Below are 246332 nucleotides of genomic sequence, written 5' to 3' on the forward strand. Positions count from 1 at the left end.
GATAACTACCTCTTCACTACCTAACTCTGGCCGTACATGATAAGATCTTTTACCAATATGTCCACCTTGAAGCAGGAAATATCAAACTGATCCGATCATTTAGCCTAATATACATTTGTCCCTTTTGTTATGCTTAAGGTAATAGACTCCCCTGCATTGTTCTTGCAACAATTTTTATAAAACTATAGGTATGGGACCTTTTATCCAGAATGCTTTGGACCTGGGTTCTTCCAGATAATGGATCTTTCCATAATTTAGATCTTCATACCTTAAGTCTACTAGAAAATCATGTAAACATAAAATATACCCAATAAACAGGTTTTGCTTCCAATAAGGATTAATTATATCTTCGTTTGGATCAAGTACGGGTAAGGTATGGCGAATCTAATTACAGAAAGATCCCTTTCAAAAATACAAAATATGGAATGATCCAGAAACACCAGGTCCCAGATATCTTAGATAATTGAGCCTATACCTGTACTTTATTTTTTAGGAAGGGATCTGGAAAAAGTCAACATCTTTAAAGGAAAATGTCAGCATTTCTAAGGTACAGATCCATTACGTTCCCTGACATGTCATGTCACCACTCTACTGTATTTCAGGCCCTACACTCACAAATACTATTTAGGAAGAATTTTTAAAAACTCATTGACCTTCGAAACTGTCCAAAACTTGGCCCAGCCTAATAGCGGTAACTTCATCTCTGCAAACTCACCTAACAACATACTGTATGTTCTGCTCTTGACCTACTGCTCTACATTTCTCTTGTTACCACTTCACATGCACAACATCAAGACTTCTCTAGCCTACACTCTTTTCAGGAATTCCTTTACACATTCAGGTTTTTACAGGTTTTTTTTCAATTTCTCAAAAATCAATATAACATCAGTAAATTAAAATGCATGAATCATATTTGTTAGCAATGCTCACTTAATCTTTCTTTTTACAGATTCAACCCATTTTAAGAAATTGTGATTAATAAAAAAAATCTTTAAAATTTTTAAGGCTATGGCACATAAGTAGTTTTAATGTGCTCTTGCAGAGAAGTCCTGTTGAATGCACCTAATTTCATGTAAATTCTCCCTGTAGCACTGGAAATGCTCTTTGCCTATGGCAGACACTTGTGGTGTCAGGATGGCATTTAAGACCCTCTATGCCATAGCCCTTGGGGCAAAGGTTGTCAAACTTTCAGTTCAAGCTCCACTTGATCAAACCTTAGATATCTGGATGGTTATCAATACCGGATGGTTATAAAATCCCACCCTAGGAGGTCCTTAGTCTGAGCTCCCCTTGCCACTGCTTGAAGCCCTCCTGGGGGGGGCAGTGCCACAGTTTGGGTACCACTACATTAAGTCATATCTAACATATGGATTACCCAAGGCTCTCAATATTATAATCTTGGTGGAGCTTTGCTTAGACCAGTGTGTAGTCCAAGCAGGGTGCCATCAGGAGGGCACAGAGGGTACTGCTGTACCGGGCCCAGGCCTAAAGGGGGACCTGGCTGTGCTGCACTTTTCTAAATAGCCGGGCCCCCTTGACAGCGACAAAACCATGCTGCAACTGCTGAAGTTCAGAACCTCCAAAGTTCCAAAGAGCAAAAGTCCCAAAGCCACAAACGACCTAAAGCAGTGAAAGTAGCCGAAGCTGAAGAACCGAATCCGCAAAAAGACCTGAAGCTACAAAAGGAGCCAAAGTTAAAGTCTTGAAGCTGTGAAAAGAGCTGAAGTTGAAGTCCTGAAGCCATGGGGAGCCCTGGCTAGGGTTGCCACCCGGCCAGTATATTTACTTTTATATTGTAGGGGGGCCCTGACCACCAATGTTTTTTTTAAAAAACTATTATGGGCCGCCCTGGTGCCACACGGGGGCCCTCACCATCAATGACTTTTAATAACTTGTGTGTGGGGGGGTTAACATCTTTTAGCACTGATGTATATGTGGTCTTTAAACTGTGGAGTGGGCGGGATCTGGGGTGGGGCTTGGGGGCTGGGGTGGGCAGGGCTCAGAAAATTTTGTTGTACGGGGCCCCGAGATTTCTAATGGCGGCCCTGAGTCCAGCCTTTGACATGTGGTGTCCAGTAATATAACGTACGACCGTATGTATGTGATTAAAAATGTGTCTCCTTGATCAGGACTCAAGTGTTACAACCTTGGCTTAGACAAAAATGTAAATATTATTGGGTGACAGGGCTAACAGCATTAGAAACCAGGACTTCTGCATAAAATAAAGAGTTTTGTAAAGTTTTTGTTTTTGTAAACCACTGGGATTTTGTTCATTTATTTATAATTTAAAATGTATTTTTTATAATTTTTTTATCTAAAGCTGTCTCTATGGAAAATAACCTGCAAGCACTAAGAGTGCCCAGTCAGCCTCCACCTCACAGTGATTTTGTTCCAATGAATATTTAACATGGAAATTTGGCAGCACCCCAGAAATCTAACCCTACTTCACTTTGTGCCTATTAATGTACCTGTGAATATACTGTAGGGCTGATCATCGTTACAACTGGAATTGATTAGTTGCTCTTCAAATTTACACATGTATGTGCATGCTTCTTTGCTTCTACACTAATTGTGTGAGGCTAAATGCACAGAAGAATATTTAGCATGTAGGAATTTTTGTACCTGGATGAGATAAGCAATTGCAACTTTATATAGTCACTAACATTCACTGTAGTGTCACTAAACCTACATTTTAGCATTTTGCCTTTGCAGGAATGCTGAATGTATAATTGTATTTCTTTTGCATTTCCCCTTTGCTTCTAGGAAGATATTACTGGCCCAGCTTGCAGTTTTGGTCTTGGAAAAGCTGCTATTGTCTCCCTGACCACTAGGGTTTTTTACCGGTAAAAATGATGGTTGATCTGAATGTTATTAATAGGGAAAAAAGATAAATATATAGGAAAGCCGATATTTTAAAAGGTGGCAACCCTACTGACCACATGCTTCCCAACCCTTAAGCCTCCTCTTCTTCATTGTGAGACTGGACCAGCATAACACCTGAAAAAAAAAACGGTTCTTGTGGGCCCTGTCCCGCTCCCTGCTCCTTGGATGCTCCACCCGACCCCCAGTCGTGGGCAAAAACTACCTCGGTTTTCTTATAGCCTTCAGAGAGAGAAGAACAATGATTTATTTCTCAGTACTATGTACAATGTAAGAGGTAAATGTGAGAGCATATTCTTGCTTAAGAATTGTAGGAAAACAATTTAATTCCTCAAGGCAGGCATCAGGGTATAGATGTACAGCTCTAGGGTCTAGGGTTTGGTAAGAGGGTTCCCCAAATCGTAAATGTTTACTGGTCCCCATAGGCAAGACTGGTATTCTGATTGTGGCTGGAATTCCTTTAGGGCAGAGACACACGGTCATATGGGGGAGGGGGAGATTAGCCGCCCAGCGACAAATAGCCTCTTCTTTGGGACGACTAATCCCCCCGAACTACCTCCCCTGCCTTCCCGATGGCTAGAATGTAAATTGCTGGCGGGATGGCACTTGGAGAGCTTTGTTTTCCGAAGTTGCCTCACAAGAAAACTTCGGGAGACTTTGACTTTGCGCTCCGAGTGCCGGGCGACTCATCTCCCTGAATCTGACCGTGTGTCTCTCCCCTTATTTGTATTGTTTTTACTCCATTGTCTTTTATATTTTCTATTTCGTGTTTCACACACAATGTCTTATGTAAAGTTGTTATTTTTGTTTGTGCCCATTAAATGAAAGATGCTTACATTGTTTTCTCTGTAGTATGTGTGGGTTTTATCAGATGTCTGACATATGAAACCTCTGTTGACACAGGCCTTTCTGAGCTCCTTTAATCCCTTATCATCCTTCCCATGTTGCTCTTACAATTAATCAATTAAGGTGACAAATCAGGATCTTGCTGGTGCCCATCACAGTGCAGAATAGATACATGTTTATATCAGGGCAACAGTGAAACAATACAGTCATATAAATTGTCTACTTTCCAAACTCCTCACTTTAATCTGAATCAGCCACAGCAGAGGAACTGAAGTACTACAGTATGTGTTTTGTTCTACATTACTTTGTCTACTGTGCCTTCTTCACATGAAGGAGTAATGGATGTGCATCCCCGTTGTACTTCTCTGCTTGAAGAAGTGGTACCAGTAAATCTGAAAATGCAAACCTGACCTCAGTCGTCAGTTGTTTTGAAAAAGTATCAGAAATAAAGACTTTTCTGGGTTTTTTTTTTTTTCCACCTTCTCATGTTTGTCTGGAGAAGGGGGGGATGTCACTAACTCTGTAAATTGTTCTAATTTGATAAAATGCACAGCTGAAAAACCAGAGAGAGTAAAATTTATGTTTAAATTACAATACAATAATGTTTAAACTACAAAAAAAGTTCAAAACTAAAGAACAGAAAGTAAACAAAAAGGTCTTATTGTCTGGTGTAACAGAACCTGGCACATGCTTTGCCGTGATTGTAAAGTGGTTGTGAATCGGTGTTTTGGCTGTAGCAACCGCAGTTTGAATCTTGGTCACGGCAATTACCTTTTCAACTCCTGATTTCATCAAGGGCCCGGGTTTTGCCTCTTTTCAGCTTTGCTGATGTTCCTGACGGAATCACAAAACTGCCGTGGAGGAAATCCTGCCATATTGAATGACCCCTTGAGCTTCTATGGACTATTTCATCCAGAGAAAAGCAAGTGCCCTTTCAGCCATTGAATGGAAACTTTGCCCTCAGCATCTGTGTTTTTTCTCTTGTCCCTTTATTTAAGTGTAAAACGCAGTGGCTGAAATCAGGATGAAACATTGTAATGTTATCCCTAAAATGGCAAGAAAGTCAAACCTGAAATCTTCTGATCTGTAGTCAGAATGTCATCCATTGCACCACTGGCACAACAGGGTTTGCCATGGGCTTTCTGTCCGCTTACAAACAATCGCCTGCCATGTTGAGGCCATTCGATCACAAGGGGTTTGTATTTTAAGACAATGGTTGCAAGGCCGGGACGGGAAAGATAATACTATATCAAGCATCAACCCTGTTCCATGAGATTCTACGTCTGATATACCAGCCAGTGCTAGTGAGGATACGCTCCTATTGGAATGAAAGGAACCATAGAGCCAAATTCCAGTGGCTCTTCTATAAGATATTTCAACTCAGACAGATGTGCCTTCTGTTCTGTAGGTCTGTTCTGTCTTCTGCCCTGTTGAGCAGAATCCCTGAGTTCCATTAAAGGCAGCTGTTACAGTTGATAAAATAGTTGCTAATATTCCACATATGCTGCCGCGAAATGTATCAACTCATGTAGCAAATTGTAACAGTTCAGGGTCTGCCCTTGGATTACTGAGCTGCCAGTCTGAAACAGCAGAGACAGGAATATCAACTTCATTATTAGAAAAACTGTCAAAAATAAAAAATAGAGAGCAAGTAAAAAAAAAGTGTTTATTTCTGGTGAATTATCTGTAAACAACTGGTCTGGGGAAAAAGGAAGATAAACAACCCCTTTAATCAAGTATTGATTCTGTGGCCCCTTTCTAGTTGAGAACCACAGGACTATGTAGGTATGTCTCCTTAGGGTAGGGGCATACTAAGTGATACGGGGAGATTTAGTCTCGACTTATCGCCTCGTCTTTGCGGCGACCAATCAGTTTCAGACTTTGGTTATACTGGACCATGTTGCTAGAGTGGACTAGAAAACAGGATATTACATCCACATTGAGTTTGAGGAGTGCAACTGATATGTAGAAGGAAGATACAAGTATTGTAATCCATCAGGCAATCTATTGGTTGTGCAACCTTCTAGTAACAATCGTCTAATTTGAGTATTTGCTTTTTCAGACATGTCCTCTTAAGAAGTAAAGTGCCTTTTGGGTTTAATTGCCCTTTATACAACGAAGAATAGGATGCAGCACGCGACGAATGGTCGAAGTGGAAGTCAGTACATTATAAATTTCGGTATTCTAATTTTTTCAATTTTTTTTCAAATTCGGATCGAATTTGGACTATTCCCTAGTCAAAGTACACAAAAAATAGCTCGAAATTCGTATTTTTTCATTCGAAAATTTACCCTCGACCTTTGATAAATCTGCCCCCTAAGTGTTGGTTGACATTTTCATCAAAGCTTATATTTTATAAATATGTTTCTGCAGACCGAGCCTCCAAAACTGAACACAGTATTCAAAATGAGGTCTAACTAGTGTCCTATAAAGTGGAGAGGATTCAGACATGTCAAAGGCACCATCGCTGGTGCTGGTTGAATGATCTTCAACGACTTGACATAGCAGCAAGTTTAATAAATGTGTCAATTCATTCATAAATGGGAAAACTGCTGAGATTCATTCATTATCCCCCTGTTTAAAAAATGCGACCCTTCGTTTAATATCTCCCAATTAATAATATACTGCTCTGGAGCAATGCCAAGAGGTAATGGCACCCAAGGCAAGGAACAACACCCGCAAGGTGTTTATTTTAAAACATGAGATTAGTGGCTGAAAAAACGTTTAAATTCTACTGACATGATCCTGTAAAAATCTGAAATGTGCCAGTATTACATAAATCGTGTAAAAAGAAAGATTCATGATCTGTTTGTTTTTATCTCATGCGATAGTCTCTCGCCTATCTAAACGTTACTTTAATCTGTAGGGTCAGGTGCATATAGGCAATACAATTCCCTTCCTTACATCTGTGTCACTTAAATAATAAATGAACAAAAGGCTTTCAGCAAACAGAAGGAACATGTAATAGCACCTTTGTTGGAAAGTTATAGTGTAAATCACCTTATGGGGCTGCCAGTCCAGGAGCTTGGCTCAAAATAATCAAAGATCTCCAGTTTCACATGAATGTGGCATATCCCAGAACCCTTTGTTATTTCAACACAAGAGCTTGCTTTACCGATCATGAGCTCTTTTATTTACTGTCATCCAAGTCAGATTTAATTAGCTCTTAAAAGTTTTACACTTCAGTAAACAGTGCAGATTATAGGGCTTATTATAACAATATTCACATCTATTACATGCAGTATTAACTAATGTCATTGAGATTGTGTGTCTAAGTTATAATCATTTACACTGGCTGAAGATATTCAAGGGAAATTTCAACTTGCTCCTTGTGTAGCTCTTCCCAGATTTGGGCGTTGTGGGCCTTTTTGATCATAAAAGGGATTCTGTCATGGGAAAATGTTTTTTTCAACATGCATCAGCAGCATTCTGCATTGAAATCTGTTTTTAAACCAGAAATTTTGAAATTTAAATTTTGAAATCTGACATGGGGCTAGACATGTTGTTAGTTTCCCAGGTTCCCTCAGTCGTGTGACTTGTGCTCTGAGAAACTTCAGTCACTCTTTACTGCTACACTGCAAGTTGGAGTTACAGAATATCATCCCTCTTCCCTTCAGCAGCAAATCAGCAGAACAATGGCAAAGAAAGAACCAGTAACAGTGAACAGTAACATCAAACAATCAAGATGTTTTAAAAAAATTACAATATAATGTTGAGATGCACTGGTAAAACTGGTGTGTTTGCATCAGAAACATAACTATAATTTATATAAAAAAAGCATCTGTGTAACCATGGGGGCAGCCATTCAAGCACATAACACACAGTAGTTAACAGATACATGCTAAAGAATCCCATTGTATAATACAGAGCTTATCTGATATCTGCTGTGTATCCTGTGCCTTTGAATGGCTGCCTCCATGGCTACTCAGCAGCTTGTTTATATAAACTATTGAAGAGTTTCTGAAGTAAATACACCAGTTTTACTACTGCAGTGCAACAATATTTGATATTGTCATTCCCCTAAACACTTTTTTGGTGTTACTGTTTCGTTAACAGTAAGAATTCAAGTGCCACTGTGACTCTTCCAGTCAGCTAGCAGTTGGGCAGGCTAAAATAGTTGAAGGACTGAACTTGATGGACGTGTGTCTTTTTTCAACCTAACTTACGACGTTACTATGTTACATTGAGCAGGAGAAACAATAACTTATCTAAAATTAGTTCCATTGTGAAGTTCTGGCTCTTTCTGAAAGCATAGGATCAAGCTCAATTTGTAAGGTGGGTGAAAATGGTGTTATACTAAAATGTAGTGAATGGGGATGGAAATGTCAGAAAATGATTGTTATGTGTAATTTTGGTGTTGAAAAGTTGAATTGTTAAAAGGTGTATTTACAGGGTTTGTCCACTAGATGGCAGTGGGTTCTCATTAGTTATATAAGGGTTATATAATAATGTTATGTAAAATGCAGTTCCTGCCCCGGCCACTAGAGGGAAGTAGTGAGACAGGGTAGAAAATGTATAAAAGGGATGGTTCCACCCAGGGTGTGGTTAGTCGGATCGGAAGGTTGAGAAAGATAGAACTTTAATGGGGCAATAGGTGCTATAGCCAGTGAGGGCAAAGTTAGAAAGGGTAGTTGGCACCCCACCAAGGAGTAAGAGGCTTAGTAGCCGTGGCTCTGCCACAGATAGGGAAAAGAGAGATAGACAGGGCAGTGTGGGCAACCCAGGCCTGTGGTGAAAAATCCTATCCGGAAAGGTTAGGGGGCGCTGCTGTGGTGGCCCGCTAGCTGAAGGAGGGAAGGTGGCACAATGGTAAATTCCTACCGGGGCGAGGTGGAGGGCTTGTAGGACGTACAGCGGACTGCATGACTGGTAGGTGGTGCAAGAAAGGCAAAGAGGCTGGGTTTGCAAGTCCAATGTCTGTGGGGAATCAGAAAACACCTGTAAGACTGTAAAGGAATATCTTATATGCTGGTTGGTAAGAGTTTTTGGCATTTCTTCAAATAAAACTATTTTCAAGTTTTTTTTAAAGAAATTGGTGTAGTGTGCCTTTAATGACTGGAGGGGCCCCCTACAAATTACTTGAGATTTCTGTCTACTAGGGTTGCCACTTTTTAACTGGAATAAAACTGGCCTTTGGGTCAGGAGTGAGCGGTGACATCATTTGGGACAGGGCAATTACATCACTGGGTGAGGAACTGGGCAAAGTGGGTGGGGAAAAATCTAACATATCAAATAATATATAGCTGATAAACCGCATTTGAAGGGCTATTAAATGGGTAAGAGGCAACTCCCCCTAAAAGAGTCAACATTTCAATTTAATTTAACAAATTCTGTGACTATGAAATTGGTCTTTATTTTTAATTTATTGGGTTTTTAAATGATTTACCTCATTTTAAATTAAATGAGATAGCCATCTGATTGGTAGGAGATAGAGGAGAAAAACAAGATAAAGGACATCATCTGTTGGCTTTTTACCACTTCGCTCTTTGTCCAAGCAACTCAATAGAAATTAAAACGCCGGGTGGAAAAGGCAGAGCACAAGGGTAAATAATTCAGAAACCACTACAATAATAAAGACAAAGGTTTAAACATATTAACATGTGTTGCCAAATGAACATGAACAACTGTTCAAAAAACAAACTTTTCCATAAAGACATTTTGAATTACCTCTAAATTCACTTGCATGTTATTACCTTATGTCTGTAAAAATGCACATGAAAAAGGATTGTTGATCACTGAGGAGAATCATGTGCAGAAAGGTTAGTGCTGCTGGTGCTGTCCATAGTTACACGGAAATCAATATTCTTCATTAAACCATTAATCATTAAGGAAAGCTGCAGTGTCTGTTACTGTTTATTGTCTGTACTGTTAAAGAAAAATTTAAATACGGTGTGGGTGCGCATTGGGTATACACAGCTTCAGTGTAAATAATACACTTGGTGATAGAGTACTCAAAACTCAATCTGTATTCTTTGCAGTGGCTGCCAGGGGTAGAGAGCTTGGACTTAATGGGTCTAAATATATAGTAAATGTAGGGTTTATGTAATATTGTCAGTTTAATTGCTTTAAACATGAGCGGCCTGTGGGGTAAGTTGATAAGATATAACTTTTAAGGAATGTTTCAGTGTCATTTAATCTATGTGCCACCTGCATAGTCCGTTGACTCTACCGTCGCTGTTTCTATGAAAAAAAAAGAAGTGAAATATCTCAGTAACCAATAAAAATTGAACATTAGGGTTATTTGCAAAAGGGTTTGATGCCCTTTAAAAGGAGAATGAATACCATTTTACAATTGGGGTTCCAAAAATTATCAGCAGAAAACCGCAGCGGCCTGGGGTTCTTCTAGCAAGCACCACGGAGCATTCCTCTTCCTGCTTCTTTGGTTTTCAAATTTCCCGGGGCAGACGCATGCACATTAGAGCAAATTAGTCAACTTCTTCGTTAAAGAAGAAGCAGGAAGAGGATCTCTCTGTGGTGCTCGCTAGAAGAACTCCTATCTGCTGATAGGAGCACCGTCCCAGGGTGTCAGGTAAGTAAAAGAATCACTTGGGGGTGCCTAACTGGAACATAGTATTTGTACCTGGATAGAGAACTGGCTAAAAGATACAAAGAGTGGTGGTAAATGGAACATTTTCTAATTGGACCAGTGTTGTTAGTGGAGTACCGCAGGGCTCTGTACTAGGTCCCTTGCTTTTCAACTTGTTTATTAATGACCTGGAGGTGGGCATTGAAAGAACTGTTTCTATTTTTACAGATGATACTAAATTGTGCAGAACTATAGGTTCCATGCAGGATGCTGCCACTTTGCAGAGTGATTTGTCTAAACTGGAAAACTGGGCAGCAAACTGGAAAATGAGGTTCAATGTTGATAAATGCAGGTTATACACTAAATGGCAGTGTGTTGGGAGTTTCCTTAAATTAGAAGGATCTAGGGGTTTTTGTAGATAACACGTTGTCTAATTCTGGGCAGTGTCATTCTGTGGCTACTAAAGCAAATAAAGTTCTGTCTTGCATAAAAAGGGCATTAACTCAAGGGATGAAAACATAATTATGCCTCTTTATAGGTCCCTGGTGAGGCCTCATCAGGAGTATGCAGTGCAGTTTTGGACTCCAGTCCTTAAGAGGGATATAAATGAGCTGGAGAGAGTGCAGAGACTAAGTGCAACTAAACTGGTTAGAGGGATGGAAGAGTTAAATTACGAAGGTAGACTGTCAAGGTTGGGGTTGTTTTCTCTGGAAAAAAGGCGCTTGCGAGGGGACATGGTTCTTTACAGTGAGGTTGTGGAATGCACTGCCGGCTGATGTTGTGATGGCAGATTCTATTAATGCCTTTAAGAATGGCTTGGAGGATTTCTTGGACAGACATAATATCAATGGCTATTGGCTATTGTGATACTAAACTCTATAGTTAGTATAGATATGGGTATATAGAATTTATGTGAAAGTAGGGAGGGTGTGTGTTATGGATGCTGGGTTTTTATTTGGAGGGTTGAACTTGATGGACTCTTTTTTCAACCCGATTTAACTATGTAACTATGTAACTGTTGGCACCCCCAAGGGTAAAATGTTATTCCTTCTCCTTTAATGTAAAATTAGAACTGTCCAGATAATTAAGGCGCATACAGGGGTACCCCGGCCATGAGGCAAGGTGAGGTAAAGGTAGGAGAATTTTCAAGTATAGAGTATAGAGAAATACTCATTTAAACTAGTGTATGAAGTGTTTTTAGATAGCATAGATAGCTATAAAATATAAATAAAATGTAAGAATTCTAAAAACAAAAAGCAACACTCTGCCAGTACATAGTTCCAAAAATTGCTTTGTAGTCTTCTTTAGCACCTTAATTGGGTTAGGTGTTTATCGCTGAGCCTGCTAATGACATAAGTCCTGCTCTTGATTAGTTCAAAGTAGCTTTTTACAGAAATCAATTATCCAGAAAATACAGCAATGCTCATTTAGAAAAACTATTTCTTATTTTTGTTTGCTTTGCTTATTTCTGTTTCTGTAATAACAAGAAATGAACTGCACCTGATAATAACTAAGCCACGTCAAGGTGAGTATCTTTGTATTTAATTGGTTTTCATATATTGGCCAGATTATTGTTCGGGTTTCACAAGGCTGAAAACCGAACAGAAACTTGAGACCCAAACAGGTCTTAGAAAAACCAAACTGTTCAGGTTAAAACCGAACTGGTGGCAACCCTATATGCATTTGTCATTAGAAAGGTGATGTAAAAGGGAGAGGTACCAAGCACTGCAGGTTTCAGAAGTGACACACTGTAGGTGTTTGTAAGGTGAACTAGGAACTGAGAGTTCAATCAGATTCGGTCTCCAAACACTGCCTAAAATTGTAGACACATCTGGATAATTATTTCAAGGTCAGAAGTAATCTAAACTTTGTTATGATTGGCCCTAACATACACTTGGACACCTGTCTGTCTAAAATCTGATTATGAAACCAAGGGGATTTATTTGAATTTGTTTCTCGCTTTGCTACTATAAAATCCATTAGGCTGGTGGCATGGTAAAATTCGGGGGAGATTAGTCACCCATCGACAAATCTCCTCTTCTTCAGGTGACTAATCTCCCCGATATGCCAAGAACGTGAATTGCCGGCAGGATGGCATACGTAGTGCTTCGGTTTTTCAAAGTCGCCAGAAGTTTCCTCGTGAGGCGACTTCGGAAAACAAAGCAATACATATGCCATCCCAACAGCGATTTGAATTCTTTGGGGAGATTAGTCGCCCGTAAGGAAAAGGGGATTTGATGCTGGGCGACTAATTTTACCGGCAGCCTTACTGTTCTGGGAAATCTTTCCACTAGATGCTGATAAGATTTGCTTACATATATCCTCTAGAGTCTAGAGCAGGGGTCCCCAACCTTTTTCACCTGTAAGCCACATTCATGCATGAATAAAGTCCCCGGGATGCCAGATAATTGCTGTAATTGGCTATTCGGTATCCCCATGTGAATTGTCTACAGGAGGCTCTGTTTGGCAGTATACCTGTTTTTTATGCAACCAAAAGTTGCAAGGGACTGATGAGTAATATATTGCTCACGACCTACTTGTAGGAGATAACTGCTCTAGAGCATTAGTAATACAGGGCACTAATGTTCGGCAATCAGTGCCAGTTCTCCCAGTCAGCATTTTAAGTTTGCCACTTTAAGTGTTCACTTGGGCTGTTGTCAGATCTCCTATCATTTTACAACCCAGACTCATTCATGAGACCTCCAGATAAAGCTTAATTTATCACTGCAGAGAAAGCATTTAAACTAATGACCTATACACCACTCCAGGTGATGGTTGCCATAGCAGATGGTGATGTTAAGCGTTTGTGCAGCTGATTGCACATAAAAAACAAAAAATAAAATAAAAAATCATTGTGCTAAGGTTGCTTTCTGATTGCAGTTGGAACTGGCAGTGAGTTTTTTTAAGAAATGTCTGTATAATTTTGGCCAAATAGCACATATAAGATGTAATGAAGCTGCATGACAATGCCCCCTTGTGGCAATTACATGCAATTATATTGTATTTAGACTGTAAGTATATTGCACATATACTGTATACATATGTAAATCTGCATTTCTCCAGAATACACTTTACATTAATCAGGGTTTATTGGAGGCATAAATCGGAAGTATTTATAGGTCACTGGTCTATCATGAAGAAGTATGGGATTATTTATCTCACATGCACAGCAAGTATATTTTATCCACGATGTGATCTATATCCGGTGTGATCTTTTAATTATCTTACCTCCAGTCTTTGCTCCAAATAATCCGATATGTGCCTTATAAGCACCACAATGTAAGGACACGCTCTGCAGCCTACAGGGACAGAAAGTATTTGATTAGCCAAAGTTATTATGCAGCAAGTATAAACACACTGACTGGTATTATAATGGAAATATAATCATACGTACAAGCAGGGCAGCCATCAGAGGGGCACACGGGGTACTGCTGTACTGGCCCAGGCCTAAAGGGGGGCCCGGCTGTGCTGCACTTTTCAAAATAGGTGGGCCCCCTTGACAGCGCCGAAACCATACCGCACCTGCTGATGTCCCACCTGTCCGAAGTCCCAAAGCCGTGAAAAGCCCTGAAGTCATGAAAGGAGCCAAAGTTGAAGTCCTCCTGAAGCCGCGAAAAGAACCAAAGCCATGGAAGGAGCTGAAGTTGAAGTCCTGAAGCCGCAAAAGGAGCTGAAGTTGAAGTCCTGAAGCCACGAGTTCAGTTCTACTGAAGTCCTGAAGCCACAAAAGGAGCCGAAGTTGAAGTCCTCCTGAAGCTGCAAAAGAACCAAAGCCAGGTAAGGAGCCGAAGTTGAAGTCCTGAAGCCGCGAAAAGACCCAAAACTACGAAAAGAGCCGAAGTTGAAGTCCTGAAGCCGCAAAAGGAGCTGAAGTTGAAGTCCTGAAGCCACGAGTTCAGTTCTACTGAACACCAATGTGTTTTTTTATTTTATTAAACCCCTGGCCACCAATGTATTATTTGAATACTCTATAGGCCCATGCCACCAATGTTTTTTTTTACATATTCTCTGGGGCCCCAATGTTTCTTTTTAACTTGTTTTTACATGTCAGTATATTCCCCTTGTAAGCAAGAAACGTTGTTGCAGAACAAAACCATTGTGGTTCAATAGATGTATTGGTGTTGAGGTGGGTAAGAAAATATGTGCTTTTAAGGCTTTCAATTTAGATGGGACAGCTGAAACATTTATCAGGTACAAGGAGGCCAATAAATCATGCAAAAAATCAGACAAGCTAAAATAGATATGGAAAAGGGTATTTCATCAAGCAGTAAAAAATCCAAAACTATTTTTTAATATGTAAATAGTAAAAAGAATTAAGCAGCTAGGGGTGGGATACTTAATATCAGAGGGGGGGGGGTCAGCTGGTTGATGAGAACAGAAAAAAAGCAGAGATTCTGAAATCTTATTTTCCATCTACCATCATCCACACAAATGAGGAACCAGTTAATGAAGGTTTCCTTCTTAATAGTCCCAATCCTAGTAATACAACTAATGTTGCATGGTTCATGAGGAAATTCAATAGAGACTAGAACATGTTAAGATAAACAAAGGTCCGGGACTGGATGGTATTCATCCCAGGGTACTTAGAGAGTTTAGCTCTGTGATTGCCAAACCTCTTTACTTAATTTAACAGGATTCATTGAGGTCTGACATTGTGCAGAGAGACTGACTTATTGCTAATGTAATGCAGCTATTCAAAAAGGCATCCCGTTCTCAACCTCAAAACTATAGGGCGATTAGTCTGACATCAGTGGTAGGAAAGATTTTTGAAGGGGTATTAAGGGATAAGATACTGAACATCATTGCAAATCATAATACTAATAATAATATTTGTGCCACCGTGGTTTTATGCATAATAGATCTTGTCAGACTAACTTAATTTCTTTTTATGAGAAGGTAAAGCATTTGATACAGTGCCAAACAGAAGGTTACTGGTTAAATTAAGGAATGTTGGCCTGGAACATAGTATTTGTACCTGGATAGAGAACTGGCTAAAAGATAGACTACAAAGAGTGGTGGTAAATGGAACATTTTCTAATTGGACCAGTGTTGTTGTGTGTAGTGGAGTACCGATGGGCTCTGTACTTGGTCCTTTGCTTTTCAACTTGTTTGTCAAAGTTGGATAAATTTCTTACGTTTTTAGAGTTTTTTTGGGGTTTTTTCCTATTGTTCAGCGCATATTTTTTATTTGCGCTTTTTAAATTCGGATTTTTTTTTTATAAATTCCATGGTACAAGACTGTTGATAAATAGACCTCCATGATATCTGGAAAAAAAATCGGATCAGTAGCTTTTGCCCCCAAACTTGGAGACCTCACCAAATGATCTATGGCCATCTTTAGTGCAATGATAAGCAGAGGCATTTTAAACATTTTGCCCCTGTAGTGATCAGTTGCTTTGTGGGAGGGAGACAAAATATTTCATCCTACCCTCATTCACAATTGTTACAAAAACTAGACAATCAGTGACAGTTACCTGACAAGAAGGTGCACCCATGCCAATGCATTTCAGGGAGAACAGTCTACTATTTAGTGAAGAGATTTACTGAGCAATATGTGGAGTCAGTACACACCATTATAACCTGCTTCATTTGTGGAATTCAAAAATGCTGATACTGGAGCAGGGAGCTATTAGGCTTTTGACACATCTGCATTTTTTATTTCTGCCTCGTTTGATTCATATTCATTTCGATAGGGAATGCAATGCCAATGGAGATGGAAAATGCTGTTAATTTTGCTGCTAAATACATTCCAGAGATATGCAGCAAAAATCTGAACCCTCACTGTGGGAAAATGATATGAAACATTTTTATATTTTTTCTACATTTCAAGTGAATCAGACAAGATCGTTTAAAATTGTATCTCAGCCTGAATAGTTCTCTTTTTCAGTCCTCACAGGAGTCCTGAGGGTCCCAAAACCAGAAAAGAATGAATATCTGTGAGATGCTAGCAGACAAGCATGACAGGTGAGGCTCTGAGTGTTTCTGCGCAGCACATGAGCGTGACGTTAGGGATTAGCCACTAAGACAAATACTCATTGTTTCATCTGTTTCTTCCCATCTTTATCTAAAGGAAGCTACAATGATGTCAGCTTCCTATTTTAGAAATGTACAATGGCATACCCAATCACACAAAAAAAGAAAAGAAAGAAAGAGTCCATTGCCTTGATTCATTGGATAGTAACAATATTCAAAGTGCAGACAGTTGTGCAGAAAAGTACCTCTTGTGACAAGCTGGAAACTTGAACACGTAACTTTTAAGGGAATTAGTCAATGGTGAGCAGGCAGCATAGGAAAAAGGAGCATAAAGACAGGGACACACAGCTTCTTCAAGGAAAACACAGGTTTATTTTCCCACTTTCCAACAAACACTGTCAATAATGCACTGACACAGGGGTGACCATTGTATCATACAAACAAAACATAAAATAAAAACCTAGCCCACTGGGCACTACCTTCAAACTTTGAAGCAGTCCCTGACTAGACTGGGCCCCTTGAGGACAACCAGCACAACAAATAGTTTGGCTCAGCCCTGTACTCACAGGACTTTCTCCCAGGTAATATTCAGCCTCCTGGCTTCCTCACTCTCTTCACAATAATCTCTGTGAGAGTCACAGGCTCCCTCTGCTTCTTGCAGTAACAGGCAGCACTCCCAGCTCCTCTGGGAGTTCCTCACACAGCCAGGTCTCCTACCTGCTGTGCCCTGTTGAGAGACACACTCTCCCATTCCAATTAACTTTAAATAGTCTTTCCACAGGACAGCTTTCCTGTGGAAGGTGAACTCGAATCTCTGGACTGGCTCTATGGAATGGAGTCCCTGGCTACTAAAATCTTTAAACAGAGCACTGATTCTCTGTTTAATAACTCCCTTCCTGGAGCCTATCTCAGTACCTGGGGCGAAATTAAAGGCTAGAGTGACCTTTTTCCACCTTTTCCTAGTCACTCTACCACACTCTTTTGGTAACAATAACATCATAACATATCAAACTCCTATGCTATGCTTGTTCTGCTTTTAAATGCATTTTTTTCTGTCCAGAATTCTGTCCTTATAATAAAATAGATAAAATAAATGCAATAAATAGATTGTGTAAGAAATGGAGGCGAGCAGCACACTTACCCCAGTATCTGGTTAAAAATATTGTCCAGGAACAGAGATGGAAGGCTGAAGCAGAAGCACATAGTCACACACAAGTGATGGTTATCAGCCTGAAGGTGTGAAATAAAGTCAGTTGGGGGCAGTGTGTTAAATAAAGACAGACTTTCAAGAGGGCAGACAGAAATGTGCAAATTAGTTATAATATTAGAGGTAGGCCCTGAATTTCTATGTTATCTTGACTAGATTGCTTGTGTGACCAGTTTATAAGTGAGGCAGATGCTGAAAAAGTAGAATTGGAAGTTGGTTCTGCATTTAGAAAGATATTATCAACCCTGTTATTGGGCTAATTCTTTAACTGTTGGAATGAGCTTAGGGTGACCTATAGAAAAGAATCTGAAATATGTGTCTGTTATGTGTTTACCCTAGGGCTGAAAGCAAGACCAATAATAAACCAAATGCCCTTTTTCTCTCCAAGCTGCATTCCTGTGCATACACCATACAGACTAATGCAAAGGACGTTTTTAATCATCAGCTCTGCTCACATTGCGACATAAACCTTCAGGGGTTATACAGTAATAGAGTGCTGGTCTATCACCCTTCCCACTGCATCGTTTATATAACAAACACAAGAGGGTGGAAGATCCTTCTTACTCTCTACTTTCTCTTTCTGTCCTATTGATCTGTATGTCTGTATCTAACAATACAGACTGGACTGCAACAAATTGCAATCGTTGGGGGGTTTCAGCATGAAATGTAAAATGTCACGTTTCGGAGCCGAGATCTGCCATGTCTGCCTACACCCTGAGAAGTGGGGGAGGGAATCCGCAATCATCTGGCCCTAGCCATATGTGATGTAACCAAGTTTGTTCGAGAGACAAAGTGTGTTTGGCATTAGGCCACAGAACTCTTCATGGATCAAAACAATTGAAGCACCTAAGCCTATTCATGAATGAATGAGACAGATTTTGTTGTTTGTCCCTACAGGTTTAGGCTACTATAAAACATGGTGGCCAAACTACCCTATGTGCCCTTTCCCTAAATCCAAATCTTTTGTTATCTAACAGTGAGTCTTTCATTGTTTCAGGATCATACAAAAGTCCAACTGAATCCGGATCCTGAATTATCCTCAGTTGGTTGCCCAGTCTGAGATCTGCTTTCTAGTTGCTATGGCTTAATTACTTTAGAGACCAGGCAGCAGTTTGGAAATATGTAAGATGAATAGATAAAAGCCTTAAAAGGAAGAAAAATATTTTTTTTTTGATAAATAAATGTTAACTAACACTTTCAGTTGCAGGGTGATAAAAAAGCAAAATACAAACATTAGTTAACAGGAAACCATACAGAATAAATAATGAAGTAATGTTTCTTAGATTAGCTCCATCTATATACCATACTAATAGTTCATTTAAATGTAAACTTCCCCTTTAATTACACTGCCAGAACACATTCCATTTCTCAGCTATTCATTATAAACCATAACAAATTCATAACCCAACGGAATGAATGAGCATTTGTATCGTATACTAAACATATGTTTAAACTCCAACCTTTCTCTTGGAAACGTTAGTTTGTTTCTCAGCAATAAATCTTTAGATTCTCATCCTAGCAAAACTCGACTTAGCTGCAAACCAGCATTTCATTTCCTATATCTGATGGAAATCTAGATATGAGGCTACAGAGACAATGAGAGAAAATAAGCAGCGAGTCACAGTATAACCAGGGTTACAATGACCATACGATATTTTTCAAATACGACTGCCACTTGGAAAGCTAGAATCAATCCTGATTTTGTTTTTTAATCCTTTTTATTTTAATCCCTTTTAATAAATGAGATAATAGGTCTATGCCTCCCAGCATGCAGCATGGTGGAGATGCAAGGGGTGGGTGCACTAACCCTCCTATGTAAAATAGCCTCTCTGGCTTACGGAGTACATGCACGGGTACATTATTTAAGGAATTTTTGTAGCCAGGCACATCTGGTACTTCCTAATTTGGTATTGGCCTCAATTACAATTTAAAACTAGAATATCACTTAAACCTGGCTGCTGAGCTATGACTAGGCGTTACTAGATTTAACCATTTTACTTTCAAATACAGCTATAAAATTATTTTAAGAGGGCGCCCACAGAATTTAATCTGTTTTGCAAACATATACAGGTATGGGACCTGTAATCCAGAATGCACAGGACCTGGGGTTTCCTGATAATAGATCTTTCGGTAATTTGGCTCTTTATACCTTAATTCTACTAGAAAATCATATAAACATTAAATAAACCCAATATGGTCTTGCATCCAATAAGGATTAATTATATAGTTTGGATCAAGTACAAGGTATTGTTTTATTATTACAGAGAAAAAGGAAATACATTTAAAAAAAAAATTGTATTTTTTGGATAAAATGGAGTCTATGGAAGATGGCCTTTCTGTAGTTCGGAACTTTCTGGATAACAGGTTTCTGTATAATGTATCCCATACCTGTACTGAAAATATGAATCAGTCAGGACTTCCCTACCTGGAAAACTATATTCCTGGGCCCATCAGCAGTCATTGCATATACTTTATTATCATTACTTAAAGTTTAGGGTTAGTATATGAATACATTTAAACTAGATATTAGGGTCTCTCCACTGCTGCAGTATATGAATCATAAGGAAAGTACATTCAGATACCGTGGAAGGGGCTAACCCTCTGCTTAGTCATTGAGGGATTTTTACTTGTTAAACACACAACGTGGGATACTTGCATGTATCTAAATGTTGAATGTGATACTACCCCTCAAATAAAAAATGAGGATACAACATTTACAACTTCATTTATTGAAAATGGGTATTCATAGCACAATAGAATTCTGCTAATCATGCCCAGCAGACATGGAAATGCAGTAAGGGGAATTCACCTTTAGATTCGCTGTTAGTATGATGTAGACAGTGATATTCTGAGATAATTTGCAATTGATCTTCATTTTTTAATCCGTTTTCATTATTTAGCTTTTTGTTCAGCATCTCTCTTGTTTGGTATTTGAGCAGCTATCTGGTTGCTAGGGTCGGACTTTTTCCTGGCAACTAGGCAGAGGCTTCAGTGAGAGACTGAAATATGTATAGGAGGTGCCTTGAATAAGAACATAAGTAATAAATGTAACAATAACATTGTTTTGCATGCATGATGTAAAATCAAGGGACAAATTCAAGAACACTGCATCATTTTTGACATCATAGGTTTGCATGTGTAAGTCAGAGACGCAAAGATTCGGGGGTATTTAGTTGCCCGGTGAAAAATCGCCTCTTCTTCCGGTGACTCCCAGAACTGCCTTCCCGCAGGCTAGAAACTAAATCACCAGCGGGATGGCACTCAGAGTGCTTTGTTTTCTCGCCCGAAGTTGCCTCACAAGGAAATTTCAGGTGACTTAGGAAAATACAGCGCTCCGAGTGCCCGCCCGCCAGAAATTTAGATTATAGCTGGTGGGAAGGCTTTTCGGAATCTTCGCGTGTGTCTCTGCCTTTAAAATGTCACATGTACCATTCGTTTTGCAGGTCCTTTCTGACTGTCATCCTGATTATGTATTCATATGAAATTGGATAGACTCTGATCTGATAGCAAACATACTGCAATACAAAACAGGACTTCTGCTTCAACAGGAAGTTATGTTGCATTTACATGGGGAGAGATAACCAGTCCCATGGTCATTAGCACCACAGGTCAATCTCCTCTGATTCCCCAAGTGCTGTCTGACAACCCCTGACAGTACACTGTGACATGCAGGAATACCAGTCATTTTATTACACCTAGCAATTTGTAAAATTGCCAGCTGTCAAGAGACTACTGCTGGGTTATTACCAGTTACCAGGTTTTTTTTTATTACTGACCCACTTCTATTTGCCCATTACTGAGCAGTGATTTTCAGTGCCTGATGTTTACCTTACCCTTTAAACAACAATGTATTGAAAATGTAACTTTGATAAGGTAGGACTGGTGATGGATGAACAATTGCAAAACAACGGATACAGAGGGGGCTAGTTTTTGTTAAATTACACCAGTGCAGTTGCCAATATTTTACTTTCTCGGTGGTAGTAGATTGACCGAAATGAATTGCTGAGCGATTGGTATATGAAATGGCATTTGAAAGAGCCACACAGATTGCATTGATTTGGTCTTCCCCAGTGGTCAACATTCGGATCATACAACGGGCCAAACAAGACCATTCAGATATGAATTTTTAAACCTGTTTGGAGGGCAGATATTGATTGGACAGGGCCCTATACATGGGCCACTGAGCTGCAAACTTGGTGTGGAAGGGCCAAGTGGGCATCTTTTATCAGTCTGTGTATTACCAGCTTTAGTTCCTGTAGAGCAAGTGTGGTGTTTATACAAATGGCCTGTAGATGTCACTGTACCCAGACTTATACTGTGCATACTTCCTGACAGCTTAAAAGTGAAAGTTACTGTTGTGTAATGGCTGCATGAGCCTGCTAATAATGCACTGTTATACTCTACTCATCCTCGGCTACCCAACACATAACAGCAAGACTATAATCTAAAGAACTATGGGAATGGGATACCCAATGGCAGTCATAACAAAGAACATTTACTTTAAAATTCACACTTCAACCCTTGGTATATAGATAGATCTCTTTTAAGAAATGTTTTAGTTGGTCTTCATTTTTTATGCTCTGAGGTATTTGAATTATTCTGCCTTCTTCATGTTGACTGAAAATGCTCCTTGGTAGCACTGACGGCAAACAAAGGCACAGATCCACCCCAGTGCTATAGTGTTATACAGTTCTTCTTCATTACTTATATTGTGAGAAACTTGCCTCCGAATCCACTATTTTGGATTCAGCCGAATTCACGAAAGATTTGGCTGAATACCGAACCGAGTCCTAATTTGCATATGCAAATTAGGGGTGGGAAGGGGAAAACATTTTTTACTTCCTTGTTTTGTGACAAATAGACACACAATTTCCCTCCCCAACCCTTATTTGCATATGCAAATTAGGATTTAGATTTTGTCTGGCTAGGCAGAAGGATTCGGCCGAATCCTGCTGAAAAAGGCCGAATCCTGGCCGAATCCCGAATTCGGTGCATCCCTAATTTTTATATTCAGCATCTCCAGGGCATAACTTGCACAGACTGCTGTCTTGAGGTAGAATCCTGCACAGATCCATTCGGGCGACCCTGACCTGGCCGCACTAACTACCAACCTGATCCACCGCCGAATATGTTCCCCTAACTAGATCTGCAATCTGATCCTCAAATACGCAATTTGCCTTCTGACCAGGGGTCAACAAAATCAGAAGTGGCGTCACTGAGATTTCATCAGATAAGGGGAAAAATTATGCGATAACCTCAGGGAAGGGTAGGACCAATTCCGCACCTCAGGCGTGTTACCCATGGACTACCCCCACAATAAGGTAATTTGAACTTTCTGCCCAAAACTAAGACACTTTGCAGGTGTTCCATGGGTACCCGACCTGTAGGGTTGCCACCTGGCCAGTATTTTACCGGCCTGAATAAAAATGATACTTGGTAAAAATGATTCTTGACCCCAATGTTATTAATAGGGAAAAACTCTAAATATATAGGAAGGCCAGTATTTTTTTCCAAAAAAGGTGGCAAACCTACCGACCCAATACAAGACTCTACCTTCAGGCGGCCCAGCCAATTGCACCACCATTTTTCTTACTATAACAAACAAGGGAAAGTTGTGCTCACCACTATTTTTCAAAACCATTAGGCGGGGGTGCAATGAGGGTGTGACCACAAAATACATATAGTCAACTACAAGAGTCCTCTGCACTCAACCCATTATCAATATATTTAAGACAGAGACATTTTGTGCATACTGCTACTAAAAAATGCCTTACCCTTTAAACAACACAGGGATTGTTTGTCCATATATTGCAATATATTTAAGCTGGCCAACTACGTCAAAGTCATTCCATATCTGGCCAGTCCTACGCTTAATTTTCATCTGATTCATTAAGAATTCAATTGCTTCATTATACATTTTACAAAGGGACTAAGTTTTACCTGCAACTTACTTGCTGCTTTCAAAGTAAACCTCCCAAACTTGCTGCCCTTTTATTAGACACCAGTGGGATCACCTGACTATAGCTGGGAAGGGTGGGAGCTACAACATGGAGCTGGTCACTGCTCCTGTATAACTATAACAAACAAGGGAAAGTTTTGCTCACCATTATTTTTCAAAACCATTAGGCGGTGGTGCAATTTTTCTTACGTCAAGGTGGGTCAAGAAGGGGAAGCTCATCACTAATCACAAGAGTAGAAATTCTGATTTAACAATAAGAATTTCAGCTGTAAAAGTTAAAAGGAGCGGCTTTTTCCCAATCCTGGTAAATTGCGGGCTGCTGCTGTCTGAGGTGAGTTTATTAACTTGCTTCATGGTGGCAGTGCCCCTCAGGACCATCCTGACTTTTGAAATGGTCACCTGGTTGCTAGGGTAACAATTTTGCTTCAATCTAGCACTTTGCACTTGTGTTTGTAAGTGAGCCTAAGTGAGTGGGCACTGTGGCTTGTGTCACACTAATGTGATGATAATGTGACAGCTCTGAGTCTGGGATAAGCGGATAACAAGAGATCATGTGATACACACATTTATATGGTGCACATTTGGTCATTTACACAAAGGGATAAACACATTTCCAGGGAAAAACACAAAAGTTTGACTTTCCCTGGAAATGAGAGGCTTTTGGCAACAACGGCGACACACAGACAGTGATATGGGAACTGAAATCCTATTGATACGGTGAAAATCTTTGGCCACAATTCCACCTTTCTATAACTCAAATGCAGCTCCACGGGGATTCCTAATGTAGGGCTCCTGAGGGGCCTGTTGTGTCCAGTCGGTGCACTTGTTGTGGTGCTGAGGGGAATATGTGGGGCGGAAGAAGGCTGCATTGAGGTCTGACAGAGGAAAAGTTTGCTCTCCCCTCCCTCCCTGTCACTCCCCCTCCCTCCCTCCTCCTTCCCCATAGTCTCTCCAGAAACTTTTCAAGCAGTTGAGTGAGTGAGCGAGGCAGCCTGTCACTGTCCGAAGCCCCTGCTGCAGCCATGGCAGAGACAGAGCTGGCCCAGAAGCTGCAGCGCCGACTGGTTCTGGAAGATAACGAGCCCCCCACGGACGCAGTCGAGGAGCAGTCGCTGGAGCAGCAGCACCAGAATGGAGAGGAGAAGGTGCTCACTTCCAATGCTGACTCCGAACTGAGTGCCAAACTGAACAGGAGGCAGGACATCAACACTGGCAATGTGGTGCCAGCCAACCGGGCCAACATCTTCAACCCTTACACCGAGTTCAAGGAGTTCTCCCGAAAGCAGATCAAGGACATGGAGGAAATGTTCAAAAAGTGAGTGTGGCATATGCGCAGCCTGGTAGCCCCTCAGCCTGGTAGCCACTCACTATGACCACTTACACTCGAGGGGCAACCAATGCCCTCAGCTTACATCTCCCCTTTTATCAGTCAGTACAGACCCAATCTTATACTACTGCCACCCTGCCCATAGAATCCATATGAGAGGCAGATGGGCATGGGTACACTATTCTGCTGCCACTGTCCATTCACAACCCTAGCCAAACACAACCCTAGCTAATCACAACCCTAGTCAATCACAACCCTAGCCTGTAACATGGAGCCTGGCCGGGCACACTGATGCTTTATCTATCTATCTATCTATCTATCTATATATAAATATATATATATATATATATATATATATATATATATATATATATATATATATAAAGTTCCTGTGGGGCCGCACTCCGCTAAACTGTTTCAAAGTCGGGTGCAAGGTAAAAAAGATTACATACTGTAGAAAAGACCAGCAGCACCGATATATTTTGTGCAAAAATTCAAGTGTATTGAAAATGCATGTACAGCCAATGTGACGTTTCGGTTTCGGTCCTCTCAGGGACCTTTCTCAAGGCAAGGTCCCTGAGAGGACCGAAACGTCACATTGGCTGTACATGCATTTTCAATACACTTGAATTTTTGCACAAAATATATCGGTGCTGCTGGTCTTTTCTACAGTATATATATATATATATATATAGATATATAGATATATATATATATATTTATCCTGATCCTATTTTTTACTCTGTAACCGTTGTTTGTTAAATTAATGTACAACCGCTGTTTGTTGAATGTAAACACCAGATAAAATGCATAGCTATTAAAGACCATACTGTATGTAATACCTGATCCTATTTTTGTACTCTGTAACCCTTGTTTGTTAAATTAATGTACAACCGCTGTTTGTTGAATATAAAGCACAGCGTTATTTGCTGGTGCTATATAATCAGTGATGATGTGGGTTGGTGGGAACTGAAGTTCAGCAACAGCAATTTAGCAAGTTGTGCTCAGTTTTAATATTTGACCGCAACCTTGCTGCTCATTTCATATAATGAAGTATTTTTCAGAGAGATGGAAGTTCCGTAGAGAGTATTTTGGTCAGACAGCAGTTACACCCCGGCTGAACAGGCAGCAAAGAAAATCATGCTGTCTGGCGACTTTCACTTTGGGGTATATGGATCATTCAGCCAATCCGGAAATAGATGAGGCTGCATTTCCAATGAATGATTCAGACTGTCAACCAGTGGGCCAATCCGTGTCATATCCGTGAGGTTGGTCAGTGTCTTTATACGCCCTGAACCTATTCCTTTCCCAGTAGTGTTTGGGGAGATCCCCCAATTGCATTTACTAATTGTAAATAACAGTGGGCACCAAACTTTCATTTTGTTTGGCACCTACATGCTAGTCAGATCTAATATATTTGTATAAAGATCCTTCTAAAGTTGCAGATTGTGATTTTTAAACTCAAGGGCTGGTCCTGCGCAATACGTTTTAATAAAAATGTGTCTCTGTCATTCCAGCATGAAAAAGGGGTTAATAGTTGCCCTCAGGGCCAAATGACATGAAGTCAGGTTGGATCATTAGCAGCACCTGACGGACTGAAATCTCCCTAATTCCACCCCGTGCAGCCAGTATCTCCTGTGTCTGTGAATAAGCAACATAACTTCTATCCCTTCCTTATTCTGGGTGAGCCTCTGACTGATTCATTCTACTTCCCCCCTACCACCCCCAGCCTCATAACTTCTCCATTTGTAAGAACAGATAGACACGTGGGTGGGGACAGGATATTAACATTACTTTTTGGCCCTGCACCCCGTAAGTGTGTAGAACTATAGAGGATGGATATGAGGCTGGCAGTGCCAGGGACACAATAGTTTATCTGTTACCTTGACAAATGCTGCTGTACACTTAGGGTCCTGCCACTTGCCTGGTATCCATTTCCCCCCTTGGTGAACCTGTGCCAGACTTTCTTTGCTGGGGGAATGCTTGGCAATTCTAGTGCAACAGCTAGTGGGGTCACAGGTTAAGGGCTCTTACACACGGCCGTTCCGACCTGCGCTCCCCTGCGTTCCGTTTTTTGGCGTTCAGCCGCAGGGGAGCGCAGGAATAGACGCAAGTCATGATTTGAAATGGGGCTGTACTCACGAAGGCGCGTGTAGGCGCCGAACGCAGGAAAAATGCAGCATGTTGCGTCTGAACCTGCGTTCGGCGCCTACACGCGCCTTCGTGAGTACAGGCCCATTTCAAATAATGACTTGCGTCTATTCCTGCGCTCCCCTGCGGCTGAACGCCAAAAAACGGAACGCAGGGGAGCGCAGGTCGGAACGGCCATGTGTAAGAGCCCTAAATGCGCGTGAATCAGCATAGCACACACACCCCATTTACCTAAATCAATAATGCTATTAACTAGTGTAGTAACTACCGGGGGAGCAGGGGGTGCGATTGGACCAGGACCCGCACCCCCTCAGGGCCCCCCGGCAGCTTGCGCCATGAATTCTGGGGGATTCCCTGCTGATTCCGGACGGTTCTGGGTGTAACCATTAGTTACGTTACTGCTATTAACTTTTCCTGTAGACAAGACCAACATGGGGATGAGCATTAGAACACTCAAGCAGTCAGTTGAGGGGGAGGGGCAGAGTAAAAGGCACTTTGTTGCCATGAAGATCCGAATCACAGTTTCGATGCATTTTGTGTCCGTTTAATTATGGCAAAGGAGTGTGTGAATCGAAGACATTAATCTCTTAAAGGAACAGTAACACCAAAAACTGAAAGTGTTTTAAAGAAATGGCAGTATAATTTAGTGTTGCCCTTAACTGGTAAAACTGACGTGTTTGCTTTAGAAACACAACTATAGTCTATATAAATAAGCTGCTTTGTAGCCATGGGGGCAGCCATTCAAGCACAGGATATTATCTGCTGTGTATCCTGTGCCTTTTCTCCTTTTTCAGCTTTGAATGGCTGCCGCCATGGATACACAGCAGCTTGTTTGTTGCGTTTCTGAAGCAAAGACACCAGTTTTACCAGTTTAGGGCAACAGTACATTACATTTTCATTAGTTTAAGGCATTTTAATTTTTTGGTTTTACTCTTCCTTTAAGTGCCCCAACACTGACAACATGCCCCGAGTGCCACCTCACTCTGCTGCGTGGTGATTGACTAACACTATATATATAAAAGAGGATTGTAAGTACATTGCTGAAGTAAACAGTGTATAGATAGCAATAGGAGCAGTGTGTGTGCACAGGAGGGATACTGTGGCTACCTGTTCTCCTCCTTGCTTTGGTTAGGCTGTGCTTGCTCTGCTGAGTCCTGCACTGTTGGTTGGTTCCCCCCGGGGCATGCACACAAGGGGGCAAATTCACTAAGCGCCGAAGCGCCGAACGCTAGCGTTAATTCGTTCTCGTTACTGTGCAAATTCGCTAACGAACGCTGGCGTAGTTCGCTAGTGTTACTTCGCACCCTTACACCTTGCGCAGTGTACTGAATGCTACCTTTTACGCTAGACTTCCTTCGCCAAGTCAGACCTGGCGAAGCGCAATAGAGTAGATAGGGATTGTTTCAAAAAAAGTAAAAAATTTTTCTAAGTCCCAAAAAACGCTGGCGTGTTTTCTACATTATGGGTGATAGGCTGAAAAAGATCGAAAAAAATTTTGGGGCCCCCCTCCTTCCCCCCTACATTTCCTGACTCATGGCAACTTACCTAGACAGTGGGCACATGTGTAGGGCAAAATAAAATTTTTATTTGATGATTTGAAGGTTTTCTAGGCATTTGTAGTGCTGATACGTATTCCTCCATTGAAATTTGAATTTGGCGCCGTATGCAAATTAGCCTAGCGTAACTTCGCTTTACATAGCGAATCAACGCTAGCGCAACTTTGCAACCTTACGCTACCCCTGAGCGCAACTTCGGATTTTAGTGAATTTGCGGAGCGCTGGCGAAACTACGCCTGGTGAAGTGCGGCGAATTTGCGCCTGGCGCAACTTCGCATCTTAGTGAATTTGCCCCAAGGTCTCTCAGGTCAGTGTGTGAGTTTGAGCCTTACTCCATCTGATTGCACTAATGAGGATGGTGCAGGGTGTGTGTGGCTGAACGTGGAAACACTTGTCGTGCAGCTCTGTGAATGTCACTGACAATCTCAGCTTTGTGATCCTGCAGCACTGTCACTGGGGCCCGTGGAACAGCTGCTTCATACTATTGATGTTGCTGGCTGTCTTGTCATGAGTGTAGCTATGCTACTAACCCTTCCCATTCCGTAATTCTGGATAATGGATCCCATACCTCTATTACATGTTGGACCAACTGACTTGGCTGATCTACACTGCAGTCTTCCTTTGCTACAGTTCCACTCCCAAGTCTTGCTATAGTGTTAATTGGATGTGTGAGTTCAGACCAAGCCCAGTCCATGGCACAATCGAAAGGGCCGCATATCAAAATCTGTTTGGACACAGCTAAGGCTAAATTTATGCCCCTATGGGAGTGCCAGTTTGGTCCATTTGTGCTGCTCTACTAAATCTCATTTGGATGTTCTCGCCAAAGTTGCAGTTGGTCTGAATGGCTGTTCTCTCTTGAAGTTTTTCTGACTTCAGCAGAAGTGAGTTCCAATACACTGATCCCACGTCTCAGATCTAATAGACTTTAAATGGATACTGTCATGGGAAAATTTTTTTTTTTTTTAAATGAATCAGTTAATAGTGCTGCTCCAGCAGAATTCTGCACTGAAATCCATTTCTCAAAAGAGCAAACTGATTTTTTTATATTCAATTTTGAAATCTGACATGGGCTAGACATATTGTCAATTTCCCAGCTGCCCCAAGTCATGTGACTTGTGCTCTGATAAACTTCAATCACCCTTTACTGCTGTACTGCAAGTTGGAGTGATATCACCCCCTCCCTTTCCCCCCTAGCAGCCAAACAAAAGAACAATGGGAAGGTAACCAGATAGCTCCCTAACACAAGATAAAAGCTGCCTGGTAGAGCTAAGAACAACACTCAATAGTAAAAACCCATGTCCCACTGAGACTCCTTCAGTTACATTGAGAAGGAAAAACAGCAGCCTGCCAGAAAGCATTTCTCTCTTAAAGTGCAGGCACAAGTCACATGACCAGGGGCAGCTGGGAAGCTAACAAAATGTCTAGCCCCATGTCAGATTTCACAATTGAATATAAAAAAATCAGTTTGCTCTTTTGAGTGCAGAATTCTGCTGGAGTAGCACTATTAACTGATGCGTTTTGAAAAAAACATGTTTTCCGATGACAGGATCCCTTTAAAGAAAGTCTACAAGACCCGAAGTTTTCCTTCAGGGGAAATCTGAACTCTGAAATAGCTGTTGGTTGTTTTAAGCTGTTTAAGCCATAGACGCAAAGATCCGGTCGCACGAATCGAGGATTCGTACGATTTTCGGACCGTGTGTGGAGAGTCCCGAAATTTTTCGTCCGGCAGAGATCAGTCATTTGGTCGAACGGACAGGTTTCTGTCGGCTGCCTATAATTTCTCTGCATGTATTGCCGATCGTAAGATTTTCAGTGGGAGACTGTCACTAGCTTTGGTCGGACATAACTTTCGAATGATTGCTGTCAGGGGCAGAACATCGGCTGATATGTTCTTTTCTACTTTACTTGATCTGAATGGTTAGTGGCAGGTCGGGAGATGGGGACGTCCAATCATTCCAGGATTCGAACTACCGGATCTTTGCATCTATGGCCAGCTTTAGCCTCTATATGCACAGGTGTAGGACCTGTTATCCAGAATGCTCCGGACCTGGGGTTTTCCGGATAATGGATCTTTCCGTAATTTGGATCTTCATACTTCAATTCTACTAAAAAATCATTTAAACATTAAATAAACCCAATAGACTGGTTTTGCTTCCAATAAGGATTAATTATATCTTAGTTTGAATCAATTACAAGTTACTGTTTTATTATTACAGCGAAAAATGAAATCATTTGGATTTTATCCATATTTGGATAAAATGGATTCTTTGGGAGATGGTCATTCCGTAATTCTGAGCTTTCTGGATAACGAGTTTCCAGATAACGGATCCTGTACGGCAATTCCATGGCAGAGAGCAGACTGCAGTCTGCAAACATTTGTCTGTATTTGCCTGACATTCCATGTAGGGAATTTTCCCATCTTTATCTATGGAGAAATTTCTTGACAAGTTTCAACAGTCGCAACATTCCAGAGAGTGCCTTGTTGTGCCAGAAAATGCATGCCTGTGACAGATTTCTCTTATCATCCTTCACTTTGCACGTGGGCTCTTAGTGGGCTTTCCAAAAAATATATAAATCTTATCACTATTTGGGAGATTTCAGAAACAGGTCATTTTCGAGACTGCAAGACTTGGCATTTCTGTTATAAGACTATCCATTCACAAAGTAACGTGTGCCTTGCTCCTTCTCACAGACACTGCATTACTCAATCTAGGAAGTAGTCTGACCTCTTTGTGATGAGTTTGTTGGCATTATTTTCTATTAACAGCAAATATAACCTTATTGGAGATGTGGTGCTTGAAGACATGATAGTTTCCCTTTAAAACTAGGCAATCTTTGTAAAGTCAGACATTAAAGGATACATTTTGTGTAAAAAATAAGAATGTACCAGTGTGTTATACTCATACAGGCTGATTTATTGAATATTTCTGCAAAAATCCTAATAATCCCTTTCACTTCCTTCTCTTCCACTTCCTGCTTCCTGAATTCCCTGGGTGTGAAGGGGAGCTTGCGGGACTCAGCACATTGCACTGTAGGACAGGAACCAATGAGCAGCTAGCAGGACCTGATGGGGAACTGAAGCATGTCTTTGCTTGTGTGACTGCAGGGATGTGATTGGCTGTCCCCCTCCTACTGTGCTTCTGGCAGGGACTGTTAGGACCCGCCCACCCCTCATTTAAAACAGGGACCAGTGAACATCTATAGGGAGCTCAGATAAAGGGGCTATTTTTAAAGATAATACTAATTTTTAGCACCATGTAAAAGCAACATGATATACAGTATTACTTATAATTGCCTACACAATTAGGGTTTATTCATTTATCATATATGTCTCCTTTAAACTTTGCTTTTTCCATATTGCTTAGATTTTAGGAAGAATTAACAGGGAAATATTGTATTTCATTGTCAAGAAAAAATAGACCAATACAGATTTTTGTACAATATAGATAGATGAAAGCCATGGGGCTGGTATCTAAAGATTACTGGTCCCAACAGCAAAATCATTTTAGAGCCCCTCTAAGCATCAGGCATTTTCAGCAAGTATCAGTCATAGGGTCAACTTAGCCTTTAGCTTGTCCTGTCCCCCCACTGGCATCCAGTATGGCTTTATCTCACTGCACTGAATGCCTTGGTCCTCTTGCAAAGTAGTATCTTAAGCAGAGCTGAGATTGGATTTTGCCCCCACCCAAGCCTGATATCAATGCTACAGTGACAGTACTGCTAGATGAGCATTGTTTGTAATGTGCACTGAGTGCTGGGAAGAATTTTATAATAGGGATGCACTGAATTCATTTGGCCGAATACTTCACGAACGATTGAGCCGAGTCCTGAACCAAATCGGCATATGCAGATTAGTATACAAAAGGAGAAAAAGATAAATAAAAAGTTAAAAAATGTGTAACTTCATTGTTTCACACGATTTTTAAAAAAGGCTGAATACTAGCCGAATCCTGAACTGAATCCTGCATTTGGTGCATCACTATTTTATAGTCATAATGACATATTCTTGTTAAATTGTCTTTAAAGGAGAAGTAAAACATAAAACACTTGTGGGGTGCCAGTATGTTCACCCCCTTAGTGAGTCAAAATGCTAACACTACTGCCCAGACCAATCGGGTGCTTTAAATTAGCCTGTGGTAGGTGCATGTGGCATATAGTACTTTGCCTGCTGTTTTAACCTTTACTTCTCCTTTAATTATCTTTCAGGCAACAAGGTGACTGAAGTTAGTGATTACAAATATCTGAGCTGCCCTGTGTGCTGCGATATTTCATATTTTGGCCCGTGGGACCTTGGCGACGCAGAGCCTGGGTGCTGTAAAATGTGTGTAATGATTAATCTGGCAGAATAAAGCAGCCCTTTATCTGCAGATCGTTTGGCTGCACCATGTATTAAACAAACATACAGAATAGATCCAGTACACCATTATACCTTGTTCTTGAGAGTAAGCGAACGCAGATTGGCGTGATTAGAGGGCATTTCCATACTGACGTTTGAATTCTGTTGCTGGGTTAATCCTAACTAAAGCTGCTGTTTTATTCATTCCATTTCCTATATATATATATATATATATATATATATATATATATATATATATATATATATATATATATATATATATATATATATATATATATATATATATATATATATATATATATATATATATATATATATATACATACAGTATATATATATAGTTTTGTGGTGGAAAATCATGCAGTAAAAGCTGTTGCTGTGATTTTTTTTCTATACAACAAATCTATACGGGATAGGGCCTTTTTTTTTTTTTTTTTTTTTTTAAATACTGTGGCGTAACCTTAAACCTGCAAATGTACTACATTGACAGTATGACACTTCTCCAACTTCACTGTAGGCAGGAAGGGGGTTAAAAAAATATAAATAAATATATCGTAATCGTAAATTTAGATCGATCTTCTGAACACTTTTGCATTTTCTATTAAATTTCTGTTTAGTGGTTTCAGCTCTCCCTGACCATTGGCCCAGAGCCATATTGTTGGGTTAGGCTGATTTAGCCTAGCATGTGAGTGGCAACAATCTGACCTTGGCATGTATTCTTGGCTCTACTTTTGGGCAGCCCAGTGTAATTTTCTCACCATGTAATGTCACATACATCCTGGAAACACACACACGTGCCTGTGGCAGTACAGGTGCCCATGTTAGGAAGCATGCCTACAAGTAGTACCCTAATGTAAGCTGGTCAGGATATCATACAAACCTTAAAGGAGAAGGAAAGGCAGTATTTAGTTTGGCAAAAGTTAAGCACCCACAAGTGATTCTATACACGCACCTGACACCCCAGGCAAGCAGAAAACTGCACCAGCCCGGGGCTCTTTCAGCGACCACCTGCTTCTTCTTTAAAAGCCGAACTTTAACTAAGTCGGCTATTTCGTCACACTGGGATGAACAAAGAAGAAGAAAGAAGCCGATCACTCCGTGGTGCTCGCTGGAATAACCCCAGGCCGGTGCAGTTTTCTGCTGATAGGAGCACCAACCCGGGGTATGTAAGTATACCAAGTACTCACTTGGGTTGCCTAACTTTTGGCACCCCCAAATAAATAGGCCTTTCCTTCTCCTTTAATGTGTAATGTGTTGCCACCTTGTTTGACGACTCTTTTGAAATGGTAAAGTTCTCTCAATTGTTGTAGGTATGATTCCGGAAAAGATGGCTTTATTGATATGATGGAGCTGAAGTTTTTGATGGAGAAGCTGGGTGCCCCACAGACTCATCTTGGACTTAAGAACATGATAAAGGAAGTGGATGAGGATTTTGACAACAAGCTGAATTTCCGAGAGGTAAGCTCGTCTGCATGCACAAAAAATTATTTTTTAAATGTTTCATGTCCCCAATCAATGGACTTACTACTCGCTGTCATTGCTACCTGCACATCAATTGAGATTTCTTGCACAGGGTGATTCCCTGTGTGCAATGCGACCTGGGCAATAAAGTATATTGCATAGGGCTTGTATACACGTTACAGCAGTGAACCCCAACCTGTGGCTCGTGAGCAACATGTTGCTCACCAACTTCTTGAATGTTGCTCCCAGTGGAGCTTATTTTTGAATTCCTGGTTTGGAGGCATGTTTTGGTTGCATAATAACCAGGTGTACTGCCAAACTGCCTGTGGGCTGCCAGTGCACATAGCGCAACCAATTGGCCAATCACAGCACTTGTGATGCACCATCCAGGAACATTTTTCATGCTTGTGTTGCTCTCCAACTCTTTTTACATCTGAATGTTGCTCATGGGTAAAAAAGCATTGGGGTTAGATCATTCACAGCATCTCCAAGTCACAGGCGGCAGTTAGTGACGTTGCTTTACTTGGGGAGTTTTGACAGATTTTGTGTAGGTTTTTCTTTGATGCTTTCTATCTAACCTATGTTTTAAAGTCATCTCTGGAGCTCTTTCTAATGCTTTTTTGTCTCATGTGTAAACGGACCAGTATGTTAATGTGACATATTGGAATTGCAATGCTTGATATGCTAATAGTTTGAAGCAGTGGCCAGTTGTCTGGGAAAGCTGCCATGCGCCCTTATCTTAAGTTTGAATTCAGCTCCCGACCTCCAGGAATCGGAGAACATGTCCTGAATCTCAGTGTTTGCTAAAAACTAGTAACATTTGTTGCTTTATGAATGGGGCCTCTATGAAATCAATGCTAAACAAGATGTGTACAGAGAAAGCTATTGTTCCACAAAACAGAGTGATCAGATCCGGTATGAGCAGTTAAACTAGATTTGTGTGCTAAGCAGCTTCTAATTATTACACGTCAAACAATCATCACACATAAAGAATGTGAAAGTGTGGGCATTCCCTTGTGTGTTATTGGTAATTATCAGTACTATGAATTGAATTGCCTTTGAGTTACTCAAAAAATAATATATAGTATGTAGTAGGTTTTTACTCTACAATAACCCTTTTTGTGCAGTATTGTTCATCAAGGGAAGTGCTCTTTTCCTTCACCTACAGGATTGATTTACCCTTTAGCCAGTGACACCTTCAGGGGTTTGAGATACTTAAAAATCTGTAAGCCTTTATATATTTCTGCTTCTGTATCTAAATGTTTTGCCCAGAGGCCAATGATCAGGACCTAATATGGGCCTATTCAGATCCATTGGGAGACGACTACATCAATGCTTTATACATTATATGATGTACTCGTTCGGCAATGGAAACAAGCAGATTGTTTACCGATATGCAAGTATTGAGGTGAGAAATATTGAATCTTAATTGCTGCAATTCCAGGCTTCCGATCGAGGACCACATCAACACACAGATGCTTAAATGAGAAGGAAAGGTTAAAACTAAGTAAGCTTTATCAGAAAGGTCCATATAAATACACCAGTAAACCCTCAAAGTAATGCTGCTCTGAGTCCTCTGTCAAAAGAAACACAGCATTTCTTTCCTTCTATTGAGTATACACGGGCTTCCTGTTTCAGGCAGGAAGTGATGTCACAGCAAGCTTATATGGCAGCTTCTATCCTAAACAAACAGAGACAGTGTCTACAGTTGTTTACTCAGGTATGTTAAAGTATTCTGCAGAATAAATATAGCGTTCTAGCTTGCACTATTGTGGCTAATCTGTTGGCAATAAACTGTCTTGGAGCTTTCCTTCTCCTTTAAGCCTTAGTCTTAGCTTTCAACACCTCCTTATGAGCTGATAAAAGGAATTCATAATTCCTTGCCTGCTCTTTTCAGTGGCAAATTTTGCACTGATACTGGGTGAATAATTTTGTGCTATAATTTTGTTTTTTTTTCTGTAAAACTCACAAATTAAGAAGATGGGCCTAATTTAAGCAGTGTTTCAGTTGGCCTTCATCGTTTATTTTGTATTTATTTTTTTTAATTAGAAGCCTTTGTACGTTGGCTCCCAGGGTCCGTTAGGGTCACTGACCCTGGGAACCAAACACAGACTGACTGCGAGTCTTCATTTTGTTTGATTTTTTTTTTTTCTAGTTTATCCATTTGAAAGCTATTAGCCATGATCTTGTTAGAGATCAAAATGTAAGAATAAGAAATCATGTTATGACTGTCGGCATTCGTGCTCTGAGGCCTGACTTCTATCTATTTCCTTTTCAGGTGACTGAAATACAAACAGCTCTTGAGTTGTGTCAGTGTTTCATTGTTACTTCATAAGAGCACTTCAGTTTAAACATAAACACTGTAACATCAGTAATTCAGTTACTTTACATCTTAGAAGAATTTATTTATTTTCTTGTTTATTGGGTTGCTTATCAGGGAGGGGTTGCTGCCTTGTTCGTAATCAATCTTTCACTGTCACTCAAATTCTGCTGTAGTATTTGAATGCTGATATTAAGACATTATTGGCCAAGAGCCAGTACCCCCAAATATATACTGTATCTAACTGGGGATTCTCTTATCAGATCCACTGACTGAATGCATTGGAACTATACTTTGTTTATAATAGCTTGGGAATAGGGTTAGGCCCATTTCTTTGCAAGTGTGATATTGTTAACAGGGAGATGTAAGAATGAAAAAGCAATCAATTTTGGAAAGAGCTTTCCCATAAGCCAGACCTTGCAAATAAATAAATAAATAAATAAATAAAAAAAAAAGCTAAAAGAGGGAGGTTTTGTTGGTATGTGCATGAAGCTCGGCTCAGTTAGTGGGAGGCCTTGGGTGGTTCCTGTTCTCTCTCTTTTTTCCTCTAGTGCTTCTCCCCTGCTGGCTCTGATCCAGTTCTGCCAATTTATAGTAGGGGCTGAACTGCTTGCTTAATCTGCTGCACAACAGCCCTCGCCCACCCAGTCACACCCATACTGTTCTGATGCTTCTCATGCCCACCGGCTTCATATAACATGGAGGGGATACAGAAAGAAAAGCATGGGGTAGTTGCCTAGGTGCAACGACTTACTAAGAGGACTTAGACAAAGTGTTAGCTCCATGTTCAGTAGTAAAACACAACCTGAGCCCACAATTAGCCCTGAAATTTCCCACCACTTGCCTTTTATATCCTGTGAAGCCAATCACATACAGCCAATGAGGAGAAACTAGGAGTAATTTACCACACACAGAGTAGGGTGCAAAGTGCAAACCACCATATTTTTTTGCAGGCATAGGTCTCTGCACTGTGCACCTCCTTCATGAATACAGTGTTGCTAGGCTTCAGCAGTGCTGTACTCACGAGGAGCAGGCGCTTAGGTGTCCAGCGTCCCACCACCTAACTATATTCATACGTTCAGCTTCCAGTTAACTATGGTAAAAAGTGATCCCTTAGTTGCCAATAAATTCATGTAGGTTCCCCAAGGCTGAAAAGTGATTTACCAGAATTCATGTGTTTAGTCCAGCCTTGCTTCTGATATTTGCCTTTTCACTCATTTAATGTTTTTGTAAATAAGTGTTTTTGTGTTTTAAAGGCTCAGGGGTGGGGTGTTTGTACAGTGGTTTAAGTGTTTTTAGGCTGATTTGCTTACAAGTCCTTCAGGTCAGCTTTTTTCCTCTCCTCCCTTGTGGTTTGTATAGCGGTGTCAGGCTTTAAACCTTTAAGTGTCCTTTAAGCACAAAGAGGTGTTACAAATAATGGTAGAATGGAGGACATTATAAGGGTGAAGTCCATAGACTTGTGTATGGCACTTTTTTAATGCAAGATTATGACATACAGAATGTAAGGTACAGTATATACTTTAATAAATGGCATAAGCTTTTGTGGTTCTAAAGTTCCTTCTTTATTTATTGTTGTGCCAATAAGATCAATTTCCCCCCACCTATCTGTAGGCTTCCTTTTCACTAATTGTTAAGATTCATCAACCCATCTTTGCAGTATCACTTTTTTCAAGTACCTTTTCTCAAACCTTTGCTTATTTATCTTCTATTTTTTCATCCCATAAATATGATGAAACTCTGTCACTGCCTCTCCTTTACCCCTCTGGGTGGATTTAGGAACTGAGGGATGGTTGTACAACAGCATAAGGCTCATGTTTGGATACTTCTAGAGCAGTAATAGTAGTAGGAATGTTATTGAAAGAGACAGATACATCACAGCATTGGCAGTGGTATCAGATCGGTTTGGTTGTTGTGTACAAAATGCAATAAATTTAAAGAAAAAAGTCCCAGTGTAAAGCCAATAAGTTTATAGTCTCACCAGTAGTACGTGGGGTCTGGGTGCTCATGCCCCAGACAGCTAGAGGTGGAGGTATCCTACCAAAAGAGAAAATGTCAGGCACTCACAGATCCCACAAACAGACTTGTAAAAAACTGAAAATTTTATTTTAGACCACAAAAAAGTTAATACATAGCTTTACGCGTTTCATGCCTCTAGGCACTTAATTATAGGCTAAACAAGAAGCATACAGGTATACCAGATACAGGTATATACCCCAAACCCATCAATCACCAGAATACCTTAAAGGGGACCTGTCACCCAAAAAAAAGTCCAAGTCCTATTTTATAATGTTAATCAAGCAAAATTAACTTTATTTACACTGTATGAATCTCGTTTACATCTAGTAAATTCATAATTATAGCAAGCAGGCAGCAGCCATTTTATGGACACTGTTATTAAGGCAAGCCTTCTATCATCTCAGAATCTCAGGGAAAATGCTGAATGGAAAGGGAAAGTAATTTCTTACCCCACCTCTATGCCTAAGGCATAGAGGAGGGGTAGACAATATTTGATTGACAGCTGAGATTTTTAAACGAGTTTACAACAGCTATGAATGCTTTAATAAAAAAAGAATTTGGATTTCATGTTTAATTTGAAAATAACTTTTATTATACAGCTTTTTATGTCTGGGTGACAGGTCCACTTTAATTAACCAATAGAAAAGAAGTGGGGAGGGGCATTAAAAGCAATATGTAAACAAGAAGATCCAAGGGCATATACCCATAGTAAATCATTTCTGATTAACAAATATCAACAAAAATATAGTGGTAAAATGTTCGAGAATATATATATTGAAACAGTATTATAAAACGTTCCTAACAAATCATCATTTATAGGTCATTCATAATGACAGAAAGTATTGCAAAACCCTGTGTATGGTTTGGTTTGCCTAATTCATATTATCATTGTCGATTACTAAGTGACAATATTCCAAAAAAAATATGAGCAAACCAACCCTAAAGATTGAATTAGAAGTGTATGTCCCTTTTGGTAATCCCCTGCTATTGCTTTAAAATTTTTTATTATTATTAACACTTATTATTATTATTATTATTAACAATTATTGTTAAGTATAGCGTGTCAACATATTCCACACTGCTGTACTCTAAGGGGCTGATTTATCAAGGGTCAAATTTCGAGGGTTAATAAACCCTCGAATTCGACACTCAAAGTAAAATCCTTTGAATTAGAATATCGAATTCAGTATTTAGCGCAAATACTTCGATTGAACAATTGAATAAAAATCATTCGATCAACGTTAAAATTGTAATTGATCGATCAAAGGATTTTTATTCGATCATAAAAACCTTAGAAAAGTGCTTGGGAAGGTCCCCATAGGCTAACATTGAACCTCGGTAGGTTTAAACTGCCGAAGTATGTAGTCTAAGTATTTTTTAAAGAGACAGTACTTCGATGGTCGAAGTACCCAAAAAAATACTTTGGAAATCGAAGTGCCGCAAGTGCATTGGCGCAGGCGTTTTTTCATTGAAGGCGGCAGAAGACACGGGGAAGCAGTTTGGGGAGATTAGTCGCCCCAAAGAAGAAGGCGATTAGTCGCCAGACGACTAAATCTCCCCGAATCTGCCATGTGCCCCTGCCCTAAATGGCCTCTTTCCTAGACTTTGAAAACATTCAAAGAAATATATGAGTTTTGTGTTGTTGCTGTATCTGCTTCTTAGATTAATAATGATTCTGGCTCTGTTTTTTTTCTTTCTAAAAAGGGAAAAGAGATCACATGTGAAGCCATGTATTTTGCTGAATCATGGTGTCGGTGTGTGGGTGTGGGGGGTAAATATGATTCTGTTGGTGAAATTAGTAAGAGCAAGAGCCCAGGAAACAGTGGAACAATGGGCAATGAATAAGTATGGGCGGGGGAGCATTTGGCAGCATACCAGGATTGGAGCCTATTGGACAAGTGGTGGGGGGGGCTAAAGGGTTTGCTGACAAAAACATTAGCAAGTAGATACAAGCAACTGACCAGTAAGAAATATATATATGTATGGGACATGCTATCCAGAATGCTCAGGACCTGGGGTTTCCCGGATAACAGATCTTTCCGTAATTTGGATCTTCATACCTTAAGTCTACTAGAAAATCTTGTAAACATTAAATAAACCCAGTAGGCTGGTTTTGCTTCCTATAAGGATTAATTATATATTAGCTCAACTACAAGGTACTATTTTATTATTACAGAGAAATTATTTCTGTGGATTATTTGGATAAAATGGAGTCTATGGGAGACGGCTTTTCCATAATTTCGGAGCTTTCGGTATAATGGGTTTCTGGATAACAGATCCCATACCTGTATATGTGTGTCCATTTAATCTGAAGATATTTTCAAGTGTTCACCAGATGTCTGTATCGACAGATTGCTGTGAAACCTGGTGTTCTAATTTCTGTAGACAACCCCGAGACTGAGTGAAAGGCAAGACTTTTTGGTGAATCTTCTTTGCATTGTTTTTCCAGTTTCTACTGATCTTTCACAAAGCAGCAGCCGGGGAGCTGGAGGAGGACAGTGGCTTGCTGGCGCTGGCTAAACTTTCCGAGATTGATGTGGACGTTGAGGGAGTGAAAGGTGCCAAGAACTTCTTTGAGGCCAAGGTGAGCTGAGCAGAGTTGATGCCAATCTGGTGCCCAGCAGAACAGGGGAGTTTTAAGCTGATTCCACCAATTGGTAATAGAAATGCCCAGTGTTGACTGGGACACCAGGGGCCCACCCAAAAACCTTAGACCAGGGGCCCACCAAAGAACCATAGACCAGGGGCCCACTCTCTGTAATATTATTCTTCTTCTCCTCACTCAACCTCTATTCTCCTAGTCTCTATTCTTTACATACTGTAATCTATTATTCCATCTATTTAGCATCTTTGATCTCAAAGAAATAGGGAATGACCATGAAATAGGCCAAATGTTTAGCAGCACAAGGGCCCACAGACACCTGGGCCCACCGGGAGTTTTCCTGGTAGCCCGGTGGGCCAGTCCGACACAGGAAATGCCATGCAGGTAGGGACTAGGGACACTAGGCGGTTATGCATTATTACATTTTCAGTTAAAAAAATTGCCAATCAGCAATTCGCTTTTATATTTCTTTTGCAGTTGTAATACTGAAATCTAACTGGTTGCCACTGGTCACTCCATATATGCAGTTTATCCCATTTACTACATAACCCTAGTAATTCCCGTTCTTAACCGACAAACAAAAAAACAGCGATACACCACAATACATTTCAGATGCTAGTATAAAAACTATCCTATTGTGTATATTTTGTGGAGTTGTTGTTTAATGTGTTTGATAGTACCCTTTTATACTTACATGATAGTTTAAGATACGGTAGCTTTGCACAGTTTTGGTATGGTGTATGGAAAAAACTTGCTTTATTCCTTTACAGCATTTGCCATTATCCCAGATATAAAAAATCTACACAACCTTTAGTTTGCCTAATGTGCCCTATTTCTTCTGGCTAAAGATCAGTACTGAGTCACGTACATTGTTTTGCAGTCTCAACTAGCCAGCTGGAGGCCCCCAGGCAGTATGTGGCCCTCAGTGAGGCTTTTTTTAGGGGCCCAAGTCTACTCTAGAGCTCCACTGACCTCTTTGTATATATTATATTTCACTAAACATATATTTTTAAAGGGTTGTTCACTTTCCAAAATCCTTTTTATCCCTTTTAGTTGTTTTCTGATTTTCACTAGAAAGAAAGACTCGGCCGATTTCCATTGTTTTTTACAGTTTTTCAAGAATTCAACATTAAAGGGGAACTCCAGCTTCCAAACCAAAATTTAATAAAGAGGACCACATTACAAAGAAACCTCTAATATACCCATCACACTTCACTATTAGAAAAACGGTCACAAACAGAACATACAAAGTAAATGGAAAAAAAAGTCTTTATTTCTGGTGAACTATCTGAAGATAACTGAACTGAAAAAGACTGTTGAAAGGTGAACAACCCCTTTAAGTAGGCCTCATATTATAAAGCTCATAAAACTACACTGTCATATACTATGGAAAAGTGGGACCTGACATATCCTCAGAATGTTTGCTGATGGATTAAAATTGTCAAGGAGACTTTCCATTTTTTGTATTTCTATATAGATTAGAAGGATAAAGGGAAGTGGTGAACCCTTGCCTTGAGCACTGGGACAGGATCATGTGGAATGAGTGTGTCTTTTTTTTAATTAAGGACAGAGAAGGCCATCACTGTTATCACTACTTGCTCATAAAAGCAGGGGTGTGGAGTCAGTACATAGATACTTAGACAACTTTTCAGTATAAATTACCTCCCACTCTGATTCTGACTCTTGTTTTTAATATACTAATGTATTTTCCATGTTGATTGGAAGAATTGGAAGAACACAACATACAAGGCATCACTGCCTAAGTTTAGCAATTTTAAAGTTATATGAAGATGTCTACTTTTGGCAACAAACTAAAGAAATACTGGCTTGGAAGCTGATCTACTACCCTACTGGCCTGCACCTTTCAGCATTGGCGTAACTAGAGTGCGCCAAGCTCCCCTGCAAACAAATCTTCAGAGGGGCCCGGCCCACTCCTATCCCCATACTCCTGCCCACTTCCGTCCTGCCTCCGCCCTGCCCATATCCCACCCACTCCCTTCCCAGACCACGTTCATGCCTGCCCTACTTTTGGGCTGGAGAGATTTTTTATTAGCTATAGTGGAAGCACCCCTGTTCCCTGCCCCCCTGTGACTGTGGTGTCTGCTTCCTCTATAGTTACCCCACTGACTGAGAATACTAAAATCTATAATTCAGCCTATGTCTCTGTGGCTTTTTATTTTATTTATTAAAGAAACTACAAACATTGCCTAAACCTAAAGTTTAAACAAAATATGAAAACAATAAAGTTCAAATGGCTCAGCTGGACTTCATACTAATAAAACAACTACTCACTGGGCTTTATTCTTACAGCAGAGAAGTACTTTATTACGACTTTTATCCGTAAATTAGGACACTGCAAGATATTGTATTTTTTCATTACAACTTAAATCTATTCGGTGTTGGCACTTTTTCTCCCAGGAACCCAAAATTGCTTCAAACGCCGACACTGACTTATGAATAAAAGTAATACTACATGGTGTAACTAGGGTTGCCAACTTTTCTGGAAAAAAATACCGGCCTTCCTATATACAGTATTTATCTTTTTACCCTATTAATAATATTGGGATCAACCATAATTTTTACCGGCTACGCCGGTAAAATACCGGCCAGGTGGCAACCCTAGGTGTAACCTTACTCACATGAAATTAAGATCATGGATCTTGTTTTTTACTTGTATTGGTGTTTAGAGATAGACTGGTTAGCATAAATTTGCCCAGCCTAGCATGCCTGATCATTCTGTATATTCCATTTCCTCTTTTCTGACCCCCTCTTCTTTCTCTCTTATGTGGTGGCCACAGGTCCAGGCTCTTTCCTCATCCAGTAAGTTTGAAGCAGAGATCCGTGCAGAGCAGGAAGAGAGGAAACGGCAGGAAGAAGAGAAGAAAAACCGCAGAGCTGCCTTTAAAGAACTGAAGTCTGCGTTTAATCAGTAACTAACCATTAGTAGACAATGCACATAAGCTTCTCCCAGCTCTGCACTTCTCAACCATAATTCAGCGTGAGAGGCTCTTAAGCCTTATAAGGGCGGATAACTTTGCAACTAATCCTTTTAAAAGCAGAGAACGTTGTTCCATCTAATCTTTTATACAAGGGACCTACATTTGGCCTAACCACATTTTTTATGCGGGTATATTGCAATTCTGTATACCACATCACCATCTGTTATGCTTCTTTTCTCTTGAGTAAGTTCTTGTTCTGCTGCACCACAAGAGATAATGATTTTATTTGTACTAAACCCTTAACAGATAAGATTTCAGTGTAAAATTGTTCCTATAGCTACTACAGCTGCAAGAATCATAGGCAATCATTTTCCTTCCGTTCTTAACTGCAGCCCTGTTCTAAGGTTGCTAAAAAAAAGCAGTTGCCTAATAATTAATAGTATGGGATGTATTATACAGAAACCTGTTATCTATAAAGTACAGAAATACTGCTGTGGTCTATTAAGGAACAAATCTTAAATTTTTCACTGATTTGATTTTTCTCTTAAACATTCACTGCATATATAACTACATTCCAGCTAATCAGGGACTGAGAGTAATATTTTAAAGCATACAGACTGAAAACTATTCTGTAACCTATTCCATAAATTACAGTTCCATTGATAGCAGTTGCCTTATCACTTGCCCTATAAGAGATAGGGGCGCCCTGTTTTTTTTTTCTTAAAGACAAGGTTTCCCATTCATTATGCCTTAAATATCAATAGCAGTGCTTCTTGTTCATCTGTGCGTGGCATGCTGGGAAACTGAATAAATAAAGGGACAGTATCTATGCTAAAATTCTTTTAGGCAAACATTTGAGAACACCATGCAGGGCTTATGGTTAGCAAGCAGGCTTTCGAAAATGACCTTCTTTGGAGCCGAAAGTACTACTGGCATCACTTGGATTGGCACGAGCTGTAAACTAGAATTTACCATTAGGAACAGTCCGATGTCGACTACATGCTTGAACTATTCGTTTTTAAAAACTGCTGATAATATTGTCAGATTGTATTAGCTGTACAAAACCTGAAAGAAAGTATATTTAAAAGAGGGGCATATATATTCTTTGCTTAGGGGGCAGAGGAATCTATTTCAGAAAGAAACAAGCATATATAAAGATTCAATCCTTTCTATAATATTTGTTAGGTAAAGATTTCAAGATAAATCCTAAAAGAAGTGTTCCGTCCATTAGGTATAACGACCACAAGCTCTAATAACACTGCTCAAAGCCAGAAATATGTTTTTTGGTTCTTATTCAGGATCAGCTTCACAGCTGTGGTAACTGATATTCTAAATGGCCTGTCCAAAGAATAAGGCAGCTGGAATTCATGAAAAGAGATGCAGCAGCGGGTCCTTCCCTTCCCAATGTGTTTCGGTGTGTTAGTAAAAATCACTGTGCAAATACCCCCAATCCAAGGTGACACAGAGAGCCTACTGCACCTTTCTCTCTGCCAGGTTGCCCATTGCCCATTTAGAATATATCCAACATCTGTAAAGTTGCTACTGGATAACAAACCATTAAAAAGAGCTTTATCAACTATTGGCTGAGGGAAGAAACCAAATGAATATGAATTGTTGCTTTAGCCTCTGCTTTGAGAGAAGAACCTGCTCCGGGAATTAATTGATCCTGGTACTTAAGATGTTAATAATTGTTTTATGAATTCTATTTCCTTGTGTGACGGAGGAGGACGACCGGCACAATAACAGGATTCCAGTGCTCTGAGATTTCCAGAGTTGTGCTGAATACCTGCTGTTCTCCCTACCTTTTATATTAATATTGAAAAATAAACATTTTAATAATAAAATAATGTTGTGTTTTTTTTACCCTGTTTATTATGCAAGTCAGAGAGTGGCATGCTGCAGTAGGTTTAGTGGGAAAACATTTCTAGTGGTCTACCAGTTGGGCACTGTTAATGAAAAGGATATGTCAGAACTGTCCAGCTAAAGCCCCAATGTAGCCCTCAATAGGCTGGCTCCCAGCATGTCCCCATATCTGTAAAGACCTTTTGTTATCATTAGTATAATACTTAACCCTATACATGTGAAATAACAAATAATTTGCCTACAGCATGGTAAATGTTGGGCACAAAGTGATATATTTAAGCTAGTTAAAAGGTCTGCCATTTCTGGGGATACATCATTCAGTAGTAAAATCTGTAAGGAGGCAGGCAGCTGTTTCCAAATATATTCTACATAAAGGGACAACAGTAATTGAAGGAGAGGTGAGGATTGAAAGCACACAGCAAACAAGTGTAAAGCCAACAGGGCTGGATTTGCTGGAAACCTTCCTTCCTAGTCCCTTTCCTTACACATTCCCCTCTTGGGGAACCTGTATCCCTGCCACTTAAATCATTAAATACTCCATTCTGCCCTCCCCACCCGCAATCTTACTCTGCCTAGACTTTATTTTAAGGGTCCCCAAACGTTTTTTTTGTTTTACCCGTGAGCTAAATCCTTCTCAGATATCGTAATTTTTAATGTTTCACCCCAATCTTATATTAAGAATGAGAGAGATTGCTATGAGAAGAATGGACCTTCTGTGGCTTTTTTTCCCAATACTCTTGTTGCAGAACTTTAAATCATTTTTGTCTCTTCCTGACAGAGCAGGGAAGTCAAATGTGTGCCCCTTCATCTTCTGGTCACTACCACTCCAACTTGAAATGCCTTCTTAAGCTTCTTATCTCAAATCCAGTGCTATAGCAGTTGCAGAAGGTAAGGTAAGCTACACATTGTGGCACAAAAACTGTGAGCTGCAAAAGTAGCTTTAATAGTTTCCACTACTTTATAACACAATTATTATTCAAAAGAATTGTATTAAATTGCAAATAGTTTCATAAACATTAAAGGGACACCAACTATTAAAGTTTTCTATATGGTATTTATTGACATTTAAAATTTGTAACTGTATACGGTTATATTTTTATATATTGTTTCTGTGTACTGTTACTACTACTAATGTCTTGTGAATTTGTACAGTAATGAGTATATAAGTAGCGGACTATGTAAAGAAGTTCAGTCATTTCTGTAATATTCTGTAAACAGTAGTAAAACATGCACTAGTCGTTACTCTCTAGACCAGTGGTCCCCAAACATTAGCTTGTGAGCAACACGTTGCTCTCCAACCCCTTGGATGTTGCTCCAAGTGGCCTCATAGCAGGTGCTTATTTTTGAATTCCAGGCTTGGAGGCAAGTTTTGGTTTTATAAAAACCAAGTGCACTGCCAAACAGAGCCTCAATGTAGGTTGACAAGCCACATAGGGGCTACTAAATGGCCAATAACAGCACTTATTTGGCACCCTAAGAACATTTTTCATGCTAGTGTTGCTCCCCAACTCCTTTTACTTCTGAATGTTGCTCACGGGTTCAAAAGGTTGGGGATCCCTGCCCTAGACGGCACTCTGGGAGCACCAGGAGGGTTCTGGTAGCACTGGAAAGGTTCACTGGAGTTATGTGACATCAAAACATTGTAAATAATGTTTAATAAATCACTTGGCCTGGGAATTCTTTCCCTGAGCAGTATTTTTTTGTGGATTGTGTGCTGGGAAATTTTTAGGATTCATTGTATGCTGATCAGTACTCTCGTTTTGATTCAGTTGGGCTTATGTAAAAATAAAAAAAAGGTGTATAAGCACCATCTGAAGTGCCAAAAATCAGCCCAAATGTATTTTTTACACAGACATACCTGATTCCACAGATTGAAGGAAATTGTACTTGTAAGCACCATTTGTTGATGCCCCTTAGGCTCAAAGTGTAATTCATTCGCTCCATCGGCTTGTTCCATTGTAAAGTGATTGATTCTGGAACTCCCTCTGCTTTAAATAAAGGAGGAATGGTGGTGCACAGATTCTCTGGAAACAGAGGGACTTCAATTCCACGAATCCATCACTTTCCAATGAAACAAGGCAAGGGAGGGCTTGAATGACTTTGTGAGCCTAAGGGAGGGGAAATGGTCCTTTATGACAAGCGTTGTGGTTTCCTTTTAATCTGTGTAAGTTCAGATAATGTTTATGCACATTTTTTACATAAGTCAAACTTAATAACTGAATGAGCTCATGTAAAAGGGGGTGAAGTGGTATTTTTCCTTTAAGTACCCAAACAACCAACAATCAAGACTTGTGAGAGTGGTTGCTCCAGTAAAAATATCAGATAGCTCACAAAATGTTGTATTCACACAGCATTCTCTTTTTTTTTTCTTTTATATGTGAATATCATCATTATTATTTTAAATATTTCACATTATCTCTTTAATACCAACATATCAGTAAGGAAAGCGATAATCACTTACCTTATATGGGCAAAGTCAGGGACAACATTCCCAATTTGCCTCTGCGGTAATGATCAAAGCAAGCCTTTGTTTGGTTAAAAACATATTTTTTTTCTCTCCAACGCAGCAGGAGGAAGGAATGTAGTCAAGTTATTAGTGCATTCATCGAATCACTGATAAACCCTGGTTCAAAGTCTGCATTTTTCCCTACATAACTGAAGTTTCTCTTTTAAATATGTCGTTTGGAAAATACACCATAGGAGGAACTTTAGCTTCACTATATTCTCCTGTATGAGTACTTAGTAACACAAATATTTTAAGTATCAAAGCTCAGTCTATACAGTACAGGTATGGGATCTGTTATCCAGAATGCCAGAATGGCCTTCCTATAATTTGGAACTTTCCTGATAACGGATCCTACATCTGTTTATCTTGCTGAGAAATACATATATAGCATGGTGGTGTTATATCGGCCATGAAATGTGTGACAATTGACATTCAATATGTTTTGGAACGATGGTACATACAGTACGTGAGAATAGTGGAGGACCAGAAGTTTGAGGTAGCTGGAGTGATGCCTATGCTACACACACAGTGGTATTCCACTCAACCGGTGCTGTGCTCAGAGGTGCTGCTGCCATGAGGCAAGTTGATAAACTCTGACTTTTATTGCAGATTGCTATTGTGCTTTCTGCACTAGTGATGTGGCCCTCTTGACCTGCTCTGGCACATATAACTAATTGTGGATGGACGAGGGCATGTGGTGTCCAATAGGCCGCCTCAGGGCAGCACCTACCTCAGAAATGCCCCTGATGTGCAATGTGGCTAGTGTGCCCATTAGGTACATTGGCCATTGGTGTGGCAGCAGAGGGTGTGGATACTCAGCACTGGAGTACATGTGATGGCATAACACTAAAAGTTTGTTATAGATAAAAAGATCACCAGCTTACAAAGATTTAAACCATAAGGGCAGTGGCAAGTGGGAAGATTTGTCGGCTACGATTTTTTAGAAGCGGCTGCGGGCGACAAACCTCCTGAAAATGCCTCTCCATTGCCGGTAATTGAAATCGCTGGTGGTATGCCCAACTGATCGCTAAATCACCCAAAGATGCCTCCAGAGGAAACTTTGGGCAATTTAGTGATCAGTTAGCCACATCGCAAGAGATTCATAGTATCGGCAATGGAGAGGCATTTTTGGGAGATTTGTCACGTCAAAAAAATCGCGGGCGAGAAATTTTGCCGTATGCCACCATCCTTATTCCAAAACATAGAAAATTGATTTCCCACTCCAAGGGGTATCTGCTCTTCAACCTTGCACTGAGCAGAGAACAAAATTGGCCCCAGGAGGCACACTACCTTTATTCCAGGAACTTACTAGAAAACATTGTTTATCAAACTCACATCACTTCTAAAAACCTGCAACTTGGACGCTACATAGCATCTATTCCGACATCAATTGACCCTCCAGCAGACACCCTACTGGAAACTTGGCGTTCCACACCAATTTCTAGGAAACACTTCATCTTGCTTCTCAATCAAGAATTATCCTATAGTAATACACCATTCAGGTACAGATACATGGATGCCAGGGTCCCTTTTTTCACATTCACAAAACATTCTGGATCATGACTTCTTACACAAGAGTCCAAAATCCTGCCAGGGCGCTCCTGAGTAGTGAGCAGACAGTTACAAAGGGCAGCAAAAAAACTTAAGAGCCGAATTTTTGGGTTTTAATGATAGCTCAGAGAGCTCTATTACACTCATTGCACTAGCAACAGGAACCCCCCTTTGACCTGATCTAACGCGGAGTGGGAGAGGGGGGCAGCTTCGGGGCTGGTGCCTCAAACACAACAGGATATGATTTGAAAAGTGAGCTGGGTTAGAATAATGGAAAACATTAATTCCCAAACAAAACCCAACAAACATGTTCACAGACTCAGTGTACGGTTCAATCCTAGAGGCACCCTCACAACTTTATGCCTTGCTTTCCTAACTTTCCTGGTACCAAAATATGGAATTTGCAATGATGTTTTATTGATAGATTCGTATCCTACTGTTTATGTACTACTTTAAAAATGAGAAAATTTTGGATAATTCAAATTGCATGAAAAGAAAGAAAAAGAATACCTTGTGTTCCCCAATAAATTCAGCAATATTGACTCAATCACTTCAATCAATGAATTAACCTCAAATCCCATAATTCATCATTACCCCAATTAATTAATTAATTAAAACCATTCAAATAAATTATGTAATTGTATCAAATCCTGTGATTGTTTTCCTTCAATTAATTAAAATGAATTGTGAATTCTTAATAAACTTAAACTATATTGACTAAATGTGCATTATGAATTCATTATTGAGATAAATTACTTAAATAAATTAAACAATTGATGAGTGTCTAGTTTTAGAAAATGTGCTTAGTGCTTTTCTCAAAAATATTCGATTAAGGATATTCTCCCCACAATAAAGTGCCTAGATCACAAAATAGACTTAATAAAAAGAGAATTTATCCAAATAATACTCTTGGATCTTCTAATTAAACTATAAATTACAAATTAATATATAAAAAGTAGTGTGCTCTTTTGGTTCATCGTTAAGTTACCTTTTAGTAAGTTATAGAATGGCTACTTTTAAGCAACTTTTCAATTGCCTCCATTATTTATTTTTTATAGTTTTTGAATTATTTCCTTTCTTCTTTTGACTTTTTCCAGCTATCAAATGGGGGTCACTAACCCCATCTTAAAAACAAATGCACTGTAAAACTACACATGTATTGTTATCGCTACTTTTTATTACTCCTCTCTATTCAGGCCTCTCCTATTCATATTCCAGTCTCTTATTCAAATGAAATTGCAAACTGGAGAGCTGCTGAATAAAATATAAAATAACTCAAAAACCCCAAATAATAAAAAAATAAAATCAATTTCAAATGGTCTCAGAATCTGACTGTCTACGTTATACTAAACGTAATGTAAAGGTGATCTTTAAGCTAATAGATATGCAGTCAGTTACAGTATTTCAGCAGCAAAGGGATAAATCCATTTCAAGCAGTGACATTATGTGACCTTCCAGCTGCAAAGAGGTTGGACCTGGTACTGTCGTAGGTTCTGGGAAAGGATACCCTTGGATCAGGCACAGATATCACAGCATGCATCATACACAGCTGCAAAAAAAATGGGGTTTTATATTTTACTTTTAATTATTTGCGCAAGGAAACTAATTGGAAAGAAGTGAAAGAAATCCTGCCAGATTAAGAATTCAGCAGGGGACAGTACATAAAGGAAAATATGAGCACATTTTGCAGAGAAAACAAGGAGGGTCAGATTGGCAACAGTATATCTGGAACCGAACAATATCAATCTCAAGAGGAGGAAACAATGACTGCATGATTGTTATGGAATGGTATGAATATATACAGGGTGGGACTCACAAAACAATTTTTTTTGTAAATGACAACATGAAATTATTATTATTTTGGGGGGAATTGTACATATTCACATGGTTTACTATGGACAATGACTACACCGCTGGCCAGCTTCCTCTTATAGCATTAATTAAATAGTATATAGAATCTCCACAGTATGATGCCTTTGCTCTGTTATTATAATAAGGTGTAAGCTTATAGGCCCCTGTGCCCACAATGTATTTGTTCTGTTATTACAAAGTTAATTGTAGGCGTTTAAGCTGCTCTGCCCTTATTATAAGACAAAGTAAAGGATATATAGACCCATATATTTTTCCCATGGTTCTGTGTCTTTACAGCCCTTCCCTTTGGGCTAACAAATCATTCTCAGACCTAATGATAGAACAGCGGCACCAGGATCATCAGCACTATGGTTTTGGTTTTGATCCTGGCCAGGGCTAAGTCTGCCTGGAGGTAATCCAAGTGTTTGCTTGATTGCCCTCCCACAGTCCAAAAGCTATGATTAAATCACTTTAGAAAAACAAACTGACCCTAGTGTGTGTGTTTGACGGAGAAATGATAGTGTATGCTCCACTGGACATTGCTGAAGCATGGTGGAAGTTTGTCAGCCTATCATAAAGCATAATAACACAATATTAATTTTATTAGCAGACCATATCAGGTCATGTCCGAAATACTAAACTAAATCATAAAATGGGAGACAAGAATTCTGGATCAGAGGATCAAATTCTGTGAAAAAAGTTTAGGCTTCATTCAGAATGTGTTTCTTTTTCCCAAAGGTAAATTCGGAATTTCAGTTCTTTAACCGCATGTTTTGATGATATGTTAGTTTCTAATTTTGATAATCATGGGGATCATTTATGAACACTGGGCAAATCTGCTCATGGGCAGTAAACCATAGCAGCCAGCTACATTTAGAACAATAAAAGCAAGCATTTTACTAGTTGCCATATGTTACTACACAGGTGTGTTACAATTTCTCAGTGTTTATAAACAAGCCCCAAGAATGCAATTGGTCTCTAAAGGTGGCCATACACGGAGAGATCCGCTTGTTTGGCGATGTCGCAAAATGAGCGGATCTCTCCACGATATGCCAACCTTGAGATGGGCAATATCGGGCTGATCCGATCGTGGGCCCTAGGGCCCAACGATCGGATCCTAACGAATGGGAACGGGTGGTCGGATCGCAGGACCGCATCAACGAACAGATGTGGCCACGATCCGACGGGATTTTTAGTCCCATCCGATCGAGATCTGCCCGACTTTCAGCCAGATCTCGATCGGGGAAGCCCGCTGGGGGGCCCCATACACGGGCCAATAAGCTGCCGACTCGGTCTGTCTGCAGCTTTTATCGGCCCATGTATGGCCACCTTTAGGCACAGCGGCACACAACATTTCAGCAAGCGGGGTTACAGTCTCTTCCATTGTGTTTTTGAGCTGTTAGCATGGATAATCTGGTATTTCCATTCGATTTGGTTTATTCCATTGGGAACAGTGAATTGCTTGAAAATTGTTATCTTCGCCTTCAGGGAGGTAATTAAGGTACTAGCCAAAAGATGTAGCATTGTGATTCAATGGTCACATTGCGGGCAGGGATTGGGTTGATCTCAAGTTGAATCCCCAAGCCAGTGGAATAGGGCGAAATAAAAATTTGTAAGGTGCTGCCACCTGAGACAAAGTTCTTACCTTGCCTCACGACAGGAATGCCCCTGGATGATGCATGTTTTTAGTCTTGGATACTCTAAAAACTACAGCGGTGTGGTTATGTTTTACATGTATTTATAACTTTATAATATAGGACAGGATCCGTTTTATGGAATGCATGGGACTTGGGGTTTTTGCATAAGAGATCGTTGCCTAATTTTGATCTCCATGCTAACTATTATTTAAATATAAATAAGGCTACGTTTTATTACTTTGTTACTCCTGTTTTCTGTGATAATATTATTGCCCAACAGGTGCCCTTTAAGGGGGAATGTAATTAAAAATCATAAGCGATGTTTAAAAAAGGTGTTTTTGCAAATGTTTAGCAACTTTTCAATTGGCCTTTATTTTTGATTTTTTTTTTTTATAGTTTTTGAATTATTGACATTCCTCTTCTGACTCATCTTTCTATTCAGACCCTCTTCGTATCATATTGCAGTCTCTTATTGAAATCAATACATTATTGCTAGGGCAATTTGGACCCTAGCAACCAGATTGCTGAAATTGCAAACTGGAGAGCTACTGAATAAAAAGCTAAATAACTGAAAAACTACAAATTAAGGAGATCCCTTATCTGGAAACCACCAGCATAACTGATCCCATCAGTAATACTAGTCATAATAGAGAACAATGCTCTGAATATTTCTTACAGTGGTATGAGGGGACATCAGGTGGCAGTTTGGAAAAATATCCCCAGTATGGTTGTGGTTATTGACAACAGTGATCTCAATAGGACCCTGTGTGCCAAAAGCTGCCCTGGTTCTGTATGTTTATGGCTTGCCTATGTATGCAGTGGAAATGATCATGCTACCAGCATTTGTTCCCCAAGATGAGGAGCAGCTAAAGATAAATCTTGGTCTCCTCTGACATTGCGTCTTGCTTTCCTACAGGAAATTGAAATATTTTCTCAAGCATAAACATGAAGAGGCTAAATATGTGACAGAGATGAGATCTTTTTATAGAAATCTAAAATCAGCTGCGTGTGTGTTTCTATCTTTATATACTTTCCACTGACTCCTTAATAAAAAACACAAACAAAAGGGGTACACAAAAGGGATTCATTTGATTTCAGACATAACGTAAATAGATTTGGGAAGTCACAATAAAGTCAATCGCTGTTATGTTGTTTTCTCTCTCTCTGTGCTTTTAAAAAACTGAGAATGCAGAGAAGATGGCGGGTCAGAATAAGTGCCCAAAGATGTGTTTTTCACAAAAAAAAAAAAAAAATCTTTGTTGTGTGAACTGGTTTGGTCCAGTGGTATTTTAAAGAGTCCTGGCCACCTTATAACCATTGCTCAATTTAGTAACAGAGTTTTCAAAGCAGAGTATTTCTTGATGATAATCATTTCCCCCGACATGCCTGTGAAATGAGTCTATTTGCTTTAACCATTTGTGCACATAGGAAGTAACTCACTGTTCAATAAACGGTTTCATGGTTAAGACCAGCTGGTGACTTTCATATGTATTATTTAACTACATACCTACACAATCCTTCCTCCAAACAGCTGTAAGAGAGGGTCACAGTATAACAATGATCTACAGGCCAGCGTTGCAACTGAGGTGCAGGAGGGAGTTTATTTGACCCTCCTTTCTACCCATTACTTTGGTGGAAAGATATAATTGGTAGTTACTGTTAGCTGAGCTGCAATAAATTACCCAGGGGCAATTTGCTGATTTGACATTTTATTTCATATGGCTTATATACAATTTCTTATATTCAAAAGTCCTATACGATCAAAATTATTGGGCCCCAATGCAGTGCTCAGATTGTGTTCTCTTTAGGGCACCCAGAGTCCAGTATCAGCCATTGCCGCACTCTGCCAGAATTGCAAGCACACAGGGTAACAGAATGTGATGTCCTCCACCATTCAAGGGCCACCTGAGCATACGATGCGTTGATGTACAGAGGGGGTCAGAAAGCACAGAGATCTGTGTTCCTAGATCCCAGTGTTTTGCATGCAGGTGGGTGGCATACCAAATAGGTTTGTTTAGTCAGCACTCACCCACTTGTTAGCCTCTTTATGATTCTGGCGGTGCACGTGTCCAGTGGCCCACTGTCCAACTGACTTCACCAAGTATTCCAATATATGACACAGCTCCAATCAGGATAATAATCTAAAAAGCCTTTATTTACACATGGCTTAAAGATCTACAACATGATGTTTCGGGCTTGAAAAAGGGCTACAGGTGAGCCCGAAACGTCATGTTGTTGTAGATCTTTAAGCCATGTGTAAATAAAGGCTTTTTAGATTATTATCCTGATTGGAGCTGTGTCATATATTGGAATACTTGGTGGGTGGCATACCGTCACTCTTTTTGAGACACCCTAGGCCCGGGCCTTTGTGGCCTTGCCACAAATGAGGGCCTGTCTAAGCATAGTTGCAAATGCTGCCCCACCCTAGCCTTTTCTATGGACATGCTTTTACCCAAAAAAGGACAAAATGACTTTCTCTTTTTCTTTCATTTTGTGTACTTTTTTCCTATTGTTTCTTTTCCTTCCCCTAATCTATTTCGTTACAACTAAAATTAACTTTCTATCTACCTTTCTCTTCTAACCTTCTTTCTACATTTACCATCTTCCTATTCTTCCATATTTTCTCTGTCTCCCCAGTCCCCACCACCCTCTACCTTTCCCCAATCCCTCTATTTTTCCATGAGCCATTCTCCTTTTACCCCTATGTGCCATTCACTCCTGATTTCCTCTGCCTCTCTGCTTTTCTCTACATACTTACATAGTAACAGGTTAGGTTGAAAAAAGACACGTCCGTTAAGTTCAACCTTTTATAACCTGCTTAACTGCTAGTCGATCCAGAGGAAAGCAAAAAAACTCCCATCTGAAGCTTCTCCAATTTGCTTCAGGGGGAAAAATTCCTTCCTGACTCAAAAATGGCAATCGGACTAGTCCCTGGATCAACTTGTACTATGAGCTATCTTCCATAACCCTGTATTCCCTCACTTGCTAAAAAGCCATCCAACATCTAATATATCAGCCTGTACAACTGATTCAGGGAGAGAATTCCACTTCTTCACAGCTCTCACTTCAAACTCATTCCCCACAACAAGAGGTAATTAACCCTCAATAAAGCGGTTGTTCCCCTTTTAGTTAACTTTTGGTATGCTATAGAGCAGGGGTCCCTAACCTTTTTTTACCCGTGAGCCACATTCAAATGTAGAAATAAGTTGGAGTTGCAACAGAAACATGCAAATAGTTCCTGAGAATGCCAAATATGGGCTATGATTGGCTATTGAGGACTTGCAACCTACAGGAGGCTCTGTTTGGCAGTACACTTTTTATGCAACTAAAGCTTGCCCCCAAACCAGGAATTCAAAAAATAAACCCCTGCTTTGAGGCCACTGGGAGCAACATCCAAGGGGTCGAAGAGAGACATGTTGCTCACAAGCCACTGGTTGGTTATCACTGCTGTAGAGAGTGATATTCAGAGACACTTTGCATTTAGTTTTCATGTTTTATTATTTGTGGTTTTTGAGTTATTTAGTTTTTTTATTTAGCAGCTCTCCAGTTTTCTATTTCAACAATCTAGTTGCTAGGGTCCAAATTAGCCTAGCAATCATGCAATGATTTGAATAAGAGACTGGAATATGAATAGGAGAGGCCTGCAAACTGGTGCCATGCAAAGGGCTTTCCCAGGGGCATTTTATCCAACTCCAACGCTGTTCAGTCACAGAGCAGGAGTGCTTTGCTGTCATACTGCCTGAAACATGTGTTGGGGTGGGAGCAAATAAAGGAGCAGGCTTAGCATCAATAGTGCACTGGTTTTCACAATACAAATGTGAGATTAGGTGAAAATTAGGGATGCAAAAAGAGCCACTAACTATCGCTAACATTTTGCTCTGCATAATGGGACAAGAGCAAAATGGCAACTCTCCTATACTTCCTGCTGCTCTGATCATTCAAGCTCTCTACCTGGATCATTTGAACATGTTGTTTGCGTATGCCCCATCGTACAATAACTGTCCATTCACCCTGCAGGCCAATCAGTCTGATACCTGTGTACCTATAGTGTATAAGCAACTGTGTGGTGCCAGAATATTTCCAATACCATTCAACGGTCCCCTGCAAAACTCTTCTTATTTAGCAATAATTAAGCAGCCTTAAAATCACCAAATCCAAACAGAATTATCATCACTGACTGTCTCCTTGGTTGGAGCCTGACAGATTCTTGTCTATACAGTATTCTAAGGAGTGTGGCATGTATCAAACCAATGGGAGGACAGAAAGGAAATGTGTGACTTGTAGTGAATAGGGTCATTCTTATGAATATGCTTTAATTTGTTAAACCTAATGTATTCCCTAATTAACTGAAGGGAATAGTTTTTTCTCTGGCCTTGCTATTATGGGAATTATCCGCTAGATGGCAGCCACAATCTACTCACTACAAACTGCAATGTAACCTCAAAAGTAATCTATGTTGGGAGTGACTTTGGGGCTAAAGGTGGCCATAGACGCACAGATATCGTACAAAACGAATATTCACACGATATTCGGTGCGTGTATGGTGGGAGAAGAGCCGACCGATATCGGCAGAAGACTTAGATATCAGTCAGCTCCTGGATCGGCCCAGGTGGAAAATTTTGATTGGGCGCCTTTCAAAGCACCTGAACATTGCCAAAAAAGAGAGAAAAATAGTTGACTTCCTGCTGAATTAGAATAGAATTCAGTGAGGAGCTGTGTGTGTATTGATTATACAGTGTCCAAAAGAGATCTGGCTCTCGCACACCCTTGTAAGAGATAATTACAATGCTGTCTGGTGCACAATGGTAGAGGTCTGGCAACCCCAAATCCAGTCTAGAAGTCAAAGAATCCAGAAGCACACAGAACTGATGCAAGCAAGGAACACCTTGCACGTTTATTGCGGAATAGCAGTGAAACGTTTCGGGGTCAGCCCCTTTATCAGGCCAACGAACTCTAAGCATCACCCAAATGCACTGCACTTTATAGTGTGTTCCCATAAGTTTTTATTCAGCCTTTAAGTTCTCAAAGAATGACAATTTGTCCTTTTCCGTGTGATGTTCTAGTTTATTGATTCATTTGGCCTGCCACATTTACAGATTTATGTCCCAAATGTGTCCCTCCTGTATCAGCAAAGGTCACACAGAGGAAGGAGTCAAATGGTTTTGTTTCCATGGCCCTTTCCATACTTTTGGTGTACCCTTCATCAGCTGCAACGGGAATGTAATTTTTGATGCATGGAATGGCTTCCATGGACACCCCCCCACTACCACCATTTTTGATATCTCTATTGAGGAGCACTTTTGGGTGGTAGCGTTTTTCATGTATATTTAACATATATTTATAATATATTTAACATCCAAAACTATTGCATTCTAAAACCATAAAACACAACAGGCAGATAATGCCAATATTGCTTGGCTGACACTCCAGCTGCCATAGTCGGCCTCACCCTGGTCTCCCAGAGGAACTTAGACCTGCACCCCATGAGCTAATGTTCCCTAGACAGATATCCACCCTGACTACTCCTAGTTCTGGCCCTGCCATTCAGGGTGATAGTAAGAGTGTGCGACTGGAAGGGGAGACTAACATCACTAATGGAGAACAGGGACAGTTCATTCATAACCAAGTATAGTCAAGTAATATTTATTTGTTATTGGATTGTGAACTCTTTTATTAATTTTGGCCAACATATGAATTGTTGACTGCCATACATTGTCACATTCTCATTCTTTTTCTGTTGTGTCTGTTGCTGGGAGTTCTGTGAAGCTATAATGATGTGATTTTGGGTAGGCTAGTCTATTAAAGGATATGTGATGGACAGGGCTAGTTACAGTATATATGATATATATATATATATATATACACACACACACACGACATTGAGACATTTTGTGCATACAGCAACTAAAAAATGCCTTACTCTTTAAACAAAACAGGGATTTTTTGTCCATATATTGAAATATATTTAAGCTGGCCAACTACGTCAAAGGTCTAGCCAGTCCTACACTCAACTTGCATCTCATTCAATAAGAATTCTATTGCTTCATTATACATTTTACAAAGGGACTAAATTTTACCTTCAACTCACTAGCTGCTTTCAAAGTAAAACTCCCAAACTTGGTTGCCCATTTATTAGACACCAGTAGGATCAACTACAGCTGGGAAGGGTGGGAGCTACAACATGGAGCTGGTCACTGCTCCTGTATAACTATAACAAACAAGGGAAAGTTGTGTCTCACCTTTAATTTTTAAAACCATTAGGCGGGGGTGCAATGAGGCTGTGACCAGAAAATACATAGACAAATATGGCCAACTACGTCAAGTTTGGAAGTTTTACTTTAAAAGCAGCAAGAAAGTTGCAGGTAAAACTTAGTCCCTGTGTAAAATGTATAATGAAGCAATAGAATTCTTAACGAATCAGATGCAATTTGAGTGTAGGACTGGCCAGATATGGGATGACTGTGTTGTAGTTGGCCAGCTTATATATATTGCAATATATGGACAAACAATCCCTGTTTTGTTTAAAGGGTAAGGCATTTTTCAGTAGCAGTATGCACAAAATGTCTCTGTCTTAATTATATTGATAATGGGTTGAGTGCAGAGGACTCTTGTATTTGTCTATATGTATTTTGTGGTCACAGCCTCCCTCTTAAAAGCCATCTACAGTAGACAAATTTTATCCAAATTATTAGAAATTGTTGTAATGTCCCATAGACCATCAGTATTTAGTGGTCTGGTGGAGGACTATTTGGGCCTCTATGTAATTGGAATGCCAGGGCCTAGTTTGACTCCCAATCCAGACCTGCTAGTACCCAAAAATCCCAGGGTTATAAGGTCCAGCAGGTGAGTGTCAGCTGAGACCCGAGACTGATGGCCCAACTGGGGAATCCACGTGGCTCTGAGAAATGATGCCTTGATGTCAATGATAAAACACCGGCATATATTGTTGAGGCAGCCGCAGACAAAAGCTACAGTCTGAAGCCATCTCCAGTCCCTTAAAACAACCAGGCATGCAGGAGCGCGTGTTCGCCTAATGTCCTAAAATGCTTTCCGTACTGGCAGCATATGAAAAACCTCGCCACTCAGCCTTTCATGGAATAACTTGTCACCACGCGGCAGTACCCATTTAGCTCTGTGATAACTTGCCTCCACCCAGGACGAACAGCCAAATCCCGCCTATCCCTGAAATAACACCAATAAAGGAAATGTTTAGGCATCCGCCCATCTCAAACTTTCTCGTCCTAGTCATCATATGGACTAGATGGGACTTTGCCCACACATACTATGGCGCCTGGGAGTCACGTGACCAATATTCCAGGCAGCGAGATCGGCGCCATTGGATGACTACCCCTCACGCTCTGTTTTGGCAGCTGAACGTGACTGAGCACGCCGTTCTGTCAACTGGTGACGTAAAGCGTTTTGGTCGTCAGGTGACGGTGCGTGGCGTCTGCCATCTTGTGTTATTGGGCTTGTGGATTCGCTTCGGGTGTGAAGCAGAGAGAGAGGTACGGAGTGGTTCGGTAGTGCCCTCGCTTGCTTTTCGTGGCGGGATATTGAGCGGGATAGTGTGACAGGGCAAGTGAGCTTACGTATGTGCTCGAGAGGAGTCCCTCCTAGTGATATATCCCTCCGCATGAGACAGGAAGCTAACAGCCTACACATGTGCATGAGTTTCACTATTGGACGCTGTGCTGGCGCACTGCGTGGAATCTGGCGCTGGCTTCTTCAGGCAAGGCTTGCTCAGGATGCTGGGAGTCGTCGTAAAGCAGTTGTTAGTGACTGCAGATTGATTGTCCCTGACGTACGACCTATAAACAACCCGGAATGTAAACAAGTAGCTGTATGCCTGATTTATCCGGAAAGTCCACTGTCGCCTTGATTTCTTTTATGTCATGTTTGAATTAGTTCAAATGAGGCTGTTGCTATGGAGACTGCACAGTCTGGGGAGATAAGTGTAAAAAAAGTATATTAAAACCCTTTAGTGTGGTTCTTGTTAATAGGTCAGATGTAATGCAGCACCACATGCTCAGCTCACACCATCTCCCACTGACGGGTGCCCTTTCTATAGACTTACTGATCCCTTCATACCTCTTGCCCTGACATTGGGCCTCACACACTTACTGTCTTCATTGAAACATTAAAGGGGAACTATCACGATCATGAAAATTTAATATAAGCTTCAGCATACTGAAATAAGAAACTTTCTAAATACAATCAATAAATAATTCTATACTGTATGAAATAATCGAGTTTATCTTCACTATTCCTCTCCCAGCATCTGTTTCTCCTCATCCTCCATGCAGCAGTTGGGTGTCAGAGGAATGATCCAATATATCTTATAGGGGAGTTTCCTTTGCTAGCAGGGGTCTTAGAGCGCACAAAATAACTGATTCCAGTACAAATCTAACACAATAACTGCCTTTTGCGCAAATTCTGCATGTAGAGAGACATGATGTCTGGGGATTTTAATAGAGTGAGCTCTAATACATCTTCTAGGCAAAAGGAGCCTCCCCTATAAGATATATTGGATCATTCACCTGACACCCAATTCCTGACTTAAAGGGGTGGTTCACCTTTCAGATAACTTTTAGTATGATGTAGAGAGTGATATTCTGAGATAATTTGCAATTGGTTTTCGTTTTTTATTAGTTAATTTTTTTGTTATTTGGTTATCTGGTAGCTAGGGTCCCAATTACCCTAGCAACCATGCACCAATTTGAATAAGAGACTAGAATATGAATAGGAGAGGCCTGAATAGAAAGATGAGTAATAAAAAGTAGCAATAAAAATACATTTGTAGTCTTACAGAGCATTTGCTTTGTAGATGCGGTCAGCGACACTCATTTGAAAGCTAAGAGTCAGAAGAAATAGAATTGCCCATTCTATAACATACAAAAAGTTACTTTAAAGGTGAACCACCCCTTTAAGTTACTTTTCCCCTTTAAGAAAACTTTTCAATTGGTTTTCATTATTTATTTTTTATAGTTATTTGCCTTTTTCTTCTGACTCTTTGCAGCTTTCAAATGGGCATCGCTGACTCCCTTCTAAAAAAAACCAAACGCTCTGTAAGGCTACAAATGTATTGTTGTTACTTTTTATTACTGATCCTTCTATTTAGGCCTCTCCTATTCATATTCCAGTCTCTTATACAAATCAGTGCATGGTTGCTAAGGTAATTTGGACCCTAGTAACCAGATTGGTTAATATGCAAATTGAAGAGCTGTTGGATACTCAAAAACTTTCAATAATAAAAGATTAAAACAAATTACAAATTGTCTCAGAATATTGCTCTCTACATCATACTAAAAGTTATCTCAAAGGTGAACAACCCCTTTAAGACAGAATGAGGAGAAACATGCTGAGAGAGGAATACTGAAGATAAACTTGATCATTTCAGAAACGGTACAGAATTTTTAATTTAATTTAGAAAGTTTCTTCTTACAGTATGCTGAAGCTAATATAAAATTTAAATTTTTGCGATAGTTCCCCTTTGGTATAAAACATTTAGCCCCCCCCCCAGTCAGCATTTTGATCCTCACTTGAGATCTTTATAGGACAAAAGCTTCATACGTTTTGAAATGTTTCTGTAGGATGTTGGCTGACTGGCTGATCCCTAACTGGCACATGTGGGAATGGTGGTGATGGACACTTTTCATTAGCCCTGCTCATCAGCCCCTGTACAACAAGTGGATTCACATGACTAGTGTAGAATGGGAGGCAGCTCCACTGGCTAAGATGCTGGCAGTGAAAAATCACATGTGCATTTCGTCTAGCGGGAGTGGGTGTTTCTAGCTGCCACACATTGGCGTAAAGAGATATTACTGGACCTCACAGCAAATTATTTTTCAGGACCCTAAAATGTCTAGAGGTTGACATGTTTTACTAATATAGAAACGGTATATGGGGCCCCTATTCCTTCTTGGCCCCTGCAGCCGCAGGGTCTGCTTCCTCTTTAGTTACACCCCTGCTGTCACACGTAGGAACAGTGGTGTTGGCACTTCTCTTAAAGGAGAACCAAACCCTTGCTACTAAAATCCCCTACCCTCATAGAACCCCCCTCCCTGCTCCCCCCCCATCCTAGACGGTACCTTTGCTAAATGCCCTTAACTCTTTACTTACCCCTCGGGGCAGATTCAGGGCATCGGAGTTCACGGCAGCCATCTTGTAATCGTCGGAAATAGAGCGGCATATTTTGGCGCATGTGCAGTTGAAGCTATTTTCTGTTTCATGACAACTGCACATGCGACGGTGTGCCGACCCCCCCCCCCCCCGGGTCTTTGCAAAAAAATTGGCTCTTTGGTCCGCGGGCCAAAAAAGGTTGGGGACCCCTGACCTAAAACACCTGCAGAGAAAATGACACAGTGGGTGTTTTGTGCTGGGCTGTTGTCTCGCGTCATGAGTGGAGGAAAAAAAAACATTAGAAATGGAATTGTATCACTAAATAGAGTGAGAAGATGCAAGAAAAACTGAATGGTAGAAGTTGGTTGTTATCCAAGACTGAAGGCACATGTTGCATTTTCTCTGCTGTGACGTTTGGGCAGTGTAGCTGCCTCCTGTTGGCTGGGTTATACTCCATTCATGCACTTGCTGTGTAGGGGTCTGATCAGTAGGGCTATGGCACGTTCATAGTAGGCATAGTAGTGTAGTAGTGCATAGTAGGGCTATGGCATGTTCCTCTTCATACAAGATGCATGAGAACTTTTCTGCCTGCCATAGTCTGGCATAGTGCAACAGTCCCAGTGCTAATCAATTATACCTTTCTCCGCTGCTGTAGACGAGCAACAATCAATATACAATCAATCTTTGACTTAAACCCCTACTTGTAATAATGGTTTTAACCTATTTTTCTTCTTTTTAGTCCCGATTCATGGCTTTGTATTTACTTATCTGACTCTTCTGTTCTATAGTGCATCTTTTTGGGCTCCCTTGGGAAGCTGCCCCCTATGGTGCATTTTTTTTAAGAATATGATTACCTTCATCTGGAGTGCAGGCTGCACACCTCCTGGTTGGGGAAATAGTTTTTAGGTGATGGGTATCTCTTAACTTAAAGGAGTTGTTCACCTTTAAAATCACTTTTGGTATGGTGTAGAGCAGTGGTCCCCAACCAGTAGCTTGTGAGCAACATGTTGCTCACAAACTCCTATTGACATCAAAGCAGATGCTTAATTTTCAATCTCTGGAGGCAAGTTTATACTGCTAAACTGAGCCTCCCGTAGGCTGTCAGTTCACATAGGGGCTACTAACTGGCCAATCACAGAACTTATTTTGCACCACAGTAACTTTTTTCATGCTTGCATTGCTCCCAAACTCTCTTTATATCTGAATGTTGCTCACGGATAAAAAAAAAAAAAAAAGGTTGGGGATACCTGGTGTAAAGAGTGAGTGAGTATTTTAGTTATTTATCTTTTTATTCAGCAGCTCTCCAGTTCCAGTGTCCAAATTACCCTAGCAACCATGCATTAATTTGAATAGAAGACTGTAATGTGAATAGGAGAGGCCTGACTAGAAAGATGAGCAATAAAATGTAGCAATAGCAAATGTGTAGCTGTACAGAGCATTTGTTTTCAGATGGGGTCGGTGATCCCCATTTTAAAGTTGGAAAGAGTCAGAAAAAACAATTGAAAAGTTAGTTATAGTGTTTTTCCTCTCTGTATAACAGTATAAGGTGCTTGCTGTCCGATAACTATCTGTGTCTCATGATAACTGCAGGAGTTGTATGGTGCTCTACTCTTAGAGGCACATTTATCAAGAGTTGAATTTCGAATTCATGTAAGTTTTTTTTTTTTTTTAAATTCCCATGAACTCGAAATTCGACCAATCTAAATTTATTTAAAAAAAACAACAAAATACAACGAATTTTTAAAACTCGGGTGAATAGAACGGACCAGAAAACTCGAATCAAATTTGATTTGAATTTAAAAAACTTTAGTTTTAACGGAATTCAGATTTTTGTCTGTTTACTACTTTTTTTTTACTAATTGCCATTGTTTTATGTGTCAAATTCTCGGGACTGTAAGGTTTAGGAACACTCAGGCCTTGGGTAGTAGGACCTGTATGCTGGCAGCTGTTTTTGTTTTGAATGGCAACCACAGCTTGGGAGTGCCTAATCATTGCTTTGGGCAGGAGATGCAAGGTGGCATTTGTAATTTGTTTATACTTGTAATGATATGTAAGCTGGGAATATATATTTTTGGACACCCAAAACACATTTTGAATTATTTGAAGTGATTTTTTTTAGAGGGGGTAAATGCGTACAATAAAACGGCAGGTTACATTTTTGTGGCTAGTGGATTTGCACAGTCTGCACATTTCGGGACTGTCAGGAAAAGATCAGGTTGTCTCTCATTGCCACATACAGCCTTTGCACACTGGCTCTAGGTTATTTCTGGAATACTCGGAGTGTTTACATTTTGCAACCATTAAAACATAATTAGTTGGATATGTAGCCAACTGTGTTCATGCAGAACAAAGCAGAGAAACTGACCTGGTTAGGGTGAGACCTGATAAAAGGAGCTAAAAAGCTAGTCACTATGCAAGCGAATAGCATAAGAAGGTATTAACATGCCTCATGCCCCACACATAGCACTGACTTTATACCAAAAACGAGATTTTAACTTTCACATATGGGCTGAGAGTTAAATATATATTTTCCAACAAGGGGTACTTTATTTATTATAATACAGAAGATTTATTGAATCATGTGACAAAAATGACATCACTACTCACTGTTTGTAACTGATGACATCACTAGTCACCGTGCTTTCCTTTGTAACTCCATGCTTAGCGTTTCTGCGCCGATATGCACCGTGCTTGCCATTGGCCCTAAAGGACGAATCGCATTGCAGCAGATCCATGTTCCTCTGCCTGCATCAACAACGTTGGAGGAAAATGGCTCCATTGTGTGTGCCCTTGCCTTCAAAGTATATACTCACTTAACCAATTTATAGTTCTTTATTTTGAATCCTTTAGCCTTTTTCTTTTGCCTCTCTAATGTGGAATCTTAATTGTCTGGTTGCATGGGTCAAGAACCTTCAGCACCAAAAAGCAAATAGATTAATGTTTAAAAGTACAATATTATTGCTTGTCTTTTCATTCAGGCCACTTCTATTCACCTTACCATAATATCTGTGAAATATTAGCAACTATTGTATTCATTGTAACAACTGCTTTTAAAGGAGAATTCAACCCGTAATTTAAAAAAAAACCCCTCCCTCCTCCTCCCCAGCCTACCTGCCCCCCGCCGGGCAGATGCCCCTAATTTTTTACTTACCCCTCCATGCAGATTCTTGCTACGTGAGTTCACGGGCGCCATCTTCTTTCTTTCTTTTTTGGAAGTTTCGGCGCAGTTGGAGTAAATTTCCAGTCCCAAGCCACTGCGCGTGCTCTGAAAATCTTTGTGACTTTCGGCGCATGCGCAGTTGTTCGAGACCGGAAATTTATTGCAACTGCACATGCACCGAAAATGCCGCCAATACACGAAGATTACCAGAGAAGAAGATGGCTGCCGTGAACTCCTAGGCCAGAATCGACACGGAGGGGTGAGTATAAAAATTAGGGGCATTTGCTTGGCTGGGGGGGAGGAGGGAGGGGGTTCTACCCAGGGTAGGGGGGAGGGTTTTTTTAAACTACGGGTTGAATTCTCCTTTAATGAAACTCAGTGACTGCTCAGCAGGAACAAAGATAACAAGTGTATGAACTAAATGTATCAATTTAGAACAGTCCGCAACCCCCCCCCCCCTTCCAGAGCAGCTTTAGGTGAAAAATGAAACTTTAAACTTCAATACAAGAAAAATGATCACAAATAGAAAATTAAAAGTACCGGTAATTGGAAAAATACTTTATTTCTGGTGAACAATCTGAAACCAACTGAACTGAAAAAAGTGTTGAAAGGTGAACAATGCCTTTAAATAATAAAAAAGCAACCATGCGACCGATTATAGGCACCAGCGAATGCAACTTTAAATTCTGTGTTGACTTTTGGTTGAGGGCCACAAATGTCAAGAATGTTTTTTTTGGTCTTTTTTTCTTGGGTGCAGCCATAAATTAAGTGGTGTCTATTCCTATCTTTATGAAATACAATTCTTTGTACTGAAAATGGCTGATTGATACTACATTTTTAGTCCTTTGCTAGTTTGGCACCTAATAAAAGGAGGCCTTTGTTCGGATCTCTCTGGATTAAGCAGTAACAGAGTAAGCATTCTGTACATATCCTTAGCCATATGGATAGAAAGCTTTTTACCTTTGACCCTGGGAATTAATGAAATGCACGGGAGGCTTTTTTTCTTGTACAGACACTGGCTTTCTACCATGCTTTACTGAGCCTATAGTATTCTATGGCAACTACTAATACAGAGTAATGAACATTCATTAATGACGAACATTGGATTTTGTCGCTTTTAAAAGGCAGTCTGTGTGTGTACTGTATCTAAAATGACTTGTGGAAAATATGCTTTTAACTCAGAAATCTTTATTAATGTAATTGTAATTTACCAAATACAAAAGCAGGGGGCAGAAAAACAATTCTTCATATTCTCTTTATAAAGGGTACAGGGCAATTTTTTCCCTTTTCTTTTGCAAAGCATTGTTTTACAGTGCGGGATGAAAATTCATATCTTTAAAATACCTTTAGAATATTGTTTTTCAACTTAATTACCCTGTTTCTGGAGCGCCTCGGCTGACCAATTTAAATGTTCAACATCCATAGTTGTGTTGTTTATTTATTGCAGTTACACAAGGTCCTAAAGCTAATGCGCATGGGGCACAGTCTCGGCTTCATTTATATGCAGGCCAAGAATTACCTGATTGCTGATATTTGCTTTCTCCTGTGTCTGTGCCCAGAGTTTCTACATTGGCCTGGGTGTAAAGCTGAAGCCATTGTGTATGCATCTTCATGCCAATATTCGCTCCATGTATCTGCACTCAAGCTGACGCAATGATTGGTGCAGACACGGTGACGCAGTCACAATCTGAGAGGATGTTTCTTTGCCTGCACAAATATGCAGGCTGAGAAACTGCCCCGTGTGAAATCATTGCCTAGTTGCTATTGTAAATTGGCCCTAGCTGCTGTATAAAAATATAAATTCAAAACACCACAAAAAAAAATGTAAGACCTTTTCAGATTCTCAGACATCACTGTCTGCATCATGGCAAAAATTTATTTAAAGGGATGTCATGATTTTTATGATGTCGTTTTTATTTCTAAATTGCACTGTTTACACTGCAAATAATTCACTCTACCATATAAAATACACCAGCAAGTGTATTTTTTTAATTGTAATATTGGTGTGTAGGCAGCCATCTCAGGTCATTTTGCCTGGTCATGTGCTTTCAGAAAGAGCCAGCACTTTAGGATGGAACTGCTTTCTGACAGACTGTTGTTTCTTCTACTCAATGTAACGGAATGTATTGCAATGGGACCTGGATTTTACTATTGAGTGCTGTTCTTGGATTTACCAGGGAGTTGTTATCTTGTGTTAAGCTGGCCATAGATGTAAAGATTTTTAAAAGATCTTTTTTCGTTATCGTAACACCACGATTATCTTGAAACGATCGTTTAAATGTACGATTTGACCATCAACTAAAAACACCATTTCAAGCAATATTGCCAGAAAAACTGATGGTAGCTGCCTGCTTGGCCCTGCAAACATAGATAGATTGCACCGGGACCTTTTTTTTAACCTGGCCGATCAATTTTCTGACAGATGTCGGACGAAAAATCTTAAGATGCACGATCGTTCGATTCCCACTATAACTTCACGATAATTTGACGGATTGGTCGGATTTCACTAAAATCGATCGTTCACCAACGAAAGATCTTTGTGTCTATGGGGACCTTAAAGGGATACTGTCATGGGAAAAAAATTTTTTCCAAAATAAATCAGTTAATAGTGCTAATCCATCAGAATTCTGCACTGAAATCCATTTCTCAAAAGAGCAAACAGATTTTTTATATTCAATTTTGAAATCTGACATGGGGCTAGACATATTGTCAATTTCCCAGCTGCCTCAAGTCATGTGACTTGTGCTCTGATAAGCTTCAATCACTCTTAACTGCTGTACTGCAAGTTGGAGTGATATCACCCCACTCACTTTTCCCCCCAGCAGCCAAACAAAAGAACAATGGGAAGGTAACCAGATAACAGCTCCCTAACACAAGATAACATCCGGCTGTCAGATCTAATGGTCCCCATAGACGCGACAATTCTTCTTGCCGAACGACCGATTTTAGGCAAGCCCGACCAATCCTTCGAAATTATCGTGCGGTTAGTGGTATTCGAACGATTGTACATCTTACGATTTTTCGGCCGACATCTGTCGGGAAATTGATCGGCCAGGTCAAAAAATCTTTGTCGGTCCCAGTGCAATCTATCTATGTTTGCAGGGCCAAGCAGGCAGCTCCCCTTTGTTTTCCTGGTAAATTGGTCTTTTTAGTTGATGGTAGATTCGTACGATCGTACGATCGTTCTGAGAAGATCGTGGTCTCACGATCAGGATCTGATCTTTGAAAAATCTCAACATCTATGGCCAGCTTAAGAACAACACTCAATAGTAAAAACCCATGTCCCACTGAGACTCCTTCAGTTACATTGAGAAGGAAAAACAGCAGCCTGCCAGAAAGCATTTCTTTCCTAAGGTGCAGGCACAAGTCATGACCAGGGGCAGCTGGGAAATTGACAAAATGTCTAGCCCCATGTCAGATGTCAAAAAATCTGTTTGCTCTTTTGAGAAATAGATTTCAGTGCAGAAGTCTGCTGGAGTAGCACTATTGACTGGTGCGTTTTGAAAAAAACATGTTTTCCGATGACAGGATCCCTTTAAGAAAGCTGCTATCTTGTTACCATCCCATTGTTCTGTTGTTAAGCTGCTGGGGGGAGAAGGGAGGTGGGTGATATCACTCCAACTTGCAGTGCAGCAGTAAAGAGTGACTGAACTTGAAGTTTATCAGAACACAAATCACATGACTGGGGGCACCTGGGAAACTCACAATATGTCCAGCCCCATGTCAGATTTCAAAATTATATATAAAAAAATCTGTTTGCTCTTTTGAGCAATGGATTTCAGTGCAGAATTCTGCTGGAGCAGCACTATTAACTGATGTGTTTTGAAAAAAACATTTTTCCCATGACAGTATCCCTTTAAAGGTGAGCTACCATTTAAGTGCCTGCCAGTTGTTTCAGTAGTTTTGATCACCCTTGTAAGGCATGGACTTTGTCATATTTGAAGATTTTCTCACTCAAAGTTGTATTTAGATCTGAGCTTTGTCTGTTTCTCTCTCTCTCTCCCAGAATTTAGTTGTTTAGAAGAACCTAAAGAAAAAAAAGGCATTATGACAGCTGAGACTCAGACCCTGAACTTCGGCCCTGAGTGGTGAGTTGCTCATTTCTGAATCACTGAAAACAGTCAAGTAAAGTAGGTATAAAACAGAAAGCAAAGCTTTTCATATCTTGCTAGCAGTGTGCTTGCCAACAACCCTTTAGGACCTTCTGACAGCTGTTTTCAGTGCCCACAATCACTGGGGAAGTGGGTTATGTATGTCCCTCTAGCTTGCTTTCTGTGAATGCTGGATCCTTTTTAGAACTGCTCTATACCTGGTGACACTCTGTCCAGCTCCATCCTAGGGAGTATAGGCACATTTTACACAATGGAACTTATATCCAGTCCTATGAGGCTCTGTTCATATTTCAGGCCTGTAGGTAGCACTATTAAGCACACTTCTTGTTATCTTTGATAAAAGTTTTTTATGCTGTATTTTACCTTTCTATACATACATAGTAAGTAAGTAAGGTTGAAAAAAGACAAAAGTCCATCAAGTTCAACCTTTTAGGTTTTTTTTTTAATCTGCCTGCTAGTTGATCCAGAGGAAGGCAAAAAAAACCCATCTGAAGCCTCACCAATTTGCCTCAGAGGGGGAAAAATTCCTTCCTGACTCCAAAATGGCAATCGGACTAGTCCCTGGATCAACTTGTACTATGAGCTATCTTCCATAACCCTGTATTCCCTCACTTGCTAAAAAGCCATCCAACCCCCTTCTTAAAGCTACAGTATCTAATGTATCAGCCAGTGCGACTGATTCAGGAATTCCACATCTTCACAACTCTCACTGTAAAAAACCCCTTCCGAATATTTAGGCGGAACTTCTTTTCTTCTAATTGGAATGGGTGACCTCATGTCAGCTGGAAAATCCTACTGGTAAATAAAGCATTAGAGTGATTATTATACGATCCCCCTTAAGCGCCTTTTCTCAAGCGTGAACATCCCCAATTTGGCCAGTCTTTCCTCATAGCTAAGATTTTCCATACCTTTTAGCAGCTTAGTTGCCCTTCTCTGTACCCTCTCTAATACAATAATGTCCTGTTTGAGTGATGGAGACCAAAACTGTACGGCATATTCTAGATGGGGCCTTACAAGTGCTCTATACAGTGGAAGAATGACCCCTTCCTCCCGTGACTCTGCCCCTTTTAATAAAGCTCAAGACCTTATTTGCCCTTGATGCTGCTGACTGGCATTACTTGCTACAGCCAAGTTTATCATCTACAAGGACTCCAAGGTCCTTTTCCATAATGGATTTGCCTAGTGCAGTCCCATTAAGGGTATAAGTGGCTTGGATATTCTTACCTCCCAGGTGCATGACTTTACATTTATCAACATTTAATTTAATTTGCCACTTAGCTGCCCAGATTGCCAGTTTGTCAAGATCGTGTTGCAAGGATGCCACATCCTGGATGGAATTACTTGGGCTGGATAGTTTTGTGACATCTGCAAACACTGATACATTACTTACAATACCCTACCCTAAGTCATTAATGAACAAGTTAAATAAAAGTGGACCCAATACCGAACCCTGAGGGACCCCACTAAGAACCTTACTCCAAGTGGAGAATGTACCATTAACAACCACCCTCTGTACCCGATCCTGTAGCCAGTTTCCTATCAATGTGCAAATGACTTCATTAAGCCCAACAGACCTTAGTTTAGAAAGCAGTCGTTTGTGGGGCACAGTATCAAACGCTTTGGCAAAATCCAAATAGATCACATTTACTGCCCCCCCCCCACTGTCCAGCATCTTACTTACCTTATCATAAAAAGCAATCATATTTGTCTGACATGACCTATCCTTCATAAAGCCATGCTGATTGCTGCTCATAATGCCATTCACTAGCACAAAATTTTGAATGTGATCCCTTAACAAGCCTTCAAATAATTTGCCCACCACAGATGTCAAATTTACTGGCCTATAATTGCCAGGCTGAGATCGTAATCCCTTTTTAAATATTGGAATAACATCAGCTTTTCTCCAATCCATAGGCACCATACCAGATGAAAGTGAATCTGAGAAAATCAGAAATAGGGGCTGGTTTAAAACTGTACTAAGCTCTCTTAAAAACCGGGTTTCAGCCACTGACTAGATTGAGCTGAGCCATTAGTGCAGCTATAAAGTGAGCCAGGGAACTCAGACTCCTCTATTGTATACACTGAAGAAAAGAACTGATTTAGCACATTTGCATTTTCTGTATCTGTTACAACCATTCTGGTACCATTATTTAATGGAGCAACACTCTCAATCTTTTTACTATTAATATATTTAAAAAACTTTTTAGGGTTAGTTTTCACCTCCACCGCAATTAACTCTTCATTTCCTTTCTTTGCCTTCCGGATTGCCGATTTACAACATTTATTACAGTCTTTATATTAAATAAATGCAGCTTCTTTCCCAACAGATTTGTAGTTTTTAAATGCCTTTCTCTTCTTTCCTATTAACTTCTTCTCTTCTGTATTAAGCCACATAGGATGATTCTTAGAGCTTCTACATTTACTCCTTAATTCCTCCCATTAGCTGTGGATGCTGTGCTCTAGACTGGTCTGATTTAAATTTATGGTATAATTGACTATTTACACTGGTTTTGTGAGTGGGAAATCAAACCATAGGTTTTTTTCCCCTTAGTTTTTATATGCCAGAACTTTCAGCAATTGGCCGAAGCCTTTTGCTGAAAGTTTGATGGGAATCCAGTTAAATGGTGGTATGTCCATATTGTTTGGACATGCCCATAAAATCCATTTTTTTGGTTTTGAAAGGTGTTCTTAATTAACCATTAACCTAAAGCATTAAAGTATTTATCGAGTTATACCTTACGTAGCACTCTCTTCTCTGTTGCAGGCTTAGGGCATTGTCTAGTGGAGGTTCTGTCATTTCTCCACCCCTCTCCCCGGCGTTGCCAAAGTACAAACTTGCAGATTTTCGGTACGGGCGGGAAGAGATGTTAGCACTTTATGTAAAGGACAACAAGGTAAGAAAATAGAGCATTAGGGTGGCCATAGACGTAGAGATCTCCCCGATATGCCCAAATTGAAGATATCGGGCTGATCTGATCGCTGATCTGATCGCTAATCCTAATCGCTAAGATCCCAAATGTATCGGATATGGGCGGTCGGATCGCGGGACCGCATAGACGCACAGATGTGGCCGTGGTCCGACGGGATTTTTTAACCTGCACAATTGAGATCTGGCCGATATCGGTCGGGGAACCCCCTCCGATGGCCCCACACACTGGCCAATAAGCTGCAAACTCGGTCTGTCTGCAGCTTTTATTGGCTCGTTTACAGGGGCCTTTAGGGTGAGCACACAGAGCTACTAGTAGCAGCTACTTGTCATGGCTACAAAATAGAAAATAGTGATCATTGGCTTTGCTAAAACACTGCAGAGGTTATGTAATAAAATGCACTGTTTGTCCAGGTGCAGTAACCCATAGAAACCAATTGGGAAAAAAATTACTGGTCACCTGTTTAAAAGCAATCATTGTTTTGATTGCTAATGGTTATGCTACTGGGACAAATTCAGTGCCTTTTATTACATATGGGGGTACTTGTGTTTTAGCAGAGGTAATTGTGTTTTCACCCTTTTACATCCATTCATACATAATTGTTCTGTATCAGTCAACTAACACTGACATAGGGAAATAAATAATGTCAGTGTTAGGGACAGTCACTAGACTGAGACTAGACAGGCAACATTTTATGTGTGTAACCATGGGTTTATGCAACAATGAATCAAGGCTATTTGTTTATTTAGAAATCCACCATGTTGTTCTGTAGGTTCCATCAGACCTTCTGGACAAAGAGTTCCTTCCTATTCTGAATGATGAGCCCCTACTACCACTGGCACTTGTTTCATTCACTGAAGAAGAACAGGTTAGTTAAGACTATATTGTCACTTAATTTGACATAAGCATATGTGTAGGTTTGGTATTATGTGTTCCCCCCTCTGAGACCATAGTTTTTTTTATGTTTAAGCACCTTTTATTGGATCTAGGATTTGTCTTAAAATTAGTGTGTTTGCAGTACATGCTCATCCCTTTTTAAGCAAGAAAACTGCTGGAGCTTCAACTTTAAATAATAAATAGTGGATAACAGATAACACCATTATGTTTTACAGAGCTTATCTGCTATTTGCTGTGTAACTTGAGCCTTTTCTCATTTGAATGGCTGCCCCCATTGCTACACAGCAGCTTATTTATATAGACAATAGTAGTGTTCTGAAGAAAATACACCAGTTTTACCAGTGCAGAGCAACACTGCATTATATTTTTATTACTTTAAAGGGGTGTTTCACCTTTAAATTAACTTATAGTATGTTATAGAATGGCCAATTCTTAGCAACATTTGAATTGGTTTTCATTATTCATTTTTTTATAGTTTTATAATTATTTGCCTTTTTCTTCTGACTCCTTCCAGCTTTCAAATGGGCGTCGCTGACCCCCATTTAAAAAGCAAATGCTCTGTAAGGCTACACATGTATTGTTATTGCTACTTTTTATTTCTCATCTTTCTAGTAAGGTCCTCTCCTATTCATATTCCAGTCTCTTATTCAAATCAATGCATAGTTGCTAGGGTAATTTGGACCTTAGCACCCAGACTGCTGAAATTGCAAACTGGAGAGCTGCTGAATAAAAATCTATATAACTCAAAAACCTTAAATAATTAAAAATAAAAAACAGTTGCAAATTATCTCTCTACATCATATTAAAAGTTAACTCAAAGGTGAACCACCCCTTTAAGGGTCAGGGCACACAGGCAGATTCGGGGAGATTAGTCGCCCGGCGACAAATCTCTTCTTCGGGGCAAATAATCTCCCCAAACTGCCTCCCTTGCCTTTCCACCGGCTAAAATGTAAATGGCCGGGGGGATGGCACCTGGAGCGATTTGTTTTCTGAAGTTGCCCGCTTCGGGCTACTTCGGAAAACTAATCGATCCGAGTGCCACCCCGCCGGTGATTTACATTTTAGCAGGCGGGAAGGCAGGGGAGGCTAATCCCAGAATCTGATGCTACAGAGAGCTAATCACAGAATCTAATGCTACAGTGCTGTTAGTTCTGATGGTTCTGTACTGCCATGTAGTGTGTAACTTAATTACTTATTGGCCTTGTGGATTTGGTGGCATTGGGCTGGCATAGAGGCATTTCAAGCCCTTTATTTCTCCTTTAAAATCAGTTACTCTGCAAAGGCTCAGCAAAATGTCCACCACATGTCTGACCTTTTCTTGACTGTGTCTTTGAGGTACTTTTATAGAAGGCCCCTTGTATTATTACATCATGCCTGGTACAAAAATAACTACAACTGCAAGAGAAGGAACTTGTGTTTTTACCAAAAGTTATGTAGATGTATACTATCTTAGATGATATCCTTGTTTTTTCTTGTCTCTTAACAGAGAAACTTCTCAATGTCTGTGAACAGTGCAGCCGTTTTACGTCTTACTAACCGAGGCAGTAGCGGTGGTGGAGGAACTGTAGTAGGGGTTCCACGAGGTCGGAGTTCCTCCAGGGGTCGAGGTAGGTTTAAAGACTAAATGTGGCTTGCTTTCAGCAAATGATGAAGATTTGCTCATTTTTGGTTGATCAGCACTCGTTAGTATGAATGATTAAAATCTGATGAGCTTGCAATACTTGGCCAGCTAGGAAAAAGAAAGCCCATTTACTCAAGCTAGCCAAAGGTATTTTTATAATTACCTAATGCAGGGTTTCCTTTTTTCCATAATCCATCTTTTATCCTACTGTAATGTAATAACTATAAATTAAATTTCATGAGGTTATGGTGTAACTGTCATAATTGTAATGTTTGGAGATTTCATGTTATTCCCCTTTGCAGCTGTCAAACTTGGCCTTTCAACAATTGACGGTTGCAAATCCCAGGAATCCACAGTAGCTAAAAGCTGTTGTCATTGCTTGCGGATTTGGCAAATCTGACACTCCAAATTTAAAGCGATACTGACCTGTTCCTATAAAAATCATAGGAACGTGTTAGTATCAAGTAGTTGCTGCACCCGCAATAGTTCCTCTGAAAGCCTCCCCTTAAAGCCGTCCCGTGAACCTTTGCACAGCTGACCCGCTGACACAGCTAATTGATCTTCTGTCTTCCGTGACGCTGGGCTGGGGGCAGAGCGATCCTTCCATAGGCTGAAGTACTGTTTTTTCATTCATAATTAGCTTATGGAAGGATAGCCCTGCCCCAGCCCAGTGTCATTGAAACTGCACAGAAGATCTTTTAGCAGTGTCGGAGGGTTGGGTCAATGGAGGTTCGCAGGGCTGGGCGGTGGGCTTTCAGGGGAACTATTGTGGGTGCAGCAACTACTTGATACTGACACGTTCCTATGATTTTTATAGCAACGTGTCCGTATCGCTTTAATACACAATTGCATACTTGTTGCCGTGGCCTAGGTAAATTAAGGTAAAATGATAAACTGATCCCAGCAGTAAATTGTAGAATGCCTTTTTTCTAAATAAGAGGCCAGACAGATTAACAAGGAATGTTATTTTATTCAAAGTACTGATTACTGGGTGGAGATTTTGGCAGCCACCTATGGAAAAAGAATTAAGACCAACTAAAGCATTGACTTTTTTATTTATTTATTTTTGTAGTGTTCGTAAATTGTCTAAACTAGAGTCCAGTGTGGGTCTATTTTTTAAAACCCATACCCGCAACTCAAAGTTTGACCCACATGTTCCTGCTACCCGACCCGCAATAGGTCAACTAACTTTACGATCCGGGTAAGTGACGTCACATTTGCCCAGATGTGATGTCTCTCCGGTGCCGAATCTTCCCAAAAAAAAAATAAAAAACTGGAAGAAACCCATGGGTGGGATGGATCAAGCCCACACCTTTGTTGAGTACCCAGCCAGGTTACCTGCGGACTGCCCACACAGCCAAGGAACCCCGACCACTTTGCTGGTATTCCTCTGGTACCTGACCCGATGCAGGGCTCTAGTCTAAACCTTTATAATTACAGATTACCAAGTGCGTGTGTTCTTGAAACTCACCTACCATCTGCCACCTAGTGGCTGCCATTTTGTTTATTCAGAATTTCAGTCAAGCACTCTGTGGTTTGGTTTCCCTTTCATAATGTGCATTTATTTGGGAGAAACTGCTTAGCTTATACTTCCCAGCTCTGTTGTACACATTTTCTGCAAACAACCAGCTGGTTGGGGTTTTACTTTTAGTGCACTTGGTCATGTATTTGCAATAATTGTATTTGTATCAAAAACAGATATCCTTTAAATATGCTAAAGATTTTGCATAGTAGGTAATTCCTTGTTACTCTGAAGTAGCCCCCCCCCAAATGTTACTGGCACTTTAAGTGAATTGTGATTACGGCCAAATCCGAGGTTGGCTCATTGAAACCTGCTTAAGGAACCTTGTGATTTTCAGCTCTAATAAACTAAACTGAGCATGCTCTTTGCACGATTTAACACGACTCAGAGGTTGAGAGATGGATTATATGCTTCAGGAACAGTACAACATGGACTTTTGATACATTTACATTGTCTACGTCCGGCACTATCCTTTGGTATGGTATAGAGTAGAGGATTCATTATTGGAATATTTTCAAATATACTTATAAAGTGACTTTTAATGTTGAGACTCCTGCTCCATATCTGGGGGTAATGATACAGTCTGCACTGGTACATACTTGGTAATGCAGAATAGATTATGATGCAGGCTTAAACGGCTGCTATGTAGTTTAGGTTGGTTCAGTAAGATGCTTCAACAAAAATATTTAAAGGGGAACTCTGGCTTCCAAACCAAAATTTGATGAGGTCCACATAACACAGAAAACCCTGATATACACATCACAGTTATTGGTTTCTTCAAAAAGTATGAATAAATGCCATTTTCTATTCTGAAATTCAGCTGTTTAACAGTTCTTTTCTATCTGCATCATTTGAAATCCTGGCAGGGAAGGAGGGACTAAAACACTGATGTCACAAATTGTACCAACTTCTTCACAGCTTACAGACAGCATGCACTACATAACCCACAATGCATTGCACTGTGATGTTCCTTTCCTTATTGAAATCACGTGTGCAGGGAATTGTGGGGTTTGGAGGATGCAGGATTAGGACAGGTGGCTGCTGATTTTAAGTGAAAAAGGGCCTTGGTGCACGAAACATGTCGTGTGGATGCACAATAAATATTATATGCAGTTATTCTACTTTGATATAATAGTGATTACTAAGAGGAGGCCAGGGACGGAGCTTCCAGGGAAACACAACGTCTGGCTATATCTAAAGTACGGCTAATGAGTGTAAATCTATTGTTGGGACTATATCTGTAATTGCACATTTATTCACTTTGCTTAGTGCCTTCCTTTATGGGTACACTTTAGGTTCGGTCCAAAGGAATTCATATAATCTTGAGCTATCTCAGATATTATGCATATCTAGAAAATGTTATTAAAGGGGATGTAAAGGCAAAAAAATAAAATCCCATTTTTACTTTCTTTAATGAAAAAAAAACCCCATGTCCCGAGCATTTTGGATAACATGTCCCATACCTTTACACATTTGTTTGTATTCATTTTCCTGTAAGCATTGAATGTGAAAGTCAGTTTTGTGCGTCTCTTAAAATCCTCTTAGCATTGCTGCTGCTTGTTCATTTTATCCAACATAAATGTCACCCTGGACAGTTCTCCACATTCTCAGATGTCTTTTCCAGGCAAGATTTAAAGTAAAGTGACACAGATACTAACCATGCGTTGCTTGCATTCTTACAGGAAGAGGCAGAGGAGAAAGTGGTTTTTACCAAAGAAGTTTTGACGAGGTTGAGAGTGGGTTTGGTCGAGGAGCTCGCGAGATGCACAGGTCACAGAGTTGGGAAGAAAGGTGAGTGGGTATGCAAACTGCTAGTGTAATGCTCTGCTTATGATAAGATAATGGGCATGAGGATATACACTTTTTACTGCTAAGACAAAGTTTGTGTGCTCTATTAAACTGATGCATGCCTCTTGTTTTCAGAGGGTTGGACTTTTATATGAAACTGTAGAGATGGGTGTGTTCAATTTTGAGGCAGAACTGGCCCACGGCAACCACAGCCTTTTAGCAGTAAAGATCTGTGATCTCCATAGATGCCCCAGTAGCTCCTCATCTTCTTTTCTGCTGATTCACTGCACATGCTCTGTGCTGCTGTCACTTACTGAGCTTAGGGACTTACAATATACAGTACACATAGGATATAGATGCCACAATTTAAGGCTGATTAATAATTACTACATGGCAGTACGGAAACCAGTGCAATTAGCATCAGAATTTAATAATCAGCCTGGTAGCACCAGCTTATATTACAGGCCAACCTTATTTTCTCTGTCGTCTTAGGTGGACACAGGGAACCCTGGGTTAAGCTCTATCCTCCAGGAGGAAGGACACTTGAAAAATAATTAAGGGGCGTGCCTGTCAGGCTTTACCCCATACACTGTACATTCCTATTCAGTTTTTTAAGTGTCCTGCTCCCTGGAGGTTGGACCATCGCATGGCTCTTTGTTCACCCTTTGGCTGATACCAAAGGCCTGAAAGACAGGGTTACCTGTGCAACACACCGGGGTCCGTCACTAGCATTAGCTACTAGACCACTTAGACGTTGCCTGCACTGTCTGACTCAGGGCAGAAAGTCTGGCCTCCGACCGCACCAGTCTGCTCTTTTCTGGTCTGCCTGCTATCTGTGCATGCTATCTGTAGTGTATGTTATAGGGTCTGCTCCTACCTGCTTCCCAGCCCTTGTTTTCTGAAGGAGTGCTCAATCATGCGCATTTGGCATCTGGCTTCTGGAGGGTGAGGTTGGGGAGGTGTGGTTGCGCTGCTGGCAGTTTCTCAGAAGTGCGCATGGACTGGAATGCATTGCGTTCCATCTCCGGTCTTCCCGGCGGCCATTTTTGATTTGGCGCGAAATTGAGCACATTTGCGCGCACCTTTTGGAATGCAACGTGCGTTCCAGCGGCCATTTTGGACACTGAGAATTGCCGCAGCAGAGGCAGATAGTATGCAGGCAGACTGTGGGGCACAATAAAGGCATTCAGAGGTAGCTTTATCAAGCAGTACCCTATACACCCTACCTCCTCTCTTGGTATATGGCAGAAGGTAGGTCAGTGGGACTGTTCACAGGGCATGATGGAAGGGTCACTCAACAGCACAGGTGAGATACCTTGCTTGTTCCAAAAATTTCCAGGGGACAGGGTGAGCCGCAGTGCAGCTCCTGCAACATGGAGCAGGGTGAAACCACTCCTTCGGGGGGGCTGTCAGCTGCCTCAACTGTGGCAACACCTCAACATATGTCTCAGGGAGACTCTGGAGCAGCCCCTTTATGGGCATGCAACTGTCTCAATACTTGGCATCACTACAAGGGTTACCTGCCATTGCAGAGAACCTGGGAAAAGCACTAGTGAGACTAAACCACAGGGCTGGGGGCAATGCAGACGGGTGGAAGAAGTGAGGGGGACCCTAAAACCCTAATGTGTCTGACGAATCTTCGCCCGAGCTACACTCATCTCATTCAGAGGGGGAAATTGCGTCTTCTGGTTCTGCATCTGCAGATGAGGAAGAAATTCAAGATGATGGAAAAGAAAGTGACCGTCTACACCATGTAGACGCTATCATTAAGGGAGTCCTTGAGCTGCTCAATATCTCCCAGAAGCCCAAACAGGGGAATCGGTCAATCTATTCAAGAGGCAACACAAATCTTCGGTGTGCTTTCCGGAGAACGAACAACTCCAAAGTTTGATTCACAACAAGTGGAATTCACCTGAACACAAGTTTCAGACGACTAAGAAATTTAATAAGTTATATCCTTTCCCCAAAGAACTAGTTGATGTTTGGTCTATTCCACCAGCTGTGGATGCCCTGGTGGCTAGACTCTCAAAGTCCACCACACTACCAGTCACTGATGCAACAGCATTTAAAGATCCCTCAGATAGACGGCTAGAGGGCTTCCTAAGAGCAATTTACACTTCTGCAGGGTTGACACTGCGCCCATGCTTGGCATCAGCATGGGTGTCCAGGGCCATACAGGCATGGTCCGAGACTCTTGTTAAAGACATCCAGGATGGAAATTCGTGACAGGAGTTGTTATCCTCAGCTGAAGCTATTGCTGAGGCGTCGAATTATCTTTGTGATACCACACTAGACACATCGCAAATTACGGCACGTACTTCAGCATTGTCCATTGAGGCACGCAGAACCTTATGGCTTAAGAACTGGTCAGCGGACATTAGTTCTAAGAAGTCTCTAACTTCGCTACCTTTCAAGGGACAAAATCTATTCGGAGAGGAGCTAAAAAAGATTATTTCTCAGGCAACGGGGGGGGGGGGAAGAGTACCTTCCTTCCGCAGTCCAGAAGCAGAGCAGCCACGTCACATAGACGAGGAAAGTTTTTTCCTGGCCAAAGTGGTAGATTTACGAGGCAAAGCAATTCTCCACAACAATCTGAGTTTCGATCCAAGGCTGGGGACTAAGGCCCCCCCCCCCATGGAAGGTCAACAGGTTGCACAACAAACCCTCAGGGGACAAGCCTGCCTCAGCTTGACAGGGGCACTCCCTCTGGAATCGTTGGAAATAATTGGGGGCAAATTACTTCGATTCCGGGAGGAATGGATACATCATTCTTCGGATTCATGGGTCAAAGAAATTGTAACAGAGGGATATCATCTGTCAACTGGTCCAAGTCCAACACAGATCCCAGTCACAGAATGATGTTTCTAGGCCTGGAATTTGACACAATCGCACAAACTGTAAGTTTACCCAGGGACAAGCAGACCAAGATCAGAGATCAAGTTCGCTACTTACTCTCCAGTCACAGCACAATACTACACAAAGCAATGCAAGTGCTGGGAACAATGGTCTCTGCCATAGAAGCAGTCCCATTTGCGCAGATACACCTCTGACCCCTTCAAGCCAGTATTCTAACAACATGGAAAGGGGGATCACTATCCAGGCCCCTGTCGTTGTCGCAACAGACAAGGGCGGCACCACAGTGGTGGCTGAGGCCCGAGAATCTAGCCATAGGTCAATCATGGGCAATTCCGGAGTGGGTGGTGATATCCACGGATGCCCACCCTCAGGGCTGGGGGGCATCTTTTGGACAAGCAGTCAGCACAAGGTCAATGGTCTCCCGAGGAATCCAGACTGCCAATAATCATTCTAGAACTGAGAGCAGTGGGGCTGGCCCTAGTTCAATAGACAGATCATCTCAGAGAAAAACCTATACGCATCCAAAGCGACAATGCTACAACAGTAGCGTACATAATCTTCCACAAGGATAAGGCCGTTCTCCGTACGGTTCCTACTTTTCTACCCAAGGTAGTGTCCGCCGTTCATGTGAACCTGGAAATTGTTGTCCCTTCTCTATGCCCAGATCCTAAAAATTATAAGGAACGTAGACTCCATAGTCTCTCTAGATGTTGTCAGAGCATTGCGATGGTATGTGGAAAGATCAAAACCATTCCAAAAATCACAAGCCCATCCGGACCCCGTCTGGGTCAGGCCACTTCAAAGTCGACTATATCAAGATGGATCAGAGAATCAATTAAACAAGCATACTCTGTAAAGTGAAGATCTCCGCCTGAAGGACTCAGGGCGCATTCCACTAGAGCGGTGGGAGCCTTCTGGGCATGGCATGGAGCCTTTTGGAGCAGAGCTGAAGGGCGGCTACCTGGTCTTCTGTTTACACATTTTCAAAATTTTACAAAGTCGATACCTTTTCGGGCGTAAGGTGTTGCAGTCAGTTCTTAAATAACTCTGCAAGCACATACTATTATTATTTAGCTTGTTCCCATCCTGCTGTTTTGGGACTGCTTTGTTAAGTCCCTAGGGCTCCCTTTGTCCCCCAGGATTTTTTGATATTCACCGTTAAATCTATTTCTTTGTAGTCAGAGCTGTTGACCGTTTGTTTGAGTTTTTGATCAGTTTCACTGTTTATTTTCTGCCTGTTATGAGAGTTTTAAAAATGATTTTAGCAGCTTTTGGAACAAACTGAATAGGAATATACAGTGTATGGGGTAAAGCCTGATGGGCACACCCCTTAATTATTAAAGTGGCCCTGTGTCCCCCTTATGACTACAGAGAAACAGATTTAACGGTGAATATCAAAAAATCCTGTTTTCTGCTTGATCCATTTAGACGACCCTTAAACTTAGCTTCTCAACAGCTGCTCAGAGCCCACTGAGCATGTGAATGTCGCAGACACTTTCTAAGATGGTGACCACCTGTGACAAGTTTGAAGTCCTGGATCATTGCTGCTATTGAGAAGCTGAAACGTTAGGCTGGTGCAATAAGTTCAGTGTATAAAATATGGCATTGTCAGCCATATTCATTTTTAGGGTTTAGTTCTCCTTTAAATACTGACGTTCTAGCTAGGCTAATGCAGTTTGCTGCAAATGTCATTTCTGATTTGGCTGCATGGGAAGAGTGAAATATTGGCAGTTATCCGTGTATCACCTTGTAATAGCTACACTGTGATTGCCTTCTAAATTAAAGTTATATCATATAAAAAAAAAATTATGGGAAGCTCATAGAGGGCTCATAAAATGCCTTACTCCTAAGCTTCCTATTGGGCAGATGAGCATCGGAGAGACACCTTGCCCATGTTCTAACATGTCTCTTACCACTTGGGTATAGATAATTATATAATCACAGCCATGAGTAGCTTTGAACTTTCCATGCCAAACATCTAATAATCCTTCTTCATCGCCCTATCATTGCATCTCGTAAAGCAACGAGTTATACTTATTCTGCTAGCTTGTCTGTTTTCCTTAGTCCTGGGTTAAATGAAAGATGCAGCATTTGTTTGACACCTGTGTGTTGTCATTGTTATGTTAGATCACTAATTTACAGATATGTCCCTAACTTAGTTTTTACCCTGCCTTCTTCTACATGAGAAGTAAGGGCTGTTTCCCTTTCATTCCTGTTCTCTTACTGAGACCACATCTGTACAACCTGTTCTCTATAGTATAGAATATGATGATGTTTGTCTAGTTTATAGAACATTGCAATTTGCAATCCGAGTGCTTAAATGACAAGGGGATTCATGCAAGTAGTCAGCCGTGTCATTTTTAAAGTGAATGTATTGATTGCTGCTGGAAGGGCCCCATACTGTTTGGATTAGGGATGCACTGAATCCAGGATTCGCTTCGGTATTCGGCCATTTTCAGCAGTATTCGGATTTGGCTGAATCCTTGTGTCTGGCCAATCCGAATCCTAATTTGCACATGTAAATTAGGGGGGGGGGGTAGGGAAATCACATCACTTTTTTGTCACAAAATTTTTTTTCCACTTTTTCCTTTCCTGCCCCTGAGTTGCATATGCAAATTAGGATTCGGATTAGTATTTGGCTGGATCTTTCACAAAGGATTTGGTGATTCGGCCAAATACAGTAGAATCCCCATTTTCCGTTTTTCAGGAGACCAGAAAAAAATGATGTAAAATCCAGGAAAATGTAAAATCAGGGAAATGTATTATGCATAATATATAGGTGGGACCACAAAACAACAATGTAAAATGAGGGGAAACCTAAAATCAGGGGATGTAAAATGGGGGTTCTACTGAAGTGGATTCATTGCATCCCTAGTTTGGATTACTCTGATACATTGCAAGTTATTCACCTTTGTAATTAATTGTTGTTTTCTCTCAGAGGAGACCGTCGGTTTGAGAAACCAGCACGTAAAGAACCAGGTAAAAATACTTTGTACCTTTTTACATGTTATGTATCCTAATCTTGGGCATTACAAGTAATGTAGACTTCTTATTAAAACTAGAGTCCATTTTTAAAGCATATCCAGACTCTTTAAAACCAGCAGGTGAAGCATTGCAGCACTCTGGGTAATCTGTGAGTGTCTGAGAATGCTCGTGTTATAAACAGGTGGAGAACCACAGGATGCTCCTCATACATTATTAAGGTTACTTTACATCTGTGCATAATGAAAAGCTTAGAGAATAGGCTTCTTGCAATTGTACACGTCTAAAAACATGATTATATGTGTAAATCATAGGTTTCTAGTGTATGAAACAACCCACACAGATACAGACCAATGAATTGTTCACCTGAGACAAATTGATCAGCGGAAAGAGAGTTACTAGAAGCCCATGTTTTATTCAGGATAATTGTCATAAGCAGATAGTGGGGATATTGCGCTGTCAGTCTCTGTGCAGTCCCTTTGCTCTCTCCTGATCTGGACAGCTTCTCTCTCTTTGGACTTTGCCTGAGCATTCTGTTAGCTAGGGTTGCCAAATGTTAGTACAGGGATTCTGCTAAGAGTTAAGTCGGGTTCATTAACTGACCACATGTTTTGTTATTCAGCCTTGCCATTGGCTTATGTGTGTCAATTATGCATATGTCTCTGTGATAACTGCATTCCTTTATGTTCGTCAAACAAGTGCCAGTAATGATGTATGTGTGCATTTATATTAATGTAAATATATAGTTTTACACTTTTATGGACTAAGCAAGTGTTAACCATTTTACACATTATGTACCTTAATATTTGTTTGCAATACAAATGCACTCAGAGAAATAGCTGAAGGAAAATTTGATCAAACTTTAGTAGTTATAAGGCTTAGTTTTCCTGTAGCGTACATTGTATCATTTGCACTTTTAGAGCACATTTTTATGTATTTACATAAAAATATGAGTGTTCATGAAATAGCACACAGCTTTGCCTCATACACGTACTTTCACTTCTCTGAAGTGCTTGCTCACCACTGAGTCATTATAGTTCTGTGTTGGGCAAAGCCCTTCAGGCCCCTTCTGTGTCAAAGGGGAATCCGTCCATAGTGTACAGTAGTTAAGCTATCACAGAACAATCTTAGGAACCTTATGAACACCACGCCTGTTCCTTTGATAAAGGCTCAGCATGGCTGTTAGGTTAAGGATGGCTGGAAGGGTAAGGACCATGATGTGGTTGCAAGCAGTTACTCCCCAAGACCAGTCTCACAGATTTGGAAGGTACTCCCTCTCTGCCCATTGGCACAAACCTCCAGATCAGTTCTGTACGGTTGTCTGTGTGAAGGCTGTGGAAGCTCTGCTAGGGGTCGACCAAAGGATTCCATGCATATACGGTATCCTCCTTCAAGCTGGCGTGTTAGGCATGGGGCAAACCGGTGACCTTGGAGAATTTCGCTAGGTATGTAGGAAGTACGGCACTGACAGATTTCTCCTGAGCTTTCCTGAGTAGCTGACAGACAGACCACAAGTTCCAAGTGACCTGCAGAGGATAATAATTCTCTCTGTAGTATGACTGCCAGTGGACTTCCAGAACATAAGCTGTGGCTGTAAGTAAGGGGAAACGAGAAGAATGGGCACTCCGATCCACTAGCTTGACTGTCCAGTGAAAAATCCACATTGGTCTGTTGAATTTGCCCATCGCCTCTCTCCTGGTATAGGATCCCACTGACCTTCACCATTGTTAAAGGACTTGAGCGTGTGTTGGCAACTTGAAACATTAGACAAGGTTTTCCTTCAGGGCTGCCCACCACAGCCAGCCTTGAGAATCTAATTGAAGGGGACCGGTTTTTTGGCCTTGAAATCTTTGCCACAAAAACACCTATAGAATAAAAAGTTTGAGGTGAGAAACTTGGAAAGAGGAAGACCTGTGCCATTGTTTTCCTATGCTAATAAGCAAAATAGATAATAGAAATTAAATGCCACAATCCAAGCTTGCCATAAACTGGAAGATACACTTGTTTTACAAGTTTGAATTTGCCTGATTGGACCACACAATAGGACCAATTGCCTGGCAATTGCATCACATGTGTTGTATGTGCTCTGCATTGGGCTTTGCTTCTGTAGGGGTGGAAGCGGTTGTGGTTAAATGTTTATATACTACATTGAATATCTGTAAAACTACTGTATGTGTGTGACTTATACACCATTTTGTTTACATACCGTCATCTTAGTTTTGAGCTTCAGTGCCATATGTTGGTCTGCAAAGGGGGGCTTGATCTAAAACGTCTGAAGACCTATGTTAAAGGACATGTAAACCCCCCACTCTGGTTGTTCAAAGGTTAATATTAAGGCTGCAGCATCCCTGTAATCACTTAGGATTCCTTCTGCTCCTCAGTCCCCTTCCTCTGGAATTTTCTTTGGCTGTTGGCTCATGAGCATGCTCAGTTCTTCTCAACCCAGATTAATAAACACACGTTCCAGTCTAGCAGCCAATGAAGAGATGGGATTACTGTTTCCCACAGAAACTCTCCTGTAGTCGTCTGCTTCTATTTTCAAATCCTAACCTCCTCTCCTGAGCTCAGAGTAACCATTACAGTGCTCAATCCAAGCTGGACTTGTCATCATAGTAAATTCTGCCTGTGTTTGCCTGCATTCTCTAATTACATGAACTTTACATAGCATATGTGCTGTTTGCAGATATAAATGCAGTGATGAATTGTCAGAGCGTAAATTGCCCCTGGGTGAAAGCTGCTATTTTTTTAGGGAAATGTAATGACGCTGGCAAACGGAGGGAATGTATGCAGTACAAAAAATGCCATTTGGGTGCGGGAGATGTGCCCAACTTATATACATTGTTGGAAAATGAAGGCTTTACATGGATTATAACTAGAACACTGATCGATAAGTTGTCCTGTATTTCTCGTTTATGATTACCGGGATATAATTTAAAATTGGAACTATTGCGAAAATGAAAATTTAATATAAGCTTCCTCATACTGAAGTAAGCAACTTTCTACATTCATCTTCACTATCCCTCTCTCAGCATCTGTTGCTCTTTATTCTGTCTTCATGCAACAGTTGGGTGTCAGATGAATGATCCAATATATCTTATAGGGGGGGCTCCCTTTTCTAGCAGATATATTAGAGCTCACTCAAATAACTGATTCCAGTACAAACAAAATCTAACAAAATACATGTATACAAATTCTGCATGTAGAGAGATTTATATAGTGAGCTCTAATACATCTTCTAGGCAAAATGAATCGCTCCTATAAGATATATTGGATCAATCATCTGACACCCAACTCCTGAATGAAGGCAGAATGAAGAGAAACATGCTGAGAGAGGAATAGTAAAGATAAACTTGATTATTTCAAAAACAGTAAAAAAAAATTAATGTATTGTACTTAGAAAGTTTCTTATTTCAGTGTGATGAAGCTTATATTACATTTTCATTTTTGCAATTGTTCCCCTATTAAGTGTAACCTGTTGCTGGGGATTGGGGCCATGTTTCCAGCTTTAAACCTTCTTCTTTGCCCATGTTATTTATGAATTAGTCATTAATGTAGGTATTTCTTACCTGTAATGAAGGCCTCCAACATGAGCCCAAGAAGCATCTGTATTGCTAATAGAGCAATGGCACTTGGGCAGTCACCACTGGGAAACATAGTGCCATATCCAATGGTGAGCTGTGTCTCCAGTGAGAATGAAAAGGCAGCGGTGAAGCTTGTTATGTACTTGACACAAATGGTGTGGTTCTCTGGAGGTGCATCATGATCCACTGCCAGATCCCCATTCATCTCAGCCAGCAGATACCAGAAAACTGCAAACAGGAGCCAGTGTGCCAGGAAAGATGCAGAAAAGGCCAGCATCATCCAGCGCCAGCGCATGTCCAGTAGCAACCCCCAAATATCACGGAGATATGTCAGACCCTGCCCAGGCATGCTTGCAGCTTTAACCAGGCTGTGTCCATCCTTTGTCACCAGTCGATGAGAGCACGGTGTAAGTAGGGTGCATTTTGGTGACCTGCTGTTTGTATCTTCATCCCGATCTGTCCTGATCTGCAGTACCACTAGAAAGAGAAGTATGGCAGATCAGTCAACCTGAGATAAAAGCAAGATGCAATACAGATGCCAAACTCATCTTTTACAGGTTTGCTTTACAAATGTGGTATTAGTGAAGTCACAAGAGCCTATATATAGAAAAGGCAATTTCTTTATTCTGGCAGCCTAGAGTATTGTGAAATCTTGCAAACATAAAAATAACTCTTTAAATTAACCTTTGCTTGATTCTTTTTGAGGAATCAAAAGAATAACCTGTTTACGCTTAACCTGTACATTTAGGGGCAGATTTATCAGTGTGTGAATTTAGAACTCGCCACAATAAAACTCACTTTCTATTTATTCCTATGGCATTTTTATCAAATGGTGAACTCCATTGATAAATATGATTCTAAAAATCCCATAGGATTGAATAGAACATGGGTGAGTTTTTCTGTGGTGAGTTCTAATCTCACATTATGATAAATCTTCCCCTTAATGGTGTTGCTTTAAATTACTAATATTTGGCTACAAATACTATATTTTATATATCCATACTGAACCAACTCTGATGTTCAGCAGAGTTGTAACAGCAATGACCCATGCCTTCACAATTGTCCACCGCAGATAAATATCTTGGAACTTGTGTGGCCAACTTTTGTGTGCCGCTGGCACTGCACATGCTCACTGTGCTGTGGGTTGCTACTTAGAAGACCGCCTTAGGGGTCGGCACAAAACATTATCAGAAAGGGAGGTTACATCTGTCATAGAAGCTGATGCTACACTACTAATTAAATGTCTTGCCAATTTCTTGTGGATCTTTAATTTAAAGATCATGAAAAGGAAAAAACAAAGCTCCAGAAAGAGGATTGAGTTCATAGTGTGCATAGCATTCCAGTGTAGCACCGCTTTGTACTTACTTTTCTACTAGTAAGACCCTTGACGTGCCCACCCGTATCTTGTCTTAGCTTGATCTTCAAGCAAGCATCCAGGGGTTAAGGAAACAGTAACTCTTTGGGTGATGCTTATGGTACTGTTAAGAGACCTATAAACAGAGATTAATGTTACTGTACCTGTGCAGTATTGTAGCCTTCTATATTACATACTTTTACTGTTGTTTTGTCATTTATTTCGATTTTTGGACGCACTGGATTTCAGACTGCTCCCCACCCCCCAACTTAGGCACCTGAGCTTTCTCTGGCTTTATTCCCTTAAGGCAAGCAGGGGCCTGTGCCTGCATAACCCCGGTGTTCTGAGCTCTTGCCAGACTAAAGAAGGAGGGGGTAGAATAAGTGTTTGTGTTATTTCCCACTCAGGGGTAAGCTGCTTTCAGACGCACACATCATGATGCTCATGTGACATGTCCTGCTGCGGAAAAATATCCACACTTTATTCTCACCGGTCCAGCATTTTTGTAAGGGCAGGTAGCAATCACCTGGACCTGACAGCAACATTTTTGAAGGTTCTGTAGTTAACACAGCTTCTGGGCTTATTATCAGGCTCATATAATAACAGCATTCTTGTCACAGTATGACCAGTTAAAACAAACACGCTGTTCTGTCACACTGTGCTAGCAAACTTTCTGTTGAGTTACAAGAGCGAAACCCTAGGTTCCTATTCTTTCTTCTTACAAGCTGTATCAGTTTACTTAATGGGATGTAATGCTTTACAGCTGTGCCAGAGTTTCAGGCTCAATTGGCGACAAGAAATCTATGGCCATACATATATTGCCCCAGCAAAATAGAATTTATTCCAAGCCTGTCCAAAAATCTTTCTCTTCATTTTTCTTCAACCTTTCTGTCCTGTGTGGCTACTTGTGTATCATTTGTATAACCAGTTTTGCTTAAAATAACATCAGCTGTGGATCCCATTTACTTAGTTACATACTGTAAATATTTAACATAAAAGAACATCTTAAAGAACATATCATACAGAACATAATTTTTCATATGCTTGGAAGGTAACCCCTTAAACAAATCAAGCTCCTTAATAGGGCTATAAGCATATATTAATAGCAAAGTTAAATTAGTTTCCATTTTTATTCACATGACATCCCCATGGTGATATATATATATATATATATATATATATATATATATATATATATATATATATATATATATATATATATATATATGCGCCCTGGGTTAAAGCCGTATTGTATGCTGTTCAGGCTGCCAAAGTTTGTTGTGTAGAAAGATTTTTTTTATATTTAGAACTTAGTAAAAAAAAAAAGCAGTTAAAAACACACACACACACACACACACACACACACACACACACACACACACACACACACACACACACACACACACACACACACACACACACACACACACACACACACACACACACACACACACACACACACACACACACACACACACACACACACACACGACAGCTTTGTATCGGAGAGAATGTGAACCCCTGTCACAAGGCATTTTGGAGGTTTCATTTTCAAAACGTTTCAAAACGACAGTTACTTAAAATTCATATGATGCACTCTCTATCAGCAAAAGACCTGTAACTGACAAATATTCATGATAGTGGTCAGGCACTTACCAGATGACTCTTTATACTTTGGTGGGGTTGGAATTGGAGTCTTGAAAGAGGTTTCTGTTTTAAATTATTTGATCGACAGCAGTCTTCCTCGATGTATCACTTAGATGCTCCCAAGCAATGTCTGATCCTATTTTTTATTTTTTTCAAGTCGCATTCATTGCCCTTGGTTTTCAGTGTTGCCTTGTATACACATTTTCCTTTTCCACAGTTGCGTAGTTTGGCACTAAACTCTGTTTTCAGATTTTTTCATCTTATCTGGTCCTTGTTTCTTAACCTCGATTTGGTCCAGGTCTTCTACTTTGTGGTACACTTCTTTCTCTGTCTGTGGGGGGAGCTCTTGCTGGGATCTGAAGTCATAACCCACATTCTTGTGTTTATAAGTCTGGGGGCAGGGCTTCTTCAGCACTCCATTGGATTGGTCGTGCCTGTAATAGGCATAGCCCAGTAATGGTTGCAACCTACAGGGTCGCCCTTCCCTTTAGTTATCAGCTGTGCCCAGTAGGTGTACTTCATTTTCCATTAACAATCTCATTACTAGTGAGCTGGAAAAAGGGTTAGCAGAACACTGATTTGCAAGGATAAGTTCCGATAAAAGGAGAAAATCACCAAAGTTAACTGATTTGAGTTTGAAGAAGTACATTAATATTATTAAGGGATTAGCACGTACATTAAATCTCTAGGACCTCTTAGAATGTCATTGCAATTAAATGCTTGTCCAGCGAACAATGCTGATCATAAAGCAACAGGTGGGATGTGGAATTCTTAGTATAGAAGCTAGTGGAATGGAGCTGCCTAGGGCCAAGGGTCATAAAATTGTTGCTCTAGAGCAGTGATCCCCAACAGGTAGACCGTGAGCAACATGTTGCTCTTCAACCCCTTGGATGTTGCTCTCAGTGTCCTCAAACAAGGTACAAATTTTTGAATTCCAGGCTTGGAAGCAAGTTTTAATTGCATAAAACTAAGTATAGTGCTAAGCAGAGCCTCCTGTAGGCTGCAAGTCCACATAGGAGCTACCAAATAGCCAATCACAGTCCGTATTTGGTACCCCAAGGGACATTTTCATGCTTGTGTTGCTCCTCAACTCTTTTTACATTTGAATGTGGCTCACGGGTAAAAAAGGTTGGGGAACCCTGCTCTAGAGACAGTGCTGAGCCAAAGGAGAATTATCTCCCCTTGTTTAAAAAAAAAAAAAAAAAGTGCACCAGCAGCTTCAAAATCTGGACTGCTGAATTCTTCTGTAGGACTAATGTTTGTGAGGTTGTTTGCCTGACTTTGTAAAAGTAGTAGCCTGGCTGCATGAGCTGGGGGATGGGAAGAAGACCAATCCTATGGCTTGTGTGCATTTCAGAAGGGGGTGACTGTTTTTCACTGGACTTTGCTCGCCTCTCTTCCTTTAAGCGGATTGGAAAGAACAGAGCCACATTGTTCTGGAGGAGCAAAGCCGTCTTCAGGCCTGTGGTGCTGGATATTAAAGTAATGACCCAAATCCCACCACCCTCAGGGCTTCAGTTATGTCGTCCTACCCAGAGTTTAGTCCTCCTGCTGTGAGTGGCACGTCAGAGCATGCCCAGACTGAACAGTGGAAGGAGAAGCTACGCAAGCTCTTGTTTCATTGGTGGTTCCATATTACCTAAATAAAAAAGGGACTTATCCTCAGTGCCTACAGAGAGACTCAAAGACTGTTGTATAAACAACTGACGCCATAATAACCATGTGTGAAATATTTTGTGCATTTTGTATTTCTTAATATGTAACTGTACTTGCAGCCAACCAAAAGGGCACCACCCTGTGCTGTGTACATTTTAGGGTAGCCACGTGGAACCATTGATATTAAAGGGATAGTATATCCCCCCCTCTTCAACATTAGCCGAATGAATAGGGTTTGCCTGTTGTTTAAAGGGGTTGTTCATTTTGCAACACTTTTTTCAGTTCAGTTGGTTTCAGTTCACCAGAAAGACGTTTTACAATTTTTACTTTTCTTTAACTCCTTTAATTGAGAAATATATATGGTTGTTATTTCTGGCACTAAACAAGAATATGAAGCCAGTTTTACTTTACTACGTCCTGTCACTTCTGGTCCCAAAGAACTTATGAGTCGCTAAAAACACTAGGCACACTGGGCTAATTCTCAGCCTCTGGATAAATGCAGGCCAAGAATCATCCCCCTGTGCTTGAATCTGTGGTCTTCTGTGCCTGCACTTAGGACCACTGCATCAGCCCAAGGTGCAGGCGCATTTCAGCTCTAAACCATGAGGATGTATTTCAGTGCCGAAATCCATGTGTTTGCTCCTGCCATGATGTCATGGTTCTGGGTGCAGGCACAGAAAAGTGCTGATTTGAGAGTGGGGGCTGATTCTCTGCAGTAAGGCTAATGACACATGGGTCTAATTCTTGGCATGCAGAAAAACATGGAATTAATGAAAGGGCACACGGAGCTCGTATGCTCTCAGCCTGCGTTTTTTTTCAGCAGGTAGATAGAAGCGGATCCGCTCTCTTTCGCATCTCCCTATATCTGCACAGAATATGCAGACACAGGGAGCAGAGATTTGGCCGACAAATGCGAAAGCCGCCATTTTTGGGCCAATCTCTCTGTTGCTCGTCCACTGTGAAAAAGAAAGTAGTAGGGAAAGTAACCACAAACGGGAAGGACTCACATGGTGACCCCATCCGGACAGAAATGGTCGACGCAATCTTCTAATAGAGAGAAACACTACACAGAATGATTATCAACTTTACAGAGGGTATTTCAATAAAAAAAAAATAGCGCTACTTGTTATGACTGCAAAATGCGAGAAAAAAAAATACCCTGCCATAGACAATACTGAGAATTACCTCTGCGAATGAATATCAATGAGGCTTAGCGAGGTGGATGCCATGAAGTCCGCACTTCTTATATCTAACTTTTAAAGGACACTTTCCACCATGGAAAAAAAGCCACACGTCCATCAAGTTCAACCTTTTGACTCTTTTTTTTTTAACCTGCCTAACTGCTAGTTGATTCTGAATGCTGAATGAGTTATGGTGGGGTGTGGGCTTGGAGTGGTCAAGTGTGGGTTGAAATTTTTTTGACATGCATATGACTACCGCAAAACGGTCCGCCTGAAATACGTGAAAGTAGGCATTTTGAAGGCAATCTCCTCTCCACACACAGGCATACAGGTTAACTTTCTAAAGGCAGATATGGGCTGATTTCAGTGCATCTGCTTCTCTCCGACTTCTCAGAGAGAAGTGTATAGAAAACTTGTGTGCCCAAAGACTTACGTAGGAGTATATTTATCAAAGAGTGAAGTTAGAGATCACCACAGTCCGCTAACATGAAATACCGCCTCTCTCCATTCATTTCTATGGTATTATTAAAGGCATATTTATCAAAGGGTGAAAGTTCATCCTTTAAAAAAATACGCCTTTAAAAATCCAATAGAAATGAATGGAGAGAGGCGGTATTTCACGCTAGCGGACTGTCACTCTTTGATAAATATACCCCTTAGTCTGTACGTTAATGACAAAAGTATCATTTTTTTCTTAGAATCTTGGTGGCTTTACTTGTTCAGATGAAACGGCACAGCAGAAAGTGGTCCACTGATCAGGATAAGTTAACTGGATCAGCAGATTTTGGACTTTCATGTGTGTCTCCTGACTGCTCAATATCTGACTGATGTGCCCCAGGCAGATCACACGACAATGAGCTGTGTATGATAACCATAAGCAGTGAGCAGTGTTACACTGGAACGAAAGGAGTTCTGCGTGGGTCATTTGGAAACTCACTGCGGAATATTGAATGCTGCTCTATGTTTGTTTTATATGCTGCTTCGTTCCACAGCTCAGCATTAATATGTCTATTAAGCAAAGTGTATGTAAGTGGACACCCTTTTGCAACATTAGTTCAGTGAATAGGGCTTGTGCTGAACAATTTTTTGTTGCCAATTGTTATGATTTTGGAAGATCTGGTTTCTGATATTTCTTGCTCAAAATCTGAAAGTAAAGCCAGTTTCTACATCCTCTCCATTCACCAATCTTAAATCAACTTTTTGAGCAGCCGTTTGTCTAATGTTATGCTTCTTATCTGAAGTTGCAGCTGGGCAATGGTAGGAGAGGGCTTCTCATTAGCTAGAGAAATGCAAAGAATAATTACACAAACTTTTTGAATAATACACACACACACAGCTCCTTCATGCTTTTGGCCTTTTTATTCTTATAAACACCTTTCTTGGCATTGCATCAAAAATGCCCAACTAATGAGGGCTGTGCAGACTCCAGGGATTTACTCCTGCTTTAAGTGGCTGCTGGAGAGTTTCGAAGATGTTGGTAGAGCATGGGAACAGTAAGAAATAAGTGAGTTGTGGAAAGTGTTGGAGAGCACAGAATACTAAGTGAATTATTGGGTAAGGTTTTAGCTCAAGGTGATTCATTGAGGGTTAAAAGGGGGGACATTTTTTTCAGCCTATGACAAGCTTCAGAGCTGTTATTCATTTATGCAGGCTAGAAATTAGACAAATAGGGGTGATTTACCACCTTATAAGTAATGTTAAATTTTTAAAGCACACTTGTGCACATTTTAATTTCATAATGGCAGTTTGGTGTTTATTTGTTCTTCTTTAAGGTGCCAAATCAAGTGATGCAAATACAATCTGTTTAGGAAGGTTACTTGTGAGTCAGATCAGTTCAGCCCTTTTGTAAGAGCCCCGATGCTCTTATTGTTCAGCATTTTTGGAGAGCATGGAATATGTGTTGGATTAATTAGTGAGGCTAAAAACAGAAGTTGTTCAAATGTGAGTAATCTTCTGCAATAAAAATTAAGAGATTGAAAATAGTGTTTGAAGAGAAAAAGGCAAATTTCTTATCTCGTGATGGCGCTCTCCTGTATTTTCCACGTAGTGGGATAAATATTATTTATATTCTTGTGCCAAAAATTCAAAAGGTATTCATGTTAATTGAACTCTGAGGCGGTTTTGGAGTCATACCAGTCTTTAGGCAAGCTGTAAATGACCTGCTACTTTGAACTGGACAGCCCTGCTCTTAATTTTCAAGATGTGCATAATATAAAATAACCCCAATTTCTCCCTTGACATGAAAAGCAATCATGTTAATGAAATGCAAGTGCCTTTATTTGCAGAATAAGTAATCTTAATATTCCAACGAAAATACCTGTACAAGACACAGACATCTGTTGTGGCGATGGGGAGAGAGGTTTAGTGTTAATAGTACTAAAAAAGGCAGAGTGCTTTTATTCTGGTCATGAACATCCATGGCGACCTTTTCAGGAATACTTCAGTTTTTTAGTAATTGTTTTACATTAGTTGTGTGAATGAGTTAATTGGATTGTTAGGCTTAAAGCAGTAACGCTCAGAGGCACATTTACTTAGCTCGAGTGAAGCATTAGAAGGAAAAATACTTCGAATTTCGAAGTATTTTTTTGGCTACTTCGACCTTCGACTACGACTTTGAATCAAACGTTTCGAACTAAAAATCGTTCGACTAATCAACCAGTCGAAGTACTGTCTCTTTAAGAAAAACTTTGACCACCTACTTCGACAACCTAAAACCTACCGAGCACCAATGTTAGCCTATGGGGAAGGTCCCCATAGGCTTTCCTAGCAATTTCTGATCAAAGGAAAATCATTTGATCAATGGATTAAAATCCTTTGAATCGTTCGATTTTTCGATCGAACGAATTGCGGTAAATCCTTCGAAGTAGAAGGATTTAACTTCGATGGTCGAATATCGAGGGTTAATTAACCCTCGATATTGGACCCATAGTAAATGTGCCCCTCAGTATTAGTGTCTGTCATGGTATCAGTAGAGCATCTCTGGTCTGTGTGACTTATGATTATTTACATTTAGGACTGCTCTGGTATTACTGCCGTTTACTAAATTAGAATATGGGTTTGTTTTCAGAAAGACAAAACATGTATTTGTTAGTATTCCGTTGTGAGTTCTTGAATGTTATATAGTTCTTTTAGTCTTTCAGTTGTACTGCACAATAAGGCTATTTCAAGAATTCCTGACATTTTTAATAATTGTAAACAGAGTTAAGTAGCAACACAAGCATGGAAAAAAGTTCCTGGGTGCTGTGATTAGCTATTAGGTAGCCCCTATGTAGACTGGCAGTCCAAAGGAGGATCTGTTTGGCAGTGCACCTGGAATCTAGGAATTAAAAAATAAGCACCTCCATTGAGGCCACTGAGAGCGATAGCCAAGGGTTTGGAGCGCAACATGTTACTCACGAGACTGCTTTAGGTCATGCCAAACTAAAGCTTCCTCCTTTTCCTGACAGATACATATAATTCATATATTTATCAACTCTATCAAGTATAGTTCATATAGTATATACACTAGTGATGTGTGGGTCGAGAAAAACTCTACCTGAGCCTGGCAACACCTGCCTTCTCCCCTTTATAGACCTGTGCCACCCACCCCACTGATAATAGCACAAAAGGTGCGGGGTATGCCTATAAAGCTGAAGAGAGCAGGCAGAAGAGTGCAACTCAAACCTGCCCACGATCCGCAAGTGGTGTACCGATGTCGGCTCGAAGCCACCTGACCCACAGGGTCTGGCCCACACATCATTAATATACACCCTTATATGAAATTACGTTAATTACCTTACCTTTCTATCACTAATAAAATAATACATTTTGTTTAGTTCGGACCACTTTTGAAGAAGAGGAGACAGCACCAACAGGAAGAAACCATGAATTTATCCGTTCAGAGAGTGGGAACTGGCGCTGTTTGCGTGAGGAAATGAATGGTGAGGAAGAGGAAGGTGGAGGTGTATGGAGGGCTTCAGCTCCCAGAAGGGATGGAGAAAGGTGGCGCTCCCACAGTCCAGGTGTGTTTTTTTTAAAAAAACACACATTTCCCTTCCCCAGCTTTTGTATTGTCTGCATGCCATCATGTTTCTCAAGGGCAATGACACATTGTGCTATTTGTTGCCTGTGTGTTGTCGCAGCTGCAAACTCCATAAAAAAACCAAAGTGCTCAAATTGCATTTGTATGCATTTTTGAGTGATCACAATTTCATACCTCCCAACATTTTGGAAGTAAAAAGAGGGACAAACATTGTTTTTCCGCACGTTTTACAAAATTTGGCAGGTTATGAAAGTTTGAAAATATTTCTCCTTATCTAAACAGTGTTTTTTTGTCTCAAAATGGTTACAAAGTATCTTATTTGCACCTGTTAGCTGTTCTGGGCTCTCTGCTAAAAGCCAATTAAGTGAGAAACTTTGATTCTTTTTCTGGCTGTTCAGTGCAGAGAAAAGAGGGACTTTCCAGTACAAATGAGGGACTGCGGGTTGAGCTGTCAAAAGAGGGACTGTCCCTCCGAAAAAGGGACAGTTGGGAGGTATGCAATTTTAGTGTCTGAGTCTATTTAAGTGTCTATGGCAGGGTATTTTACGCCGTTTTGTAGCACTATATAAATATAGTTTCATCTGCCATTGCCTTTAAGACTAATGCCATACAGTGTGATTCTCAAACTGTGGGGAAAAAATGCCCCTAAGATGGCATCAGCCTTCTTCCTTGGCTGCACCCAGAATCACTGTGTCAGTCTAATTGCAGGCACATTGGCTTTGCATTTTTGCGCTCTTTAACACCAATTTCTGCTTTGTGTGCCTGCACCCAGGCTCACACCATGGTTTTGGGTACATGCACAGAAGAATGCAGATTCAAGCGTAGGGGCTGATTCTTGGCCTGCGTTTATCAGCAGGTTAACAAAAAAATGGCCGTAGTCTTACACAAAAAATATTCCCTCTATTGTTAGGCTAGTGCCACATGGGGCCTGAATTCTGCTTTCTGATAAAAACAGGCCAAAAATCAGCCCCTACATGGACATTAGCCTCCTCTCCTGCCTGCATCTGGAATTATTTCAGCTTGGGTAGAGACAGATGTGGCTCATTTTGGCCTGAGAATGTAAATTTTTGCGTGTCTTCATCTAAATTAGCCATGTTTGCCTGCACCCACACAATGGTCCCGGCTGCAAGAAGGAGAGGAGGCTAATGCTTTCATAGGAGCTGATTTTCGATGAGATAGTCGCTCAGAAGACGAGGCGATTAGTCGCCAGGTGACAAATCTCCCCAAATCTCCTCGTGTGAACTAACCATAAAAGAAAAGGGTACACAGGTCTTTCATGTTCAGCTTATCTAATTGTGTTAACTTTTATCCAAGGGAAAGTAAACAGAAACAATGCAATCAGATATTAAGTTTAGACCTATTTAAAGTTGAAGTGCACCTTAAATTGATCTGTTAATGTCATGTTGACAGTTGTAATCTAAGACAATATGCAGTTATAGATTTTTTTAATTCTGTGTCTCAAGCTATCACTTGTCCAGCAGTCTGAATGAGATTGTAAAATGGCAGAGGGCCAGAATTAAAACATAAGCCATATAAAGTAACAATAATTTGGCATTTTGAATTCTAAGAGGCAGTTGAGCCAATAATTTAACACCAATAACAAAGTGAGGACCAACTAAAAAGAATGGGCCAGCCGAAAAAGTTAACAGAAAGGTGAAATATCCATTTAGAGCTAGAGCAATAGCTGCCGTTTGGCATAAATAATGTTTTACATTTTTTATATTGCACTCGGGAAAAACCGAATAACAGAATGGCCACTGCAAAACATTCAAGCAATAGAAAAGGATTATCATCCTCCTACTTACACAGTAGACTTTTGTTGTAACAATGCACAGGAACAGATTAGCATTTTGTGCTACAAAATGCCATTATTTTATATGTGGTTAAAGCACCAAAAAAGGTGACAACAGAAAGCTAAAATTTTAAAGGGATACTGTCATGATTTTTATGGTGTAGTTGTTATTTTTAGATTACATAGTTTATACTGCAAGTAATTCACTCTACTATATAACATTTTATTCCTTAATCAACAAGTACCGTATATACTTGAGTATAAGCCGTCCCAAGTATAAGCCGAGGTACCTAATTTTACCTCCAAAAACTGGAAAAGCTTATTGACTCAAGTATAAGCCTAGGGTGAGAATGCAGCAGCATCTGGTAAGTTTCAATCAAAAAATTGAGGGTTTCTGCTCCCATTGGAGGTGCCGGCGTCTAGTTTTTGGATGCCGGCGACCATTCTTGGATGCCGGCGAATATTCTTGGAGACTATTCTTGGACGCCGGCGACTATTCTTAGGCGCCGGCGACCGTTTTTGCGCTTGACCTGAGTATAAGCCGAGGTAGAGTTTTTCAGCATATTTTGGGGGCTGAAAAACTCGGCTTATACTCGAGTATATACGGTATATATTTTCTTATTTGTAATATTGGTGTGTAGGCAATTGTCCCAGTTTATTTTGCCTGATCCTGTGCTTTCAGAAAGAGCCAGCACTTCAGGATGGAACTGCTTTCAGGCAGGCCATTGTTTCTCCTACTCAATGTAACTGGAGGAGTCGCAGTGGGACTTGAATTTTTACTATTGAGTTGTATTCTTAGATCTACCAGGGAGCATCTTGTGTAAGGGAGATACTGTCTTGTTCTGTCGTTAGGCTGCTGGGGGAGGCGTAAGGGAGGGAGTTAATCACTCCAACTTGCAGTGCAGTAGTAAAGAGTGACTGAAGTTTATCAGAGCACAAGTCACATGACTGGGGGCACCTGGGAAACTGACAATATGTCTAACCCCATGTAAGATTTTAAAATTAAATATAAAATAAATCTGTTTTCTCTTTTGAAAAATAGATTTTGTTGCAGAATTCTGCTGGAGCAGCACTATTAATTGATATGTTTTGAATAAATAAAACATGATCTTTCATGACTATTGAATCCCTTTAACCTTAAAATAAATATAAATGAATAGATTGAGAAGCTATCTACCATCTTTTGCAAGAAAATCTGCCAAGGTAGTGTTTCATGGCCCTGTGTAATGTTCCTGTTTTACAATCTGCCTGACCAATGTCCCATCAGAAAAGGAACTTATTATCTGATGGTTGGCCAAATACATGTATACCACTCTACGAAATACATTTGGGCTCAATTTGGGCAAATTTGCTCCTGGGCAGTAACTTATGGCAACCAATCAGATGATTGCTTTCAGTGTTAAACTTGCAGCTGACTGAAAAAAAGCTAATCACTGATTGATTGGTTGCTATGGATTACTATATCAATTGTTTGAGCAGCGCACTCTGGAACCACTTTGAAGAATGGTACGACTTCAGAGCACCGGTTAAAGCAGACCGTCTTTATTTCGATATATAATTTACAAATGTAGCATGAGCGTAGACCTCATTTTCCATTAGCATACCCGACTCTTAAACCCTCATGCTGATTAATTAATTATTCAATACATTATGTAAAGCTAAAAAATTTTTCTCAAGATCAATTCATTTTAAAAAAAACCAAAATCAAGTTAACATCATTAAACAGGTCTCCTTACTGCAATTAATTTACGACATTTAATTTACATGTTCATCAGTTTACACAGTTAATAAATAAGTAGATAAGTAAATAAATACATGAATTTTATTTCCTTTAATATGTCACGTGTATGCTTAATATTATTATTAAATCAATAGTGCTTCATAGAGGAAGCACAAACCACCATCGCAACAATCTTGGTACTCCGAATTTAGGAAAGCATCAGATTGTTCTATTTATCGAAACATTTATTGACATATTCCAAAACTCCAAATTTTCCAAAATGTTCACAATTTCAGTGGGCCAAACACACTCCCATACATGAATTCACCTTCCTAAGAACCCACACTTACAATATAGTCTCAACATGCCCCATATTTTCTCTCTCTGATTCATACTGGAAGCAACAAAAATCACTGAATACAAACAAAACAGAGTGGCCGATGTTTAGATGTTAAAATTTTTCCAAGTTACCCTACCGACAAACTGACAGATATACAAGTCTTCTGCAGATGTCAGTCGGCTCATCTCGTCTTACATGCACATAATATTGCACCAAACAAAGTTTCATACAATTTTACCTGTGTATCTATGGCCACCTTCAGACTCCTTAGCACCAGTGTAGTCTTGGTTTCTAAAGCTGGCCATAGATGTAAAGATCCGATTGGTCGAATCTTTGAACGATCGGAGTTCCCCATCTCCCGACCTGCCACTAACCATTCAGATCAAATAAAGTAGTAAAAGAACAGATCAGCCGATGTTCTGTCCCTGACAGCAATCGTACGAAAGTTATGTCCGACCAAAGCTGGTGACAGTCTCCCACTGAAAATCGTATGATCGGCAATACATGCAGAGATATTATCGGCGGCCGACAAATTTTTTAACCTGTCCGATCGGCCAAACAACAGATCTCCGCGGGATGAAAAATGTCTGGACTCTCCACGCATGGTCCGAAAATCATACGAATCCTCGATTCGTACGATCGGATCTTTGCATCTATGTTCAGCTTTTGGTGACTCTCAGATGTAATCACCTTAAGTACACAAAATGTGTCTGCAGCTGGATACTGTTTCTTTCTCTCTCTACCTCTCTCTTCTAAGCAACTTTTCAGTTGGTCTTCATTATTTCTTTTTTATAGTTTATGAATTATTTATCTCCTTCTGACCTTTTCCAGCTTTCAAATGAGGGTCACTAAAAAACAAATGCTCTGTAAGGCTACACGTATTGTTATTGCTACTTTTTATCTCTCATCTTTCTCTTCACACCCTCTCCTATTCATATTCCAGTCTCTTATTCAATCAGTGCATGGTTGCTTGAGTAATTTGGACCCTAGCAACCAAATTACTGAAATTGCAAACTGGAGAGCTGCAGAATAAAAAGCTAAATAACTCAAAAACCACAAATAATAAAAAAAAAAATGACAAAAAGCAATTGCAAATTGTCTAAGAATATCACTCTCTACATCATACTAAAAGTTAATTTAAATGTGAACAATCCCTTAAAAATATATATAGAAAATAAATAGTAACTTAAAAGACCTATACAAGTGAACAGAGTAGTTACATTTCACTCTACTAGACTGTTGCAAGCGGTAGTTTAACACTTTAATAAATGTGCCACACTAAGGGGCCAATTTATCAAAATGTGAGATTAGAAATCACCCTTGTTCTATTCATTCCTATGGAATCACCATAGTTAACCATTTGATAACATACTTTTAAAAATCCTATAGAAATGAATAGAAATTGAGTTTGATTGTGGTGAGTTCTAAACTCACACTTTGATAAATCTGTGTCTAAATTTCTCTGTGAGGAAAGGAAGCCATTCAAGATGAAAAAAAAGGTAGAAAAGGCACAGATTACAAAGCAGACAAGCCTAGTAAACCACCGTTCTATTCTATTGGTTATATAAACTATAGTAAACTTTTTTTGAAGCAAACACATCATTATTACCATTGTAGGACAACAGTACATTATTATTTACTAATTACTTTTATTTTTTTGGTGTTGGTGGCCATACACGCAAAGATATTATTGTACCATATAGTCGGTGTGTGTGTGGTCGAAGACAAGGTGACCAGTATTGGCAAAAACCTTGGATATTGGCTGTCTTGTCAATCAGACGAGGAGAACATTTCTTTATTGGGGCGGCTTCGTCAAAGGGTTACTGCTGTATCGTCTGATAGAGGTAGAATTCTATTGTTTCTACCTGCATATCTGACAGTTCAGCTCTTTAATATTTGGAAACCAATGGACGCAGAAAAGATCGTAATGTGACGTGTGTGGCCACCTTTATTGTTCTTTAAATAAGAACTATTGCAAAAATGAAAATGTAATATAAGCTTCCTGATACTGAAGTAAGAAACTTTCTAAAAAATTCTGCATTTCAAGTTTATGTTCACTATTCCTCTCTCAGCATCTGTTTCTCTTCATTTAGTCTTCATTCAGCAGTTGGATGTCCGATGAATGATCCTATATATATTATAGGGGATGCTCCCTTTCCTAGCGGATGTATTAGAGCTCACTCAAATAACTGATTCCAGTACAAACACAATCTTACAAAATAACTGCCATTTGAAAAATCCTGCATGTAGAGAGACATGATGTCTGGTGATTTTAATAGAGTGAGTTCTAATACATATTCTAGGCAAAAGGAGCCCCCCTTTAAGATATTTTGGATCATTCGTCTGACATCCAAATCCTGGATGAAGACAGAATAAAGCGAAACAGATGCTGAGAGGAATAGTGAAGATAAACTTGATTATTTCAGAAAAGGTACAGAATTTGTATTTGGAAAGTTGTTGAAGCTATTAAATTTTTCGCAATATTCCCCGTTTAAAGCAGTAACCTCAGCATTTTGAATAGGTATTTGGTCTTGTGTGCACAAAAATCAAATTTGCGTTCACTCACTGTGACTTGGTAAACCTTGTACTTTCAACGTTTACCTTGACATACACCAAGTATCATCATTTTTTTTAACAAGTTAATACATTTTCTATATATAACATAACTACATCTATTTAAAGGTCAGACTAATATGGTATACATTACTATTAATAGGAGTTCTATGTTCAGGCTTCAGTTATTATGAAACCAGATAATACAAAGAACATTAGACCTACAAAGCAACTTCAAACAGTATTGATAGAAAGGATAAATTGTGTTTCTTCGCAGTTAATGATGTTCTACCATGTGGTTGACCTCTGGCAAGATCTAAATTCCACATGTCACACTTTACTCCACACAATGGCAGCACTTTAGCACACAGGGCAAACTGAAGCCACAGACACAAACACATACCTTCTTTGCACAAACATGTATTTGTTTTTCCCAGAGATATGCATCTTTTTGCATACCCCGTGAAACATGCAATAAAGCATGACTAAACTGGCCATTATTCATTAGGAATAATTAACTATTATAGGATTAGCAGCCCGAGGGGCTGGAGTGAAAAGCGTGAAATTGCCTGACTTGATAAAAATCATCCATAAACTTCTAATACTACTCTTTACCTCTTCACGATATCCAATGTGACTTCTGGTTTATCCTCGTATCAAGCCTAAATTCCTTACATGCTTTATTAGTCTACTGACCTACCAGTAAACAGACCAATTTAGGAAATGTTCACTGTAATAATGATCATCTGTAGAAAACAACTGCCCTTTCAGGTTTAGGCTTGTCACACATAGGTCTGATCAGTCAGCCATCTACATTGTGGCAAATGCTTGGATGCTAAATTGCACTCATCCAATTGCTTCACACTCGGTCCATCCAAACAGATCAAATGATAGTGGGAGAAGATGCAGTCTCTTCACTTTATCTGATGTCTTCCCAAAGTTGTTAGTAGACAAACTAATGCATGTTTGGACAGCAGTTGCCCCAAATGATAAGATGAGGAGGGCCCTTTACATTGAAAGGGCCTACTTTGTTTTTTGTGTGGCAGTCATGAAGCAAATATAGGCTTAGATGTTTATACTAGCCAAAGCCCAGCATGTTTTTTCCAAAGCAAGCCACATAAAATGCAGTTGTTCACAATTTCAGTTACTTTTATCCATTGTGGTGCAAGCAAGAGTTTTTTTTTTATTTTAGTTCAGTTTCAGCTTGCACAGTATGCTATATCTCAATAAATCAATACATTTTATTTTCAATTATGGTATGTGCTCCATGTCCTGTTTACTAGGAGGTGCACCTGTACTTTTAGTATTGCTGTGCTGCTTCCCTCAGCCATTTGCCTCCCGCAGTGCAGCTCTTGCTAATGTTTTGAGTTCTACTTCAGCGACCTTCCTCATCCTACTCAATCACCTGCAGTGCATCACCACAATGTGCGAGTTACTTCATACTTTTTCTTGCACTCTAGAAGGTGTGCTGTGCATAATCCGTGCCTCAGAAGACTACAGAAAGACAGTAGAACCCAAAAGGAAGGGCTGTGGAGGTATAACATTTCTGTCCTTTGTGGGATAGAGGTGCAGCTTCTTGAGTGTTGTACAGATGCCCATTACATTTTGATTATTTTAAAGGGATTCTGTCATGATTTTTACGATGTAGTTTTTATTTCTAATTTACACTGTTTACACTGCACTGTTCTTCATGTGCTTTCAGAAAGAGCCAGCACTTTAGGAAGGAAATGCTTTCCGGCAGGCTGTTGTTTCTCCTACTCAATGTAACTTAAAGGGATCCTGTCACCGCAAAACATGTTTTTTTCAAAACGCATCAGTTAATAGTGCTACTCCAGCAGAATTCTGCAATGAAATCCATTTCTCAAAAGAGCAAACAGATTTTTGTATATTCAATTTTGAAATCTGACATGGGGCTAGACATTTTGTCAATTTCCCAGCTGCCTCCAGTCATGTGACTTGTGCCTGCACTTTAGGAGAGAAATGCTTTCTGGCAGGCTGCTGTTTTTCCTTCTCAATGTAACTGAATGTGTCTCAGTGGGACATGGGTTTTTACTATTGAGTGCTGTTCTTAGATCTACCAGGCAGCTGTTATCTTGTGTTAGGGAGCTGCTACCTGGTTACCTTCCCATTGTTCTTTTGTTTGGCTGCTGTGGGGAAAAAGGGAGGGGGGTGATATCACTCTAATTGCAGTACAGCAGTAAAGAGTGATTGAAGTTTATCAGAGCACAAGTCACATGACTTGGGGCAGCTGGGAAATGGACAATATGTCTAGCCCCATGTCAGATTTCAAAATTGAATATAAAAAAAAATGTTTGCTCCTTTGAGAAATGGATTTCAGTGCAGAATTCTGCTGGAACAGTACTATTAACTGATGCATTATCATGACAGTATCCCTTTAAGTATTTTATCTTGATTAGGGCCTTGACTTAAAGATATGCACAGACAATGTCTTTCTCAAAACTGCAGCTGAACTATGATGAATTTCCCATACTTAAAGAATAAAAAACTAGGGACGTTAGGTGCTATAGCATAAATATATAAATTGCTGCTGTACTATGAATATGTAAGTAAAGGAGATTACATTTTTGGGAAGTATTTTCAATAAATCTTCCTTCCGCATAGATGGTGTTCGTGGGTCTGCCTGGAGAGAGATCCCAGATCGACGAAGGCGGTTTGACTACGATTTACGAGAAAGCAAGGATGAGCGTGGGTACCGCAGGCCGAGAAGTGGTTCAGGCATTGCAGAGGATGAACGGGACAGTTTGCCAGAGTGGTGTCTAGATGATGCAGAAGATGAAACAGGCACATTTGACTCCTCAGGGGCATTCCTGTCTTCCAAACCTTCCAAGGTGTGAGGCTGCATTGCTTTATAATAAGCTCTTATCCATTTAGCTGTACTGAGAACTGAAGTTTGTATGAACTGGACAGCCGAAAGTATGTTGAAATGCTCCTTTCTCTTGTCACTTGTTTTATTGAGAATACCAGTCTCAGCCATGGTATTTCCATCATCTCTTACCAATGCTTATTAATCTGTTTTAACTGGTCAAGAGGGCATTCTGAATTCTGTAAAATTACATTTTTGTGGGTTTTTTGCTGAGTAAAGCAAGTGTTATCTCTCTATGTTGAAAAGAAAATGTTCTTGTTCAGTAATGCAAAGATAACCATTCTGCTATAATCATTTTTGCGCTTGGCATAATCACTTTTTATGGATGACTTTCTTTTTTCTGCTATAAGTATCAACCAGTATTGTAGCCCATGTATAAATGTATATGCCAAAATGTCTTCTTATGGAAGATTTCTAGAAAAACTAGTGAAAATGAAATTCTATAAAAAGGAATGTAATATAACCATTTGCAACTCACAAGACCCTGTTATACATTTCACAATATATTGCTGCTTAGATCTCATCTAAACACAGCTTCCATTTTCTTTCTCATGTTATGTGCAGAAGGTGCAGAAAGAACCCATTCCTGAGGAGCAAGAGATAGATTTTCATCCTTCTGTGGATGGAGCTGAAGTCTCAGACTCGGATGGTAGCCAAACAGAAGAGGCCAAAGAAACTGATCCTGTTCAGTCTCAAAATCAGGATGATGATTTGAGTAGAAATGATCACACAGGTAAGCCATTAAGCTTATTCAGAACTGTCACTCAATATATAATATGTATTGTATACAAACCATTTCCCAGGGCGAAAAATTCACCAGACACATAACCCACAATACATTGTACTGTGATGTTCCTTTCCTTATTGAAATCATGTGTGCAGGGATTTGAGGATGCAGTCTAAGGACAGCTGGCTGTTGATTCAAAGTAACTGTAGTCAGCCAGCTCAGCAAAGTAGTCAGAAAGATCAGCAGGAGAGCAGGGGGCCAGGCTTAGGTAACTGTAAGAAACCTTTAAAAATTATGAAAAGTCTGCATATTTTTTAATTGATGTATATTGCAAAGTTGCTTGAAATTATGTTTACTTTTCAAAGAGCTTAAAGGACCAGTAACATAAAAAAATAAAAAAATTTGTTCGTATACATTGAAAAAACAAAACAAAAAAACACCAAGACAAATTACATTTGAGAATCTCAAAGGCTTTATTAAGAAGAAACTGTACTTGCGCTCCTCTTCAGAAAATCGTGCGGCACTCGATTTCTCCTCTCTGCCTTCTTTATAGGAGATAGCAAGGGAGGAGAAACCGAGCGCCGCACAATGGATCATCGAAGTGTCACCTTTTCTGAAGAGTAGCAGAAGTGGAGTTTTGTTAAGTTATTTCTTGATAAAGGCGTTGTGATTTTAAAGTTTAATTTGACTTGGTGTTTTTTTTTTCTATGTAAGCCAACAAATTTAAAAAAAACTTTTTTTTTTGTGTTACTGTTTTCAGTTATGTTTTTGTGGAGTTCCCCTTTAAGGAATCTGTATTAATGTAATTATGCTCCCCTTTTCTTTACTAGTGCAAGCTGCTCCTTCACCAGACCATAAAACTTCTTCACCCGTGCGGCGGACAGATATGACTTTAGACACTGCTCACCAGAAGGCTGTAAGTCCTCATCTGTCCTGCAAGATGGATGCAAAGTCACAGTCACCCTCATCACCTCCTACCCCATCAAAACACAAAGAAGGTAAAGATAATTGTGCTCATTTTTAAAAATGGATTGAAGGCGCTTTTGCCTCAATCCAGAAAATATTTTTAGAAAGTATGCATTCTGATAATTCAAAATGGCTATGTCTTCCTACTACTATAAAGCTTTGCCAAAATGTTGTTTTAACAGAATATCTGAATCTCAACTGAAAGCTTGCCTTTACCACATCAGATTAAACATCATATATAGGAATTAATTGTTTGAACAGTTTGATGCACTATATGTGTAGTATAGAGTCGTGCAGCAAGATGTGGTTAGGACTTGCAGGTTGGGTCCTGGGTCTCTTATATAGTATGTCCTGCAAATCCAAAATTGGTAAATGTCTTTGTACACCAAACTACCAAAGCAGCAGCTGTCTGTTCACATTTTCTGCACTTCTGGCTCTGACTCAAACATTGTTGTAGGCCAGTTTACATGTTTTAAGAATTGGACCAAGAAACCGAAGTGGGATATATGGGGTCCTTAAGAATAGAACACGTGTTACAGGAGAAGGAGGGGGAAGCAACATTTGTAAGCCTTTGTTGCAATATTACATCCCCAAAGCAATGGTAATGTGGACAATTTTGTTTCTACCCATTTCAAGTCATAAAGCAAAGAAAACATAGCCCCTTTTATTTTTCCTTCATTTCTGGTAAGCCAGGCTTTGCTAATCTCTTGATTTTCTTCCTTTGGCCCATTATCTCAATCAACAGTCTTTTTTTCATTTTTGAAAGTTTTGAGACAGACCAACAGTATATTAAGATTTTCACTCACTGCTGCCTAATGCAGACAAATTCATCCAAGTACACTGGGTGCTTGCGATGTGTGCAGCTGTCAGTGCGATTTACATACATTTAAAGAAAAGAAACTGATCTTATACAGTAGTTAAAATCTACTTCCAGTTAAAGTGCCTGGTGGGCTATGCTTTTCACAATTCCAAGGATGGAAAAAAATCCTGACACAATATTTGTATATGTTTATATACTATGAATTTGCCATTTTCTGGATATTTTGTTGCTGTTGGTTTGTGAAAATATACATTTTTTTACAGATGCTGCCTCGGCCAGTCATCAAGGGACACGTGAAAAAGCTGGTCCATGTTTACCTCATCCTCAATCTCCTGCCCTCAGCCAAAGGTCTCCTGCTAGACAACCAGACCCTCACATAGTACCTGCCATGTCCTCAGTCCCTGTTCCCCAGTTAGACACTCCCACAGTTCCTATCCATTCATCCGTTTGTGCTGCTCCAGGCATGGAACCTGTTCCCCCTGAACCTGATGAAGATGGATTAGAACACTTGGAACAGGTACCATTGTATTTAGATCTAGAATAAAGATCTGCATGTTCAAGAAAACCTTCAATATGAAACGTTTATATAGTTTATTAGTTGATTGTGAAGGTTCCTTAGTGAAAGATAAGGAGACCACTCTCACTATTCAAATTACACAGTTATTCCATACAGCAGTGTACTAAGATTAATTCACTGCATAATCATCTACCTTAGACACAATAGCACAGTGAGGAAATTATCATTATCTCACCTTAAACTGAAGCTAACCATACACCGAAAGGACTGCTCATTTGGCAAGATTTCCATGCTAGTGGATATTTGCCCAATTTTGATGCTCTGGAACCAAATCAGACTTATATGATTATTTGACCCCAGGCCAAGGACCAGATCATATTAGCAGATTTATATCAAAATACGAAAGCTTTAATTGTATTCCTATGCGCAAGTAAGCTGACAACTGTACCAAGTGATTCAGCAGCTAATATCTTCTCATGTATAGCACAGGGGGCTGGAGTTAAATTAGAATTAAAACAAAAAACATTTACTTTGATTTAGCATTTTCTGTCCAAGCCCTGTTTACGGTATTTGTGTTGGACATAGGTGTATAGTACCCTTTTAATAGGGAATGTTTCCGCTATATGCATGGTAAATGGATTTCACAGCCACTAAAGGTATATTGCTGCTAGTTTATGCACTGTTTTAAAACATACAGTTTCCCTTCTTACAGCAGGCACAGCAAATGGTGGCATACCTGCAGGACGGGACGCTCGATGATGACCATTTGCTTACAAAAGTGCTAGACCAGAGAGTGAAGGGGCCTTCACTAGACAACCAGCAGAAGTGGTACTACAAAGATCCGCAAGGAGAGATCCAGGGTGAGTGTTCGCTGCCTTATTGTGTGTTTCATGTTAGCCATTCTGTTTTGTGTTCTGTTTGATGATTTTTTTGTTGCATATTGTTTAGTAGGCATTTATATGTACCAACTCTTTTTACAGGTCCGTTTAGTAATCGAGAGATGGCCGAGTGGTATCAAGCTGGATATTTCCCAATGACTCTGTTGCTGAGAAGAGTGTGTGATGAAACTTTCCAGCCACTGGGTGATATTTTTAAAAAATGGGGAAGAGTTCCCTTCTCCACACCTCCAACACCAAGACTTGTAAGTTATGTTTTCAATCAGATGTTCTTCCTCGTTTATCTTATTCCTGTTTTGGTTTTGTAATTGACATTAAGGATAATCTGCTTGGTGTTAAATACAGCACAGACTACCAGATCTGCAAATCACATTTCTCTGTCGTCTTAGGGGGACACAGGGAACCATGGGGTTAAGCTCCATCCTCCAGGAGGCAGGACACTTGAATAATTAAATAAGGGGCGTGCCCATCAGGCTTTACCCCATACACTGTACATTCCTCTTCAGTTTTTTAAGTGTCCTGCTCCCGGGAGGATGGACCGTCGCATGTCTCTACATTCAGTCTTGAGCTGATACCTGGGGTGAGGCCTGAAAAGCAGGGTTACCTGTTTTCATAGAGGCAGCCCCCTACGAGGAGCTACACACCGGGGTCAACAATAGCATTAGCTAAGACCACCTAGATGTTGCCTGCCTGAATGTCTCAGAGCAGAGGGTCTGGCCGGTGTGGGGGGGTAAGTGGCACAATGTCTGCACTGTAGCAGGTCTGTCTGCCTAAGAGTTCTTAGGAACTACCCCTCTCCCCCCCCCTCTCTTTACCCTAGTCCTCCCTCCTGTAGCTCTCCCTGCCTGGCTATCATTGGGCCTGCATTGGCTCCTACCTGGTCCGTTTTTTGTTCCCTGCTAAATGGGGCAGCTCCTAGGATGTGCGCTGTAGCAGGCGCATTGAAGTAGGCTGCTGGAAGGGGGGATGCCAGTGCAGGCTGCGACGCTGCTGGCAGCCATCTCCGTGTTGCGCAGGAGGTGGAACGCATTGCGTTCCATCTCCAGTCGGTTCGGCGGCCATCTTGGTCTGGCGCGAACCGGAGCGCATGTGCGCATGCGCAAGTGCGCATGCGCACGCAATGGAACGCATATGCGTTCCATCGGCCATTTTGAGTCACGAAAAGCATAGCAGCAGCAGCACAGAGCAGCTGAGAGAGAGACAGGAGCGACTCAGCTTAAAGTCTCATAGGTGTTATCAGGCAGTACCCAATACACTCTACCTTTCCTTATGGCAGAAGGTAAGTCAGTGGGACTGTTCACGAGGGCTGGACGGAAGGGGTCCTTAACAGCACAGGTGACTTACCTAGCTTGTTCTGTATGCCAACAAAAAATTCCAGGGGGACAGGGGGAGCCGCTGTGCAGGTCCTGCAACAAGGGGCAGGGGGAAACCACTGCTTCAGGGGGGCTTCCAGCAGAAGCAACTGGGGTAACAGTTATGTCCCAGGATGACTTAGGAGCGGCAGCAGAGCCTCCTGCGCCCCTATGGGCAGTACAGCTCTCACAGTCATTGGCAGCGCTACAAGGTTTACCTGCTATTGCGGAGAATCTAGGCAAAACACTAGTGAGGCTAAACCACAGGACTAGTGGCAAACGTAGACAAATGGAGGATGCTAGTGTGGATGTTAGGAATCCTAACGCGTCTGACGACTCATCTCCTGAGCTGCTTTCATCTCAGTCAGAGGGGGAAATTGAGTCTCCTGGGTCTGTCTCTGCTGATGAGCATCGTGACAGTCTACATGACATAGACGGCATAATCAAAGGGGTTCTTGAAGTGCTTAATATTTCTCAGAAGCCTAAACACACTGCAGAAGCGTCAAACTTATTCAAGAGACAACACAAGTCTTCTGTTTGTTTTCCGGAGAATGACCAACTCCAAAGTTTGATTCAGAACGAGTGGGACTCACCTGAACACAAATTTCAGACGAATAAAAAGTTTAATAAACTATATCCATTTCCTAAAGAACTAGTGAATGTTTGGTCTAACCCACCAGTAGCTGATGCTCCTGTGTCTAGACTTTCAAAGTCCACCACACTGCCAGTCACAGATGCAGCAGCTTTTAAAGATTCCTCAGACAGACGGCTGGAGGGGTTTTTACGTGCAATTTACTCATCTGCAGGTTTGACGCTGCGTCCATGTCTGGCGTCAGCATGGGTGTCCAGGGCTGTTCAGGCATGGTCAGAAGCTCTGGTTAAAGACATTCAGAGTGGTACCTTGCGACAGGAGCTGTTAGAATCGGCACAGGCTATTGCTGAGGCATCTAGCTATCTTTGTGATGCCACTCTGGACACTTCACAAGTCACGGCCCGGACGTCGGCCTTGTCCGTTGCGGCACGCAGAACTTTATGGCTCAAGAATTGGTCGGCGGATGTCAGCTCCAAGAAGTCGCTGACTTCACTTCCCTTTAAGGGGCAAAGACTGTTCGGGGAGGAGTTAGAGAAAATTATATCCCAAGCGACGGGGGGTAAGAGTACCTTCCTACCGCAGGCCAGAAGTAGAGCAACCACCTCAAATAGAAGGGGAAAATTTTTTCGTGGCCAAAGTGGCAGATTTAATAGACGAAGCAACTCCCCACAGCGATCTCACTTTCGGTCAAAGACGGGAGACAAAAGTCGGTCCACATGGAAGACCAACAGGCCACACATCAAACCCACAGGAGAGAAGCCCGCCTCAGCCTGACGGGGCACTCCTCCGGAATCGTTGGAAAAAATAGGGGGCAAGTTACTTCGATTCCGGGAGGAATGGATACATCATTCTTCGGATGTATGGGTAAAAGAAATTGTGACAGAAGGATATCACCTAGATTTCAAAACCATGCCCCCCAAAAGATTTTTCATGTCCAGGGTTCCTCACAGTCCGCAGAAGGCACTAGCTTTCCTAGAATGTATAGAAAGACTGGAGCAGTCCGGAGTAATCAGTCCAGTACCACCTACGGAGAGATTCTCAGGTTTCTACTCAAACCTTTTTACAGTGCCAAAGAGGGATGGATCGGTCAGACCAGTGCTCGATCTCAAGGGTCTCAACAAGTTCATCCGATCGGTAAAGTTCAAGATGGAAACATTGAGATCAGTCATTCGGGGGATGGAAAAGGGGCAACTGTTGATGTCCCTGGATATAAAGGATGCATACCTTCATGTCCCGATATGGCCGCCCCATCATCGTTATTTACGTTTTGCCTTCAAGAACAAGCACTTCCAATTTGTGGCACTTCCGTTCGGTCTGTCGTCGGCCCCCAGAGTCTTTACAAAGTTGATGGCAGCAACAGCGGCCACCTTAAGGCTACAGGGGATTTCAGTGACACCTTATCTGGACGATCTCCTTCTAAAAGCCAGTTCAGTGATGAGGGCCAAAGAGGGCCTGAACAAGGCGGTGCGATTACTCCAGAGCTTCGGATGGACTGTCAACTGGTCCAAGTCCAACACGGAGCCCAGTCACAGAATGATGTTTCTAGGCCTGGAGTTCGACACGATAGAGCAAACTGTGAGCTTACCCACAGACAAGCAGACCAGAATCAGAGACCAAGTCCGCTACTTAATCACCAGTCAAACCACGACGATACACAAAGCAATGCAAGTGTTGGGAACAATGGTCTCAGCCATAGAAGCAGTTCCATTTGCACAAATACACCTGCGACCTCTTCAAGCCAGTATCCTAGCAACATGGAAAGGGGGATCTCTTTCTCGACTCCTGTCGCTGTCGCAGCAGACAAGGACGGCACTTCAATGGTGGTTGAGCCCCGAGAACCTAGCCAGGGGTCAATCATGGCCAATTCCGGAATGGGTGGTGATATCCACGGATGCCAGCCTCAAGGGATGGGGGGCGATATGGGACAAGCAGTCAGCACAAGGTCGATGGTCTCCGGAGGAAGCCAGACTACCAATAAACATTCTGGAACTGAGAGCAGTGAAGCTGGCCCTAATACAATGGGAAGATCACCTCAGAGCATGCCCAATACGCATTCAAAGCGACAACGCGACAGCAGTGGCGTACATAAATCGTCAGGGAGGAACAAGAAGTCGGGCCGCGCTGACGGAAGCCAGGCAGATTCTGCTCTGGGCTGAAATCAATTCAGTAAAGTTGTCTGCAATACATATTCCGGGAGTGTCCAACACAAAAGCGGACTTTCTCAGTCGGAATCAGCTGGACCCCGGGGAATGGGAACTACATCCAGAGACATTCCAAGAGCTTGTAGATCAATGGGGGACTCCCAGCATAGATCTAATGGCATCAAGAGACAATCGAAAAGTAACAAGGTTTTTCAACCGCTGCAGAGACCCATTAGTAGTGGGGGTGGATGCCATGACGCAGCACTGGCAGTTCAACCTCACATATGTCTTTCCGCCGCTCCCCATGCTGCCAAGGGTTCTGAAGAAGATCAAGCAATCTCTATCAACAGTAATAACAGTGGCCCCATACTGGCCCAGGAGAACTTGGTTCAGCGACCTGCAGGAGATGTCCGTAGCGCAACCACTTCGGCTAAAATGCAGGCCAGACCTGCTTCAGCAGGGTCCCATAGCTCACCACAACCCGGGTCTCTTCGCTTTGACGGGATGGCTATTGAGAGGTCCGTTTGGCAGAGACAAGGATTAGATGAGAAGGTCATAACCACTATGCTGAAGGCTCTAAAAGCTTCATCGGCCAAGTCATATCACAGGGTTTGGCAGTCCTACTCCAAGTGGTGCGAAGAATCACATTTTCCGTTTCTGGAACTACAATTGCCTAGGATATTATCCTTTCTACAACAGGGGCTACAACTGGGTCTCAAGCTCAGTTCTCTTAAAGTCCAGGTGTCGGCCCTGTCAATTCTGTTTCAATCTCGGTTAGCGAATGAAGACTTGATCCGCACGTTTCTACAAGGAGTGGCTCATATCATGCCGCCTTTCAAGCCACCGGTTGCTAGCTGGGACCTCAATGTAGTGCTGGAGGCAATGCTGGATCCTCCATTTGAGCCAATGCATGCAATATTTGATACATGGATAACCTACAAGGTGGTGTTTCTAGTAGCAATATCATCGACTAGAAGAGTGTCTGAGATTAACGCCCTGTCGTGTGTTCCTCCTTACCTAATTTTCCACAAGGATAAGGCCGTTCTCCGCACGATTCCTGAATTTCTACCCAAGGTAGTATCGGCGTTTCATGTAAACCAAGAAATTGTTCTTCCGTCTCTATGCCCAGACCCTAAGAATGATAAGGAACGTAGAATCCATACTCTGGATGTTGTTGGAGCACTAAGATGGTATGTGGAACGATCAAAACCCGAAAGTCTCAAGCTCTGTTCGTCATCCCATCCGGCCCCCGTCGGGGTCAGGCAGCTTCCAAGTCGACTATATCAAGGTGGATTAGAGAATCCATAAAACAAGCATATTCCGCAAAGGGAAGATCACCGCCTGAAGGACTCAGGGCTCACTCCACCAGAGCGGTGGGAGCCTCCTGGACATGGCGAAACTCTGCTTCCTTGGAACAGATCTGTAGGGCGGCTACCTGGTCCTCCGCTCACACATTCTCTAAATTTTACAAAGTCGATACATTTTCTTCCGCCGACGCTGCCCTCGGACGTAAGGTGTTGCAGTCAGTGATTTCCTAACTCTGCAACCACGTACTTTACTGTTAGCTCGTTCCCACCCTGCTGTTTGGGACTGCTTTGTTAAGTCCCCATGGTTCCCTGTGTCCCCCTAAGACGACAGAGAAAACAGGATTTTTTGATACTCACCGTTAAATCTGTTTCTCTGTAGTCATAAGGGGGACACAGGGCTTCCCGCCCTTGACGAGCTTTGACCGGTTTGGTCGAGTTTTTTGTTCAGTTTCACTGGTTACTTTCTGCCTATTAGGAGAGGTTTTTTTTAAGTTAACTACGATAGCAGCTTTTGGAACAAACTGAAGAGGAAAGTACAGTGTATGGGGTAAAGCCTGATGGGCACGCCCCTTATTTAATTATTCAAGTGTCCTGCCTCCTGGAGGATGGAGCTTAACCCCATGGTTCCCTGTGTCCCCCTTATGACTACAGAGAAACAGATTTAACGGTGAGTATCAAAAAATCCTGTTTTAATGATTCAGCATTTCTCTGATGGATTCTTTGGGTGACATGATCCCTTGGGTATAGCATCCACCAACAGGAGGCAGGACATTAGAAAAGAGGGAGAAACTCCTCCTCTTTGCTGCTATACCTCTCACCACTTCCTGCTTGATTCAATTTTTTTTGTGTCCTCAAGGAGACAGGACTACTTTACTGGAAGCCTGCACGTACGGCCACCTTATAGGGATCCCTTACCATGGGAACCTGGTCCTCGCTACACTTCAGGCACCACCCTGTGAGCCCTGCTCGCTATTGCCTCAGCATACGGAGTCTCAGAACTTGAGGCTCTTTCAAGTCAGCGTACCTGGTGTTTCATTCTGACCAGGCGGTACTTCGTATCGTTCTGTCATTTGTTCCCAAGGTGTTCAGACCTTCTGTCCCAACCCACGCACCCCTGAAAAGTTGGCACTCCATTCTCCAGACCATGTCCGGGCTCTCAAATTTTACTGTGACCGTACATAGGAGATCAGATCTTGCCAGGCTCTCCTTGTCCTTCCATCAGGCTCTAAATAGAAAATGGCTGCATCCAAGGCCACCATCTTTCGCTGGATTAGAGAAGCCATTCTCAGAGATTATGTGGCATGGAGAAAGTCTACACCTCTGAGGATAACAGCTCAATCTACCAGGGGTGTCAGTACTTTCTGGGCTTTTGGGGACCAAGCCTCAGCAGAGCAAGTGTCGAGCTGCCGCCTGGTCATCCATTCACTCATTCACTAAATTCTATTACTTTGAGGTCTTTGCGGCATCTGACACGCGCTATGGCAGAAAGATGTTACTGGCCACAGTTGAATAAAAGGCATGGCCTAGCTTCCACCCACCCTAGAGTGATGGGACAACATTGGTATGTCCCTATAACCCACAGACTCTCTTGGGATGTCTGTGGGACACAGGGCTCCCCCCCCCAGAAGTGGGTATCTCTTGATTATGATTACTGCCTACTTCATCTGTATATAGTTGTGTTTCTGCTAGTTACCTCTCGTTGCTAGACTAAACTGAATCAAGCAGGCAGTGATGAGGGTTATAGCCGCAGGAAGGAGGAGTCTTTTCCTCTTCTCTAGTGTCCTGTCTCCTGCTGGTTAATACTATACCCCAGGGTCCCTGTGTCCCACAGACATCCCAAGAGAAAAGGATTTAACAGTGCGTTAGTTTCTTCTCTCATTCTACTTTAGTCTTTTATGATGGTCTGGAAAATACAAATACAAGACAAAACAGAAGTCCGTTTTGTTTGACTGCTTAGTTATTTTTTGTTCTGTTTTTTTCTAATCGTTGCAGGGGGACCTGGACCCTGAGCGTTTAAGTCGTCAGCAAGAAATCACAGCACTGTATCAGATGCGCCATCTCCACTACCAGCAGTTACTTTTTCAGTGAGTTCAAAATGAGCACGTTTTATCAGCGTGTAGTTCCTCAGTGAGGGCAAACCAGATAGTATTTTAAATTTATATTTCAAGAGGTAAAATATGCATATAATTAAGAAACTATGGCAATATGTAGACAGTTTGAGTTGTTTAGATGCTAAAAATTATTTCATTGGTGAAATTCCTATTTAGGGCAATAACACATGGCATTGTTCTGGGCATTTTGCACCTAAGCTTAGCTTTGCAGACTAGTGACAAAATGTCCTTAAAGTGCTTGAACCAGTGGTGTGCTGGTATGGCAAATCATTTTCAACTGGAAATGCTCAAGTCGTCTTTTCTGAGAGAACGTTGCCTGATCTGTGAGTATACCCACATGTCCTAGTGATTGTAGTTGAAATTGGTAAGGTTTGTTTTGTTTGTTGCCTGTAGCCAAGGGTAAGGAGGTAGTATTGCTTGAGAAATGACGGTGGCATTTTTTGAGCAGTACAAAAAAAACGGTAATAGCCACAATAAAACAATTTTAAAGGGGTTGTTCACCTTTAAATTACCTTGTAGTATGATATAGATGGTGATTTTCAATTCGTTTTCATTTTGATATAGATGGTGATTTTCAATTCGTTTTTATTGTGTGGTTTTTGAGTTGTTGTTCAGTAGCTCTCCAGTTTGCAATTTCAGCCATCTGGTTGCTAGGGTACACATTACCCTAGTAACCATGCTTTGATTTGAATAAGAGACTGGAATATGAATAGGAGAGACCTGAATCAACAGATGAGTAATACATTTGTAGCCTTACAGAGCATTTCTTATTAGATGGGGTCAGTGACCCCCACTGGAAAGCTGAAAAGAGTCAGAAGAAGAAGGAAAATAAGTTAAGAACTATAAAAAAATAAATAATGACAACCATTTAAAAAGTTGCTTGAATTGACCATTCTATGACATACTAAAATTTAACTCAAAGGTGAACTATTACTTTAAGCAGGCAGGAAAGTTATGGGAATGGGTGGGTCAACTCTGAGAGATTTGAGAAATATTGTAATGTTCCATGTGTGCAAGAGAGAAGTTAATCATTTGTTTTAATGTTAATATTTGGGTATATATTATTTCTCACAGGCAGCAGTATGCAGTCTTGGCGCAGCAACAGAAAGTAGCTCTCTCTTCACAGCAGCAACAGCTGCCTCTTCCCTTGCAGCCCCTAAGTATGAGGTAAACTTTCAATTCCTAAAAGAGAGCTGTTTTTTTTTTTTTAAATGAATCCATCAAAGGTCACCCAATCATTTTTAAACAGATCTAAATCCTTAACCTGCATCATCAGTCAGGATTGTTGGTTGACAATTGGTATATAGCTTTTTTCATATAATGATCCATTATCAAATGTACACCTTTTTGCTTATTGACCTATAGTAAAATCACTGTTATCACTTGCACCAATAAATCACTTGGGCAACAGATCCTTGTGCATTTAAACTTAATGTACAGCCAGATAAAGCTCTTGAAACATATGGACTCTTTTGTGGTTGAAGTACCATTATTATTATTATTCAGTCATTTTCTTCCTCTTCTTTTATATAACCCCTTCAATACACAGACTCCTATACATAATAAAAGGCACCAGGGTTGCCCAGATGAAGCAATAGATACGATGTCTTCTTTTAAACAGTTGACTAGTAAATCCTATCAGCTGTTTGGTTGTTATTGATGACTAGACCAGTAGCAAACTTTGTATTACATGCTTGCTCACGCGGTAGATTGCAGTACACTATGCAAGTATAAGTACATTGTGGGAAAATCCACTAAAGAGAGCTGCATCATGTGCCTTTTCTTAAATAATAGGTTATCAGTTTGTCTCAAGTCTATGAAATAGTAAAATAATAGACGTTTGTTTGTTTATTATCTTCTAGGATACCTGAGCATACTGTGATCCCACCAGTAGTAAGAGCATTATCAGTACCAGAAAGCACCTCCTTGTGGGAGCTTCCACCTGCTCCCACACAACCAGCAGGTATGTCATCTGATGGACTTGGTTATGGTTGTCTGTGGATTTTGCAAACTGTTGAAAGCAAAGAGCAATGGTACTAATTAGGATATAGCCTTTCGATAACTTACTCTACCAGCATGGAGAAAGGGCAGTGCCTCGATAGCAGATGCTGAGAGAGGAAAAGTGAAGATGAACTTGATTATTTCAGAAACAATGCAGAAGATTGTATTTAGAAAGTTTCTTATTTCAGTATGCCGAAGCTTATATTACATTTTCATTTTTGCGATAGTTACCCTTAAAAGGACAAGAAAAGGTGAAACACAATATGGTTTCTATGGATAGGCATACCTCAATAGTGTCTTAATAGTGCTCCTGCTTTTGGTCAACTTCTAAGCCCTTCAGTAGAAGCATAGACTTAGTTTTTAAAAAAAGCACTTAATTTGGCACAAAAAAACCCACAATTTTATCAATGCCAAGACCTAATGCATGCACAATTGATAGACTTCGAAAGAGGCGTCTGCACAGATCATCTTTGTATGCTTGCTTTCGCCGATGAGAACATTATAGCTCACATTCATGGACCCAGCTATTGCCTGTCCTCTTTAAAATGGGAACCAATCAGAACTGCTTATAGCAGTTGCTATGGTTACTCGTGCGGCCAGCTTTTACACATAGACATTTCTACACATAGATGCTGCTCTTGCGTGCTGCTTCTGCTCATCCTCATTAGAACTGATAGGCACAAGCATGAGCAGAAATGTTCCTCTTGTGCAGTTCTTCAAAGTCGTACTTCTTGATGACGTACGCTCAGGAGAGATGGCAGCCGTGAATGACGTAAGTTTAGGAGCATTCTTGATGGAAGCAGCCAGTTTTATATATACTTTTTCTCGACATAAACCTAGCGATTCAGGAGAGGAAGCGGTGGCAAAACTTTTAATGAGTTATTGAAAATAAGGGTTTCATTGTCCTTTAAGGAGTGTCATTGATGATTGTATTTAGCAGGTTACTTTTGTTTTCTGATCACCAGGGCTGTTTATTTCCCAGACAATGCAGGATTAATTGATGTAATGATTTTTTTTTCTACTATCTTTTTTTTTCTCATGTTACGCAATCCGTCATACCAGTATGGGAGGGTAGCAGCGTTTGGGACCTCCCAGTGGAGCCCACAACTCAGGGAACAACTCGAGAACAGCTAGCACAGATGGACAAGGTGAAAGCTGCCAAGGTCAGCTATCTGCACACTGCAGAGTTGCTTTTATTGGCTTTGAGGCTACAAGGGACATACAATATTGATGAAAAAATGAATAATGAAAAAGTTCCATTAGTTATTGAAAACGATATGTAATATTTTGTAAAGTAAGGTTATTTTGCTTAAAATGTATTTACTTTTGTTAATTAGGGTCATGTAAAATTTCTTTAATTTTCGTGTTCTAAATAGCTCATCTGTTCTGCAAACATGGCCTCTAAAGCCCAACAGGACCATGAATGACAGCCACCACAGCTACAGTGTGTGTTTATGTATAGATGCATATATAATGTTAATATTAATATATAGCTTGGCATGTTAAAGCTTACTTTTTTGTGTTTGAATAGAAGATATTAGAAGAAGTGCTTTAGTTCATGCACTAAATTAGTGTAAGGAGGTTCAAAAATTTACTTTTAAGGTATGCCGTTTCATGCCCGGGGCTGTACCTAGTATTATAAAATGAGCCCTGCATTCTTGAAGATCAGATTGTTAAATAAAGCTGCCTGCATATTTCATATCTAAACTGTATTTCAATATGTGAAAAAAGGATAGAGATTTATGCAGCCTTGATTTGCAGATGGAGCAAGAAAGAAGGGAGGCTGAGCTTAGGGCAAAGCAGGAAGAGGAAGAACAACATAGGCGGAAGGAAGCAGAAGAAGAGAGAAAAAGGAGGGAAGAGGAAGAGCTGGCCCGGCGGAAACAGGTTTTTATATCAATTACATTTTTTAAAATGTTTAAGTTTTCAGGATAACGTAAGAGTGAATGTCCTTATGATGTGTTTGTGCAAACTCTGTCACACAGGAGGAAGCACTGCGGAGGCAGAAAGAGCTTGCATTACAGAAGCAAATGGAAGAGGAGGAGAGGCAACGCAAGAAAGAACTACAGCTGCTAGAAGAAAGGATGAGACAGGAGGAAGAAAGGAAAAGGCTTGAAGAGGAAAGGAGGCGGCAGGAAGAAGAGAGAAGGAAGCAGTTGGAGGAACGCAAAAGAGCTGAAGAAGAGAGGAGGAGAAGGGAAGAGGAAAAGAAAAGAGAAGAGGATGAAAGACGACAACTGGAAGAGATTCAGAGAAAACAGGTACTGGTAAAGTTCACATACATCCTGTTAGTGTACAAGGTAGATAACATAGAATTACCAGGCAATTACCAGGCAGGCTTACATCAGCAGGTCTAATATCGATAACCATTAATAATTCTAACTCAATTCAGTGAATTTGATTAACTTCCCTGTCTATATATATATATATTCCCACTTCTGGCACCAGAATTGTTAAGTAATAATTGGTAGTAGAAATAGCAGAGAATAGACACTGATGTTCTCTAATAATCACCAAAAGAGTTGTCTCTGTCCAGACCGTTTGCAGAATGATTGATGTCCAATAGTTTATCGATATTTTAAAATCTCTTTGCAGACACCTATAACCTTCATTCTAACGCTCTCTCAATCTAGGCATTGTGATAGTCATAAGAAAAAGTTTGGGAACCCCTCTCAGCCTGCTTAATAATTTACTTCACTTTCAACAAAAAAGATAACATTGGTGTGTCTTTCATTTCCCAGGAACATCTGAGTAATGGGGTCTTTTCTAAACAAAGATTTTTAGTGAAGCAGTATTCAGTTGTATGTAATTAAATCAAATGTGAAAAACTGGATGTGCAAAAATGTGGGTACCCTTGTAATTTTGCTAATTTGAATGCATGAAACTTCTCAATACTGATTACTGGCAACAACAAATTGGTTGAATTAGTTTAAGCCTTGAATGTTATAGGCAGGTGTGCCCAATCATGCGAAAAGGTATTTAAGGTGGCCAATTGCAAGTTGTGCTTCTGTTTGACTCTCCTCTGAAGAGTGACAGCATGGGATCCTCAGAGCAACTCTCAAAAGATCTGAAAACAAAGATTATACAGTATCATGATTTAGGGGAAGGCTACAAAAAACTATCTCAGAGGTTTAAACGGTCAGTTTCAACTGTAAGGAATGTTATCAGGAAATGGAAGGCCACAGGCACAGTTGCTGTAAAACCCAGGTCTGGCAGGCCAAGAAAAATACAGGAGCGGCATATTCGGAGGAGTGAGAATGGCAACAGACAACCCAAAGATCACCTCCAAAGACCTGCAAAAACATCTTGCTCAGATGGTGTATCTGTTCTACAATTCAGGGCAATTTGCACATAGAACATCTGTATGGCAGGGTGATGAGAAAGAAGCCCTTTCTGCACTTACGCCACAAACAGAGTCACTTGTTGTATGCAAAAGCTCATTTAGATATGCAACAGTCATTTTGGACTGATGAGACAAAAAAAAGATAAAGTGGAGGGTAGGATGAATTCAACCCAATATTTAATTATATAATTCTTCAGGATAACGTTCAAGCATCAGTCACAAAGTTGAAGTTACGCAGGGGTTGGATATTCCAACAAGACAATGACCTTAAACACACTTTGACATCTACAAAGGCATTTATGCACAGGGAGAAGTACAATATTCAGGAATGGCCTCACAGTCCCCCGACTTAAATATCATCTAAAATCTATGGGATGATTTGAAGCAGGCTGTCCATGTTCTGCAGCCATCAAATTTAACTGAACTGGAGAGATTTTGTATGGACGAATGGTCAAAAATACCGCCATCCAGAATCCAGACACTCATCAAAGGCTATAGGAGGCGTCTAGAGGCTGTTACATTTGCAAATGGAGGCTCAACTAAGTATTGATGTAATATCTCTGTTGGGGTTCTCAAATTTATGCACCTCTCTAATTTTGTTATGATGCATATTGGATATTTTCTGTTAATCCAATAAATTTTATGTCACTGCTGAAATACTACTGTTTCCATAAGGCATGTTATATATTAAAAGGAAGTTGCTTCTTTGAAAGCTCAGCCAATGATAAACAAAACTGCAAAGAATTAAGAGGTGCTCCCAAACTTTTTCATATGACTGTACTTCAACAATAGATTAAGCCACAATAGAGGGTCTATTTATCATACTGTGTAAAAAGTGGGGTGAAACATTATCGGTGATGTTGTTCATAGCGACCAGTCAGATATTTGCTTTTGTTTTCTGACTTTTGAAATCTAATAGTTGATTGGTTGCTATGGGAAACATCACCAGTAATTTTTCTCTCAACTTTTCACACAGCATGAGAAATTTGGTCCATAAATGTCTGAGGTATGAGTAAGATTACTTCCTCCATGATCCTCTTTAACAATGTTCTAGTCGTTTGCACCTGATGCGGTAACCCTGCTTCTAATTGCACATATCTGAGCTAGTAATAAATGTCCTTACTTTTGCTAAATGAAAGATTTCCATTTATGTTCATAATACATTTTGAAAGAGTCAAAACTGACATGAGATGTACTTTTTCACATGACTGTACATTCAGTTATACAACAAGCAAAGAATATACAGAAAAGTATAACAATTACTATTGCAAGATAGTGTAACATGTAACGGCTTCAGAAGAAACTCTCCACCTCTCCACCCAAGTTTTACTTCTTATGCTTTACCATTTGTCATTTACAGTTATAACATATACCCTGTTATAAAAAATATATATACTTTTCTTAAAAATTACCATTAGGAAGAGGCAGCTAGATGGGCCCGTGAAGAAGAAGAGGCTGTAAGACTTCTATTGGAAGAGGCACGATTAAAGGCAGAGGAAGAAGAAAGAAATAAGCGTGAGGAAGCACAAAGACAGAAGGAGCTGCAGAGACAGAGGCAGCAACAGCAAGAAGCACTTAGGCGTCTGCAGCTGCAACAGCAACAGCAGCAACTGGCACAAATGAAGGTACTGGCATGTGCAATATTCATTTGTACAAGATGTTGATAATGTGTTTTAATGTGTTGAAGTAGAGACTGAGAAATATACCACCCTGGCTTTAAAGGGGATCTCTCACCCAAAAAAATTATTCAAAATCCTATTAGTCAAGCAACATTAACTTTTATTACACTATATACATTATCTGAATCTTGTTTCCTTCATTCTGAGAATTCATAATTAGCATTGCGATGACCTGATGGATGCTGCTTGATCTCTTGAGCATAGTGACCATAGTGATTGGGGCATTACTTCAGTAGGATTCTGTCTGGAGAGTCTTTCTGTATAGATAACCCCATGGTAATTGTTTGAGTGAAGGTTGCCTTTCACCACCTGTTCCTTGAGCACAGAGTTTGCCATGTTTGCAGCACAAACTTATGTGATTGTTTTTTCTACCAGTTTATTTTTAATTGTGCGCTTGTTTGGAAAAGAAGAATAGTAACCAGACTATCCAGTTAGGGTTCGTAACCTGCTTGTATATAGCCCTTTGCTACTTTGATTATACACTAATTTAATATAAATTGCACAATTTTCCCAGGTGTTATATCCCATAGCATCAGCTTTTTGCTTTCAAACAGGTGCCTAGTAAATGTTTTTTTTGCAACATATCCAAAAAACTGAATACTAAACCTAAACTGGGGAAACACAGGGTCCTTAAAAATATCTGACATGATTGGTACTTCTTATGTAGGGTTTAGAAACTCATATGGTGTCCAGTGCTCTGTCCCTAACTTTTATAGTATGTATTTATTTTCTAGTTACCATCATCTTCCACATGGGGGCAGCAGGTCACCCCTTCGGCTGCTTCTCAGTCAGCACTTTCACTGGCAGAAATACAAAAACTAGAAGAGGAACGGGAACGGCAGAAACTACAAGAGGTGTGTTCATATAAAACTGCTACCTACACAAGCTGTAAAATCATAAAGTCTCGAGAAAGTTTTTGTTTTCAAGTCTGGAGATTTATGACTTGCAAAACTTGGATTTTATTGCTGTTTTCTCCCTTTTGTTTTTATAAAATAAGTGCAGTTATTAACTAGTGTGCGGGATGCTGCTGTATTATCTTTATTTACCCATGCATTAGTTTCTTTTCTTCTTTTTTCAGCTTTGAATGGCTGCTCCCATATACTTTAAAACATGTTCATATTTTTTATGTTACACATTTTATCATCCAGCCCATTCATCTGTGAATCACTTCATATTTATATTTTTATCAATGCTGGATCAGCTTTTGAATTTGTAATGTTTATAACAATAACCTTAATGTTACAATGTGGCCACTTGCCTTAAAGCAGCAGCGGCACCAGCAGCAGGAACTAAAAGCGTTGCAACAACAGCAGCAGCAGCAACAGCAAAAAATACCTGGCTGGGGGACCATGAGCAAACCTACTGGCACCACAAAATCTCTCTTGGAGATCCAACAAGAAGAAGCAGGACAGATGCAGAAAAATCATCAACAGCCTGGGCGGAACCGACCCGCTAATATATCTTTGCCTGTGGCACCTGTAGTAAATGTGAGTACTACATATGCTGTTATTGGTGCCAGAATGAAATCATGCATTCAGTCTGCTTGTTGGAAGTGAAGCCACTTTTTTGGCTGAATTTCAAAAGAAAGTAGCATTCTGTTGGAAATATCGGTTATCCGGGAACCCACTATCCAGAAAGCTCCGAATTACAGAAAGGTTGTCTCCCATAGACTCCATTATAATCAAATAATCCAATTTTTTCTCTGTAATAATAACAGTACCTTATACTTGATCAAAAGATATAATGAATCCTTTTTAGAAGCAAGACCAGAATATTGGGTTTATTTAATGTTTACATGATTTTTTTTATCAGACTTAAGATGTGAAAATCCAAGTTATGGAAAGATCTGTTATACGCAAAACCCCAGGTTATGAGCATTCTGGATAACAATTCCCATACCTGTACTACGTAACACAGCAGAAACCAATGGAACACTAATACCTTTAAAGGAAAACTATACCCCCCAAACAATGTAGGTCTCTATTAAAAGATACTGAGTAAAACCCTGCTTCATGTAAATTAACCATTATTATAATAATATACTTTTTTAGTAGTATATGCCATTGGGTTATCATAAATAGAAAATTGCCATTTTAAAAAATAAGGGCCGCCCCCTGAGATCGTAAGATTCACTGTGCCCACATACAAACCACATGTAAGGTCACATGAGCCAATTAACAGACAGAGTTCTGCCTTTTGCTTCCTCACTTCTTCCTGTTACAGTTAGTGTTGTAGTATTTCTGGTCAGGTGATCTCTGAGGCAGCACAGATAGAGTCACAAAATGGTGGTTCAAGGCAAGAGATGTAAAAGGGCAATATTTATGTAAATATATATTCCAGTTTGGTAAGATTCTTTAATATGTCATTCAATTTGATATAAACTATCTGTTGCTTAAGTATTCATTTTGGGGGTATAGTTTTCCTTTAATGCAGCAAACAGGGTGATCCCAAATTTATTCCATGGTGCTCCAGACACTATACACATGATCAAACATTTCGGGTCCGCATGTCCCTTTCTCAGTGATAGTGAGACTATGCAGCTGTACAGCATTTATAGGAAAAAACAGTGACACCTACTGGTGGTCAAAGAATATACCCATAACATACTAACCATCATTTTTGACAATATATACACAATATTAAAAGTCCATATATGAAGTCAATGGTTATTCCTGTACGAGTCCATCCAGTGATAATTTCCGTTGATTTTCACAAAAATATTTTTATTATATACAAAAGCTCAGTATCGGCAAACATAAATGAAAGTCATATTCATTTGTTACTGATTAGGAAAAGGAGAAGGACGTCTCTATCTCACTTGTGTAATGCAGAATTTTATCCTTCTCTGTGGCTGAAAAGACAATAATAATAAGAGATAATAAAACATCAGCTATAAAAAGCAATTAAATCCCAAGCTTGCATTAAGGGGAAAAGGGGATAATGTACCTAGTCTCCAGATCCAGTAGGATTCCCTCTTTTTATCTGTATTTGTATAGCCCACTTTTACTTCTTCTGACACTTGCCAACGCAAATGTGACACACTGTGATTACATCCAATGTTGCCTTACACAGGTGACTTTGGATTGTGCATCACGAATTGAGCTACAATGTTCATTCAATCTCACCCGTTCCATACTGTTAGTTTTTCCTACATAGCCTTTGCCACACGGGTATTTGAGGTACAGGTAGTAGCACACATTCTTGACTTTTCTGTCTTTTGTTACTCTAGGAAAAGTTCTGGTATCAATATTAATTAAAACTGCCAACAAGACTAATGCATTTGAGAGATTTCATGTGACTCCCTTGATCTTCCTTACAGGAGTTTCATCTTTTTTTAAAGAAGTGAAACAATTTTATGTAGTCGCTAACAGCAGTTTCAACTACCAGTTCAGCAAATTAAATTGATTTAGACATATCGTATATTTAATTTTCATTTCTTTGTCCTTTATATTGCTATAGAATCACATTAGCAGCCCTACTGTTGGCAATTCTGGAAGCTCAGTATGGGGATCTTTAAATAACAACTTAAGTCCTCAGTGGTCATCTGACTCCATGAGCAGCATCTGGGGTAGCACAGATGTTAAGGGTTCCAGTGTCGGTTTCTGGGATGATGCAGTGAAAGAAGTTGCTCCCCGAAATGCTACCAGCAAGAATAAGAACAATGCCAGGTATGAATTGTTTCTTAAAGAATCTTTTCTTTGAAATCTTCAGATGAGTGGAAGATTGACTGCTGGGGGGCTATGGAATGTAGCAAGTAGTATAATAGGATGCCACAAATGACAGAGGCAATTCTATAAGGGAGTAACTAAAACACTAAATTTTAGACATGCAAACTTTGACAGTATACGGGCATCTCTGCAACATATTAAGTGGGAATTGCTTTTCACAGGGTGGGGAATGGGTGGGACTCCTAATATCAGAGGGGGGTCAGCTGGTTAATAAGAACAAAAAAAAAAGCTGAGATTCTGAACTCATATGAACTACACAAATGAAGGACCAGGAATGAAGGTTTCCTTCTTAATAGTCCCAATTCTAGTAATACAACTGATGCTGCATGGTTCTCACAGGAGGAAATTCAAAAGACACTAGAACATGTTAAGATAAACAAAGGTCCAGGGCCAGAAGATATTTATTCCAGTGTACTTAACAAGCTTAGCTCTGAGATTGCCAAACCTCTTTACTTAATTTTTCAGGATTCATTGAGGTCTGGCAAGTTGCAGAGAGACTGGATATTGCTGATACCGTGCTGCTATTCAAAAAGGGAACCAGTTCTTAGCCTCAAAACTATAGGCCATTTAGTCTGATGTCAGTGGTAGGAAAGCTTTTCGAAAAGAGTTAATAAAGGATAAGATACTGTACTTCAAAGCATATCGTACTATTATGAGTTTGTGGCAGCATGGTTTTATGCGTTCTAGATCTTGCCAGACTAATTTAAATTCCTTTTATGAGAAGTGAGCAGGGACCTCGATTCTGGGATGGCAGTGGATGTGATTTACTTAGACTTTGCTAAAGCATTTGATACAGTGCCACACAAAAGTTTACTGGTTAAATTAAGGAATGTTGGCCTGGAACATAGTATTTGTTCCTGGATAGAGAACTGGCTAAAAGATAGACTACAAAGAGTGGTGGTAAATGAAACATTTTCTAATTGGACCAGTGTTGTTAGTGGAGTACCGCAGGGCTCTGTACTAGGTCCCTTGCTTTTCAACTTGTTTATTAATGACCTGGAGGTGGGCATTGAAAGTACTGTTTGACTAAAGTGATTTTACTAAATTGGAAAACTGGGCAGCAAACTGGAAAATGAGGTTCAATGTTGATAAATGCAGGTTATGCACTTTGGCAAAAATAATATAAATGGACATTATACACTAAATGCCAATGTGTTGGGAGTTTTCTTAACTGAGAAGGATCTAGGGGTTTTTGTAGATCACCAGAAATCCTATCTCTCTACATGCAGAATTTTTGCAAAAGGCAATTATTTTTAGATTTTGTTGGTACTGGAATCAGTTATTTGAATGCGCTCTAATACATCTTCTAGGCAAAAGGAATCTCCCTATAAGATATATTCAATCTAACTATCAATGACAATGTGACACCCAACTGCTGCATGAAGACAGAATGAAGAGAAACAGATGAGAGGAATAGGGAATATGAACTTGATTATTTCAGAAATTCAGAATTTTTATTTGATTATATTTAGAGTTTCTTACTTCAGTAGGATGAAGCTCAAATTAAATTTTTATTTTCTCAATAGTTCCCCTTAAAGGAAAATAGGGAAAAATTATTACATAAAATGCAGGAAAACATTTAAAATCGGGGGAATTGCTCCCACTGAAATGAATTCGAACATGAAGGGACTGTAAAAAAAAGGGAAATCTGGGAAAACATAAAACACATTTGACTGTATGTAAATTCATTCAAATTGAGTCACTGATGGAGGAAAAGTTACAAATATCTGTTTAAATTGATAGTTTTTTTTTTTTTTTGCTGTTGCTTTGTCTTTTTAAAAACAGTTAATTGGTTAATCGTTTTCTTCCAAAATAAATTCTGGTATTTTCCTTTGACCTATTCTTATATGAGCTGTGTGTATCTGTAGCATGCCACAAACTGTTCGGCCAGGGACATTAAAGTTGTCTCTAGAGAACGAGGGATGGGTGCATGCCAGGGTCCCAAAATTAAAAACAATTTTCTGTTCTGGCTGCCAGCCTTACAGGTTGTCTAGTGCACTTAATTATAGTACAGCATTGCAATACCTACGAGTATATCCCAAAACTCTTTTAACAGAGCAGTAAAGTTAAAATAAGCTAATGTAACTACTATTGGCAAAAGGGAAAGTTGTGTTCACTTCTAAACATGGTTAAATGTGAACCCAGGGGTGCAATGAGGGTACAACCACATAATACATGCAGAAAACAGAAATAGATATGCTGCGCTCAGCCATACCAATATGTTAAAGGGCATTAAGCCATTTTGTGCTAAATGCTCCTCAGAAAGGGGGTTGATTGTCCATCTGTTAAACTATATTTAAGCAGGCAACTCTGCCAAAGTCTACACTAGTCTGGCCTGTCCTACTTTCACTTTTAAAAATGACAAGAAGTGAATCCTAAACCCGGTGTGTCAGGCTCTCTTCCACCTCCAAATCGATAAGTTCCAATATAAATCGCTGTATACCTCCAAACCAAATTTTTTTTGAGGGGGGAACAGAACAACAATAATATAGTAGTATTCTATTTTTATATTGCCACCCAAAAAGTGTTCAAACAATCCCTTAAATCAGCGCACTCCAATTATCATCTTTATAATAATTAGAGAATTTCAAAAAGGGTGAATTGTGAAAATTGACTTAAAGGGGTTGTTCGCCTTTGAGATAACTTTAAGTATGATGTAGAGAGTGATATTCTGAGACAATTTGCAATTTGTTTTAATTTTTTATTATTGAAGGTTTTTGAGTTATTATTGAAGGTTTTTGAGTTATTTAGCTTTTTATTCAGCAGCTCTTGAATTTGCATTTTAAGCAATCCGTTAACTAGGGCCCAAATTATCCTAGCAACCATGCATTGATTTGAATAAGAGACTGGAATATGAATAGGATAGACCAGAATAGAAAGAAGAGTAGTTAAAAGTACCAATAACAATACATTTTTAGCCTTACAGAGCATTTGTTTTTTAGAAGGGGACAGGGATGCCCATTTCTAAGCTACAAATAACTATAAAACTATAAAAAATAAATAATGAAAACCAATTGAAAGAATTGGCCATTCTATAACATACTAAAAGTTACTTTTAAAGTTGAACCACCCCTTTAAACACATCAAACATATGGTGATTTCAGGACCAGAGACAGCAAAAATTTTCTAATAAAAAAATTGTTAGTATGCTACGAAAAAAAGAAGCCAACACATATTAAACTTTAAAATCGCTAAGTCTTTATTAAGAAATAACTTACTGATACTCCACTTGCGCTCCTCTTCAGAAATGGCGACAGGGCGACGATCCATCGTGTGGTGCTCGATTTCTGCTCCCTGGCTATAAGGAAGGCATGGAGGAGAAATGGAGCGCCGCATGATGGATCGCCTCTTCTGAAGAGGAGCGCAAACTGAGTTTCGGTAAGTTATTTCTTAATTAAAAATGCAAAGTTTAATATGTGTTATTGCGGTTTTTTTTTATAATTTTTTTTGCTTTTACGGGTCCTTTAAGTGTGAGAGATGGGAGAAATTAGGGTATAGTTAGTACGCACATTATGGGGCAGATTTATTAAGGGTCGAATAGTAAATTCGAATTTGATCAAAACTCAAAAATTCGAATTGGGAATAATCCAAACTCAATTAAAAATTTGAGATTTATCAAACCTTTACCCTGGGAACAATTTGAATTTGACTATTCGCCACCTAAAACCTGCTGAGTTCATGTAGAAGTCAATGGCAGAGGTCCAGTGACCCATTTGAAGATGTTAATAGCTTTCCTGACATTCAAGTTTTTTTCAGAGAATATTCTTTCGAGTTCTAGACATCACATTTTTTCTTAGATAACCTCCGATTCGAATTTCGCGAATATCGAAATTCATTAGAGAAAATAAAAATACACACAAATTCGAAATTCGACCTTTTATAAATGGGTTTCTATGAGTCACTGTGGATTTGGTAGTCGTTTATTCTCACGAAACACACATGGATAATAGCACAGATATTTTGTCTCCACTTTCAATCTTCTTTTCTCCCAGTAGATCAGGCTGGAGATGTGAGTGCAGGGAATGGGCAATATCAGGGACGCAGGGAGTTGCAGGCTGCAGCAGGACACAATTCCCAGACTGTTCTATATTGTGTCTCCTGAGATCTTGGAGAAATCCAGCGTTTCACTGTGCATTTTTATAGGAATAATGTTTTAGCTGCAGCATGTTTTGTATAAACTCCCAAATTGGAAATCAATCACATACTGTAATAGAAATGCGTTATTGTTATCAGAATTAGAGTCCCTGCCATGTCCACATCAATCATTTCTTTAAAGGGGTGGTTCACCTTTAAGTAAACTTTTAGCATGTTACAGAATTGGCAATTTTAAGCAACTTTTCAGTTGGTCTTCATTTATTTTTATTTTTTGATAGTTTTTTTAATTATTTGCCTCCTTCTTCTGAATCTTTCCAGCTTTCAAATGGGGGTCACTGACCCCCATATAAAAACAAATGCTCTGTAAAGCTACAAATTTGCTGTTATTGCTACTCTGTATCTATTCAGGCCTCTCTTGTTCATATTCCAGTCCGTGTTTGCTAGGGGAATTTGAACCCAAGCAGCCAGATGGCTGACATTGCAAACTGGAGAATTGCTGAATGAAAAGCAAAATTACTCAAAAACCACAAATAATAAAAAATGAAATCCACAATTACAAACTGTCTCTGAATATCACACTCTACGTCATACTAAAAGTTAACTCAAAGGTGAACAACCCCTTTAATGCTTCTATGCAATTAGCCAAATTGAGCTATTGTGAATGGGCATCATCTTTTGTCACAGTACAAATATAACCACAACCTTTTCTGTTTCCACAGCAAATCAGCAGGATCCAACAGCCGACAAAGCAAGAAAGTAGAGCAGGAAGAGAAGTTGCTCAGACTGTTCCAAGGTGCAAACAAGTGCCAGGATGATTTCACCCAGTGGTGTGAAAAGACAATGCATGCAATCAATACGGCACACAGTCTGGATGGTGAGAATGATGACTTTTATTCTCCCTTTAGCATCCCTGTAGTCAGCTTTTTCCAAATAACTGATGAAATTCTTAGCACAGAGAAGCCTTGGTAAACATTATTAATAAAGGGGAACGATCGCAAAAATTAAAATTTAATACAGGCTTACTCATACTGAAATAAGAAACTTTCTAAATACAATCAATTAAAAATTCTATACTGTTTCTGAAATAATCAAGTTTATCTTCACTATTCCTCACCAGTTTCTTTTCATTCTGTCTTCTCGCAGCAGTTTGTTGTCACATATTCATTGACAGTTAGATCCAATATACCTTATAGAGGGGCTTCATTTCCTAGCAGATGAATTAGAGCTCACTCAAATAACTGATTCCAGTATGAGAACATTCTAACAAAATAACTGCCTTTTGTAGAAATTCTGCAGGTAGAAAGACATGATTTCTGGTGATTTTAATAGAGTGAGCTGTAATACATCTTTTGGGCGAAAGGAGCCCCCCTTGAATATATATTGGATCTATCTGTCCATGAATATCTGACACCCAACCCTTGCATGAAGAAAGATTGAAGAATAACAGATGGCTGAGAGGGATAGTAAAGAGTAACTTGATTATTTCAGAAACGGTACAGAATTATAATTAGAAAGTTTCTTATTTCAGTATGCTGCACATTATATTACATTTTCATTTTCGCGATTGTTTCCCTTTAAACCTGGTGCAGGCAACATGCAAAGACTAATAGAGAAAAATGAACACACTGTCCTTTAATGTGAAATTAGGTTGTGGCCAACCAGCCTTAAATATTTGGGAATGAGGTAAAGCGCTCATCAGTTGTGTACAGGGAACTAGAAAGATCCACTATACCCACTACTGCTATATAAAAGGAGCTCAGTTTTTCACTTGGGCCAAGTCGTATGTCTGGCACCAGGGCTAACCTTGGTATCTCCACTAAGAAGATTATATACACAGGGTGCCCTCTTTGTGGGGTGATTGATTGTCCATCTGTTGAACTATATTAATGCTGGCCAACTCTACTAAAGTCCACCCTAGTCTGGCCTGTCCTACTCTCACTTTTATGTGATCCATGGAGAATTCCAGTGTTTCACTATGCATTTTTATAGCTGCAACATGCTTTATATAAACTCCTAAATTGGAAAGCAATCACGTGATAGAAATGTTACCTGTTTACCTTGCAAGGAGCATTCTTGGTCTTTAGCTACACAGTAAGGACTTGCAGCAGCTGTTGTCTGAAGGTTCCCCCCCCACACACACTTTCTATACTAGTATCATAGTAACATAGAAACATAGTAAGTTAAGTTGAAAAAAGACGCAAGTCTATCAAGTTCAACCTTTTAGGTCTGTATATAACCAGCCTAACTGCCAGTTGATCCAGAGGAAGGTAAAAAAAAACATTTGAAGCCTCTCCAATTTGCCTCAGAGGGGGAAAATTCCTTCCTGACTCCAAAATGGCAATCAGACTAGTCCCTGGATCAACTTGTACTGTGAGCTATCTCCCATAACCCTGTATTCCCTCACATGCTAAAAACCCATCCAACAGCTTCTTAAAGCTATCTAATGTATCAGCCTGTACCACTGACCACTCTAATACAATAATGTCTTGTTTGAGTGATGGAGACCAAAACTGTAAGGCATATTCTAGATGGGGCCTTACCAGTGCTCTATACAGTGGAAGAATGACCGCTTCCTGCCATGAATCTATGCCCCTTTTAATACAGCTCAAGACCTTATTTGCCCTTGATGCTGCTGACTGGCATTACTTGCTACTGCCAAGTTTATTATCTACAAGGACTCCAAGGTCCTTTTCCATAATGGATTTGCCTAGTGCAGTCCCATTAAAGGTATAAGTGGCTTGGATATTTTTCATCCCAGGTGCATGACTTTACATTTATCAACATTGAATCTCCCCTGCCACTTAGCTGCCCAGATTGTCAAGATCCTGTTGCAAGGATCCTGTTTGCTGCTCCATCATTTGCTATCTAGGAGCAATCAATTGTCTTGACTATTTTGTCATACCGTTCAGAGCTCATTTGACAAAGGTGGGGGAGGACAGGACAGGACAGATAAAGAGACAAACAATGTATCATCCAACATGATTTTGCATGCTGGCATTGTATCTGTTGGCTAATTGCCATAGTAGCTGTTCTTCATCCTGAGCTCCAGGGCACACGTCTATCTTAAACAGAAATACTTTCACCTCACAGAGAGGTTTTCTGGGGCTTTCTGCTACTTTATATGAAACTGCTTTTAACATACCCCTACCTGTTCATCTTGGGGGATACTACTTCTGTAAGTCTATCCACATTTTATTTTGTTTTCCTGTTCAGTTCTGAATTGCATTTTTCACACCACTTTGTCTGGTAACTATGTGTAGTCTTCATTTTTGACTCTGCTGCTTCCCCTTCCCCATAGTGCCCACGTTTGTGTCATTCTTGCGTGAAGTGGAGTCTCCATACGAGGTGCATGATTATGTCTGTGCCTATCTTGGAGATACCCCGGAAGCAAAGGATTTCTCAAAACAGTTTATCGAGCGCCGGACAAAGCAGAAAACCAGTCAGCACCGTCCTCAACAGGTACTAGAGTGGACTGTTTGTTTAAAGGTTTGGTGCATCTGATTAATCATCTTGATAATGAGCATAATTCTGCTTATAGGATGTAGCCTGGGTCACATGCCAGACAAGTCAAGCTAATTCTCAACCGATAACACTAGAGGCCGTACAATGCGCAGGACGCAAGAAAAAGAAGCAGAAGATGGTTCGAGCTGATCCCAGTTTGCTAGGTAAGGTCTCTGTCTGTGGAAATTGGTTTCCTTTCAAAAGGTTCACCTTTATATACTTTTATGTGGTTTTCACTAGTGCATTGCTTGGCATATTGTTTCTACCACTGACTCCCCTCATCTGCTCTTTCTATGTCCTGGATTTTTATAACAGTTAAAGGGGAACTATCGTGAAAATGAAAATTTTATATAAACTTCATCTGAAATAAGAAGTTTTCTAAATATAATCAATTAAAAATGATGTACCGTTTCTGAAATAACCAAGTATATCTTCACTCTCCCTCTCTCAGCATTGATTTTTCTTCATTCTCTCTTCATGCAGGAGTTGGGTGTCAGATATTCATTGACAGTAAAGCTGGCCACAGACGCAAAGATCCGATTGTACGAATCAATATACAATCGGACTTTCCCATCTCCCGACCTGCCACTAACCATTCTGATCAAAGTCTTACCATTCCGACCAAATAAAGTAGTTAAAGAACAGATCAGCCGATGTTCTGCCCCTGACAGCAATCGTACGATAGACAAAGCTAGTCACAGTCTCCCACTGAAAATCGTACGATCGGCAGCCGACAGAAATTTTCTAACCTGTCCGATCAACCAAACGTCCAATCTCCGCCGGACGAAAAATGCCGGGACTCTCCACACATGGTCCGAAAATCGTACGAATCAAGATGAGATCTTTGCGTCTGTGGCCAGCTTTAGATCCAAAATATTGTATAGGGCGACTCCCTTTGCCTAGAAGATGAATTAGAGCTCACTCTATTCAAATCACCAGACATCATGTCTCTCTACATGCAGGATTTGTGCAAAAGGCAGTTATTTTGTTAAATTTTGTTTGTACCGGAATCAGTTATTTGAGTGAGCTCTAATACATCTGCTAGGAAAGGGAGCCCCCCTATAAGATATATTGAATCTAACTGTCAATGACTATCTGACACCCAACTCCTGCATGAAGAGAGAATGAAGAGAAACAGAAGTTGAGAGAGAGAGAAAGGGATAGTGAAGATAAACTTGATTATTTCAGAAACAATGCAGATTATTTAATTAATTGCGTTTAGAAAGTTTCTAATTTCAGTATGAGAAAGCTTATATTAAATTTTCATTTTCGCGATAGTTACCTTTTAATGATCAAGGACCCTCTTGAGGAGGCCATTGTTGTCTCCTTGAAATATCTACACCAGATCTATAGTACAGTTTGTTTCCTTGCCTCGCTTCTTATATATATTTAGCTGTTGCCTATATATACTACTACTACTCTTATATCATTTCTCTTTTCACATTGTTTGCAAATGTATGCATTTGCATGATATTTCCCCATTGCAGTGTGGCCTCCCATCGCCGTACGTTAGGTGACCTTATTTTATTTCTATTTTGTTTTAGGCTTTTCTGTGAATGCTTCTTCGGAGAGGCTGAACATGGGAGAGATTGAAACTGCGGAGGATTACTGATCATCGTGTAGGGGTTGGGGGAACCCCGCCCCTACTTTCGGCTTCTTTGGGAGGGAGAAAGCCAAATTTTACTCCACCTATCCCCCAACACACACACTCTTAAGGTCTTGCCAATGTCATGACAGAGCAATCTCTTGCAGATGCCAAGGCATCTGGAGAGCTTCCTATCCCCTCATATTGCCACATTCTACCTGGGCAACTTGATGGGGTTGTTACCTCAGCAGATTAAAGAGTGCGTTAAGGGGAACTTACCCTCCTCCATCACAGAACTACTGGGTCTCGTTTCAGAGACTTGTACGGTCTGTTAATTTACCACCGTTATTAGGTGGAGAGAGGAGGCTTTTTGGTGGGACTTTGAACCTTCCCTTCACTGCCTTGGGGGTTTAGCTCTTTGGATTTAGTGACAGGGCATGTGTAGATTTCAGCTCTACCAATGCACACAGTGAATTGCTACTGGAGAACGTGTAGACATAAAGCTGATGGGATATGCATCCCATTTGTCACCCTCCTTACACTGTCCTGTCCACTTTCCAATTCCCCCCCACACCTTTTTATCAGCTTTATGATTCTTAAGAGACTTTGGAAAGTGTGGCAGGTGGGGGCAGCTGGAGACAACCACTCCTTTGGTTTGTACAGTTTGTTGCAACTATGTATATAGTTTTGGTGCTGTTTGATGGGTTATAGCAGATATTGCTCCCCACTGCTTTGTATATCTATTTATACATGATACAGAAAAGGTGTGGGTGGGAGGAAGCACACTAACGTTTACACGACTCCCACACCACTTCAAAAGTTCTGCCCCAGTTTGCAGTGACTTGGGGGTAGCCCAGGCCTGACCTCAATAAATTGCTGGTTGTATTGTATCACATATCTGATTTGGATGCCTTATTGCTTGGTGAGTGTTGAGAAGCATCACATGTCAGAAATACATGCCGTCAGTCTTCCTTTATCTTCTGAGAGATGCCATTGCATACGGACAATCAAGCTGACTTAAGGCCTGACCCTTGTCCACCAAAGCTTTGTTATAGCTGCTGAATTCTGTCAGTCAGTCTGCCTAGGCCATCCTGATCCAAGGGTCACCCAAATATTTTGTCTTTTTTTGTTGAGGAACTGAGTTATATGGGTTACTGTGCATGCAAATCTGATGAACTCAATGAAGACTACTATCTTCTGTTGCCTCCACCCAGGTGGATATAAGAAGATGCAGCTCAGGAGAACAAGCGTGCAACAGTCATAATAGATAAATATGGATTTTTTGTTTTGTTTTACTTTATATTATAGGTTAATTTCATCAAAATGCTCCTAGAGACTTAACTATATTAAAACCTAATTTATTTTACTCCTTACTATCACTGAAAGGTTATTTCTTTTTCCCTTTCTGGATTCGATGTGTTCTGTGAGCTAAGTGGCACTCATCCCAACAGCTTGGCAAAGGAAGCCCATCAAATCTCCAGTATTCTGCATTAAAGGGGTATCCATTTGTGAAAAAGTGAATGCAAAGGCCAGCATTCCTCGGGCTTCCTTCCCATACAATGTGGGATGTGCTATAATGACATTCCTTCCTAGAGTCTGCTTTAAAGGAGAATTCAACCCCTCCACCCTCTATAATCCCCCTCAGAGGTGTTAACACCTGTAAATGCCCCTAATCCTGTTATTACCCATTGTTGCAGAGTCAGCGGGGCTCACGTGCGCCATCTTCCGGCGCTTCGGTAATCTTCGGGTATTCTTCTTTCCCTTCGGCAATATTCGTCACTTTTGGCGCATGCGCAGTTATCACGAAGCAGAAAACTGCTCCAACTGCGCATGCACCGATGCGGCTCTTACTTCCTGAAGATTACCGAAGCTCTGACTCTGACCGAAGCACCTGTGAGCTCCGCGGTGTAATGACAGGATATGGAGCATTTACAGGTGTTTACACCTGTGCGGAGTGGAGCAGGGAGGGGGGACTATGGAGGGTAGGGGGTATGGACTTTTATTAGTTGTTCAATTTCATTAGTTATTAAATTCCCCTTTAAAGGAACACTTTAGTGTAAAAATAAAAACTGTGTAAATAGGCTGTGCTCAATAAAAAATGTTTCTAAAATAGTTAGTTAGCCAAAAATGTAATGTATAAAGGCTGGAGTGACCGGATGTCTAACATAATAGCCAGAGCTACATGAGACATAACTATTTAGTGAGTTTGCAATTGATCCTCAGCATGTAGCTCAGATACAAGAGCAACACTTATGACCCATGTGCCCCCCCTCAAATCACTGATTGGTTACTGCCTGGTAAACAATCAGTGGAAACCAAGAAAGCTGAAAAGCAGGAAGTAGTGTTCTGGCTATTATGTTACACATCCAGTCACTCCAGCCTTTATACATTACATTTTTGGCTAACTAACTATATTAGAAACATTTTTTATTTTGCACAGCCTATCCATTTACCCAGTTTTTATTTTTACACTGAACTGTTCCTTTAAAGATCAGCCTTTAAACTCCAAGCTCAGGCAGGAATTACTTTGTCAGGGTTGGGAGAGACAAAGAAACCTGTGTGTCAATAAACTGCTGTAGAGCAAAACACTTTTGACTGTCAGCCTATGCTGTCTTCTCCACTGACTATGCTTGGGCAAGACTTCTCAAACTTAAGTTCATTTAAACATGGAGGAAAAATTTTTATAGTCTTGAGAATGGTCCTTGTGCTTACATACTTGTCTAATTAATGAACAGCGTTTGCTTTTAACTCTATGATGACTCTCCTTATAAATGCTGTTCTTTGCCAAAGTCAATTCATTTAGGGATGCAATAAATCCAGGGTTCGGTCTGGGCCCCTACTGCAGGACTCCATTGGGTGGAACACTTAGTCACATGACATCCCTAATGTTGTTTGGCTGAGTTTGTTTTTATTAGAAATACGGTTTGTGCGGAAGAGACCATTTAAGTCCCTGGGGAGAAAGAAGTTGGCCCAGGTCGTTTGATGGTTTGTAATGAATTGATAAAACTGACAATGCACAGTAATTAAACAGAGCACATGAAAAAATAAATATACAGCAGATTGATTATCCACAGTTAATGACACTTGGGGTTCATTGGGATTCAGCAACACTTCCGTGATTACTATGTTGCTTGGTTTGGGGGGATCCTTTACCTTGGTGAGCAGAGGTAAGTGCCATCATTTCATTTCAAACTAAAGGTTCTATGTATATACATAATGGGCCTGACTGCAGGGAATACAGACCCTCAAAAGCGCAGTATATACAGTCCGAAACCCACAGGCACAGGGTTCTGTACCATAAATCCTTTGCAGGAGGATAAACTGTATAATAACCATCACTGCTTGTGTTTGCAAAAGCCATGGCTCCTCCAGAGCGTGATACCAACAGTGATTAAAGTATCTTTATAGGGCCAAGACATTGGAGACCCGTTTAGGCTACGTGAGAAGGTAAGTCCTTTTTTTTTTTTGAAGTAGGATTTTTAAGAAGGAATTTGGATGGGTGGTTCATGTTCTTGACGTGACATAGAGGTGGGAGGGCTATGAAAGAAGTGCGAGGTGTCTGGGCTGTGTGTGTGCTTTTCTCTCTTGATCCTCAGCTAAACATTTCCATCCTTGCCAGACACAGACACCTTTGTTAACCCAGGAGCAGCGAGGTCCCTTTAGCTTTCACCTCTTCTTCCCTCTGCATCTTCTCATCGGTGTCGGCAAAGAAATGCCTTGCACGGGGACTTCATCGCTTCTGCTGCTGCTTGCCGGAGTCTTGCTTCCTGCAATGCTCTCAGGTAATGTCAGTGATTAAACGTGCAAGTATTGGGAAGTTATCAGAGTTGAGCCCAAGTAAGTGAAGTGGCAGTTGCACTTATTGGCTTGTGTGGCAACTTGTGGACATTACTTCTCCTTCCTTGTGATTACAATATGACTGGCTATCTTTATTACAACTTACCATTGGCATGCAATTGAAAAGGGAAGTAGACTACCTGTATGGTTTACTCTTCAAGGCACATTTATCAAGGGTCGAATTTCTCATTCCTGTGGGGTTTTTTTTTTTTAACTCTATTGAATTTGATTTTACTCGAAATTCGATAAGGGGGTTATTTATTAGAAAAAATGAAATATCTTAAACATGGACTAATTTTACCGACCCTAAAAACTCGAAATCGAATGCGATCAAACTCGAATAGAGTTTAGAAATCGAGAATGTTGGGAAGGCTACAAACATCCTCAAATTGGTCACTGGACTTTTCCCATTGACTTATGCATGACGGTGGCGAATATTCGAATTCTTAAAGGGCCAGAGTTTGATAAATCTCGATAATTGAATTCTAATTTTTTTTGTTTTAAAAAAAAAAAAAAAATTGGAATCGATTTTGGATGATTCACTAGTCGAATTTGACAGTTTAGACCATGAAAAAAATTAGAGAATTCAAATTTTCATTTCGACCCTTAATAAATCTGCCCCTAAAAGGAACAGTGACACCAAAAAAAGACATTTTTTTTTAAAGTAATGTAGTAAAATAATGTAGTATTGCACTGAATTGGTAAAACTGGTCGGTTTGCTCCAGAAACACTACTTTTAGTAAATTTAAACAAGCTGCTGTGTAGCCACGGGGGCAGCCATTCATGTTGGGGAAAAAAGCAGAAAAGGCACAGGATAAATGGCAGATAACAGGTAGTATACAATGGGATTCTTAAGAACTTGTCTATCTACAGTCTATTCTGTGCTTGAATGGCAACACAGCAGCTTGTTTATATAAACTATAGTAGTGTTTCTGTGAAGCAAATACACACGTTTTGTCAGTGTGGGGCAACACTACATTATATTGTCATTCCTTTAAAACACATTTTTTTGGTGTTACTGTTCCTTTAATGTCATTGTCTTTTACATGACACATTTGTGTACTGCAGAAGCTTCAATATTCAATGCATTTCCATGTCTTTGTCATGCACTAATGCAAAAATGATTCTAGGCACAAATAGATGAGCTTTTGGATCATTGAACTACATCTCCCAGGATGCCCAGCTAGTCCAACAGTTTTACAACATTGTGTTGATTGGGTTAGGATATATAGCAGTGCCAAAAAAGTTCTCTAAGTCTAGTTGTCTCCTGATGTTTGTATAGTCTAATACCACATGTATTTCATAAAGCCATAGTTTATGTGAGTATTTCTACTTTAGCCATTGGCATCGGAGCTTAATGGACTAATTACTGGCAGAGTTATTAATCAAGGCTGGAGGGATATTAATACTATATTAAAGTTTTTCAGACACAAACAGACGTGCACCTATTTGTTACCTCTTCTCAGTAAATAAGTTGATGTAACATTTGCGGCCGGATGCAGGGCAGGGTGTTCACATGACTCTGAGTGGACAAGATGTCCTTTGTGCAGGTAACAGGGCCGTCTTTCATGCTAACACTGGCCATTAGCCCACTGTGGCTACTACCCCTACTGTGGCGCCTGCCCAGTGGCCCTGTCCTATTCTCTTTAGATGACCGGCTCTGGCATAGGCATCAGTATTGTTAACCCTTTCTCTTCCAGCTTCTTCCTGGAAATCAAAACTGCATGCTGTGCATCTGTTTCATACACCCATTTATTCAGGAATATTTTAATATTCCTATCTCAATATGTCCTTGAATGAGGAATGATGGGAGCTGGAGGTTCATATCACTAATGAGATTGGACTTTGGGGTCTCATTTAGGGATGCACTGAATCAAAAATTCAGCCAGGATTCAGCCTTTTTCAACAGGATTCGGCCGAATCATTCTGCCTGGCTGAATCCTTATTTGCATATGCAAATTATGTTCAGGGAGGGAAATTGCGTGACTTTTTTTCACTAAACAAGGAAGTAAAAAATGTTTTCCCCTTTCCACCCTTTAATTTACATATGCAAATTCAGGTTCGGTATTCGCCGAATCTTTTGCGAAGGATTCGGGGGTTCTGCCGAATCCAAAATAGTGGATGTGGTGCATCGGTAGTCTCATTTGCCAGATGTTATAAAGGGGTGGTTCACCTTCAAGTTAATTTTTAGTATGTTAAAGAATGGCCCATTCTAAACAACTTTTCAATAGGCCTTCCTTATTTATTCTTTATAGTTTTTGAATGAATTGCCGCCGTCTTCTGACTCTCTCCAGCTTTCAAATGGGGGTCAATGGCCCCATTTAAACAACAAATGCTCTGAAAGGCTACAAATAAATTGTTACGGCTGCTTTTTATTGCTCATCTTTCTATTTGGGCCTCTCCTATTCATACCCCAGTCTCTCATTTAAATCCATGCATGGTTGCTAGGGTAACTTGGACCCTAGCAACCAAACTGCTGAAATTGCGAACTGGAGAGCTGCTGAATAAAAAGACAAATAACTCTAAAACCACAAATAATAAAAAAATTAAAACCAATGTCAAATTGTCTCAGAATATGACTCTTTAAATCATACTAAAAGTTTATTTAAAGGTGAACAAGCCATTTAAAAGGGTGACAACTGTCAATCTTTCTATTGTGCTGGAGTCCAGTAGTAGGGACGTTTGCTGTCTGTCGGCCGAACTACAACTCCCACTAGCTTTCCCAACTTATAACTGGGGAATGCTGGGAAATGTAGTTTCAGAAGGGCAAGGGTTATGAAGTGACTCTTGGCATGTAAAACAAAAGTGATGGGGAAGGGGGGAAGAAGCAAATGAAAAGTAGCTCTATCCTATTGTGGAGCCAGGCAGCAATTGCAGACCAGTGCCAGATCTCCCAGCGATGTGTGGAATGTGCAGATTTGTGTGTTCTACTCCCGCAGGAGCTGTGTGAAAAGAACCTTTCCACAAGCATGGATATGCCTCACATAGGCTGGATGCTTTTTCTTCCTATGAAAGATTTAATCTGCGTTTCCTCCCTGTAATACTGGTCTTTGTGCAATTCTCTAGCACCACCACTGGTGAGATCAGTGCAATCCTTGCAGTATGTCTTACTGTTCAGCTATAAGAATAAGGTATGGGACCCATTATCCAGAAACCCATTATCCCAGAAGGCCATCTTCCATACACTCCATTTTTAATCAAATCTGATTTTTGAAAAATGTCTTTCTTCTCTCTGTAATAATGAAACAGTAGCTTGTGCTTGATGGGAAGTAAGCTGCATGAATCCATACAGGTAGCAAAACAATCTTATTGGTTTTATTTATAGTTTAAATGTTTTTTAGCAGACTTTAAGGTATGAAGATCCTAGTTACAAAAAGGCCCCTTATCCAGAAAAGCTCAGGTCCTGAGCACTCATAATAGAGGTATGGGACCTGTTATCCAAAGTGCGGAGACGCTGCGATTCATGAGGAAACTCCAGGCGACTTCGGAAAACGAAGCTCTGAGTGCCAGGCCGGCGGCGATTTTCATTGTAGCCAGCTGGAAGGCAGTTTGGGGAGATTAGTCGCCCCAAAGAAGAGATTTGTCACTTATCTCCCCGAATCTGCTCGTGTGTCTCTGCCCCAAAAGGGAAAACGGAACTGCAACGAGTGTGGACCCTAGTGCAATGTTTTTAAATCTGCCACCTATATGTTATTTCATTATGTTCCCAAGCTTCTGTGTGGTTACATGTGGTGTTCCCCTTTCAGTTCACTTTTAGTATGGTTTACAAAGTTCTATTCTGAGACAATTTGCAGATGTTGTTTCCGTTATTTCGTTTTGCTCTACAGTTCCCTAGTTTGGAATTCAAGCAGCTGTCTGGTTGCTAGGGTCGGGTTTACCTTAGCAACAAGGCAGTGGTTTATGAGATACTAGAATATGGCAGGAGTGGGACTGAATAGAAAATAAACATAATGATAAAGTTTTAGCCTCAAAGCAGAAGTTTTTTGGCTGACAGTCACTGAACCCCATTGGAAAGATGACACAGAGGAAGGCAAATCATTCTAAAACTATTTTTGAAAAATGAAGACCAATTGCAAAGTTGCTAGGAATAGGACATTCTATATCATACTACAGTTAACTTACAGGTGAACAATCCTTTAATTAATATATATATATATAGCTATAAGGTATTCCACATAAGGGGTATTTCAGTCATTTTGGGTCTATTAAATGGTCATTTAAACATGAATGAAATTCAATAGGATTGTTTTGCCTCCAATAAGTATTAATTATATATGTTACTACGGGTATGGGACCTGTTATCCAAAATGCTCGGGACCTGGTGTTTTCCAGATAATGGGTCTATCCGTAATTTGGATCTTCTTACCTTAAGAATACTGGAAAATCATTTAAACATTAGCAAATGGTTTTGCCTCCAATAAGGATTAATGGGGTTGTTCACCTTTGAGATAACGTTTAGTATGACATAGAGAGTGATATTGTGAGACAGTTTGCAATTTGTTTTCGTTTTTTATTATTATGTTTTGCAACAGTGAAAGGAAGTGTCATTATCTGCCTTACTGCAACTGGTACAATACACACTAACACTTTATTTCCCTTATCTCCCCACATTTTAGTTGAAGGGGTCACTCTTGGCTTTTTTTTTTTTTTTTGTCCCTTTCCTCTTGGTTTGTTTCCACCAATTTTACCTTTTTGTATGTTAAGTTCTGGGATCTTTTTATTAGCCTTGTGCTCTCATATGGGGATGGGATCCTATACACCCATGTTAAGCGACTCCTGTGGAACTAGTTTGGTCTGTAGCTTGAACTCCTTGAACCACCCTGGCTTCAACCTCCAGTTGTGATTAAATTAACAGTAACATCAAAAAATACGTGTTTTAAAGTAATGAAAATATAATGAACTGTAGTTCTGCCCTGGTAAAACTAGGGTGTTTGCTACAGAAACACTACTATAGTTTATACAAACAAGCTGCTGTGTAGCTATGGGGGGCAACCATTCAGAGCTGAATTAAGAGAAAAGGCACAGGATACACAGCAGATAACAGATAAGTTCTGTAGTATACATTTCTCAACTTATCTGTTATCTACTGCGTATCCTGTGCTTCAATGGCTGCCCCCATTGCTACACAGCAGCTTGTTTATATAAACGATAGTAGTGTTTCTGAAGCAAAAATATCAGTTTTACTAGTGCAACACAACACTACATTTATATTGCCATTCCTTTAAAACACTTTCATTTTTAGATGTTAATGTTCCTTTAAAGGTTTAGCCAAGAGTTGGTTAATATGGGGGTGTAGAATTCCATCTATTGATGAACTGAATCAGCACAAGGCGGGTAAAATGGTGTCCGAGGTCAAAGCAAATGGAAATAAAGCTGTGAGTGAATTGTAATCCTTTTAATTTAATTGTTCTCTATACATTTTACCATTTGCTTCTGTGACTAATACCAATTGTAAAGCAAGAAGAAGAAGCATAATAATCCATTAGTATTTGGCATTATGCAAACAGACCTCAAAACGGGTAAACTCTTTGTGCTAGCTCCAAAGAGAGAGAAAATCGCCTTATTGGCTGTACTAGAAGAATAAGGTACCAGTCACTTGAATTGTTGGGGCCATTACAATAAAGAAAAAAAAAATTCAGACCACAATTATGGGATCCATTATCTGGAAACCTGTTATCCAGAAAGTTCCTAATTACAGAAGGGCTATCTCCAACATACTCCATTTTAATCAAATCATTCACATTTTTAAAAAATGATTTCCTTTTTCTCTGTAATAATAATTATTCTATGAAATAATAATAATTATTCAAATCAATGCATGGTTGCTAGGGGAATTTGGACCCTAGTTAAAGAAAAAAAAAAATTCAGACCACAGTACTTGATCCTAACTAAGATATAATTAATGATTATTGGAGGCATAAAAAATCCACATTGGGTTTATTTAAAGGGATTGTGTCATGATTTTTATGGTGTCGTTTTTATTTCTAAATTACACTGGTTACACTGCAAATAATTCACTCTACAATATAAAATGTCATTCCTGAACAAGCAAGTGTATTTTTGTAGTTGTAATTTTGCTGCATCTCAGGTCATTTTGTCTGGTCATGTGATTTCAGAAAGAGCCAACACTTTAGGATGGAACTGCTTTCTGGCAGGCTGTTGTTTCATACAAAGTCGAGTGACAGGATTCAGGTATTAGCACTGGCCTAGCCACACGCCAGTCGTGAATCCAATGAATAAAAGAGAGACGATACTTTTTAATGGTAATCCCAAATTTATTCCATGGTGCTGGAGACACTTACACAAGATCAAACTTTTTGGGACCACATGGCCCTTCCTCGGTGATACTAAACCACAGAAAGTGAGCAGATTTATAGGCAAACAGTCAAGGACCCCTAGTGGTGGTAAATGCCAAAAGTCCATCAGAGGAAAAATAGTGTCCATTTTTTAAGTTTACAATATTGTTTCTCCAACTCTGAAGGAGTTGCAGTGGGACACGGATTTCTACTTTTGAGCTCTGCTCTTATATCTATCAGGAAGCCATTATCTGGTTACCTTCCCATTGTTCTGTTGTTAGGCTGCTGGGGGGGGGGAGTAGGGTTGCCACATTTTGATCCGGACAGCCCGGTATTTTGAAGGTCTGCCTTGGTCAAAACTTCCTGCCTGGTTTTCCAAATAAGGAAAACCAGCAGGATTCCCCATAATTGACACAACGATTGGCCGATTGCCGCATCATATGCCCACCCCTCTGCATCACAGCCACACCCCTATACATCACGGGCCCATCCCCACTGCATCACGCCCCACCCCCTGCCTGGTCTTTACTGTAGGAAAAGGTGGCAACCATATGGGAAAGGGACGGGATGAAATCACTCCATCTTACAGAACAGCAGTAAAGAGTGACTGAAGTCTATCAGAACACAAGTCACATGACTGGGGGCAGCTGGGAATCAGGCATTATGTCTAACCCCATGTTAGATTTCAAAATTAAATTTAAAAAAATCTGTTTGCTCTTTTGAAAAAATGGTTTCAGTGCAGGATTCTTCTGGAGCAGCACTATTAACTGATGTGTTTTGAAGAAGGTTTTCCCATGACAGCATAAATGTTCAAGTGTTTTTTTTAGTAGATTTAAGAATATCCTAATTACAGAAAGATCCCTTGTATGGAAAACCAGGGTTAGAAATACTGGGGTGCAGTGGTGTGATTCTGTTATAGAAAATGCGTCCGTAGGGGTGGTCCTGATTGCATGGCCTGCGCCCAGACATGGGAACTACTTGTTCCGTTACTGTGGAAAACCCTATGTCCCTAGCATTCTGGATAACAGGTCCTATACTTATACTATGAGTATCATGGATGTGAGTATCATGTGTATATACATGTGCCCCCAATACCCCTCACCTCATCGGCTTTATTCTATTTACTTTACATTTGCAGGAAGGCTGCAATTTCTCTTTTTCTATAGATTTGTTTGGTTTTCAAAATGTCAATATTTATCCTTTTAAGATTTCTTGGTTTTAATGATGTGGACATTTAAGGGTGCTTTCTGCAGGCCCGTGCGCCCCCCCTCACCTAACGCGTTTCGCTGATCCTATCAGCTTGGAATGCGTTAGGTGAGGGGGGAACGCATGGGCCTGCAGGAAGCACCACGAGGAGGTCTGAAAAAAGCCAGCAGGACTACCTTCTGGAGCTCTGCAGTTACCAAAATTGGACAAAATTGCGATTGCCCCAGGGGGAAAAAAATTTGAGTATTTTTTATGATTAAAATAGTATTACACTATTTTTGGATTCTATCTTTGTCTTGGAGCCTGCAGAAAGTGTGAGGCCTGAGGGAGATTACCACGTGGATTCACTACATGCGATATACCACAGTAGTGGTTTGTAAGTAGGCATTTCAGCTAACCGGTTTAGGTAGATATAGCTCCCATTAAAGGAATAGTAACATCAAAAAATGAAAATGTTTTAAAGTAATAAAAATATAATTCAGTGTTGCTCAGCACTGGTAAAACTGGTGTGTTTGCTTCAGAAACACTACTATTGTTTATATAAATAAGCTGCTGTGTAGCAATGGGGGCAGCCATTCAAAGGAGAAAAGGCTCAGGTTACACAGCAGATAACATATAAGCACTGTAGAACATAATGTTATCTGTTATCCACTATTTAACCTGTGCCATATAGCCTTTTTTCAATTTTTACCATTGCTACACAGCAGCTTGTTTATATGAACTATAGTAGTGTTTCTGAAGCAACCAACGCAGGGCAACAGTACATGATATTTTCATTACTTTAAAACACTTTCATTTTTTGGTGTTACTGATCCTTTAAGATCACTCTGCCTTGTTAGCTGTCCTCTTTAATACCCTTCTAGCCACACCTTATTAGAACTTTTGGGAGCTTTTTTTTGCCATCTAGTGGCCAAACATGATAATTACCCAAAATAACTTTTCTGAAACTTTAACTTTCACCCACCTACACACTGAGAGGCACAGCATCACAGATCCGATCACAAACGGGATGAATTTGGGTGCAGAAAGGTGAGATTATGCATTTTTACTCCAAAATCCACTCTGTGCCTACAGACACCACCTGTGTGACGTGGTCCTAAGGATTTGTTTGTGATTAATATGGTGCTATATTTAGTGCTAAGAATTCCCAAAACCCCGTAGATGTTGCAATAAAATACAGGGGAACTCCACTGCTCTTAATATTGCTGTTGTGTTGGTCCCACATTGAAGGCTGCTCATGGGGAGCTTTGGGGTTATTTCCTATTTGCTCTCCTATAGTTACATAGTTAAATCGGGTTGAAAAAAGACAAAGTCCATCAAGTTCAACCCCTCCATCCATACCTTCACATAAATTATATATACCCCTATCTATATACTCCAGCAAACCCAGCTTGATAGCTAGAGAGGCAGTATATTCTTATTTTCAACATGAATTCCATAAAAAGGGATTGTGCTGAAAATATATTTTGCCTTATGTTGTAAAGGAGAACTAAAGTCTGTGTAATACCTTGCTCCCCCCCCCCAAACTGCACTATAGGGTCCAATTCAAGGCACAGCATATCCCCTTTTCCAACATTGGTTCTATGAATAAAACCAATAGTGAATATACTTTTTTATACTCTATTATTTTAATTAGCAAATATCTATGGTTTTATTTCTTGCTCTAAACAGGGCAAAATCTGAAAATATAGTCACAATTAGTGATGAGTGAATCTACGAAAAATTCACTCCAAATGCATTAAAGTCATTGGGCTTTTCCTTGCGGCAAATTTTTTGTCGCAGCGACTTTTTTATCCAAATTCATTAAAATGAATAGACTATTTTTCTTACCATGACTTTTTTTTGTCTCTATGACAATTTTGTCTTGGCGACTTTTGAAGGCTGATGCCCACAAGGTTTTTTTTCCTGGTGTCCCGCCAGCCTTGTCTGACACTGGGCAAAACTCCTTTAAACACTCATGTTTGCTGTACCTTATTCTGAAAAGCAGGGAACCACAGCAAGGTTAGTGGGTGTCATATTGTATTGCTTCCGTTCTCGTCTCTGAGATTGCATCAGACATGCACAGTTGAAGCCGTGTCTGGATTGGCTGGAGTTGGACTACAAAGTCTTAAAGAAGAACTAAACTCTAAAAATGAATATGGCTAAAAATACCATTTTTTATATACTGAACTTATTGCACCAGCCTAAAGTTTCAGCTTGTCAATAGCAGCAATGATCCAGGACTTCAAACTTGTCACAGGGGGTCACCATCTTGGAAAGTGTCTGTGACACTCACATGCTCAGTGGGCTCTGAGCAGCTGTTGAGAAGCTAAGCTTAACGGTTGTCACTAATTATCCAGCAGAAAATGAGGTTGGTCTGTAATATAAGATGATGCTACAGCATACCTCCCAACATGTTGGAAACAGAAAGAGAGACAACAAGATTTGCCGAGAGTATTGCGGTAAAAATCGTTTTGACCACGCCCATTTTTGTGACCACACCCCCTAATTATCATGCCCATTTTACAAAATTTGGCAGGTTATGAAAGTTTGAACACATTTCTTGTTTTTATGTGATATTACAGTTTTGCTAATGAAGGTGAATTGCGCATAAAGTTGTGTAAGTTCTTATATTATCTAAAACTGTTACAAAAGTATGTTAAGTATGTATTCTGGGCTCTCTGCCAAGAGCCAATTAAGTTAGAAGCTTTGTATCTTTTTCTGGCTGTTCAGTGTAGCAGATCAAAGAGAAACTCGGGAAATATCAGTACATATCCGGGACTGCAGGTTGAGCTGTCAAAAGCGGGACTGTCCCGCTCCAAACAGGATGGTTGGGAGGTATGCTGCAGGGCTGATGGTCTCATCTAGGGGTTCCCTAGTGGTGGGGTTTGGGATAGGGGACGGCAGGCTTTGGAGGGGGGCACAGGTTTAACATAGGCTTTAATTCTCTTTTAATTAAGACATGGGGTAAGTCCTTGCCAAGGGGTTTCTGTGACTTTCCAATGTCAGATATCAGCTGCCCGCATGCCACTGAGGGAATATTATTCCAGCTCTGAATTTTTTAAAACCTACAGTAATTCATTTTTAAGGCTAATGATACATGGGCTGCTGTTTTGTTCTGGAGCATGTTCACAGATTGTGATGCTGAAACCGTGTTTGATTCCATGTCCATCAGTTCATACAAATACAGGGTGTGGAAGGCCATGGACTGGCTTTTCATTAGCCTAAATGGTAACATGAGAGCAGGTCTGATAAATACCCAGCATTGTGGATTATCATCTTTCTTTTCAATTATGTTTATTGGCATTATTAATAAACAAGAAGAGTAAGAGCAGGACATTTTGCTCATCAAGACATTTGTAGATTTTGCAATAAAAGTAATAGTACAGAACAATTCATTTAGAGTGGATTATCATCATCCTAATACCATGGTGTTAAATGGCAGTCACACAATACAACTCTTGCACCAAACTGCCCGTTGATTCTGCACATAGGTAAGTGCTCCTTTCTAACAGCCAAATGGACAGTGACTATAAGAGCATCTGCCTCCTGTGCTTTGTGGAGTGCAGACTATACATAGAAAGAGAATATAGATTTTTCTCTGCAATTATCTTTTAAAGCAAATGATCAGCTGTCACAAGCCATCCGCCCTGCTGAGATCTGGAGGTGTTGAATAAAATAGAGTTTTACATAACAATAGCAATTTTATCTGTGACTTTGAGTGAATCATGTTTCATTTTTCTCTGCCTCTTCCCTTACCCAACTGCAGTCTGCGTTCTGCCCCAATGCTTTCTTCTCTTTCACACTGACACCTCACTGGCCCCATAGAGTCGTTATGGGAAGGGTAACTCATACTACTCGCAGGGCTGCACTTACCCTTAAACTGCCCTCATAGTCTTGTCAGATAGCTTTCATTCTCTTCCATAACCCATTAGATAGCTTTCATTCTCTTCCATAACCCATTAGATAGCTTTCATTCTCTTCCATGACCCATTAGATAGCTTTCATTCTCTTCCATGACCCATTAGATAGCTTTCATTCTCTTCCATAACCCATTAGATAGCTTTCATTCTCTTCCGTAACCCATTAGATAGCTTTCGTTCTCTTCCGTAACCCATTAGATAGCTTTCGTTCTCTTCTATAACCCATTAGATAGCTTTCATTCTCTTCCGTAACCCATAAGATAGCTTTCATTCTCTTCCGTAACCCATCAGATAGCTTTCATTCTCTTCCGTAACCCATTAGATAGCTTTCATTCTCTTCCGTAACCCATTAGATGGCTTTCATTCTCTTCCGTAACCCATTAAAGGAACACTAACACCAAAAAAATGAAAGTGTTATAAAGGAGTAACAATAAAATGTACTGTTGCCGTGAACTGGAAAAACTGGTGTGTTAACTTCATAAACACAACTATAGTTTATATAAACAAACTGCTGTGTAGCCATACACAGATTGAGCAGCACAAAATAAAGACAACACATACAATGTGCAGATGAGAGCAGATCATCGTATATAAATCAGAGGAGAAAAGATTTGTGTCTCATTAGTCTAATTGTCTGGTTCCAGCAGGAGCAATTTGCAATGCATTAGCGTTTCAGCAGCAAGAATCACTAATAAACAATTTGTCTCTAAGAGCACAAGAGAAACATTAGAACCCAACTGAAAAATAAAAAAGAAGCTCCACTACCAGTTACAGGCATTTCCCCCATTATAGGAAGCACAACTGGAAATGGTATTCAAATGAGACTGATTTATTTAAAATCTGCAAATAAACAAAAACTCTTGAAAGAAAAACTCTGTCATCCTGGCTGCGTAGATAGAGCCCCAATTGGATGAGACATGATCAAATAATAATGTACAGCAGCGACCCTTTACTACAATCATTGTATTCTATATATCTTCTCTGTTACCCGCTATGCGAATTGGCCCTTAATCTCAAGAAAGATTTATTTAAATTGTATCAGGTCTTCTTTAAGAAATGTAATTGAAAGAAAATAAAATCAGAGCCATAGTAATATATATTATATTTAATTGTGTATGTAACCCACTTCTTTTTGTCCCTTTAGCAAATTATTGAGAATGATGAGCAGGAGAGATGGGTTTATTTCTGAGTGTAAGCTCTTTATCTCAAGGACTTCCTATGGTCTGACTATCTCCATGCTTATTCTTCATTCATTTGCTCACTTCCAGTACTTCCACTTGATGGGGATCATGAGATTGGTTCCGGTTGAGTAACCCACAGCAGTCAATCATCAGTTAGCTTGTACTACAGTAGTTAAAGTAATATATGCAATTGCCTGATTAGTGGATATGAAGTACTAGATTTTGTCAAGCATTGTTAATACTTAACCCCTATAGCATTTAGTAGGGTTAGTAAAAAAATGGGTTTTTGTCAAGTCAAGAGCTTCCTGGATGTGCTGCCCAAGCTGCCTGAGAAGGGATCCATGTTTATGTGCATCTACACTACTGCTTTGCAAGATCAACCCCTGATGTATTGGGTTTGTTTTCAGCAGGGTATCCTCAAGCTGCAGCCCCCACTCACTGGTTTGAACCTCCGGAGCTACCGTCAGGTGTAGAACCCATAGACACCACACCATCAGTCCGCCTTTTCGACGTAACCGGCATTCCCTCTGATGCTTCTGAACCAGATCCCACACATGAAGACCCTCTGGGAAACGATGATGGTAGGTGCCATATTTACAGCTCACTGACATAGGTGCCATTGTAGCCATGAGCAAGCAGTTCAATGAAGAGGATGTTCTAATTTAACTCGTATGATAACACTGGGCAGTGCTAGTTTAACAGAGCACATTCAATCTACTTGAGCTGGAGGGGAAAGTGACAATAAATCATCACTGTTCTCCCAGAGTGAGTCACATATTGGGGTGGTGTGGAGTTAATTTTTATATTTTTATTTTGTACCCCGCATTGCAGATTCTGGCAGCGGACTTCACCGCATCCATCTTCCGGGTCCTCTGTAAGTTTACTGGGAGATTGGTAATTTCCGTCAATTTCGGTGCATGCGCAGTTGTCGAAAACCAGCAAATTGCTCCAACTGAGCGTGCGCCGACATACCAATCTCCCAGTCAGCTTACCGAGGACGTGGAAGATGGATGCTGTGAAGTCCACTGCCAGAATCTGCAACGAGGGGTAAGTATAAAGTGTGGGGCATTTCCCCTGGGGGGAGGAGGGAGGGAGGTCTACATGGGGTGGGGGGGTATGGGTTTTTTTCTACAGGGTTTCCTTCTCCTTTAAGAACCTCTCAAGAACGGGTGATAAGTGTTGAGTGATTCTGGGCACTTTGGCATGACCTTATTGCCTGGAATCACCCTGTGACCTTACCATTTGTCAAGGGACAAAGTGTTTGAGCAGAGACACATGCTGCTATGTCGGGAGATTAGTAGCCTCAGCGGCATCACTTCTTCTTCGGGCGACTAATCTCAAACTGCCTTCCCGCCGGCTACTCGGATCGATTCAACTTTCCAAAGTCGCCCGAATTTTCCTTGTGAGCCAATTTCGGAAAACGAAGCATTCGAGTGCCATCCCGCTGGCGATTTACATTCTAGCCTGCAGGAAGGCAGTTTGAGATTAGTCGCCCGAAGAAGAAGTGATGGGCGACTAATCTCCCAAAATAGCAACGTGTGTCTCTTCCCTTAACAAACATAAGTGAATCTGAAACACATTGTGCATATATATCGCTATTTGCATTTTGATATGATGCCTTTCTGCTCTGCACCAACCATTCCTGGTGTCAGAAAGCAATGTTTTGCTTCCAACGGGTTACACTGGATGTTGGTTTCTTTGCCTAAGGCTTCTGGCGTTTCCTCTAACAGTACCCAATGCTCCTCTCAACCTGTGATCACTCCAGATCCTGCAGAATAGAGTCACTGCTCTTTGTGCATCAATAAGTTCTTGTTATTCAGAAACATTTGGATTACTGACTAGCGGAGATGAGGGTTTTTTCTGCCGCTTCTCTCCATGTAAGGACTGCAGCAGACAAAATGCCCATGTGCCTGGAGCATTACTCGGCACCTCTACTTTTCTAATGTTTTCTAATGACCTTCCTTAAAGGTCAAGCCTTTGGTCAGGGCCCCCCTTAGCTCAGATTTGAGTACAGATATAGGAAAATATAAGTATCAATCTAAGACCACAAATACATAGTCACCCCAAATCTCACCCTAGCTTCCTTCAAGCTGGGCTTTCAGGTGTATTTAGGAAAGAACAGGACTGTTCCCTCTTGTTCTCAACTGGCTGGGGGGCAACCCTACCCAACCCCTCAATTGTCATCACCGGGAACTTTTTGCTTACTTCTGTTGCTCCCCAACTCTTTTTACATTTGTAAATGTGGCTCACGAATAAAAAAGGCTGGGGATCCCTGCTCTAGATCAACATGAAGAGAGTCGTTATCATTACACTTAATAGGCCTTTGTCTTTCTTCAAACTAATTTAGTACGTTGCCAGGTAGACACGTTTGAGAAGAGGCCTCGTATACTGCACTTATGTTGCCTATGGCACACTGTTATTTTCTAGCATTACAGGAAGGCAAAATGCTAATGTCAACACTTCGCCATGAAAATGACAACCATAGACTCTGATGGGTGAAAAACTTTGTTGCGCAATTTTGTTGTCCATAGACGACAATGCATTTTGGCTTATTTCGCGAATTTTCTGCAAAGCAAAAGGGATCAGATTCGCCAATTGAACAGGAATCCCCACTATGTGCCAGATTCTGTGCAATGACAGTTAGTTAAAAGAACCTGGCACTTAGTGGCAATTCCCAACCTCTTTGAGCTCCTAGGTTTTTGTACCCCTTCCTTGAAGAAAGAAAACTGCAATGTGATCAAACACTAGCCCTTACGGGGGTAATTTACCTTTAAGTTAACTTTAAGGGGCTGATTCACTAAGCTCGAGTGAAGGATTCGAAGTAAAAATATTTCGAAGTATTTTTGGGTACTTCGACCATCGAATTGGTTAAATTCGTTCGAAGTCGAACGAAATCGAACGAATCGAACGAAAAATCGTTCGACTATTCGACCATTCGATAGTCGAAGTACTTCCCCTTTAAAAAAAACTTCGACCCCCTACTTCGGCAGCTAAAAGCTACCGAAGTCAATGTTAGCCTATGGGGAAGGTCCCCATAGGCTTGCCTGTGATTTTTTGATCGAAGGATTTTCCTTCGATCGTTGGATTAAAATCCTTCGAATCGTTCGATTCGAAGGATTTAATCGTTCGATCGAACGGAAAATCCTTCGATCGATCGATCGCAGGATCAGCGCTAAATCCTTCGACTTCGATATTCGAAGTCGAAGGATTTCAATCCGAGGGTCGAATTTCGAAGTATTTTTAACTTCGAAATTCGACCCTTAGTGAATCGGCCCCTAAGTATGTGATAGAAGGATTAATTCCAAGCAACTTTTTAGTCGGTCCTTATATTTTCTTTTTTATAGTTTTGAGTTTATGAATTATTTGCCCTCATCTTCTGACTCTTTTCAGCTTTCAAATGGGGGACCCCATCTAAAAAACAAATATCTATAAGGCTAAAAATGTATAGTTATTACTAATTTGTATTGCTCAGCTTCCTTTTAATTTCCTTTGCAGGTTCTCTGGGTCCGGGGGCCGTTGCTGCAATAGTCCTGGCTGCACTACTGGGCACCTCTGTCCTCATTGCTCTCATCGTCATCACTTTTAGGAAGTTCTCTGCACCTTAAAACAATAAAGCAAGTCTATGTCTATATATATATATATATATATATATATATATATATATATACTGTATACAACCAGTGTGGGATCATTGATGGCCCAGGTGCAAAGGCAAGACGACAAAATGAGCAGATACTGCAGATGGAGCCCTGTTTTACTGCCTTTATAAATAAAGCATTGTTTTCGAGGGAGGGATTCACGTCCTGGGGACCCAGAAGACATCATTGCTTAAGAGCGACGCCTGACGTTATTCACATGCATTATTTAATTCGTAACATGTCTGAACATAAAAATGTATATCAAACTTTGCTTAGAAAGATAAAACATCTTTACAATCTGTCAACATTTATTTGGATTCACGTCATTCCCATAAATAAAGATTGTGTTCTTAAGACCTAATTGTTTTATTCCAGGCCCCTAGTGGGTGTGGGTGGAAAGGCTGGCGTCACCCCTAACATGACTCCAAACAAGTGACCCCACCTGCAAAATGTTTGCTTACTTCAATGTTCACAGACAAATACTGTAAATCTTCTCCACCAATCAAATCTTTTTTTTTTCACAGCTGATGGCATTAAACACTACACATACTGTTCATTTGCCCTCCCTATAGATATATATGTGTCTCTCCATTCACTGTACACTCTGCTGATACACTGTCATTCACACAGTGGGCTGTAGAGGGCGTCCTTGCTATTCCTGTACATCAGTAACACAATGCTGGATGTATATAATGTACATATATTTCTAGAGAATATTTGCGTTGTGCTGCAGAACACATGTCCTGGGCATGCTGCCCCTGGGGGCTTGTCTCTTAGCTGGGGTGAGGGTCACTGCCGCGTTTTGCTTCCCATCTTCCGCCGGTCTTTGTTCTGGCTGCCATCCTCTGATTTGTGCACCCGAAAGCATTCCTTGAGGTTCTGCGTCCGAATATTGGGGTTCAGTATATCTTCGACAACTGTGTGGGGAAACCAGCCTTTCTCCTGGTCATGCAAACGCTCCCCAAAAACCCAACCTGAATGTCATGGAAGAAAATGCAATCCCTTTAATACTTTTATTGCATGGTTTTAGTGAAAATGGTTAATTGCACTTATCTTAGTAAAAGTCACAAACTATTCACCAGTGTTACTACTAATGCCAAAATCAGCTGCATGTGCCTGCTACCAAGATTACACCATGGTTCCAGGTGTAGGCAGGAGAAAAGCTAATGTTCCCGTAGGGGCTGAGTTAATATTCTTATATAATATGCAGGCAGATTTCTGATGGCACTAGCCTTACAGCAGCCTCTCTGACATTTTCTACACTGCCAAGCCCGGGCCTGAGCCCATAACAACAATTCTTTCTTACATCACTTCCCCCCCCAAAGGCCCCAACCCAAAAGCCTTCTCAAGGGGTATCGGTAACACATAGGGTGGGATATGCCAACATCACCCCCATTTATAGGATAGGAACCCTGACAGAAACCACATAAAAAATTAACCTTTTATGGAGTTTTCCCCCATCCATTAAAGATATTTTAACCCAATTAAAAGGTACTTTATTTATTCCAGTGCACTAGGATACAACCTAACGCGTGTAAAGGCAAAAAAAAAAAAATCCCATTTTTACTTTCTTTAATGAAAAAGAAACACATCGCCAATATACTTTAATTAAAAAATGTGTACCGTTTTTATAAGAAACCTGACTGTATGCAGTGAAATTCTCCCTTCATTTACTGCTGTGGAGAGGAATTGTCAGATGGTCCCTAACTGCTGAGCAGGGAAACAATCATACTTATGAACAGCAGGGGGAGCCCCCGCCTTACTTCCCAGCCATGCAGAACTCAAGCAGCTTTGTTTATGATGATCCCTAAGCAGCCCAGACCACACTGAGCATGTGCACAGTCTTAGTCTTGCAAAGATGTTTAAAGGGATAATGTCATGGGAAAAAAAAATGTTTTCAAAATGAATCAGTTAATAGTGCTGCTCTAGCAGAATTCTGCACTGAAATCCATTTCTCAAAAGAGCAAGATTCAATTTTAAAATCTGACATGGGGCTAGACATTTTGTCAATTTCCCAGCTGCCCCCAGTCATGTGACTTGTGCCTGCACTTTAGGAGAGAAATGCTTTCTGGCAGGCTGCTGTTTTTCCTTCTCAATGTAACTGAATGTGTCTCAGTGGGACATGGGTTTTTACTATTGAGTGTTGTTCTTAGATCTACCAGGCAGTTGTTATCTTGTGTTAGGGAGCTGTTATCTGGTTACCTTCCCATTGTTCTTTTGTTTGGCTGCTGGAGGGAAAAGGGAGGGGGTGATATCACTCCAACTTGCAGTACAGCAGTAAAGAGTCACATGACCATGGGCAGCTGGGAAATTGACAATATGTCTAGCCCCATGTCAGATTTCAAAATTGAATATAAAAAAAATCTGTTTTCAGAAATGGATTTCAGTGCAGAATTCTGCTGGAGTAGCACTATTAACTGATTCATTTTGAATTTTTTTTTTTTCCCATGACAGTATCCCTTTAACAAAGTTACAAGATGGTGACCCCCTGTAGCCAACTTTGAAAGCATAAATTATTTGTTTGATTAGGCTTAAGTTCATTTTAGACTTTACATGCCCTTTAAGATATATATAATCAACTGGTGCTGCCCGTGTCAATTCTGATGCTCGCGTTACTTTTGATGCCGGCGTTAAAGTCAATGGGCGTCCAAAAAATGTTGATGCGCAATGGTTTTTATACGAGCGATTTTTCAGATGTGCAAAGTTTTTTCACCGGCGGCAAAGCGTTCAACGTGAATTTGCACCTGGCAAATTTATTCGCCCATCACTAATTGCTAGTAAATTAAAAGCTAAACATTTTAAAAGTGATTTCCCTTTTCTCTGTAATAATACAACAGTAACTAGTACTTGATCCCAACTAAGATATAATTAATCCTTATTTGAGAAAAAAATATTTTTATTAATGTTTAAATTATATTTAAGCACACAAACTATAGAGATTTCAATTATTGAAAGACCCCTTAGCCCCACCCCCCAGTCCCTAGCATTCCGGATAGCAGGTCCTATACCTGTATAAGGAAACACATGGTGCTGGCCTGCCGACATCTGCACTATAATTATCAACAGTCTCAGCCAGAAGTTTTAGTGATTGGTTTAATCCCCTTGCTCTGATGGATGAAGTAGGAACTTATTTTTCTTGAGTTTCTCATTCCCTTTGGTTTTCCTGCATGTGGATTGTTCCCATCAGCAGTGATTGCTATTGTATGTGCAGCCTGTCACTTTCCCTTTATTCTGTTCCTCCTTTCCTCTCCCTGTCACTCAGTGATGAGGCTTTTTGGCACATTACAGTCCCATGGGGGCTCTGCTCGTGTCACAGCGAGAGGCACTTACCATCTTCCGTTTTATCCAGGACATTGAGAATATCGGCCAGGTCTAGCGACAGCTCGTCGGGTTCCTGGGAAACATACGGATGGACACACTGGACCTGAGGGCAGTCTATTACAAACAAAAGGTATAAGACAATGGAGAATTCTGACAGCTAAATAAGGTGGATCATTACTGAGAGGGGGATGCTAAAGAGTAAGAATTATTTCAGAAATGAAACACAACTTCCTTAAAGGAGAACTAAAGCTTAATTAAAGAAGTAGCTAGAAATGTTCTACATTATATTTTGGGTTTCTGTACCAGCCCAAGGCAACCACAGCCCTTTAGCAGTAAAGATCTGTGTCTCCAAAGATGCCCCAGTAGCTCCCCATCTTCTTTTCTGCTGATTCACTGCACATGCTCTGTGCTGCTGTCACTTACTGAGCTTAGGGATCCACTCACAATATACAGTACATATAGAATAGAAATGTCACAATATAAGGCTGATTAGTAATTAATACAGATAATTACTAAATGGCAGCACAGAAACCAGCGCAATTAGCATCAGAATTTAATAATCAGCCCTGTAGCATCAGCTTATATTACAGACCAACCTCATTTTCTGCTTGATAATTTGCAACGACCCCTAAGCTTAGCTTCTCAACAGCTGCTCAGAGCCCACTGAGCATGTGAGTGTCGCAGACACTTTCCAAGATGGTGACCCCCTGTGACAAGTTTGAAGTCCTGGATCATTGCTGCTACTGACAAGCTGAAACGTTAGGCTGGTATAATTTTTAGGGTTTAGTTCTCCGTTAAGAGATTCTAAGGATGTGTAAAGCAATGCAACTGTGTTATAAATAGCTCTCCCTGATGCCATAAGGTGCTATTGATACAATTAAAAATTACAAGAAGTCTTAACACTAAAGCAAATTTAAGGTCCTGGAGTTTTGCAGGTCCACCGTGTCACTTTATTTAAATGTATCATTAACACGCCTTTATCCAATGAAATAGTTACAGTGACATGTCGTGCCATAATGTGACGTGTGACATCTGTAGGGGACATGTTTGCAGTGGTTGATTGACTCACCCAGAAGCTTTGAGGACATTGAGACAAACTTGGTTCTTCGGTTTGGAACCAGTGATGTCATCCAGCGTTTCATCTCACTCCTGAGAGAAAGACAAATATCATCAATATGCCATTAACGCCACAATAGGTGAAAAGCTGTTGACGTCACTACAAGTGGTGGGACTAATTGGGGGATACAACACTTGGTGGCATACAGTCAGTAGCAGTTACTAGTCCTCTCAATAATGGGAAAGAAAGCCATCTTTCCCATTATCTGTTTCATAAACTGATGTTTGATAATTGTCAGAGCTGCAATGCTTTAGTGTCGTCCCTCTGATCACATTTCTCACAAAAGAAGCCAATGGACTGTACCCCCTGGAGAGTCAGTACTCACTGGGAGGTGGCCTTTAGCATGTAAGTGAATTCCCGTTCATGTGCATTCTCCAGAAGCTTCAGAATGAAGACATTGGCCAACGTCTGGCCCTGATCCTCCAGTTCCTCTACACGCAGAAGCCCCCGAGTAGCAACATCAAATACCTGATACCGTTCCCTGGAAACACACAACAAACAACACAACAAGTCACTTATTTACTGCTGCACGCATAAATACTGCAGATTCCCAAAATGAATTAAACAAGGGAGCTGCCCTAAACAGACTTCAGGCAAACTGCCCATCAAATATAAGCAAAGGTGTGGGGAAACACAACTGTCAGCTGTCATACTCTTACCCTGTAAGGGGCTTGCACATCAGGAGAAGGTCATTGAATAGGAAGAGATAGACTGGGCGGAAGAGCTTCTTGGTGCGTAGAGTGCGGGACGTACGTGGCCCTGACATCTGCTGTAGCTCACCTTGCTTCATTACCCAGCGTGAGTGAGAAATGATGGGGACCGACTGAAACAAAAGAGGGGACACTTTCATCAAAGACAGGAGCTGGGCATGAATAAAAAGTACAAGCGCCCATGGAGACAATTGCTGCCCAATCGTGATGTTGTGTTAGGATAGAGATATTGTAAAGCAGGATTCCAAAGAGTTACAGAAACTAAATTAAGTTAATCCTATGAAAATGCACAGTTTAGTTATGGTAAAATATTAATCCCAAAAACCATAATTAATGGTTATCATCTATTTACTTCCCCTTAAAGGATAAGTAAACCTTTAATACAAGTGAATGTAAAATGAGAGTGCTATTTTTAGAACTTTGATGAGATGAGAGTGCTATTTTTAGAACTTTTGCCATTTACATTCATTATTTATTTTCTATGTTTCCCAAGATATTAAGGGAAATATGTACTGTTAATATGAATGAATTTTGTTACAAAAGCGCCACCTGCTGGTCAGTTTCTGACCATTCTGACCACCAAGTAGTCAAGGAAGTTGTCAGGAGAAAGAAAGAGGCTGCTCTGATGTTCTTCTGCTTAGGAAAATAATTAGAAACCTTTCTCAAACCTTCCTAAACAGAAGAACATCAGAGCAGCCTCTTTCTCTGAAACAAAAAGTAAAATGATCCCTTCCAAGCTCCTAATAAAACAATAGTAGGAGGTAGCAGTTAACGATTGTCTGACTCTAAGAGAATATGTGATTGTTTTTTTACAGGTTGCTTGGCCTGGAGCAAATCTTGCACTTGTTATTACATTACTTGTTCTTCTGCTTAGGAAAAAAAATAGAAACCTTTCTCAAAACAGAAGAACATCAGAGCGACCTCTTTCTCCTGACAACTTCCTTGACTATTTGGTGGTCAGAATGGTCAGAAACTGACCAGTAGGTGGCGCTGTTGTAACAAAATTCATTCATATTAACAGTACAGATTTCCCTTAATATCTTGGGTGAAAAAGAAAATAGATAATGAATTTAAATTGCAAAAGTTCTTAGAACAACACTCTCGTCAATTTTGCATTCACTTATTTTACAGGTTTACTTATCCTTTAAGCAAAGTTAAATGGACATTGTGCTACCTATGCAAAGTCAAGCCCATTCACAGATTTCCCTGACCATTTATACAAATAGATGGCCCCTTATTATTTTGTAGCAAGACACAAAGTACGCCCATTTATTGCAATTACCTCTTGCATGAGATTTCCATGTTGACTAATTCCCAACTCTTTGCACGCAAAATGGGGCTCAAAGATTCTGGCGGTTTTCATATTACATATATGTATATATATATCTTGCAAGTCATTTGGATTCCTATGGTAGCTTTATGTATAGGGCTCCCTTGTACCAGAGAGTGCTGTTCTGTACACCCTCCCATTTAAAATTGCACAGACATTTGCACTGATGCAAGCTCTTGGCTTGGCTCTTGGTCCATGGGCCTTTAAGGACACCCCTAAGTGCTCTAGTACTTGCACCTGGGGCGATGGCAAATCAGATCAACATTCTCTAATTATATATTTATGAAACAAAAAGTAAGATAATACCTTCCAAGCTCCTAACAAAGCAATTATAGGAGGTAGCAGTTACTGATTGTCTGCCTCTAAGAGAATGTCTGATTGTTTGGTACAAGTTGCTTGGCCTGGAGAAAACCTTGAACTTGTTATTACATTACTTGTAAATATACTGGTTTAAAAAAAGGGCAATGCGCAAACGTACTGCAAATGTCACAGTGCAACTCTAAAACCAACAATATAAAAGAAGGTGAACTGGTGTTTTATAGTTGGGAAAAACATGAACAATGAAGTTCCTTGTAGAAGCAGGTAATGATTTCATACCTTGATCTTAAACTCGAGTGTCTTCTCTATGCTGATCAGCTGCTCCGTGCGGCTCATCTTCCTCACCCCCTCATTGCAGGCACGCACCAACTGGTAGAGACACAAGCAGTGGGTAAGTACAGCCATCCATCACATAGAACAAGCATTTTGGTAACCCACACAACGATTATTACCTTCTCCAGCTCCCGGTGGGCTTGTAGGGCTGTCATTTCCCGCTCTGAGCCTTCCTCCACCTTGGTCAGAATATTCTTTGAGAAGAAAAAGAGATACAGGGTTGTTAATCTTTACACTAATCTTACTGCACAGAGTCTCCTACTGGTCTCACCAGCAGTGCAGGTATTACACAAATATCCACAGAGCTGCACTGTTTCCCATCCCACTAATGATGTGCTGCCCTATGGCCTTCCACTTATTGCATCAATGGTGAAATCTGTCTGGTTCAAGGCTCCATCTAAGACCCCAAAACATCTAAACCACTGCTGTAAAAAATTCCTTTTCACCTATCCCAGGCCATACAACTTGCTATGTGATGGTGGAGGGGAGTGAAGGGACCAAACCAGACAGTGCTGCTTATTTATTTCATATACATGAAGTCACATACTGTCTCTGCCTTCCATGGGATCTTGTTGTGGGAGAGAAATATAGAGGGCCATTGCTTGATTCTTTTCCTATGGAGAGACTACATTTATAGCAAAGTATTGTTTCCAGCTTATAGCACCCCTTCAAATGGCAGTAACTTGCTTCTGGCCATGAAACCTACGGCTATCAGTTGTTATTGTTCATATAATGTGGCTTGCCTTGCCTGAAGTCAACCTTGGAACTTCTCATAGGCAAACAAGGGAAAGCCTCTATATCTAAAGCTGGCCATAAACTCAAAGATGTCGCCAAACGAGCGGGTCTTTCCCCGATATGCCACTAACGGCATGGCTATATCGGGGGTAATCCGAATATTTGGCCGTATGGTTGAACGATCAGATTACGATACGCCAACGGGCTCAGACGGGTCAGTCGGGTTAAAATCAAACCTTCCCGATCGATATGGTGGCCAGATATCGATCGGGAAGACCCGTCGGAAGCCCCCATACACGGGCAGATAAGCTGTCAAATTGGTCTAAACGACCGATATCAGCAGCTTTATCTGCCCGTGTATGGCCACCTTAAAGGAGAAGGAAAGCTACGGAAGCATTTTATTGCCAATAGATTAGCTGCAATAGTGCAAGATATAACACTATATTTATTCTGTAGAATGTTTTACTATACCTGTGTAAAAAGCTCTAGAAACTCTGTTTGTTTAGAATAGGAGCTGCAGTATTAACATGGTGTGACATCACTTCCTGCCTGAGTCTTTTCCTGCTCTGGGCTTAGATAACAGTAGAGAAGGGAGGGGGGGGGGAAGAGGAGCAAACTGAGCATGCTCTTGCCCAGGGCAATGAGGTTTAAGCTGAAGGCAGGAAGTCTGATACAGAAGCCCATGAGTACACAATAGAAGGAAAGAAATGCAGTGTTTCTTTTGACAGGGGACTCAGAGCAACATTACTTTGGGGGTTTACTGGTATATTTAGCTGGACCTTTCTGATAAGGCTTACTTAGTTTTAACCTTTCCTTCTCCTTTAAGACTACTAGGGGACAATGCCCCAACTGATGCTATAATATGTATGTATTTAAGGGGTGGTAAGCTAAATAACTCAAAAACCACAAATATTAAAAAATGAAAACCAAATGAAATGAACCAAAATGAAAACCAAATGCAAATGGTCTCGGAATTTCACTCTCTCTACATCATGCTAAAAGTTAACTCATAGGTGAACAACCCCTTTGATGAAAATTTGCTTAAGGAATGTTTTATTATTACTATCCTGTCGTGTATATGAACAAGTTGGCTGCAATAATGAGTGAGCATGGAGCTGGTGTTCAATTCTGTGGACACTTGTTGAGTTTGTTGAGGTTCAATTATTCAAGATTCCTTTATTTGTCAATACAGACCACGTTTCACCCATCCCCCCCCCATGGTGTATTTACATAAAAAGAAGCACTTAAAGGACCAGTAACATCAAAAACATTTTTTTAAAAATTCGTTAGTATACCACGAAAAAATTGTAAAATTGCACAGCCTTTATCAAGAAATAACTTACAGAAACTCTGCTTGTGCTAACAAGTTTTTTAAAATTTTTTTTGATGTTACTGGCCCTTTAAGGATAGACATAAGTGACAGGTGCAGGGAGTATGTAGCATTGGGTTACACAGGAGTAGACTGGAGACCATGTAGTGAGTGTAAATGTGATGCAGTTTTTTCTGCTTGGTGGTGGTGGTGGGGTACATAACAATTACTAGTTTGCTCCATTGTTTTATTTAACAGACCTTTCATTTTGTTTAACTTCAACCCTATAAATGTGTACAAAAAAAATACTAAATCTCTTTTAAAATATGTTGGATCTCTCTTGAAACTCATCTGTTTCACTGCTGGCTTTTATAGCAGAAATACACTGGTGATTAGAATGGAAATTGTAATGAAACCTGTTCAGAATTCCTATTTAATGGTTATATAATTACTGTGAAACATCCCTGCCTCAATGAGCTGCCAAATGAGTTTTCTTTAGGCAAAGTCCACATTAGCTGTAGAAGGGATTAGAGCTTGTGATTCATTTGCCGTTGTCAATCTTTGTTTTGTTAAGGATACTTAAATGTGTTTTTAAAAGTCTTAAAGACTTTCATGCCACCCTTGGGTATTAGAGTTCTCCCGAATGCCCTTACGGGAATTTTACAGTAATACTCCACAGAGGATCTCACCGGATTGGCAGCACAGCAGAGCAGTTAGTGAGCGCCACCTTTTTTGGAGAACATAATTGGTTTAGAACTTTATTCCTATGCAAGGCCAAAGCATAGACATATTGGGCCTAGACAACTGGAATTTAAACAGCATGGGATCCATACCCACTAATACGCCATCACAGTCACAATTGTGTGGATTAGGACACCTAGGGGGGAATTTTTTTAAAGTCTGAATGCCAAAAACTCAAAATATTTTAGGTTTTTTTTCACTATAAATCCAAATTTTTAGTGAAAAAAAACCTAGAATTTTTAGGGATTTATTATGCCCGAGAATGGAAAAAGTCAGGATCCGAAAATCCGGCATCTCTGACCTGTCGAGGTTGTATACAAGTCAATGGGATTTAGTGAGTTTCGGGCAAAAATCCAAAAAAAAAAAATTATTTTTCGGGTGGAAAATCCTAAAAACAATTGGAATTTTCGTTTTTTTCCTGAACTGGATTTTTTTTGTGAAAATGGATTTATAAATAAGGGTAAATAACCTGTGCAAAGTTGGTCAGAGTATTTTAGAAAATAATGAGATACTGTAAATTCTGATTTTAATAAATAACCCCGAGTGCTGCTGCTGTATATGGGTTTATCCAGCTACACGTATCAGTTGCACAAAATAAATTCCAGAGACTCTGCAGTTCACTCCCTTTGCCGGTATTAAAATCTGTTCTCCTTCAGATAAATCGCAATAAAGTCTTTCTATCCAGCTACATGTGTAATGAAATTGGGGGAGGAACACAGCAAGTTGCACTGGAAAGGTTAAAGGGGACCTGTCAACCTAAAAAATAATTAAAAATCCTGTTTTATGATGTTAGTAAAGCAAAATAAACTTCACTTGCACTATCTACATGATTTTAATCTTCTTTATTTTAGTCTTGTAAATCACATTCACATTAAGCAGGCAGCAGCCATTTTGTGGACACTTATTAAGGCTAAAATGTTGCCAAATCATGCCAAAATCTTGTTTTTATGCACCATAATGGAGCCCCTGATGCACTGGCTACAAAATTAAATGTTGAACAAGGAGGGGGAATGTAAGTGCAGTGACATGTAGGACTTGCTGAATGGAAAGTGAAAGTAATTGCCTGCCCCGCCACTATACCTAGGGCATAGAGGAGGGGCAAGCAATATATGATTGACAGCTGAATGTTTTAAATGAGTATATAAGTATGGTTGCTTTAATAAAAAAAAGTATTTGGGTTTCATGATTCATTTTTAAAGGACTTATATTATACAGATTTTCATGTATGGGTGACAGGTCCCCTTTAAGTGCTGAGGGTTTGGATGAAAAATTACTTCTCCATCCTGGTGATGTTAACTACTGGAATTGGAACAGTTTTTAAATATGTAGCTGTTAATATATTGAAGGCAACACTATAAATATATCAAAGCAAGGGATTTAAAAAGCAGGTCTTGGAAACATATAACACAAATTAATAAAAAAAAAATCACAAATCCATTAATAAACTGCAATGCAGAACTGTATAAATTTGCACTCTATTAAGGGAAGGTTTGGGAAACACAAATATAGTCTCTTCAGTGATGGCTAGGATATAAAAAAAAACACAGTTTGTAGGTTAAAAGGACTGGGGATGGGGGAATACAGTTTAATAATAAAAAGGGCATAAAGTATAGGATCCGTTATCTGGAAACCCATTATTCAGAAAGCTCCAAATTACATATAGGTCATCTCCCACAGACTCCATTCTATCCAAATAATCCAGTTTTTTTTTTTTAAAAAAATGACTTCCTTTTTCTCTGTAATAATAAAACAGTACCTTGTACTTGATTCAAATTATAGTATCAAAAGATACAATTAATCCTTATTGAAATCAGAACCAGCCTGTTGGGTTTATTTAATGTTTACATGATTTTGCTGTAGACTTAAGGTACGAAGATCCAAATAACAGAAAGATCCGTTATCCGGAAAGCCCCAGATCCTGAGGAAGATAGAGACCTGTAAGGTTGCATTTCATTTGCATTTGCTTGAGTGGTTTTTGTTGCCATTGTGACACGCAGTTTATAACTATAGTGACATTGTCGTTTCAAAAAAGCTGTAAACACTGACCCCATTAGGCATGTTTGTCCAGTAGTTTTATCTTTCTCAAGTCTGGGCAGGTACTAATTATTAGGTACTAATTATTAGAATGCAGTTTAAGTGTAAAGTATTTCAATGAGTGCAGACATGTCCAATACCTCTCGTGCTGCTTGTCATTCACATAAACAGAATCCACCTGTCACCCTCTTGACAAGTGGTATTTAGCCTGAAAAACCACATTTGTGTGTGACAGTCTCTGATCTTGTGAATATAAGTTGTTCCAGAGAATCGCTGAGTTGAAATAAGTCAGAATGATTAATAGGAAGGTGGCCATACTACATGTGGCCCCTCATACGCTCTCCATCCATTTGCCCCCTGAAGTGATTGGGCAGATACATGACCATGGTCAGTCTTTCGATGGCCGCCTTAGGCTGCCCCTATAGTAGACAGCTATTGTTAAACTTCAACCATGTAAAAGTCAGTTGGCTTGGATGCTTACTGAAGTATTGTTACTTATACCTGTGAGTATAGGGCTATAATGGTTACCAGCAGGCCCGGACTGGCAATCTGTGAGTTCTGGCAAATGCCAGAGGGGTTACTGTTAGATGCCATAGACAGACACTGTGGAGTGGGCTAGTAAGGGACTGGTTGGGCCTCTGTATACTTGAAATGCCAGGGCCTTTTTTGACTCCCAGTCCAGACGTGGCTACCAGGTCTCACTCTGTGCCTACCCCATGCTTTGCCAGCAAGTAATGTAATTGCTGTTGAGTGCTGCCAGGTTTCACCTTGAAAAAGATTTCTATAGACTCCAATGGATGAAAAAAAACTTTTGCCAGGTTTCACAAATGGGTGAAAAAAAAATTGTCGCTTGTCAAAAAAAATTGTTGCCCATAGACTTCAATGAATTTAGCAGTTTTTTGACGTTTTGCAAATTTTTGGAGAAACAAAATGGGTCACATTTGCCCATCACTACCAGTGAAAATTGGGTGTAAATTGGGATTCTTGGAGACCTGCCCACCAAGCTCTGGTGTCCAAAGGTTAATGTCAATTTTGCATCACTGCTCAACAGAAGGTCATAACAAAAGTACTTTGGTACCTGCACCAGAAGCTTGAGTCGTGTGATCCTCTGGAATGGAAGGATGAGGAACGAGGCAAAAGGAAGACCTCGGCATACGGGATCCGTCTCCAAATGTCCCACAGCATCCCGAAATTCTGGCCTCTCCTGACTAAACATACAAGAGTGAGAAGTCAGATGGGCAATGAGAGTAAAGCAATATGTGGTGAAAAATTGTGCAAAAAAACTAATCATACTAATTCTTGACAGTTCTGAGATGCATCGTATCTTATAGTAAAAAAATATGAATTTTTCAGGTTTTTGGCATTCAGACCCCCAAAACCCCCTAAGTGTAATTTGTGCAGGTAAGTGGGGAAGCAGGCAGCATTTGGGATAAAGGAATTCTTGAAAAGAAGCCAGTGAAGCATTCTGGGTTACATAATACGAAAGGGTTACACAGACAACAGGAGGCACAATAAAAAAAGGCACATGTTTCCTTAAATTTCAATTTTTTCAGAACTTACAGGAGCTTTCTGTACGCCCTCTCCTGATAGGTTTGATTGCACACGTAGGTGACGTAAACAACAAAATGTTTCTCAGCATGCTCATAAACGATATCACAGACATCTGATATCACAATGTTTTCCTCAAACCGTTGCTCCAAGGCCAGGAGGAACCTGAAACCAAAGATCATAATAATCAATACTATTAGTGAGATACACCTACTTAGCTGTCTGTGTTGCACACCTTTTCATTTCCTAGTTTTCTTTTACTTAGTAGTAGTGCTTGATTAAATTCACTGATTCATTTTCTTTATTTATTTATTTGCTGGTCGGTTTCTATGGGTTTATGAACCAGAATAAAATTTAGCTCCATAGTGAAGCAATGAAAAAGCCACCAATCAAATGTCTAAAGGTGGCCATACTTAGGGCTCCCAACGGGTCCTTCTGATCGATATCAGGCCAAAAATCAGCCAGATATCGATCGGGCAAGTTTGATTTTTTTCTGCAATCCAAGTCCAAATCGTCGGCGCCCATTCAAAGCATTGTAATCTGATCATTTGGCCCCAGGACCGAACATTCGGATACACCTAATAAAGTCCAGCTGTTAGTGGGCAAATCGGGTTAAGATCCACTCACAACCTCTACAAAGAGGCTCTAATAAAGTATGGCCACCTTAAGGCATCCTTAATAAGCCTGAGGACATTTATAGATCTTGTTCTTGATGGAGCAGTGTCACTGAGAAGAGATCCAGCCAGATGGCTCACAATGCAATGTCTAATTTGAGTGAAAATGTGCCCTCTGTGACATGTTTTAAAGGAAACATTCTACTGAGCTGATGTAGGCCCATGTACAATAGTGATGTACAACCTCAGCAGATGTATGTTTGGGAACAGGGAGGCAACAGTTCCTTTCAAGAGACACAGCTCCATCCAAAGAGAACACCATTGCCATAGAGCACTGAAGGGATTATAGGATGATCAGATCAGAGCTTCTGTTCCGCTCTAAAGTGGCAAGTGTAAGGAATATGTATATCATATAACAGGATTAAAGGGCTGCAGAATAGAGCACAGTGTATGGATAAGGACTTGGGTCATGCTCAAGAGATGCACTTTATAGAATGGATAAATGCAGGCCCGGATTTGTGGGAAGGCCACCTAGGCCCGGGCCTAGGGTGGCAGGATTTTAGGGGGGCGGCATGCTGCCCAACCACACCCACATTGGTTCAAAAACACTGGGGATGCGCAGGAGATCCAATCTCCATGAAAATTTGCATGAATAAAGGGTAGGGGACAGGGGGGACAAACGGCAGTGGGCCTAGGGGCGCCCGCTATGTAAATCCGGCCCAGGATAAATGGACAGAGGAATCAGATTTTAATTAGACTGAGGTTATTGCTGCCATGCTCAAACACTGCAAACGGAGCACTTGTAAGAAAGAAATCTCATTCCTGAGGGATTTCGCATTATTGATATCTCTAGGAGAGGTGCTTAACAGGTCAGCTGTAGGCATGTAGCATCTAACAAAGCACAGAGCTGCTACATATACAGTCTTTAGCATAAACTGTAGTCACATTTGGCAGCACCAGGCCTGGACTGGAACTCAAAATAGGCCCTGGCATTTCAAGTAAACAGAGGCCCAACCAGTCTCCCACCAGTCCCCTACACAGTGACTAGAGCATCATAAAGCAGCCCCGCTGGCATTTGCCAGAACTCACAGATTGCCAGTCTGGGCCTGGGCAGCACGAAATGTTACTGGACTCCAACTTTTCTAATGCCATGGAGAGTCAAATAGTTGTCAATTTCCCCTTTTATTCTGACATCCCCAATATCCCAACGCAAACCCTGACTGCATATTTGCATGACGTTCCAAATGTCCTTTACTTTCATGTTAACCTGGGTGCATGCTGCTCTTGCTCTAGGCCATCAACAATAATAACACCCAGTCTAATTACTATAATGCAGTCTAATTTATTACCCAGCAGCACCACAAACTCTCCCACTCCAATATAGAATGTACTTTAGAAAGAAGCAGCCCTCCTGCAGTTTAAGAACATGGACAGTATTGAAAGAGCATCATTTTGATGTCAGCTTATCTGCTCTTGGCATGGTCTAGGTTATTCTTATAGACCCTAGATAATTCCATATATACACTGTATGAAAACATGCACTTTACACAAACAATCCAAAAACCAAATTAATTTCAAGTTTCATTTTTTCAGAACTCTTCCTGCCTGAGTTTTACCTCTCACTAGTGGCCAAAACCTCCAATGCATTTGAGAAGATGAAGTGAATCTCTGATTGGTGCAATGTTGCTCGAAGTCGCTCACTGTCCATGAAGTGAGATACCACCAAGCGCAGGCTCTTGTAATACGAAGCTTCAGAGGTCAGCAGTTCGAACATGGCCTGTGTCAGAGAATGAGAAAAACATTTTAGAATATTTGCACCTTCATGTTCTTACAGTGCTATAAAGTCTTCAGAATAAACAAATGGCACATGTTGTGAACTGCAATACCATAGCCATCCCTTTTGTTTCATAACGATCCTAATGATGACACCTAAAGCATTAAGTTAATTTTAACCTCCCAGGAAAGACCTACAAACAATATTCTGTCATATATATAATTGACTGTCAATGATGTGTGTATTCTGGAAATATGAAAACTGTTCATATCTTTATGTTCTCTGTGCAACTTGGTGGATTTTAAGGTTTGTTCCAGATCCTTGTCTTTCTAAAATATCCAAAAGCTGGCCATGATGCCAAGTATTATTATATAAACCAGACAAACGGTCATGAGCTCAGTCAATAGGTATATAGAGTAATACATCATTAACATGAAGACCCTGAAAATATGAGGGTTCCTAGATAAGGCTGGCTACCAGATGGGCCGTTCATACAAAGGTAGAAGCTGAATTTCTGGTTGGGATGTTATCGCCTGGAAAGATTGTAGTATTATTATGGCAAGTTTGGCTGTACACTGATATTGTTATATAAACAAAAGGACAAGACCAAAACATTCATGGCACCAAAGTATCTCTACAGATGATTTGCCGAACACCAACAACCAGATTATCCTTCTAAAGCTAAACCTCCCAAATGACAACAATAGCTAGACATGTGTGTCTTAAAGAGGAAGTAAAGGCCTATTCAATTGGCGGTGCCAAAAGTACCTCACACCCTGGGCCGGTGCTCCTATCAGGAGAAAACTGCACCACTTGCACTGTATGTTGCCCGCTGTGTTTTTTTTGGGTTGTATGAAATCAGCACACTATTTATCTTAATGTGTTCTGGGTATTATATAGGAAACTGACACTGCATTCATACGTGGCCTGGGAGGTGTTAAATTGAAACTGCATTTACCCTGCCATGTGTTCTTGGGTATTATACATGGAATCAGTCTTGTGATAGTATGAAGGAATCAATGTAGCAAATGTCTTTAATTAGGCTCCCTAAAAAACAAAAATAGCCTATAGCGGTAATGACTGATGTAGCTCCTCCAACTATTTGCTACACAACTACAAAGCAGAACATTGAGAAACGTCCGAGGATGAAAATACCCTACATGCTTGATGTTTTATTTAGATATATAGAGTTATTTGCACTATGTAGGGTTTTTACCAAAATCCTGAAAATGTGCCATCAAGACCTCATCTGAATACAATGGCTCTTCTGGTTTGGGTACCCGGAACCATGGTTTGAGATACCCGCAGACATGAGAACCAGTAAATAAGCCCTTTCACATATTAAGTTGCATTTTAAAAAATAAAACATGTTAGAAGTATTTTTATTCATTAAATATACTTTTTTTCTTTCCTTGTGTTTCTCCAATTGTGTTTCATCATTTCGATCTCAGTACTGTTTTCAGCTTATCAAGGTTCTGCTTTGCACAATTCAGTTGTATTAAGGCAATGTAACTTGTGATGAGGCTGCAGAAAGGGTTTTCCACTAACTGCTCTCCCACACACCTGCCCGTTGGTAAGTCCTGATGTCATTTTCATTTTTCAGCAGCTTATTTTCAGCCATTCCAAGTCTTGACCTGATTTCAGCTTGAGTTCTATTTCTCAACAATTTTCATGAACTTTTGAGTTGTTTCTGTCTTGTTTCCAAAAATGGTTACAGGAACCACAAGGGATTCAAAGGTCACAAGCATAATACAATTCAACAAGTGGTTTAAATTTGAATATTTTTTCAAAATGAATCAGTTAATAGTGCTACTCCAGCAGAATTCTGCACTGAAATCCATTTCTCAAAAAAGCAAACAGATTTTTTTATATTCAATTTTGAAATCTGACATGGGGCTAGACATTTTGTCAATTTCCCAGCTGCCCCCAGTCATGTGACTTGTGCCTGCACTTTAGGAGAGAAATGCTTTCTGGCAGGCTGCTGTTTTTCCTTCTCAATGTAACTGAATGTGTCTCAGTGGGACATGGGTTTTTACTATTGAGTGTTGTTCTTAGATCTACCAGGCAGTTGTTATCTTGTGTTAAGGTGGCCATACATGGATAGATCCGCTTGTTTGGCGATGTTGCCAAACGAGCGGATCTCCCTCCGATATGCCCACCTTGAGGTGGGCAATATTGGGCTGATCCGATCGTGGGCCCTAGGGCCCAACGATCGGATCCTAGCGAGCGCAAACAGGCGGTCGGACCGATGGACCGCATCAACGAACAGATGCGGCCGCGATCCGACGGGATTTTTAATCCCATCCGATCGAGATCTGGCAGACTTTCGGCCAGATCTCGATCGGGGAAGCCTGTCGGGGGCCCCCATACACGGGCCCATAAGCTGCCGACTCGGTCTGCCGGCAGCTTTTATCGGCCCATGTATGGCCACCTTAAGGGAGCTGCTATCTGGCTACCTTCCCATTGTTCTTTTGTTTGGCTGCTGGGGGGGGAGGGGGGTGATATCACTCCAACTTGCAGTACAGCAGTAAAGAGTGATTGAAGTTTATCAGAGCACAAGTCACATGACTTGGGGCAGCTGGGAAATTGACAATATGTCTAGCCCCATGTCAGATTTCAAAATTGAATATAAAAAATTCTGTTTGCTCTTTTGAGAAATGGATTTCAGTGCAGAATTCTGCTGGAGCAGCACTATTAACTGATTCATTTTGAAAAATAATTTTTTTCCCATGACTGTATCCCTTTAAAGGTAAAGGAACGTCATCCTGCACTTGTGGGTGGCAAATGTTAGGCACCCCCAAGTGATTGTATATACTTACCTGAAACCAGAAAACTGCACCGGCCGGGGTTATACCAGTGAGCACCACCGAGCGTTTCTCTTTCGTCTTCTGCTTTCTTCACATGGCTGCATATGCGAAGTAGAATGAAAAGCCAAACTTTAACTAAAAAGTCGGCTATTTTGTTCAACTGTGCATGTGTTTGCCCTGGGAAATTTGAAGAAAGAAGAAGCCAGAAGAGGATCGTTCCGTGGTGCCCGCTGGAACCCCGGGCCAGTGCAGTTTTCTGCTGATAGGAGCACCGGGCCGGGGTTTCAGGTAAGTCAATACAATCACTTGGGGGCTCCTAACATTTGGCACCCCCAAGTGCAGGATGACTTTCCTTTACCTTTAAATAAGCAGATAAAGAGTAGCTTCATGATAAGGGTCAGTTACGACCATAAGTCCAGAGTGGCAAATGCAATTTTAATCATTAGTTGCCAGGTTGTTTAGTAGAGTTTCTGAAGCAAACACACCAGTTTTACCAGTGCAGGGCAACACTGCATTATATTTTTATTACTTTAAAACAATTTTTTGATGCTACTGTTTATTTAAGACGCACTTGTTGCAACAGTAATTGGGATAGACATAGCACCATCAATCAAATACATGTGAAAGTGCGGCTGTGGAAGCAAGTTTCCTTTAATGAAAGGTACTTTGGGTATTACTACTGTTATACCCAAAGGACTTTGCAATCAGAAGTTGACATGATCACTGGGAATGAAAATTTTTTGATATACAATCATTTTAATTCCCAGTTACATAGTTAAATTGGGTTGAAAAAAGACAAAGTCCATCAAGTTCAACCCCTCCAAATGAAAACCCAGCATCCATACACACACCCCTCCCTACTTTTAATTAAATTCTATATACCCATATCTATACTAGCTATAGAGTTTAGTATCACAATAGCCTTTGATATTATGTCTGTCTAAAAAATCATCCAAGCCATTCTTAAAGGCATTAACTGAATCAGCATCACAACATCACCCGGCAGTGCATTCCACAACCTCACTGTCCTCACTGTGAAGAACCCCCTACGTTGCTTCAAATGAAAGTTCTTTTCTTCTAGTCTAAAGAGGAGGCCTCTGGTACGGTGATCCACTTTATGGGTAAAAAGGTCCCCTGCTATTTGTCTATAATGGCCTCTAATGTACTTGTAAAGTGTAATCATGTCCCCTCGCAAGCGCCTTTTTTCCAGAGAAAACAACCCCAACCTTGACAGTCTACCCTCATAATTTAAGTCTTCCATCCCTCTAACCAATTTAGTTGCACTTAGTCTCTGCACTCTCTCCAGCTCATTTATATCCCTCTTAAAGACTGGAGACCAGTGATAATGTCAACTTTTGATTGCAAAGTCCTTTGGGTATAACAGTAGTAAACATACCCTGCAGGGGCACCCATGTCCCATCCAGCGACCCCCTTACCTCCTGGAGTTTAACTTCTTGAGGCTGCAACAGACTCAGCACTCCACTTTTCCTGACATCCGGGAGGTCCTGCCACAAGTTAAATCCAGAAGAGGAGCTCTCTAATCGGCTGAGCGTATAGTTTGCCCTTTGATTCTCGATGGGTGGAGGGGAGCCCAAAGGTGTTTTTTGAGAGTTGTCAGAGGTCTCAGCAGATTGGACATAATTATCTTGTAGCCTTCGAGTCTGAATCTCATGCTGTGTGGATTTATCTCTGTACTCCTGGTAAAGGAACTCTCCAGGGGAAAAACAAATAAAGGAACATGACTGTGGGTAAATCAGATACTGTTGATCTATAGCACTGACAATTTTATCCGAAAATGCATGCAGGACTATAAGGGCAGTTCGGGGAGATTACTTGCCCAGCGACAAATCTCCTCTTCTTTGGGCGACTAATCTTCCCGAACTGCCTCCCCTGCTTTCCCGCCGACTACAATGTAAATTGCTGGTGGGATGGCACTCGGAGCGCTTCATTTTCCGAAATCCCGAAGTATCCTTGTGAGGCAACTTTGGGCGACTTCAGAAAACAAAATGCTCCGAGTGCCATCCCGTCAGCAATTTTCATTCTAGCTGGCGGGAATGCAGGGGAGGCAGGGGAAGAAGAAGAAGAGGAAAATTGTTGCCGGGCGACTAATCTCCCCAAATTGCGTGTGTCTCTGTCCTAATACTGCATCACACATGTACTGTATATAACACCATTTTCTCCAGAATCTTGAATTTGAAATGATGGTTGATCCCAATTTTATTGATAGGGAAAAAAGATAAATATATAGGAAGGCCGGTATTTTTTTACAGAAAAGGTGGCAACCCTAATCTTAGGCCTAGTTCACACTGGCTACAAACGGTGATGGGCGAATTTCTCCCGTTTTGCCGGAAAAGGCGAGAATTTCCCGCAAAATTTGCGAAACGGTGAAAAATTTGCGGAAAAATAGTGAAAATCAAAATTGACACCCATGTCCAATTTTGGACGCACGTCCCAAAAGTCGATTGTGTCAATTTTGGAAATTTTGACGCAAGTGACTTTTCGGGCGTGTACAAAATGTTTTTGACATTTTGCGGGAGATTGCCAGTTTATTCACCTGTGGTGAAATGCGGAAATTCACAGTGAATTCGTGACAGGTGAATTTATTCGCCCATCACTAGCTACAAAGCAAACGTTCATAGGCACAGCATACTTCTTCCACTCTCTTCTAATGTTCTATAAATGTTCTATAAATAATGATAATAATATTATTAATTCTCAGTACAATTCTAATTGCTGGTTTAAAGGGAGGAAGTCTGATTTTACTGTTCTATCACAGACATAATGGGTAAGAAATGTAGCAAAGAGCAACATAAAAAAGAATTTTCCAATTTTTGGTTCCAGTAAACGAATAATGAATTTTAGACAAAAAGATTTTTTGAAATGAAAAAAAGCCACATTTTCTCTTACTTAAGAAATGATTTACTTCATATATTAAAAAGCCCTGAACCCAGTATCCTTTTGTGATGAACTAATACAATACAAACAGCTCAGTACATTAAGGAGACATATACTCAGCCTTCCATTAAGGGGTGGTTCCCCTTAAAGTAAACTTTTAGTATGTAATAGAAAGGCCAATTCTAAGCGACTTTTCCATTGTTTTTCATTGTTTATTTTCTATAGTTTTATAATTATTTGCCTTTTTCTTATGACTCTTTCCAGCTTTCAGATGGGCGTCGCTGACCCCATCTAAGAACAAATGCTCTGTAAGACTACACACTTATTACTGCTACTTTTTATTGCTCATCTTTTTAGTAAGTTTCTCTCCTATTCCAGTCTCTTATTCCAATCAATGCATGGTTGCTAGGTTAATTTGTTTATAATGCAATAAATGAATAAAAAGCGAAATAACTCAAAAACCTTAAATAATAAAAAATGAAAGCCAATTGCAAATTGTCTCAGAATATCACTCTCTACATCATACTAAAAATTAACTTAAAGGCGAACAACTCCTTTAAAGGAACAGTAACACCAAAAAATGCAAGTGTTATAAAGGAATGACAATATGTGTACTGTTGCCCTGTACTGGTAAAACTGGTGTGTTTGCTTCAGAAACACAACTATAGCTTATATATACAAGCTGCTGTGTAGCCATGGGGGCAGCCATATTGAACCAAGTATTATGAGTATAGTTACAGCAGCCCAGTAAATTACACTATGCCTCACCTTAATGATGAGCCAGTACAATATGAAGAGTCCACTATATTAGTGAGCCAGTATAGGTTTTGTATAAAACCAACACACACGCACACTACTTTACACTTGTGGCACACTTTTGTTTGGTACAATAGGCCAGTCTCAGTTATGCAGTATGAAAGGAGGATTGCATCCCAATGCATTGATACAACGATGCAACCAGGGTTTTTTTTAAAGCTTTATAAAGCTTAATCTAGTCAAAATCTGCTCATTTTCCTTTGGTCGCCCTGCTGAGTGTACATTCACTCGTCCAGGCTCACAAATACACACAAACAACACAACAGATGGAACATTTTGTCTCTTTTGGTTCAGTGGGGCATTAATAGCAAAGCTGAAACATCACTGCTGAGTTTTTGGATGTGCCTGTTGTTAGACTGTTAGGGGGTTATTTATTAAAGTCTGAATGCCAAAAACTCAAAAAAAAACATTTTTTAAATATAAAATCTGAATTTTAAGTAGAAAAAAAGACATCACATTTTTGGAGATTTAATATACCCCCCAAGGGTGGAAAAATAGCCAGTAGCCAGTATGAATCTGAAAATCCAGCATCTCAGACCTCCCGAGGTTGTATATAAATCAATAGGAAAGGTCCCTATCCTATTTGAAAGTTTCTGTGTTCTCCGCTGGGATTAGCCCAAAAATCTGACTATTTTGGACTTTTCGGGCAAAAATCCAAAAAAAATTCTGGATCCAAAAAAATCGTACGATTCAGATTTTTTGCTAGATTTTTTCATGTTTGTCCACGATCAGATTAAATTGTGTTTTTTTAATAATGAATAAGGTCCAATCAAGGATTCTAGTTTGGTCAGACCTTAAGGTGGCCATACACGGGCAGATTAAAGCTGCCGATATCGGTCCTGAAAATTGATACCGGTAAACTGAAAAAAATGTTTCGAAGGTGAACAACCCCTTTAATGTTGGATAATAATGAATATGGATATATTCCATATTTTATATACTGAACTTATTGCACCAGCCTAAAGTTTCAGCTTGTCAATAGCAGCAATGATCCAGGACTTCAAACTTGTCACAGTGGGTCACCATCTTGGAAAGTGTCTGTGACACTCACATGCTCAGTGGGCTCTGAGCAGCTGTTGAGAAGCTAAGCTTAGGGCTCGTCACTAATTATCCAGCAGAAAATTAGGTTGTTGTAATATAAGCTGATGCTACAGGGCTGATTATTAAATTCTGATGCTAGTTACACTGGTTTCTGTGCTGCCATGTAGTAATTATCTGTATTAATTACTAATCAGACTTATATTGTGACATTTATATTCTATGTGTACTGTGTATTGTGAGTGGGTCCCTAAGCTCAGTAAGTGGCAGTAGCACAGAGCATGTGCAATGAATCAGCAGAAAAGAAGATGGGGAGCTACTGGGGCATCTTTGGAGACACAGATCTTTACTACTAAAGGGCTGTGGTTGCCTTGGGCTGGTACAGAAGCCCAAAACACAATAAAACATTTCTAGCCTACTTCTTTAGTTAAGCTTTAGTTCTCCTTTAACATGAGATTGTCTGATGGGTCTGAGGTTGCCCTGTATAACACTGATGTTTTCTCCGGCTGTGAGCATAACACTAAACTCCCAAGGTGATACAGAGAGCAGTATGCAGGGCTGCATCTTATTGGAGATGAAAATTCCACAAGTCTGTTTAAAGAAACCCATTTTTAAACCAAATTAAACCATATGGAATTCTAAAAGGTGTATTAGTAATTTGTCTAAATCCTCCCTTGCCTCATCCTACTATCACAATTGTGTTGTCCATGGCTCTAAAGAGGTCACAGACAGATCAGATCTATATTCTATTTGGCCACCCATACACTGGCCCAGATGGGGCTGATCAATGCACCAATACGTTCCTTTGCCCAGTGTGGGACTGGCCCACTGGGATACCAGGAAAACTCCCGGTGGGCCCAGGTGTCAGTGGGCCCTTTTGCTTGTAGCCATTTGGCCTATTTCATTGTCATTCCATTTCTTTATGGTAAAACATGGAATAATAGTTTGAAAAATGGGCCCACGGTCTAAAGTTTTCTGGTGGGCCCCTGGCATCCCAGTCCGACACTGCTTTTGCCAACAGGACTAGCCAATGTTTTGGAGGCCTCAATACACAGCCAACATGCTGCCAATTCAGTCTCAGTATAGTTATGCCACTGCCTGTGAGACATTATGTTGAACAATAGACATCGTTTGAGCAACAATATCATGAGGGATGTTCCATAATTACATATTTCCTTTCTCATATGGAGTTTCCAAATTTTCCACATAGTCAGGGTGCCCTTCCTCTCTAACCCTATATTATAATGTCTCAGCACTTACCTATGTGGTCTATAATGGTTTTAAAAGAATCTGACGGCAAGGGGTAGATAGTTGGTGGTGCCTCGGAATTGGAAGTGGCGCACTCGGAAGGGGATGAACTGTCTTCATGGGGATTGCTTGTGTCTTCACTAGGCAAATATTCCCTGTAAGAGAAGAGAATAAAGATGTAAGATAACAGCAATCAGTTTAACGAATAGGAATAGATCACTTTTAGAATGATGTAGACAGCGGCATCCTTAGACAATTTGCAATTGGTATTTTTTTTTAAATGTTGCAGTTTAGGAAAATTTATGAAACATTTTATATTTCAAACGTAATCATAAAAGGAAAACAAGAAATCTGAACCGTCACAGACTGCGATTTTGTTTGGCTTGGTCGGCGACCCTGGCACAGGCTTTTTCAGTTGCAGTCTGGAAATTGCCTTGACACTGAGCTTGATGCAGCTTGACCTGTATGTGTCATTATGTGGCCTTAGTGTGGCCTTGCCAAGGTGTGCAGCATCGGTAATGCATTGCATGCTATTACATTGGTGTAAGTAGGAGTACTTTTTTATTCAAGGCAGCAGGGGAACCCTAGATTTACTCCCTTCTTGAGGGATTGAGCTGGTGTAAAGTGCAGGGGACCCTAATGCCTCGTAGGAGTTGGAAGCTGCAAGGGAGATGTGTCTAGAAACAGAGAATGTTTTTTCTGTTTAAATGATTTTGCTGGCTGGCCCCGGAAACTATAGTGTTCGGGAAGGAACAGGCAATCCATTCCAGTGGTCCAGTTTGAATCTTAGAGCTCACTTTAGACAGGAAGGCTGTCCTGTGGAAAAGTATTTAATTGTAGTTAAGTGTTAGGGCTCTTACACATGAGCATTTTTTCCTGCGCTCCCCTACGTTGCCATTTCTTCCGTTCAGCCACAGGAGATAGACACAGTCAATTAATGTGAAGGGGGCTGTACTCACACAGACGCATGTATGCGCCGAACACAGGTGAAATGCAACATGCTGCGTCCCACCTGCGTTTGTCGCTTACATGCGTCTGTGTGGGTACAGCTCCCTTCACATTAATTGAGTGCATCAACTCCAGCGCTCCCCTGCGGCTGAACGGAATAAAGTGCAATGCAGGGAAGCGCAGGAAAAACCGCCCGTGTGTAAGAGTCCTTAGGAAGGTCTCAGAGCAGGGCACAGAACAGGACGGTTACTTGTCTTTGTTAGAAACGGGCAGAAGGGCTGGGGCAGGGGCTTAACTACAGAGGAAGCAGACCCTGTGCCTGCAGGGGGGTCCAGCAGGTATAGGAGCCACATGAGGCCCTAATTCATATACAATTTCAATAAATATTGGTAAAACAGGTCAGCCTTTAGACATTTTGGAGATCTGAGAAATTATTTGCTGTGGGGCAAGGGTTGCCACCTGCCCAGGTTTTGAAGGGCTGCCCAGGTTTAAACTGACTGTTTTCCACATTAGAATTTCCTATAATTGACATGACAACCCGCCAATCTCCGTTTCATAGCCCCACCCCTGATGTCATGCCCCCACCACATCACCATCCCGCCACATCACAGCCCCGCCCCCTGCCCGGATACCACGGGGCGAAATGGTGGCAACCCTATGTGGGGCCCAGTAATATCTAGTTACACCACTGACTGGGGGTGCTGCCTGCCACTGCAAGGAGCAGAGGGAGACGTGACCAGGTGATTGAGATTGAGTCTAAAGTGATGGAAGTGCTGCCAGAAGGTGAGCCAGGCCTGAAGCTGGTGAGCTGATATCCCAGGATAGGAAAGTAAAAGGGGCTCAGTGAGAAGCCTGAATCTTCCAGAGTGTGGAAGTCAACCTGTATGTGAGAACCCCACTGTGAGGAAAAGTCTTGAGTGCTTTTAAAATGCTAATGATCTGTTCCTGTATGGCACTGACTTTAAGTGTTTTCCTGAATAAATCTGTGTTTTTGCCTGAAGACACTGTGTCCCTTTATTTATGCTCCTGATCCTCTGCTTACCTGCCTACCATTGCTAATTTCCCCCAAAATTACGTGTACAGGCAACCAGCTTGTCACATGGAAAAGACAATTTCGGTAACTTTGCCATATTGCCTGTGCAATTCTGTGCTGATATTAAATGTTGTGTTATCATAAATGAACCTGTAATATACAGGTGCACCTTTGAATGCAGTGGAGCAGAAGCAATGCAGAATATGGACAAAAGAATTCAGAGGCTCACAGTCTATAAAAGCGTCTTATGCCACAGGCACATCTCAAACCCCTACCTTCCCATTCTCCCTGATGGAGCTGATGAACATGACATTTTCTTGTAAAACAGATACTGACATCTCTGTGAGCTACTGACATGCAATGTGACTCACACCATCAGCACAATGTATTAATCATAAGGGAGTGACTGGCACACGGGGTGCTTATGCACTGCTTCTACTAAATAACAGCATTAACTCTGCATAGTTACAGCCACGGTCGGAAAGGGGGCCCGGGGCCCACCGGGACTCCTGTCCAGGGCCCGCCTCCGGGACCCCCTACTGTGCGGCCACGCATGCGCAAAAGGAGCTGCGCAGTGCAAATGTTTTTTTTTGTAGGGCCAGGAGATTAGGAGAGATGGGGTCTGGCCTGGCGGGGCTCACAGGGTTTTTTCCCAGTGTCTCGCCAGGCCAGTCCGACCCTGGTTACAGCTTTGCTCAGTCTCATGAAGCTGACCTTCGTTTTGGTGACTATAGTGTATTTCCTCCATGGAATCCTAATGTTTTTCTTTAACCCACAGGGGATTAAAGACTTTCACCATAGGATGTTTAATGCAGGTTCGATCCAATCATGTAGCCAATCAGAACTTATGCAGTCTGGCCACATAAGGGTGGTGGCAGACGGGGAAAATTAATCGGCCACCGACAAATCTTCTCTACTGCTGGGCGACTAATTTCTCCAAATGCCTTCCCACCGGCAAGAATGCAATTCGCCCGCGGGATGGCATACATAGCTCTTTGTTTTCTGAAGTTGCCCCAAGTTGACTCTCGAGGAAACTTTGGGCGACTTCCGAAGCGATTTTCAGAAAGCATTTCGGGGGTTGATTAGTCGCCCGCAGTAGAGAAGATTTGTGGTTGGGCGACTAACCTTCCAGTCTGCCACCACCCAGACGCACAGACGCCAGTCATCTGGCCCTTGGGCTGAACAACTAGATCCTTACAGGGGTTGTTTACCTTAACTTTTACTATGGGGTAGATATTAATATTCTGAGACACTTTGCAATTGGTCTTTTTTTTGGTTTTTAAATTATTTAGCTTTTTTTTCAGCAGTTCTCCAGTTTGGTATTTCAGCAGTTATCTTGGGTCTTATTTAGCCTAACATATGGATGAATAGGAGAGGAATAAGTAGAAAAAGAAGTAATAAAAAGTAACAATAAAAATACAATTTAGCCTCACAGAGCAAAAGAGTTTGGCTGCCGGTGTCAGTGATCCCAATTTGAAAGCTGGAAAGCGACACGAGGAATAAAAATGACCAAAAATTAATTATGAAAACGAATTGCAGGAATAGGAATAGGGCATTCTATAACATACTAAAAGTTCACTTAAAGGAAAACTATAGCCCCCAAATCAGTTCTTAAGCAACAGATGATCACCTGACCAGAAATATAAGTGCGCTTGTGCGCAAGGGGATTTACAAGCGTGAAGGTGGGCGGGCACTAGGTCTGCGCGGACTAGAGGTGCCAGTGTAGGAAATCTGGGCTTGGCCATGTGAGAGACTGCTTGGGACTCTATGTACAAAGACATCAGTAGCTGCTTTTTTAAAGCTTAGCCTTGGGAAATGTACAAGCAACCTTCTAGTAGTTTATCAAATGGAGGTGGCACAAGTGTGGCACTACAGTTGCAATGACAGCCCACAAGTGGAATAGCTGTGGCACTACAGTTACAATGACAGCCCACGAGTGGTGTACCCAGGGGCGCCGCCTGAGTCAGCAGCAGTTGCTGCTGCCCCCCCCCTCCCCCGGAAATTCGCTCTTAAAGTACCAGGAGCAGCATTTTTGCTGCCCCTAGTACCTAATGGGGCGCCGGTAAATCAATTATAAATAGGCTGTAGCTCACCTTTAGTATATGTAGGTGGATTCTCCTGCAAGGTGTCCTGTGTCCACATCCAAATTCATAAAGTCAGTATTATAATAGAAAGCAGGACAAATCCAAGGCAGTAGCTATGACTGCAAAGTGCTTTTATTGGGGAAAAATGCTCTACCAGCATTTTTCCCCAATAAAAGCACTTTGCAGTCATAGCTACTGCCTTGGATTTGTCCTGCTTTCTATTATAATACTGACTTTATGAATTTGGATTTGTCCTGCTTTCTGTTATAATACTGACTGTACCTACTGGGGCGCTGCTGCCTGAGGCGACAGCCTCAACTTGCCTCATTGGCGAAGCACCCCTGGGTGTACCTTTGATTGTGGCACTACAGTTGCAATGACAGCCCACAAGTGGAACAGTTGAGGCACTACAGTTGTAGCTACAGCCCATGGGTGGTTCGCCAGTGGTTGCAGAACTACAGTTGCAGACCTCAGCTGTGGCACTACAGTTGCCATAAAAGGCAACTAGTGGCACTTCAGTAGTTGTTAAACAATAGTTTCAATGACAGCCCTCTAGTGATCCTTTGGCTATGGAACTTCAACTGCAGTGAAACACAGACTTTGGTGCAGCATTGGCTATAACAATCCACAAATTGCAAAATTTATTAAATGTGATCAGAGGGAAGCCTTCTTCCTTTGCTCTCTGTGCTTCCCGTTATGATTTTTATAGTGTGAAACAGAAACCAAACCCTGACGCAGACAGTGAAAGGGCAAAATGACAGCAATGTAGAAACAGGTTTTATTATTGCAGTGGCACACAGTATGGCATCCAAGGGGTGCTTTCATGTTTTATTGATCCAGAGAGCGATAAATGGAGTCTCTGGCTGAATGCTGGGGTTGTGCCCATACTGCCAGGCTCTTGGGAAATATAAACCAGAAAAGTCAAATAAGATTTTCAAATGTACAAAATGCAGTTGATGTGGCAGTGCCGAGAAAGAACAGATCAAAGCAGTTTCACAGTCTATGCCCCTTTCTGGAAGAAGTTATTTTGGCTGCAAAATTATATGAAAAACTCTACTAAAAATAGTGCGGTTTAACACCTTTTTTGCCTGTTAGTGTGTGTTTGTGTGTGGGAAAACTTCCACCTTCCCAGTGTTTGTACAGAACCATGTCACTAATACTGGGCTGTGGCATTAAAAATATAAAAAATAATAGAAACAGAGCTGACTTTTTATGCATTAAAGTATTGCAAAACTGCAACTCTCATCATTAGTAGGTGAGGGCAGCAAAGCAGGATTTCAAGGGCCACATCTTTCCCCAAAAATGTAAGTTTTGAAATAGCTGCCCTGGAAGCTAAGGAGTTAAATGAGGACATAACCATCACAATCTTAAAGTACAAAGAATTACCAGATTATATTTTGGCTGTCCATGCCCCATTTACTGGGTGATGTTACATAAATCGTGTGAAAACATTCCCTGCAATCAAGCCTTTTCCTGTATTAAATATCATTGCAGCAACAAAAATGGAATAATCCAAATCTTTGTCATTGTTCTTAGTTCTTTCCATGGAGTTTAAATAACTGGATGTTAATCTGCAATTCCCCTCTGATAATAACACCAAATACACTTTATTATGCACATCGTATGCGTGCTATTCTGCTTTTGACTATTTGGGTCAGAATTAGGCTTTAACCTAGTTTGCCGCTTAGGGCCACAAATAAACGGCAAAGAAATTTTAAAGAGCAGACCAGTGCGACGCGGGAAAAGTAGAGGCAGTAGAGGAAAAACAAACTGAAATCCTAATAACTGTTTAGCCATTTGCACACTGAGCCAGCACCAGGCCAGGCACCCTAGGCAACCAGGCCAGTCGCAGTGCCAAATAGGCCTACACATGCGTGTGAGCAAAAAGGACTCACATGCAGGCCATAGCGGCGTGAGGGGACCAGACAAGGGGTATGAGCCAGAGAAGGTACATGCCTGGTGTGCCCCCCAGCTTTGCGCCCTAGTAAGGTTGCCATCTGTCCATCCCGGTTTTCAGTAGGGCTGCCTGGGTCAAGACAGTCTGTCTTTCCAAATATGAAAAACCGGGCAGGATCTCCCTTGATTGACATAGTAATCAACCAATTGCCATGTCATGACGGCTCTCGCACCACCCACAACTTTACATCGTGTTATTCAATGTGCACGTTTTTGGAGACAGCTCTGTAAATGTGATAAGAGTCTCTATAAAAGGGCAAGCAATTGCTTTGCAGCTTTTCATGCTACAGCTTCTTTCGCACAGTCATTGTATGGAGCTGTATATAACAGTCATTTTAAATGTACAATGCCCAGGTATTCACCATGAAAAGCACTAAGGTCAGGGCAAAAGAAGTTTGAATACTGCTGCATTATGGGCAGGGAAAGGAATATGATAAAAATGATGGCATGGTGGCCTGTGCACAGCAACTTACATCAATCCTGCATGCCAAAATTAAGAAAATAAAAAGCAGTGACTATTTATAAGCAATAAGTGACATGTTTTGCCTGTGGCATTAACACAGCTACTCAGCTCCAACTAGCACAACTACAAACATTCTGACAAATTCTGCTAGACACGGATAAAGTAACACTGCCAAAATAAGTGACACATTCAGCCGAATAATTACTTGTAACACATACAAACAGCAAGGGAAGCTATAAATTATTCACACCATAAGCTGGATAGATGGGTTGAAGGGAAGACTGATAAGCACTGATGAACATTTGGGCAAGAAAAGGTATGATCATGGATGGAAGGACACAATGAATGGTTGCAATCCAGGTGAGTAGAAAGAAACCCTAGGCTGTTGTGTGGCCTCGGTCAATAGTCAATCAGGAATATATATACATGGGAAAATGATCAGACAGTATCTATGTTCCCTGAGGCTATTGACACATCTGGCAGCATGGATAAAAATGATGATACACAGCTCCAACTGTGGACACATAGCAAAAGAGATCCATGGGCTTGTAAAAAGGCCCAGGAGTATAAAAAAAACCTAGAGTGGCCATACATAATGCATTTTAATATACTGTATGTGCCTGAAGTATATGGAAATGGGTTAATAAGAGGCTAATAATAAGTCACTACTCATCTCCACCATACATTTCCATTTGCAGGGAAATGCAGTTTAGAAGGGTATAATCAAACATATGATAATGAGGTAATTAGCTCTTAAATCTCATGGAAGTGAACATAAATATGCAGTAGTAGGAATTCAGCCAATAGAAAGGAAGAAGGTCATTCCCCATGTATCCATAGGAAATCTCCAACCCATGATTCACAGAAAGGTAAAGATTAAAGGCAATACTTAGATATGTATATAAGGTTACAGAAAAAAATTTTTCTTTCCAAACACGGATACAACTTAGAGAGCTAAAAGCAATTAAAATTTCAGATGGGCGATATTGATGCAGTTAGGCCCGCATCAGGAGGGCAACAGTAGTGAAGATTCGACTGATAAACTGGCACAAGGAAACCAAAACTATTGCTGTATAAAGTCTGCGAAAATGCAATGAACCACATATTGAATAATAATAGAAACGTCAACACAACCAACAAATAATAAGTCCTCTGTTTCATATTACACATGGGAATTCAAAGGTGAGTTCATTAAATAAGACCTGGATGAATGAAAATCTTCATAGTCAAGATCCTGCATACTTACTTTCAAATACTAACCAAGATTGGACTGTGGGCCTCCATGGCAATTAAATACCTAGGAAAGGTAGTAGAGAAGGCGGGCAGCTTAAAGGACAAGGAAAGTGTAAATGTAAAATCTAGTCCATGTTAAGGCACACCGTAATCCTCTCTATTGGTGCTCTTAATTCACTCAACTTCATTTACATTCATTTACATGTACCAAATCCGCACCTATCGTAAAACCAATTAAGAAAAACTGCATGGAGAAGATCAAAACTGTGAGCATGTGCAGTAGATATATTTTCCAATAGGTGCATGTGCACAAAATCTTTTTCAGGAGCGCATTTGGTCTACCATGAGTATAGCAAGGGTCAGCACGGGGAGGGGGGAATAATCAGTACAGAGAAGTCCTCCTTGATGATGACGCTGGAAATAAAAGGCAAAGATGGCGGCCAGGACGGAGCAGACACATAGAAAATTGAAGAGATGAGCAGTATTTCTAGAAAACGAGCTACGAATCTAATTCAGGGTACATTCTTATATACTGCAAATGTAAAATAATGGGTTTCCTTGTCTTTTAAAACATTTCAGGCACTAAAACTGGGCTGTAATTTGTCTTTGTGTATGTTTTTTTTTAGAATTTCCAACTACAATATTCCGTTCAGACATAGTTTCCCGTATGCATCCTAAGCAATACCTGGAAAACTCTAGAGTTATATCTCAGACCAGTGCTATCCAACTTCTGTGCTACAGAGGGCTGGATTTTTTCTGGCCTACATGGTGGAGAGCCCATAATAGAAGCCAATATTGACCACTTCCTGTTTTTAAACCACACCCACAGCTTGCTAACAGGACCGTATTTACATAGTGGGCACCCCTAGGCCCACTGCCGTTCGTCGCCCCTGTCCTCCCCTGTCCTCCCCTTTATCCGTGCAAATTTTCATCATCAATGGGGATTGGTGCATGGGAAATTTAAAAAATGATTTTATCTCCAGCGCATCCCCAGTGTTTTTGAACCAATGTGGGTGTGGTTGGGCAGCATGCCGTCCCCCTAAAATTCTGCCGCCCTAGGTCCGGGCCTAGGTGGCCTTTCCACAAATACGGGCCTGCTCGCTAAGTAGCCAAACAGTATCACATAAACAACAACTGGACTTGTGGGACAAGGGGACTTTTGGATACTTTCTCAATGATTTAAAAATCTGTGACAAAATCTACCTACAGGGTCATAAGTCTAGGCCAGGAATGGGACCTATTATCCAGAGAATGTTCGGGATCTGAGGTTTTCTACATAAGGGATCTTTCAGTAATTGGGATCACCATACCTTAAGTCTGTTAAAAATGTTTTAAGCATTAATTAAACCATATAAGATTCCACATAACGGATCCCTTATCTGTGCAAAATAGGCAGCAGAGAGTACATTTTAATGCCATCAGAGCAGTACTAGCCATAGTCTACCTCTTGTGAAGGCAAATTATATCTAATCATCATATTTTCTCCCTAGCAAACAGATGATTATCAGAGATTTTGCTCCATTCCAGCACCAGTTTTGGTCCTTAAGAGGATCAGCTGCCAGGCTGCCAGGATCTACAGTACCATTAATAATTAGAATAGGATTACTGACAAGTAAAAGAGCTGGTATTTCAGAGAACACTCAGTCAAGTAGTTAGTTTTGACTTAACAACATCATCTGAATGTGGGGAAAGTTCAGGGGAAAGCCCCATCCCTGTGAAACCAAAGTGCCTTAGCCCAAAGGTCATCAAACAAAGCTCTCTGCTCTCTTCATATACAGAGTAAACAGAGAGCTGAGCCAACCAACCAAACAGTAGGGATGTAGCGAACGTCGGAAAAAAAGTTCGCGAACATGTTCGCGAACGTCCGGACAAAAATGCGAACGGTTCGCGAACGTTGCGAACCCCATAGACTTCAATGGGAAGGCGAATTTTAAAAGCTAGAAAAGACATTTCTGGCCAGAAAAATGATTTTAAAGTTGTTTAAAGGGTGCAACGACCTGGACAGTGGCATGCCAGAGGGGGATCAAGGGCAAATATGTTTCTAAAAAATCCATTGTTGACACAGCGCTGCATTTTGTGCTGTAAAGGGCAGAAATCACACTACGTCACTCAGGTGGTGTTTCTGGAGACGGTATTATTATTGATATTTAGACAGAATGTGAAAAAACTCACACAGCTAGGTGGCAGTGGTTTGAAGAACAGATGCAGATGAGAGATCAGCAGCAGGACAGACAGCTGCCCACAGCAGCTACATACAGAGCACTGCAGTAGAAGGTAGATTACTAGCCAGCAAAGCTACCTAACCTGAAATGTCCCTCAAATCCCTGCAGAGTTCTGTCCCTACAATACAGAGCAGTATCAAGTAGATTACTAGCCAGCAAACTTACTATCAACTGTCCCTCAAATCACTAACAGCTCTCTCCCTACACTAGCTCTTGCAAACACACACAGGCAGAATGAAAAAACGCTGCAGGGCTTCAGTTTATATATGGAAGGGGAGTGGTCCAGGGGGTGTGGGGGTGGTCCAGGAGGGAGAGCTTCCTGATTGGCTGCCATGTATCTGCTGGTCTGGGGTGAGAGGTCAAAAAAAAGCGCCAGGTAAGGCGAACCCGAAATGGCGAACGTCGCGCGACGTTCGCGAACATTCGGCGAGCGCGAACAGCCGATGTTCGCGCGAACAAGTTCGCCGGCGAACAGTCCGCGACATCCCTACCAAACAGATCAATACCCAAGAGAATACAAATATGGGCACAATCTTTCTCAAGGCACCTTAATAAGGGATTATAAAATTTAATTGCAGAGGCCTCAGTAAAATAAACAAGGTCAGCCCAATCACAGAAATTCTACTTAGGTTCTTTACACAACAGACTCCTCAACGTCACCAGGAAAGAGTTCAGAAACAATGACCCACAATGGGATGTAATCACATTATCCTGTCTGGGATTCTAGGAGTTAAACAGAAGCTGGAAGGCAGCTGTTCTGGACAATTCCAGACATAAATCAAACATCATATTCACAATATAAAACAATGTGATTCGTAATATTATTAACAAACAGCATTCTAATCAACACCCGCCCAAGCCAGGGTCCTAGAACATACACCTTCTTCTTATAATGTAACAAAGTATGGGCTGAAAGATAGAGTAGGGTACAATGTGTGGTTGCAAATTATAGGGCAAGTCCCCTGGGGAACATGGAACAATGGTTTGGCCACTCAACTGTAAGGCCAGGGTGACATTTTGGGATGAATGCCAATTTTTCTTCAATACACCCATGGGGTATTTTGTATACTAAACATAAACATGAACTTGCACCAGAAGCCTAAATGATAAATTTTTTGAAAGTTGGCCGCAGGGGGCTGTCATCTTGTTACTTTGTTAAAGATCTTTACAAGACCAAGACCATGTACATGCTCAGTGTGGTCTGTGCTTCAGTCAGGAGGTTAAGCCTTCGGATCGTCATAAATTATCAAAGTCAAATAATATCTGCCATAGAAGCCGATACAGCAAGACTGATTAATACTCAGAATATACAGACTGCACTGGGTCTGCGGATACGAATATCTACACAGTCGCCAGCTGCTCTACAGGGAAACAAGCAAAGCTACTCGAGGTCAGGGAAGGAAGGTCGGGGGAGCTCCCCCTTGCTGTCTGAAGTTTCCTATCCTCATCAGTCAGAGTAAGTAAAACGAAGAGGAAATTTCACTGTATACAGTCAGGTTTATTATTAAAACAGTACACATTTTTTAAAGAATATTGGAGATATATTTATTTTTCCTTAAAGAAAGTAAAAATGGGATTTTATTTTTTTGCCTTTACATCAGGTTTAAGAGACTTGGAAGCAAAGCACTTACTGTTCTGTATATTTTTGGAACTACGGTTGATAGACGATTGATAGATGATATATCTGTAACCTTGTTGAGAGCTGAGGGCTGTCATGAAAAGTCAGTCCTTCAAGTAGGGTTCCAGGTGCAACCTGTCACTTACAGTTTATCATTTCATTATAAAGAGTCTCTGGTTCCAGCCATGGAATTTTTGTCATTCTCTAGAAACACTCGTTCCACCTGAGCTCCCACACTGGCAATTACAGGACTGCAAGAGAATTATCACTCAGTGACACGTGTTAATGCACGCAAAGCAGCTGAGCACAGGAGAAAGCGGGGATGCTGCTTAATGCACTGAATAGAATGAATTGTGCGGAACATAAAGTGTCAGGTTGCAATGCAATTTGAGTTTTTATTCAGTCTGTTCTAAAATTAGATGCCAGGGTAAGACTAAAAAACAATACCTGCAATTCCTCTGCAGGATTTCACTGAATATCTGTTGTACTATTAAGCCATGATGACAGAAAGCAGATCATGAAGTCTTTTATTTTCTATTTACAAATAAAAACATTTAAGGAGCTGGGTGTAAATTAATAAAAGACAGAAGCCTGACAAAGGATTAGGCATATGATGAGGAATGAAGGTGGCTATACATTGGCTCACTTTACAGGTATCCAACTAATCCGTCTGCTGGCCAAATGTCAGATATTGTGAATATGACCTTCCACATACAATGGGGCAGATTTACTAAAGAGCGAAGTGGCCGCCGCTAGCGAAAATTTGCCAGAAATCCCATCCGATAGTGCGAATTTTACAGAATGTTACTTCTTCCGCCAGAGTTTCCTATGCCAGCTTAGACCTGGCGAACTGATAAAATGAAGCTACATCCTCCTCAATCTTATGTCAGTGACATCATATCCTGTATGCTTGAAAGTCATAAAGATAAAAAAATGGTGTTTTTTCATAATTTAAAGCAGGATTGTCTCTAAAAGTTGTAACTGTTACATTTTTTTTTACCATTTGAGGGGCACGCTACATTTGTTTTAGGGTGGGCTCATGTCTAGGACATTAGAGGATCTCTTTTGTCTTTATTTTGCTTCCTTGGATATTTGTAATAATAAGTGACCACTTCAAGCATTTGCACCAACATCTCTAATAAAAATGTCTATAGGGCCTATATGTACCCGCCCTATTCAAATTGACCTAAGCGCAAGTGTACTAATGAAGTTTAGCTAAGAAGAAACGAGCGTTAGTGAAACTTCGCTATGAAATGCTTACGCTGACGAATTAACGCTAGCGAAACTTTGCCAGCAATCGGCTGCCGAGATGCAACTTCGCATTTTAGTGAATTAGTGTAGTGGTAGCGAATTTGCGCCTGGCTAAGTGGTGCGAAACCTTCGCAGGCAAAAATTCGCCCTTTAGTGAATTTGCCCCATTGTTACCTTAAGCACCAGTGACCAGAAAGTGAGGAGATATGAGGGCTCATTTATGTCCATGAGTATAGTGGGAAGCCTGCACTTTTCCCCACAGTGAGTTACATATAAAACCACTTTCATTAAAGGCACAAAATGCGCTCTTCTCAGTTCTGTATATTTACGATATGCGCTGCTCAGTCCATACTGCTTTGAGTTCTGAATCAGGTGCTGCTGCACCTATATAACCTAGGTGATCCCCACAGTGTAGCTGGGCAAAAGAATAGGGAGCACATATCATTAGCATGCAGAAAAATCAGAACTGATGCAAGACCGACTTTATTTTGCACAACCAAATTTGGTTTGTGATGAAGCACCCACCAAATTGTGTTATTTTTTGGAAATCAAAGCGATGAAGCAATTGTGTCAGATTCAACACCCATTGTACCTGCAATCAGGACTGTATTTAGGCACTGGACCTAAACAAGTCCCCTACGCGGTGCACATGATGTCAGCGCATTGTACGCATGATGTCAGACACACAGATGTTGCGGAAGTGATATCACGCGACGTGCCCGGCCCCCTACCCCTCACCCACCGCAGCTCTTTCCCCAGATTTCCTATGGAAATCTGTGAAAGAGGATGGGCAAATTCTTTTTTTAAATTGAAAAAAAAATTATAGGCACCTGCCATACTAGGCTCAGGTCCTCGGGTGCCTTAATATAAACAAGCCCCTGTCTGCAATGCCACATGGTAATTGCTCTCAGAATTGCACTTTGCTCACTGCATTTGCAGCTGTAAATAAGCCCTATAGTTTCTCTCATTGCATCTGCTAATGCTACACCTGGACACTAAAATGGGGCATCAGTAGAGGAGGGTTTCATTTAAGAATAACAGAATTATGTTCCATTAATTACCATCATAAATGCCCATAAGGTCAGGCATTTTTGTCAACATTTGCTAATCTGCCCAATACTAATACTATCAGTGCAGAGGTACAGAAAGCTGCCGTTCAGTTGACCTCAGTACAAGGTTACCAGATCATATTAAAAAATAATCAGCCACACCTTTAATAAACATAATGTGCTGATCCTGTCAACTTAGCTCAGCTCCTCATATTATCTTGGTTGGCCAGTGTCCTTTGAGCTGTATTAGAGAAGCCTAGGAAATGGCACCAATTCCCAAAACAGTAGTAAAAAGGTAAATCTACTGTATAGATGGTGTGGGATGGGGCCTCCTAGGGCCCATCCAAGAATTTGTCACCCACAGACAGTGCCAACATTTTTTGTAGGTTATATAGGCTTATGGTGGAAAGAAGAATATTTTCCCAGATTGGGGCCCAATAGAAAATCTTCTGGTTCTGGCAGGCCTGTCCAACACTGGTTAAGGCTGGACCTGAAAGCTCCAATCTATTTTCCCAAGCCGCCATGCAATGTACATCCTAAATATATACGAACCAGTCTTATAGTATGTGACTAATGTTAGGAGCATGCCAAAGAACCACTTGTAACAGGCTTAAATACATGTTATTTCATTGAGAACAGTCTGTGCTATTGTCTGTTCTATTGTCTGTTCTATTCACAAAAATACAAAATACAAGTCTAATCCTGCACTTTAGTCACCCACCAACTGAAGTGTATCTGAGATGGAAGAATCATTTAAATAAGTTGAGTTAGTCACAGGAATGTTATATATAAATAGTCCCAAAGAACACATGCTTAGGTCTCATGCTTTTATGCAATACTTAATTTAATCCATTTGATCCAGTAAACAACTATATGAACAGGATTGGTTAACCCAATACAATTATCAGGAACATGCAAAGTCTAATGTCTTTAGAACAAATGCAATAGGCAGCACTGGACTTCTTCCTTTGGAGAAAGACAGTCTATAGGTTTGGCAGAACTATAACTTACTTACTGGTATCGTTTTAGCCCAAACCAGACCTAATGGCACATGCTGCTGGGGAGGTAACTCCCTTTTTGGTTATACTCCTGCACCGCCTCCCTACAATTCTTGCTTTTGTGACATAACTACCAGTTGAACTGGAAGCTCAAAATCCAACTTTTGGGCTCCACCAGTGTACATGACAACCTCATTCTGGATATTTCCATTGCTTGTCATTCATTCATTCATTAACAGCCATAAACAGTGCATTTGTACACATTAAAGGGGTAATTCAAGTGGAAATCTACCCAAAATAAAATAAATTTTAAATGCTCTGCAAAAAACAGTTTTTGGATGGAGCTCCCCTTTCACCTTCACCAAACTTTTCAAGCAACATAGCACAAACAGCTTTGTTTAAATAAACTCTTTCTCCAAATTCTATGTCTATAAAGCAGATTTATTAAAAAATCTGATTTTCTAGCCTCACAGAAGCTGCGATAAAGCAAGATTCAAACTGACTAATCTGTTAAAAAGTCTTCCATTGGTTTATATATTTCACAGCAGTAACAGCAGCAACAGCAGCAACAGCAGCAACAGCAGCTCTAGCCCCAACTGAGCTCCCTGAACATTTATGCATCTCTGAAAGAGCAGCTGTTACAATCTGATGTATTAATTGCTGGAATTTCTTTCTGGTGCTGCTGAGAAATGTTATCAACAAATATATTACATTCTAGAAAGTCATAGGCTTGGCTTCCATTATTTCTGATGAAATATTTACATGAACATATTTGATGAAGATGAGCTGTCCCTTTAATACAAACCGATGATGGTAAATGACTGACTTGCAGGGAATACAGATATATTATACAGCACTCCAGGCATATAAAGCTTGTATCTCTTAAATGCCAGCTGCTGAAGCCAGAACCAGCCCCAATGTGATTTTCTTATAGGGAAAATTTGACCCCCAGACTTCTCAGTTTGCCAGTAAGCCAGTTTATAGGTTCCACAATCATTGCCACTTAAAGAGACTCTTCCACTCTGATTCTCTTTGAAAAGAACCCAATTCACCTTTACACCCTGTAGAATTAATTACCAGAGAGCATATATAAAGATTGTATCAGAGATCTCAAATAAACAGATACTGCAGGAGCGGCTATAGGTAATAGGTAACAAGGTAACCTGCCAACACCCATAATGGCAATGCAGACTAGAGGGAATTTTAGTTTGTGCCCAGGGGCAACCGTGGGGCTGTTGCTGCCTGTGGCAGCCAATGCTGCTCCCCCCAGTTACATCATTTACACGGTAAATATAAAACCAGGATATAAATCACGAGAATCAGTAAAGTAGCTTCACTCACATGAGCTCCAAACAAACATTGCTAACTGCAATCAAATCAATAGGAGATGGGGGAATGGTTTAAAGAGGATATTTACCCTAGTCCACCAGGTTCAGATGCCCACTTTTAAATTAATAAACAGAAGCTACACATTACATTGTATAACAATTGCTAAAATATTTTCAGAATGCATGTTGGCTTGTAGCCCCCCAGCTGTTATTGAGCTGCCCAACATCCAGCAAATCAGAATTGCATGTCAACAACAGCTACAGATTGGACATCCCTGATATATTTTGTTTCAGACGGGTGATTCAAGCCTTCCTGTATGGCGAGGGGCAACACTCTTCTGTCTCTTCTGCTAGGAAGTTAACATACAGTAATTATCAACTTACTGAGATTCAACACATAAATTCTGATGTGTTCATGTGAGGTTTAATACCAGATTGACATCCCCTTCCCAGAATTCCTAAATATAGCCTGCCCTGAGGGTGAGTAGAAAGATGTTACAAACTGCATAGACAGCAAATGGATTTATTGGCAGAAGGACAAGAAACTCCTCATAAGAACCCCATTTAAACCTCTGGGAACCTATACCAGTAGCACATTTCAGATGCCAGTGATTATTTTGTGCGCACCCTCCTTATTCAGACCCTGAACTTAAGGCAATGGTTTATACTAAAGGTCAGACATTTAAAATGTAGAACTGTATTGCACTGTACATTTCAAAATCGGCTTCATGTCTAAAAGTCAGACTGTGATTTAACAAATATATGTGCGAGAGCCAACCTGAACCATCCTGTTAATTATATGCCCTTCAAACACATATGTACAAGTTGTCCTTGGCACAGTATATATATATTGTTCTTTATTAGCCTGCAGGTAGGAACTAAAATTGTACATGTGTGACTGGCTAAAACTGGTGGGAGTTTGTAGATACAATTGCTGCAGTATGTATAATGCCATAAAGACATTGGTACAATACAATGTGTATTTTATAGCTAGTGCTGGGAGCAGGAGTGTAGGAGTGGGTTGCTGCCTAACAAATGTTCTATAAAGGATATGTATTTACACCAATACAACCCAAAAAAGGTGGCTTTTCATGCCTCAGTTTGGATAGCTTCCCATTTCCTGAATCCCACAATAGATTCATTGGTTTAAAGGGCAATTAGTGATTCATGTTAAAGGAGAACTAAAACCTTAAAAATAGATGTGGCTAAAAATGCCATATTTTACATACTGAACTTATTGCACCAGTCTAAAGTTTCAGCTTGTCAATAGCAGCAATGATCCAGGACTTCAAACTTGTCACAGGGGGTCACCATCTTGGAAAGTGTCTGTGACACTCACATGCTCAGTGGGCTCTGAGCAGCTGTTGAGAAGCTAAGCTTAGGGACCGTCGCAAATTATCAAGCAGAAAACGAGGTTTGTCTGTAATATAAGCTGATGCTACAGGGCTGATTATTAAATATGATGCTAATTGCACTGGTTTCTGTGCTGCCGTGTAGTAATTATCTGTATTAATTACTAATCAGCCTTATATTGGGACATTTCTATTCTATGTGTACTGTATATTGTCCCTAAGCTCAGTAAGTGACAGCAGCACAGAGCATGTGCAGTGAATCAGCAGAAAGGAAGATGGGGAGCTACTGGGGCATCTTTGGAGACACAGATCTTCCCTGCTAAAGGGCTTTGGTTGCCTTTGGCTGGTACAGAAACCCATAACATAATGTACAACATTTCTAGACTACTTCTTTAGTTAGGCTTTAGTTCTCCTTTAAGGGACACTATTCCTATAATGTATTGTGTTTTTGATGCACAAGCCATCAAACAGGCAAACACAGAAATCACTGTATGAAACATTTGTTGTGGTCTGTCTGGAGCTAACAGCGTAGGCTTTGGAGTGGCCGCTTTTGAAGCCTTGGTTACTAAGGTGCTGCTGATCCGCTGGTGATTATGTACTGGCACAGCTGGCAGCTTTAGTCCTCTATCAGATGTACAAAGCCTGCTTTTGCTATTCTTAGTTTACACCGTTGTATTTCTAGCAATTAGCTTTCTCACCGGCGCATTTATAATTCACACCGAGGTGGCAGCCTTTGTGAAGGTGAAATGAGCCTGATGTTTGCTCTGACACTTTGTTATTGTATTTTAACCGTCACTAACTCCTGGCACTATCATCCTCCAACTTAAAAACCTCCATTTACAAAGAAAAGCCTGAGAGTGACAGCTTGAAATTGGGGCTCTTTACAAACCAGCGAGGGCTGACAGCTCCGTCGATATGAAGCAATGCACCAGTGACTGGTAACAAGCCCATTCTATTTGCCACCAGTCATTCCTAATTTAAGACAACCAGAGGAAGCAGGAACAAGGATCCATTTAATACAAAATAATAATGTATGTCCATGCAAAACAAACAGGCTAGGGGCTGCCGTATGTGTGCAAACAGAAATTGTTCAGGCTAAGATTTCTTTGTACACTGATACAATTGGCAACTTACTACCCGGTTTGTTTTGCACTGACATAAATGATTATTCATTCCCTGGCTACCGATAAACCAAAGCATTTATGTGTACGAGATAGAGACTGATGAATGTAAGCTCCGCTGGTGCAGAGACTGATGTGAATAATGTATAATATCTGTACAGCACTGCGGAATGTGTTAGCCCTATATAAATGAAATAATAATAAATAATATATCGCTGATGCATTTATTCATTGCTTTACAGAGTCTGTTCATGATTTGCGTCAGTCTCTTCCCCAGTACGTCATTAATTCATGGACAGATAATAATAACTGAAGTGCCAAAACCTGACCAATTACAACTACAAGTAGAGAAACTGACCTGATTTTGATTTTAACCACAGGGCAAAATAAAATTACATTTGCCCTTGGCCTCTAGAATTGTCCCTGGGCCCCTTGGAAAGGAGAGCGGATCAAAGTACAAAGAATATTGTGTAACAACTTTTTGTTATTGGAGCCCTCCAGTTGTTGTTGAAATCCAGTGCCAGGGGCCTGCCTGTCCTAACCCTTTAGCTGCTGCACAGAACTACACACCCACTGCCATACATTCCAGACTGTGCTTGACATTATGACTCATGAACACAAGCAGAGAGATACACATATAGATTTATGCTAATACACAGCCCATTTTTATTAAGCAGTGCTACTGCAATATAAACCTGCTGCCTGTTGGAAGGCAAAACCTTTAGGGCAGAGACACACGGTCATATTCAGGGAGTTTAGTCGCCTGGCGACAAATCTCATCTTCTTCGGGGCGACTAATCTCCCTGATCTGCCTTCCCGTCGACTAGAATGTAAATCGCCGGCGTGATAGCACTTGGAGCACTTCATTTTCCGAAGTCACCCGGCGTTTCCTCGTGAGGCAACTTTGGGCGACTTCGGAAAACGAAGCACTACGAGTGCCATCCCGCCGGCAATTTACATTCTAGCCGACGGGAAGGCAAGGGAAGGCAGTTCAGGGGGATAAGTCGCCCCGAAGAAGAGATATGTCGCCGAGCGACTAATATCCCCGAATCTGACTGTGTGTCTCTGCCCTTAGTGCAACAGAATAGAGCTGCTTAGTAAGAATGGGCCGGTGTATTTGTTGTGCCATTTATAGATGTGGGTCATAATGTGTCACTACGGACGTGGGTGTGTATGTGAGTGCATGTGTGTGTGTAAGGCTGCAGTATTCTATATAGCAGGTGAATGTAATGATGTACACCCACAATGCAGCACATACAGTATGATTATATACAGGTACACATATCTATATGAAAATAACACATACTTATGCACTAACTTCCACCCACCTCTACCTATAAGCACAGTCCTACACAGGCACAGAGAGCTCCGAGGAGAGGGAGTGTTTGGGTTTGGGAACGTATCGGGCACCTGTGCAAAAAGCAGTAGGTACCTGCTGTTTAGACCAGGGTTGTCCAACCTGCTGCCCTCGGCTCTTGCTGAATTATAACTAGCTGTATGCCCTGATGGCTGCACAATGTACGCTGAGAAGGAGATGGAAGGCTGCAGGTTGGCTATATCTCTCCCTGTATGTCAGAATGAGATATACCCAAGGACTACTGCAAAGGCATGTATGCACAGACACAGAAGACTTGTAACCTGTGGGCACGACGAAAGTAATATCTGAAGGCAAAATGAGGGAGAGTGGAAAAACATACCCAATACCTATAGCCAGAAGGACCCGCAACAACAAACACCTACACATGCTGCACATACTCCCATGATTGTCAGCACTTAGCCAACATCTATATTTAGCTGTCACCATTCTGAGTAGTCCCCCCCATCCACCCAATGCCTCTCACCCTTCCGTGGGGTCTTCCTCGCCAGGACTTAAAGGGTCAAATGCAGGATCTTCTGTCTCCTGTTGGGACACTGCCAGGGGTTCCATCCTGCACTCTCCCAGACAGGCTCGGGGTGCTGAGAGTGCAGGGACGCTGCTTGTCAGCCAGAGAATGCACTCCGGGTGGTTACCAGGGAAACCAGAAGGAAAAGAGTCTATGGGTAGGGGGGTCTATCTGGTACTAAATTGGGAGCGCATAGGGAGAAGAAAGTGAACACTGTCAAAAAAAAGGGCAAAAAGGGGAAATGAGAGACAAGTGAAAAATAAAAGACAGGGAAAGGAGAATGAGAGAAGAAAAGCAGGAGAAAAGAAAAACTGGGAAGAGAAAAAGAGAGGAGGAGAAAGGGAGGGCAAAGAGGAAGAGAATTGCAGGAGGAGGGAGAGAAAATGAAATAGGAATTAAAGAAAGAAGACAAAAATAGACTGCTCTGTAATGGTAGAGGTACACTAGTGTTAATACGATGAAGAGAAGCATGGGAAGTGGCAATGACCCCTTAACCTATTTACGGCTGTGTGAGGGGCACAGGGGGTGGCTGGGGACGGGCAGGTGAATGTGAAGAGGGAATGAGTAGCCAGTGGGTAGAGGGCAACCTGCCAGACAAAGTATGCAAGCCCAGATTATAGGCATCCTCTTACAGCAATGACAGGCAGCAAGGATAATTATAGACCCAGGGCTAACATTGGCGGTTGGCGGCCAGGGAAAAATACTGCGTGGGACCCCCATTATTTATAACACAACCTCCAGCTCTTATTAAACTACAACCTCAACATGTCTTGATTTTTGGCTTAACAACAGCTGCAGCCTGCAGGATATACGGCTTAAATTCTAAGTTTTATTGATTGAGCCTGACAATACAATTTACCACTATTTTACAAAAAAACTGCATAATTCATCACGTATTTTGCAGTGTACTTTGTAGAACAGTTACTGTTCATTGCATTTTAATGGAACACTGTAGGATACAGGAATTCTACACGCAAAACGATTTGGAACAAAAAATACCAGTACAGGTATGGGACCTGTTATCCAGAATGCACGGAACCTGGGGTTTTCCGGATAACTGATTTTTCTGTAATTTGGATCTTCATACCTTCTACTAGAAAATCATGTAAACATTAAATAAACCCAATAGGCTGTTTTTGCCTCCAATGAGGATTAATTACATCTTAGATTGGATCAAGTACAAGGCACTGTTTTATTATTACAGAGAAAAAGGAAATCAATAGAATTATTTGATTAAAATCGAGTTTATGGGAAACGGCTTTCCCTTAATTCTGAGCTTTCTGGATAATGGGTTTCCGAATAATGTATCCCGTACCTGTATCTTCCGCATGAATATAATACTGCCTGTTCAGCAACACTGTTTTCAAGAGTGTCAGTAATAGGAGATATACCTAGATGACCCCCTATTCATCCCCTAACTTGAGTATCATTCAACCAGGAACGCCATGTCACAGGCTGGCAAGGAGCCTCCAAGAAACTCGCCTGCCCTTACCACATGCCTAACTTATGGGTACAGGCAGATACAAGTGAGTTCTATCCTCTCCCTCTGCAATTGCCACAAAATCTGGGATCCAGGCAATGGCCCTATCTTGCACCCATCACCCAGACATCTTTGGCCAGACCCTTGCCTCTCCCCATAGGGCAGACTGTAATCACTGGTGAGGAGTTGTGTCCCTTACTTTGTGCATTATACTGCACCGCACAGTATCAATAGCATGGCCTAGTATTCTGATTCTGAGTAGCACTGGGGTCAGACTCATAAGCAACTAAACCTGTTCTGGTTTAGGGCATTTGTTTACAGTAGTGATAGGCGAATCTGTGGCGCATTGCTTCGTCATAAAATTCGCAAATTGACAGAGAAATTCGAGAAGCAGGGTAAAATTTGTGAAACAAATTGATGTCAATGGGCATTAAAATAATTTTGAAGAGCTGCAATTTTGACGCGAGCGTCAATTTTTACACACACTACTATTTTGTTCAAATGCATTAAAGTCAATGGGCGTCAGAATAATTTTGACGTGTGACAATTTTTATGAGCACTACTTTTTTTTCATCAGTGAACTTTTGCCGCAGTTCTGCAAATGTATTCGCTGGCGGCGAAAAGTGGAAATTTGCCGCAAATCCACGCCTGACAAATTTATTTGCCCATCACTACTTTTCAATCCAACAGCTTTTCTGCATCATAGTAACCAGGACACATGGGGATAGATTCACTAACAGGTGAATTTTCACCAGCGTCAGCCTCGCACCATTAAACCAGTCGCAAATGCGCTACGACTGCGCCAATTCACTTATTTGCAGAGTTTAGCTTTGGGTGCCGAATGTTGGCGACTTTTCTTAGCGAAGATGACTAGCGAAAATTCGCTAGTGATCTTGAGCTTAGGTCAATTTGAATAGGGTGGGTAATTTAAAGTTATATGGACATCTTTATTATAAATGTTGGTGCAAATGCTTGAAGTTACCACTTTTTATTACACATGTCCAGGGAACCTTAAAAAAAACATGAGAATTTCTATAATGCCCTACACATATGTTAGGAAATGTCTGGAGAAAAGAAAAATGTGTTAGGACGTTTGCAGGCAATCCCGCTTTAAAAAAGGAAAAGCCGCCAGCGGTTTTGGAACTTTAAAAGGCAGGGAGGAGAAATCGAGCGCCGCCAGATGGATCGTCGCCATGACGCCTTTTCAGAAGAGGAGTGCAAGCGGAGTATCGGTAAGATATTTCTTAATAAAGTCTTTGCGAATGTAAACTAATTTGTGTGCTGGTGGTTTTTTTTTTCATTAAGGGCAAACAAATTTTTTATATAAAAAAAATCATGTTACTGTTCCTTTAAATCACAGACATTTTCTACCTACCAACTACAATTATATTTTACCAACCCCCATCAGTTGGGTTTAGGGGCACAGGCTGGACAAGTGGCAAAACAATGGATTTTCCAAGGTACCCAAAGTAATATCCTATGATAAATTATAATATATGTAATAAACCTTCACGAAATGGTCTCCATAAAGTAGAATTATTGCTCACCACATAGGGGCACTGCCCTGAGCTCTCAGCAAAGGGAGCGGATAACCAAAAATAAATGTGCAGCAGGCACACAAATGAAGGCAATCATCTATCAAATAGTTGAAGCAAAGTAAAAATATTTATTGTGTCCTCTGCCTGCGGAGGACACAATAAATATTTTTACTTTGCTTCAACTATTTGATTGAAGATTGCCTTCAAATTTAAAATATATAACATAAACATATATTATTATTAATATCTTAAATAAATCTTTTTACTTTGCTTCAACTCTTTGATGGAAAATTGCCTTCAAATTAAAATATATAACATCAACATATATTATTATTAGAAATTATATAGAAGGCAATCTCAATTGACTTAAATGAAACAGTATGGCTAAGGGTTAAGCATAGTTTATGTAGAATATCTAGAGAGAAAGTCTATGGAGCGGCCAACCCTTAAACAGGTATGGGATCCGATATCCAGAAACCCATTATCCATAAAGCTTTGAATTACAGGAAGGCCAACTCCCGTAGACTCTATTGTAATAAAATAATTCACCCTTTTAAAACATATTTCCTTTTTCTATGTAATAGCAAACAGTACCTTGTTGAACTTGATTCCAACTAAGATATAATGATTCCATTGGGTTTATTTAATGTTTTAATTAGTAGACTTAAGGAATAGAGATCCACATTGGGGAAAGATCCATTATCCGGAAAACCCAAGGTCCTGAGCATTGTGTATAACAAGTTCTATACCTGTAATGGTTTATATTTAATGTGTTTGGTGTTGCTGGCCCTAATAATTTATACTGAAAATAGTTTATGTAGAATATTTAGGGAGAAGGTCAATGGAGAGGCCAGACAATACACTTAAATGGTTATAATGCTTTTTATTTGTTTTGGTGTTGCTGGGTCTCTAAAAAGTCTTTAGGCTAGGGCCAGACAATGGCGGATCTCGGCCTGCATTTCTCTGCAGGCCGAGAATCCACTGCCCGCTGTGCTGTTCTTCTACCCTTGTTCTGCCTGCACCCGGAAGCATTGTTTCTGCTTTGGTGCCGGTCGATGATGTGGATTTCAGTGCTGAAATGAAACATTTTGCATTTCACACTAAAATCCACCCGCAGTTCAAAAGGCAAGGGGAGCAGAAGGGCAGAATATTCTCCACCTGCAGAGAATCCGCATTAGTATACATTGTCTGGCCCTATAAATCCGCATTGGTATACATTGTCTGGCCCTATAAATCCGCATTAGTATACATTGTCTGGCCCTATAAATCCGCATTGGTATACATTGTCTGGCACATACCTGTATCCTGCAGGGCCTGTAGAGGGGTTGTAGTTCACACTGAGATGAATACTTCTGGAGCCATCATATGTCTGTTGGGCTGAGGGGATGAGAAATAGCTTTAGTTAACTTTCTAAATGCCATAAAAAAATCTGAGTCATTTTATCAAGTGCAGCAGGAATGTAATCCACTTGGCTTTTATATAAGCCCTATTAAAGTACCGAGTGGTGCTCTGCCTGTGCTTGCTGCACTTGGGGTTGTTCCCAGTACACAGGCATATTCCTTACGCTAAATAATACAACTTCATTGTGGTACTTCCTGACAATAAACTGCAATAACGTCCTTTCTGCACTTGTATTGACAAGATTATGACTAGGATATACTTTTCTCTTTTCCAAGAAGCAGCTCCTCACGGTGCTGCTTTATTCCTACCTTTCTGTAGATGCAGACACTTCAGCTGGATACAGGGATATTTAACACAGCAATAATATGCCACTATAGATCCTAAGATTAGCTTAGTTAATTTTGCTTCTCCAGCAGAATCCTGCATTGAAATCTATTTTTCAAAATACAAACAGATTATTTTTATATTTCATTTTGAAATTTGACATGGGGCTAGACATGTTAGTTTCCCAGATGCCCTCAGCCATGGGACTTGTGCGCTGATAAACTTCAGTCATTCTGTAATGCTGCGCTGCAAGTTGGAGCCATATCAACCCCTCTCTTTCCCCTCCCCCAGCAGCCAGTAATGGAACTAGGTGGGGGCAGGCCCTGGTGTGGGCTGTGCAGCCGGAGCCCCCCCCCGCACCCTCGTCTGTGTGAATTTACTTTGCGGCTGCAGCCGACTCCAGCCGGATGCAACGCGCACGATCTGCCGGGGGGCCCCTGCGGGGGTGCGGGCCCTGGCCCAGTTGCACCCCCTGCTCCCCCGGTAGTTACGCCACTGCCAGCAGCCTATCGAAAGAACAATGCGAAAGTAACCAAATAACAGCTCCCTGATACCTGCATGCTAACAATTCTCTCATGTCCCACCTTTGGTAGATATAAGAACAGCACACAATCTTAAAAATCCAGCTAACCAAAGTCACAACTCCTTAGGTTACATTGAGTAGGAGAAACAATAGCTCATCTATAAGCAGTTGCATTGTGAAGTGTTGGCTCTTTCTAAAAGCACATGACCAGGCACAATCACCTGAGATGGCTGCAATATTACAGCTAAAAATGCATTTATTAGTTCACGAATAACATTTTAAATGGTAGATGATTTACATGCAACGCACACATTGCAATTTAGTTAAAAAAAGATACATAAAAATCATGACAGAATCCCTTTAAGCTTCCCACTGACTATAACAGGCAATGGTTAGGGCCAGATTTGGATTGTGTGCACTCCCGCTCTGCCCCAGCTTGCACCTCCCAAACACGGCAGTCACACTAAATCACTTGTCATTGTTACTATGAAGTTGTGAGTTGGGGACACCTGTCAGTGTGTGAATGCCTGGAATCTGGCTGTGACATCAGCATTAAATAAACAAATACACCCAGACTGGTAGAGTTAATATGCATACCTAGTGAGGTATCACTACTGCTTGCCAGAATTATGCCATTTATATATCTACATGAGGGTCATTTTCTGAAATTATTACAAAGCCTATGAGTTAATGAATGTCTTTATTTGGGCCAAATGTGCCACAACTAGTAACATTCTCTCTGTGCACAACAAACTAGGGATGCACCGAATCCACTATTTGGGATTTGGCCGAATCCCGAAATCCTTGGTGAAAGATTCGGCCGAATACAGAACCGAATCCAAATCCTGATTTACATACGCAAATTATGGGCAGGAAAGGAAAAAGTGTGGAAAAAAAATCTTTTGTGACGAAAAGTCCTGTGATTTCCCTACTCGCCCCTAATTTACATATGCAAATTAGAATTCAGATTTGGTTCTGGACGAATCCCAAATCGAATCCTGCATTCGGTGCATCCCTACCACAAACACATGCAGTTTATGATACTCTTCTATAATGTTATTTTCTTTGGTTATACAATAAAAAGTTGTTTTCTTCCACCTCCACTTTTCAAAGTACTGGGAGAGCTATGTAACTTTTCAATGTGTTAAATAAAAGTGAATTTAAGTTGACACCAAACCTATAATTCAGTGAGAAAACATGCTGCTGTTTCCATATCATTTTATGCATTCAGGGCTCGACTCGACGTTGCAGTTGAACAATGTCCATTGCAAACAATGCTTTCATATTCAAACTTGCAGCAGACTTTTAAAAACGAATTGTTGATTGGTTGCTATTGGGAAGTGCACTTCTACAAGGTAGCACCTATGCTGGTGAATAAACTTTGCAATCCCGCAGTTGTAAGTGCTCATTTACTAAGTATAATGCAAAGTGCAAACATCAGGCACAAATCACCATGATATTTTGCACTTTGGCACACAGACCTGTATGTAGCACCCTAGTTGTATAGACCTCTTCTTCTGTAATGAGAAGTACATTGCTGTATTTATGAGGGATGGGCTGTTGGAAGCACATGGATCCCTTAGTGCTCCCCCTAGCTTATTCAGATGCACACGTTAGGACGCACCACTTAGCAACTAGCTAGAACACATGTATTAAGTGCATGACTGCCTTACACCAAATAGTGTTGAACTCCAAGGTAATCCAAGGTAAAGTGCAGGGTGTAGTGGAAATGATCACTTACAGTCACAGCTTTACACCGCTTTTATGCAGGAGTGGGTCCAGGGTGCAATTGAGCTCTCTGCACTAGAAGAGATGAACTTCTTGTTTAATGACCAAAAATGTGGTTCTTAAAGTTACCAGGAGCGGCTTTTTGCTACCCCTGGTAATGCAGGAGCTGCTGTCGACTGAGACGAGTATCTCAACTTGCCTCATGGCAGCAGCGGCACTGGCCAGGCAGTTTGATGTTCTGTCACCTGAGCTACCCGTATTGGCTGCGACACATGGGTTTTACCACCAGCAATTTCCATTATTGCCGGTGGGAACGTTTTTACAAGAGATTAGTTGCCCACTAATCACTGTTTACTAATCCCCAGATGTGCCATTGCCCTTAAAATGATTGTTCACCTTCAAACACTTTTTTTCAGATCAGTTGATTTCATATAGTTCACAATAAACAAAGACTTTTTTCAATTGCTTTCCATATTTAATTTTTAACTATTTTCCCAGAATTTAAGTTTAAATTTACATTTTCTTGTCTCTGGTGTTTCAGTCTGGCAGTTTAGTGATCCAGGAGCATCTGAACTGTTACAATTTGCTACATTTAGTTGGTTCATTTAGTTGATATATTTCTCAGCAACATCTGTGGAACATTAGCAACTATTGTATCAATTCGAACAGCTGCCTGTAATGAAATCCAGAGATTCTGTTCAGCAGGGACAAGGATAACAAATGTATCAACTAAGGGCACATTTACTATGGGTCGAATATCGAGTGTTAATTAACCCTTGATATTCGACCATCAAAGTAAAATCCTTCAACTTCGAATATCGAAGTCGAAGGATTTATCGCATTTAGTTAGATCGTTTGATCGAAGGAAAACGATCGAACAATTTTCCTTCAATCAAAAATTGCTAGGAAAGCCTATGGGGAAGGTCCCCATAGGCTAACATTGGTGCTCGGTAGATTTTAGGTGGCGAAGTAGGTAGTCGAAGATTTTTTTAAAGAGACAGTACTTTGACTATCGAATGGTCGAATAGACTAACGATTTTTAGTTCGAATTGTTCGATTCAAAGTCATAGTCGAAGGTCGAAGTAGCCAATTCGAAATTCTAAGTTTTTTTCATTTGAATCCTTCACTCGAGCTTAGTTAATGTGCCCCCAAATGTATCAATTTAGAACAGTTTACAGGGTCGGCGACCTCCCTCCCAGAGCTGCTTAAGAAGGTGAAAAATTTAACTTTACACTTCAATATTAGAGAAACAGTCACGAATAGAAAATAGAAAGTAATTGGAAAAAGCCTTTAATTCTGGTGATCTATCGGAAACCAACTGAACTGAAAGAAAGTGTTTGAAGATGAACAACCCCTTTAAGCAGCTCTGGGAGGGAAGTCACTGACTGTAACTGTTCTACACTGATACAATTATTTTGATATCTTTGTCCCTGCTGAGCAGAATCCCTGAGTTTTGTTAAAGGCAGCTGTTAGAATTGATACAATAGTTGCTAATATTCCACAGATGCTGCTCAGCAATGTATCAACTAATGCAGCAAATTGTAACAGTTCAGAATATGCTCCCGAATCCCTCAGATGCCAGAACGAAACACCAGAAACTTTTCTGGAAAAACTGTAAAAAATAAAATATGGAAAGCAATTGAAAAATGTCTAAATTTCTGGTGAACAATCTGAAAATAACTGCACTGAAAAAAGTGTACATACGGTTTTCAGCTCAGGCTGGGAACTGTCTGTACTAGCAAAGACATTTATTTCCAAGTCAATAGCAGAAGTCAGGCATGGTTTTAGGCAAAATTAAATCAAAATTAAATCAATATAGAACTAGGGTTAAATCAAAATTAAATCAATATAGAACTAGGGTTATACCACAGACTCATGTAAGAGTAGATATCACTGTGGGTTTGCTGCCTGCCTATCTGTAATTGGGAGAAGTACAGTTGATCAGATCACATTATGCTACACACTGCTACATCCACATAATACACTAAACTGAATTTAGGCATTTTTGCTGTCCCTATGACTTAATTATGCAGTGAAACAGAGCCCAAGGACCTGCTGCAAAAGCAGAAGAAGGTGTGTAAAATGCAACAAAATTTAGACTTCATTTTGCTTTTTGCAAGCTGCCTTATGCTAAGTAAATGACTCCCATTAAGCATTAAACTAGTTAGAGAGGGTTCCTTCTTCCTACTAATGTTACTGCTATAACGTAAATTAAGTTCAGATGCCCGAGAGCCCAAGACTTGTTTATAACCTTTGACTTTTATCATGTACAATTCTTTTTTGGGGTTGGGGGTAATGCTGCAATATGATCACTATTTCCCCAAGTCCATGAACCTGATAAACCATAAATCCGATCTTATAATCTTATCTCATGGGAAGTCAGTAACAATGGGAACATCACAGGTCATTAGACTGCTGAACCAGGACATGCCACCTTAAGCTGGCCATAGACTCAAAGATCATCCAACGATCGGACTTCCCCATCTCCCGACCTGCCACTAACCATCAGATCAAATAAAGTAGAAAAGAACAGATCAGCCAATGTTCTGCCCCTGACAGCAATCGTACGAAAGTTATGTCCGACAAAGCTGGTGACAGTCTCCCACTGAAAATCGTACGGTCGGCAATACATGCAGAGATATTATCGGCAGCCGACAGAAATCTTTTAACCTGTCCGATCATCCAAACGTCCGATTTCCGCCGGACGAAAAATGTCTGGACTCTCCACACATGACTCGATTCATACGAACAGATCTTTGCGTCTATGGCCAGCTTAACCCATAATCTCCCATATCCCTCCCCCCTCTTCTTTTTCTCACTTGCATCTATTTGATCTATGTGACACACTACGTCACCACAATACAGTATTATACTGCTGTTTTTTATATTGTCATATATTGCACTGCTGTTTTTTTTATATTATTTCTTTATTTTTTATACAATCTTCACTCACTGTTACTATGTAAATAACATGGTTCATGCCACCTTAAAGGACCAGTAACATAAAAAAAATTTTTTAAAAAATTCGTTAGTACACATCAAAACAAAAACACCAACACAAATTATACTTTAAAATCACAACGCTTTTATTAAGAAATAACTTACAGAAGCTGCACTTCCTGTCCTGTACAGAAACGGCGAAAAGGCGACCATCCATCCTGCTGGGTTCGATTTCTCCTCCTGGCTACTCTGCTGACAGCGTGTGAACGAGGGATCTGGCTGGGGGGAGCAGCGAGGAGGAGGGAAGCCATGCACAGTGAAGGAGAGGAGAGCCGAGGAGAGCCGAGGAGAGATGATGCCTGTCCGTGAATAGTTGCTCGTTCACACGCTGTACTAACGAATTTTTTAAAAAAAATTTTTTATGTTACTGGTCCTTTAACCATAATCTCCCCTCCCTTTCTTTTTCTTACTTGCACCTACTTGAGCTACAGTATGTGACACTACGGGGCCCATTTACTTAGCTCGAGGAATAGAGGGAAAAAAACGTTGAATTTCGAATGTTTTTTTTGGCTACTTCGACCATCGAATGGGCTACTTCGACCTTCGACTACGACTTCGAATCGAATGATTCGAACTAGAAATCGTTTGACTATTCGATAGTCGAAGTACTGTATCTTTAAGAAAAAACTTCGACCCCCCTAGTTCGCTACATAAAAGCTACCAAGGTCAATGTTAGCCTATGGGGAAGGTCCCCATAGGCTTCCTAAGCCTTTTTTGGTCGAACAAAAATCATTCGATCGATGGATTAAAGTTCGATCGAACGAATAGAGCTAAATCCGATATTCGAAGTTGAAGGATTTAACTTCGACAGTCGAATATCGAGGGTTAATTAACCCTCAATATTCAACCCTAAGTAAATCTGCCCCTACGTCACCACAATACTATACTATACAATTCACATAATATGTACTTTAATACTGTGTACTGTTACTGCACTTCGTGCACTGCACTGTTTCTTTTTTTTATATTTATTATTTATTTGACCGTCACTTCATGTAATATGGTTATTATGTGTCCTGTACTGCATTGCTGTGCCGTTTTTTATGTTTACATTTTTATACAATCTTCACTCACTGTCACATATGTAAATAACATGGTTCATCTTGCACTACATCTGCTCTGCTGCTATACTTAATTTAAAATTTTTCTTACAATTTTTATTTTTTTTGGCAATCCTTTTGTACTTCTAGTATTTAACTAGTATGTTTAATTTTGCACAGTCTAAAAAAGTGCACTGCATGTTGAACCTGTATAACTATGCATGTGACAAATAAGAATCTTATCTTATAAAAAGAAGGCACAGGCAGTTTTCAATGCATACTGATCTCCAGCCTTTTTTTAATCTAACACAAATATCAAACGAACGCTTGAAATGTGTGATAAACAGCCTTTTATCAGCAGAGGAAACATTATTCTGAGTGATTATGTCTCTTCAGAGATTTCCCTGGTGTAACAGACCCCAGCATGAATTACTAACTACAATTGCCAGCGACAGTAACTGAATACAAGCCAAAGTCTCCTAAAGGAGAATTATTCTGAAGTAAAAATGTAGAGAAACTTAATCTCAAGGAATCAAGAAACATAATAATTATTACCAGATAAAAATCCCCTCCGCCTGAGTCACTCCTTGATGGAGAGTTAGCTCAAATGCATCATCTAGACACAAGGGGCAAGATATCATTACGTAGCTGAACTATTCCTTGGACTGCTGCCTGGACACAAATTGCTGAGAGTGGGAGCGTAAAGAGTAACAATTACAGGTATAGGATCTATTATCCGGAATGCTTGGGACCTGGGGTTTTCCAGACAAGGGATCTTTCCCTTTTTTAGCACAATCTGCTAAAAAAATGTAAACATTAAATAAAACTAATGTGGTATTGTTCTATTATTACCCCTTATTCCTTAAGGAATAAGGGATTCCATAGCTGTATTTCAGAAACATAACTTTTAACTAATTATAAAGTTTATAAATTAATTTATTATAATTTCTGCATTTTAATGTGATTTTGTGAGTTTATTTGATGTTTTTGTTTTCATGATAGTTCCCTTTAACCTTTTGCAGGGAATCAAATTAAACGAGAGTTTAATCTTTAAAGGAGAACTAAACCCTGAAAATGAATGTAGCTAAAAAATGCCATATTTCACATACTGAACTTATTGGACCAGCCTAAAGTTTCAGCTTGTCAATAACAGCAATGATCCAGGACTTCAAACTTGTCACAGGGGGTCACCATCTTGGAAAGATGATCAAGCAGAAAATGAGGTTGGTCTGTAATATAAGCTGATGATACAAGGTTAATTATTAAATTCTGATGCTAGTTCCAATGCTGGTTTCTGCCATGTAGTAATTATCTGTATTAATTACTAATCAGTCTTATATTGTGACATTTCTATTCTATGTGTACCAGTAACTAGAGGGGGGAGGCCCTGGTGCGGGACGCACTGCCGGGCCCCCCGCCCCCCTCGGTATGCCCGGAACCGCCTGGAATTCATGGCGCGCGAGCTGCCAGGGGGCCCTAAGAGGGTGCGGGCCCTGTCCCAATTGCACCCCCTGCTCCCCTTGTAGTTACGCCACTGATGTGTACTGTATATTGTCAGTGAGTCCCTAAGCTCAGTAAGTAACAGCAGCACAGAGCACGTGCAGTGAATCAGCAGAAAAGAAGATGGGGAGCTCAGAGCCGGGCCAACCCGGCCAAGCGCCCTAGGCAGCCTGGCGGGCCAAGGCGCCGGCTCCGTGCGCGCTCGAATGCGCATGCGCGAAAGTGCGCTCCAGTGCGCATGTGCGAAATGTGTGCGCGCATGCGCGCAAGCTGCAAATGCCAGCCGAGGAGAGACGGGACTGGACACGGGGTAGGCGACAGAGCAGGTACGTGCCTGGCGCCCCCTCAGCTTTGCGCCCAAGGCACGTGCCTACTCTGCCTACCCCTAGTTCCGGCAGAGTTGGGGGAGCTACTGGGGCATCTTTGGAGACACAGATCTTTACTGCTAAAGGGCTGTGGTTGCCGTGGGCTGGTACAGAGGCCCAAACATAATGTACAATGTACATTATGTTCATCTATAAAAGAAAAGGGATCCCACAGTTCTGCTGTTTTGGATTTAACTCCATGAAAATGGTGAGTTGCGACAGCTGCAAAACAAGACTGAGCCTTGCACCTCCGCCATATAAAAATTTGGAGGGGCCCGGTGCATATTAAATCATGCTGCTCTGCTGGTTTTAATACTATAGAGTAAACTGACACGCAGTCTGGGACCCCTGTTTCCCAGACCCCCCAGCGACCACAGGGTCTATTTGCTCTAGTTACGCCACTGATGGTGGATGTTGCTGAAGGAATTTCGGAAGGAGGCCTATGTAAGGAGAATCCAGAACTGTGAGGTAGGCTGAACACCTCAGTGAAAGTGGAGCAAAGAGATCCTATGAACAATGGCTTTGGCAGTGACAAGATATAAGCTACTGTCATAGCGAGCTCTACAAGTCGGTCAGAATAGTTAACAAGGTTCTGTGTTCACTGAGAAGTAGTGAGATGTTAGGTGTCCGGTTAGGTGGCACCCTCCAGACTGTAGGAACTCCCGTGGGTAAGGTATGTACAGTATGTGTCAAATATACTGAAGGCAAACTGAGAAATCCTGGTATTTTAGGTGCAGAATCCTGACTGCACTGATGTGGAAAGCCGACAAAGTGATACTACTATCCAGTGTTTCCTTTGTGACTATATTTGTCAACCACTGGTGCCCAAACTAAATCAATACTGGCATCTATTTTCATGTATACAGACCAACCAAGAATTGTAAAATCAGTAAAATGTTGTTACTGGGCTGCATATATACGTAGCCTTAGTGGTGGAGGAAATTTACATGGTTTGATTTCTTTGGTGCTTAATCAGCTCAAGTGCCTCACCCATCACAGCCTTACAGGGCTTAAGGGTCAAGTTAAACTCTCCCAACATTATTTAACTGAAATGTGCTCCTGCATAACTGCTAGCTCAATAAATGCAAATGTAATGCTTTCATTAAAATTCCTTAGCCCTACCAGTGGGGTAATTACCGGAACCTAAAATCTTGCATCTGTTTCATCATGGTAGCCGCTCGCATATTTGACCAAGTAAAAATCTCAATAAATATCTTTTGTGAGCGAAAGTCCATTGGTCTTTTTCTGACTCAATACTGAATCTTTTCTAAAGGATGGCCAAATACACATTCAGTTTTTATTTTCCATATTAAAACTGGAAGCAGCTACTATTTCTGCATATGTGAGCAAATGACATGTAAATGTATACAAGCCATTTCATAAGGCTTTTTGATGATAGTACAGAAATAGGTCGCAGCCCTGTTTACAGCCCAGTGTCAAATTATTGTGCAGAATTTCCAATCAGAAACCACACTGCATAGGCTTCCCTTGCCCCCACTCATTCCCTTGCTGAGTGCTGTTGCCCATGTATCTTACTGAGTGTAGCAGGTCATTGTCAGATCATCATGATTCAATATAGTACAGCGAAGAGAGAGCTTTGCAGAGCTAAGCATCATTTTTTAAAATATTACATTTTTAGCATAGTTCAGCAATGTGGTTGCTAGGGTCCAAATTAGCTACCTAGCAACCATGCAATTTTTTGAATAAGAGACTGGAATATGAATTGGAGAGGGGTAGAATAGAAAGAGGAGTAATAAAAAGTAGCAATAACAATAAATGTGTAGCCTTACAGAACATTTGTTTTTAGGTGGGGTCAGTGTCCCCTATTTGAAAGCTGAAAACAGTCAGAAGAAGAAGGCCAATAGTTCAAAAACTCTAAAAAAAAAAAAATCAAGAGCAATTAAAGAGTTGCTTAGAGCTGCCAGTTCTATAACATACTAAAACTTAACTTAAAGGTGAACCATCCCTTTAAATACCTTTTTTTTAAGGAGAAGGAAAGGCTAAAATTAAGTAAGCTTTATCAGAAAGGTCTATATAAATATACCAGTAAACCCTCAAAGTAATGCTGCTCTAAGTCCTCTATCAAAAGAAACACAGCATTTCTTTCCTTTTATTGTGTATACATGGGCTTCTGTATCAGACTTCTAAGCATAACCTCCAGCTCAGGGATTGAGCATGCTCAGTTTGCTCCTCTCCCCCTCCCTCCTCCCATCCCTGCTGTAACCTGAGCTCAGAGCTGTAAGTGAGCAGGGAGAGACTCAGGCAGGAAGTGATGTCACACCAAGCTTATATGGCAGCTTCTATCCTAAACAAACAGAGACAGTATCTCAGAATGCTTTTACTCAGATATGGTAAAGCATTTTGCAGAATAAATATAGTGTTCTAGCTTGCACTATTGTGGCTAATCTGTTGGCAATAGCTTTTAGCTTTCTTTCTCCTTTAAATTAAGCCACTCCTGGATGGTGATAAATTAAAATTTCACAAGCCTGAGGTATAGTATCTATGAGCAGGCATTCAGACTACACAAAAGGAGATATATAACAGATTGCAGATCACTTTAGATTGCTGGGCAGCAGAATTACTCAAAGACTTATTACTGGTAAACCTACAAAATCTGTTCACTAAGCACATTCTGTCAGGAGGGAAAATCGAAAGCAAAATTTAAGGTGCGTTGGTAACATCACTTGGCACAATGAATGTGTATTCATGGGCAAACAGGCCACAACTGGTCCCTGGTCTCTAGTGAAAAGAGGAGACTGCTGCAATATTTCAATGCATTTTGCTGAATTTGCAGAATTCCTAGGCAGCCACATGATGACCCTTTACACTTGCAGTCCAAAAGGTAGGTTTTGATCTACCAGCACAACAAATTAAGCAGTATGATTGTGCCAGCAATTGTCAGGCTATTTCAATGCAAGTCTAGGAGGGGTAGTTTCAGACACTGTTTTTGGGAGCTGGCAGTGCCAGAATTGTAAATAATATGGCCTGGGAAAAGGTCATGTTCATCTTACTTGCTACCAGAAATATCAACTGCAAACTGTCCCCCATGAGAAGAGACCTAGAGCTCCATTCTGGTCAGATGCTTTGAAGATGATCTGCAACATTTTCCAAATAGTAATGAAACACATTTCATGATAAGGAACAAGAAAATGTATCATTGTAGGATTGTACCATTGCTAGGATGCTTTAAGGTTCAAATGCAATGTTATGGGGAGGCCTGTAGCCTGTCTACATCAGGTGTAGAGTTATGATTCTGGTAAAAAAGAGGATTGCACTCTGGTTATAACTAAATGCTGTAAACTGGCTGCACTCACCATTAGTTTGGGAGTCAATTTCCATTCCTTCCCTGCTGCTCAGTCTGTCCCTCCGATGCCTGTTCCGTACCCTCATTGATCTGTAGAATCGAGAGTTCCGACGGATGGGCATGTGCCGGGTCTGACTGTCAGACGCATCCATCTGGGTTTCATCTTCACTTTCTTCCTCATTCTTGATCTGAGGTTCATGCATATTAATGATTGAAGAGGCTGTAAGTGTATCTCGCCCCATTCTACCATCTCTGGATTGAGTAAGAGTATCTCTCATAAAACGCCTCATTTCCTCGCCAAAGGATGCAAGTAATGGGTAACCTCTAGTCAACTCATATTACTTCATTCCTGGTAACTGGGGAACCTGGCATGATAGAAAATCTGTCATATTACAAAACACAATTTTTTCCCTTTCTATATTGTTCTTGTTTAAAAGGTTATTCAATATCAGTGTTTGCAAGATCTGCCTACTGACAGTTTGTACAACATGTTACTCCTAATGGTGACCCCCTATCTGTTTTTGGATTACAAGGATAGTATTCATCGGGGAAGTGTTTCCACAACTGAGCCTATGTGCACTTCCCAAGTGTTCAAGCTCTATTTTAGCAGTTTAAAGGGACACCCCCAATCTCATATATAATACCCCCTTGTTGTATTTATTTCCATGCAATGTGAAAAATCTTGGTGCTTATCGCAATTTTTTTACGACCCAAGAAGTTGTTAAGGCACAACTAGAATTATATTATTTGTGTTTTTTTCCATGTTATGGGTCAACAGAAAGAAAATGGTGTTTGCTATATTACACTTTCTTAAAAATAATGACATTTAGATTTTGTACTGCCTGCAGGACGATGGATGGATATTAGCCAGTTTGTGCAGGCACTTGGATGGCAATCAATGGATCAATTGATATCTAGAGATGTCGCGAACTGTTCGCCGGCGAACTTGTTCGCGCGAACATCGGGTGTTCGCGCTCGCCGGAAGTTCGCGAACGTCGCGCGACGTTCGCCATTTTGGGTTCGCCATTGTTGGCGCTTTTTTTTGCCCTCTCACCCCAGACCAGCAGGTACATGGCAGCCAATCAGGAAGCTCTCCCCTGGACCACTCCCCTTCCCTATAAAAACCGAAGCCCTGCAGCGTTTTTTCACTCTGCCTGTGTGTGCTGAAGAGATAGTGTAGGGAGAGAGCTGCTGCCTGTTAGTGATTTCAGGGACAGTTGAAAGTTTGCTGGCTAGTAATCGTTTTGATACTGCTCTGTTATTGGAGGGACAGAAGTCTGCAGGGGTTTGAGGGACATTTTAGCTTAGGTAGCTTTGCTGGCTAGTAATCTACCTTCTACTGCAGTGCTCTGTATGTAGCTGCAGTGGGCAGCTGTCCTGCTTCTGATCTCATCTGCTGACTGCTGCAATAACAGTAGTCCTTGTAAGGACTGCTTTTATTTATTTTTTTGTTGTTTTACTACTACTACTACTACTACTATAAGAGCCCAGTGCTATTAGTCTAGCAGTGTTGGGGAGTGGGACTGGTGTGCTAATCTGCTGCTCCTAGTAGTTCAGCAGCACCAACTTTAATTTTTTTTTTTTAATATTCATTTTTTTTTATTTTACTTTTTTTTATTTTACTACCGCTGTAGTAGTGTATAAGTTGACCTTTTAGGCATTATTTGCCCTGTAGGCATTATTTGCACAGTGTTTTCTTCAACCCGCCATCTAGCTGTGTGACCTTGTTCACATTCTGTCTAAATATCCATAATATTACCGTCTCCAGAAAAAACACCGGAGTGACTTTTTTCAAGCAGCCATAATATATTTTACGTAATCCGTATCCACCGCTGTAGTAGTGTATACGTTGACCTTGTAGGCATTATTTGCACACTGTTTTCTTCAACCCGCCATCTAGCTGTGTGACCTTGTTCACATTCTGTCTAAATATCCATAATATTACCGTCTCCAGAAAAAACACCGGAGTGACTTTTTTCAAGCAGCCATAATATATTTTACGTAATCCGTATCCACCGCTGTAGTAGTGTATACGTTGACCTTGTAGGCATTATTTGCACAGTGTTTTCTTCAACCCGCCATCTAGCTGTGTGACCTTGTTCACATTCTGTCTAAATATCCATAATATTACCGTCTCCAGAAAAAACACCGGAGTGACTTTTTTCAAGCAGCCATAATATATTTTACGTAATCCGTATCCACCGCTGTAGTAGTGTATACGTTGACCTTGTAGGCATTATTTGCACAGTGTTTTCTTCAACCCGCCATCTAGCTGTGTGTATTATCGTTTCCAGAAAAACCAACTGAGTTTTTGTTGTTGTTGTTGTTTTTTAAAAAATAATGCCAGGCAAAGGCAGGCCGCCACGCAGAGGCCGTGCTAGGGGCCGTGCTGCTATGCAATCCTGTGGCCCTAGCAAATTGCCCAGTTTTAAAAAGCCAATGACCCTGAACTCCCAAAATGCTGAAGAGGTAGTTGACTGGCTTACACAGCACACCCCATCCTCTACCGTTTCTAACTTTACCACAACATCCTCCTCATCCTCCACTGCTATGGCCACCCCACGTAACACTTCCTCCACCACCGGTGCCCCTTCTTCACTGGGGTCAGAGGAGTTATTTTCCCATGAGTTTCTTGAACTGAGTAATGCGCAACCATTATTGCCAGAAGAAGATGAAGGAGATGAGGACCTTACACCAGATTTAATTCTGGCAGAGAACACGACAGAGATGGACATAATGAGTGATGAGGAGGAGGTCCCCGCTGCTGCTTCCTTCTGTGATGTGTCAGAAGAAATTGATGCATCTGAGGAGAATGATGATGAGGAGATTGATGTTTTGTGGGTGCCTAGTAGAAGAGAGCAAGAGGAGGGTAGTTCAGATGGAGAGACGGAGAGTCAGAGAGGCAGTAGGAGAATAAGACTTAGAAGAAGCAGGGAGGACAGCCCGCAGGGATCAGTAGGGCAACAACATGTATCGGCACCTGTGTTCAGCCGGCCAACGCACCCGCCATTGCCGCCAATGCCGCCAACTTCTACTGTTACCGCCAGATCGCACACTTCCAAAAAGTCAGCAGTGTGGGATTTTTTTAATGTGTGTTTTAATGACTATTTTCAGCATTTATATGGCATATTTTTTCTGGCAACTGTGCTTCAGTGGCTGCAACCAAAAAAACTGGGCAAACAATGTCTACAAGGTCAACGTATGGCGAAAAATGACTATTTTCAGCATTTATATGGCATATTTTTTCTGGCAACTGTGCTTCAGTGGCTGCAACCAAAAAAACTGGGCAAACAATGTCTACAAGGTCAACGTATGGCGAAAAATGACTATTTTCAGCATTTATATGGCATATTTTTTCTGGCAACTGTGCTTCAGTGGCTGCGTCCAAAAAAACTGGGCAAACAATGCCTACAAGGTCAACGTATGGCAGTTGTTTAAAGAGAACAGTAGATTACTAGCCAGCAAAGCTACCTAAGCTAAAATGTCCCTCAAATCCCTGCAGACTTCTGTCCCTCCAATACAGAGCAGTATCAAGCAGATTACTAGCCAGCAAACTTACTATCATCTGTCCCTGAAATCACTAACAGCTCTCCCCCTACACTATCTCTTCCAAGCACACACAGGCAGATTTTTCAGATACATTTTTGCCCTTGATCCCCCTCTGGCATGCCACTGTCCAGGTCGTTGCACCCTTTAAACAACTTTAAAATCATTTTTCTGGCCAGAAATTTTTTTTTTAGATGTTAAAGTTCGCCTTCCCATTGAAGTCTATGGGGTTCGCGAACCGTTCGCGAACCGCTCGCGTTTTTGCGCAAGTTCGCGAATATGTTCGCGAACTTTTTTTCCGACGTTCGCTACATCCCTATTGATATCTTCACAGAATTGAGGCCTTGTGTGGCTCCAGTTCAGGAAATGACATCACAAATACACCTAATTGGGTCATATGTTACTCCAAGTTTCCTTTTGCTTGATCAACCAGAGTCTGATTGGCTAATGACTCAGTTGGGGAGGGGCACTTTTAAGTCATATAGTTTGGTTGGAAATTGACTGATCTGAATAACAAATCTGTTTAGAGAGGATTCATGACTCTAGTGCTATCCGTGCATTGAGATAGCTAGTAATCAGTTCAGAGGTAGCACTCGTTTTTTTATTTTGTTTGAAGTTTCAAAGTTTTGATAATCATACTCTTAGGGTAGAAATCATTTTGTTGACAACAAAGAAGCAGAGAGATCCCTCCTTCAAAAATATAAATGTCAACAAGTAAGCAAAAAAGTGTGGAATAAATTACAACTAAACTGTATGTGCAAGAGGTGGAGTCAGATATTTCTATGATAGAAAAGGAAAGAATAACATTTTGGTGGATGGTAGAGGTGTATTGTCACTACAAATGGAAGTCTAAAGGTGGCCATACACGGGCCGATAAAAGCTGCCGACAGACCAAGTCGGCAGCTTATTGGCCCGTGTATGGGGGCCCCCGACGGGCTTCCCCGATCGAGATCTGGCCGAAAGTCGGCCAGATCTCGATCGGATGGGGGTTAAAAATCTCGTCGGATCGCGGCCGCATCTGTTCGTTGATGCGGTCCCGCGATCCGACCGCCCGTTTGGCGAACGCTAGGATCCGATCGTTGGGCCCTAGGGCCCACGATCGGATCAGCCCGATATTGCCCACCTCAAGGTGGGCATATCGGAGGGAGATCCGCTCGTTTGGAGACATCGCCAAACGAGCGGATCTATCCGTGTATGGCCACCTTAAAGCAGCAGTTCCAAAACTGTGAGTCTGGTAGTAGTGATGAGGGTGCTCAGTCTGAAGGCCAGTTAGGATAGGCAGAAAATAACATTTAGGGAGGTTTCTCTATCCTAAAATAAGGCCAAGAGCCATGTAGAAGTATATATTTATAAGTTCTCCCATGGCAAGATACCCTTTGGCAGCTTGCCCAGTAAAAAATGTCATCCTTCTCCCCTGCCAATAATCTCTACTAGGAACACCTGATATCCATCTTGAAGGCCAGATTAAGATTTGGGGTAGAAAATAAGTTACTATGCCAGATATTTTTGTAATTATGGCTAAATGACTATTACACCAATATTTTACAATATCTTTAACCTCAACAGGGGTCAAGTGGAGCCTTGACCATCTTTGGACCTGAAAGTTGAGCTTGAAGTGAATAAGTCCGACAAACACTGCTCTAAAGCAACTGAAAAGTGCCATGTAGCAATGAAGCTAAAAGCACTCATATAAATCATGGCCTGTATGGATGAAAAATTTCACATGTAATAATAAATGAGTGCAGAGGTGACTTGGAGACCAATAAGAATAATATGGAGACATATGATGAAGAAGTCTCAAGAGAACTGGGGCTGTGCAAGTAGGTCAGGGGTGGAGGGGGTGTGAGCGAGTGGCCTGGGGTGAACTATTTTTAAATACAGCCCTGCAAATCAGTTTCATTTTGACTACATTCTTAGTGTTCTCTTTAACCAAATAACTAACACTTACAATGTAATGATAGTGTAATGATAGTTAAGAAAATCAGACACACCCCAATGTTGACAGGTATAATATTGGAAAATTACAGTTAAAAATAGATTCAGTAAAATTATGAGTATTCCTATATTATTTGTATTGTGTCATGCCTTGTGATCAGATGAAATCACTGTGCTCTACCATATTCTCTCTTCTTCAACCCTCTATTCTTTTTAGGAGATCAGCATACGCATTCAGAAAGGTGATAGGATCACTGACAAGGCATTTTTGGTGATCACTAAAAGCTAAATAGTCTTTCACCAGGCAGTACCACCCTGAGGCAGTCATTTCTGCCCCACCCAATAACATGGGACAAGTAGCTTTACTTACAATGATAATGTGTTCAGTTGTGTTGGTCTCTTTAAGTGCCTAAGAGAGATCAGGAAGGGAGACACTGGAAGGGTTTTTACACATGTGGGGAGTGTGGGGTTGGCGTTTCTCTAAAGCAAAAAACATCCAAAGCAGGCCAGGCAAAATTGATGGGCTCTTTCTTAGACAAATGCTTATTCCCTGCCAAACTGCTGAGCACTGTGGATCTGTGTCAATTGGGGTTTCCACCTTAACCCCAACAATCCAAATGAAGTCCTTCAAGCTCTACTGTTCACATTATTGAAGGCCCTAAATTGTTTCAAACTATTTAACTACCTGTACTTTCCCCAATATGGCCTTGTGGCAAAGCATAGACTTTTCCTTATTTTTTGGGCTGATGGGATATCACTATTTATCATTTGCAGACCAAGCAATATGTAGACTACAGGGTGCAAAACAGTGCACTCTAGTATAAATACACAGAACTATTGGGGCTAGCCATGGAACTGCTGCATTCCAAGCTCCTGTGAAAGTGCATCCACTGCAAAATATAGAGTACATCAATCTAGAACAGTGATCCCCAAAAAGTGGCTTGCTCACCAACCTCTTGGATTTTGCTCCTCAAAACAGGTGCTTATTTTTGAATTCCTGGCTTGGAGGCAAGTTGTAGTTGCATAAAATTCAGGTATACTGACAAACAGAGCATCTTGTTAGCTGCTAGTCCACATCGGGGCTAACAAATAGCCCTATTGGTTCATCCTAAGAACATGTTTCATGCTTGTGTTGTGCCCCAACTTTATTGACATTTGAATGTGGCTCACGGGTAGAAAAGGTTGGAGATCTCTGATCTAGAGAATAAGGGAGCTATGCACTTAATGTTTGCCTTGAGCAGATGATAAGCAGAGGACTGCCGATTCACTTATAGCCACAGGTGCTCATTAGTGATGGGCGAATTTATTCGCCAGGCGCGAATTCGCGGCGAATTTTCGCGTTTCGCCGCCAGCGAATAAATTTGCGAAACGCCTGCGAAAATTTACGCCAAAAATTCGCCGGCGTCAAATTTTTTTTTTCGAAAAAACTGACGCCAGCGCCCGTTTTTGGCGCTGGCGTCAGTTTTTTCGAAAAAACGGGTGCCGGCGTCAAAAACGGGCGCCGGCGTTTCGCCCATCACTAGTGCTCATAGAAGCACCATGAGAATGGCATGCTAGTCAGAGTCCTGCACATCAGTCAGGTTCTTCCTCACTGTGCCATTTACTATGAAGTGTTAATCTTTGGGAAAACAAAGATAGGGTTGCTGGGTGCATTGTGGGGTTGGCATTTTGCTCTCTACATTTCAGTCAGGGATGTTTGGCAATTATGTATATACATAGCATTCCCTTTCATTTCCAAATATTACGGTCTGCTCAGGCACGTTTCAGGGGCTGCTGCCGCCTGAGGCAGCAGCCCCAATGCCGCCTCGCTAGTGCAGTGAGCGCTATTGCGCTCACTGCGCTAGAAGAGCCGAATTTCCGTTTTAAAAAACGGAAATTCGGCTCTTAAAGGAAAACTATACCCCAAAAATGAATACTTAAGCAACAGATAGTTTATATCAAATTGAATGACATATTAAAGAATCTTACCAAACTGGAATATATATTTACATAAATATTGCCCTTTTACATCTCTTGCCTTGAACCACCATTTCGTGACTCTATCTGTGCTGCCTCAGAGATCACCTGACCAGAAATACTACAACACTAACTGTAACAGGAAGAAGTGAGGAAGCAAAAGGCAGAACTCTGTCTGTTAATTGGCTCATGTGACCTTACATGTGGTTTGTATGTGAGCACAGTGAATCTTACGATCTCAGGGGACAGCCCTTATTTTTTAAAATGGCAATTTTCTATTTATGATTACCCAATGGCACATACTACTAGAAAAGTATATTATTATGATAATGGTTCATTTACATGAAGCAGGGTTTTACACATGAGCTGTTTTACTCGGTATCTTTTAATAGAGACCTACATTGTTTGGGGGTATAGTTTTCCTTCAAAGTTACCAGAGGCGGCTTTTTGCCGCCCCTGGTAACTGGCCGCTCCGTGCCGCCTGAGGCAAGATTCTCACCTTGCCTCATGGCCGGAGCGGCCCTGGGTCTGCTAGGATCAGCCTTGCACTGCCTTTTGCTATACTCGTTGTTGGCAAACATGCACAACACAGTCAGGGCATGCTGTGGGTACTTACATGCCATGCTCAAGTTTCAAACAACTCATAGTTACATAGTTAATTTGGGTTGAAAAAAAGACAAATAGGCATCAAGCTCAAGACATTGACATAATCACCATAACCATAACCCACTACCTTTGCTTTACAAATAAAAATTCAGTTCCCCAAGTTTAAGGGGGTGACCTCTGGTTCTTTGACCCACTGTTATGTGTCTATAATGTCCTCTAATGTAGTTGTAAAGAGTAATCATGTCCCCTCACAAGCATCTTTTCTCCAGCGAAAACAAAGCCAGCTTTGATGGTCTTTCCTCATAGTTTAATTTTTACATTCCCTTTTACAGTTTAGTTGCACATCTCTTCACTCTTTCCAACTGATTAATATCCTTCTTAAGGACTAGAGCCCAAACCAAGTTGCCTACTGAAGTTGAGGCCTTACTAGAAATCTATAAAGAGTCAAATTATGTTTTCATCCATCAGGTTAATGTACTTTTTTATGCAAGACAGTACTTTATTTGTTTTAGTAGCCACTGAATAACACTGCTACAGTTACACAGCTTATTACCCACAAAAATCCCCAAATCCTTCTATTAAAGAGGGGCCCAACACACTACCATTTAGGGGCAAATTCATCAAGGGTCGTATTTCGAATTGAAAAAACGTTGAAATTCGAATTCAAAGAGACCAACCAAAATTAAGTCAAAGTTTTTTTTGATCGAATAGGTCCATATTTGGCCGAATTCGAATCGTATGAATCCAAGGAATATCGCATTTGATCGAATTTGATTCGAAGTTTTTCCCCCCAAAAAACTTACATTTTTCAAAGTCCACCAATTGACTCCAAGTTCTAGGAGGTCCCCCATAGGCTAAAACAGCAATTCGGCAGGTTTTAGATGGCGAATAGTCGAAGTCGAAGAGACAGTACATGATAAATTTCTATATTCGAATTTTTTAATTTTTTTCAAATTCGAAACGACTTTGGACTATTCCCTAGTCGAAGTACACAAAATAACTTCTTCTACAGTATATAACAGGAGAATGATCATGTACCAAATATAAAATAATACTTACATGACAATGATGTTTTCCAAAAGGATTCTGTAAAATCCAAGGGCAAGCTAGGGGCCATATAGAATCTAAATAATAGTGGATGAGTCTCAAGTAGCTCTGATTTGCTTCGTGCTTTCATTCATTCTAAGAGCTGTTGTCAGTTTCCTGGATCATTATTTTGCACATTTAATTTAGACTTGAACAATGCTCCAGTAAGCATGTCGTTTTTTATAATTCAAAACGTTGTAATCAAACATTCCTTTACGCTTCAAAGCTAAAAGGATATTGAACACTTCTTTTTGCTAGGGTTGGGTACTTTGTAAAAAAAATGTCAAAATATTCCACCCTGAAATAAACATCAGTCAGGAAAATGATATTAAACCTTGCCACATGTAAGCCAAGGGGATAAATATCCAACCATTTGCATCTTTGGGTACACCTATAGCCCGCTGTAAGACCCAGAAGGCTTGCCTATAACCAGTTATATACTGAGATCTGTTCCTGATATTTTATACCATGACTAATTGGTCTTCTGCACAGCTTCTTAGTTTGACAGCTTTACACTAGCTAGTCAATAGCTGGGAGACAATCTGGAACACTGTACTTTATCACTCCATGCACTAATGGTCCAGCATTATCTATGTCTATATCTTATGTTGATCATATACAATTGCCAGAGTAAACAGACAATAAAAAACACATTATATAATGCCTTCACTGACGAGAATAAAATTATATTTGGTAAATATAAACCTGTTCAATGGCAAAGCTTTACTATTCGTTGCACAGAGAGACTAACTGACAAAAACACCTTACAAACGATACCCCAATCCCGGTGACAATCTGGTGCTCAAAGAGCAAGAGTTTACATGAGAACTTGATGTTGTACTGTAGCTGGTTTCTGAATAAACAGGGGTGTTTTGACAGTTTTCAGTGACTGTAATGGATTTTCCAAATCTTTTCTCTTACACGTTTTATCAGTTTTTTTTTAATTCCCTGTTTATCTTATGATCTTGCCTATGATCAGACTAGGAATAACATTCAGGAAGGCTCACCACTAACTGTTTGCATGCTATATAAGAGATCCCCAACCTTTTTTTACCTGTGAGCCACAATCAATTGTAAAAAGAGTTGAGGACAACACAAGCATGAGAAAGTTCCTGGGGGAATAAATAAAGGCTCTTATTGGCTCTTTGGTAGCCCCTATGTGGACTGGCAGTACATGTAGTTTTATGCAACCAAAATGTGCCTCCAAGTCAGAAATTCAAACCCAAATTCCTGCTTTAAAGGAGAAACAAATCCTTAATAAAAAAAGACCCTACCCTACATAGACCCCCTCCCCCCCAGCCTAGCTGCCCCTAACTCTTTACTTACCCCTTCGTGCAGATTCTGTCCAGCAGAGTTCACGGGCGACATCTTCTTCTCTTCGGTAATCTTCGGAATAAGACCGGCGAATCGGCGCATACGCAGTTGGAGCAGTTTTTGCAACAACTGTGCATGCGCTGAAACTCACGAAAATTGCTGAAGCGCAAGTCTCATTCCGAAGATTCCCGAAGCTGGACAGATGGCACCTGTGACCTCAGCTGGACAGACTCTGCACGAAGGGGTAAGTAAAGAGTTAGGGGCATTTGTCCGGAGGGGCAGCTAGGCTGGGGAGGGGGTCTATGTAGGGTAGGGGGGTAGGGTTTTCTTTATTAAGCATTTGCTTCTTCTTAAGGGTCACTGGGAGCAACATCCAAGGGGCTGGTAAGCAACATGTAGCTCGATGAAAGTCTACATGAGTATCTGCCAGAGGACATTCTTCAGGCATATCAGAAAGAAAACCTTTCTTTAGTGTATACAAGGGAGCAGCACATGTTTGGGAGTCTTTTGTGCATCTCTAACCCAGAGATACTTCCTGTATAACACAAAAGAGTGCACATACGCTTACAGGAGGCCAGCAAAGCTTCATAAAGAAGTGGGTGTGCCAAACTAGTCTGATTAGCTGCAAACTGGATCAAAGCTATGCAGTTAAGGTGATATATTTAGCTATTGTGAAAGCTTTCACATAACAGATTATTGCATATAATTAGGGCACTGGGACTAGGAGAGAAGAATACAGTTTTCAAACACTCCTCACTTCCCTTCCCTCACTCTGCGCCAGCTAAAATTAAAATTCCCCGGCGCTAATCACACGCGCCGGTTCGTTTTCCGAAGTCGCCCGAAGTTGCCTCAAACTTCAGACGACTTCGGATCGCCGCATGTGATTTGCACCGGTGATTTTTCATTTTAGCCGGCACAGAGTTTAGGGAGATTGGTCGCCGCAAAGACGAGGCGATTAGTCGCCAGGCGACCAAATCTCCCCCAAAACGCCCAGTGTGGCCTTACCGTTAGAAATATCTCACCAAACTATTCAAAGTTACCAAATCGAATCTGTACAGTGTAGTTACACAGTATAGAAAAATCTCAGCACAATTAAATGGGGAAACAACAGTAAATAAAAGAATACTGTAGTTGCAAACACAGGCTGCAGGGAGGGTTTAGGAATAACAGGCACAAGAAATGCTCATAGAATACTTGACAAAAGGAAGCACCAACCAAATAGAAACATGTTACCCACTGTAAATTGTCTCAGAATATCAATGGCCTTTATACTCACATAAAATGAAAAACAATAACAACTTCACCAACTTTTTTTTTTTTTTTACCCAGGAATTAGACAGCAATTTAAATGTGAAACAGAATTAGCATTGAAAGGAAGACGATTTTAAAAACAATGATTAATGGGTCAGCTCAAAGAACATTTTTTCAGCCGATATTAGTAAAAATGCTGCTTGCTTATTAGACTTTGCCAGCACATGTAGTAAGTGACAGTACACAGATAAAACCAAATAGATTGGCGCCCTTGGATAATTAGCTATGGTAGCAACATAAAACCCCTCTATACACATATAAAGCTGCTAAGGCCCTTTCTTACCAGTAATCAGAACAGTCTCTCTGCTTCACCATTACACTGTGACCTATCATGGTGTGATCCCCAGCAATTCCCTATCACAATGTGGATGCCAGTTGCTCCCTCTCAAGTGTGATCCCCATAGCCGTGCCATATTATTGTGTAAGCCCCACAGCAATAGCCCCTTACAGTGTGGTCCCCACAGTAGTGCCATCACAGTGTATACCAACAGCAGTGCCCTGACACAGAATTATGCGAACACCACTGCCCTCTAACAATGTGATCCCCAGAAAGGTGCCCAAACACTGTGAAAGCCCCAAAACCTCAGCACAGTGTGCCCTGATACAGTGTGATTTACAAGCAGGTCACTTTTGAGTAGGCAGTGCCCTCTCACAGTTTGATCCCCTAGCAGTGCCCTGTTACAGTTTGACTCTCTGCCAAGCAGTCCTCTAGTATATCAGTCTGTCCCAGTGCCCTGACACATATCTCCCATACAGCAGAGCCCTGCTATTTCCTCCCAGAATAAATACTCCAATTCAGATTGGGCAGGTACCTGTAAGTAATGTGCTCCTTTCCTCGCTTCCATAGACTAAAGCATATATCTAGTTTGGTTCTTTGCGACCTTTATTCCAAATAGTCAGTCCTCAGGTACCAAAGGTCTCTTGCTATTTGTGTTGCGTTCCTGTGCACTAGGGAATGCCAGTTAAAGGGACAGTACCTGTGACTGTTTAGAACACTTGGTCACTCCCTATAAATGTGACAAAAGTGATGCCGCATTCCTATGGCCTATTTGCACAACCACTCCCTGTGTACGTACAAAGGAATGAGAGCCCAAAGAAATAAAACTTAAACACATATATATATATATATATATATATATATATATATATATATATATATATATAAACAATAACACTGCCATTTCTAGTGTAGCATGCTGGGGTAAAATGTAATTTTTTTCATTCCCTTTCAAAGACAGGTAACTGTGACAATTTCTCAGAATTAAGAATTACAAATTGATGCTGTTGTGCTGGAGAATAGATTAACATCTCAAGTCCCAGCTGGGCACTAAAATGTTAAATGGAAGTGGATACACCCCCGAGAGTCGCTGTCACTCACTCTTCAGTGCCTCGCTGTGCCTCCCTATTGCAGCATGTGTGACGTTAATGACTTTCTGTGTGTTATCAGGCACATTTCTGTGTGACAGGCTATTGTGAGCCAGAAATAAGGCAAATACTGTATGAGTCAGACACCTGTACTGAATAAATATTTTTCTCCCAATTCCCTTTTCAGCATTCCAAAACCCATACATTCCCTGGCTCTGGAAATCCCCCCCTGTGATGCATGGTGATACCCTTGGGATCAATGGGAGATTTCCATTCCACATATTTTTCAGTTTACAGGTATCTGACAATTATTTAATGAGTAACTATTACAACAACTTTAAAGCATTTTCCGCAGACAATGGCCATTTGTAATCATTCAATCTGTGCACTGTTTAACTTGCAGGATCCACCCAAAGCCTTCGCTTGAGCTTGATCCAAAAACTAAGACTGCCTGTCCTTCACCCTTTCCCTGCCATTACGGCTGAACTAGTCAATGAAGTATCCCAGCAACACTGATTCTATAAATATGGGGAAAAGTATCCAGCGTGTAACATATGGCTTAGTGGATACTGTACTGGCCATACATGATACTCTTAGGAGCTGAAATTATGATTTTTAAATCAAAATTCTGTCTCTGCTTGTGCAGAGAGCGCAATTGAGCTCTCCGCACTAGCGATGCGCCCCCTACATTCACTCCGGTGTTCTAAGTGGTATGCTCCGAGTGCGAGGGGGGGCGGCATCATAAAGGCTGCCTCTGAGGGTCCAGGAGCCCCGAAACACTGCTGTCAATAGACCACTAGACTTCCAGATATGCCTGACTTATGTGACCATGTGCTTTTGAGGAAGTAGCAAATGGCTATGAAACAGACCAAGAACATGTTTTTGTGAACATTTTTCCATGCTTTAAAGACAGATAAATAAAGAATATATTTTTTAATGAAAGTGAATCGACTCCATTGGTGCTCTATGACAGAGTAAATTTCCTGGGACTGTACTTCACGTTGTAAAACAAGTGTCAGGGCCTAGCGCCTCTAGAAGGTTGGAGTCGGGACCAAAGAGGCAGCTGTACCTAGAAATGTCCAGTTTGCAGTATCTGAGGGGTTAAGAGAGTTTGTAGTCATATCCAATCAAAATGATCAGGCCAGGCAGCAATAAGCGGAGTCACAGTTGGATTTTAATTTAGGCTACGGGAGGCTAAGCCTATCTGACACAATAAGAAAATTTAAAAAAGAGAAAAATAAAACCCCCCCTAAGCCACTGTTAGTTGACAGAGTCTGCCTGTTGGGTGGAGGAGCAGTGTATCTTCTGTCACTGCAGGACTGACGACAAGAATTCACATGCACACCCAAAGGGTCACCTGACGAAGGGGGAATGCCCTCGAAACGTTGTGACGTAATAAACAAACAAGGGGTTATCCCCTGTTTGAATTGCCTCGAGTGCCGGTACCTCTTTTGTTGCCTATTTACTGCAGGACTGACCCCAGAGCTGGCATCTTCTATTGTGCCCTCAAGCTTCTGTGTGGCTGGTTTTGCCCTCAGGCAATTAAGTCCCGGTACAGCTGTGTGGCAATCTAATTGGCTGGAGGGGGAACACTGAACCTCCTCTGAGCCAATCCTATTCCAGAGCTGCTTTATTAAGACTTTACCAGGCAAAACTGCCCCATCAAGAAAAGATGTTAAAGAAGTGGATGGAATCAATTGGTTGTGCTCACTTGGGAGGAAATGGCCCCACAGTACAGTAGAGACACTTCCATTATCTATACTATTTTTATAGCCACTATTTAGTTATGGGTCTGCAGCCTCTCCACCATAAAAACATTTAGGAGGTTATTTATCAAAATCCGAATTTTTCTGAATTTTTTATTTAATTAAAAAAGTACGATCAAACTAGAATCCACGATTTGACCTTATTTATTTTTTAAAAAGCACGATTTAATCGTATCGGGGTTAAAAAAAACATTGTTGACCAGGGTCCCCCTATAAAACTTAAAAACAACACTGTGGCCAGGGATTTTTTTAAAAAACCATAGGTGATCTGTGGAAACTTATCTTTAAAATTTAGTTGGCGGCCTTTTTTCTGCTAGGCAACAGCAGCTTCTCCTCAGCAGCTAAGAACTCTTTACAGCAGCTTCAGCTCCCATTCGGCCTTTCGACTCCCATTCACTTTTCTGGGTTCGGCTCCCATTTGGCTTCAGCCCCCATTTGGCTTCTCGGCTTCGGCTCTCAATCGGTGGTTTCACTTAACCCTAAATTGACCGGAGCACTTGGCATTTGCCCAAATGGCCAGGTGTCATCTCTGGGTCTGCCTGTGGCAAACTTTAGCCTCCCCAAACAAATAAAACACCCTCCACCTATGAGCAGAGTCAAAGTCAAAGCAGAAGGTCAGGAGTCAATGAATCAAGGCAAGATATCGATTTAGGAGCACCCAGGAACTTTAGCAAGAAAGACCTATATTGGGGCATTGAACCCCCGCGTCCTTTTTTTTAAATTTTCACACCAAAATGTGGCAAACATGCACAACACTGTGCAATGATGTCAGTGCACACCCATGGGTGCCACCATCATGGAGAAGTGGAGCTCTCTACAACAGAGCGCTCCTGACAACAAAAGGACGACTTTTGGACCCAGGTGCTCCCTTATACAGTGGTGTAATTCTGAAAGATGAGGCATGAGCAGCCCATCAGTTAACAGGATCTACAGCCCCTTATAACTTCCATTCTGATCCACTTATTCACAACTACAATTGCTGGAGGTAGCTCGTCCTTGATTTATGTTATCCATCCCCTTAAAATGAGGGTCCATGCCTGCATGAATTGGCTGCAGCCCTTGCTTTCTATTATGGTCTTGGCAAGTTCTCTATCAATTCCCATGTAAAAGAACCCAAACTAACTTAAAGGTACAGTAACACCAAAAAAATTGAAAGGCTTTTAAAGTAATGAAAATATAATTTACTGTTGTGCTGCGCTGGTAAATATGGCGTGTTTGATTCAGAAGCTCTATTATAGTTTATATCAACAAGCAGCTGTGTTCCATGGGGGCAGCCATTCCAAGCTCAGGTTACATAGCAGATAACAGATGCATTCTGCAGAATACCATTGTCTTCTATTACAGAGCTTATCTGCTATCCATTAAGCAACCTGTGCCTTTTCTCCTTTTTCACCCTAAATGGCTGACTTCATGGCAGCCTATCTAGATAATCCATAGTAGTGTTTTTTAAAGCAAACACAAACCTTTTAGGGCAGAGACACAGGTGGAGATTCGGGGAGATTAGTCGCCCGGTGACAAATCGCCTCTTCTTCGGGCGACTTAAATCTCCCCAAATCTTCACGTGTGTCTCTGCCCTTACCAATGTACGGCAACAGTCTATTATATTTTAATTATTTTAAAATGCTTTGCTTTGGTTTTACTATTCATTTAAGTTTCCCATTGTTTTTCTGCAACTGTGGCCTTACCCCAGGCTGTATATTCTCAGTTTTCCATGTACACATCTAAGCCCTTATGCTGCCTAAAGCAGTAGAGTCCACTGTCCACCTACCCCACCATCTATCTGCCCTGGCCTCCTCTCACTTATGGAGAGTATATGAAAGGTCCAGGGCTGAATGCATCTTGCTATTGTACAATAGTAAAACCAAATGATCGGCAGTGTTACATGCCCCAAAGACTGCACTGCTCCAATGTCTTTATTGGCAACTATTATTATATTATTACTCTTAAAACATGTTAACAAAAATAACCGGATGTAGCACGATTATATATATGAGGGACAGAAAAACACAAGCAAGAGAGAGCAATGCACAAAGCCCAGTTTCGTCCCTGCATCCACACGCTTACTGTGTAATTATGACACATGCTGAAAATAACTGATGGTGAATGGGGAGGGGGTTAGCCAAGATGATGCAGAAATACCTTGTTTATTTGGACTACATTGCTCCGTCACATAGTAATTACTGAAGAAACGTTTGTAAATTTATCTCAGGTATAGAAGATGGTTAGTGCCGCTAGGAGGCTTTTATGCAATTATTTATGGTGATGAAATAAGCCATAATATTAATGATGAGTGGGAGCATTCAGTGCAAACACGTGTCGCAGGCTGATTTCAGTTGTAAATAGCCATAGCCTGTAAATGAAAACCACTGAAAACCCTTGGGCCTGCCACTCTAAGGGACACCCAGAAGCAGGGGGGGATTTTGTTTATTCCACAGGTGGTCCGTGTGGTGGAATTCACTAATAATCGGAGGGCAGAAAATAACCCCAGGCTATTTTCTATAGCATGCTTCTGTGCATGGGATATCTCGTATATACTGGGATTGTCAAAGCATTAGGGGTGCAAAATCAACCTCATTAGTGCTTATACATAGAGCATTGGGATCTAGGGTGGGAACTTTTTTTACACACATGTCACATCCAAATGTAAAAAGAATTGGGGAGCAACACAAGCACCCAAAACTTTCCTGGGGCAACAAATAAGTGCTGTGATTGGCCATTTGGTAGCCCCTATGTGGACTGGCAGCCTATGGGAGGCTTTGCTTGGCATTTATGCAGTTAAAACGTTCCTCCAAGCCAAGAATTAAAAAATAAGCACCTGCTTTGAGGCCACTGGGAGTTACATCCAAGGGGTTTGGAAAAATATGTTCCTCGCGAGCCGCTGGTTAGGATCACCAATTTAGCTGAACTTGCGCCAACGCTCCTTAATTTGCTTCTAAATGATGCACAAGTTAGGGGGAGAAAAGGGCCCAGTCTGATCGTACACCCATGGATATTGGGTCAACTCGCACATCACTAATGTATAGACATTTTCCTAAATACAGCACTGCCGAATGCAAAGACCAATGTATCCATCTGGAGAGCCTATGGGCAATATGCAAAGTGCAAAAACATGCAAATTCACTCCTGTTATTGAACTTTGCCCCACCATAGTAAATGAGTCCTCGCATGTCCAATCTATATAACTTTTGGGCTGCTTCCCACCCCGCCCTGTGACATCATGGGCATGCCTGAATGGGAACAGAGGAGCTTCTTCAATGGGGCAAGGCAATCATATTGCATCAGGTGGTAATCATGCAGGGCTGGCAAATACCTGTAGAGGAAGATAAATATCCCAATGTAAAAATACAGCTATGGTTCTTGCTACTGTAGGAGAGCACAATGCATTCTCTTCTCTAGTGAGAAGGTTTGTCTCTGAACCTGCTCCCAGAACCTTCAGATATTTCCCAGTGGAAACAGAACATTGCACTTGGAAGGGCATGATATACACTGGGGGGCCTTTAGCCTAGTAAAGGAGGTTGGGCAAGCAGTTCACCTAAAGGGCAAAAAAGGAGGAAATTCCCATGAGCAATACCAGTAGGGTTGCCACCTGGCTGGTATTTTTTTCCAGAAAAGGTGGCAACCCTAAATACCAGGATGGTATGTGAGTAGTATCTAGCTCTTGGCAAGATGACAAGGTATAGCCTTGATTAAAGGGCTACTGGATAGACATAATACTGATCACTTTCCAAGTGCAGGCATTATACAAAAGGAATGGACACAAACAACAATGCTTTGCACGCTGCCCTGTACAAACCTAGGCAAAGGTCTTGCCCTCCTCGATGCTTTATTGTCTAAATAAAACACTGCTTGGGTTTGTCAGTGCTTATCCCAGCCCATTTTCGGGGTGCCAGTGGATGCAAAGTGCCGCAGAGCACTGTACTTACCAATGCCTACGGTTTAAATACGTATCAATCATTCTGCAATATATTACAGTTACTACATTAAAGGCCATTTCATTCTGCTGGGTACCCTAGGATGATAAGCCCACTGGTCTGAGCTAAAGCCGGCCCTGAGAACAGCTGTACTGTTATGTGTTATGTGTTATGTTATGCTGTGGCTCAGCAGCTACAAGAGGGCCCCAGGTTGGCAACCAATACTGTTATACATATGTAAGGGCTGAGCTAATCCCATATTAATCAGTGCTGTTTAATTAGAATTCCTGGGTTGGGCTCCATGTTTAGCCAAAAAAAGCTTCTTTGAAGGTAACGTTGTTTGTTATGCCCCTTCTCACCCTAAAACAGCAATATGGTTATTAATAGATAAAATTATAGTGTATAATAAATGCCAACAAGCTGCAGGTCTGCAGTCTTCAATGAATCTACAGTTCTCCCAGTCCAAGAAGGAGACACATATTTTTAAAGTCCCATACAAGGCACATCTATATCAGTGTAATATTAGCATTCCCAGTGGAGAAATGACTGCTCAGGTGAATGTGATTTCACAAAATATACTTGTTCCTTTGTCAGAAGCTGGCAACACAAATCACTTTATTCTCTGCTAACAAACTATCAAAGTGTCTGTACTTAGTGATGGATGGGCCAGGGCAAATCTACCCTGCTTGTTTTGCCATTCTTTAAATATCTGCCAATTGTCCTGTATTTTTTGGGAATCGCCCGTACATATAAGCACTGCTGAGGAGGGGTGGGATGCAGCATAACAGGGTATGGTCTGGGCATAATAGGAAAGTTAACAGAAATCACCAAGATTTATATCCTGGGAGGTAGATGTCTCTGTATTTTATCAATATCACTTTTAGTGGTTTCAGAGGTAGCATTTTTAGACTGCTAATACCAGGCTTTTGGCACAGCAGCATTTCTTAAAGGGGTGGTTCACCTTTAAGTTTACTTTTAATTTATTATAGAATTGTCTGTTCTAAGCAACTTTTCAATTATTATTTATATTATATAGTTTTTAATTATTTGCTTTCTTCTTCTGACTCTTTCCACGTTTCAAATGGGCGTCACTGAACCCATAAAAAAACAAAAAAACAAAAGCTCTGCGAAGCTGCACATTTATTGTTATTTCTACTTTTTAAATCAATGCATGGTTGCGAGGGTCATTTGGAAGTTGAATACTGGAGAGCTGCCGAATAAAAACACCACAAATAAAAAAATAAAGACCAATGGCAAATTGTCTAAGAATATCACTCTTTACATCATAATAAAAGTTAACTCAAAGGTGAACAATCCCTTCAAAGGTCAAAGTTTCAATGGCCTGTCTATGCACTATGTATGCACTGAGTGCTAAAAAGAGAAAATAAATGTAACTTGAAAAAGTGTTCAGAGAAGGAATTTGAGTTTGTTTTAGGTTATATTTTCTTTAAAATACACACACGGTACTTTATGTGAATAAACTGACTGCCCCATCACAAAAGCCTAGTTTCAGAGCAACTGAAACCCCAAAATGCTGCTCTTTGGGGCATATAAGGGGTAGGCAGGGGCGTTTCACCAATGAGGCGACTTGAGACTGTCGCTTCAGGCGGCAGTGCCCCACTAGGTACCAGGGGCGGCAAAAATGCCGCTCCTGGTACTTTAAGAGCCGAATTTCCGGTTTTCAAACCAGAAATTCGGCTCTTCTAGCGCAGAGAGGGCAGATAGGCTCTCTGCGCTAGTTCACTGGCTCTCTCTGGCGCCCTTGTGGACCCCCCTGGACCCCCTCAGGCGCAAAAAGGTAAGCGCATGGGGGAGGGGGGGCGGCAGCAACTGCTGCTGCCTCGGGCGGCGAAGGGGCCAGGATCGCCCCTGGGGGTAGGGATGCATGGGACAAGTTTTCAGACACTGTTGCAGAAGTTGATCTCTTATTTCACCATCAGTTAAAGGAATTGTTCAGTGTAAAAATAAATACTAGGTAAATAGATGGCTGTGCAAAATAAAAAAAATTCTAATAAAGTTAGTTAGCCAAAATGCAATCTATAAAGGCTGGAGTGAGCAGATGTGTAACATAATAGCTAGAACACTACTTCCTGCTTTTCAACTCTCTTGGTTTCCACTGATTGGTTACCAGGCAGTAACCAATCAGTGACTTGAGGGGGGCCCACATGGGTCATAACTGTTGCTTTTGAAACTGAACTGAGGATCATTTGCAAACTCACTGAACACTTATGTCTCATGTGGCCCCCCTTCAAGTCGCTGACTAACTCAGAGTTAGAGAGCTGAAAATCTGTTGTGTTCTGTTCTGTTACAGTATGTTTAACATCCAGTCACTCCAGCCTTTATAGACTACATTTTTGGGATTCGGCCAGGATTCTGCCTATTTCAGCAGGATTCGGATTCAACCGAACCGAATCAGAATCCTAATTTACATATGCAAATTAAGGACGGGAGGGAAATTGCATGACTTTTTGTCACAAAAAAAGGAAGTAAAAAATGTTTTCCCCTTTGCACCCCTAATTTTCATATGCAGATTCGGTTCGATATTGTCTGAATCTTTCGCGAAGGGTTCGGGGGTTCAGCCAAATCCTAAATAGTGGATTTGGTGCATTAGAAACATTTTTTATTTTGCTCAGCATCTCTATTTACCCAGTTTTTATTTTTATACTGAACTGTTCCTTTAAAGGTTCCTTGCAAACAAGGGTTTGTGTATCTTTGTGTGTTTACTTCCCAAGCAAGCAGGAATGACCTGAGTCCTTCATATGTGCAAAGAAATGCTGAAAACATATAAAACTGAATATGGTCACAAACCCATAAGAGAAATTTAAATCATTGAACTCCTCCATGAGCATGCAGTGGAGCACACACATATCTGCTGAATTACAGACACTGCTACAAAGATAATATATGCAAATGGACTGATGAGACGATTCTCTGTGAATGTTGTAAAAAGTAAATTAAGAGTATTTTTTGTTGTTGTTGAAAATACTCTTTCATAAATATCATAATATCATTATAATACATTTAAGAAACGTATTTGATTATTGAGAATATGAATAGCACTGGTACTTCATATTAATATCTACAAACAGGAGGCAGATAATAGAATAAATAGGTAAATTGCTCCACCTGGTGGTAACGTTAGGGATCATCTAAAAATTGTTAGAAGTTTTTACTTGGCAGGTTGAAAATAAAGGACCCCAATCTAACCCTAACCTGCCAATTATAACCTGAAGCTTGATCAACCCACAATGAGCGGTCATTTTTAACCCAATCTGGACTGCTAATGAAGTCAATGAAAGGGATGGAGATAATAGTCTGCAGTCTGTTCCAGGCAGGTGCAATAGAATACTGTTTTGCTGGAGTCAGTATGTGACATGTACACAGGAAAATATTTGTACAACCGAAACCAGCTGACCTATTAAGCATTTTAAGGGCTCATATGGACAAAAGGTTTTCCCTGCATTCAGTTTTAATGTGTTCCACCAGAGGGAAGCGCAGGACAAAATTATTTTAAACTGGGCTGTACTCACACGACGCAGGTTCCACCTGTGTTTGGCACTTACATGCGCCTGTGTGAGTACGAGCCCCTTCAAATGAATACGTTGCATTTCTTCCTGTGCTCCCCTTCGCTGGAACACATTAAAATGCAGGGAGGCGCAGGGGAAACTGCCGTCTGTACGAGCCCTAAGGGTGTGTTCAGCAAATAGATGGGTACAGGTGGGGCTATGTGTACTTAAAGGGGAACTATCGCGAAAATGAAAATTTAATATAAGCTTCAGCATACTGTAATAGGAAACTTTCTAAACACAATTAATTAAAAAAAAATCTGTACTGTTTCTGAAATAATCAAGTTTATCTTGACTATCCCTCTCTCAGCATCTGTTTCTCTTCATTCAGTCTTCATGCAGCAGTTGGGTGTCAGACAATTATTGACAGTTAGATCCAGTATATACTATAGGGGGGCTCCCTTTCCTAGCAGATGAACAGGCCCGGATTTGTGGCGAGGCCACATAGGCCCGGGCCTAGGGCGGCAAAAAATAGGGGTGGTATGCCGTCCAGCCGCATTATGGGGACGTGTGGGCCCCACTCAATTACACCAGCTGCGCCGGCGCTTTTTCACCGGTGTGCTGGGAAGGGGAAGTGTAGGCAGGCGCTAGGACCGCGTGGCCGCCTGGTCGGACCTCACGGCCTAGGGGCGGCCGGCAAACAAATCCGATGAATAAGAGCTCACTCAAATAACCGATTCCAGTATAAACAAAATCTAACAAAATAACCGCCTTTTGCACAAATTCTGCAAAAAGTCTGCATGATTTTAGATTGAGCTCGAATACATCTTCTACATCTTCTATACATCTTCTAGGCAAAATGAGCCCCTATAAGATATATTGGATCTAACTGTCAATGAATATCTGACACCCAACTCCTGCATGAAAACAGAATGAAGAGATGCTGAGAGAGGAATAGTGAAGGTACATTTGATTATTTTAGAAACAGTATAGCATTTAATTTATTGTATTTAGAAAGTTTCTTATTTCAGTATGCTGAAGCTTATATTAAGTTTTCATTTTTGCAATAGTTCCCCTTTAATGGAGAATAATGAACAAAGAAAGGTGTGGGATAACTACAGCTCCTGCACCAGTTGCAAAATAGTTGCCCCAGCAGTTTATATCTGTGTTCAGGATAGCCGCAGTAGTGAGACTATGCTATGAATCCAATGTCTACACGCCTAAAAAGCAGTGCAGAAAAGCACTTATTCAATCTAATAAGCGAGTAAGTAGGTCATGCAGAAAAGGTGTCATTACTCAGCAGAGCATTCAGTCATACTATACTCAGAAGGGAAATGGGAAGAGCAAGACAAATACTCTCTTGTTACCTTAATAAGGCTGAACAATGTGTCATGACCATGATGGTGGTGCAGTGGTTATGCTCTGTGGTCCTGAATAAGATTCTGGCCTGGGTATTCCTTGCAAGGAGTTTGTATACTCTACAAAAACATACCGACAGGTTAATGGGCAACTGATCAAATTGATCCTCCTGTAAATGTTGTAGGGACCTTAGATTTTAAGTGCCCTCTTTTTCCTGCATGTAGAATTCTGGGCTAGGGATGCACCGAATCCACTTTTTTAGATTTGGCCGAACCCCCGAATCCTTCGCTAAAGATTCGGCCGAATACCGAACCGAATCCGAACCCTAATTTGCATATGCAAATTAGGGGTGGGAAGGGGAAAACAGTTTTTACTTCCTTGTTTTCTCACAAAAAGTCACGCGATTTCCCTCCCCGCCCCTAATTTGCATATGCAAATTAGGGTTCGGATTCGGTTCGGCTGGGCAGAAGGATTCGGCCCAATCCGAATCTTGCTGAAAAAGGCTGAATCCTGGCCGAATTCCGAACCGAATCCTGTATTCGGTGCATCCCTATTCTGGGCACAGTCTTTTTTTACAAAGTAAGACATTTTTGCTGATGACTAAAAAGCTGAGATACATAGATTTTCAGTGGTTTTAAAAGTATTTGTAAACAGCATTGGATTAGGGGTCTGGAGCTCACTGGGGCTGCCGACTCAGGTGCCTCAAACCACCCCCTTTGGGGCCCCCACCTCAGCCTCATCCCCCTCTGTCCCTGGTACCCCCTGCCCATCGCAGGGAGCTGGGTTTTATCGTGGTGCCCCACTAGCCCAGTCCAACTCTGTTAACGTATTTGAAATCAGTATCAGTTTTCTGCACACCAGTCTCTGACCCCTGAAAGGATGTTGCAAGCCAGCTGTTTAAAATAACTTGGAGGAGACCAGAGACGCAGATACCATAAATCCCATATTGGGGTCATAACTATTTAGCACCAGTCATACATTGCATAGGCTGGCACCTCCCTGCATGGCTATTTCTTGGAGGAACTGTCCCTTCACCAGAGCATTGGTCTCACAGATCATCCCATACAATGTATAGGAAAGGTCTCCAAAACCAACACCCACTTTAAAGGGGTTGTTCACCTTTCAGTTTTCTTTTAGAATGATAAAAAAGACGACCAATTAAAACATTGCTTAGTTTAAAGGTAAACCACCCCTTTAAAATACATAAGTCCACCAGTGTAGGAACTTCAGAGCTGCACCAAATGAGTCTAAAGGTGTGAAAAGCAAAAAGAAAGTAGAGAGAAAATGAGCCCTTAACCTTAATTGCAGCCTGGCAGAAAAAATGAACATACACCCTTTATGATACAGGAATTATTTTCACCACATGGGGAATTGAAAGGAGTCTATTTCTCTTGTGTGAATACCTCTGGCATGACTGATGTAGTGTTGCACATTACCATTAGGGCCACTGTATGTGTCACCAGATGCATCACTAGCACATGAGGAAACGAAACAGAACATTTCAAAACAGTCAGTGGACTATGATGAAATGCTTAAAGGGATACTGTAGCACTTCATTATTAAGCAGAGGTCCCAA

General features: G+C 40.7%; 5 protein-coding genes and 1 long non-coding RNA gene across 9 annotated transcripts; 3 read left to right on the plus strand and 3 right to left on the minus strand.

The window, feature by feature from the left end:
- Positions 1-9216: 9216 nt before the first annotated feature.
- LOC108718169 lies at positions 9217-13901 on the minus strand. The gene is made up of 3 exons (XR_001935976.2): positions 13647-13901; positions 13481-13551; positions 9217-9906 (listed from the first exon to the last, which is right to left on the minus strand). It is a non-coding gene; the product is annotated as an uncharacterized LOC108718169 (long non-coding RNA).
- A 10432-nt stretch (positions 13902-24333) lies between these two features.
- On the plus strand, positions 24334-45967 carry efhd1.S (EF-hand domain family member D1 S homeolog). The gene is made up of 4 exons (XM_018265839.2): positions 24334-24706; positions 34093-34240; positions 41032-41166; positions 43983-45967. Exons 1-4 carry the CDS (start codon positions 24414-24416, stop codon positions 44115-44117), a joined length of 711 nt encoding a protein of 236 aa, XP_018121328.1. The 5' UTR covers positions 24334-24413; the 3' UTR covers positions 44118-45967.
- Positions 45968-60997: 15030 nt separating this feature from the next.
- gigyf2.S (GRB10 interacting GYF protein 2 S homeolog) lies at positions 60998-140495 on the plus strand. Its single transcript, NM_001095176.1, is given in 27 exon segments — positions 60998-61036; positions 70817-70898; positions 73687-73816; positions 74622-74717; positions 76233-76353; positions 79572-79680; positions 85472-85512; positions 107983-108209; positions 108809-108977; positions 109802-109969; positions 111021-111274; positions 111987-112134; positions 112255-112415; positions 119555-119646; positions 120748-120840; positions 121536-121636; positions 122737-122837; positions 123436-123561; positions 123660-123935; positions 126436-126642; positions 127431-127550; positions 127965-128183; positions 130156-130364; positions 135239-135393; positions 137818-137978; positions 138058-138184; positions 139565-140495. Coding segments are annotated over 26 exon segments (3720 nt in total). The 5' UTR covers positions 60998-61036; positions 70817-70857; the 3' UTR covers positions 139633-140495.
- Positions 85911-92881, minus strand: kcnj13.S (potassium inwardly rectifying channel subfamily J member 13 S homeolog). Its single transcript, XM_018265840.2, has 4 exons — positions 92107-92881; positions 90462-90586; positions 89082-89573; positions 85911-87380 (listed from the first exon to the last, which is right to left on the minus strand). Coding segments are annotated over exons 2-4 (1125 nt in total). The 5' UTR covers positions 90463-90586; positions 92107-92881; the 3' UTR covers positions 85911-86748.
- Positions 140496-142019: 1524 nt separating the features above from the next.
- Positions 142020-160021, plus strand: snorc.S (secondary ossification center associated regulator of chondrocyte maturation S homeolog). 3 transcript variants are annotated; one of them, XM_018265841.2, is made up of 4 exons: positions 142020-143052; positions 143225-143387; positions 156435-156608; positions 159523-160021. In XM_018265841.2, exons 2-4 carry the CDS (start codon positions 143318-143320, stop codon positions 159630-159632), a joined length of 354 nt encoding a protein of 117 aa, XP_018121330.1. In that variant the 5' UTR covers positions 142020-143052; positions 143225-143317; the 3' UTR covers positions 159633-160021. The 3 variants fall into 3 exon arrangements, with proteins under 3 accessions (XP_018121330.1, XP_018121331.1, XP_041420918.1); XM_018265842.2 differs by lacking the exon at positions 142020-143052 and having other exon boundaries at positions 143096-143387; positions 156438-156608; XM_041564984.1 differs by lacking the exon at positions 142020-143052 and having other exon boundaries at positions 143097-143387.
- Positions 159956-233764, minus strand: ngef.S (neuronal guanine nucleotide exchange factor S homeolog). 2 transcript variants are annotated; one of them, XM_018265843.2, is made up of 15 exons: positions 233662-233764; positions 221106-221460; positions 209209-209287; positions 184366-184508; positions 179793-180067; positions 175392-175552; positions 173174-173326; positions 172692-172821; positions 166914-166988; positions 166741-166830; positions 164763-164926; positions 164429-164584; positions 164056-164135; positions 162996-163100; positions 159956-160639 (listed from the first exon to the last, which is right to left on the minus strand). In XM_018265843.2, exons 2-15 carry the CDS (start codon positions 221383-221385, stop codon positions 160455-160457), a joined length of 2076 nt encoding a protein of 691 aa, XP_018121332.1. In that variant the 5' UTR covers positions 221386-221460; positions 233662-233764; the 3' UTR covers positions 159956-160454. The 2 variants fall into 2 exon arrangements, with proteins under 2 accessions (XP_018121332.1, XP_041420917.1); XM_041564983.1 differs by lacking the exons at positions 209209-209287; positions 221106-221460; positions 233662-233764 and adding an exon at positions 204851-204954.
- Between the last annotated feature and the right edge of the window lie 12568 nt (positions 233765-246332).

This window comes from Xenopus laevis, chromosome 5S (assembly GCF_017654675.1).
Source record: "Xenopus laevis strain J_2021 chromosome 5S, Xenopus_laevis_v10.1, whole genome shotgun sequence".
Taxonomy (NCBI): domain Eukaryota; kingdom Metazoa; phylum Chordata; class Amphibia; order Anura; family Pipidae; genus Xenopus; species Xenopus laevis.

Coding starts and splice junctions, on each gene's coding strand:
- kcnj13.S (XM_018265840.2), bottom strand. Junction 87,381..89,081: donor GTTGGAGGCCTTCATTACAG/GTAAGAAATACC, acceptor TTTATTCTATAG/GTGTTTTTGTGGCAAAGATT.
- efhd1.S (XM_018265839.2), top strand. CDS start 24,414: ATGGCAGAGACAGAGCTGGCCCAGAAGCTGCAGCGCCGACTGGTTCTG. Junction 34,241..41,031: donor ACAAGCTGAATTTCCGAGAG/GTAAGCTCGTCT, acceptor TTGTTTTTCCAG/TTTCTACTGATCTTTCACAA. Junction 41,167..43,982: donor AGAACTTCTTTGAGGCCAAG/GTGAGCTGAGCA, acceptor TGGTGGCCACAG/GTCCAGGCTCTTTCCTCATC.
- ngef.S (XM_018265843.2), bottom strand. CDS start 221,385: ATGAGGCGTTTTATGAGAGATACTCTTACTCAATCCAGAGATGGTAGA. Junction 173,327..175,391: donor GTTTTGGCCACTAGTGAGAG/GTAAAACTCAGG, acceptor CTTTGGTTTCAG/GTTCCTCCTGGCCTTGGAGC. Junction 163,101..164,055: donor AATGTCCTCAAAGCTTCTGG/GTGAGTCAATCA, acceptor TGTTTGTAATAG/ACTGCCCTCAGGTCCAGTGT.
- snorc.S (XM_018265841.2), top strand. CDS start 143,318: ATGCCTTGCACGGGGACTTCATCGCTTCTGCTGCTGCTTGCCGGAGTC. Junction 143,388..156,434: donor GCTTCCTGCAATGCTCTCAG/GTAATGTCAGTG, acceptor GTTTGTTTTCAG/CAGGGTATCCTCAAGCTGCA. Junction 156,609..159,522: donor CCCTCTGGGAAACGATGATG/GTAGGTGCCATA, acceptor TTTCCTTTGCAG/GTTCTCTGGGTCCGGGGGCC.